This window comes from Sus scrofa, chromosome 2, assembly GCF_054392235.1.
Source record: "Sus scrofa isolate SSC_HxYL_T2T_F1_AM1 chromosome 2, Sscrofa_HxYL_maternal_Yorkshire_Landrace_v2.0, whole genome shotgun sequence".
Lineage (NCBI taxonomy): Eukaryota > Metazoa > Chordata > Mammalia > Artiodactyla > Suidae > Sus > Sus scrofa.
Window position 1 is genome coordinate 277,980 of NC_139384.1, and position 210,177 is coordinate 488,156.

Genomic DNA, 210,177 nt, shown 5'->3' on the forward strand with positions numbered 1-210,177 from the left:
AGGATCAAACCCACAACCTCATAGTTCCTAGTCGGATTCATTAACCACTGAGCCACGACAGGAACTCTTAGAAGAGCAGTTTTAATATTTGATATTTATATTTGCCGTGGATGCTGGAACTGTGCTTTTCTTCCTATAGTTTGCTTTCTTCAACACATATCATTATGAAATGCACTTTATTACCGTATTAAAGTCTATTATTATGAACTTTGCTCTCCCCAGACCCAGCCTTATACTCCGCCTTGGTCTTGAGTACATCTTGCAGGCACGCAGCCTGCCACCCTGGCTGGTGGCAGAGCTGAACCTGCCCTGTCGGGCAGCTTCAGATGAGGCCCACGTGGCCTCCTGCTCTTCCCCGAACCCTGGACCCTGCTCTCCTTTTCTTCCTCCTCCAACCCCAGAGAACCCCGCCCACCTGCCTTCCCGCCAAGGGCCAAAGTGCAAGGGAGGCAGGCTCCTCGTGCCCACTCTCTTCCGGGCGCCACCCTGAGGAAGAGGTCAGAATGACATGTCCACCGAGTGTGCGCCCGGGGACATCCCCTGGTTAGGAGCCTGCTCTGCCCATCCTCACAGTGGAGTCTGTCCTCCCCACCCCACCGGCCTGGCTGTGGCCAAAGACCCTTCGGGGTCTCACTGAGGACAGTCCTCGGGGGCAGCACAGCCGAGTCGGCTCAGGCTGGGGCCCCGGAGCCCTCCCCAGGCTGGTTCCCCCACCTCCCGAGCCCTCCCCAGGCTGGTCCCAGGTGCCTTTCCTGCGGCTTCTCTGGCTGCCAGGGCCTCTCTGGGGCTGCAGGCCTTGCTGGTCTCAGGCCCTTCTGGGGAAGACCCCTCCCCAGGATGGGTCTCTGCTCCTCTGGTCTGCGGGAAGCCGACCTTTGCCTGTCACACCAAGATGGCATCGGGTGGGGACCCAGGCCCAGGGACACTTCCGTCTCCCCTCTTTTCCCCACCAATGCCTCTGGGCCTTAAAATTCCACCAGCTCCTGCTTTCTTTCTTAGGGAGCAGAGAGCCGTTCTTGGCTGAGTTTACAGGCCCGTTGTCCCGAATGCCTCCATGGACCCTGAGAACACGCCCGGGTGCCCATGTGCAGGTGGGCAGCAGAGCTCTCTGCGGGCCTGACCGTCACAGGCTCCCCGCTCCAGTGGACACAACACTCGTCGTTCCATTACAAATTTTGCAGGTTTTCTCCCTTCTCTGCAAGGATATTTTCTGAAAGCATTTCTGCCAATATTTTCACTGTTTACCACCATAAATGTGTCCTGCCCACCTAAGGAAACCTCTGGATCTGTGACCCGGCCACGCCCACATGAGCTTTGACCTGGCTCTTGAGGTGTGGTCTCAGGACACCAGCTATCTCTGAGCAAGGCCGGAATTGGCCACCATTAAAGCTTCCAACTGGCTCTAGTGCCCTGGGGCTTGCAGCAGTCACCTCTGTCCTGAGAAAGGTCAGGGCCTCTGCTCCCTCCTCCACGCGGGGATCCTGAGGTCCTGCGCTCTCAGGCAGCCCCATGAGTTCTCAGAACCAACAGACCACCTCCTCAAAGGTCTTCTCTCAAGTCCTCACACCCGTGTCAACCTTGAAAGGGAAACAGCCAGTTACCTCAGTAGAAAAATGAGTTTATTTGGGACGGGCAGAGAAATGGCAGATTGGGAAACCCAAACTACGGCCAGCCAACCGTAGTAAGTCTGCAGAACAAAGCACGGGCTGCTCTGAACCCAAGGTCCCTGGAGAAGAGTGAGACTTCAGCGTAGTTATGGCTTCTCATTAGCTGAGCTGCTGCTGGGCTGGGAGAACACCTTCCTTCCTTCTGCTGGGTGGCAAGCTCGCTTCTTCCTGCCTAAAGGAAGGTACATGTGGGAGAGCCCCCGCTTCAGTCTTTCCCAACTCAAAATTTTTTTTTTTTTCTTTGCTGTATCTGCAGCATGTGGAAGTTCCTGGGCCAGGGATCAAACCTGCACCACAGCAGTGACCCAAGCTGCTTCAGTGACAATGCTGGATCCTGAACCCGCTGTGCCACAAGAGAACTCTGGCCCAACTCCAGTTTAAATGGGGTTTCCCTTTATTAATTTTCACACCTTATGTGTATTACTATCAGCTTTCCTGAGATGCAATTCACATGCCATACAATTCCCATATTTAGAGTGTACAATTCAGCAGTTTTTAGTATATTCGCAGACACATGCAGCCATCGCCGCAGTTGATTTGGGAACATTCTTGAGGCCCCGAAAGGAAACACCACACCCTTCATCGTCCCCCACATTCCCCCAGCCTGCAGTGACCACTGCCCTGTCTCCACGATTTGACTATTCTTTTTTTTTTTTTTTTTTTTGTCTGTTTTCCACGTCTTGGGCCACTCCCGTGGCATATGGAGATTCCCAGGCTAGGGGTCTAATCGGAGCTGTAGCCACCGGCCTACACCACAGCCACAGCAACGCGGGATCCAAGCCGCGTCTGTGACCTACACCACAGCTCACGGCAATGCCAAATGGTCAACCCACTGAGCAAGGGCAGGGATGGAACCCGCCACCTCATGGTTCCTAGTCGGATTCGTTAACCACTGTGCCACAACGGGAACTCCCGATTTGACTATTCTGAACATTTTGTATAAATGGATCACATAGTCTTTTGTGATTGGCTTCTTTCACTTAGCATAACGTGAAACAACCCATGTTGTAGCATGTGTCAAAACTTCATTCCTTTTTATGGTCAAATAATTTCCCATTGTCTGGCTATACTGCATTTTGGGCATGCATTCATCAGTTGGTAAACACTAGGCTGCCTCCCCTTTTGGCTGTCATGAATTATGCTGCTATGAACATGGTGGAATTAACTTGAGCTGGGACAGGCCTGTAGGGGAAGCTCTCACGCCCTCAATGCATCATCAGTTACCCCAAACAGTTAAGAGTCCCCCTACAACTCCCTCAGGAAGGCAACTCTACTGATTAGCTAGTAGAAAGAAGAAAACTCTCTGCCCACGCCGATAGCAGCCTATCAATCAGAGACCGCAGCAGCCCAATCCTTGGAAAAACTCTACACTTTGGACTCCCAGCTCCTCCAATGGACTCTGTTTATCACTCACGGCCCCTTCCGACTCCACCTTTTCTCTATAAAATCAAGGTCCCCCTCCTTGTTCTCTAGATTTGCCTGTGGTCCACCATGGTTCACAAGTCCCAGACTGCAATTCCTCTGCTATTCCTGAAGAAGCCTGTCTTTGCTGGTCAAATAACTATTTTATTATTAAAGTTGACAGCTTCCACATACAGCTCTGGGTGGACATATGTTTTCATTTTTCTCAGCTATATACCTAGGAGTGGAATTGCTGGGTCACACGGTAACTGCTACATTTCACTGTTTGAGAAGCTGCCAGACTGTTTTTCTTTTCTTTTCTTTTTCTTTTTCTTTTTGACTTTTTAGGGCCACACCCACAGCATATGGAAGTTCCCAAGCTAGGGGTCAAGTCGGAGCTACAACTGCTGGCCTGCACCACGGCCACTGGATCCGAGCCACGTCTGCAACCTACACAGCAGCTCATGGCAATGCAGGATGCTTAACAAACTGAGTAAGGCCAGGGATCGAACCTGTATCCTCACGGATACCAGTCAGATTCATTTCCGCTGAGCCACGACGGGAACTCCCCGGACCGTTTTTCAAACGGCTCAGACCTAAATGTTTTTGCAGGGGGCCCTACCTACGCTAACAATTTGAGTCTACCGAGATTAGCGCGTCTACCACTTTCTTCAGAACTACCCTCTGGCCACCAAGAGGAGGCTACAGTTTAGAGTCTGGAGCTCCAAGTAGAGACTGAGAACACGCTTGAGCCTGGGGTATCAGGAAAGGGGAAGTGCTTGGGTCGCAACTCCCCTGCGGGAACATGCCACCTAGGTAAGAGGATCTGGGGCAGCCGAGAGCCCCCAGCATATGGAGATGCCCCTCCTCCCGCTAGTGTGCGCTGGTTACCTAGCAACCAGGAGGCATCACACCCAGCAAGCACCGCTTCTAACGCGTGACATCGGAAACTACGAGTCCCAGCACGCCTCGCGGCCCAGGCGCCCGGACTACCCGCCCCACAATGCACCGCCCGCCCTTTTCTGGCCGCCCCCTGCCTCTGCTCTCTGGAGACCCTGGAGAGGTAGCGCCGCGACCCCTTCCCGGCGCCCTTCGCGCGGTGGTCTCGCGGTGATTCGGGTGCGCGGGGTCAAGGCGCCGGGCCGAGCGGCTGGGGCCGGGGCGCCATGCGGAGGGGCGAGCGCAAGGGCGCTGAGGGGCCGCGGCCGGGGTCTCCTGTGCCCGTGGGCAAGGCCTCGCTGGAGGAACCCCCGGATGGCGGGCCCGCGGGCCGAGCGAGCGGGCCGGGCGCGGGCCGTCGCAGCACCGAGTCCGAGGTCTACGACGACGGCACGAACACCTTCTTCTGGTGAGGGACGGCCGTTCGCACCGGTGCCGCTGGGGTCGCGAGGGGCGTGGCCCCGTCGCCCGGGGTCGGGGGGGGGGGGTGCCCGCGGGAGCCGGGGACGGCCCTTCCCTGCCCCAGCTCCTCACCTCTGACCCTGCCCCAGAGCGAGGGGTGGAGGGAGGGCCCGCGGGACCCCGGGGCAGCCCGTCCCTGCCCCGAGCCGGCCTCCTCGGTGGTCCAGCCCCCACCTCTGGCTTCTGCTTCTTCTCCTGACTTGGCTCAGAAGTCATTCAGAAAGGCTTCGCCTTACCTCGCTGTCCACGCTTGGCGCTGCCCTCGGTCTTGGTACCCTTTGACGGGGCTAATGCGGTGGCAAGTTGTCTTCTGCTCCCCTAGCACGTGGCGCTCCTGTCGAGCAGCAGCAACACTTTACTTCGTGCCACGGCTGCGTGCACCTGGTGGAGTAGAGGTTCTTCCGATCTTTAGTTGTGCCTTGCCACGCCAACTCCTTGACCCCTGTGCAGCTCACGCCTAGCCAAGCCTCGGGGTCAGCCTGTCCTCCAGTCAGCCTTAGTGGGGGTCGGGGAGAGGTCCCTGCAAGCAGCCCCTCCCTGCCAGGGCCTCTTTTGGAAGAAAGAGTTCCTGACATTGCTTTAGGCTGAGTTGGGCCCTTCTGTGTTTGAGGGTCCAAGAAACTAGCGTGGGACCAACAGGTCCCAGGTGAGGCTCCTGTGCGTGGTGGCCCAGTGACCTTGGCTGCCCTTTGCCTGTCAGAGCTTCTCTTCCCTTGTTTGTTAGAGAGACAGACCTGGTACGCAAGAAAGTGTGCCTCCTTCGAGGAGGGCTCTGGCCGTTCTTTGCTGCTCAGTTCACTTCCAGCTGAAGTTGAGTCCTGTGGAAGGCCTTGGGGACAGAGGTGAAGTCGATGTGGCTTTGGTCCCTAGAGCCCGAAGGAAAGACAGACAGGGATGTAGCCAGCAGGGCTGCCACGTGGAAGCAGCTCTCGAGAGACAGGCTCTGGAATTGTTGGAGAAGATGCGATCAGGACAGGAGGAGAGCCTGATGGAGCCATGCTCGTGGGGCCATTGGTGCCCTGGTTGTGTCTGACTCTGGAGAGACAGGGAAGTGCCTGGGGAGGCCCTGCATCTGGCAGAGTCACTCTGCAGCAGTGGGGGCAGCCTCCCAGCTCTGCTTTGGGAAGGTGCTATGCTCACGTGGCCAGGAGAGAGGGATGGGGTGTCCTTCTCAATGGAGGTGGCCCTAGAGCTGGTGACCAGAGCGCAGTGGGACCCTGCTGGACATTCTGTGAGTGGATCAGGCCTCTCTGTCAGCTGTTCTGCTCAGAGGGCAGTGCCCTTCAGACCGAGGAGGGAGGGCACCGTCCTCCCACAGCCCAGCTGGGGACCATTGAAGACTGAGGCCCTGGGGCAGTGCTGGGCTTGCTTCCTTCCCATTCATTCAGTGCATGTTGGGGGTGCTGGTTGCTGCTCTAGGGTTACAACAGAGAACTAAACAAGAAGCTTAGATTCTGGCCCGGTCCTGGACCCTCAGAAGGCGCAGGATGCTGGCTGAATGGATGCTGAAGCCCTCCACCACCCACAAACCCCCTGCCAGTCCCCTGGTCCCTGGCCACAGGGACACATGCTGTAGCCGGACTTAACTGTGGGGAGGGCGTACAACAGGGCTGCCAGTTTCAGTACCTGGCTCATGGGTCTCCTGGGTGTGTCTCCAGCTTCCCCAGCACAGGTGTAAGGTGTGCCAGTATGTGTTCTTGCTGTGTCCCTGCTCTCCCCTCACCTGTGCAGGGGGAAGGAGCTTAGAGTTTCCTCAAGGCAAGTAACCAGATATTGCCGCACCAGCGGGAGTTATTTTTACTTGCGAGCCGGAGCCGCTTACTTTCCTCTGTGTTTCCCGTCACTGACTTGCTATGCTGGGATTTTAAAAACTCTTGTTTTGTGTTTTAGAGAATTTAGTAGTGAATATTACAAAAAAGTAAACACTAAGACCTAAAAGTCTGTATTTGTGGAAATAACTGTATATTCCCAAATTACTAAAGAGCCCTTGCATGATTGAAAACAGGTTTTCTTTTCTTTTCTGGCCACTCTGCAGCATATGGAGTTCCTGGGCCAGGGCGCAGACCCGAGCCGCAGTTGCCACCCACATCGAAGCTGCGTCCGCGCTGCCCCCTTTAACCTGCTGTGCCGGAGTGGGGGGTGGGGGCTCTAACCTGCGTCCTGGTGCCACAGAGTTGACGCCGACCCTGTTGTGTCACAGCAAGAACTGGAAACAGTTTTTGTTTTCAAAGAAGTTTGGGCTTCTTGGAGGTGTGTGTAAGGATCTGGAGTTGCTTTGTTATTACCTGTCAGCCACGGAGTATGGAATTAGGATTCAACCTTGGAGCCAAGGCTGGGCTCCCTCAAACTGGGCTGAGGGAAGAGGCAAGAGGACCTCCAGGGTCTGAGGTGGCACAGATGCCGCCTCTCATGCCATTCGTGGTGGTCTTCACCTGGAAGCCTTCTTGGGGAGGAGTTCAGGACCACAGACCCAGAGCGAGGGTGTGCAGGTGCCCCCGACAGGTGAATCACCGGTGGTTACCACGCTTGGAGTCGGGGACGAGGTGGGGGCTGTTTTAGAAACACTCAACATGTGCCCACGTCTTACAACCCAGAGCCTTCCGGGAGCACGCGGCTCCAGGGCTCTGCTGTCAGCACGTCTGCCGGCGGTCCTGAGGATAGTGGGGTAGATCTTAGATGCCCCAGGTCCGGGGAAATGCCTTTCTTGGTCCTTGTGGGTTGGGCTTTGCCAGCTTTGCCCATGTCTGGGAAGCATGGCTTGCCAGCTCACGCCTCTTTGGTCATGCTGGCCAGCAGGCCAGGAAGGTCTATGGTCGTGGTGCCTCCTGCAGGCCTGGGACAGGCCCTCTGGTCCTGGCCTTTCCGAGCCAAAGCATGGCCAGCTGCCTCCTTGCCCAGTCGGCGTGATGAGGGTGGTGCTCCCTGGAGGGGGGACTGGCGACTGGGTATTTTCCTCTCGCCGTGGCTGGGAGCCCGCGCCCTCATGCCCTCGTCCTGGCCCAGTGACCAGAATTGTAGGATTTACGGCCAGTCTCACGCTAGGTCTGGATCCCCAAGTCATCTATCAGCCTCTCAACCAAAGGATAAGTTTGTCTTCCTGGGCACCAGGGAGGTGGGGCAAGATGCCACTGCCCAGCCCTGGCAGCTGGGAGGGACAGGGAGTCTCCCTGCATCCTGAGCCACCCCTGCTCAGCACGTCTGAGTCCTCATGGTGCTGAGTGGCTTCCCTGTGGGGGACGGTCTGTCTTGGAGGGCGTGGGCCTTGCGCTGACGAGGTGGGTCTGCTGCTTGTTTGCCGGCGCTGCTGGGTGCCTCCCGCCTTCCTTCGGGTGCCCCTTGCGCCAACGTCTTTCCTCAGGTCTCTGGACGGTCCTGACTTTCCCACCCCAGCCTCACTACTTGGCCACGTCGGGTCCACCTCTGTCTTTCTGGCTCCCCCGGGTGGCCCCTGTCAGACAGTGTGGGCAAGGACGGTACCTGATCTGCCCACCCTTCCCATTTCAGCGGCTCCGTCCTCCTTGCTGAGTGCCCGGTTCCCAGGGCAACCTTTTTAGAGCAGGTCTGCTGGCACCAGTGCACTCCGTCCTCCATCCGGGAACGTGGGGTTCGTCTGCACTCCTGAAGGGGTTGCTGCTGGATGGGGGATCCTGGTGTAACGTCTCTTTCATTGCTTTACAAACTTCGGCCCACTTCTTCTGGCCTCCGTGGTTTCTGATGAGAAATCTGAGCTCAGCTTTGGTGTTGGCAGCAGAAGAAAAGCCTGGTGAGGAGAACGTGCTGGGCTGGGCTCGAAAGGAGGGATGCTGGGGCCAATTCGAACGCTTTGATTTCTGACTTCATTCCCACGGGCTGCTCCCTATGAAGCTCACCAGGCCAGGTGAGCCCCGGCCTCTGCAGTCAGCAGCCAAGGGGCCACCCTTGCCATGTAGGCTGGAGACGCAGTGGGACGCAGGTCTGCCTGGTGCCGTCCCACAGGCTCTGCCTTCTCCCTGGCAGGCCTGTCCAGACAGGCCTGGAGTTGGACACCGCCCGCTCTGAGTGATCCTGCTCGGTCAGGTTCCGCCGGCTCCACTTCCCGTCCAGTCTGTCAGCTGCACCTTCTGGGCAGATCCAGATGAGCCATTCGCACCACCCCTCGGGCCTGCCTTGTCCCCTGCTCAGCTGACCCAAGTCGGCCTCACGGGGTAGGCCCTCTGCCTCCAGCTGTGGCCTCCCCGCTTCTGGGACTGGCTGGGCCAGCCCCATGTCAGCCCTTTGCACCAGTGTCCCCAGTGTCTTGAGCAAGGCCTCCCCATTCACCCGCATTCCGCTTTCCCCCCACATCCAGCCCTTTGTTTGTCTTGCCCATTTGGAATGACAGCTCAGGAAAGGCTTAGGGTTTGTTGGCACATGGCAGGTATTCTGGGGCTTCTTAGTGTCTGTGTCCCTTGGGACCACGTGCCCTCGGCTCATCGCCTCAGGGCAAGGGTTATGCGGTCACACGGGGGTGCTGGGGCTCAGACCCCAGGCCCCCACCACCGCCCTGTGTGACCTCGACTCTGCCATTTACAGCTCCGACCGGCCGTGGGGCCAAGGCGACAAAGACCCCGACCCTGTCTTGTCAACCTCATGATCCAGATGCCCCAGCCCTCGAGGGTTCTCAGTGACTCATTCTCCCCACTGAAATCTGATGTCCCTCTGGGGAGGAAAGCCTAAGGCCACGTCCGAGACCCAGGAGAGCCAGCTGAGCTCCCCGGGTCCCTCTCTTGGTAGACGTAGGCTAACGTCCAGCAGAGGACGAGTTTCTGGGAGACCTTGGGGGTGGAGGTCTGAAATAGGACGTTGTGAAGTGGTCTCCGTGCCACAATTATTACTCCACAGATCTCTTGGGTGCTGGAATGTTTACTCTGCAGAGTTCAGCTGAACACTGAGGCTTTCCTGAAATTCCTGAGGCCTAGGACTCAATTGTGATGTTGAATTGTATCAAAATAGTTAAAAATGAGGGCGTTCCTGCTGTGGCACAGTGGGTTAATGGTCCGGCAAGTCCTTGAAGGTGCTGGTTTGATCCCCAGCATGGTCGCAGTTCCAGCTCAGATTTGATCCTTGGCCTGGGAACTTCCATATGCTAGGAATGTGGCAAAAAGGGGGGAAAGTTTTTTTTTTAATAAAATAAAACAGTTTAAAATAGGAGTTCTGAGCGTTCAAATACCAGTATTGTTTTTTTGGTTTGGGGGGGGGTGGGTTTTTTTTTGTCTTTTTGCCATTTCTTGGGCCTCTCCCGCGGCATCTGGAGGTTCCCAGGCTAGGGGTCTCATCGGAGCTGTAGCCACCAGCCTACACCACAGCCACAGCAACGCCACATCCGAGCCACGTCTTCGACCTACACCACTGCTCACGGCAACGCCGGATCCTTAACCCACTGAGCAAGGCCAGGGATCGAACCCGCAACCTCGTGGTTCCTGGTTGGATTCGTTAACCACTGCGCCACGACAGGAACTCCCAGTGTTAAATGTGGCGAAAGAGTACACGGGCTGCTTCCCTCACTCGGAGCCGGTCTGTCTAAACCTGACTGAACTCTGCATGTGTGTGTGTGTGTGTGTGTCTTGTCTTTTTAGGGCCGCACCCGAGGCATATGGAGGTTCCCAGGCTAGGGGTCGAATCAGAGCTGTAGCTGCCCGTCTACACCATAGCCACAGCAACGCAGGCTCCGAGCCGCATCTGCACCCTACACCACAGCTCGTGGCAACACTGGATCCTTAACCCACTGAGCGAGGCCAGAGATCAAACCTGCGTCCTCATGGATGCTGGTTAGGTTTGTTACCTCTGAGCCACGACGGGAGCTCCTGTTTTTGTTTTCATGAAGAAAATGAAATGGAATTGGAGGACATCAGCTAACATCTGACTGCAGAGACGACCCCTTGTCTTGTGGATAGGGGCTCTCTCACTTGGTAGCTTCTCCTCACTGGCCAGTTTTTCCTGCACTAATTCGTACAATTCCCGTTACAGTCCTGGTAGAATTGTTTATGGCAACTGGCAGACTCTTGTCAAAGTTAGATGCACGAGTCAATACGCAGGAGCATCAGGATGGGGAGGTGGGAGGGTCAGTCTCCAGGGTCAGGATGGGGTCTGGCCGCCGTCCGGGTCTTGCACCAGCCTGCGCCCGTGCAGCTCCGCCCGTGCTCTGACACATCGTGTCAGCCGAGGTACCACTGTGTCCCCGACACACGCCCGCTTGCGGGTCCAGGTCGGGGCTCGGCGCCTCCCACACCACGCGCCGGCCCTGCTCCTGTCTCCCATCCGCCCTCAACCTTGTTAAGGCCCTGCTGGGCCTGCGCTGGGCCTGTATCGTCCGCCGGATCCCTGCTCCAGACCTCCCAGCGCTTGCGCTGTCGCGGCTCAGTCTCCGCGTCGTGGGCTGGCACTGCTGACCTGCTTGCTGCAGGGTTGCTTTCCCTTCGGCAGCCGGGGATGCTGCCCCGCTCCTCGCGTGGTGTCGGCCAGTTGTTTGTCTTTTTTTTTTTTTTTTTTGAAGTAATGTGTGTTCAGTCACTTGTCCATTTTTTCATGAGAGTTCCTTTTTTTTTTTTTTTTTTTTTTGCTTTTTAGGGCCACACCCGTGGCACATGGAGGTTCCCAGGCTAGGGGGTTAATCAGAGCTACAGCTTTCGGCCTACACCACAGCCACAGCAATGCCAGGTCCGAGCCACATCTGTGACCTACACCACAGCTCAGGGCAACGCCAGATCCTTAACCCACTGAGCAACGCCAGGGATCGAACCCAAAACCTCCTGGTTCCTAGTCAGATTCCTTAACCACTGAGCCACGATGGCAACTCCCTGAGTTGTGAGCGTTCTTTACGTAGTCTGGGTACAGGGGCCTTCGTCAGGTATGTTATCGTGGGTTTTCTCCCAGTTCTTGGCTCCCTCCACCCGCCCGCGGCACCTGGAGGTTTCCAGGGTGTGGAGACCGAATCTGAGCCACAGCTGCAGCCTGCACTGCGGCTGTGGCAGCTCCAGATCCTTTAACCCACGGCACTGGCCCGGGGATTGAACCCGAGCCGCTGCAGAGACCTGCACCGCCGCAGTTGGATTTCTTAACCCGCTGTGCCAGGGCAGAAACCCCCCTTTTCATTTGTTTACTATATATTTCAACAAATTCTGAAGGGAGACGAGGAGCTAACCCTCAGTGGCAAGTCCTGGGCTCGAAGCTGTGTGTGTGTCGCGAGGGCGTGACGTCTTCTCGACGTCGCTCTGGCGGGTGGTGTCCTCACTTAGGAAGGGAGGGCTCCACCCTCTCTCCGAGGACACAGGCCACTTCTTGAGTGTAGGAGCCGGGTCTCTGCTTCTTTGCAGGCCGCCGTTCACATGCAGAGGCCCTGGCGGTGACTCGGGGCTGCCCGCCGCCTCCCAGCCATGCTCTGGAGCCTAAGCCCGGGTGGCCCGACAGCAGGGAGCCCATGTCTCACCCACCCTGGGCAGCCTTCTCTCTGCCAGGTCTTCTGGGGGTATGGCTTTGGGTCCTGGGTCCTTGCTCTGTCGGGTCCCTTCCCTGCTGTCATCCTGGTCCCTCTCTCAGATGGGGACATCTCACGAATGGCGCGGGCAAGCTCGGTTGCACATGCACAGGGCGCCGGTAACCTGCTGCCCGGTCACCTTCCGGGCCCCGCGGGCTGTGGAGGCCCGGGGCCTTCCGGTGTGCTGCCACTCTTCCCGCCCTTCCTAGCTAGGGGCTGATGTGGCAGGAGCAGAGCCATCGGGGGTCGCCCGCCAGGAGGTTGGAGGCGGAGCCCGCTCCCCTGGGGCGCGTCGTGAGCCCGCGCACTGACGGGTCTGCTTGCCTTGCAGGCGGGCCCACACCCTGACGGTGCTCTTCATCCTCACCTGCGTGCTGGGCTACGTGACGCTGCTGGAGGAGACGCCGCAGGACACGGCCTACAACACCAAGAGGTACCCGGGCCGCATGCGGCTCCGCCCCGCCCAGATGGGCAGGGGCTCCGGGGGCCAGCGTCCACCGGAGGCAGGCCGGCTCCCCAGCCCCACGGCTCCGGCCGCGTGGCAGTCTCAGCCCCTCTGCTGCCTGTGCCGGGGCCACGGCACGGCTCCCGCGTGGCCTGCAGCTCACGCCGCACTCGCGCTCGTGGGAGCCGAGGACGTGGCGCAGCGGCTCTGGGGAGGCTCTGGGGAGGGGCTCCAGTCAGTTCCACTGGGGGCGGCTTCTCCTCCGCCACTCAGCACTCTAGGCGCCACCAGACTGTCCTGCAGGTCAGCTCCGTTCTGACACCGTCCGCAGGACTGCCTGCCTCCCCCTTTAGACCCCAGGCGCCAGTGCAGGTCACCCCCCACTGGTTCTAGATCAGCGGCTCCCACTGCCCTCTTCGGGTTTGATAATTTGTTTGAGGGGCTCACAGAACTAGAGAAACATTTTACTTATTTATCATAGACGTTTATCCTAAAAAAGATGGAGGAACGGCCAGATGGGAGAGGTTCGTTGAGGCGCGGTCTGGGGGAGGGGTGGGGTGGCTGTACCCTCTCCTGGGAGCTCCAGGTCCCCCTGGGTGTGATGGAGGCTTCCCTCATCGCGTGACGGGCTACCTCGGCCACTGGTGGTTGACTTCGTCTTTGCCCAGAAGTCTGGGGGTGGGCAGAGCGTTCCAACCCTCTAATCTTCTGGTCAGTTCCCCTGGCAACCAGCTCCCATGCAGAGGGGAGAGTCCAAAGGTCACCTTCTTAGTGTAACAGAGACACTTCCCGAGCCTCAGCACTTGGGAAATTCCGGGGGGTCAGGGGCTCTGGCCGGAAAGGATGAAGCCCAAAGGTGCGTCTCTTGCTCTGAGGCAGGAGCATCACAGTGACTGAGTTAGGACGACGGCTGGGGTTTTGGTGAGGGCGGGGGCCCCATCAGCTAGCTCCGCTCTTCTCCCCTCTGTTGGTAAGAGGGCTTTTTGAAAGCTTGTGGCCCACCCTGTTCTTCAGGGCGGAAAGTGGCAGGTGGTCCCTTCTTGGTGTCCTCTCCAGAAAGAGATCTGCCGATAGGTTTGTGTCCTTTGCCTGAATCCCGTGGATTCTGGGGCCAGTCTCAGAAGTGCGTGGGGAAGGTCAGCTGGTTTAGAACTCATTCCTGTGCGCTTTCCACCCTGGATGGACTTGGCTGTCCCTCTCTGCTCCCATGAAGCCCCCGTTGCTCTCGCAGTCCTGTGGCCCAGGCCCCTCTTGCTCTTATGGGCACAGCTGGAGGAGGCCAGGCAGGGACAGAGGTGGAAGGAGGTGTCCAGAGCCTGGAGGCGCCAGGGGGGCCGGTGGTCAGCTTTAGTTGGTGGCCTGGGCTTGTTCACCGTCAGCCTCAGGGTCCAGGGCATGAGGGGGCATGTCTTGCCCTTACTTGTAAGCTGCACCACCTATGGGGTTTCCTCCCGCCTCTCCTGGCTCTGTCAGCTTTGCTGCGTCTTCTTCTTTATCCCAACACCTGCCCAACGCCTGGGCCCTCCCCAGCCCCGCATGATGGCACCACAGGCCAGGCGGGCGTGGGTGGTGGCGTCCAGAGCAGAGGAGGGAGCTGGCTCTCTGGGCCCCTCCGGGTGGGGCCCGGTGAGGGGGTGCTGGACCTGTGGACTCTGGAGACCGTGGGGCTGTTTGGCTGGAGCCCCGTGTTTGCCTCGGGGCGGGGGAGGGGAGGTTTCCAAGTAGAACTCGGTCTTTTCTGGGGATTTGTGTGCCAGCACTCGGTATGGCGTGTTTGTGGCGTCCGCCTTGGCAGAGCTGGGCAGGAAGCGCCCAAAAGCAGGCCTTGGTCACACTGGCGAGGTGCCCCCCGCAGCTGTGGAGTTAGGCCAGAGAGGAGCCCTGCCACGTCACCAGGCGAGCGCCGTCACGAGGAAGCGCGTGGTTTCCACGTGCCCCCCCGGCAAGAAGAGCCCGTGTGGGGCCGGGCGGGCTCGCACCTCCCAGCCTCGCTGCCCAGAACCGCAGCCCTGGGCCATGGGGCCGTTTCCCCCGTCTTCATACTGCACTGGCCCTTCTCTTGAGCTGTCCCCGCCTGCGAGAGGCCGGGACAGTGGGCAGAGAAGGTACCATCTGGCCAGCAAAGGGCGCCGAAGGGAGGGGCAGGGGGGTAGGGGTTGGAGGACCCCTGGACACTGCTCTGCTCTGAGGTTCTGTGCCTTGGGGACACTGGACAGCACAGTCACTGTCTCTGGCCCTGAAATGCCGCTGGTGGGGCCTGGAGCCTCCTCCCGGGAGCCTCCGTCCCCACCGCAGCTGCCGAGGCTCTGCTGCTTCTTCCAGGAGCCTTTGCGTGTGCGCGCGTGGGTTGGTTCACGCTGATCCGTTCTCGCCCACATCTGCCTGGGCTGTGACCAGGCGCTCTGGGGGCAGCCCCCTGCCCAGGCCCCCCAGGCTCTCCAGAGGCTGCCGGGCCTGGCTTATTTTTTTACCATGTCAGAGCTTTTGATGCTCTCAGGGGAAGGTTTCGTCTATGTAAGATACTGCCTGAAGGTCATGTTTATTTTTTAAATTAATACTTCTGCGATGTTAATAATTCAGGAGATTGGTTTGTTTTCCTTGAGCGTTCAGTTTCGGCTTGTGTGTCATTATTCTTTTTAGGGACCTTTGGGGACATAGGCTTTTTCTTCCTAAGTCGACTGGATGGATGTGTAATTTAATATAACACGTCTGTTGAAAACACACAGCTCATCTGTGGGCCACCACCAGGGGGGGTGCACACGGAGTTTCCTCTGAAGGCCACAGTCAGCCCGCACTGCTGGCCACAGGCCACCATAGATCTGTCCCCGCAGCTCCTTCCTGCCCGCTGAACAGTCTCGTTCAGCAGGCACCGTTGTGTCCGGCCCCTCCCACCAGGCACGATGGCTTTGGAACACCCACGTTTGCTGTGTGTGTGTGTCGGCGATTGTTCTGGTTCTGTGCTGAGGGGTGGTCTGCTGTGTGGGCAGCCCACTGCTCACAGACCCATTTATCGTTCGGGGACATTTGGGATGCTTATGTCTGTGGTCACGTACGCCCATGCAAATAAATCAGTACATGTAACATACAAATATGTTTTGCATCTAACACCCAGGACGTATGCCCCGTTCACAGAACTGAAGAGGAGAGCAGTCGGGGCTGACACCACCTGGCGTCAGGGCTGGCTGCAAAGTGTGCAGCCGCCAGATGGTGGCAGGCAGAGGCCAAGTAGGGAGCCGGGACACAGGCCCCCCAGACATGGCCCTGGCCCTTGGCGGGGGCAGAGGCAGCTCAGCGGGGAAGGAGGGTCTTCAGCAGGGGTGCTGGATAAGCAGACACCCACGTGGGAGGTAGTGCGGACCCAGACCCTCCAGCTGCCACAGTCATTCGTTTGAAAGGGAGTCTGGACCTAAATGTAAAATAGAAAACAATAGAACTTCTTGATGAAGACTGGGAGACAGTCTGGTGACCATGGGCTTGATGGCGACTTCTTAGGTAGAACACCAAAAGCGTGATCGTGGAAGAAAAACCACGCTGACTTCGTTAACATCGGCAGCTGCTCTGCGAAACACTCTGCTAAGCTGGAGAGAAGACAAGCCACAGGCTGGCGGGAAATACTTGCCGAACACCATCTGATGAGGTGCTTGTCTTCAGACTGTGCAGAGAGCAGCCGAGGCTCAGCAGTAAGAACACCAGCAGCATAGTTACTAGCTGGGCCGAAGAGCTGGACAGCAGAGAGGAAACGGGCCCAGGACCACGCGCCGCCAGGAAGGCCGCGGCACGCGCCCGCGAGAATGGCCAGAGCTAAACAGCCCCAGCAAGTGCTGGCGAGGGAGAGGAGCACCAGACGCCTCCCCGCCACCGGGGGTACAGGCGGCGCGGCCCCCGGAGGACAGTTGGAGGGCCTCTCACGGAACGGAACATAATCCAGAGTTGTGCGCCTTGATTTTCACCCGAGGGAGCTGAAAACTCAGATCCACACAAAACCCTGTGCGTGGATGTTTGCAGCAGCTTTGTTCATAGTTAGCAAAGCTTGGGCGCAGCCAAGACGTCCTTAGCGGGTGAGTGGGTAAACTGGCACGTTCATTACGTGATGAAAAGAGATGCGCTGTCAAACCGTGGAGACAGAGATGAAGCTTAAATGCACATTGTTGAGTGAAAGAAGCCAGTCTGAAAAGGCTACGCGCTGTGTGAGCCCAGCTCTGTGACATTCTGGAGGAGTTGTAAAAAGATCAACGGGGGGTTCCCGCTGTGGCACAGGAGGGTTGGCAGCATCTCTGGAGCGCTGGCGCAGGTTCGAGCCCCACCCCGGCACAGTGGGTTAAGGGTCCTGTGTCCCCACAGCTGTGGCGTAGGTGGCAGCTGCGACTCAGATCTGATCCCTGGCCTGGGAACTCCATGTGCCGAGGGGCGGCCAAACAAAGAGTTCAGTGGTCCGGGGGCACGGGAGAATGAATAGGTGGAGCGCGGGCGTTTAGGGTATTGAAGCCGCTCTGTGTGGCGGCCAAATGGAAAACACACCCCATAGGACAGAACAACTCAAAAGAGCAAACCTAAGTATATAAGATAAAAAGTCATTTCGGAGGCTGGCGAATCCAGGACGGAGAGCAGACCGTGGCAGGAGAAGGTTCCCTTGCTGAGGTCCTGGAGGGAAGGTGCCGACCTCAGTGGCCTTGGAAACAAGTGGGGTCTGTAGGAGTGAGGGGACACAGCTGTGCTCTGGCGACGAAGCAGGTAAACAGCTGTCCCTGCTGGGATCAAGTGGGTGGGGCCGGGGGTCTCACTGCTGGAGTGGGAGGTTACAGGAAACAGAGGGAGGGTGACCCGTGGGTAGCAGACCCTGGCTGGAGACACAGGTGGGAACTCACGTCCAGCCTAATGGAGAGACGGTTGGGCCACACACGTCTTGTTGCTGTGTCAGCCAGCGGAGGAGCCAGGTCCCCTGGAGGAAGGGCCAGTGCCAGGGCTGGGGCGGGGAGTCACCAGGATGGGCCTGGAGCGTGTCCTGGCACCAGAAAGGAAGTGGATGCTCAGGAAAACAATACAAACCCCCGCAAGGATGGGGTGTGTGAGAGGGAAGTGGGAGCTGAGTGAATGCTCCCATCGGCCGAAGCTGCGACGGTCTGCACCGCAGTCCAGGGCTGGGTCATGAGCCCAAGTGTTAAGGCAGACCCTGGAGTCCGTGCACGCAGAGCCGTGATGGAAGGCGACAGTGCGTCGAGGAGCAGAGGCACGGCTCCCGGGCGGAAGGTTCCCCTGGAGCTGTGCAGAGAGGCCTCCCTCCTGAGGGCACGTGGGGGGGCTGCCAGACACACCTCGGGAAGGAGGCGGGGCTGGCACCAACAGCCAGAATCGCGAGGATGACGCGTACCTTTGATGTGATGCGAAAATGGTCCTTTGCATCGGCGATCTCACTTCCGAAAACCCGGTTGCCCTGATCTGACTCTAAACAGCCGTAATTCGGGGCATTCCACAAAACGCGGGACCACTCTTCCTCAAAACAGCCCAGTCGTCCAGAACCAGACAGTCTGAGAGACTGCCGTGGCCCAGAGCAGCCTAAGGAAATGTGTGGACTGACTCTCTTGTGGTTCCTGGAAGAGGAAAGGACGTCAGGTAGAAACCGAAGAAACCTGAAAAACACGGTGAGCTCTGGTCACCGTGTCGGTGTTGGCTCACCGACTGGCAGGGGAGCGCCCGACCGGGTGTTAGCAGTGCAGGACTGGCCAGGGACTGTGGGAGGTTCTGCACTACCTTTGCAACTTTCCTGTCCTGGAATTAAGACTCTTTGGTTTTTGTATTTATTTTTGCTTTTTAGGGCCACACCTGCAGCATATGGAAGTGCCCAGGCTAGGGGTCGAATCGGTGCTACAGCTGCAGCAACGCCGGATCCTTAACCCACTGAGAGAGGCCAGGGATCAAACATGCATCCTCATGGATACTAGTGGGATTCATTTCCGCTGTGCCCCATGGGTGTTATTAAAAGACTATTTTAAAGGGAATTGCTTTGCTTTTCTTTAAAAGTAAGCCCTCCTGGCTGATGGTTTCCCAGGTAATTGTAAACGTTATAGTAAGGTGTGCACCCCAGGATGGGGTCATGAGGCCGACCTGGCGGGGTGGGGGACGAGGCTGCTCCCCACCACCTGGGCCTGGGTGCCCCGGGGTCGCGTCCCCTCAGTTCTGTTCTCGTGGTGACTCTCCACGCGGTCACCCCCAGGCCTGAGGCCATCTCTTGGTGGCTGCCTTCTCTCTCTTTGGGGTGGGAGGGCGTCGAGCAGCCCCGGCACTGAGCACTTGAAGGGTGGCTGTCATCCCCAGGGTATGACATGCCTGTGGCTCCCGGGCAGGTGGGCAGGTGTGCGGGGGACAGGAGGGCTCTGTCCTCAGCTCCAGTGCTCCAGCAGGCAGAGGGCGGGTGTTTTCAGGCCAGAAGCCCAAGGTGGTGCCCTGGGCCCCCGCTCAATCTCTCATCTGTGCGCACAGCGGCTTCATGTTGGTCGCCAGCGCTGGATGCCGCGGGACGGGTGAATCCTGGTGTGACCGCTGTCCGGGGCAGGGCCGGCAGCATGCGCCGGAGCTGGGAGCACATGCATTTTGTGCAGCTGTGGCCCCAGTGCCTCCGCTCCGTCCCCTCGTGGCTGCAGTGGTCCTGTTGGGATTGGGTCCCCGTAGGATGCAAGAGCTCCCTGGAAATAGCAACGGGACCCTGCTGGGGCAGACCGGGAAGCCCTTCGACCCTAGCATCTTTCCATGGTAGGGCTTTGGTGAACACAGGAGCATCATGGATGCAGTCTGGGGTTTGGGTTCTTTTTACCGTGAAGCACGGCCTCGTGGGTACCACTTGGCACTAAAGTACCCGCAGCCTGCCGCCGGGGGGCTTCTCGGGGCGGGGAGGTGCTGCCTCCAGGTGGTTGGAGCTGGACCAGGGGCTGTCAAGGCTGGGGCAGTGTGACCGGCCCCCCAGCCTCCCTGCCACAGAGGCCCAGCTTCCTCCCGCCTGCCCTCCAGGGGTCTGGGGCTGTCACCGTGGGCGTCCTTGGGGGTCCCTCCCTCTGCTTTGCGCTTACGCACACTGAGGGGCTGTTTGTTCTTTATTTGCAGAGGTATTGTGGCCAGTATTTTGGTTTTCTTATGTTTTGGAGTCACACAAGCTAAAGACGGGCCATTTTCCAGACCTCATCCAGGTAACTTGCCATTTCTCCTTCCGTGTGTGCCCATGTGGCCCTGCTGCTCCCAGGCTCGTTCTGTGTCTGTGCTGCTGCGTGTGAATGTCCTGGCCCCCCCGCCGGGCCCCTCCCTGCTGGGCGGAGGGGATGGTTTCACAGTTGTCTCCGAGTTCCTCTTCCTGCGGCCACTGGCCCCCCTTCGGACCCTCCCCGTGCCCCGCGCCGCCTGGCCCCTCTGTCCAAGGACAGTCTGCCTGCAGGTGGAGAAGCACCCGGGCCACCAGTGCGGTCGGGCCCACCCGGCTGTTGGGGTGCTCCCGGGGCTCTCCTGTCTCTGCCCCCGCCCCCAAGGCGTGGGGACTCCTTACCCTGCCGGGGGTCAGCTCTGGAGGCAGGGCCTGGCCAGTTTTCCTGAAGGGTCTCAATTTAGTAACATGTTTCCAGCTCAGTAAGGGTGTGTATGTACTATAGAAAATTTGGAAAATACAGAAAATATTTTTAGATAAAAATAAAACCCCTCACCAAAAAAAAAAAAAAAAAAAAGCCACTGCTCAGTGTCCCCGTGCGTGTTTGTGCAGAGATGCACGCAGCTGTGCGAAGGGTGGCGCTCACGCGTGGTTTCACCTCGCGGTCTGACACGAGCGCATCCACATGCATTTCTACTCTGACAAGTGGCTTCTCGAAGGCTCCTGTTCAGCCCTCGTTTGAATGCACTATGTGAGCCTCACCAGTCCCCTGGGTGGTGTATCCAGGCTCCTGTCTCACGGTGAGACACCAGGCTGCGGTGAACTTCTGCACAGACACCTGTGTGCACGTGTCTGATTATTCACGCAACGGAAGTCCCAGGCCTGGGAGGAGCAGCTCAAGGGCACGAGCTTTGGGGGGCTGGTGGGTGCTACCCAGCTGCCCTCTGGAAGGGGCCAGTGAGGCTGTGGTTGTGAGCGAGGCCGAGGCACCCGGGTGCTCTGCCCCTTCAGTGCCTGATGGGGATGTTGGTGCTGGATGAAGCCTGCGTGGTCCCTGCCCAGGGGCTCTGGCGGGCATCTCCCGCTGCAGGGCGTGACCCCCACTAAGGGCTGAGGAGGGGCCAGGCCTGCCCAGCTCTGAGGCAGCGGGACTTTCACCTTCTCGGTGGTCTGGGCACATCCAGTCCACCCTCAGAGGGCAGCAGACACCTAACGAGAGCGGCGGGAAAGTGAGACGACATGTGAAACCACCAGAATTGCCCCGAGAAACCAGGCGTGGCCAGTGCTTGTCAGGTGGGCCTGGGAGGAAGCACGGCTGCTGAGAGCTCAGCCAGTGCTTGTCCGTGGCTGAGGCACCAGGCGCCCAGTAGAGCCCTGAGCAGGATGGACAGGGGCCAGGCAGCTGGTCCTGGGCTCCGGCTTCTGGTCACCTGGCAGGATGCAGTCACCTTTGTCTGAAAGCTTCCACTGCGGTTTTAGTCTGGTTGCTGTTTCTCTGCCAGTCTTCACGGCAGGGGGGCTGTCCCGGGGCGCCTTCTCGTTAACCTGGTGCTTGGCAGGATATCCCAGATTCTCGATTCCAGCTCCACCTGCACGCTGGGAGGAACAGCGTGAGGGCTTTTCTGGCTATAAAAAGGAGGTACTTTGGGGGTCTCTGCACAGCTCCCGACCTCCTCTGGCCTGGGCTCGGGCAGCGGTAGGGGAGCAGACTCAAGGCTCCCGGCCGACCTTCCTAGGGAGTTGCTTTATTTGGAAAATAAGTTGGCTGCAGTCCCAAATGAGGCACGCTTCCCCTCGTGGTCTTTATTTTCAGCTGGGGTTCCCTCCGAGAGCCAGAGCACGTGAGAACACTGTCAGTGCTGTGGGGTCAGCCAGATTTGACGCTTACGGAGAAGAGAAGAGTGTTGGGTTGGGGAGCGGGGCGGGTTCGAGGCGCCTCTGGGTGATTCGGGGCGAGATGGCGGTGGGGGTTAGGAGGAGGGCTGCTGGGGGTTCGGGGGGGTGGCGGGCAGGTCTGGGTCCCTGGTGGGCTTTCCAGGGCAAGCGTGATGGGGAGTGAGCTGGTGGCCCTTGTCATCTGAGTGGGCATGTGGGGGAGGACCAGGAGTGGCCTGTGTGCCGAGGGACAGTGCGACTCGGGTGGAGGCCAGGCCCTCTACCTGCTGCTGCAGCCCTCAAACCAGAGACAATTTTCCAGGCTTTTTCCATCCTCGGGGCACGGAGAATGTTGGTCGCATCAGCTGTTTATCCCCAGCGTCTCAGAATACGTCAGCCAACTTTCCTAAGAATGTCCTGTGTTTGGGTTTCCTGCGTGTATGAGGTCCGTCTCTCATAAATCTCCCCGCAGGCAGGTCAGGCCCAAGTCCCGAGGCTGCTGGGCTGTCCCTGCAGCTGCTGCTCACGCTTGTGTGGTGAGCTGCTACCCGGGACTCATGGCACAGGGAGCTTGGTCCCACAGAGCTCTCTCACCTCTGGGGGGCCGCGCCTGGCCCCCTCCCGCTGCTCAGCTGCCTGTCCTCGTTCCGCTGAGGCTAGGGCGGGAGGGCACATGGTCCGGTCATGTGTGACCTCGAGGTTTCCCTTCAGTAGCCCTGGCTCAGCCTCGGATCTCCAGTTGTGAGCACGGCCTGTTTTATTCATGGCGAACTCACTTTTAAAAGTAGGCTGTTGGGAGTTCCCTGGTGGTCTAGTGGTTAGGAATTGGCGCTCTCACCACTGTGTCCCAGGGTCAGGCCCTGGTCTGAGAACTGAGATCTCACATCAAGCTGCTACGTACCATGGCCAGAAAAAGTAGTCTAGTGTTTTGGGGGGTTTTATTTTAATGTATTTAAGCAAAGGAAAAGCAGATAATCCTAGGCCTTTACTAAACAGGGTGGTGAAGGTGAAAGCTATCTTTTTCGAACAGTTACTGACCTTCCCTTCCCCACCACCTCACCCCCCAGGGAAAGCTGGGCTCGTTGTGAGTATGGAAAGGGGGTGGTGAGAGAGGAGTCCTGGGAGCTTCCTGGTGGCTCAATGGGCGAAGGATCTGGTGTTGGCACCTCTGTGGCACCAGTCTAATCCTTGGCCCTGAAACTTCCATGTGCCAGGTATGCGGCCAAAAGAAAGCATTCCAGGGGACACATTCATTCTTTTCCCAGCTTCACTGAGCTGTAATTGACACGTACAGTCGAAACCTAAGTTCAGGATGTGCCGTGTGGCGATTCGGTACACGGGCCGCAGGGCGATTTCTCCAGAACCGCCTCACCTCGGCCCCTCACCTTGTTTCCCATGGAGAGAACATCCAGCTGTTCTCTGGGCAGCCCTAAGGTGTGTGACACGGCCCACCAACTGCCGTCGCCGGGGGCCACGTCGCGGGAGGGACAGGTTCCTCAGAGTGCGGATTGAAATTTAAGACAGGCTCCTAGGGATTCAGGGAGGGTTTACCCTTAGAAAATTTGATATCACTCAGCACATTGACACTAAAGAAAAAAGTTGGTCCTTGTAAATGCAGAAGAAGGAATTTTCGTACTCACGCATGGTAATTAAAAGATTTTCTTGGAGTTCCCGTCGTGGCTCAGCAGAAACGAATCTGACTGGCATCCATGAGGACTCAGGTTCGATCCCTGGCCTTGCACAGTGGGTTGAGGATCTGGCGTTGCCGTGAGCTGTGGTGTAGGCCGCAGACGCAGCTTGGGTCTGGTGTGGCTGTGGCTGTGGGGTAGGCCGGCAGCTACAGCTCCAGTGCGACCCCCAGCCTGGGAACCTCCATATGCTGCAGGTGCAGCCCTAAAAAGCAAACAAAAAACAACCCAGATTTTCTTACCATGACGAAGGGTGTCCACCAACACCCTGCAAACTTACTTCACGATGAAGGAAGACGCGTCCCTAGTAACGCAAGGCTGTGTGTTGTCCCTGCTCCTGTCGAGCAGGTCCCAGGCCTTCTGTGCCGCCGCAGTGACCCGGGAACAGGGAATGAAAGGTTTAAGGACAGGAACAGAGTTGAAAAGGAAGGAAGCCTTTCGGGGAGAGACTGAACTGTGCGTAAATTAGCTCTGGGTCAGATCTTGCTTCTAAAGTCTCTGCAGGGACCCAGGAGGGACCGCCTCAGGCCACGCAAGTCCAGCAGCCACACTTGGGTCAGGGTGCCTGGAACCACGGGCGGGCGCTCCCTAACGCCGCTGTGCTCTGTGTCTTTGCAGCTTACTGGAGGTTTTGGCTCTGCGTTAGTGTGGTCTACGAGCTGTTTCTCATCTTTATACTCTTCCAGGTAAGCGGTTTTCCTTGGTTGGAGGGACTGGGGGAGGTGAGAACGCAAGGTGGCAGAGGAGGCTTTGCACCAGCCCTGGGCTCCGGAGGAGAGCGAAACCATCGCCTTTAGCAGCGACCGTCCAGCGGGCCGGGGCCTCTGGGCATGATGGGTCCGTGGGGGAAGCCCGGTGGGCAGCCTCTGCTTTGCAGGTGCTGCATATCTGCGTGCCTGACTCCACGACATGAGGCGCGCTGTGTGTCGGGGGCTGGGGGGGCAGCTGGGCCAGTCGTGGTGGGGTTTCCTTTCCGGTTTTGTGGTTGACCAGTTATGGCTTCATGTGTCTCTCCCCTTGGGGCACACGTCCTGCAGATGTAAGTCCTGGATCAGGATTTGATGACTACTGCCTGTTCTGTCTCATTGAGCATGCTTTGATGGTGTCTTTGGTCTCAGACTTCGTCAGCGGGAGCCAGCAGGGTCTTCCTGCTTTCACCTCCAGAGGGTAGACACCCAGGGGTCCCCCAGCACGTCGTAGAGCTGCTGTCTCTCTCATCCCATCAGCACTTGCCTTGGTCAGAATATTCTCTGGCAGCCAGTGTGGATTTTTTTTTTTAAGGCCTCACCTGCAGCACATGGAGGGTCCTAGGCTAGGGGTCAAATCAGAGGTGCAGCTGCCGACCTACGCCACAGCCACAGCCACAGCCACACCAGATCTGAGCGGCATCTGCGACCTACACCACAGCTCCCGGCAACGCCAGATCCTGGACCCACTGAGCAAGGCCAGGGATCGAATCCGCATCCTCAGGGACACTAGTCGGATTCATTTCCTCTGTGCCTCAGCAGGAGCTCCTGCAGTTGCATTCTTAACCCACTGCACCACAGTAAGAACTCCAACTGCATTTCGGTTTTACAAATGTACATAGGACAGTATCAAACCATGACATTGACCTTGAGGCAATCCACAGAGCTTATCTCAGTCCCCTTGTGCACGCGTGTGTGCTCACGCGTGTGTATGTAGAATTCTATGCGGTTTGTTTTTATTGAAGTGAATTGAATTACAAGTTTTTAAAAACTATAGTAAAAAAAAACACCATAATATTTACCATCTAAACCATTTTAAGTGCACACAGCTCAGGTGCATGAAGCACATTCACGCGGCCGTGTCACCTTCTCTGCCGCCCAGCTCTAGAACTTTCCGTCTTCCCGAATGGACCCTCTGCCCCATGGAACACGCCCCCGCCCCTCCCCTGGCCCTGCCCCACCAGCTCCTTCCTGTGTCTGTGGATCCGGCTCCTCCAGGGACCCCGTGCGTGGGCTCACAGAGTGTGTGTCCCTCTGTGACCGAGCGTCGTGTCCCCGAGGCCCGTCCTGTGGCAGCTGCGTCAGGACCGCCTCCCTTTGAAGGCTGAGTGACGCCCCGTGTGGTGGGTCCACCCGGCCTGGATGGGCCCTGGGTTCCCTCACCTCCTGGCGACAGTGACCACGGGTGCGCACACATCTGGTTGAGGGCTCACCTGGAAGGGGCTCGCTGAGGAATTCTGTCTGCCTTTTCATCTGACCCACTGACATGGGCGCTGGCCTTGCAGACTGTCCACGACGGCCGCCAGTTTCTGAAGTACGTGGACCCCAGGTTGGGGGTCCCGCTGCCGGAGAGGGACTACGGGGGAAACTGCCTCATCTATGACGCGGACAACAAGACTGACCCCTTCCACAACATCTGGGTGAGTGCCTGGGAAGGGCTCCCAGGCCAGTGCCAGCTCAGGGGCCCCTCCTGGCGCTGCACCCCCTCCCAGGGCGGTGCTTGGTAGAGTTTTCCTGAGCGCCCGGGTGCTGCTCCGGGTGTGGTGGTTTCTGGAACCTGAGTCCTTCTGCAGACGGGCTGGGGTGCTGGCCCTGCTCCCACCTGACATAGGGCTCCCCTCAGCCTCCACGCCCCCTAGGAGCAGGGTGTGGGGGACCCAGGGGCCAAGTACCTCCTGTGAGGATGGCCTCTGGCCGCGTCGGGGTCCCCTCCCGGCTCACGATGGGCGGCCGAGCCTGAGGCCTGCCCCCTGCCCCCACAGGACAAGCTGGATGGCTTCGTGCCCGCACACTTTATCGGCTGGTACCTGAAGGTAGGCGCCTCCTCGGGCGGGACCCCTGGCCTGGAGCCTGCCCTGGGCTCTGGGCCCTTTCCAGCCGTGGGTGCCGGGCCGTGGTTCCAGGGATGACGGTCAGGCCGCCTGGGCTCCAGGCCCGGGGGGGCCTGCGGCCCGGCTGCACGCCCTCGGGCCTGGCCCCCGCGCCGGTGCCTCCGCCGGGGCGGCGGCGGGGGAGGCCTGACGCCCGGCCGCGGCCCGCAGACGCTGATGATCCGCGACTGGTGGATGTGCAGCATCGTGAGCGTCATGTTCGAGTTCCTGGAGTACAGCCTGGAGCACCAGCTGCCCAACTTCAGCGAGTGCTGGTGGGACCACGTAGGTGCCCGCCCTCCGCCTGGCCTGCTGCGAGCCCTGTGCCCCGACCCGGGCCGGCTGCCCCACCGCGGGGAGGACCCAGCCTGGGGCCTCCCCAGGCAGGGCTGCTGGAGCAGGGGGTCCCCGGCACCCACCTCCCACCTGGCTCCCGCCCCCAGTGGATCATGGACGTGCTTGTCTGCAACGGGCTGGGCATCTACTGCGGCATGAAGACGCTCGAGTGGCTGTCGCTGAAGACGTACAAGTGGCAGGGCCTCTGGAACATTCCAACCTACAAGTACGCCTGAAGAGCCGCCCTGCTCCGTGGGGCCGGGACGTGGCCCCCGAGGCCCTTCTGCGAGGGGCCCTGGGCGAGGATCTTGCCTCCCGTAACCTCCACCTGGGGCCCGTCCCCGCGGGCCCTTCTCGGGGCCATGCCTCCCCTGGCCGCGCCCCCAAGTGAAGCCCTGGGGGCTGCGGGTGGGTCCCTCTCGCGGCCACGACGGCCGCCTCTGGGGCGGGGGGCTGCGCCCTGCCCGAGGCTGACGGCCGGGCTTCCAGGGGCAAGATGAAGAGGATCGCCTTCCAGTTCACGCCCTACAGCTGGGTCCGCTTCGAGTGGAAGCCGGCCTCCAGCCTGCGCCGCTGGCTGGCCGTGTGCGGCATCATCCTGGTGGTAAGGCCGGGCCTCGGGCGCGCGGCCCGCTGGGCCCTGGGCTCCCCCGCACCCCCCTCTGCCCCCAGTTTTTGTTGGCAGAGCTGAACACCTTCTACCTGAAGTTCGTGCTCTGGATGCCGCCCGAGCACTACCTGGTCCTGCTGCGGCTCGTCTTCTTCGTCAACGTGGGCGGCGTGGCCATGCGGGAGATCTACGACTTCATGGACGACCCGTGAGGCCGGCGGGGACGGGTGGGCGGGGGCGGGCGGGCAGGTGGCCCTGGGCCCGCCGTCCGCCAGCGCCTCCCTCCACAGGAAGCCCCACAAGAAGCTGGGCCAGCAGGCCTGGCTGGTGGCGGCCATCACGGTCACCGAGCTGCTCATCGTGGTCAAGTACGACCCGCACACGCTCACGCTCTCGCTGCCCTTCTACATCTCCCAGTGCTGGACGCTCGGCTCCGTGCTGGCCCTCACCTGGACTGTCTGGCGCTTCTTCCTGCGGTGAGCCCGCGCCCCGGCCCCCGGCCCTGCCTGTCCCACTGGGAGCCCCTGGCTGCGCGGGGCTGACCCGGCCCCCGCCGCCCGCAGGGACATCACGCTGAGGTACAAGGAGACGCGGCGGCAGAAGCAGCAGAGCAGGGACGGGCAGGCCAGGGCGGACGGCCGCGTGGACAGACACCCGCCTGGGCCCGACGACCCCTCGGCGCCCGAGGAGGCCGAGCAGGAGGGGGTGCCGGCCCCGAACTGACACGGCGCCGCGGCCACGCGGAGCCAGTTGCACCGCCAGGAACCTCCTGCAGCCCTCCGCCCTCGAGTGTCGTCTTCTCCCGCGTGCGTGCGTGTGTGCGGGCGCACCGTGGGCTCCCGGGGCTCCGGGCTTGCCCTGGGCAGCCCGGCCCTAGGGAGTGCGTGCCCCTGCCCCTTCCTGCGCAGTCAGCCCAAAGCCTCGGCCGCTCGGCGCCTCTGAACCACACGGCCTGGCCCAGGAGCACGGCCACGGCGCCCCCTGCACCCCAGGGCCCTGCCGGCCCCCGGCGGCCCAGCACCCCTGAAGGACGATCGTCCGGGAGCAGCTGAGGCGGCCAAGAAAGGGTGGATCCCTTCCCTGGCCAGAGGGTGTGAGGACGGGGCCGCCATCGAGTCAGACCCCAAGCCAGTGCCACTGTCGGGAGGGTGGGTCCTGGGGGTGGCGAGGGTTCCTGACTGCAGAGCTGAGGTCACTTCCACGAGCAGACAGAACAAGTAAAAGCCACGGTAATGGCCTGCCGCCCTGCGCCTTCTTGCTGCCCTCGTCTCCGCCATGTCCTCTGCCACCTGGGACACCACCCGGAGGGGCCGCTGGCAGCTGCCGGGGCTGGACGTGTGTCCTGACAAACAACCAGGCGGCACAGGGGTCACCCAGCCCGCCCCCTCCCTCCTGCCGCGCTTGCCACGTGGCCAGCTGGCCCCAGGAGCTGGTTTGGGTGGGGCGTGTGTGGCGATGGGCAGACGGCCTTCCAGCTACACGTGCACGGCTACACGCGCACGGGGCTGTGGGGCTGACGCCCATCCCACCACTCCACCCCGCGTGCAGGGGCGGGTCACTGGGTTCCTGGTTGCTGGTTGCTCTGGGCCGGAACCCGCTGCCTCTGGTGACCTGTGCCCTCCCTGCAGAGGTGGGCGCCCATTTGTCCCAGGCTTGGCCCCTGGGAGGCCCCGTTGGTTTCTGGCCCCGCTGGTTTCCAGCTGCTCCCCCTCAGGGCTGGTGAGAGTCCCAGGCACCCTGAAGGGCTCCGCAGGCAGAGCACTGCCAGGAAGTTGCTGCCCGGGCACCTGGCCCCGTGCACACCACCAGTGTCTGCTTGATGGTGCTGGTTCCTGCCCACCCACCCCATGCAAGACAAGGCCAAGTAGACGGGGCTGGACCCTGCCCTTCTGTCCACAGGGCTCCGGCCTCCGCCAGGCACAGTTCCCAACCCAGGTCTCCAGCCTACACAGGAGGTGCCACGTGAGCTGCTGCTCGTGACCAGAGGCTGCCGTCCAGAGCAAGCCAGGCCTCCCAGGCGGGTGCCCCTTAGTGTGGGTGGGACTTGTGTCCCCTCCAAGGATAAAAGAAGTGAACACCTGGGTTGGGGGGTGAGGGCAGGACCCCACCAGCACCAGGGGCTCCGGCCCAGACCTGTGCAGAGGAGCCAGAGGTGCAGCCACAGCTAGAACTTGGTGAAAGCTGCTGACTCTGCAATAGTTTGGGCGGCACCAGTGCTCAAAGAGTGTCACTCCTGGAGTTCCCACTGTGGCAGAGTGGGTTAAGAATCCAACTGCAGCCCCTCAGGTGGCTCAGAAGCTCAGGCCCAACTCCTAGAACTTCCACACGCTGCAGCCATTAAAAGACAAAAAAGACTTCTCTTGCCCAAAAGGTGTTTTACTAAGTAGAGTGCCGAAAGTTCTCTCACGGGAGTAAGGTGATGTGAGCATTTCTCGGGTACAGCTGGGGTCCCCGTGGGGGAGGAAGGCCGTCCAGGGAAAAGGAGCCTCTCAGGAGATGACCCTCAGGCCGGGCTTGCTCCCCTCCAGGGCCTGCAGGCGGTCCTCCACCTCCTCCGTCCAGTAGGTGTCGTACAGGCTGCGCAGGGGGAGGGAGGGAGGGGAGGGGGTCAGGGGGGTGGCCGCCCCGGGCCCACCCGCCTGCCCGGCCCCAGCCGCAGGTCACTTACACCAGCTGCTCCAGGGCGCAGCCCGGCTGCTCCAGGCTCCCCAGCAGCTGCAGGACGCCCGGGTCGCCCACACAGTTGTTGCTCAGGTCCAGCTCTCGCAGGCTGCGGTTGGCCAGCAGGAGCGAGGCGAGGCTGCTGCAGCCGCTGTTGGTCACCTCACAGTCCCCAAGACTGAGTGGAGAGGGGGGCGGGGTCAGGGCTGGGGGACCAGGGCCTCTGCCGCTGCCGACGGCAAGGGGGAGGCAACACGTGTGCTGTGCCTGGAGCCTGAAACCCATCTGCACACTCAGCAAGTCCCCAGGGTCACTGCTGTCCCCAGCCACTGCCCAGCAGTCACGGGTGCACACGCTCTCATGGCACACTCACCAGAGCACCCGCAGTGTGGTGCCCGGCTGGCTCAGGGCCTGGCACAGCTCCTGGATGCCAGAGTCACCCAGCTTGTTGCTGCTCAACTGAAGTTCCAGGAGATGCTTGTTCTGGGTCAGCATCAAGCTGACGTGCTGGCAGCAGGCCGCCGTGAGGCTGCAGGACTTCACCCTGTGGGCAGCAGGCAGGGGCTGGGGGTGATCGCCGCCCACGGGGCAGCTCGGCCTCCGTACCCTCCTGCCCTGCCCTCGGAGGGCACCTGCACCCCCGTCAGCCCCCAGCGCTAGTCCCACATGGGCTCTCCTGCCCCTGGCACTGCCTGGCACCCGCTCACCACAGGGACTCCAGCTGGCAGCCGGGCTGCAGCAGGCTCTCGCACAGCAGCCGGGCGCCCTCGTCGCCCAGCTTGTTGCCCGCCAGACTGAGCTCCTTCAGGGTCTCCTTGGCCTGGAGGACACGGCAGAGGTCTCTGCAGCCACTGGCGGTGATGTCACACTCCCAGAGCCTGCGGGTGGGGGGGCCGTCACCGCAAGACCCCTGGGCCATGCCGGCCCCCCCGCCCCGAGCACGGCGTTGCCCGGGCACTCGGCAGCTCTCGCCACAGACCCAGGGCCCAGCCCGAGGCCACTCACCACAGGGTCTTGAGGCGGGAGGCGGGGCTCAAGAGCCCGGGGCACAGCTCGGCTATGCCCGCGTCGCCCAGCCCGTTGCTGCCCAGGTCAAGCTCCCTCAGCGAGGCCTGGGAGGCCACAATTCCGCACAGGTCTTTGCAGTTGGCTGGCGTGAGACCGCAGTTCTCCAGCCTGAGGGGCGAGAGGCGCCGGGAGCTGGGGGCCTTCCCGCCCCCCGCCTCGCCCCCCGGCGCCCACCCCGAGCGTACCTGAGCGTCTCCAGCTGGCAGGCAGAGTCTGCCAGACCCTGGCCCAGCACCCGGGCGCCGGCCTCGCCGATGTCGTTGTTGCTCACCGTGAGCTCCTTCAAGGCCCGCGTGGCCCTGAGCACCGAGGCCAGGGGCTCGCAGCTGGCGGCCGTCAGGCGGCAGTACTCCAACCTGGGGACGGGCCAGCGGTCAGCGCCTCACCCTGGCCGTGAGGCCCCGAGGCCGGCGGGCTGCCGGGCGGGGATGGCACAGCAGGGGCCGAGCCCAGAGACACCGCAGAGAGACCTGAGGCTCCTCTGCCAGGCTTCCTTCCTCTGCGGCCAACCCCATCCGCACGCCCAAAGGGAGCAGCAGTGCCTGTGGGACCCCAAGAGCCCCCTCCTCCAAGCTCCCTGCAGCCAGTGAGGGGGGAGGGGGCTCGCCCAGGGAAGACCCTCAACCAAAACCCAGGGACTGGGGCGGGGGGCTGCCTAGCTAGGGGAAGGGGGCGCACACTCACTGCAGCTTCTCCAGGTGGCACTGGGGGTCCAGGAGCCCCTCACAGAGCAGCCGCAGGCCGGCGTCCCCCAGTGGGTTGTCGCTGAGATGCAGCTCCCGCAGCGTGGGCAGGGAGCGCAGCGTGCTGGGCAGGACCCCGCAGCCCGCCTCGGTCAGGGAGCAGTTCTGCAGGCTGGAGCATGCGGCTGTCAGCGGGGCTCCCACGCAAGGCGGGCCAGCCCTCAGCAGGAGCCGGGTGAGGCGGACACAGCCCCCCGCCCGTGGGGAGGCCAGGCTGCCGGGCCTTGCAGGAGGGGCTACGACACGGCCACGACGCGCCCAAGGGCCCAGGAAGGACAGGAGGGCTGCCGTGGGCCCGAGCCTCGCCCGGGGTGGGATGAAGGGCTGGCAGGCTCACCTGAGCTTCTGGATCTTGCAGGTGGGGCTCTGCAGGCCCTGCAGCACCAGGTGCACGCCGGCATCGCCCAGCTCGTTGGTGCGGAGGCAGAGCTCGGTCAGGGAGGGGTTGGCCCGGAGGGCAGAACTGATGTCCTTGCAGTGCTCCTCCGTGAGGCCGCAGTCGTCGAGCCTGCGGACAGACGGGCGTTTCACACGGCAGGCTGGGACCCGCCGAGGTGCGTCACCGCCAACACACCTCAAGCCCAACGGAAAAAGCACGGGGGTCACCTGAGAAAAGCTCCAGGATCCTGGCAGGCAAACGCGTCTGACCGCGGGGCGGTCGGCAGGTGCAGGCTGCTCTCTCCGCCAGGAGAGAAGCCACCTGGACGAGCCAGCGCTGCAGAGGGAAGCGCCCACCTAGAGGGCTCAGCGTGGCCAGCATGGAACATACCAGAGCAGGCCCCAGGACCACAGCCGCCCCATCAAGTGAAAACCGAGTCAACACAGGAGGGGGCAAAGCCCGCCCTTACAGAACGACAGTCCACACACGTGGACGGAATGAAGAGATTCAAACGCCCAGCGGAGCAAAGGCCCGGTGATGCTGCCCTGGCAAGACCCCCGATGGACGCAAAGATCAGGAGACAGTCTGCGCAGAAACGGTGTCGGCAGAATTGGAAGGCGGTTCGCAAGGCGGCGCTTGTCACTAACAGAGGGAACCCAGTAACTACAGTGGACATCTGGCGGGCACCGCCTCACCAGGTGGTCACAGGGGACCACGGGGGTGAGCGTGTGGCACCGCTGTGATGACAGAGCCCACGAGACACCATGCCGGGCAGCCCAGCACGTGGCTGTTAGCTTTTTGCCATGAACGTGTGACTCAACCATGTCAGAGGGACTCGGGTGCCAGAGCCCGAGCGGACTCCAGAGGCAGGCGGCCAAGGACAAGGAGGGACCCTGGAGACCAGGGGTCTGCAGGACCTGGAAAAGCTGGGCACGTGAGCTTGGACTCTGCTTGGAACGGCGCCCCGGGTGACGGCACCCAGGGGCCCCTGCACCGCTTTCACGATGCTTCGGCCAACCTACAACTTTCAAATAAGTTAAAAAGAGAAGCAAGCAGGCAAGCACTCATCTCTTGCCTCCGAGCCCTGAGGAAAGTCTCGGTTTGAGACCCTCAACAGCAGAAGCCAGGGGACGAGCTGGAGACCCCTGCCCTGCTCACCAGGCCTGGACCAAGGGGGAACACACATTCAAATGGGTGGAAAAAGGACAAAAAGAGTAGTATTTCGTGCCACACGAGACACCCCACAGTTGACATCGCGCCGCTGTAACTGATGTTAGCGGGAGGTGCTGGCCGCGGGGCCGCCAGCCTGGGGGCTCCTACCTGACCACCTCATACTGCTGGAGCAGCGGCAGGAGCTCTGTCCACCGGGCGTCGCTCAGCTGCTCGCAGTGGATGTCAAGATTCATGCCGGGAGGTGGGGTGCTTCCTAGACAGAGGCGGGGGGAACGTGTCAGCCCAGCGCAGGCTGGACTGGGCAGAGGTCCGCAGACAAGGTGGGGGGTTCCAAACAGGATCCAGGGGCCAACATTTCAGAAGCCAGAGCCCGGCCCTGCTGCTTCGTTTCCGTTCTGCAGCACCTTCATCCACGCCAGCCTCTGGGAGCAAAAACAGGGGTGGGCAGAGGGACGCTGTGCCCACTGGGCCCCCCAGCAAAGACCACCAGGGACGGCAGGGCTTGGGGACAGACGGAGGCCTCTCTCAGCGGCCAGCGCCCCGCACCCGGCCTATGCGGCACCTCCTGCCTGGGAGGAAGTTGAAACCAGCACTCGCCACCCAAAGCCCTGCTTCCAACTGGCCTGGGCTGCGGCGGGGGGTGGGCTGTGGGCCTGGACAGTGTGGAGACCCCAGGCAGGTGGGCACAGGGGCCTCAATCCGGGAAGTGCTAAGCAAACTCGGTGCCTGCGCAGCCTCCCCTCTAAGAACGGAGGACTGCACCGGCCAGGTGGCCACAAAGCCAGACCCCCTCCCAGCATGCCGGCACCTGAGGCCTCACCCCTGGAGCAGCGGATGGGAGGGGCAGGTGCCTGTGGTCAGGTGACCGTTCCCAGGGGCGCCACAATAGGTGCCCTGGACGGGACAGAGCAGGTGGGTGGGGCCACGGGTCCAGTGACCAGCACTCTGGGTGGCCACTGGGGCTGTCTGCTTCCATGATCGCCCACACAGGGCAGGTCCTCTGCGCCAGCTCACCAAGGAGGCTGAGAAAAGAGTGAGACGTCTGGCTGGCAGGCCTGGAACGGGAGATCACAGGCCCTGAAACCTCACCTGGGCCAGCACGGAGCCTGAACCAAAGAGGAACCAGGGCCCCAGGCAGGGGGCCAGCGGGAGAGGAACCCCCGGGGCAGCCTGGTGCTGGGGCGGGGAAAGTGCCTGGGGGCAGGGCTTCATTCAGAAGCAAGTAGGAAGTAAAGGCTCTGCCTGGGCACAGCGACCCCAGGCTCCAACAGGATGACTCAGACCCCCCGGGGGTTCCCCCTCAGCCCCTGAAACCTGGATTCCTGAGAATGATACCTCACTCAGGTTTGCGTCCATGCCTGGCGGGCCCAGGCCTTGCTAAAGGGGGGCTTCCCCACCCCCCGCACCCCCGTCTGGTTGGGAGCCCACAGCAGGGCGGAGGGCCACCCCAGGCCAAGGCTGAAGTTACAGTCCTGCTGGGTGGAGGAGACCCCTGCTGCCAACCAACAGCAAGACTCCGGCTTGCTCATCCTAACGGATGGGCCTGCTGAGAAACCAAGGCCAAGGCGGAGGTAGCTGGCCCGTCAACAGCCATCACTGGCAGAGGCCACCCGGCCCTGCCCTTCCTGATCCAGGGCGTGGTCACCCAAACCCTGACTCAGAATCCTCAGTCACCACCGGAAAGGCTCAGGAGGGGGACTCGCTGGTTCCGACCCATTGAGGGGGGGATCCACTGAGGATCTCCAGCCCCAATAGCTCCCTTGGAGCTGCGCCCTCTCCCTGAATCCCACGTGACATTAGGGGACGCAGTGTCCAGGGTAGAGAACCACAGACCCGACTAGGCCCCGGGGCTCCCCTTTGCTTGACCCTCGGGGCCAGGAGGACACTTCTGAGCCTCCTGGTGACTGATCCCTTTGAGGGTCCGTGAAAAAGTTAACATCCTCCAAAGGTGCTGCGTGTACAACCATCCTCACAAGCCACCAGTTAGGGGACCCGGTCTGGGTAGGAACAGGCACGTGTCTAGCCCAATGCCTCGCTGAGAACCGGGAGCTCCACCAGCGGAGCCGCTCCCTAGGCCCAGGCACCGGGCCAGGGTCTCAACAAGGCCCCATTAATTGCTTCCAGAAGGGATGGGCCTCAGCGCGGAGCGGCGCCGGCGTGCGAGCCGCGTCTTTCCGCCTTCCCGGGGGCAGCGCCCGCGTCGCCGGCCCGCCCCCGCTCGGCGCAGCACGGTTACCCGTGAGAGGCAGGGGGCAGCGGCGCGCCGGGCTCCAGGGCCACCTCCGCGCCCACCCGAGACTCCGCATGTGTCCGGAGGCCGGGGGTCAGCGCGGGGCCCGGCGGGGGCCGCTCGGACGCCGCGCGGAGAGGGCTCCTGGCGCCCCGGGCCCTGCTCCCTTCTCGGGCCCGGGAACCCTCCGCCGCGCGGTCAGGGTGCTGGCCCGGAACATCAGCGGAGTTTTAACTGACCCCAAACGCCGCGGGGCCCCTGGCCCCCGCTTCCCGGCCCTCTCCCGCAGCGGCCGAGCACCGCGCCTCCTACCTCCTGCCGCCGCCCTCGCCACAGACCCAGGGCCGAGCGCGTTTTCACCAGGGCAGGGGGCGGGGCCATGGCCTGGGAGGGCGGGGCCACTGTCCTGGGCGGGGCCTGGGGGCGGGGAGGGGCGGGGCCTGGGAGGGCGGGAGCCCGACCCGCAGAGAGGCCTGCGTCCGGGGTTCTCCCCTCCGTGGGGGTCGAGGCTGGAGGCCTAGGGTTTTGGGGACTCACTACGGTAAATTTAAAACATCAGAGGAGTTCCCTCCCGGCTCAGTGGATTAAGCATCTGGCGCTGTCACTGCTGTGGCTCTGGTTACAGCTGTGGGGCTGGTTCTATCCCTGGCCTTGGAAGCTCCCCATGCCCCCTCCCCACAAAAAACTTCCCAACAGGAATTTTTTATTTTTTTTAAAGCAAATATTTTATTTTATTTTAGTCTTTTTGCTATTTCTTTGGGCCGCTCCTGCGGCATATGGAGATTCCCAGGCTAGGGGTTGATCCCAGCAAGCCCGGACCTTTACATCTTCCCACAGAAACTGGTTTTCCGTAAATCTGGTTATCTGTACATCTTTTGTTCCAACCACCTTCCCTTTGCTGCAAAAACTCATATATGCCAGCTTCCCCCCGGCCTCCTTGGAACAGTTTCTTGAGGCTACCTGAGAGGCTGTCTCTGGGGCTTAAGTCCTAATTTCACCCCAAATAAAACTCAACTCAATTTCCACGTTGTATTTTTTTAGTTGACACCGGTAAGGTCCCTTTTGGACTTCTGGCCTTCAGAACCGTAAAATACTATCTGCAGCCACTTGCTACAGTAGCAGGAGGAAATTAATGCACACCAGAGTTACTACATTCTTCACTTAAGAATAGATAGATAAGAAGTTCGCACAGTGGAAAGAAGTCCAACTAGGAACCACGAGGGTGCGGATTTGATCCCTGGTCTCGTTCAGTGGGTTAAGGATCTGGTGTTGCCGTGAGCTGTGGTGTAGGTCACAGACGCGGCTTGGATCCTGGGTTGCTGTGGCTGTGGTAAAGGCCAGCAGCTACAGCTCCGATGAGACCCCTAGCCTGGGAACCTCCATATGCCACTGGGTGGGGCCCTAAAAAGACAAAAGACAGGAAAAAAAAAAAAAAAAGAATAGATACATAGGAGTTCCCATGTGGCTCAGCAGTTAACAAACCCAACTAGCATCCATGAGGACATGGGTTCGATCCCTGGCCTCACTCAGTGGGTTGAGGATCTGGCACTGGGGCGAACTGTGGGGTAGGTCGCACGGCTGGGATCTGGCATTGCTGGGGCTGGGGCTGTAGGCCAGCGGGTGCAGCTCCGAGCTCTGATTTGCCGCCTCGCCTGGGAACTTCCATATGCAGCGGGTGCAGCCCTAAAAAGACAAAAAAAAAAAAAAAAAAGATATGTATATGCAAACGCAAACACACATGTATGTGTATAGATATATATGCAAGCTAACTTTTAATGTCCACATTGTGTTTCACTGTCCCAATGTATTCATTTTACTCAACCAAGCTCTACAGGCCGACACTGAGACTGTTTTCAACAAGCCCTTGTGATAAACCCGACCCCGCGGCCCCCGACGTGCTGTCCCACTTACGTCCTTCGACTTCCCACGCGAGCTGCCCACCCAGCTCCCCCAGGCTTCTCGAGTGACCTAACGGGGAAGAGCTGCAGGGCGGGCAGATGGCCATGCCCAAGGCCCAGGACCCTGTGGGCACCACTCGGGCCAGTCCTCTCTGGCAGAGCTGTCTGTCCGTCCTGGGGGTCGGTTCTCTGTGGTATTAAGATCGAGGGTTACCCAACTTGAGGAGGAAAGTCCGGCGGAGCGCGCCCTCGCTGGTATAGACCTCTGGTTGCCAACAGGGGGACCCCAGGACGGTGCGGCAGACCCCCCACGACGCAGATCACGCAGGCGCAGACCCAGCGCCCGGCGCCTCGACTCCCAGCGCGCCCCGGAGGAGGGGCGGCCGGCGCGCGCGCGTGCGCGGAAGCGCACTCGGGCGCCCTGACGTCTGCCAAGCGCGCCGAAGTTCGCTGGGCGGCGCCGCGACCGCGGCCCGCGAGGCCCCGCCCCGCGGGGAGGCCCGCCCCCGGGGGCCGAGAAGGGGTTCCCCTCCTAGCCCAGCGGACCCTTCGTCCCGCCTCGCGAGTGCGCGTCTCCCCAGGCTCCTCCACTCGCGGCCCGACCAAGGCCGACGCCGCTGAAGGCTGACGCCGGGCCGGTCGGCCGTGTGTTTGCCCCACCCGCTGACGGACCGCGGGAGTGACTGACCTAGACACGTCGACAGACTGTCCCCGTCCCGTAGCCCAGGAGGGAGACGGCCTACTTCCGGCCGGGGGCGGAGCGGGCGAGGTCGCCAGGCGGTGTCGGGGCCAGCGGTGGGGCGGGGCCTAGAGCCTGGGGGCGGGGCTCACGACGGCGTTGGAGTGGGCGGCGGGCGGAGTCTCTTTAGGGGCGGGGCCTGTTGACGGGGCGGGGCCAGCTGTGGTCCCCAAGGCGCCCACCCCGCCTCCCGCTGCGCTGGGACTGAAGGGCCGAAAGCGCGTCGGTGGGCGGGGCCTTGCAGGTGGGATCCAGTGCGGATGCGGCCTCTCCGGGCCTGGGCAGTGACCTTAACGTGACGGTCAAGGGGTCGGTTCTCTGGTTTGAAGCAAGGTCTGAATGTCGGGATTGTGCAGGCACAGACCACGAGAGCTGGAGAGTAAGACAGACAGATGGTTTCGCAAGAAAGTAGCAACTTTTTCATTAAGGCTGCTTTTGTAATCTGGGTGTAATGCTTCATTCTTCTGACGTGGTCAATGCATGGTAACAGTTGATTCGTAAGTGTTTATTAAGTGACTCCTGTGTGCCAGGCTATGTTGTAGGTGCTGAGGCTTCAACACTGCGCGGAACAGACGTCCCCGAAGGAAGGAAGCCCGGGCAGGAGGGCGAGGCGGGCCTGGGAGGATTGCAAGCCGGGCCAGGAGCTGGTGAGCGGCGAGGGGCGCGGCCAGGCTCCACGGACGGAATGAGGCCAGGGGTGCTCAGCGGAAAGAGGACACTGAAGGCACCCGGGGCACCGGGTGTGGCATGGCTATGATGAGGTCAGGTACAGGGCTTCAGGGGGCCATGTGGGGGATCATGGCAGCCCACCAATGGGCATTGGGATGAGCAGGGGTGGGGATGGCGACAGGGCCACGACTGAGGTGGCTGGAGCTCCAGTGAAGGGCCGCCGTGGGAGGGGTGAGGCCATGGAGCAAGAAACAGTAAGGCGACCCAGAGCCTTCCGCTGGTGGGAGCTGGGGATGCTGGGCCGGGGGGGCGGTTTGGGGGAAGGTGATGAATTGGCTAAACTGACTGGCCTGGGCACGAGGGAATTAACGGTGTGGCAGTGCTGGTGAAAGAAAGGGGGAGAGGAGGGGCCCTCTGGGGTCCCCCATGCACCTTCACCCAGCAGATCCCGGGCTGCGGCTGAAATCACAGAATGCCCGCCAAACTGAGGCTCACCCACAGGACATTCATTGTCCCCGTCCAGGGCAGGCCTGGATGCCATCCATGCTGCTGGAGTGGCTCGGGCCTGGGGTGGCTGCAGGATGGCCCCAGACGGGTCAGCCACAGGCCCTCGGGGAGAAGTTGTGATATTGGAGGAGACGCGTTCCCGCAGCCCCTCCGCCCACCGTGGACCTGGAGGTGCAGACCTGTTCCCTCAGAGACTCCTCCCCACCCCAGAGGCCCTCCTCTCCTCGGAAGCCCCTCCCCTGGAGCCCCCATCCCTCTAGAGAGCCCAGCTCCTCGAGCCACTGTGGATCGTGCGGAACGCCTCGTGGCCCCGGTGCAGAGCTTAAGTTCCGCTCCCTGAGCAGGAGACGGGTCAGGAGTGTCCAGTGGCAAGTGGAGTTCAGAAGTCGGGGCCTCTTTGCTTTGCTTCCTTTGTCTTTTTAGGGCCGCAGGTGCGGCATATGGAGGTTCCCAGGCTAGGGGTCGAATCCGAGCTGCAGCTGCCAGCCTACACAGCCACGCGGGATCTGAGCCGCATCTGCGACCCCCACCACCGCTCATGGCGACGCCGGAGCCTTACCCCACTGAGCAAGGCCAGGGATCGAACTGCAACCTCCTGGTTCCTAGTCGGATTCGCTAACCACTAAGCATTGATGGGAACTCCGAGACTGTTTTGTGTTGTCCTGGCCTTTTGTAGGTCTGGTTGATGGGTGTGGTGGCAGGAAGGAGCGCTCCAGCATCAGCCTCAGTAGCTGTAAACACAGCGGGACTGCTTAAGAGCTTAAGGCCGCCTTGCCGCGGGGTGCAGTTATTCTGGGCATGTTAATTTGGGGTTGTCTGTGAGACACTGGGGGACTTGCTGACGGCTTCACGGAGGGGGAAGGAGGGTGTTTAAAGCTGTGGAGAGAAGGCCCTGAGCCGACCCCTGGGGCAGATCCCTGCCTCCACGGCCAACCGGGTAAGGAAAGCTCCTTGGGGTGGGGTCACTCAGCTTTGGGGGCCAGGGGGCTGGGGAGGGTGCCATCTTGGCATGGAGCCTGGCACCCCTCAGGTACCTACTCCCCAGAGCGTCCCCTGGCAATGGCTTCCTTCAACATATGCTGGGAAATTTGTCAAAATAAAGCATTTTAATTCAGTTCATTATTGCCATATATTATTTAATGACATAAGTACACATTCCTAAAAATACAAAGACAAAAAAAAAAAAAAATACAAAAGGGAGTTCCTGTCGTGGCGCAGCAGAAACTAATCTGACCAGCACCCATGAGGATGCAGGTTTGATCCCTGGCCTCGCTCAGTGGGTTAAGGATCTGGCGTTGCTGTGAGCTGTGGCGTAGGTCACAGACACAGCTCAGATTTGGCTTGGCTGGGGCTGTGGTGTAGGTCGGCAGCTACAGCTCTGGTTCAACCCCTAGCCTAGGAACCTCCATATGCCTCGGGTGCGGCCCTAAAAAATGACCAAAGAAAGAAAAGAAAGTAAAAGATAGAAAAAAATCTCACCAACCTGGAGTTAGGAAAGGAGTTCACAGATTTGACAGGAGAAGTAAACTCCATCAAAGGTAAAAGCCTGCATCCCGATGTTCGCAGAGCTGACAGGAGGGAGGCTCGGAAAGCAGTCCAGCAGCATCTGGTAAAATTGAAACGGTACAGAGTCTTTGACCGGAACGTCCTCTCTGGGAGTCAGGCCACCTCCCGGAAAGCAGGATTCTATCCCAGAGGATGCATAGTACGGCTCGTGGCAGGTGCATTGCCGGCGGTGGCAGAATCGGGACCATGTGGATGGCCACGCGGAGAGTGCAGCTGGCACCGCTAGCACAGCCCTGGCATCTGGCACCGAGCAAGGCTGACCCCAAGCTGGGGACACAGGGAAGCAGCAGGGAGCTGCCCCAATGAGGGGGTGGTGATGGAAGAGGGGGAGGGGAGGCTCCGAGACCTTGTTGAGGCCAGGGACCCCTGGTGTGCGCGCAGGTGGGGCACGCCGGCTCACATGGACCCACGCAGGCGCAGACGATCTGTCAGGAAAGATAACATGCTTAATTTTTGGCCAGGGTGCTGCTGCGTGCGGAGGTGGAAGAAGGCTCGGTGCAGAGCCGAGCCATGTCTGCAACCTACACCACAGCTCACGGCAACGCCGGATCGTTAACCCGCTGAGCAAGGGCAGGGACCGAACCCGCAACCTCATGGTTCCTAGTCGGATTCGTTAACCACTGCGCCACGATGGGAACTCCCTAGTCTGGTTCTTAAGCCGCTGAGCTACATACAAGGAATTCCCTACAGATGGGCTTCTGCAATGGTTTTGGCTTTGGCCACAACGGCAGCATGCAGAAGTTCCTGGGCCAGGGATTGAACCTGTGCCACAGCAGGTTCTGCACTGCACCGACAATATGGGATCCTTAACCCCACAAGAAAACTCCAGCCTTTCCTGCTTTTAGGTAGACCTTATTTCATTTCACTTAAAATCACAGCTTTTGACCCGTAAGTGGGCCCTTACTGTTAGTGCAGCTACTGACGTGGGGGCTTTGTTTTTACCTTACACCATCTTCCCCTCGCTTTCCTTCTTTTTCTACTGCGATGTAAACGTGAGGTCTCCCCTCTTGACTTTAACGTGCACAGCGTAGCCTTGTTCACCACGAGGGTCTCTCGAACAGACGCTTTCCGGACACACATTTTTTTTTTAATTACTCAAATGAATTGATCACATCTGTAGTTGTATAATGATCATAACATTCTGATTTCACAGGATTTCCATCCCACAGCCCAGGCACATCCCCCCACCCCCCAAACTGTCTCCTCCGGAGACGTTAAGTTTTTCAATGTCTGTGAGTCAGCGTCTGTTCTGCAAAGAAGTTCTGTCTGTCCTTTTTTCAGATTCCACATGTCAGTGAAAGCATTGGATGTCGGTGTCTCATTGTATGGCTGACTTCACTTCGCATGATAGTTTCTAGGTCCATCCATGTTGCTAAAAATGCCGGTATTTCGTCCCTTTTAATGGCTGAGTAATATTCCATTGTGTGTATGTACCACATCTTCTTGATCCACGCCTCTGTTGATGGACATTTAGGTTGTTTCCATGTCTTGGCTATTGTAAGTAGTGCTGCAATGAACATCGGAGTACATGTGTCTTTGCGAGTCGTGGTTTTCTCTGGATAGATGCCCAGGAGTGGGATTGCTGGATCACATGGTAGATCTATGTTTAGTTTTCTGAGGAATCTCCATACTGCTCTCCACAGTGGTTGCACCGCTTTGCAATCCCACCCACAGTGTGATAGGGTTCCTTTTTCTCCACACCCTCTCCAGCACTTACTGTTTGTAGACTTTTTGATTCTGGCGGGTGTAAGGTGGTACCTCCGAGTGGTTTTGATTTGCATCTCTCTGATAATGAGTGATGTTGAACATCTTTTCATGTGGTTCTCGGCCATCTGTATGTCTTCTTTGAAGAACTGTGTTTTTTGATAGGCTTGTTTGTTTTTTTGGTGTGGAGCTGCAGAAGGTGTTTATAAATTTTGGAGATTAATCCCTTGTCAGTCAATTCACTTGCAAAGATTTTCTCCCATCCTGTGGGTTGTCTTTTCCTGTTGTCTAGGGAGACACGCATTTTATTTATTTATTTATTTATTTTTTGGTCTTTTTGCCATTTTTGGGGCCGCTCCCACCTCATATGGAGGTTCCCAGGCTAGGGGTCCAATTGGAGCTGTAGCCGCCGGCCTACTCCAGAGCCACAGCAACGCAGTGACCTACACCACTGCTCACGGCAACGCCGGATCCTTAACCCACTGAGCAAGGGCAGGGATCGAACCCACAACCTCATGGTTCCTAATCGGATTCGTTAACCACTGCGCCATGACGGGAACGCCTAGTCACATGTTCTTAAACTTACTTCATTCCGGGGCCTGCACTGTGTCCGGCCACTGTCCATGGCACAGAGGCCACCCTGCCCACGTAACCTCGGGAACAGTGGAAATCAGTAGAACGTTCTCAAGTGGTTCCCCTGGAGCAGGGGAGCGGGAACAGGGCCACTGCAGACACTGTCCGAAGCAGGGTGGTGACACAGTGGGTGTGGCCGGCAGGGTCCCCAGGCCAGTGTGGCTGCTGGGTGGGGCCAGGGTACAAGTCAAAGGGCAGGATCCCGAGGCAGGAGGACTGGCTGAGCAGGGTCAACCCCATGGCCACGGTCAACCCCAGTTCTCTTCCGTGTCCCCTCCAGGGGGTGCCCCCCCACCTGACACCCCAGGGGGCAGAGGCAGTGGACGGTCTGGGGCCCCAGCCACTCGACCTGGGGCCTGGTCAGCCACACCAGCTGGCCCTCTCAGGCCTGCATTTCCCTCGTGCGGTCTCCGTCTCGAGCCCACCTGCCAGGAGAACGGGTGATGGGAAGGGCTGTGGATTCCTGCCCTGTGGTTAGTCCTGGAGCCAGTGCCCAGTCCCTCTGTACCCTCAGCACATCTGTAGGTGGCGGGGCGGGGGGAGAGCAGCCACACCTGCTCCACCCCATGCTGTGGGTGACAGTGATGAGACGTGTGTGCAGGGTGGGCCAGCTGGGTCCAGAGGAGGAGCCAGATGCTCACACAAGCGCACATGCATGGTCACATGCACACAGCACACACGTGCCACTGTGGGAGGCGGAGCCAGAGGGACACCTGCACCGTGGTGATGCTGTAATCCAGGCACCAGCGCACGGGGGCCGGCATGGACCACTGGTGGCCTTATTCACGTTGCCTTTGGGCTTCTCAGGCTTCTTCGTTCCAGGGTTCCCGAAAGCGCTGTGATGCAGGCCCGTCATGGGAACACTCTAGACAGGCCCTCCCCGAGCCAAAGCGGCACCTGGTGAGGAGAAGTGGCCCTCATGGGAGTTGGCCCGCTCTTCCTGGTCCTGGAGTGGCCCGGCCCCCACCGGCTCCGGGGGCGGCTGCATGGGGTCCCCGGGTGGGGAGGTTTGGGGCTGAGCAGGCTGGCCCTGAGCACTCACGCCTCTGTCTGGACGAGGAGCAGACATCCACAGGCTTTATACTATGAAGTGGCCCCAACAGTGTTTCATCAACGGGGTAAGGATGCCCAGGGAGACTAGTTTCCCAAAGGGCATCCCAGAGGCCAGGGGTGGAGACCTGGGCTCCCGTCGGGGAGGCTGGGTCAGCCCAGGGGGGAGGGCAAGCCCAGGGGGGAGGGCAAGCCCATGCCCACCCTGCAGCCAGTGCCGGGCTCCTCTGCCAAGCTCCTTCCACGTGTCGTCCCCAGGAGCAGCCTGTTGTCCCCAGGTCAGCAGAGGTGCTAGCCAGGCCCTTAGGTCCCGGGTGGCCTGGCGGGGCCCTCCTCTGCCTGCCCGGTTAGGAGCTGTAGAACCTTTTTGGAGGTAGCCAGCAGGACTGCAAGACCCAGAGGCAGTGGAGGGCTCCTACCCTGCGCTGAGACAACCCCCCACACCGGTCCTGATGTCCCCATGGGGCACCCTTTTCCATCTCCCTGAGGCTCTGGGATGCCTTCAGCCTGGAGGGCGCATGAGTGCTCCCAGCCGTGGGATACACTGTCCTCAGGGTGCACAGGAGTGCGTAAACCCAAGCCCGGGGCACGCAGGCCACCGAGGAGGGCTGGCCGGCACGCCAGCTGGGCAGGGCCCCTGGGAGAGGCGGCGGGAATGGGGCCGGCCCCTGCGGTGGCTCTCCTGGGTCCGGCAGAGCACGGCCGCTGCCCCCAGGAAGGGGGCTGAGCCTTCCCAGCGGGGCCCCCTGCTGGCCCTATGGCATCCCATCCACGCGCCTCCTGAAGCTGCCCCTGGAAGGCCTCCTGAGTTTCTGCAGGACACCCCATCCCAGGCCGGGGCCTGGAGGACAATGCGGTGCTGCTCGAGCAGCTGCAGCCCTCGATGGCCGAGCTGCAAGCTGCACAGGAGAAACTCCAACCGGCGCCCCCGCCCCCAGGGGCTCAGCAGGGGTCTCCCCCTGCCCTGCAGGACAGTGAACCGTGGAGCACCCCAGGGCCTTCCTGCTCACCCCAGCCACCTGCTCATCTTCTCTAAGACTCAGCCACTGGCTGGGCCCCGGGGCAGCCACTGCAGACGCTGAACCTGACCTTCCCCGGCCCAAGGGATGTTCTCAGGGTGGGGCCCCACCCTGCACAGACCACACAGCCTGGGGGAGACGCCGACCCCAGCGTGCTCACTTCCAGTGGGCCCCGGGCCTGGAGCGACCGTCCAGAGCTCCCGCCTCGCCCCACCTCTCTCAGCAGAGATGCTCTTTGGGAAGGATGGGCTCTCTGGCCCACCTGCCCAGCACCAGCAGGCCAGGCCTGCCCACTGGCTGAGGAGCAGCAGCAAGAGAGTACCAAGGCCTCAGGCCTCCCTCGGGGGACCCCAGAGCCTCTGCATCTGGCCTGCCTGTCCCCAGCCAAGAGCAGTCCTCAGGATTGGCTGTGGCCATGGCGATGCACCCCCAGGGAACTACAAGTGCCCGCTCCAGTGGCCCCAAGACATCGGCTTTGAGCCTGAGTGCTGAGACCTTTGCCCTTGAGCATGGACCAAGGCCACCCTCAGGGCCACGCCACAGGCCTGGGCCCGCAGCCCCACCGAGGACCAGCCACAGGTCCTGCCCAGCCCACCAAACACAGAGCCACAGAGCTCAGGACACCCTTCCTGCCCCCCCAAGGGCAATGACCAGCAGGGCCAAGACAGAGCTAGGACAATGCCCCGAGCGCCGCCCCAAGGCCCTGCAGGTGCCCACCCCGCCACCTCTGCATCCACAGAGAAACTGGACGCTCAGGGGCTCCCAGAGGAGGGAGTTATTGGGAGCACAGTGGCCCCAAGGCCCTGGGAGGCCAGCAACACACCTGCCTCTTCACGCTGGCCTGCCTGTGGGACAACGTCCGCCTCACAGCAGCTGCGGGCCAGGCCCTGGGAGGGCAGGGGCACGGCGAGCTGCCCCCTGCCAGGATGAAGACTGCTGTGGCCCTAGGCGGTCCAGAATTCCCACTGGAGACAAGACAAGCCCTCTCAGAGCTCTCTGTGGCCACCTGGGACATGGACATGCCCCACAGGGCCACTTCAGTGACCAGAACACCAGGCCACTCTCACTGAGGGCGTGGCTGGGGAAGGCGGGCCGGCCCCCCGTCCTACACCTAAGTGATAGGTTCCTAGAAGGATGGAGATAGACCCCTGGCCCCAAGATGTGGCTGTTGACCTTGGAGCCCTGCTGTAGACACCCTCTCCCGGAGCGCGGAAGCTCAAGTTGGGCAGCAAGAAACAACAGCCTGCGGAAGACCCCTGCCTGCACAGATTGGCCACCACCAAGGATGAACTGCCCTCTTCCCCCTCCCCGACCGTCCCCTCCTCCTCCTTTGCTGTCCCGCCACAGACCCTTCAAAAGCCCGGCATCGCCTCGCGGCATCTCCTCTCAGTCAGGGCTAGCGCCATCCTGAGCCCAGCGCAGCCCCGCCTGATGTCTTAATAAATCTTTCTTGCGTTATCCACTTGGCCCTGTGCGCTTCTCCCTCGGCAAACCTGATGGCAAGAAGGCAAGGTCTGCCCAAGTCAGTGACTGCCTTTCGGGGTCCCTAAAACTCAGGACACAGGATCCTACCCGGAGTCGGAAGGACCCCGCCCCGTCCTGGGACCACTCCCAAAGAAGGCTCCCCTCCCAGGGAGGGAACAGCCTCTGGTCTCAACTTCCTGCCCTGCAGGGCAAAGCAATAACGTTTCCACGTGTTAAGCGCTAGGCTGCCCTGTCTTGCGCCCAGAGGTCCCTGCAGGATGCACTGGGTACCCCGAGGCAGGAAGCCGCTGGCTGGCTGAAGCTGAGGCTCCCGCCAGCCTCCCGGGAGGCCACACACACTACAGCCTCCCAGCCTCAGCCAAATACCAGGGTCAAGACCATCAAATAATTTACTGCGATTCAGCCTGTGCCCAGCGGGCCGGGGAGGGGGCTGGAGGAGAGTGACAGCTGGGGTGCCAGTGGCGTCAGTCCACGACAGTCCGTGCAAAGCGTCCTGGGAGGCCTGCGGCCACTGTGGCCGCCGACCGGGGCTGGCCGGGCGCCGGCGGCACTTCCTTCCTTCCTCCTTCCTCCTTCCTCCGCGTGCGCCTCCTCCCCGCATCCGCCACCTCTGCGCCCCAGCGCCCAGCTGCATGGAGGCCCCGCAGAAGGTCCGCAGACGGGGCAGCGGCGGTGTCAGGAGAGCAGGCACTTGCAGCTCAGGCAGCCGGGGCCGCCCTCGTCGGGCGGGCTCAGCTTGCGCACCTTGTGCTGCCGGATCTCGCGCACCAGCGTGTAGAAGGCGTCCTCCACCCCCTGGGACGAGAGCGCGGGCTCAGGGCCGCCCCGCCGCGGCGCCGCCCCGCCCCTGGCCCACACTCGGGGAGCAGGGGCCCCAGGGCCACCGGTCAGGAGGCCTCTTCCTCAGCAGCTCCCCCACAGCCCACGAAGGGGTCAGGGCCGACAGGGGACCGCCCCCCCCCGGGGGGGGCCCCCAGGGTCACCGCTCCGGCCTGGCTCAGGGCAGCTCTCTCCGGGGACCTCCACCTCCCCCCTTCCATCCGGGGACACTTACAGCAGGAGGGGCTGCTGGGTCACGGGGGTCCCGGAGGGTCCCAGAGGGTCCCGGAGCCGGAGCCAGAGCCAGAGCGGCTGCCCTGTGTCGAGGGAGAGGGGGCGGTGAGCGCTGCTGCGGGGCGGGGCGGGGCGGGGCCCTGGCCGGCTGGGGGCGGGGCTCCGGCTCACCTGTCGGGTCTTGGCTGAGGTCTCGATGTAAGGGATGCCATAGCTGCGAGCGAGGTCCTGGGCCTGCCGAGACTCCACGGTGCGCGCGGCCAGGTCACACTTGTTCCCCACCAGCACCATGGGCACGTCGTCCGAGTCCTTCACCCGCTTGATCTGCTCCCTGCAAGGGGAGGTGTGAGCCAGCGGGCAGGGTGCCGGCGTGCTCTGGGCCCCCAAGCGAGGCCCGCGGGCAGCTCACCTGTACTGGTGGATATCCTCGAAAGATTTGGTGTTGTTGATGGCGAACACGCAGAGGAAGCCCTCCCCGGTGCGCATGTACTGGTCCCGCATGGCACTGTACTCCTCCTGGCCCGCGGTGTCCAGGATGTCCAGCAGGCACGTCTCCCCGTCAATGACCACTTGCTTCCGGTAGGAGTCCTGAGGGGGGGACACCACTTAGGGACCTCTGGCCCGCCCGGGATGGGCTGTTCACACCACCAGCCCCTCCCGCGCTCCTCTCGTGCCCGCCCAGGACCTGTGACGAGGGGAACCCGTCCTGCAGAGCGGGCAGAAGACAAGCCCACATCGGGATGCGGGCTGGAGGCTCACCTCTATGGTGGGGTCGTACTCATCCACAAAGTGGTTCTGGATAAGCTGGATGGTCAGGGCACTCTTCCCCACACCTCCAGCGCCCACCACCACCAGCTTATACTCCGTCATCGCTCCTCAGGAGGCCACAGCACAGGACTGCAGTGGAGGAAGCAGCATTCAGCGTGGCCAGACCATGCAAGACAGGCCCGCTGAGCTCCCAGGGCCCGTACATCCAGGTAACAGGGGTCGCAGCCAGAACCGCGGCCCCGCGGCGCACCTGTGACACCTCCAGCTGCACTTAATGACTGCGGGAGAGAAGCAGGGAACCGGCCCCAGAGGCAGGGCTGACAGGAGGGAGCATCTCCCAGGCACGCACCCGAATTAGAAGGTGCTGGATAGGCAAAAAGCCTGAACTGGAGGCACCGCGGGCTGAGGTTACAAGCGCCCCCCATGAGAACAGGTCTTGCCACAGTGGCGGGCCAGGCAGCATGCCCAGACAGGCCTGTGGCAGCCAACAACCAGCTCCAGGCCCCTCCGGGCATGCTGGTGCATTTGACAAGTATTCACTGAGTGCCTACTGCATGCCAGGTGCTGTTCCAGGCACAGGGTGACAGGCAGTCGGGAGGAACCCCTACCGACAAGCTCAGGCCACGCTCCAAGCCAGACTCACATAAGTGAAAATAAAGGGAAACCTGCGGCGCCCTCTCGGCATAAGAACTTTGGGGAACATAAACCAAGGCAGGTGAAGAGGCCGGCAGGGGCCAGGGCTCCAGGAAGCAGGAGCTGATCAACAGGAAAAGACCTTGTGTGGCACAACGGAACAAGCGAGAAGGGAAAAAAAGGGCCTGGGGCCAAGGCCCCCCAGCCCCAGCTGGAGATGTTTAGACAGGGTAGGTACCCTGCGGGGACAGAGGGCAGTGACTTCCTAAACTCTAGGTTTGCCTGGTGTGTGTGATGGCCGCCGGGTGCCCGAGTTCTTCGCAGGGATCCTTGGAACGCTGCAGGGGGAGAGACTTTGCCCAGGGCCATGGTCATGGGCGGGCCTCGGCTCGGGGAGCAGTCAGAGAACAGACTGAGAGCGCTTGCGGGGCCCCAGAAGACAGGGCCCGGGACCTGGAGTCGGAGGGGCTGGCCTGGGCGAGGCAGGGCGTACCAGCCGCCGCCTGCAGCCCCAGCCGCAGCGCCCCGCCCGCCGCCGCCCGCGGCTCACCTGCGCCCCCGCGCGCCCAGCGAGAACCGCGGGCCCCCGTCCGGCCCGGCCCCCGCCGCCCCCCGTGGTCCCCGCCGCACTCACCGCTCACTGGCGCGACTGCCCCCGGGGCCGGGGCCGGGGCCGGGGCGGGGGCGGCGGCGGGGGCCGGGGCCAGGGCGCGCGGCTCGCCCAGTGCATGGGCTCCGTCCGCGGCGGGTGCGGCTCCGGCAGCTGGCTGCGGACTCTCGACCGGGCCCGCGCACGCCCCGCCTCGCCCCCGTCCGTCAACCAGGCGCGGCCCGCCATTGGCTGCGCCTGCCGGGCCCCGCCCTAGAGCCTCTTCGCCCCGCCCCGGTTGGCCGGGAGGCCCGCCTGTCAGATGCCTCGGGCCGGGCGGGGCTTCCGGGAGCGGCGCGGAGGGCGGTGTCGGCCCTGGTGGCCCGCGTGGGCCGCGGCCTGTGGGTCTTGGTGGGCCGGCTGTGGGGTCCGGGGGAGGAAGCTGCTCCGTGGACGGCCCGGACTCTCCCAGGAATAAGCAGGGCCCTCAGGGAGACAGAGATCCCGCGGAGAAGCGGGTCGAGGCCCGTTGCGGACTGGGGCAGGGTCCTCAGGGCCCAACTCGAGCCCCGCACCGGGCCCCTCGGCCCTCGAAGTTGCTCACGGGTGCGCCCACGCGCCCCAGGCTCTCCCTGCGCTGCGCAGCCCACCGCAGGGGGTCGGGGAGCGGAGGGGACAGCCCGGGGGCCGAGCCTCAGGGAAGATGGAGCCCGCGAGGTCAGCACCGCAGACACGCGGGGACCCGGGGCCGTAGAAAATCGGAGCGGCTGCGGGGAGGAGGGGCAGGGGCAGGTGGCTCCTGGAGGCGCTCCTACCGCTCCCGGGACGCCTGGCAGCTTCGGCGGGGTCGTTGGTCTCAGCTCAAATCTTACGTCTAGGGCCTGACGGGGGCGTCTGAGCCCACGGAGCATTGAATCTGGCCAAGTGTTTTTACCGGGGGTTGGGGGGGGGCTACTCACGTAGCGACTGGCGCTCGGAGAAGGGCCCCTCTTCTCCATCCCTCATCACCAGTTTCCCCCAATTTGGGCAGACCTTGCAGACTCCCTGTCCAAGCAGCTTCCCCCAAACCCGGAGGTCCCAGCGCTGCAGAAGCTCACCCTGAGGCCCAGTTAGCAAAAGGTACCCAGCAAATCCAACCCAGAAGGGGGTGAGGTGAAGTCTCCTTCATCCGAGGCGCAAACATGCCCACCGGCCCTCCTTTAGAGGCTCTCAGAAACACGTTTTCAGCATTTTAGAAATTTTCAAAGTAACGAATAAACGCATCCTGCTTGTTTACCAGAAAAAACGGTGCATTACACGTATGGCCAAACCTCCCTCGGCTCAGCCGGCACCCCCTTCCATCCCTACTCCTCCCGCGCCGGCTCCGCGCTGCTCCCCAGGAGCTCACCCCGCTGAGGCCTCGACCATGGCAGGCCCCCGGGGGTCCGCCCCTGGCCCCACGACCGCGCCCACCCCACCCCGGCTGTGTCCCCCCCACCCCGGCAGTCTAGCGCGCTGCGCCGCGCCGGCGACAGAGCTCGGCTGGTGCCTGACGCACGTAGACGCGAAGTAAAGGCGGACAAATGAAAACGGGCGGCGGCGTCCCTCGCCGGCGCGGACACTCTGGACTCCCCTCTAGGTGTCCAGGTCTGCATTTCCCTCGTCTTCAGAGGGTCCTGTCCCACAGCGCGCCCTTTTGTCGTGGCGTCGGCCGCACTGGCAGGTGGAGGTAAATCCCGCAGGGCCTGGGCCTCAGTCAGGGACGACCCTACAGGGGCGCCTCTCGCTAGAGAAAGGTGGGCGCGAGTCTTCACCCCAGATCACCTTGCGGGGGTCGACACCGGGCCTGTCTGCGCCCGCCAGCTCCGTGGCGTCTCACCTCGCCACCCTCCCTCCCGGCTCGAGGGGCGCTCACACGCTTGCCGGGCGGAACAGCGCGAACCCCCGAGCGGGTGGGCGGCCGCCAGGCCTGGCCGCCGGCCCTAGCAACCGTTGCTAAGGGGGCGTGGCTCGACCGCGCGGAGCCTGGAAGGTTCCCGAGACTCATGAATATGTGCACTTTCAGCAGAGGCCCCGCCCCCGTTGCCTTGGCGCCCGGGCCCCTCAACCCCGAGGCCGGAAGAACAACCCCGAGTCAAGGCGAGCGCCCGGCGGAGGAGGGTGCCCAGGGCCAGGCCCCCGGGGTGGGGGCACCGGGCCGACCCATCAGGTGAGAGCCCAGGGCGCCTTTGGGTCCCGGGCCGCAGGCCCAGCTATCTCCCCCGTGCCAGGGAGAAACTGCGGCCGAGGATGAAGCAGCAAATCCAGCGGGGTCCCAGGAATACCCCAGATGTCAAGTGTGGCCCCCTGGGGACCCAGCCCACATCCCCTGACCAGTGCTCTGAGGGGTGCACAGTCACCGGGACAGGAGAGACCCCAAGCCCTGCGCGGGGACCCAGAGCCCTCGGGTTTCCAGAGTGGAGAACTAGGAGGGGAGCCAGCCCTGTCCTCAGAGGGATGGCGGGTGGAGGGACACAAAGAGCCCACAGGCCAGGCCAGGAGTTGGCATTAGCCCAGGTGGTGGAGGGAGAAGGGCGCCCTGGTGTCCAGCTCCAGGAGCTCGTGGAGCGGCAGGGCAGGATGGGCTCAGGGCTGTGACCAGGGCAGACAGGTCCAGCCAGTGATGGATGTGAGGGGACAGTGTCTAGATGGAAGCCGCAGCCTCTCACCCAGGCGCTGCTCCCAGGAGCCCAAGCCCCTGGGCTAGATAGGACCCATTCTCTGGATCTGTGAACAGGACCTCAGGGCAGCTGCTGTTGGGCGCAGAGAAAGAGGGTAGTGCCCTGGCATTCGAGGCCACAGCCCGGTCACCCCCCACACCTTCCCCTTAGCCCAGGGCTGGCAGCTGGGGGGTGGGGGAGCTGGGCAGCCTCTTCCCAGGGGCCCGTGGTGGGGCCCTCCTTCCAGGTTTGGGGGCCTGTCACCAGCTGAAGGAGAGCCGACAGCAGAGGAGCATTTGGAAAGAAATCCTGGCCAGAAACTCCATGAGGCCCTGCAAGCCCTTAACCTTCTTGGATCCTTGGTGCAGGGTCACTTTCCAAACAAGGGACATGGAGCACAAGGCCCAGTCCTCACTCCCGCCTCCTCATCAAAGCCCAGCCGGGGTGCGGGTGGCTCTGGATGTGGTGGAGAGGAAGAAGCTTGAGTGTACCCCCAGGAGCCTGATACAGATGAGAGCAGAGGCCAAAAGCTGCATCTGCCAAATTCGCTGATTTTTAGGGGAGTGTTTAGAGCCCCTGTTCTGGACACTGGCCCTAGCAGGCGAGCGTCCTCCCCACACAGAGCCCATGCTGTCTTGGGGCAAAGCCCTCAACTAGGAGGGTCCGTCTCATCAGGATGTAAATCCAGGAGATCCTGTTGTGGCTCAGTGGTTAACAAATCCGACTAGGTACCATGAGGTTTTGGGTTCGATCCCTGGCCTTGCTCAGTGGGTTAAGGATCCGGCGTTGCCGTGAGCTGTGGTGTAGGTTGCAGACAGGGCTTGGATCCCGAGTTGCTGTGGCTGTGGTCTAGGCCGGTGGCTACAGCTCCAATGAGACCCCTAGCCTGGGAACCTCCCTATGCCGTGGGAGCAGCCCGAAAAAGGCAAAAAGACCCCCCCCCAAAAAAAAAAAAAAAAAAAAAGAAGGATGTAAATCCAGGAAGGGCAAAGGGCAACAGGGAGCCCAGGGGTGGGGTCAGCAAGGCCCTGACCTGGGGGGACGGGGCAGCCAGGGTGTTCCCAGCAGACTTCTGGCTCGACCCCCAGAGATGATTCCAGGGTCTGGGGCGAATCTTTGAGGAGCAGAGCCAGGTGAGCCTGTGCGGCAGGTGGACCTGAGACATACTGGCGAGCCTCCCCTGGGGTCTGGGCGTAACACTCAAGAGGACAGGACGCCAGGGAGGCCAGCCTACAGGGGGATAGTCCAGAGCAACCGGCCAGGGCCCACTTTGGAGAGGGTGGAGGTGGGGTGGAGAGAAGTGGGAATTCGAATGAAGGCCAGGTATCTGCATTGGAAGGGCCAAGAGGGACCCAACATCGGTCACCCGCGTGGCTGTCTTCCTCGTCAGCCAGGCCAGGTCACTATCAGGAGGTCAAAGGGACCTAAGGGCCAGCCCCAAGGCTGATGGCCCTGCCGCCCCTGCAGCTGCTCACCTCCGGGCCCTGTGACCTTGGCCTAGCCTGTCCCAGGTCCCTTGGGTGTGGTGGCGTGGCCAGGAGGCCCACCCGACTCTGTCTTGCAGGTGCCGCTTGGGGCCACATGCTGCCCTCTTGCCCAGATGTTTGACCTACGGTGGGAAAAGGCAGCTGCCTCCAGGTGAGGGGCCGCAAGGGTGGGGAGGGGGGCCCCCTAGACTGGGACACCATCAGGTGGAGAAGGCCACACAGCACAAGGCCTGAGGTAGAGGCTTGCTGCTGTCACCACAGGCAAGTGAGCAAACGTGACCCGGCTGCAGCTTCCCCAGCTCTCAGCCTACATGGGCCTCAGAGTGGAGGCAGGAGCCCAGCAGCCCTCGCTGGGCCCTGAGGACGGCAGAAACCCAGGGTGGGGTGGGTGGCCTGCCCGGGTTGGGGGTGAGTCCAGGCTGAGGGAGGGGACTGCAAGGCCACCAGGTAGGCTGAGATTTCACTGTCAGAGCCTCTGGGGCCAAGGCAGCCTCCCAGGCTTGCTGTGTGTAGGAAGGGTGGAGGGCTGGGCGGGTCTCAGCTGGGCTGTGGACCAGAGGAAGAGCAGACTTCTCAGGTGTGCCCTCTGTCTACACCTGGCAGGTTGGATGTGAATGGATCAGGCCTGGGACAGGGCCCATGGGCCTCGGCCAAACACAGCCACTGTCCAAGTGCGGGAGCTGAGCTGGCTGGGCCTGCACAACCCCTGCCCCCAGATCAAAGACCGGGGCAGCCATGGGGGCAGCCAGAGCCAGCAGCTGGGGGAGGAGCACCTGGCGCCCACCCGGCTGGTGAGTGCAGGGGGGGCTCAGGCCGCGGGGGCCTGTGTGGCTGATAGATGCTCTCAGCTCCACTCTGTCCCCTGTGCCTTCTCTTCCCTTGGTGCCAACCCTGCTGCTGGTGACAAAGACATCCTCAGGCATTTGAGCCACAGAAGGGCCCTAGCCAGGCTCTTCCACAGATTTGCTGAGCACCCACTGTGTGCCAGGCTCCAGGAACCCTTCCATGGACCAGAGAGAAAACCCCTTGTTCTGTGGGAGACAAGGTGACAGGCCATCAGAGTGCATGACCGACAGAATAAATGAACCACGAGCAAAGGAAGCAAAGGGTGGGCTGGCTATGTGGGCGCCCTGGGGTCCTACTGACTGTGTCTAGGGCACCATTAAAGCCTTTCTCCCAAACCTGGGGTACAGGGTCACCACCCCTGCCCTGAGGCCCAGCTGGCTCACACCCAGTCACCTCAGCATGTTATACCCTGTACCTCCCAGCAGCCTGACCCCTTCCCTTTCTGGCCACACTGAAGGCCCGGCGCTCCCCCAGTGCCCCTTCAGCCCCCTACACACTGGCACTGAGTGAGAGGCACACGGGGAGGGGACCCCACCAGCACTCAGCTGGAGGGAGCCTGGCTGCCTGAGACCCCCGCTTCCTGACCAGCTGGAGAAAGGTCCAGGCCTGGTGGCTGCAGGTGGACGGGACTGGAAGGGCCCGCCAGCCCCTCTCCGCCTGCCTCTGGAAGCCCTGTGTGTGTGCCGCTCTCCAGCTGTGCCTTCAACGCCTGCAGCTCCCAGGGTGCTGGTCCAGCATCCAACCATCAGGACTGCTCCCTCCACCCCCTGCCACCAACCCGCTGCACAGGCCTCTGTGCTGGGGACATGCCTTGATTAGAGCCACTCTGTCTGCCAGGGGCCTCCCCATTCTCCACCAGCTGCTGGCTGGAGAGCGAGCCTGCCTGTACGAACACAGCCCAAACACTGCTGTTTCTGACGGCCAAGGTCAACCTCATCCAGCAGGGCCCTCCAGCTGTCAGCAGGCCAAGACCACACGTGCTTTCCAACATGTGTGAGCCCCGTGCATGCCACACCCAAAGCCACACCGGAGGTCATTTCTGAAGCATTTCTCTCTCTGTAGACTCGGCCACTGGAACCTGGGGGGAGTCTCAGGCCACCCGGAGCATGTGGCAACCAACTTTATCCCCGAGGCTGAGCCTTCCTGGGTCATTCTGATTCCAAGCCCTTCTTAGTGTATTACTGATCTGAGTTGAGAAACCAGTGTATGTTTCAAGCCCACAAGTGCCAAAATTCTTGGGCCGCACCCACAGCATATGGAAGTTCCCAGGCTACGGGTTGAATCTGAGCTGCAGCTGCAGGTCTACACCACAGCCACAGCAACGCGGGATCTGAGCCGTGTCTGTGACCTATACGCAGCAGCTCACGGTAAGGCGAGATCCTTAACCCACTGAGGGAGGCCAGGGATCGAACCCACATCCTCATGGATACTAGTCAGGTTCATTACCACCAGGTCACAACGGGAACCCTTAGAGCCGCTTCTTGTGGTGCCTCACCAGTGAGGCATGGCCAGCTCACTCTGCCACATCTTGCTCTCCCCCAACGTCACGAGTTCGCTGTGTGCTTCTCTGCCGTCCAGGATGCTGCAGGAGACCCTTCTACCAAAAATCCCCTTGTCACAGGACACGGGTCTCCATCTTTCAGCTCCAGTCACACTCATGTCCCTGCCACCTCCCTCCAGCCCCAAATCCAGTGTCTCATCTTTCACTCCTTGTTATGGTAGCTATTAGCACTGTGTCTAGGCCCCAAGCTTTCTAAGGGTCAGTTATTGCTCTAATGCTGCTGTGTAACCGACACTCCCAGACTCCCTGGCTGCTGGTACAAGCATACCGTCCACAGGTTTGAGGGAGGTTCGGGCTCTGCCACGCTCAGCAGAGGCTCTGAGCTGCGCTGGGTCTGTTCCATGGGTCTTGTTTGGACACTGGCACCCTTCTGAGCAGGCTCTCCTCTGGCGGTGGCACCACCAGCCACACGCCGTTACCACCTCTGCTCCTGTCCCACCACACGTATCGCCCAGCCAGAGCCGATCGTGGGCGCAGTCAGTGGGGGTGAGACAGGGAGACGGTGCCAGCCTCATGGCCAAAGGCAGGACTGTCACGAGGGGATGGGGGTGTGACTGCTGCCCAGTCCCCAGAGCTGACTCCTCACTGACCTTTGCAGCAGGCCCTGGCTCAGGCCGGTGACCTCCGACAGGTGAGCGTGCTGGAGCTGTGCGTGGACACCCGCAGGAACAGCCTAGGGAACTTCGGTGAGAGCCCCTCCCTGCCCACTCCCGCCCCAGCACGGCCAGGCGGCTCTCAGAGGGGCCGCTTGTTCTGGCCTTGCCCACCAGTCTCTGGTCTGTGACCCCTGCACCCCTCTCTCCAGGGACGGAGGCCTCAATCTCAGTGCCCATTCTTGAAGGGAGACAGTAGCTCAAAAGCCCTCTCCCGGGCTTTGGGTGCCCAGGGATGCTGGCTGGGGTTCCCCAGCTCTGGAACCCCCATGTGAGCTAATGGAGGAAGCTCTGGTCTGGGGGTGCCTGCAGTGCTACGGAAGGTGACTTGGGGGCAAGACCCAAGCTGTGGCCACACCCACGCCAGTGGGGCTCCCCACCCTCTGGAGTCCAGTGGCCTCGGGCCTCTGTGTGGCCCTGTGCTCTCAGGCGCCTTCTGCACCTGGCCCTGCAGGTCTGTGAAATTCATGGCCCCAAGGCTGCCATGGGTCTTGTTTGGACACTGATGGCCTCAGAGCAGCCATCGAGTAGCGGGGGCCAAGGGGTGCAGAGGAGTGGGCTGGAACGGGGGCCGGGGGCAGGGCCTGAGACTGAGCAGTCCTCCCTGTGGCCCCACAGGGGTGCACCTGCCCAACCTCAGCCAGCTGAAGCTGAACGGCAGCTGCCTGGGTTCTCTGAGGTGAGCACCTTCGGGGGTCCTGCCCTGCCCTGGTTGGGCCCTGCAGGGGCTGGGGGAGAGCTTGGTGGGGGTGAGGGCTCCCTGGGAATCCTGCTGGCTCCAGCTCCCTGCCCTAATGCCCACCCTTCCGCCTGAGTCTGCGCCACACGTGTCGCATCACCCACTCCTGGTCAGTTGGAGGCACGGGCTGAGGGTGACCATTGCTGCCCAGAGCCTGCCGTCAGGGTTGGGCTGTTCGCATCAGGCTGTGTGGCTGACGAGGTCTCCAGGGACCTTCTGTGGTGCCCAAAAGGCACCCACTGCCCTTCGGCAAAGGATCCCCAGTCGGCGAGCTTGGGCGACTCCACACCAACCAAGGCTTGGGGGTTTTGGGCGTTCTCACGCCTTCCTTGCAACCCAGGGCAGTGTCCCTGCTCTGGGGGCCGGGAGCTTGCCTGGTCAAACCGGTCACCATCAACCCTTGTGCCAGTGAGGAGAGCAGATGGGCACAGCCGCCGCTGAGCAGGCCAGACCCCAGTGCCCCTGCTCTGTGAGACACAATAGCATTTTAATAATTAACTTAAAAGACGAAATTGAAAACCGAGGCCAGATTGAGGTTTCTGTTTACCTCACTGGGCTGGAAAGAACAAAGCTCAAGTGATGTCAGAGATTCTTTGGGTGTTGGAACAAAATGGGTTTCAGGAACACACTGCAGCCAGGCAGCCATCGAAGGCAGCAGGATCCAGTCCCAATTCTAAAAAGTCCTCCTGATGGTTTTGTTTGTTTGTGGTTTTTTTGCTTTTGTCCTTTTTAGGGCTGCACCTTCGGCATATGGAGGTTCCAAGGCTAGGGGTTGAATCAGAGTTGTAGCTGCTGGCCTACACCACAGCCACAGCAACGCGGGGTCCGAGCTGCATCTGCGACCTACACCACGGCTCACAGCCCCACCAGATCCTTAACCCACGGAGCGAGGCCAGTGATCGAACCCGCAACCTCATGGTTCCTAGTCGGAGTTGTTAAGCACTGCGCCACGACGGGAACTCCCTCCTGATGTTTTAAGTGGGCTGTAAGTGTCCGGTCATTTCCAGACGAGATGGTAAAGGTATTATTAAGACCTTTATAAGCCTCTGGTGGTGTCTCCTGTTCATACTGCTGCTTGGCAGACACACAGCAAGAAGAATTGGCTACGACAGTTGAGCGACTAGAAATGGAAACAAAAGAGATCCGAGACTGAGTGGCCCCGGCGCAGCCAGAGATGAAGCCAGGGACCCCCGGTGGACACCAGCCGCCAGGGCTCCTGCCCAGGCCCTGAGCCCGCGCACAAGGGAGAGCGATAGGCGATGGAGATGGAAAATCACATTTACTCCTTCACTACCAAGGCTTACACGTGAGCTCAAAGAACAGTACAAACACACAGAAAATAGGGAAAATAAAGGGTGGAACCATGAAGGGAAGTGGAAAGCATCACAACGCTAAATATGGCGTTCCTTGCGGCCGCGCAGCAGGTTCCGGGGCCAGCTTGGTGGCTCCAGCAGCGCAGGTTCGATCCCTGGCTGGAGAACGACCACATGGTGTGAGTGTGGCCAAAAAATAAATAAATACCAATTAAAAGTAAGCTCAAAAATAAACAGGATGCACATTTGTAACAAAGCACAATAGTTATAAAACAAAAAATCCATTCCAAGAAAAAGGAGTCATACATACATTTTATGAAAATGTGTTCTGCTCCTTGATAACAGCCCTGAAAAGTGTAAGGAAACGTGAAGTTTTCTGTTGTGGAATCCTGAAACTTGCCCGCATCGTGTTTGCACATGTCTGTGAAGCGAAAGGGAATAAACATTTGTAGAAGAAAGCTGATGAAACGGGACCGTCCCAGTGGTATCAGAGCTTAGCTGCTGACACAGACACTGCGGCCGCTAAGCAGAGAGTCGCAGAGGCTGGAAGGGAAACCCGGAGCGTCCCTGCCGTCCGCCGCGGCCTGTGGAGGTTCCCAGGCCAGGGGTCCAATTGGAGCTACAGCTGCCAGCCTACACCACAGCCATAGCAACACAGATTCCGAGCCAGATCCTTAACCCACTGAGCGAGGCCAGGGATCGAACCCACAACCTCATCGTTCCTAGTCGGATTCGTTTTTGCTGCGCCACAACGGGAACTCCCATGTTTCCGTCTTTTAAATAAGTTCTTTTGTATCATTTTTATTAGATACCACGGATAAGTGCCATGGGTCTCTTTTTTCTTTGTGGCCACCCTGTGGCCCATGGAGGTCCCCGGCCAGGGATCAGATCCAAGCCACAGTTGTGACCCACATCACAGCGGTGGTCAGGGCAGATCCTTCGCCCGCTGTGCCAGGTCACGGGTCAAACCTGCGTGCCGGTGCTCCAGAGAGGCCACCCTTCCCGCTGCGCCACGGCGGGAATCCCAGCATTGGTCTTTGTCTGAATCGCTTCATGAATGTGACATCCCTGGTCCCTCCGTGCTGCTGCAGATGGCATCAGTGCATCCTTTTATGGCCGAGTGCTCGTCCATGGTATGTGTGTGCCACATCCTCTTTACCCACGCCTCTGTTCGTGGACGTTTAGGCTGCTTCCCTGCCATGGCTGTTGCGAACAGTCCTGCGGTGAACATCGGGGTGCGCGTCTCCTTTTGAACCAGAGTTTGCTCTGAACCCTCACTCTTGCATTTGAGTTTTACAGTCATCTTGGTGGGTTTCACGCACCATCGTCTTTCTGGAGTCGGCGGGGGTGGGTTATCAAAATTCACGCGCTAATTTGGGTTAATTTTTAGGTTGTACATCCCTGAATATGGTATAACTTTCCATTCATCTGTTCTCTTTTCAGTAGAGTCTTTAAACTTCCCCCGTAAAGTTGTTCTCCTATAAAAGTTAGAATGCTTTTGACTGCAAGCTGCAGGAACTTGGGTCCACCTGGCCTGAGCTCCTGAGCAGGGAGAAATTAGTCACCCCTTCAGTGTGACAGGATCATGGGCCAAACCTGTCCCGAGCACGGAAGATCCATCAGGGAACAGAGCCGGTGAGAAGCCCCGTCTCTGGCGTGGACGAGGGTGTCCTGCAGGGTGTGACCCTGTGTCCCACGCAGGTCCCCTCACCAGGCTGGGGCTGCTGCAGCCACGCTGGTGGCCTGAGGGCGTGAGTTGGTCTGCGGGGGTCGCTGAGCCGAGCACCGGGTGCCAGGCGGCTGGCACAGCCGAGATCACCGCTCGCAGGTCTGGAGGCCGCAAGTCGAGACGGCCGAGGCATCAGAAGGCCCCCTGTCAGTATCGGTTCCTTCGAAGACGGAGGGAGAACCCCCGATTCCTCGCCCTGGGAGAAGCTGGCCTTCTCTGGCCTTCCTCGGCCTGCAGGCTCACCACCTTCATGCCCAGCGGCCTTCTTCCTGAGTCCATGTCCAAAGCGCCCCCCCCTTTTTTTTTTTTTTTTTTTTTGTCTTTCTGTCCTTTCTAGGGCTGCACCCGTGGCATGTGGAGGTTCCCAGGCTAGGGGTCTAATGGGAGCTGTAGCCACCGACCTACGCCAGAGCGACAGCAACGCGGGATCCTTAACCCGCTGAGCAAGGCCAGGGATCGAACCCTCAACCTCATGATTCCTAGTCGGATTCATTCACCACTGAGCCACGACGGGAACTCCTAAAGTGCCCGTCTTTATAAGGACACCTGTGTACTGGATCAGGGCCCTGCTCCAGTGTGACCTCATCTCAGTGACCTATGTCTGCAGAGACCCTGTTTCCACATCAGGTCCCATTCTGAGGTCCTGGGGTGAGGACTCTGACACATGAATTTGAAGGGGCACAACTGATCCCGTAACAGAACTGTGCCCTCCGGTGTGCACCAGAAGAGCAGGGAGAAGGTTCCCAGCCTTCTCACTGGGTTTCTTTGGCCAGAGCTGCCTTGTGTATACACTCTCGTACACCGGCCCAGAGCAGGGGCCTGGGGGCATGATGGGCATGGATCAATCAGCAACCCCACCTGCACCCCGCTGCCCCTTGGGACAGGGCAGGATGCCATCCTCCTTGGAAGGTAGGACTCCCTGAAACCAGAACTAAATTAATCCCACACATTTACAGTATTTTAATAATCACGCATGAGGTCCTGTTCGTGTTATTTTTTGATGGTTGCAAACGTCAACACTGTGTTGATTTAGAATCAATTTTTTTAAGTCGGTAAAACTATGGATTTTTATAAACGAGCCTGTCACCTCTGACAATACTGTACCTGTGCTTTATACTTACAGCAATATCGCCAAATGATTTGTTTTTTGTCTTTTTAGGGCCACACCTGTGGCATGTGGAGGTTCCCAGGCTAGGAGTTCAATTGGAGCTGTAGCCACCGGCCTCCACCACAGCCACATGGGATCCGAGCTGTGTCTGCGACCTACACCGTGGCTCACGGCAGTGCCGGACCCTTAACCCACTGAGCGAGGCCAGGGATCGAACCCGTGTCCTCACGGATGCTCGTTGGGTTCATTAACCACTGAGCCACAACCGGACTCCAGAATTCAACTACTGTGTGAATTCGCTTGCATTTCTGTACTGATGGCCACATCATCGGCAAGTCTCAAGCGCCGGCTTTCATTCCCATCCTCCTGCTTCTTCCTCTGTCTCGCTGCTTCGGCGGGACCTGCTGACCCGCACAGTGTCAGACAGAGGCAATGACGGCAGCAGGCACTTTGGTTTGTTTCTGATCTCAGTGCGTATGTGTCTGTTGACGTGATCACAAAATGATATTTCTCTATTGGTCCATTCATGTGCTGGATTCCGCTGATGGATTTCAGGGTTAACTCATCCTTACATCCTTTCAGTAACTCTACTTGACAAATTATTTTATTTTTTGTCTTTTTTTAGGTCTGAAGTTTCCCGGGCTAGGTGTTAAAACTGGCGCTGTAGCCGCCGGCCGACACCACAGCCACAGCAACCCCAGGTCTGAGCCGTGTCTGCAACCTACACCACAGCTCATGGCAACGCCACATCCTTAACCCACTGAGCAAGGCCGGGGATCGAACTTGCGTGCTCATGGATACTAGTCGGATTTGTTCCTGCTGGGAACCCCATGAATTATTTTAAAATCGTTGTGACATTACAACATTTGCTTATCAGTTTTCACATCTGTTTTCATGAGTGACAGCCCTTTAATGCCCCACCGGGTACGTCTCTGGTCCGGGAATCAAAGATTGACTCACAGGGCCTCCTCCCTTTTGTTGGTCTCCTCAACTGCTTAACTTTTGAAACTTCCCAAACCAGAAATTATCGTAGCAGACCGAGATTGTCTATTCTGTGACAGAACTTACTTTTAAAACTGGTCGCTATCCGGGGACCTGGCTGGGATGGGCGAGGAGGGTAAGGACCATTTAGTTTCTTCAGTGGCCATCAACTTTCCTTTCCTTTGGTACCAGCTTTGTCTAGGTTTTCAAGAATGTCGGCCTGGGGTTTGTCCATAATGACCTTTTGTGCTTGTAAAGGGCTGCTCTGGCCGCACTTGCTCCTCTTTTTAAATCCCATGCCGTGGGTGCCCTGCGCACCTGTTCATCCGTGGTCGGTCTTGCCGGAGGATGTGGTCTGTTAAGTTTTAAAGAATCAGCCCTGGGCTCCTAATCCTCTCTGAGGTTTCTCCAGTTATTACTAGCTTTTTTTTGCTCACGATCATATCTTTCTGTCAGGTGCTTTTTGTTATTTGCTGCTGTTCTTTTTTCTGACTCCTTGAGCTGTGTGCTTAGCTTAATGGTTCTAATTCTTTCACTTTTTTGATGCATATATTTAAAGTTCTTACTTTCTCTTTATGTGCAGCTTTAGGCAGGGTTCCACAAATTTTGTATGCTTTTTTTTGTCGCTGTCTTTTTAAGGCCACACCCGTGACATATGGAAGTTTCCAGGCCAGGGTCAAATCGGAACTGCAGCTGCTGGCCAACACCACAGCCGCAATAACGCCAGATTCAAGCCACACATCTGCAGCCTACACCACAGCTCACAGCTACACTGGATCCTTTACCCGCTGAGCAGGGCAGGGATCAAACCCGCGTCCTCATGGATACCTGTCAGGTTCACTACCTCTGAGCCATGATGGGAACTCTTGTACACTTTGCTTTTTGTCATCAGCTCTGAGTATTTTGTAATTTTCCTATTTAATCTGAGATGAAGCCAAATCTGCTAATTATTTCCGAGTCTGTATCCCTCTATGGTAATAGGATCCCCTGTTTCCGGTGGGGCATGCGGCCATCCAAAGGCAGCTTGAGGCTCCTGTCCCCCTTGCAGCCACATCAGGCCCTGCATCTCAGGATGAACCACAAGCCACAAGGAGAAAGGTGTATGCAGACTCTGAAAAGAAGTGGAATGAGGAGTTCCCGTTGTGGCTCAGCGGTTAACGAATCCGACGAGGAACGATGAGGTTGCGGGTTCAGTCCCTGCCCTTGCTCAGTGGGTTCAGGACCCGGTGTTGCCGTGAGCTGTGGTGTAGGTCGCAGACGCGGCTCGGATCCCGCGTTGCTGTGGCTCTGGCGGAGGCGGGCGGCTACAGCTCCGATTTGACCCCTAGCCTGGGAACCTCCATGTGCCGTGGGAGCAGCCCTAGAAATGGCAAAAAAAAAAAAAAAAAAAAAAGACCAGAAAAAGTGGAATGAAACAACACCACCACCACGGACATGAAGACAAGCTGGAATGAAATACTGCAGGAAAACCAAGGACGAGATTGTAGGAAGATGAGGTGCTGGAAAGGAACACCAATTCTCCGTGAGAGGAGTTTAAACTATCCCAGAGTCAGAGGGCGGATGGCCGAGGCCTGGCACCTGCGCAATTTAATGGCTGCTGAAGCAAACGGCAACAACAGAACGAGTGCTTGTAGCCTAAAGAAAACTTGTCAGATGTAAAAGAAGACCTTCATCCACAGGTTGAAAGAAAAAATTGAAACTGAATTGCCAACACTGAAACACACCCCAATAAAGTCACCGGACTTCAGGATTAAGACAGCCTTGGGGGCACCCAGAGAAGAGACCGAGACTGCCTTTAAGAAAAAAATAGGGAGTTCCCGTCGTGGCGCAGTGGAAACGAATCCGACTAGGAACCATGAGGTTGCGGGTTCGGTCCCTGGCCTTGCTCAGTGGGTTAAGGATCAGGCATTGCTGTGAGCTGTGGTGTAGGTCACAGATGCGGCTCCAATTTGGCGTTGCCATGGCTGTGGCATAGGCGGGCAGCTGTAGCTCCGATGAGACCCCTAGCCTGGGAACCTCCACATGCAGCGGGTACGGCCCTAAAAAGACAAAAGGACAAAAAAAAAAAAAAAAAAAAGGAGTTCCTATCGTGGCGCAGTGGAAACAAATCCAACTAGTGTCCATGAGCGTGCAGGTTTGATCCCTGGCCTCGCTCAGTGAGTTGGGGATCCAGCATTGCCGTGAGCTGTGGTGTAGGTTGCAGATGGGGCTCAGATCCCATGTTGCTGTGGCTCTGGCGGAGGCTGGCGGCTACAGCTCCGATTAGACCCCTAGCCTGGGCACCTCCATATGCCACGGGTGCGGCCCTAGAAAAGACAAAAAAAAAAAAAGAAAAGAAACCAAGTTGCAGTGGCTGTGGTGTAGGCTGGCAGCTGCAGCTCTGATTCGACCCCTAGCCTGGGAACCTCCTGCATTATGCCACAGGTGTGACCCTAAAAAGAATAAAAAGAAAAATAAAAGGTATTTCTCAGACTTCTCTGTAGAAATACTCAAAGTCAGGAGACGGCAAAATGATGTCTATACAGCCCAGTGGAGAGAAGGTACGAGCCAAGAATTTCCTACCCAGCCAACATTTTTGAATGAACTAGAGACCAGGGAAGACAGTTGGCTTAGCCCATCTCGAAGGACACCCTGGCTGACCCCATGGGGGAAGGAGCTATCTAGCCCACCGGCACTGCAGCTGTCTGGCACAAGGGCAGCACCCCGTGCCAGGCCCAGGCCCTCCAGGGTTGGGTTGGGATGGACATTCTGCCCAAGGCCGGGGGGGAAGGAGGGGGCCCCTTCCTCAGCCTGGAGACCACCACAAGCCACAGTCACACCTGCTCCTGCACCTGAGAGCCTGATGTGGCTGGTGGCACGAGGCATGGCACGGCACGGGGCCTTCACGCCGCAGACACGGCCCTCCACCCCAGGAGAGCACTGACCAGCCGACCCTGCCTTCTGCAGGGACCTGGGCACGGCCCTGGGCCGCCTGCAGGTGCTGTGGCTGGCTCGCTGCGGCCTGGCGGACCTGGATGGCATCAGCTCTTTCCCGGAGTTGAAGGTGGGTCTGCGGCACCCAGGGCGGGGCGGGGCCGGGGCGGGGCCTGTCTGAGTCCCTGACCCCTGCCCTGCTGCCCCAGGAGCTCTACCTTTCCTACAACGGCATCGCAGACGTAAGCCCGCTGTGCCTGCTGGAGCAGCTGGAGGTGCTGGACCTGGAAGGCAACTGCGTGGAGGGCCTGGGGCAGCTGAGCTACCTGCAGCTGTGCCCGCGGCTGGCCGTGCTCACCCTAGAAGGCAACCCCGTGTGCCTGCGGCCAGGTCCCGGCCCCGCTGACACGGTGCGCGTGGGGGGTGCCGGCGGGGAGGTGTCTGTGGCTGCAACCAGGCAGCAGGAGACCCCGGCCCATCCCCAGGGCACACCCACTGCGTCTGGGGGCTCCTTCACCTCAGGCCCGGCAGCTGCCAGTGTGCCCTCCTAGGCCAGGATCAGACTCCAAAGGGCCACGCATGCACATGCCAGCCCAGCCCAGGCGTGTGCCCCGCGAGGCCCATGCACTTTCCAGGGAGAACCACTCGTGTTCTGTTCGGTCTCCACAGAGAGTCAGGTGCAGAGACACACACACTCACACACCCCCGTGCAGGCCCTAGAGAGCCTCCCCAGCCCCACAGACACGCGCTCACCCGCCAGGGCCAGGCACAGCCCGGGCTCACACCTGCCCAGCTGCAGTGGCTGCACTGGGCCAGAGCTCTGAGCTCAGGCAGCTCCACAGACCAGAGGGCACCACTGGACCCTGGTGGTGAGCCTGGAGGGTGAGAGCCCAGGGTCCCCACAGTCTCTCGGGTCCCAGAGTGACCCAGGCTGGCCCGGCAGCCTGGGCAGAGTGGGGCAGCATCATCAACCCCCAGCTCCCCTCCCCTGCCCCCCAGTGGGAGTGGAGGAAGCAGCTCCGGGACCTGCTGGCTTGCGGGCCCGCTGGACTCAGGCCTGCCACTGCTATCCTGCAGGTGCCCGAAGGCTACAACTACCGGGCAGAGGTGACGAAGCTCATCCCTCAGCTGCAGGTCTTGGATGAGGTGCCAGCCACACACACGGGCCTGCCGACCTCCCGGAAGCTGGACCAGGACTGGCTCATGGTGAAGCAGGCCATCAAGAAAGGCAGTGTCCTGGACAGCCCGCTCCCCGGGCTGGGTATGCGGCCAGCCACCACGGCCCAGCCAGGGCTGCCCACCCAGCCTGGAGACCTCACCTGCCAAGCCCCAGCCCCCACCCACAGGCCCCTCAGAGAAGAGAGGGGCATCCTGGGTCCCCAGCCTGCCCACCTGCCCTCAGGCCAGCAGCCTCCCTACAAGCAGCACCTGGGGGGTACAGGGGGGAGGGTCAACCCCCCCCCATGGTCCTGGGCCTTTGGCACATAGATGCTGGGGGGGGGTCCCCTCCTCTGTGCACAGAGTTCAGGTGGGGGTCTCCTGGGCTGGCTGGCTGGCATGGGCCTTGGTGACCTCTAATTTCGACCCGTGGGCAGGTCGTCCCCATGGACCCCCTACTTGGAGACTCGGCCCCAAGCTGTCCCCCCCCGAGATCCAGCCCTGGGTCCCCAGACCCTGGCCCCTCTCCCTGCTGGTCCCTGGAGGTCCCCTGCCTGAAGACCTTCTTCCCAAGGGCCTGGCCCCAGAGGATGATGCCAGCAACCTCACCCACGGTAAGTGACCCTCCTTGGCACGAAGCTGACCCCAGAGCCCCTCAAGCCCAAACCAGGTCTGGCCTCACCCTCTTCTTCAGGTGCCGGCCGGGTCCTCTGCGGGAACCCCACCAAAGCCCTGCAGGAGCGTCGGCACCAGGGCCAGGTACCCCTGCCCCCACAGCTGGGCCCACGTCCCGGCCTGGCGGTCCCTGCCCTATAGCCCCCAGCACTCCCGCACCCTCCGCAGCTCAGTCCTCCTGCCTCCAGGTACGGCCCAGCCAGCCCCCTCAAGCCGTGCCCCTAAACCCGCCCTCTCTCTTCCCAGGCCTGGGTGTACCCAGAGAAGCTGCCCCCTCACAGGCCAGAAGACCTGGCCACCGGGGTCTCCACCCCCAGGCCTGACCCCGTGGACAGCCGTGACCTCCGGGCCTCAGCCGGGCTTCAGGCCTTGAGGGAGCCACGCCTGCGGTGGGTGCTCCTTGTCACCCTTCCCCGGGCCCTAGCACCTGTGTGTCCCAGCTGAGGGGGCTTGTGTCCAGGACCTGCCTTGACTGAGTGGTTGCTGCTCCCCCAGGTGGCTGGAGGGGCTGGTCACGGGAGCCCAAGGCTGGGGTCAGAGTCTCCCATTTGGGATTTTGGCTCCAAAGAAGGGACAGGGCTGCAGCCTCTCTCCCTCCCCGCACCCCAGACCCCTTCCCCGTAGGCGCCTGGAGTCCGGAGAAGAAGGGACCACAGCCCCCTGGGGCCCCCAGAGGGCCCCTGAAGAACAAGAGGACGAGGCTGGGCCCGAGCCTCGCTCCAGACCCCCGAGCCTGGTCCCAGGTAAGGAGAGTGACCGCACACACCTCCTCAGACCAGCGGGCATCGACTCCGCCCGTGCCTCAGGCAGGCTCCGCCAAGATGGGCATGCCAGGGGGCTGGGGGCTCACAATCAAAAGGCTCCGACCCCAAGTGCCCCTCCCCTGTCCCAGGGACCATGAGGCCACCAGGGCTGGATGAGGGCGGGAGAGAGAAGGTCCTCCAGAGACAGGCGGTGTGGACGGAGGCCTGAGGGCTCCTGACTGAAAGGGCGCGTGGTCCCGGGAGTGGGCGCCCTGAGGGGCCAGGACCGTGAGCTGATGGGCCCACGGGGAAGTTCTCAGGGGAGCGTGGCCCAGGCCAGCAAAGGGAGGAAGGCCACCGGCTGGGCAGGAAACTGAGGCAGAGGGGTACTGCCCTTGCTCGGCAGACAGGGCCTGTGCAGGGTTTGGGACACAGACTTAAGCCGGGCAAGGCCCTCCCTCGAGGACACGGCCTTCGGAGTGACCATGGCTGAGTGGAGCGAACACAGGCACTGTTTGAGAGAGCCCTCCCCCTGAAGGGCCCGGGAGGGTTCCTGGAGGAGGGGTCTGAACTGACCCGCGTTACAGTCGGGCGGGCAAACCCGAGGAGGGGGGCACGGGACTTGGGGGCAGCAGGTGTGTAGGCTCCAAGACTGGCCGAATGGTCCCCGGTGGGGTTAGGGCTGGGGGCATCAAGGGGGCCCGGAGGGAGGGAGCTGGCAGGCTGGGCTCTGTGGTGCTGGCTGGCTGCTGCCCGGGGCTGGGCCAGGGCGGGGAAGGTGGGCTCGAGACCCCTAGTGGAGGGCGGAGGGAGAGCAGGCAGGCGGCCGGCAGGTGTGGCTGGAGGGGCGCCTGGGCCTCCTACTCCAGTCCACCTCCAGGTGGGCACTAGGTGACCATGGCCGCACCTACCCAGTGTGCCCTCCGGTGGCTGCCAGGGCCTTGCACTACAGGGGAGATTTGGGCACAGGCCCAGGGCCACTAGCCTGTGAACACACCCTGGGGGACGGGACCCAGTGACCGAGAGCCAGAGCCCAGCCTCCCCCAGAGGTGGGTCCAGCTCAAGTAAAGGTCAGAGATCACAGGGCCGAGGGGCCACAGCTTCCCTGGGGAGCCCGGGAGGGGCAGCAGAGCGCTGAAGGCCTCTGGGAAGGAGCCACAGCGGGCACTGCAGCTGCTCCCGTGGGGAACTCCCCCAACAGTGACTCTTCGGGGGCTCTTGTCTGACATGCTGTCTCTGTCCTTCTTTTCCAGAGACTTCCAGGACCTTGGACTACAGCCTGATCCCCTCTCCGCCCAAGTCCCTCATGTCATCTGACAGGGGCAGCAGCTGGGGGTCCACAGATCTGCAGTTCCGGGGGCGCCGGCTTAGGGCCCTGGGGACTTTGGGGTCTGACCCGGGTCAGGGGCTGGCTGCAGTGACTGCCCTGAGAGCCCTGGAGGTGGCCTCAGGCCCCAGCCCTCGAGCCAGAGGATGTCCAGGCCCAAAGCCAGCACCAGATCCAGCTGCCAGACCCCTGGCCTCCGGTGCGTGTCACACCTGAACCCCATCACCACAGCCCAATCCCTCCCTAGCGCCAACCCCCACCCACTGCCAGGCCGGCCTGGGCTGTGGCCAGTGGCCCCAGTGTGGTCTGGGGAGCACCATGTGAACCCTGGCCTCACAGATCCCGGAGCATCTGGGTGAGTGTGGGGGAGGGAAGTGGGCCTGGCCCAGGAGAGGACCCTCCTGGTGGAGGGAAGTCAGGCGTTGGGACCGCCAGGGGTAGGCAGAGGGAGAGCCCAATGCCCCACCTCAGGCCCAGCTGGCCCCCTCTTCCATGCGGCCTGGCCTTCTCAGGAGGCACAGGTCTGGATGAGAGTGGGTTGGTCCCAGGCCCAGGAGGCTGGAGCTGGGCTCTGTCCATTCCCAGGCCGGCCCCCCGGCTGTCCCAGGGCGCTGAACCACCGCGGGGCTGCCGCGGTCCCGCGGGGAGGGGAGGCGCCTGCCCTAGGCCAGCCTGGGTGTGGCCAGGCCTCCCATCCCTGATGGACTTGCGGGTCCCCCGGCGGCCAGTTCCCTCCTCGCGGGGCAGGCCAAACGAGGGAACTGGCCAAACGAATCATTTGCGACTCTCAGGTGTACAGAAACGCGGTTTACTTAGTAGGCGGCGTGGGTTCAATAAATTATGCACCTGGCACCGCCTGCCTCCGCGCTTTCTTCCCCGCATCGCCCGCTACAGTCACCGGGACGGCGCGCAGCGCGGGCCCTACACCGGCCGTAGAGAGTCCGCGGTGATGGGCGGGCAGCTGAGGAAGCGGAAGCCGAACCTGCTCTCGGCCGTGCTCTGCACCGACAGCGCCACCATGGGACAGCCGCGGTCCACGCGCTTCCGGCACACCTGGGGGGGCGGAGCCTGAGAGGGGCCGGCTGGGGGCGGGGCCTGGGGAGGAGCGGGAGGGGCCGGGCCGCCCCGACGCCCGCCGGCCTGCACTCACCCGGACTTTGCGTTCCCTCCTAGGCTGGCGGTCCTCGGGGCCCAGCCCGGTCTCTGTGGGGGACCGTGGACGATGGTGGGGCGGGGTCGGCCGGCCGCCCCCTCCTGGCCGTCCGCCCCGCTCTCCGCGGCGCTCCCCACCGAGCTCTCACCCGGGAGGGCGGGCAGGAGCTCCGGGCGGTTCGCCACGCCCTCGGGCCGCGCTGGCACCTCCCGCTGGCGGAGGGGCTGGCCGGTGCTCAGGCGGGGCAGTTCGACCCGCGTCCTGGGGTGCGGGTGGGGGGTGCGGGTCGTGAAGGACAGAGTCGGTCCGCGGGAGGGCGTGGTCCCGGAGGAGACCGGGGCCTGGGAGGTGGGGACAGTCCTGGGAGGGGGTCTGCCGTCTTTGCCAAGAGTCAGGTCCTGGGGAACACGTTTGGACTGAGAGACCCGCGATCCGCACCCCGGCCTCCCACGCCTGGGCCGAGCCTCCAGCCTCCGACCCTTGCGCGCGTTTCGAAGCTGGGGCTGCTGCTCCGTGAGTTCGGCTCCGGGCCCAGCCTCCTCTGAGAAAGGACACCGATCGATGGACAAGTCGGTGTTGTCAGCGTATATTCTCGAGTCGGGGGCCACGCTGTACGGGGCCTGGTGCTGGCTGAGGACCTGTGGGGCCGTGAGGGGCGCGTGTTCACCCTCACCCCGCAAGGCCCGCCCGCCCTCCCCTCGCCCGGATCCGCACTGACCTCGCCTTGGGTGTTCAGGAGGAGGGTCACGCAGCTCCGGCTGGAGTGGAAGTGGACGGGCCTCCTGCCCAGGGAGGAGCGCTGCTGCTGCTTGGTGTTGCTGGGCGCCTCGCCCCATACCTGGGGACGATGCAGGGGGCGGCGGGTGAGCACCAGCAGGGGGCCAGGGCGGGGCCGCGAGGGTGGCAGGGAGCGGGGCGCACCGTGATGTGGTGCCGTGGCGCCAGCAGCGTGCTGGGTGGGAAGCGGTACATGCACACAGGGACGTCCCGCACCAGCTGCTGCAGCACGAAGCCACCCAGATCGGCGGTCTCCTCCTGCGACTGGTTGAGGATGCGCACGAACCTCTGGTGGCGGCTCACTGCCGCGATCTTCAGCCCCACGGGTCTGGGCAGAGCCGGGCAGGGGCGCTGTGCCTAGACGTTCAGCCCCTCCCGAGTGGTCCCACTAGGAGACCCCTGGGCCCCCACCCTGGGGTAGGTCCCCGCCTCACCTTGGGTAGGTCCTAGGATGCTGCAGGTGGGGATCCTCACGGGACAAGTGGACTGTCATGCGTGGTCGGTCTAAGTGCGTTTTCCAGAGATCCAGAGGGACACGGCCTGTCCGGGAGGCGAGACCCTATAAGCAGCATCCAAACCTGGCTGGCAGCACCCGGAGGGTCTGTGTGAGGCTGATCCCAGGCAGGAGGGATAGCTGGACCCTGGCAGCTGAGGGCAGCAGAGGGCTGGCTGGCAGTACTTGTTTGAGGAGAGTGGGATTCAAGCCGGAGCACGGGGGCAGTGGCAGGAGTCCTCCTAAACCACCTACACCCTAGGGATGGGGCGGAGGGGCCCCAACCACCTCACACTGGGCTGCTGTGAAGGCTGCAGGATGGGCTGCTGTGAAGGCTGCGGGATGGCCTTTAGGGCTTGTGGCAGAGATCACAGCCCGGCAGGGGGGAGTAACCAGAGGAGACCGCCCCCATCCACCTTCTGATGGGGCCTGACTGTCCCCGCAGAGGCTCTGTGCCCGTGCTTCCATCTGCTCGGAAGTGTGGCCTGGTGCCCGGGGAGGGTCCCCAGTTACTTTCTGCATACGATAATGTGCAGCCGGCCCGCAGCTGCTGGAGTCGGAGCCAGCACCCCCGGAGCTGCTGGTGCCACCCAAGGGTGGGGAGCTCCACTCGACACTCTTGAGACGCTGCTCCCTGCGCCGACAGCACAGCTCGGAGCTCCGCTGGTCAGATGGTGTGGCTGGTGGGAGCTGTGGGGGTGGCGGGGCCCGGGGGTGCCTGCGGGCCAAGATCAGCTCACGGTCCATGGCTTCAGCTCCTGGACCCCAGGCCATCCAACCTCCATAAGGGGAGCAGGGCACACCAAGTTGTGGCCATGGTCCCTAGGGCCCGGCCGAGGAAAAGGGCTCGTGGCTGGACAGAGATGGCCCCAGAGCCCTTGCCCTTCATCCCTAACCCCACCCTACAGATCAGAGAAATGACGTTTGGAGGGTTGGAGGGACCTGTCCCAGGGACACCAAAGGGTGGTCCACACCAGCCAAGGCAAGCCCTCCCTCCCCTCGTCCCCAGGAGTCCCCACCCAGTGGCGTTACTTTTGATCTGTGTTGAACTCAGAGTCGGTGAAGAGGTTGGGGTACCGGTGGGCGATGCTGTTCCAGTCCACATCCTCCAGCCGGAAACCCTGGCCAGGGAGCCACAGGCATGTGACCCTCCCTCCTGCAGGACCCTCCCCTCCTGCCAAGAACACGCCCGGAGGGCCTCGCCTACCTCCCCAGCAGCGGGGGCCGGTTGGCTCTCAGAGAAGTCGCTGGGGTCCATCAGGGTCTCTGCCGTTACCACCTGCCAAAGGGGACAGGAGACCAGCCGGCCGGAGCTGGGGCGAAGGGCCCTCCTCTGCCCAACACAACTCCTCCGCTTTGACCCCACGAGCACCTGAGGTGCCCTCCAGGCAGCCCGAGGGGCAGGTTTCCCAGGCAGGCAGGTGGGCTGGCTGGCAGGGTGGGGCCCCAGGGCACAGACTCACTTCCACACTGCCTGTGGAAGATCGAAGAATGCGGCCCACCCAGGAGGAGCGGGCCAGCTGCAGGAGGCAGGACTTCTGGAAGGCCTGCAGCTCAGCCTCCAGCTGCTGCAGCGTGTTCCCGGCCTGCAGAAGCCGCTCCTCCAAGTGCACCTCCTCCTGTTGGGGGAGGGCCCACAGGTGGGCAGGGCCTTTTCCAGACCCTGGTCCCTGAGCCTCAGCCCAGCCTGGGTCCCAAGCCCCACTCCCCGATCCCCCCCGCCCCTCACCAGCTGGGCCTGTTCCTTCTGCTCTTTCAACTCCAGCATCAGCTTTTGGACCTGGTGTTGCAGGATCTTCTCCCGACTGCGCGAGCTCCTGGGGGGAGGGGCAACCTCAGCGGCCAGCTCGGGTCAGCAGCCAGGGAGGGGACGGGGGGACTCTCTTCATCGTCGCTGGGGGCCTGAGGGCACAGAGTGCAACCGGGCCAGGCCAGGGCAGGCCCTGAAGAGGTCTAGGTCAGAGGTGAGGTCCAGTTGGGTTCAGCACCCAGGAACATGTGCGGGGCTAGAGTCTGGGTGGGTTTTCAGTAGATTAGGGTGAGGGATCCGGGCCAGATAAGGAACCGGGCAAAGGTCAGCGTGAGGGTCGGGTGCTGGGGAGTCAGACTGGAGCCTTGGTCAGGTTCGAAGGTTAAGGTTGGAGTCAGACATAAACCAAGAGTTAGGGACAGGGGACAAGGAGGGGTGTGGGCCGGGGGACCAGCACCTCCCTGCTGACCTCTCTGGTGGAAGCCCAGCCACTTCCTGCAGGATACGGCAGCGCCGGGCATCCTGGTGGTTCTGGACGGCCCACCGCAGGGCCTGGATCTCTAGTTCCCACTGCTTCCACAGCAGCCTCAGGGTGTGGGGGTCCAGGGACTCTGGGGCCACCCTGTAATGCCACAGTCCCTCCCATTTGATTGGGCTCGCTGTCTGGCGGGTCCAGTCCAAGCCCTGAGCACCCCGCCCTGCCTCCTTACTGCAGATTGACGGAGAAGCTGGGCTTGGTGTCCTGAGGGCACGCAGGAGCCACGTGGTCTGCAGGTGGGCCAGCTGGAGGGTCCGAAAGGGCTGGGAGGTCCTTTTCCTCAGCTTCTTCAGCCTCCTGACAAGACGTAGGGGCCATCCTTGATGTCTGTGGGGCTGCTGAGAGGAGGGGTAGTGGGGCTATGTGTCTCATGTCCCGTGCGTGGGCACCCCTGGGTACATGGGCATACACACATGGGCCTGCACTACAGCCCCAGACAGCACGGCTGGTTCGCAGGGCTTTACGCACTGAGGCGTGTGTGTGGGGGTGGGCTCTGCCCTATAGGACAGCAGACTGCCAGTCACGCGGGTGTCCTCACCTGTGTGTTTCTGACTAGGAATATCACTTGGGTGTTCACACATTCCTTATCACCTTTGCTCTCCAGGCCCTGAGGCCCTGCCCCTCAGCCTAGCGCGAGGGTCCCCAGGGGTGCTCGAAATTTGCCAGTGACATCCCTGTCCCCTCAGGCCCTCTCCCCAGCACTCACCTGAGGCCTGAAATCCAAGTGGGCCTGGGGAGAGAGAGGCTCCATAGTGTTGCCATGGAAACCAGCACCCACGAGGGGAGGGGTTATTGTTACCAGGAGCCTCCAGGGAGACCCCAGACCAGGGCCCTGGGTGAACCCTGGGCCCACGTCCTGGCTCAGCATGAAGAAGCTGTGAGAGGCTGACCTACTGCCCAGCTAACCTCAGCAGGCCTAGGGGACAGAGTGACCGAGAGAGCCTGTTATGGTCACCCACTCAGCCCAACACCCCCAACAAACCCTGTTCCACCCTACGGCCTGACTGTGGTGATCAGTGGGTATTGGGGCCACTGACGCGCTGTGTGTCCACGGGCCAGCAGGATGGGCTTCCTGAGAATGTGGACCTCAGGGGGGCTGAGCAAACGGGGTAGGGGAGAGGATGGGGTGGAGCCCTGAGAACCTGGGTGAGAGGTGGCTGAGCTCTGACTGGCAGTGGGCCCCCTCCTGAGCACCTCCCTCGGCTTCTTTGCCTTCAGCGGCTGTTTGCCTAACCCCCAAGACAGAAGCTTCACCCACCCCCTCCATCCACCTCCATCACTTGAGCCACCACAAAGAGCCCTGGGGACATTTGCATAACAATGGCAATTGTTCCCTCTGCCCAGGACAAAGTGAGGTCACAGACCCATGCCCTCCAGTCTTTGCCCCCACTGTCACCCTACTTTCATTCATTCAGACTTTCAACCTTTCAGCCTTTGCTCTTGTAGAGCTTGTGGTGGGACAGAAGACACCCCTCCTCTGCTATGGCTCAGTCTAATTGGGGCGGTACAGACTAAACGCTCTCACTGCTGGCCCGCGTAAGGAACACTGAAAGAGTGAGGGGCCCTGGCTGCTGCCCAGGCTTGGAGTCTCCTGGTGGGACAGCAGGGCTGGCCTGGCAGAAGAATGTGTCCAGAGCAAGGGCAGGCATTGGGCCCCACTGGGGGCAGGAAGGGGTTGGGGGAAGTAGCCTCAGACAAAGAGCCCAGGGCCTTTGTCCCGGGAAACCTCAGGGCCGCCCCCTCCCCCGCTAGGATTGTCAGCCTGGAGGTGACGACTGCGACCAACCAGCTGCACTCCCCCTCGCTAGGATTCCCCAGACCCCTGTGCGTTCCGACGCTGGCCTATCGGGCAGAGATAGGGGCGGCTCTGGCCCCGCAGCCCCTCTCACTCTGGGCTCAACCGCAGTCCCAGGCCGGCGTCCCCCCTTCTAGGCGAGAGACTCATCAGACTGGGCGGCTTCTGTGGAAGTCGGCTGGGGAGCGGGGTTAGACACCTGCCCCGTGAGCCGCCTGCGATGGCGAGCTGAGACACTCTTCCGCGCTGTCCGCGGACTTGGAGTGTTTGTACCCTGGCTCTGTCCGCCCCTCGGCGCCACGGAGCCCCGCCCACACCTGGGCGCCGCCGGGGGCGGGGCGGGCGGGGAGCCAATGGGGAGGGCCCGAGGCGAGGCACGGAGTAGGTGGCTAATGGGCGTTGGCGCGGGGCGGGCAGTGCGCGCCTTGGAGCCAATGGAGGATGGGGGGCGGGGCGCGCGGGCTCTGGGCCAATGGGGTGGCGGGCCGGGGCGCTCCCGAGGCGGTGGAGGCGGCAGGTTGCGGCGGCGCTCCGCGCCCGGCGGCAGCCAGTTCGCGTCCGGCTTCCGGAGCCCGGCGGGCGCCCAGGTGAGCCGCGCTGGGTCCTGGGCCCTCCAGAGCACCAGGCGCAGCTCGGGAAGGCGACTCCGACGGAGGGACGCAAGCCAGGCTGGCGTGGGGGCCGCGCCGCACCTGCACGGGCCCCGGGCAAGGACGGCGGCCTGGCGGGCGAGCGCCGGGAAGGGCGGGAGTGCGGAAGGGCCTCCTGCGCCGGGTGCGGCGATCCCGAGGGCCGAGGTCTGCTCGCGGGCGCCCTTTGGGAGGGGCTGTACCCTCTGAGCCAGGTGGCCTGGTCTGGTTAATGATTTGCCTTGTTCCGGGAGTGGGGCGGGGCGACAGCAGGCTGGAAAGTGGGGAAGCCTCCGTGTGCGGTGAGAGAGGGCACTCTGGCTCCCCCTTTGGGGGGGGCGCTGGTCCCTGCCACCCCACCCCCAGGAATGTGCGGCCTGCGGGTGGAGCTGGGTACCAGACGCTGAGGGGCAGCAGTCCTGAGCAAGTTCTGAGAGTGGGGGGCAGGCCCGGAGGAGGAAGAGAACCAGACTGAGTTGGGTCCAGGCAGGGCCTGACCTGGTGGCCTTTACCCTCCCTGCAGAACAGGGATGCTCTCAGGACTGGCAGCCATGGAGCTGAAGGTATGGGTTGATGGCATCCAGCGCGTGGTGTGTGGGGTGTCAGAGCAAACCACCTGTCAGGAAGTGGTCATCGCACTAGCCCAAGCGATAGGTGAGTCCCCTGGGGCACAGATGGATCCAGCAGGTGCACCTGGGGTGGGGCCTGGCCCTCTGGCCCCTTCCTCCCCCAAGGAGGGTGGAGCCCTCCTTGCTGGTCCCACTTGCCCTTCCCTAATGGCTCAAGCCAGAGGGATGGAGGGCCGCAGATGTAGGCTGACTGGCCCCTCTCCCCACTCCAGGCCAAACAGGCCGCTTTGTGCTTGTACAGCGTCTCAAAGAGAAGGAACGGCAGCTGCTACCCCAGGAGTGTCCAGTGGGTGCCCAGGCTACCTGTGGACAGTTTGCCAGCGATGTTCAGTTTGTCCTGAGGCGGACAGGACCCAGCCTGGCTGGGAGGCCCTCCTCGGACAGCTGCCCACCCCCTGAGCGCTGCCCCATCCGAGCCAGCCTTCCCCCAAAGCCTCGACCAGCATTGGACCGTGAGCCCCACAAAGCCCTGACCTTCAGCCTGGGGTGTCCTGGGCCAGCCCCCAGCCCTGTGCCACTTGAGCCTGTGGCTTCAGTGGCACCAATGCCAGGCTGCTGCACAGACCTGCAGGGCTGGGAGCGAAGGGTGCGGAGGAACGCAGCAGAGCTGGGCCAGGAAGCCTTCTGGGAGCAGGAGCTGCGGCGGGAGCAGGCACGGGAGCGTGAGGGGCAGGCACGCCTGCAGGCGCTGAGCGCAGCCACAGCAGAGCACGCCGCCCGGCTGCAGGCCTTGGATGCCCAGGCCCGCGCCCTGGAAGCTGAGATACAGCTGGCCACAGAAGCCCCTGGGCCCACCTCACCCACAGCCTCTGCCACAGAACGCCTGCGCCAGGACCTAGCTGCCCAGGAGCGGCAGAGTGTGGAGGTGCAGGGCAGCCTCTCCCTGGTGGGCAGGGCCCTGGAGGCTGCTGAGCACGCCCTGAAGGTGAGCCCACAGGACCCTGCAGCCCTGCCCGTTTCCCCCGTCTTGGCTGGATTTGGGTGCTGGTCCCAGGACCAGACAAGGGAGCGCACCGGGCTGTGGCTCTCCACGGCCATGCCCTTGAGGGATCCTATGTGCCCCAGGCCCAGGCCCAGGAGCTGGAGGAGCTGAACCGGGAGCTGCGCCAGTGTAACCTGCAGCAGTTCATCCAGCAGACCGGGGCTGCGCTGCCACCACCCCCACGGCCGGACAGGGCCCCCCCCAGCGCGCAGGTCAGGGTGGTTCTGGAGGGAAGCCGGGGTCGTGGAGGCCTGGCCCAGCTCCAAGCTGACCTGCTCTCCCCACAGGACCTTCTGCCTCCGGCCAGAGAAGAGCCCCTCCCGGGAGCCCCCCAGAGCCCCGCCCTGGTGTCCAGCCTGAGCCCAGAGAGTACGTGTATCTCCCCGCTCTGCGTGTGGGATGAGACCCTTGGGGGAGGTTCCCTCACTCTCTCAGCCCCTGTCCTTCCCACAGTTGCCCCCATGAGGCAGAACTCCTGGAGGTAGCAGCTCTTGCCCGAGAGTGGACATCCGCTGCCAGCCCAGCCCTGGGCTTTGACGACACGAGCAAGGCCAGCGCAGGCCGGTCCAGCCTGGATGACAGGAGAGCCCGTGGTCACGGAGGGCTCTGCCCCCCCGTGTGGGGGGAAGCCCTGGTACCCTGGGCCCAAGACAGGACACCTCGGGGCCCTAGGGTTTCTGCTGCAGGGGGCAGGGGAGGCTGAGGCTGGTCACCCTAGTCTTTGTCAAGTTGCCGAGACCCCTGGAGAAGCTTGGGGCATGCCAGCTCAGGACCCACTAGGCCCTGAAGGCCACAGCTCCTTGCTGGGGCTGGGAGGTGCACGGGTCTTGCGTTGAGCCTGTGCGTTTGCGGGTCCAGGTGTATGCTGCCTCCCTCCCCAAGGCCAAAACCTCAATAAACTGCCTGCTTGGCATGAGTGTGTCCTGAGGATCTGCGGGGTCCAGAACTTAAGACTCCACGCAGTCTCGGGGTAGCACCTGAGCTACCTGAGCTGGCCACAGCCAGGGATCCTGAGGTGGAGGGCTCCCAGGGACCAGCGGCCAGTCGGTCCAAAGCTGGGGCTCCTGGGGTCTCACGTTGCAGGCTGCTGTGTCCACCCACCTTCTGGGTGTTGGGGGCGGGGCCTCCCTTGGCAGCCTGAGCCTGGGATGAGAGTTGGATCGTCTAGGGCCTGAAGCAGCCTCAGCACTGACCTGGGTTTCTGTCTGGACCCCTCTCTGCCTGGCTCCTCTTCTCTGACCTGCTGCCCCCTCAGGGGTGGCTCCTGGATATGAGCACTCAAGGACATGCCAGACCTGTCCATCAGGTTTCTTGCAAGCTTGCTCGTGGAGGCAGGCCCTGGACTCCTGTGCTGGGTCTGCCAGGCCCAGGGAGCTTTGCTGGCCCTTTGAGGGTGTGGCCGCCCTGACACCCCATGTCAACTCCCCAGGTGGCCATGAAGCCTCTGCTGCCTGCCTGCAGCCTTTAAACTGGGGCAGGGCAAGCTCTAAACACAGTCCTGGTCCTGGCATGTCCCATAGACTCTCACCTTTCAGGGCTGTGGCTGGGACTGGAGGTCTGATGGCCAGATCCTGGGGGACTCTGAGGCGTGCATACTAAGGAACAGGGGGTGGATTCAGCCCTTCCATGGGGGGCCTCTGAGCTGGGCCTGGCGCTCCCCACTTCATTTGGGGCAGACCATGGAGGACATGAAGTCCTGAGCACAAGAAGCAAGGCAACTGAGAGCACAGCCTGCGGGAGTAACTAGGACTGGTACTTCCTGCCTGGGATGGTCCAGAGAAAGGAAGTGGCTCCAAGTGGCAAAAGGAACCCCGTGTCAGAGGACGCTGGGGCCCTGAAGCCCCCAGCCCATCCCCGCCTCTGTCTCCTCCACTCCTGCCTGAGCCTGCAGCCCGGCTCACGGCAGCCTGGACTTGCCTGACCTGTGTCTCCAGATAGGCCCAAGCACAGGGTCACACAGGGTGCAGCCTGGGGTGCAGAGGCTGGTAAGGCCTCACCACCAGTCCAAGGGGCCTGCCCCTTCACCTGTGGCCCCCAGCTGTGCTCAGGAGTGTTGGGTGGACCTCTGGGCGGGAGCCCTGAGCCTGAGCATGGCGTCCTCGCCCAAGCCAGGCACACAGGCCAGCAGAGGGAGGGCCGGGTGCCACCCAGGGACCACGCTCCACACACAGGGGAGGGGGAGGAGCAGCCGTACCCCTCCCAGGGCCATGCACTTTCCCGGCCCCAAGGGCAGCAGGGTGAGCCGGCTGAGCCTGCACATCCTGGTCTGTGTCTGCCTCCAGGGAACGCCTGTTAATTCTGAAGCCACGGCCAGGGACCTGTCCCTGGCCTGACACTGGCTCCAAGGAAGCTACTGAGCCCTCCTCTCCACTTCAGAGGGGGCCCTCAGGCAGCCGCTGTGTTCTGCTTCTGTGGCTGTTCCAGGTGAAGAAAACCCCACACCCCCCAAAAGTTGCCGGAAGTGCTTCAGATCACTAAGCAAATCTTTAAGTTGCTGGAAAGTTTACTTTTGAGTTTTAACTGTACTTTGAAACACCTGTGTGGTATGTGCCGCGGTGAGAAAAGGCCTGGCTCCTCCTTAGCAGCTGATGGCGGGGCAGGACTGGGCCAGACCAGCCAGCTCCCTAGAGCTGCGGCAGGACCAGACGGGGTGCGGGACAGCCGGCCTCGCTGTCACCTGCAGGGCCAGACCGTGTTGAGGGAAAGGGTCAGCACCCTGCCTGAGATGGGTCTGAGTTCCTGTTGACCCCAGCACAGAAGCGCCCTCTGGGGCTGGCTGAGAGCACCAGGGTCCAACGAGGGTCAGACACTAAGTCACTGCCTGGTGGCAGCTCTGCTAGTTCTCAACCCCAAAGCCATCGACAGCCTCCCTGCCACCCCCAGAACCCGGCTGTGCCCAGGCTGCTGGATGTGACACTCAGTACACCACACAACCGTTAGTTAGGGCAGGGTCCCTCGGAAGGGGAGTCCAAGTCCAGCCTTCTCCTGCCCCCCACCCCCCCCAACTGGGAGAGAGGACAAGGCCTGCCACAAGCATGCTGGCATCTGTGGGCCGAGAGGCTGCTCTGGGCATGCTCCACGACCACAAGATCTTCACGGTGAACTTGAGAACAGCCAACAGCGAGGGCAGGCCCCAGGGAACCCCCACCTCTCCGAGGGGCATGTCGCTGGGCACCACAAAAGGGTCTTCAGAGTCCTGACTCCCTCAGTGGCCTCGCTGAAGCAGCAAAACACACACAGAAGTCAAATCTGTCACTATCCCACAAGAAAGTTCCTTGAAGTGGCCCTCAAGAGGCTGGTTCTGGAGGTTCCGGTCTTGATGTCCACGGTCCCACCACAACACCGATGCCTGCCCAGGGCTGCCTTCAGCATGGCGACATCCAGAAGGCGGTCCCAGGAACTCTGCACATCCTGGCACCCTGAGACACAGGGAAAAGAGGGTTCCCTCCAAGGGGACATCTGGTCCAACCCGAGCCCTCTCCTGCGGAGGGCAGCGAAGGCCCCTAAAAGTCTCCCGTTTCCACCCACCCACCCAACTGCTGGGAGCAGACAGGCACACCCGATCCACAGGGGCGCCCTCGCCTCCCACCGCCTCGGCGCGCGCCCTCCGACCCGATGTGGCTGTCCCCTGCCCGACAGAGCAGAGTCACAGAGGGACCCGGGCGGTCGCGCTGCCCAGGGACAGATCAGCCGCTGTCACACGCACAGTGGGTCCGGAGCAGCGCAGTGTGCGGTGGGCAGTGGCTGCCCTGCGCCTGGAGGGACCGCGGGGCGGGCGGAGGGGTCGTCCCCCACCCCCGACCCCTCCCGCCCCTCCAAGTTGGCTGTCTGAGCCCGCTGCCCTTGTTTGGCCCGAGCTCCCGCCCGCCGGCCTGGGACCCCTCGCGTGTCACCTGCGACCCCGGCGCGGGGCCGTCGCCGGCTCTCGGCCCAACTTCTGTGGCGGCCGCGGGCCCCTCGCACCCCCGCCGGCCCCGCGCCCCGCGCCAGGCCCGCATGCAAATACCCAGGTCCAGCAGCCAATGGTCGGCCGAGCAGGGCCCGCCCTGCCGCACCGCAGCCAGTGGGCGCGAGCCGGGGGCTGGATGCCACGCCCACCGCCGCGCGGCCCCTCGCGGGCGCGGCCGGCGCGTTCCTTTCCGCACGTCGGCCTCGGGGCGGGGCCGCCACCTGCCGGGCGGGGCCGGCGGGCTCTGCGCCGCAGCGAGGCGCCCGGGGCTGCTCCCCCGCCGGCTGGGGCGGGTGGATCCATCCGAGGCGCTACCCTCGTCGGCCCCAGCGGTGGGACGGCCAGGCTGCCTCGCACTGCCGCCTCGCGCCCGGGGCTCTCCCGGCGCCCGCGGGCTCCGGGGCACGTAGCCTGGATCGCTCCCTGGCGACCCCCTCCTGCCCGCGCCTCCGGGCTGGTCTCCGGGGCGGTCTGGTTGCGGGGGAGGGGACTCCGGCTCGGCCTGGATTGCCCCGCCCGCGGGCTGGCCCTAGGGACTCCGGGTAACCCCTGTGGCATCCGTGGCCACGAACGGCTCGGAGTGCGAGTCTGGAGGGGCCGCAGCACGGGGCGCAGGGCCCTCGGCCGCTTACCCCGACCTCTGCCCGGTCTTGTCCGGGTGTTGAAAAGGTGTGCGTCAAGGGAACAGATCGGGTCAGACCTGGAGTTATCCATCAGGTGGAGCCCCAAGCTGGCAGCCAGAGGGGTCTTGGGCCCTTCTCTTCCCACTCCCCTCCCAGCCTCCCTGAGGATCAGGGGTTATTTGGCCCCCTCACCGGGCAGAGAGCTACCTCGCTTTTGTTCCTGACACAAGGGTCCTTGTAAGACCTCTGTGCCCACTCCAAAGTAACTGAGAAGTCCCCTGTTTCCCTAATTGCCTCAAATCAAGCGGCGCCCCTGGCACCTGCCCTGGAGGACCTCATTCTCCACCTCTAGGCAGCTCCAAAGGGCCCTCTGTCCCCCACTGCCACCCTGGTCGCTGGCCCAGCGGCAGTACCACCTCAGCCTCACCCTCAGCCAGCCTGGTGGCTCTCTGCAGCCCACCTGTCCCCCAGCTCACACCCCACTCCTTGTCCTCCCTGCATTGCACATAAGCCTGGGCTGGAGCCCACCAGCTGCCACAAAACCAGCACCACAGGCCCCTCCTGCACCCTTCCCGCCCTCTTGGTCATTTCATTTCTTCCCTCGAAATTGTTGCCCAGGTGGCTAAGTGCAGGGCTCTGGGGCATCTGCTTGAAGCCTGAGTGTAGAAATCCAGAGCAGGGTGTTGTGGGGTGTGGGGTGTTGTGGGGTGTGGCCCCATGGCTGGGGCAGGAGGGAGGAGCCAGCTTCGTTTGCCTGGGGGTCAGAAGTTGAGGGGACAGCAAGGCCTGGATCTGTGGGTCTTCCAGGAACCCTTAACCATCTGTGGGGCCCCTGAGGAGGCCCACACCTTTCAGGACAGGGTATGACTGGGGGTGGCAGAGAGGGCAGAGGTTTGGAGGAGAGAAGTCTGGGACAGGGACAAGGACAGGCCAGAAGTCAGGGTGACTCCAAGTTCCTGGTTCAAGCCCCAGCAGTGCCCCCACTCCTGCCAGGTCAAAATGCACCCTATATCACCCTCTGCAGTGGATTGAATGGTCGCCCTTCAAAAAGATATGTTCTGTCCCAATGCTTAGACCCTGCGAATATTCCCTCACTTGGAGAAAGGGTTTTTGCACTTGTAATTACGTTATCCTGATGAAATCATCCTGGATTAGCTGCGTGGATCCTTAATCCAATGTCAAGTGTACTTATAAGAGATAGAGGAGGAGTTACCCATCTTGGCTCAGCTAAAACAAATCTGACTAGGATCCATGAGGATGCAGGTTCGATCCCTGGCCTCACTCAGTAGGATCCAGCATTGCTGTGGCTGTGGTGTAGGTCGGCAGCTACAGCTCCGCTTCAACCCCTCACCTGGGAACCTCCATATGCCACGGGAAGGCCTTAAAAAGACCAAAAAAAAAAAAAAAATAGGGAGAGATGGACAAGAGATAGGTGGAGTTCCCTCATGGCTCAGCAGGTTAAGGGGGGAAGGATCCAGCATTGTTGCTGCTGTTAGTCTGGTTACAGCTGTGGTGCGGGTTTGATTCCTGGCCCGGGAACTTCTGCATGCCCAGCATGTGGCCAGAGAGAGAGCAAGAGAGCTGGGGGTGGGTGGGGGAAGGAGGGCCAGGTGAAGACTGAAGCAAGATGGGGGCGATGTGGCTTCAGCCCAGGAAGTCTGGGCAACAGAAACTAGGAGCAGCAAGCAGGGCTTCTCTCTACAGAGCTCAGAGGCAGCACAGCTGTCAACCTAGATTTTGGACTTCTGGCCTCCAGGACTGTCAGAAAATAAGTTTGTTAAGCCACCCGGGTCACTAAGACACCCACCTTCTTAATTCAGGGCCTGCAGCCCTTCCTGTCTCTAGCCCTGTGTGTTCTGGCAGGGGAAAGGGCTGGCCTGGGCTGGACAGAACCAAGGGAGCTCTCTGTCCAGCTCCACCCTCTGCCAGCGCGAGGAGAGGAGGGTGCATCCCATGTCTGGGCCGCCTGGGCCTACGAGGGGCAGGAATGTGTCATGCCAGTCCACACCAGGACCCAGTGACGGCCTCAGGGTGCAGGTCTGTGAGGGATGTGTGGCCAGAGTGCCAGGAGTGTCCTTGCTTGGCACTAGTATGTGGGAAGTGGCAGGTGAGTGACCAATCAGTGTGCACGTGAGGTGACAGCCATGACAGGGGTGTGTACCTGGAAGGTGCCCACGTGCATGTAGGAGAGTGAATTATTGGGGGGCACCAGGACATGGAATTATGTGTGTGTGCCTATGCTTTCAAGCGGTATCACCTGTGCTCGGTTTGGGACCAGACCAGAGGTTATAGGCGAGTTCCCTGGGGACACATCCCACGTCTGAGCAAAGCCTGGCATGGCTGGGTAGGTTGTTCACTACCCGAAGATGCCTGCTGAAGACATAATTGTGTCTCACTATGGGTGCATGTGTTTCTTACAATAATTTTTCCAGCAGCCCCTAGGAGCAGCTGCAGACAACGGTGGGAAGGGCTGGTCCTCTCCAAGGGGGCTCCAAGTTGGCCATAAGCTGCTTGTCCAACCCCTTCCCAGGAGCTTCAGCAGGTACTCCCACCCCTCCCCCATTTGGGACCCTCTATAGGGCACTCTCCTCCTATCCAGTGGGCTCTGGCAGTGTAGAGGGGCCAGCACATGCCAAGACCATGCAGAAGTGGGGGGGGCAGGGTATTGGCCATGCCAGACCCCATCTGAACTGCTGTCCCTGTGCTCCCCCATCCTGCCCTCAACATCACTACTTTACAGCCAGAGACACTAAGGCACAGAAGGCTTGAGGATCTCTCCTGAGGTCATGTCACTGATACACTGAGAGCCCAAGTGTCCCCTCCGGTGACATCCAAGGGGTACTGTGCTGTGCCAGACATCCCCCCCCCCCACGAAGGTTCTCTTCTGAGTCCCTCGACTCTCTGGCACCATCCATTCTTCCTTCCTGCAAAGTCCCTTCCAGAGCCCATAAGATCTAGTTATTTCTCCAGGCCACATAAGCAAAAGGAACAGAACAGCCCTCGCCCGTGGGCGCATTCTCAGCTACTTCCACTTTTGTTTCCCTCCCACTGGGTGCTCCTCTCGGGCTGACTGCTCTCCTCACATTCTCCTTAAACTCCCTTCAGCTGCCCGCTACCACCCCCCACCCGCGCTGCCAGGGACCCCCACTTCAATCCCCCCAGGCGTTCTTCTTCATGTACTTCTTCCCCTGGCTTCAAGAAACTTTCTTTTTCCCCTTTTTAGCTGGAATCTCACATCCAACCCCTCCGAAAATCCTCTTCGGTTCTGTCTTCACAACTTACGGAAGCTAATCGCTCCCCACAGCTGCCACCCCCCGCCCCCTCCGGCACCACGGGGGTCCCCGAAGTGGCCTCCTGACTGGTCCCCCGGCTCTGCTCCAGTCTGTTCACCCGCTGCCGCCCAGGGGATCCTCTAAGTCTGCGCCTGTCGCCCTGTTTAGGACCCTCCAGTACCCCCGCACCCCGGAGCCTCTGGCCGCTCCCCGCCAGGGCCCAGCCTCACGGGGCCTCCCTTCTGGGGTGCCGACAGCTTCTCTGCGCTCTCCCCGTGGCTGCCCCTCTCCGTCCTCACGTCTTGGCCAGGTCCATCCTCCCCAGCTAACTGCCATCAGCAGTCCTCCCGGCTCCTGAGCTCCGGATTCTCTCCGCTCAGCTTTATCTTTTTATCAGCACGAATCAGCACCTCACACACCCCGCGGTGTAGTGATTCGCAGCGTTCATTGTTTACTGTGTCTGGACTGGACAGGGCGCGGGGCTGGGGGCTCGGCCTCGCTGCGCCCAGCGCCGGGAGGAGCCCGCGCTGACGCTCCGTCAGTGTTTGGTTGGCGTGAACAGGAAGTGCACAGCTGCCGGTTCAGGGAGCGCCCGCAGGCCAACTAGGCGGTGGTCTCCGCGACTCGCGCTCGAGGTCCGGGGTGGGGGCTCGGGGTGGGGCTCGGGGCGTGAGGGCGGGGCCCGTGCTGTGGGCGGGGCGGGGACACTGCGTGGGCGGGGCCTGGGCTGTGGGCGGGGCCCTAGGTGTGCCAGGCGGCCGCTCCCATTCGCCCTGGGCGGCGGGCGGAGGGTCGGACTGTACCAGCTCCTCGACGGGGAGGACGTCAGGAGCAGCCAATTAGCGAGCGACTAGGCATTACACGTTCTTCCAGGAAACTGGTGTACCTGGAAGGCGATAACTCATTAAACAGTATTTCCAAAACCTTGAGGTCCCTGAGCGCAGGGAGCGGCTCCTTCCTCCACTTCAGACCTTTCCTCCCCGTCCTGGTCCCAGTGGTTCCGGCCAACGGGCGGGGCGGGAGGGTCCCGGAAGCCGGCATTTGCACTTCCGGGTCGAGCAGCGCGCTTCGGCGGCGGCGGTGGCGGCGGCGGCGGCGGCGGCGGCGGCCAGGCCTAGTCGTGGCTCTCGGTCGGGCGGCGGCGGCAGCGGCGGCGGCGAGCGCCCGGGAGCGGTCAGCAGGGCGCGAGGTTCTGGGTACGTGCGGAGGCCGTAGCGTCCCGGGCCCCTGCCACGTCCCGGCCGGAGGGCCGCCCTGGGCGCCGCGCGCTTTGTCTGCGGCCTGCCCCGCGGGGTGAGGCCTGCGCCGCGCTGGCCCCGGGCGGGCGGCGACGGGGACCGGGCCGGCGCGGGAGGCCTCGTGCTGAGGGTGGGAGGCCCCGGTCGTGCAGGCGGGCTTCCGGGGCTTCCAGCCCCCGGCCGCGGGGAGCCCTCCTCTTCCAGTGACACTTGCCCCTGCGTTGTTGCTCTCCGGGCTCTGAGAGCAAAGTGTGACCCTTCTCTAACTCGTTTCCAGCTTGTCATCATCGTTGCTTCTGTCGACTCTTTTTCTACAGGCCCATGTGGCTGACGGATGGGTTCCCGTTCCTTAACCCGTGTGGTCTTCACGAGCCCCTCGGGGTGGGTTTGGGCCGCCCTGTTTTCGTAGATAAATGGACTGGAGCCCGGGGAGATTAACTTGCCAGCGTCACACAGCTGCTGAGTGTTGAGCCAGGGCACTGTGTTAACCTAGGCCCTGATTTGGCCCCTGCCTCTCTGAACCAGGCTCGTGCTGCGTCGTTCCCAACTTTGGAGTCTGTGTACTTCTTGCTTCTACGACAGCAGAGTCGTGTCGTGTCTGCCCAGCGAGCCACATTTTGGCCAGTGGTCACCGGGACTGAAGCTGAAGTGAGGTTTGACTTGGGGCTTAGCGCCCTCTCCTCTCCCTCCCTGGACCAGTTGGTATTTTTTTCTGTCAGGAACAGTGTTGAGTCAGAGTGGCAACAGCTGGCTTCCTCTTGCACTAGGCTGGTGGCATAGGTCCTGACAGGGCCAGCCTGGCTTTAGTTCTCTCAGCAGCCCCCAGCCCGGACTTTTGGTGTCTACCTCAGCCCTGCAAGGACCTGTGGGCGCTAGCATTTTGACTTCCACTGCAGCTTACAGTTTCGAGGTCTTGTAGCTTCTGCGGCAGCTGATGAATGGAAAGCGAGAGCTGGCCAGGTGTGAGATGTTGGACTCGGCCACCTTGCTCTGGGCACGGCGATGGGCACTCTGGTTCAGGCCCCGGCACAGTTGCCAGTTCCCACACCAGAAGTTCTTTTGGTTCCTCAGTAATGGTTGGTGCAGGGGCTAAGAGAGGGCAATGCTCTTTATGATGTAGAATTTTCCCCTAATTCCTCCAAATCTGGAGGCTGAGCAGGAAGCCAGAGAGCACTCACCACCAGCACTGTGGAAGGGGGCCAGCAGCCGGGAGGGGCTGGGGGCTTTCCTGCAGAAAGGGCTTCCTGGCCCCTGGTCTGGAACGTGTGAGCAGAGGTGGGGGTGGTGAGTCTGGGCAGGCCTGTCTGAGCTGGCGCTGCGGGTGGGGTCAGTAGGTCCTCAGCTCGGGGCCCCGCTCCCCAGTCTTTACAGAGGAAGGGGTGCTGGGGGTCGCAAATTATGCTTTCCTCCTTAGTGTTTATTTGCACAGGTGCTTGGCTCTGGGCACTATGTTCAGAGGCTACCTGGTTTCCCTTCCCTGGGTGCCACCAGAAGTCACTGTTGTGATCCTGTGGGAAGGGGTGCCCCTCACCCTCACGGGCTTGGGGTGTAAGGAGGCCTTGGGAGGTTTTCCTCTCCAGCTGTGGCGGAGAGCACGAGGCTCTCAGGACTTCACCTCGCAGGTATAGGGCCTCAGCTCAGCCTTGTTCCTCAGCTGGGGTTTCTGGCAAGCCCCGTGTGCTGGCCCATAGTGCCCTACCGGCCTCTCCTGACAGCTCTCCGAGGCAGGCCCTGCCAGTGTCCCTTACAGACAGGCCTAGGCCTCGGTGCCCAAGGGAGAAGCCGGGGGTCGTTTGTTTGTACTTTTGACTCTGTGCTGTGCTCTGCTGTCTCCTGGGTGGCCCGGGGAGGGGATACATCTTCTTAAGTTTTCCCCGGGAGGTTCACGAGTAGGAGAACTTGCCTCCTTTGGGCTGCGTGACCAGTGTGCTGCAGGGGAGACATTAGAGCAAGTGTCCCGGAGTGACGCTGTGGAGCCCAGTCACAGCTCGAGGCCGAGCTGTAGGTCCTCTTACCTTCAGAGGCACTGCAGCCATTGTGCTCATGGCAGAGGTCTCAGCAGGAGTGGGGGCAGGACAGGCAGGGGCCCTGCTGTGTTGCTGACTCACCAAGTGGTGGGGGGCAGACCCCTAGATGAGTAGGGCTGTGGCTGATTTTTTTTTGTTGTTTGGCTACACGCAAGGCACGTGGAAGTCCCTGGGCCAGGGATCGAACCTAAGCCACAACAGTGACCCGAGTTGCTGCAGTGACAGCAACGCCGGATGCTTAATCCACTGTGCCACAGTGGGAACTCCTCTCGGAGTTCCCATTGCGGCTCAGTGGTAACAAACCCGACTAGGATCCATGAAGATTTGGGTTCAATCCCCGGCCTCTGTCAGTGGGTTAAGGATCCAGCATGCTGTGCGCTGCAGTGTAGGTCACAGACGCTACTTGGATCCTGCGTTGCTGTGGCTCTTGTGCAGGCTGGCAGCTGCAGCTCCAGTTAAACTCCTAGCCTGAGAACTTCCATAATGCTGCAGGTGCAGCCCTTTAAAAAAAAAAAAAAAGGAAGGTTTTTCTTTTTGGATTTTCTTAATCTTGGGGTACTAGGTAGAAGGAAGGTGGTAGCCTTGACGGGGTGCGTGTTAACTCCATGAGACCACCTCCCAGTGTATTATTTCCAGGTAGAAGCATCACATGGCAGTTGGCAGGTTCATGAAACAGACATGCTCTTGCTATTTCAGCAAACATCATCCCAGAATCTGGGGCTTTGTCTGGGAAGTGAGGCGCTCTCGGGTCTGAACCTGGCCTCAGCCCCTTCGGAACCATCCTTGGGGAGCAGCTGTACAAGTGGTGGTAGCGACAGCCCCTCTGCCCATCGCCGTGAAGCAGTGTGGCCCACAACTGGTGGAGCGAGGCAAGCTCTGGGCTCAGGGAGTGACCCTTCCCTGGCTCCGGGGCATGCCACTGTCGGCCTGGCTGCCCCCCCCCCCCCCCGGTTCTTGCTCTGCCCCTCTGCCTGCTCATCTCTCCTGCCACCCCTTCCTTTGGTCCGCAGTCCACTGTGCCACGGGGAGAGTGTTCCTCTCTCTGTGTCCTTGAGGGTCTCCTCTAGGGTCACCCGGGAAGTGAGGCGAGCAGCACTGGTCAGAAAGGAGCCGGTCTTTGGAGACGGGAGTCAGGGGCCTGGAGTGAGAGGGTGACTGTGTCCCTGCCACGCCTCTGAGGTCATTGGTCCACTCCTTCTGCATTATCCTTGCCGAGGAGGCAGGACGGGTGTCCCCACTGGAGATCAGGAGCCGAAGAGCAGGTGGACATGGCAGCTGAGAGACGGAGCCTGGCCTCTGCTCCTGAGCAGTCGGGTGACCAGGCAGCGCACCATGGATGTGCTGGGGCGAGGTCAGAGGAGTCACAGCGGATGCTTGGGGCCTCCCAGCAGTGAGGCTGCAGCCCTGGCTGCGAGGCGGGTGCCTGAGAAGGGCCCTTCTGGTGCCCCCCCCGCCCCGTGAAGCCCTGCTTTGCCTCAGCTTAGCTGTCCTAGGCCGTTTCACCTCAAGCGTGGTATCAGGGTCCCTGCAGAGTGTTGAGGTGTGGCAGGTGCTTGATTGAACAAGAACGTCGCCAGTCTGAGGCTAAATGAGGTCTGTTGGAAAGTGAGACCTGACTTGGGATGTGGCTCTGTAGGCAGGAGCCAGCCTTTTTTGTGTCCATGTGCAGACTTGAGTGTATTCTGTCTCCTGTGCTAGGGTGGACACCTGTCACCAGGGATGTGACCTGTAGAGAGATGGTTGCTCTCAGAGGGGGTGCATCACAGCCGGGACAGAGGAGAATTGCTTGACCTTGGCCTCTTTCAGAGCTGAACTCCAATGTCCAGCAATGGATGACGACAGCCTGGACGAGCTTGTGGACCGAAACCTGGGGCCTGCCGGACACCCAAGCCTCAGTCCTGCTGACCTGGCCAGTGACGCTGGTGAGCTGCCCCGCTGCCTCCATCCCAGTGCCCCAAGCTGGCAGAGTGCTGCTGTTTTGCTTTAACGTGCAGGCATGGAGGGAGCTCCCTGGTGGCCTAGTGGTTAAGGACCCAACATTGTCACTGCTGTGGTGTGGGTTCCATCCCTTGCCTGGGAATTTCTGCTTGCCGCTGGCACAGCCAAAAAAAAGTGCAGAAGTGGCAGTTTTGCATGTTTAGTTTAGTGTTTTTTGTTGTTGTTGTTTTGTTTTTTGCTTTTTAGGGCTGCAGGATATGGAGGTTCCCAGCCTAGGGGTTGAATTGGAGCTATAGCTGCCGGCCTAGGCCACAGCCACAGCAATGCTGGATCCGAGCCACGTCTGCGACCTACACCACAGCTCACGGCAATACCAGATCCTTAACCCACTGAGTGAGGCCGGGGTTTGAACCTGCAACCTCACTGTTCCTAGTCAGATCCATTTCCACTGCACCACAATGGGAACTCCTAGTTTAGTTTTTTTAGGGTTGCACCTATGGCTTATGGAAGTTCCCAGGCTAGGGGTTGAATTGGAGCTGCAGTTGCTGGTCTGTGCCACAGCAACGCCAGATCCAGCTGTTTCTGTGACCCACACCACAGCTCACAGCAATGCTGGATCCTTAACCCACTGAGCCGGGCCAGGGATTGAACCCACATCCTCATGGACACTAGTCGGGTTCTCTTCCGCTGCGCCACGACGGGAGCTCCTGGGCCTTTATTTTTAATGTGACCGATGCAAATATAAGTGCAAACGGAGCAAAGGCACTGCGTTTGCCTGCGTACCTCCCCACCCAGCCGCCCCTCACGTCCCGAGGAGCAGCTCCCCGGAGCCATGTTGGCGGCTGTCCCCTGAACACCTGTGCATCTTCAAGCCATCCTGGCTCTTTGCGGCCTTGGTCGTGATGCTGCCCCCGGTCTGTGCTTTTTCCTCTGCGCATCTAGAAGGAAGCAGTGATGAGCACAGTGGGGGCTCCGAGGACGACACCGGCGGTGAGCACAGCGACGAGAGTGAAGACGACGATGAGGGGGACCCGGAGGACAGCTCTGGTGAGAGCACGGATGTTGAAGGGGCTTCCTCGCGTCTCCTCCCGCTGGGATGGGGTCGCTGTTGATGAAACATCTTTGCTGAGGTTGCGGTGTTAGTTGCGCTGGAAGCTGAGGGTTGTGAAGAGCCGGGGAGCTGCCCCTTTGCCCAGGGGGCCTCGTCTGGCAGTCCCCACGGTGGGTCCTCGTCTTCAGCTGAGAAGATGCTGGCTCTGTGGTAGCCCTTTGTTTTGGAGGTCACTGACGACACAGTGGAGGGTTAGCAGCCTCAGAGCGTGGAATGGAAGGAAGTTGGGGGCCAGGGAGGTCACAGCCAGACTGGGCTTGCTGGCGGGGTAGGGTCCCTGGCCCCTGTTACCGGGCAGGGCTGGCATGAGCTGAGGCTTGCCGGGACCTGGGACCCCCCTGGCCAGGACTCTGGGCAGGTTGGTGGCTTGTTCTCTCGCTCTTTTTTTTTTTTTTTCTTTTTGCAGCCCCATCTATGGCATACGGAGGTTCCCAGGCTAGGGATCGAATCAGAGCTGTAGCTTTGTTCTGCACCACAGCCACGGCAATGCCAGATTGAAGCCGCATCTGTGACCTACACTGCAGCTCATGGCACCGCTGGATCCTTAACCCACTGAGTGAGGCCAGGGATTGAACCCAAATCCTCCTGGACAGTGTTGGGTTCTTAACCCGCTGAGCTACAGCAGGAACTCTGTTTGCTCGCTCTTTGGATGGAGCCCAGAGAAAACAGGCAGAGACGCCGGAGTGGCTTTCCTGAGAGACTCCCAGCCTGTTCGCATTGCTCAATGTTTGTGCCCCCGGATTGCTGCTCAGGGGATAGTGCTTTCAAGGACAGGTCGTGCCATCTGAGGGCCGTGGCCTGCAAGGTCCCCAGGCTGGACTGTCCTATCCCAGCTTCTCCCCCCAGGATGCCGGGTTGGGGAAGCCCGGCTCACCGCTGCCTGTCTTCTGACTCGGGCATCAGGTCAGGACTTGTGTGGTCCTGGAGCCTGGCTTGTTTGTCACAGTCCTTGGAGTTCCAGTGATTATGAGCCTGAGAATGTTCCAGGGAGGTAACCCCTTCTGCTTGGGACAGTGCTTGTGAAGGAACGGCATTGGCACAGCACGTCACTAAGTTTGGCGCTCTGTGTGCGTTGGTGGCACACTCTTCCAGAGTGAGATCTGGGCTTCTGTGTGCGGATGTGAGACCCTGTGCTGTTTGCAGGTCACAGATGAGGCTCTTTTGCCTCTTTCTCCAGAGGAGAGGCTTGGCTTGGGCCCTGGCATGTGGTCTTGGCAGGACTGGAAGCAGTGGACTGGACATCAGGTCCTGTCAAGACATCTCTCGAGCAAGAGTTTGAGGGCCTGTTAGATGCCACGGGCTGGGGGTCGGGGGTTGCGGTTGGGGTTGGGGTTAGCGCCAGCCCGGCCAGGGCTCCTCCCCTAAGCTCACCATCCAGCAGCAAAGAAGCACTTTGGTGTGGTGTGATGCCGAGAGTGGGTTCACAGGGACATCTCGGGAGGGGCCGGGCTCTGGACCTGGGCTGCTGAGAGGTTCCTAGAAGGACACGTGTAAGCCTGTGTATCCGCCTCGCCAGGAGACGGCAGAGGCGTCCTCTCAGGGCCAGGGCACACACCGGGACCAGGTGGCTCTCAGCTCCCCAGCTCTGTGCCTTCCCTTGAATTCCTTCCAGAATCAGAACCAGGCCACCTGGCCTTGATCTGCTGCTGCCCCCTCGCCCTTAGCCAGGCAGGCAGCTGAGCATCTGGTCCAGAATTCCGTCGGCCCCAGTTTCGTTGGGTTTCCCTTGCCGTGCGCCAGGGTGTCGTTGGCACGGTAGCTGGGAGCAGCGCACTTGTCTCAGTAGTTCCGGGGCTCAGAGGTCCAGACACTGTTGCAGGTCCTCTGCCTGAGTCTCCTCTGGTGACATCAAGGGGTCCAGAGGCCACAGTTCATCCGAGGCTCTGGGGCCTTCCCCAGGGTCTCTCCTTGTTGGGAGAATTTAGATCCTTGCGGGTGCCGGGCTGAAATCCTGTTTTCTGGCTGGCTGTTGGGTGGAGGTGCTCCCCACTCAGCCCCCAGAGGCCCCCTCGATGGCCGGCTCACGTCGCTGTTTACTCTCTTTCTCTCCCACACGGCAGCCGCCCGGAGCAAACTGCTCTTTCCTTATTTATTTGCTGAGCCGCTCCTGTGGCGCATGGACGTTCCCGGGCCAGGAATGGAATCCACGCCACAGCTGTAGCCGGAGCCGCAGCAGTGACAGCGCCGGATCCTTAACCTGCTGAGCCACCAGGGAGCTCTGGCATCTGCTTTCAGAGAGCTCACCTGATGACGCTGAGTGGACCATGTCTCTTGGCCATGTGGCAGTGGGGTCTCGGGATCCTGCCCCCTTCCCCATGAGAGGTTCATGAGGCGGAGTGCAAGGCCTTGTAGGAACTGCCTGGCACACCTCTTCCCTGCCTCTCATGTGCCCGTGACCTTGTGTCTTCATTTTAGCGGCCTTGATGGAGGAGAAAACGAATGCACATGTGCCTCCGCCGTATTGAGCTGTCTCCTTTCTGCTGGTCCAGCCGCAGCCTCAGAACCGTTCAGAAATTGATCAGAACTGTTGCTGTCTGGTTAGGGACTAGACCTCCTCCTCCCCAAGCCGCCCAGGGCGAGGGCTTCCAGTGTTTTGAGCAGGTGCTGGCAGCATGTGGCGCCATCTGGAGGCCACTGTGCTGAGCTGGCTTCCAGTGACCCAGAGGCCCAGCGGCTGGCTGGCGCCTGGGGTTGGAGGGTCCTGCTTCTGCCCCGAGGGCAGGGTGGAGGGGGGCACTCATGGGGCTGGTGTGGCTGCCCCGCCAGTGTGGTCCCCTCCACTTGGCCGCAGCTGCCAGTCAGGTCCTTCCTGGGACTGTCCCTTGTGTGGGCTTGGGGTTCGAGCACGGCTCCAGTTCACAAACTGGTGGCCTCGCCTCTTCCTCAAGGTTCTGAGGATTCCGAAGACGACGGCGACGACATGGACACATTAGTGGCGGCAGCGGATGCTCAGGGGAAGCCGGAAGCCGGCGGCGCGTTCAGTTCCGATGATGATGCTGAGAGCTGCCCGATTTGCCTCAATGCCTTCAGGGACCAGGCCGTGGGGACCCCCGAGAACTGCGCCCACTACTTCTGCCTCGACTGCATCCTGGAGTGGTCCAAGGTGAGCGGCTTGGGCTTCTGCCTCCCGCCAGGCCTGGTTCTCAGCTCCACGGCGGGAGGCAGAGCCCTGGCGAGGGTCCCGCTTGGTCTCTGCTTTGTTCACGCTCTGGGCTCTTGGTCGTCGCTGAGGCTCACTGTGGGGCGCGGCGCTCCCCGACGAGCGCTGGAGCGGGGGGTTGTTGGGCCAGCCTCCCTTGGGGCCTGGCTGCAGAAGTCCTCAGTGACAGCGGGGAGGGCGCATGGGCAGAGGTGGCCCCGGTGCCCGTGTGCCGAGGGTCGTCTTGCAGATGCGGGGGAGCCTGAGTCATGCGACCGGCAGTCATGGGGGCGGGCAGGGGGGTCACCGGACGGCGCTGCGTTTCATCTTGTGGAGGGAGTGCCCTTCCTCCTTCCTAGACCGAGTGACCAGTGCAGGTCACCACTGTTGAGGACCTGCGGGCCTGCCTTCTCATCTTCCCTGCTCCTCCTTCACCTTCACGACACAGGCCTCGGGCAGGTGGCCGGTGTCCAGCACCCTGGCCCCGCACCAGCCCCCAAGGCTGACAGGAGCAGCACAGCCGCGGACACTCAGCCGGCTCCTTTGCTCAGTCAGCCCCAAAGCAGACCGTTCAGCGGCGTGTTGAGCCGCGGCCTGGACTTCTCACCCGTGCAGCCAGCCTGACGCGTCTGCTGTCCGTGGCTCGCTGTGCTCCCGTCAGGCCTTGCTCTGCCTCTGCCGCGTCCTCTTCTTGGTGGGTCCGGGGGGCCTCAGTCCAGAGTAGTTCAGGTTACTTTTCTTTTTTGGCAAGTGAGGCTTTCCTTTAGGTGGAGAGACGGGACCAGGTGTGGCTCTTGGTCCTCCAGTCGGTGCCACACTGGATTAACAGGAGGAGGAGGTAAAAGCCAACGTGTCTGGGGCGAAGGCGGCGTTTGCAGAGATCAGTGTGCCAGCATAGACTTCGGTGGACGAACTGTCGTCGGGATGGGAAGTTCAGCAGGGGGCCAGATCCGAGGTCAGGAAAAAATGGGACCAAAAAAAAATGCACCAAGAAACCAGTCTTAAAGAGATGTGCAGGATACTTACAGAGCTTGTCGGAAATAGCTGAGGCCAGTGAAGAAACACCACCTTCTGGAGGGCGTCTCATTCCAGAGAGAGGGCACGTTTGTCACCGTCCCCACTGCCACATTCAGGGCACCCGATGGCTCGTGAAACTCGTACCAGGAATTGTGAAGCTAATTGTGAACAAAGCCATGGGATATTAAGGCTTATAAAACGAGAGCGAATGTGCCGGAGTTGGTCCAGAAAGGGAGTTGGGACCCCAGGCGTGGACACGTGTGCAAGACCATGGCAGGGGCTTCTCTAAGCTTGTGTGAGGTTGGGGGGGTAGCCCATACCACACGCTGCCCATGTGGACTCAGAAACTTTCAGGAGTTCCCGTTGTGGCTCAGTGGGTTGAGAACCCAACTGGTGTCTGTGAGGACACAGGTTAAGGATCTGTTGTTGCCGCTCGCGGCGGATCTGGGGTGGCTGTGGCTGTGGTCTGGGCTGGCAGCTGCAACTCAGATTTGACCGCTAGCTTGAGAACTTTCATAAGCCACAGGTACAGCCCTAAAAAATAAAGAAAAAAAGATATTTTTGGAAGGAAACGCAGGTGACTCTCTCCAAGGATGGGGAGGGCGCTTGACAAGGTGCATGAGCAAAGCAGAGATACGGGCAGTGGGTGCTTCTGCATGGACACCACCGGGGTGGCGCCGCACGGCCATCTGAAGGCTCAACCAGGAGGCGAGCGGCTGTGGGGGGGTGGCTGGGGGTGGGAGAGGTCCAACCCCAAAGTTAGGGACAGGCCGGAGGAGTGTTGTGCACGCAGTTGCACTGTGTCCGCCGAACCGGAAAGGCCGGGACTGCGGGGGCTCGCCTGCCGGCCAAGAGCAGAGTGTGGCCAGAGCACCGAGCTGAGCAGAGCAGCGGGAGGGTGGGAAGGAGGGGCGGTGGCTCCACGAGCTGGGAGTTTGCCTGCAGCCCTTCCGGGGACAGGTAAAATGATGTCACATGCGACCTACCTGCCAGAGGAGATGGGAGACGAAGAACTCACGGGCAGCGCCCGCTGGTCACAAAGGCAAGAGGAGAACGCCTGCAGCACGGAGCTGACAGGCACCTGCTCTGTTAAGAACCGTCCAGCAATTTCGTGGGAAAATGGGCAGAGGATTTGAGCAAAGGGGCGCAGAGGAGGCCCCGAAGGGCCCACGGCCACGCTGGCCCGCGTTTTCCTGGTGCTCCACATGCACCCAGGCCCGGCTTCACCTGCCTCCTCCCTGCTGCCAGGGAAGCAGGGACTGGGCTTCCTCTCCTCTTCCCTGCTGTCCCCTGGCACCCCAGCCCAGAGCCTGGCGGTGCGTATTCAGTTTTTAGTGTAAAAGGGATTGTTTTAGTAAAAAGTGAATGCTTGGTCTTCAGATGGTGTAAATGGCAATTCTACAGGATTGTGACACGATTTTAATTTCCTACAGAATGCCAATTCCTGCCCAGTGGATCGGACTGTGTTTAAATGCATCTGTATCCGCGCTCAGCTTGGCGGGAAAATCCTGAGGAAGGTGAGTGTGGACGCGGCAGGGAGGAGTCCTGCCCTCGTGTCTTTGTGTCGCTCCCTCCCAGTGGACGGCTCGCCTTCACGAGGCAGTGTGCTTTTCCAGAGTGAGTGTTGCTTGTGTGCAGTGTGGAAATCCACTAAAATGCTGTTGGCAGCCGTGAACGTGAAGCCCGGGTGCCTGGCCGGTGTGGGCCCTGTGTGGGTGCCGGTGGGGATGGGAGGTGACACGAGGTGACAGGAGGTGGCGCAGCTGTGGGCAGCTCTCAGGCTTCCTCCTCTCCGTTCCCACGCGTCTCTTCTGCGTCTCAGAGCTTCCCTCCTGAGCCACGGCTGCCCGGTCAGCAGGGAGGGTCGGGGTGAGACCCAGGCCTGGGAGAGGAGGCCAGCTGGGGACCAGGCCCCTGAAGGCCTCCGGCTAGGGGCCGAGAGAGGTCCCACCCATCTTTCCTTGGGCAGGGTGGCCCCCAGAGGACCCTTGGAGGCGTTCCCTGTGTCTTTTGGTCTCTGCAGTCCTGCTGTTTTGTTGTTGTTTGTTTTTGTCTTTAGGGCTGCACCCGTAGCACACGGAGGTTCCCAGGCTGAGGGTCGAATTGGTGCTGTAGCCTCCGGCCAGCTCCGCAGCCACAGCAACACGTGATCCTTGGCTCACTGAGCCAGGCCAGGGCTGGTCCCCACGGAGCCCAGTTAGATTCGTCTCCGCTGCGCCAGGTGGGAACGCCGGGTCTGCTGTTGCATCTGTGCAGCCGTAGCGTCAGGCGCCCCCGGGCCGCAGGAGCAGTTTCTCCCGGAGAATGGCCTCCTCGCAGTGCCGCTCACGGGTCCTGCCGCCGTCCTGCCACTCTGCTCTTTGCCCTGAGGCCTGTAAAGGCCATCTCCAGGCAGGCGGCCTTCATTTGCTCGAGGCCCTCCCGATGCATGTGTGGCTCCCGAGCGGCACTCCGTGTGGGAGAAGGTCTGAGAGCACCTGCAGACCCAGCAGAGGGGCAGAGGCAGAGAGGGGCTCAGGCCTGCCCCCTGCTGGGCGCTGGGGGAGGGAGGCTGTGATCTCCATCCCTTGGGGAGGGTGTGGGCCCTGTGGCTGCTGAGAGCGCCGGTGGGCCGGCCCCTGCGTGCGCCCCCTGGCATCGGGCAAGCAGCACGTTTGGGTGTTGTTCCCTGGCACGTGTTCCTGTGTCTGCCTGGTGGTGGGAGAAGGAGGAGAGCTGTCCCCCCCCCGCCCCCCGCCGTCCTCCTGCCCTCAGTCGGGCCAGCCGCTCGCTCTGCGCGGGAGCCTGCCTGGCCTGGGCTTTCTTTTCTGGTTCTTTTCTCACGGCTGACAACCCCGACATGGTGACAAAGTGGCGAGCCCCCTGTGCTTGTGCTGTGTGTGTGACCCTTCAGAACCCCTGGCCCAGGGAGCCCAGCAAGCCCGGAGCCGCTGAAGGCTCCACTCCAGAGCAAGTGCCGTTCGTCTTGCCAGTGGCTCTGGGACCTGGGTCCCCGGCTGCGCGGTCAGCAGTGTGTCCTGTGCGCAGATCCCTGTGGAGAACCCCAGGCTGGGGGAGCACGAGGAGGAGGACCCCACCTTCTGCGAGGTGTGCGGCCGGAGCGACCGGGAGGACCGCCTGCTCCTCTGCGACGGCTGCGATGCTGGGTGAGCCGCCCGCGCTGCCCTGGTGGGGGTGCACCCGGGGGAGCCCCTGCTTGTGCCTCCGCGGTTCCCAGGGTGCCCGTCGCACTTCAACACACAGAAGAGACGAGGGGTGTGTGAGGAACTCGGGGTGTGGGCCGGCCAGACCTGGGGCTTTTCCGGCCAGACTGCCTGCCACCCCTGTGTCCCTAGGACTCTCGTTGTGCCCTCAACACTGCTCAGTCCCCTGGTCCTAGTCAGGCCTTCTCCCCTGAAGTGGCAAGAGCCGGGGACAGACGGGGCCGCCCACCCAGCATCTCCCGTGCTCGCTCGGGGGCAGCCGCACTGCTCTTCCCGACACGGCAGGTCACGGGTGCCTGCGTGCACACGTGCGCACACACAGCCACCCACACCCACCATATACATGCCCACCCCCCCCACACACACACACCCCTGCTTTGGCAGCTTCTTCCCTTCCTCCCCAGCCCCGCCCTCTGGGCTCATCCTCGTCCTGCCTCCTCTTCCTGAGTCTGCGCCGTCGCCCACAGTCCCCGCCAGGTCCCGGGATGCCCCACCTGGGTGCTCGTCGCCTCTTGGGTCTCCCAGAAGTCAGCCGTGTCGGAGCGAGTCCCCTTGAGCGGGTTGCCCCTGTGGATCTGGAGGGTAGAAGTGGCGCTGGGTGTCCCCAGACAGTGAGCCTGAGAACAGAGAGCCAGACAGTGGTGGCCTCTAGGGGAGCCCTCATGAGGCTGTTGCAGCTTTCATTCACAAAGCCTCCTCCGAGCCTTTCCTTCTTTTTGGTCTTTTTAGGGCCACACCCGCGGCATACGGAGGTTCCCAGACTAGGGGTCTAATCGGAGCTGTAGCCGCTGACCTACGCTGCCACAGCCGTGGCAACGCGGGGTCCTCAACCCACCGAGCGAGGCCAGGGATCAAACCTGGATCTTCGTGGATACTAGTCAGATCTCTGCGCTGAGCCACAGCGGGAACTCCTCCTCTGAGCTTTTAAATAGAGCCTACCGTTCTTTTTTTTTTTTTTTGCTTTTTACGGCCCCACCTGTGGCACATGGAGGTTCCCAGACTAGGGGTCCAGTTGGAGCTACAGCTGCCGGCCTGCACCACAGCCACAGCAACGCAGGATCCGAGCTGCGTCTGCGACCTAACACCACAGCTCACAGCAGCACTGGAACCTTAACCCACTGAGCAAGCCCAGGGATTGACTCCACATCCTCAGGGATGCTAGCTGGGTTCTTAACCTTGGAGCTCCCCTTTTTTTTTCTTTTTTCAGTTGAGGTATAGGCGATCCCTGGTGGCCAAGCAGGTTAGGGATCTGATGTTATCACCGCAGGGGCTCAGGTTGCTGCTGTGGTGTGAATTTGTTTGATCCCTGGCTGGGAACGTCTGTGTGCTGTGAGGGTGTGCAGAAAAAAAAAAGAAACTGTTAAGGTATAGTTGGTTTACAATGTTAATGTTCGTTTCAGATTCACAACGTAGTGATTCGACATTTTTATAGGCTTTATACTTCACTTGAGGTTGTTATCACAGACTGGCGGTGTCTCTCTGTGCCTTACAGTGTGCCCTGTATCTCAGGGTAGTTTGCATCTCTGAACCCTCTACCCATCCGGCCCCGCCCTCCCTCTCCCAACTCTTAACCCTTGGTTTGTTCTCTGTGTCTGTGTGTCTGTTTCTGTTTTGCTGTATACGTTTGTTTGCTTTATTTCCAGACTTCACATGTAAGTGATACCTTAGAGTGTTTTTTTTTGTTTTTTTTTTTGTCTTTTTGCTATTTCTTGGGCCGCTCCCGCGGCATATGGAGGTTCCCAGGCTGGGGGTCGAATCGGAGCTGCAACTGCTGGCCTATGCCAGAGCCACAGCAACGCAGGATCCGAGCCGTGTCTGCAACCTACACCACAGCTCACGGCAACGCCGGATCGTTAACCCACTGAGCAAGGGCAGGGACCGAACCCGCAACCTCATGGTTCCTAGTCGGATTCGTTAACCACTGCGCCACGACGGGAACTCCTAGAGTGTTTGTTTTGCTCTTATTTACTCCACTGAGCTCGAGACCCTCTAGATCCTGCCATGTTTCTGCAGATGGCTGGATTTCTTTTTGGTTTTTTCACTCAGATATATTTGTGTGTGTGTGTGCACATACGTGTGTGCGTGTACACACGACATCTGTTCTATCCGTGTCTGTTGCTGGGCACTTGAGTTGCTTCTGTATCTTGGCTATTGTAAATAACACTGCTATGCATCTGTCTTTTTTTTGGCTGCACCTGCAGTATACCGAAGTCCCCAGGCCAGGGATCGAGCCCACGTCACAGCAGTGACAACATCGGATCCTTAACCACTAGGCCACCAGGGAACTCCGCAGGTATCTTTCTGAATTAGTGCTTATCGTTTTTTTCAGTTAAGTACCCAGAAGTGGAATTGCTGGGTCACATGGTAATTCGATTTTGGGTCTTTTGAGGAACGTCTGTACTGTTTTCCACTGTAGCTGCTCGAATGTACATTCCCGTCAGCAGTGTAGGAGGCTTCCCTTTTCTCCACAGCCTCACCAAGGCTTGTAATGGGTGGTCTTTTTGATGGGAACCATTCTGGGAGGTGTGAGGTGCTGTCTCGTTCTGGTTTGGGTTTGCATTTCCTTGATGGTTCGCCACGTCAAATTAAGCGTCTTTTCACAGGCCTGTTGGCCATCTGTCTGTTTTTGGAGAATTGTCTGTTGTCTTTAGCCCATTTTTAAATCAGGTTGTTTGTGGTTTTTGTTTTTTGGGGGTTTTTTTGCTCTTTAGGGCTGCACCCATGGCACATGGAAGTTGCCAGGCTAGGGGTCAAATGCGAGCTGCAGCCACAGCAGCATGAGATCCAAGCCACATCTGCGACCTACACCACAGCTCAGTGTTAGATCCTTAACCCACTGAACGAGGCCAGGGATCAAACCCGCGTCCTCAGGGATACAAGTTGGGTTTGTTTCCGCTGCACCACAGTGGCAGCTCCAGGTTGTTTGTTTTTTGATACTGGGTCGTAGGAGCGTTTATGTTTTTGGCTGCTAACCCCTGTCGGTCTTATCACCTGCAGTTGTTTTCTGCCACTCAGTAAATTTTCATTTAGTCACTGTTTCTTTTAGTTTTACATTTTCTTGGATTTAGGATTGGATTTTTACAAGCCTGCCATGCCACCAGGGCATGTAGACAAGGGAGGTGAAGCGGGAAGGCGGTGGGAGGTGAGCCAGAGCACACGCAAGACAGCGCAAGTTCTGGTGCGCCATCACCGCCACCCAGTGACAGACGCTTCTCTTCTTGGCTCTGTCACCCTGTCGCCATCTAGCGTCAGCCTTCATTTTCTCTTTTTTCCTGTGTGAGAAACATGTGCGTTTGCTCTCACCCTGTCTCCACCATCTCTCAAACCCACCATGTACTGGGATGATCTTGCTTCCTCTGCTTTGCATTAGTTTTTAAGTTGAATTAGGTCCCACTTGTTTATTTTTGCATTTGTTTCTTTTGTTTTGAGAGATAGATCCCAAGAAACTTGTTTTGATGTATGTCAGTGAGTGTTCTGCCTATATTTTTATCTAGGAGTTTTACAGTTTCCTGTCTTACATTTAGGTCTGTAATCTTTTTTTTTTTTTGGCTTTGCTTTTTAGGGCCACACCCATGGCGTATGGAAAGTTCCCAGGCTGGGGTCAAATCAGAGCTACAGCTGCCGGCCCTACGCCACAGCCACACAGGAACCGAGCCACGTCTTCAACTTACACTACAGCCTCATGGCAACTCTTTATCCTTAACCGATCGAACAAGGCTGGGGATTGAACCCTCGTCCTCGTCGATACTAGGTGGGTTCGTTTCTGCTACACCACAGAGGGACCTGCCTGTAATCCGTTTTGTATGTGGTGTCCCAAAGTGTTCTTACTTCAGTCTCTTACACGTAGCTGTCCGGTTTTGCCAGCACCACACATTGAAGAGACCATCTTTGCTCTCTTGTCTGTTCTCGTCTCCTTTGTTGTAAATTAACTGATGGTAAGTTTATTGGCTTATTTCTGTGCTCGCTCTCCTGTTCCATTGATCTGTGTCTGTTTTGTGCCAGTACCTCACTGTCTTGATGACTGTAGCTTTAAAGTATAGTCTGGAGTCAGGGAGCCTGATTCCTCAAGCTCTGATTTGCCTTCTCAAGGTTGCTTTGTCTGAGCCCGTCATTTTTTTTTTTTTTTGTCTCTTTGTCTTTTTGCCATTTCTTGGGTGCTCCCGCGGCATATGGAGGCTCCCAGGCTAGGGGTCCACTGGGAGCTGTAGCCACCTGCCTACACCAGGGCCACAGCAATGCAGGGAACTGAACCGTGTCTGCAACCTACACCACAGCTCACGGCAATGCCAGATCCCTAACCCACTGAGCAAGGGCAGGGACCGAACCCGCAACCTCATGGTTCCTAGTCGGATTCGTTAACCACTGAGCCACGACAGGAACTTCTGAGCCTGTAATTCTTGATTATGTTGGTTCTTTACTGCAAGATCTGTCTCAGTGCTGGTAACTTTTAACAGTGACTCTTGGGGATTTTTGCAACTTCTTCTTTTTTTTTTGGCCACGCCCGAGGCATGCATAAGTTCTCAGGCCAGGGATTGAACCTGTGCCACAGTGGTGACCTAAGCCACTGCAGTGGCTTGCTGAGCCACCAAGCAACTCCAAACATTATTTTTATTGTAAAGTACATTATAAGTTTATTTATTTTCTTTTTATGTGCTTGAGTTCCACAGATAAAACCAAGTACGTAGAAATCGTGATCTAAAACATTCAAGCCGATACAGTGTATAGTGATTCATGTGCTTTTTTTTTAATTTTGTATAGTGATTCATAGGCTTCTAGACATCCTCACAGCTAATGTTTCCCGTTTGCCAAGTTTTCTTACGGTTAGGTCTTTTAATTAAAGTCGTAAGTCTCAGGTCACGCCCCTACTCATTTTAATTTTGTTTATTTGTTTTATGGCCACACCCATGGCATATGGAAGTTCCCATGCCATGGATTTAATCTGAGCTGCAGGTGCAACAAGGCCAAGTCCTTTAACCCATTGCACTGGGCTGGGGATGGAATCCCCACCTCCGAAGCAACCCAGGCCACTGCAGTTGGACTTTTTTTTTTAATTGTTATTTCCCCAATACAATTATTTTTCCTGCTGTACAGCAGGGTGACCCAGTTACGCATACATGTACACATTCTTTTTTCTCCCGTGATCATGCTCCATCATAAGTGACTAGACATAGTTCCCAGTGCCACACAGCAGGATGCAATTGGACTCTTAACCCACTGTGTCATGGCGGGGGAACACTGGCCTTATTTTTTTCTTTATTTTTTCTTTGTTGGCCACCCCTTGGCATGTGGAGTTTCCGGGCCAGGGATCGGATCTGAGCCGTAGTTTCGACCTAAGCCACAGCTGCGGCAGTGCCTGATCCTTAACCCACTGTGCCATGCCGGGGATCGAACCTGCGTCCCAGCGCTCCCAGGACGCCACTGATCCTGTTGCGGCACAGTGGGAGCTCCGGCCGTACTCACATGTCAATGAGCGAGATCACAGGCCGTCTTCAGACCTGTGAACGTGAACATGCCAGGTCCTTCCGCTGTCGTGTGAAGCAGGGGGCTGGGCTCTGAGTTTCTGCGCTTATTGACAAGGGAGACCTGCTCCAGCCTCTCCCGATGGAGGGGTTTCCTCTGCAGTGTCGGCGCCACAGGCCCCTCCTGCTGGGCACTCCCGCCACTGTCCCGTCTGAGTCCACAGCCACTCCTCTCTGGGGGGACTTGTGGGTGCAGACTGGCCCACTTGCCAGCCTCTGCCCGAGGCCCTGGAGCTTGCTGGTGAGTGCTTGATCCGCGCCGGGTCCCTGGAATGCTCTAGCGGCAGCTACCGCTCATTCCCATATTTTGTTCCTGACACCATGTGGGGGGCTTCTCAGGCTGGAGTCTGCTAGGAGTTCCAAGTGCTCCCCTGTGCCTGGTGCTGGCCTCCTTGTGTGGCCCTGGGTCCTCTGGTTGCAGGCTGGGTCTCCCCAGAGCCTGGCCTGCATCCTCGCTGCGAGGCTGGTGCACACACGTGTCCTGGGCTCCGGTGCTCAGAGTGGCATCTGCACCCGTTTCTGCCGGGCTTGGCGCTGTCTGGGGCCTTGGGGGTCAAGCCGGGAGAGCCTGGCACCGGCGGCCAGACCAGTAAGGGCTCCTGCACTGCCTCCCTTGAAAAGCAGCTGTTTGCCTGCTCTGCCTGCGAACAGGCTCCTTTGTTAGCGCCTCAGACTGGGCCGCAAAGCGTGCTGGCCGTCCCCAGTGGCAGTGGCTGGGAAGGTCACCCTGCACGCGCGCCGGGTCCAGCTGCCAGTGTCTTGGCTCTGGCCCTCCCGGTAACACATCTCTGGAGGGTTGGGGGCCGTGAGGGCCCCGTGCACAGCGTGGAGGCGTCCAGGGCCCTGAGCTGGAGGTCCGTCCACCCGGAACGCAGGCAGGAAGGATGGCCCCGCGTCCTTCCAGTTCCAAGTGTGCTGTGCCCGCTTAGGCGGCCTCGGTGGGGCATCTGAGCCGCTCCCACCCGCCTTCCCGCCTTCCCCCTGCTGGAGGCAGGAGCTCGGGCTCCTCGCTCTTCGGAGGACCCGGGTCCCTGGGTCTGGCCCCACCCTCACGACCTACCGGTCACCGGAAGGGGTTCAGCCTTCAACACGGGGGGCTGGGGCGACAAGGTCGGGCCATGGCAGGCGCGTGGTGGTCCCGGGGCTCGTCGGGAGGCTTGCTCCCCAGCTCCCTCTTGTCCCTCAGGTACCACATGGAGTGTTTGGAGCCGCCTCTCCAGGAGGTGCCGGTGGACGAGTGGTTCTGTCCCGAATGCGCTGCCTCGGGGGCTGCGTCTGCCGCCGCCGGTAACCCGCTGCCCCCGGCCCCTCCCTCGGGTGGGGGTGGGGAGCGTGCTGTGCCAGGCCGGACGAGGGGCAGGTGGGTCGTTCGGGGGGCCCCAGGGATTCACCCCGGGTCCTCTCCTTGGCCCTGCGGCCAGGGCAGGGCTTGGTGGAGGGCGTCACGCAGGCTGTCTTCTTCCGAGACGCGGGTCCCGTGAGTGAGGAGGAGGTGTCCCTGCTCTTGACCGACGTGGTGCCCACCACCAGCCGGCTTCGGCCCCACGCAGGGAGGACCCGGGCCATTGCCAGGACGCGGCAGAGCGAGAGAGTCCGCGCCACCGTGAACCGGAACCGGATCTCCACAGCCAGGAGGGTCCAGGTGGGTCTGCGGCCTGGGGGTCGCCTGGGGCACGGCTGCCCCCTGCAGCGGCCCAGCTCCGGGGAGGAGGTCAGGGCCGTGGGCCCCAAGCGCCCGCGGGAAGCCCCTGCTGTCGGTGCCGCCGCTGCCAGGCCCAGGCAGCCGGCTCCGGGGCTCCCTCGAGGGATCTGAGGCGGCTCTGTCCCCTGCCGTGCAGCACGTCCCCAGGTACCTCATGTCCTCTCTGCTGGACGAGACCATCGAAGCCGTGGCCACCGGGCTGAGCACTGCCGTGTACCAGCGCCCTGGGACGCCGCGAGCCCCTGCCCGCCGGAGGAGGAGGACAGGTTCGCTGCCTGGGCCCGGGGGGCAGAGCAGCTCACGGGAGGGCCTGCAGGCTGAGGGTCTGGTTCTGGGTCGTCCCCCTGAGCCCCCACCTGTGCCTCGGGGTGACTCGGCCACCTCGGAGTGAATAGGCAGGTCCTGGTAGATGGACCTCGTGGTGGAGGCGCACTGGTCTTGTCTGAGTCGGGCAGGGTGCCCGGGGAGCCTTGAGGAGGACGGGCGAGCTGGTGCCACTTGTGTTCACTCGTTCCCTTCTGCGTTTCCTTGGGTGGCTTGTCTGAGTTCTGTCCTCCTCTGGTCAGTGTCCCTGGGGACCTCTGGCTCTGCGCACCGTTTGTACCGGTGACACAGGTACCTTTGACATTCCGCACAAAGGGGAGCCTTTCCTCTCCCCAGCCATGTAATCAGTAGACTCGGGGATTCCTGCTTCATTCAGTCGGTCATGATCTGTGGTCTTTTTGCCATTTCTTGGGCTGCTCCCGTGGCATATGGGAGGTTCCCAGGCTAGGGGTCGAATTGGAGCTGTAACCACCAGCCTAGGCCAGGGCCACAGCAACACGGGATCCGAGCTGCATCTGCGACCTACACCACAGCTCATGGCAATGCCGCATCGTTAACCCACTGAGCAAGGCCAGGGATCGAACCTGCAACCTCATGGTTCCTAGTCGGATTTGTTAACCACTGCGCCTATGGAGGTTCCCAGGCTAGGAGTCTAATCGGAGCTGTGGCTGCCGGCCTATGCCAGAGCAGCAGCAACACGGGATCCGAGCTGCGTCTGCGACCTACGCCACAGCTCACGGCAACGCCGGATCCTTAACCTGCTGAGCGAGGCCAGGGATCGAACCCATAACCTTATGGTTCCTAGTCAGATTGTTTCCACTGCGCCACGACGGGAACTCCATGTAGTCTTTTTGTTTGTTTGTTGTTGGGCCTTTTTTTCTTGGTCTTTTGAAAGTCAGCATAATGGAGACGTGAGGAAGCTGATAGGTGCGTCCACTCTGAGCATCTGTTCCTGGCGTGTCAGTGTCAGCAGCACCTCCGGGCGCCCTGCCACCCTCAGCTCACGCTCGGAGGCCCTGCTGGTCTGCCGCTCTCGGCATGGTGACCTCAGGGTCCGTGTGCTCGCGTGGGACTGGCCAGTCTTCTCGGTGAGGAGATGCCGTTTCTCTGGATAAACAGAGGACGTGGCCAGTGGAGCGTCAGGTGGTGTGTGTCTGAGGGTCTTTGCCCCCTTAGGACCCCATGAGCAGCGTGAGCCGTCGCCGCTCCTCATTCCTGCCAACAGCTCCCCTGCCCCGCGCCTGTGGCATGTTGCGTGTCTGCTCCAGCTCTCCCGACCTGTGGTGCCAGACGTGCAGTCTGGCTCCGAGAGCCTCACGTGGCCCTGGCAAAGCCTGGAGCTCACAGACCAGCGCTGAGCCTTGCCGGTGGGCAGGCTTATTTCCAGCCCTTTCTCATGGGTGGAGCTGGGAACTGATCCTTGACTTGACCTCAGGATTGGAGGGTTTGCTCCTTGTCCCTTACGTCTGGGTCCCATCTCAACCCTGGCGCGGAGCCACTGCAGGGAGAGCCAGAATAAGGGCCTGGAGGCACTGCGGCTCCTGGGAGGCAGCGTGGTTCTCACTTTGCCTGTTTGGCTGTCGTGCCGCCTCTACTGTTGAGTTGTTTGCACCTATTCCGGGCTCTGTCAGGCCTACGGAAGTGCAGGGAGAAACCAGCAGCGCCCCCAAGTCAGAGTCACTATCTGGCGGCCCTCCTCTCCCTCCCTTGCTGTGTGTGTGTGGTTTTTGTTTTGTTTTGTTTTTGTCTTTTTGCTTTTTTTAGGGCCGCTCCCGCGGCACATGGAGATTCCCAGGCTAGGGGTTAAATCGGAGCTGTAGCCCCCGGCTGACACTAGGGCCACAGCAACGCAGGATCCCAGCCGCGTCTGCGACCCACACCACAGCTCACGGCAACGCTGGATCCTTAACCCACTGAGCAGAGGCAGGGATCAAACCCTCAAACTCATGGTTCCTAGTCGGATTCGTTAACCATTGCGCCGCAACGGGAACTCCTCCCGTGTTGTTTTGAAGCAAATACCCGTTTTACCTGTAAGTGTCGCAGTATGTTTCTTTTGAAATGGGGGCCTTTCTTTTAACTCAGCCCCAATGCCTCTGTTACACCTGAGGAAATGAACAGAGATCCTGTAACACCATGAAAGAGCTGGGTGGTATCGAACGTTCTAATTGTGTCATAAACGTGACGGAATTTTAAAAAAGTTTATTTGAATCTAGAGCCCAACAGGGTTGACTTGTGCTGGCGGTGCTTGTGTCTCTGTCCTCTCCCCGGGGAAGCCGGGTCTTCTGTCCCAGTGGGACCCTCTTGGGCAGTTAGCAGCCTTGCGGGCAGCCGGACGCTGCACCTGGTGGGGTTGGGTTCAGCGTCGGCAGGTTGCCGGGGGTGGGGCTGGGTGTCCCCTGGGCGGCGGCGGCCCCAGGGCTGTCGTTTTCCTGGCCGGCACAGTTTCCCGCGCCTGGGTGTGTTTCCTTTACTCAGCAGTGCTCAGACCCCAGTTGGCCCGCCGCGTCCCTCCGTGGCTCGTGGGTCGGGGGTTGCTGGGTCCGCTCTGATAGCGGCATCTCCATCTTCCTTGGGACCCGCTGCTTCTGCACAGAGGTTCCTGAGGCTCCAGGGGTCTTAGCCTCCTAGGACTGGGTGCCCCCGTCGGCCCCCAGCACCCCGAGGTGGCTGAGGAGGGCTGCACGCTGCTGGGCTTGCGGGTTGATCTTTAGGGCATGATGCCTACAGGTCATCTGCGTCCAAGCCTCTGGGAGGGCCCTGCTCAGGGGGAGGCCGCGCAGGCCGGCCGGGATCCCTGCATCCCGGCCTCGTGACCGTCCAGAGCCTCTCTCTCTGCCTCCTACTTAGGGTGGACGAGGCGGGCTCGCTCTGCCCGCTCCCCACCGCCTTCCCTCCCCCTCCACGGGGAGCACGCCTTTAAAACCCAAGTTCAGTTCACCACGTGACCCTCAGCCACACCTGAACCGTGTGTCGACTCCCCTGCAGTTTTAAAATAATAACAAAAATGTAATAAAAAGATGAGCGCCCCAGGCTGCCCATAGTGAGGCGCGGACTTGGCGTGCTCTTTGCAGGAAGGCGGAAGAAGGTGCCGGGAAGAAAGAAGAGCCAGTCCAGACCGTCGGCGAAGGGCAAGAGCTGCGGGACGAGGCTGAGGAGGCGCCAGAGCCGCGCCAAGAGGAGGAAGGGGCAGAAGGCCAAGGTAGCAGCTGATGGGTGCACCCTGGCGAGGCTCCTTCCCCTGTGCAGGTTGGGAGGCAGGGTGTGCCCCAAGCGTCCTGGGGGGCACAGCACCAGACGGCCTGGTATCTGGGCGTGGGCAGCAGGGTCCTGGTGAGGCAGCTGGACACTGTCCCCTGCAGGCCATTCCCGCCCTCAGATCCGTCCACCTCTGGCTTTCAGAGCGGCCCTCACTCCCAGCACGGGTGGCCTGCGGTGCTGCCTGGCCTTGATTCGAAATGCTTCGTCCTCACTCCAGCTCTTGGACTGGACTCTCCTTTTCTTCTTTTTTTTCGTGTTAAGGGCCGCATGTGCAGCATATGGAAGTTCCCAGGCGAGGGGTCAAATCAGAGCTTGCGGCCCTCGTCACAGTCCCAGCAATGCCAGTTCCCTTACCCACTGAGCAAGGCCAGGGACCGAGCCCTTGTCCTCATGGCTCCTAGTCAGGCTTGTTGCCACTGAGCCACAGCGGGAGCTTCTGGCTGGACCTTGAAGCCAGTTTCGCACGCAGGAGAGGAAGCACCAGCCTGCAGCTGTTGCGACGTGTGCTCTGCGTCTTTTGTGTTTGCGCTCCAGTCTGCCCCGTCAGCGTCTACTCGTGTCGATTGTGTGCGTGTGAAAATACATCTTAGTTGTCAGTGGCGTGTTTGAACATCTGGTCTGATGGTTCAGAGATCCACGCCGCCCGGGCAGGCCATCCCTGCCGGCTCCCGCTTGGGGTCCAGACTCACTTTCCTAGATCCCGAGCCTGGCCTGCTTATGTTCCCACCGCACACACATCAGGTCACTCGTCACTTGGAGGGCTTGCTTCGCTCCTGAGTTTTTGCTCAAAGCAGACGCCAGCTGGTGGCTGCGCTGGCAGACCCTGCGGTGGTTTTTCGGGGTTTCGGTTGCAGGTGCAGGGCCACTAGTGGAGTCTGGGTGAGGAGCACCTCTGAGGCGCAGCAGTGGTACCCACGGCCCTCAGGCCTTGCACTTAGTGTTTGGTGTTGCCGCTTCCCCGTTGAAGTGGCATTTCTAGAACCTGAAGATTTCAGCCTTGGATTTTGGGGGGGTTTTTTTTGTCTTTTTGAGGGCCACACCCGCGGCATATGGAGGTTCCCAGGCTAGGGGTCTGATCAGAGCTGTAGCCGCCAGCCTGTACGCCACAGCCACTCGGGATCCAAGCTGCGATTTTGATCTACACGACAGCTCAAGGCAACGCCAGATTCTTAACCTGCTAAGCGAGGCCAGGGATCGGAGCCGCAACCTCATGGTTCCTAGTCGGGTTCATTAACCACTGCGCCACAACGGGACCTCCTCAGCCTTGTCGATCAGCGTTTCCTTCTTTGCTCCTTGGGTGCAGAATGAAGCCACAGCTCGGGCCCGCATCGCACGGAGACTCTACCTCCAGAGGCCAGCCCACGGAGCCTGCGTCCCCTCGGTGTGCAAGCCCGCAGACCCCTCTCTGGGGCTGATGCGAGCAGAAATCGGGGCGGCCTCCCTCTCCCTGTTTGGAGACCCCTATGAGCTGGACCCCTTTGACAGGTGACTGCAGCGGGGCATGCGGGGGGCCCTGCTCTTGCCCTAGGTCCGTGGGTGTGTTGCCCCTGGGGGGCCTGGTTGGCCCTCAGAACTGGCGTTGTGAGCTCCATGCCCCAGAGTCAGACGCTGTTAGGGGACAACCAGAAAGAAGCCCAGACCTGCCGCTGCCCTATTTTGGAGAAGGGTCTAGCCCCCCCACCCCTCCCAGCCGGGTGTGGGGCCTGGGTTCAGCATTGAGTCCCTAGTGCTGCCGTGTGGGTCGGGTGTTGTGGAGAGGGTTGGGGTCTCCTGGGACCTCCGGGTGCAGGTCACCCATTCCCTTTGACCTGTGCTCTCCCCCCAGTAGTGAAGAGGTGTCTGCAAGCCCTGCCTCCCCTCTGAGCGCCAAGAGGAGGATTCTGTCCCGGTCGGCCCTGCAGTCCCACCAGCCCGTGGCCCGGCCAGTCTCCATGGGGCTCTCCAGGTGTGTCCTGAGGGGACGGGGTGCGGGGTGGGCCCCGGGCCTCTGAGGACCAGCTGGGCTCCGTACTGGGCTGGCGCTCTGCCAGCCTGACCTCTTCCATGGCGTCTCCTTTGGCTCTTGATGAGGAAGTGCTGCAGCTGGTCCCGAGCCAAGGGCAGCAGGCAGCCCAGAGGCTACCTCCACCTGCCCACCCAGCCACAGAGCCCACCAGCAGCAGAGGGGCCCAGCAGGGAGCCAAGCTTCTCTTTCATTTGACCCTGAAAAAAGAGAATCAACGGAACCAGCCAGGCTGGTAGACCCTGCTTGCCAGCTGTGCAGGCGCTGGGGCCGAAGGCTTGGGATGCTCTCAACCGCAGCCCCCGTTTCCCTGGTCGGGCCTGCAGGGTGGGTCTCACGCCTTCCCTTGGCATCCACCTGCAGCCTCCGTGTGGGGCGTCCGGGCATGGAGAGGCCGTGACGCAGGGCCTGCCCTGGGTCTTCCTGCAGGAGGAGCGCTCCTGCCACAGCCGCCCAGCCGGAGGTGGACTCGGACCCTGTCCCTGACCTCCTGGGGAGCATCCTGTCCAGCCAGAACCTCCTGATGATGAGCAGCGCCGACATCGTCATCCACCGCGACGGCTCCCTGAGTGCCAAGAGGGCAGGTGAGGCGGCCTCTGCACGCGCCCGCTGTCCCCACCTCTGCCCACCTGGAGACTCGAACACACGGCCCCGGAGACCGTCGTGTGTGTGACCCAGTGGTTCTAGAGGTTGGCGGTTGGGGGTGCTGAGGGTCCTGAGGTCCCCCAGGCCCTCCTCACTGCAGCACAGCTGGTGTCCGTTCTCAACGGCCGCAGGGGCGGGAAACGGTCAGGGCTAGACCATGGGTGCTGCCCCCTTTTCCAAGTGTCTGTAACAGGCTCAGGCTCTTTCTGAGCCCCAAGTTGCATAAAAATAGTGTATGAACCCGAGGAGCATGGTGGCAGCTCCATGGCCATCTCCAGCCCTACCCAGAGGAGTGGCGGGGCAGCACTGCCACCCCCGCGCCCAGCCAGCCTCAGAGAAAGGCCTTCTGATGAAGGAGAGGGTGGGCACTGACGGCCGTTCGCTTTTGTCTTTTAGCACCGGTTTCTTTTCAGCGCAGCGCGGTTGGTCCGTCCCGAGGGGGAGCAGGCGCTGGGTCCGGGGCCGGCCTGCAGCCCAGAGGGACTCAGTCGGAAGACAGGCCGCAGAGCTTGGGGGCCACTGGTCCAGGCAGAGCTGCCCTGGGCGCAGCCCCAGCCCCACCCACCCCCACTTGTGTCCCGGCGCTCACATCGGGGGCAGCCGTGAAACTGGACTCCTCGGTGACCCCTCGGTCGGGCCAGGTTCAGACCTTGTCCAGCGCGAGCAGACCCAGCCTGAGGCAGGATGATGGCCCTCGAATGAACGGCGAGGTCAGGCACTCCCCGCCTCTGAGGTCCACGGCCTCCAAGGGCTCCAGCAGTAGCTCTGACTCGCCTTCTGGGAGCTCGGCGCCAGGACAGGCCCAGAGGCCAGCTCCCAGGAGGGCTGACGTCTCGGAGCTGCCCCGGATCCCGAAGAGCAGGAGAGACGACAGCCGAGCGGCCGAGGCCCCCGCCGGCGGGCAGCACATTGAGATCCCCAGCTCCTGCATCAGCCGCCTGACGGGCAGGGAGGGCCCAGGGCGGCCTGGCTGTGGCGCCCGGGTGGAGGGCGAGCCCAGCAGCCGGGCCGCCCGGGAGCCCAGCGCAGCCTCAGGGGGCGCCCCCCAGCCCCCCGCCCCGCTGGGGCCCTCGAGGGGGAAGGGCGTGGGCTCCACCTTCGAGAGCTTCAGGATCAATATTCCCGGGAACACAGCCCACTGCAGCCGAGTCCTCAGCCCCGGCTTCTGTAACACCTTCCGGCCTGTGGACAGCAAGGCGCAGAGGAGAGACAGCCCCGCGCCCCTCTTCTCCGTCAGGAAGACGAAGCAGCTCAAGAGCGAGATCTACGACCCCTTCAACCCCACGGGCTCCGACTCCAGCTCCGCCAGCAGCAGCCCTGAGCATCTGGGCTCTGGCCTCCTGCCTTCTGAGATCACCCGGACAATCTCTGTGGACAGCCCCAAGGCGCCAGCGCTGCCCCCCGTGCGCTGTGTCACATCCTACACTGTGCAGACCGGCTTTGGGAAGGAGCCCCAGCCTCCCCCAGGGCCCCCCGACGTGCCGGAGCTCCAGAGCCAAGAGGAGCCGGTCGGGGGCCGAGGCGCTGCCGCACAGGCCCAGAGGCTGTCCCCGCAGGAGCCCTGGGGGGGCGAGGACCAGCCACCGCGAAGCTCCTTCTTTGGCTCCGAGGGCCGGACGGTGACTTGCGTGGCTGTGGCAGACCCAGAGGCCCCCCCCAGCCCCAGCGCCCCGCACACCACCACGCACAGGGTCGTGGAGCTGCGGTCTCCAACCCGCTCCCGCTCCACGTCTAGCTCCCGTGGCAGGAAGAAAGCCCAGAGGCAGCAGGCCAGCAGCAGGGAGCACAAGAGGGCCCGCTCGGGCTCGGGCTCGCGATCGTCCCGCTCTGGGGACCGGAGTTCGAGATCAGTGTCGCCGGCGGGGGCTGAGGACCAGGCCAAGAGACACCGGCCCAAGGCCCGGAGCCGGAGGTCTTCCAGCGACCGCTCCAGCAGCCACGAGCGAGCCAAGCGGAAGAAGGCCAAGGCCAAGAGCAGGGAGCGGAGGAGGGGCTCCTGGGGCCGGGGCCGGCGGAGGTCCCGCTCCCGCTCCTGCAGCCCCGGCAGCTCCTCCCACGAGCACCGCGAGGGCAGGAGGAGGAAGAGGCGGAGGTCGGGGTCCAGGTCGAGGGGGCGGGAGGGCTCGCCCCCCAGCAGCCTGGAGAGGGGCCGGAGGCCCAGGCACCCCAGGGAGAGGAGGGAGCGGCTGGACAAGGAGGGCGGGGTGCGGCCCCGAGACAGGCGTGGCTCCCGTGAGCGGCGGAAGCGCAGGTCCCGGTCGCCCAGCCTGGAGCACAGGCCCCGGGAGCATCGGCGGCCTCGTTCCCGGGAGAAGCGCCCCCGGCCCCGCGCTCGCTCCCCAGACAAGAAATTGGCTCCGAAAGAGGCTTCTCCAGTGCCCCCGCCCCAGGGGGAGCCAGGGCCAGACAGGGAGCACCCGGCCAGGCCCCCAGCCTCGGCAGGGCCAGAGGCCTCGCTGGAGGGGCCCGATCCCGACCCGGCGCCCCCAAAGGCTCCCCCGGTCCAGGAGGTGCCAGCCGAGTGTGCCCCCGAGGACCTGGATTATGGCGACTCCGTCGAGGCGGGGCACCTCTTCGAGGACTTCTCCAGTGAAGCCGTCTTCATGCAGCTCGAGGACATGAGCTCCCCACCGTCCCCGGAGAGCACAGACTCCTCCCCGGAGCGGTGCCCCCTGCCCAGGCCTGCGCCCCCTGCCAGCCAGCAGCCCGACACCAGCCTGGCCATGGCCGTCATCAGAAGGGAGGTGTCGCTGATCCACGGCGAAGACGCTGGGCCGCCCCTGCCCCAGACAGAGGTTGCTCCAGAGAAGCACTCACTCCAGCCAGACACGGCCGAGGCCACCGCGGGGCCCGGAGCCCCAGGGGGCCAGCCCGCGGGTGGGGTGCTGGTGGGGAAGGAGGAAGGCCCCTCTCAGAGCCCCCTGCTGCGGGCCAGGGCGCTGGTGAAGAGAGTCACCTGGAACCTCCAGGAGGCGGAGGGTGGCGCCCCGGCTGAGGACAGAGGCCTGCGTGAGTGGGCACGTGGGGGGCGGCAGGGGAGGGGCCGGAGGACCCCGTGGGGCGGTACTCCTGGGCCTCCTTGGGCACGCGGGGAGGTCGCCTCGGCCTGACTTGGGGTCCTTAAAGCTGGGGTGCTTTTCTGGAGTTTCCCTGCCGGGAAGTAGGCTCCTGGCCTGGGGTGGCTACAGAGCACCCACCCCACGCCACGCCTTCCGCCTGTTGGCCCACAGGGACGCCACTTCACAGACCTCAGAAGCCCCGGGAAGCGGTCCAGGAGACCGAGGCCGGGGGCCCCGCGGCCGCGCTCCAGCAGGCAGCCTTCTCTGAGCCTCCGCCCCCCGGTCATGCGCTTCCGGAGCCTGGCTTTCCTGATGCTGACCCCTCTCAGGTGGGCGCCTGGGCCACGTGGGCTGGCCGGGGTTGGGGCTGAGGGCCTCACGGCAGCGCCCCTTTCTGCCCAGGCTCCTGGTGACTTGGGAGTGGGCGTCGTTGGGGGCTCTGGGCTGCCAGAGCCCCGCAGAGGCTGAGCAGACCGCCCTTGCCCAGGTGTACAGCCCCAGCCTGCCTCCTGCCGCGGCTCTGCCTTCGAGCGTCCCGCCCTACGCGCCCGTCAGCCAGCCCGCAGTCCACTTCATCCTGCAGGGGAGCCTCCCCCTGACGGGGGGCGGGGTGGCCCAGAGCCTGGCCCCAGTGCCCACCATCCTGACCACAGCCTCAGAGCCAGCTGGCCATGCTGCTGCTGCCGCCACCGCCACCGCCACCAACAACTCCGAGGAGAGGACGGCTGCTCCCCGGCCAGCCTCAGAGAAGGCCAGGAACGAGGAGGTGAGTCCTCCCTCCCTCCAGGGACAGGCGTGGGCCGGACGGTGGGGAGCTTGGCGCTCACACCGCGTCCTCACCCCCAGTACATGAAGAAGCTGCACGTGCAGGAGCGGGCAGTGGAGGAGGTGAAGCTGGCCATCAAGCCCTTCTACCAGAAGAGGGAGGTGACCAAGGACGAGTACAAGGACATCCTGCGGAAGGCCGTGCAGAAGGTGGGCACGGGGGGCCTGTCGCGCGGTGCAGCGGGAGTGGACCTGACTCGTATCCCTGAGGACACGGGTTCGGTCCCTGGCCTTGCTCAGTGGGTTAAGGATCCAGTGTTGCCATGAGCTGTGGTGTAGGCCACAGACGCGGCTCAGATCCTGCGTGGCTGTTGCTGTGGTGTTGGCCGGTGCCTAAAGCTCCAGTTTGACCCCTGGCCTGTGCACCTCCATGTGCTGTGGGTGTGCCCCTAAAAAGCAGGGAAAACAAAAAAGGTGGGCCCAGCCCCCCACCTGTGCTGTGCATGGTGAACCTTGCTGGGCTGTCACACAGGCAGGCGTCTCTGAGGCCAGGCTGGCTGGCCAGGGCCCCGGGCACCGCTGCCCTGTCCTGGGCACAGCTTCAGGCTGCCTCCCTGTAGGTGCGGGGGAGTATGAATGCTGGCGCAGCCGGCAGCGTCCCCGGGGTGTGGGCAAAGGCCAAGATGTTCACCTCAGCCCGGGGCGGGAAGACGGGGCTCTGCAGCGAGGTGCTCCTGCCGGCCACTCGGCCGGCCTCGGAGGCCCTCAGCAGCCCCAGCCCAGCAGGCAGACTCTGTCCCCAGGGGTGTCCCCAGGCCGGTGGCTGGGCTCACTGGACGTGGGGCTGTGCGGGGCGTCCGGCTGATGGCGCCCCCCCCCCCAGATCTGCCACAGCAAGAGCGGGGAGATCAACCCCGTGAAGGTGGGCAACCTGGTGCGGGCCTACGTGGACAAGTACAGGCACATGCGCAGACACCGGCGGCCCGAGGCCGGCGAGGAGCCGCCTGCCCAGGGCGCCGAGGGCTGAGCCCGCCTGGCGTGCCGCGTGCGGTGGCGGCAGCGGAGCTCTCCAGGGCACCCAGCGCTCCTGTTTCCAGGGTTCCTGCAATCACACGTGGGCTGTGCTCCTGTCTTGCTCACAGTTGAAAACTGGACTTTTTTATATGTATATTATAGATACACACTGTTCCCATTGTGTTCTAATTTATCAAAAATGGATTATCTTTAGAGACATGGTGGCTCTGTACTTGAAAGGTGAAGCCTTGGGTTAAGAGGGGTGGGGGGCGGCTCCTTAAGCCTCCGCAGTCTGCATCCCCTGTAGCCGTCTGCGCGCCCGCCCCTTGTTCCGCAAGTCCCCCGCCCTGCGTTGTTTTCTGAGTGGCTGCTGGAGGTTACACTCGGCTCCGATGCAGAACAGCGTTGGCAGATTGTGAAGCCCAGGGAGAGGCCCTGGGTGCAGCATGGACGGAGCCCCGTTCGGGAGAGGGGCCCCAGGTGCTGCCCCTCTGGTGCTCATGGCAGCGGGAACATCTGACCCCTGAGGGGCGCTTGTGTTCTGGGTAGTTTGTTGGTTCTAAAGCGGGGCCTGAGCGTCTTCACGGTGAAGACGAGGAGCAGATGTGCACAGGTGCCCGACGTGGACTGGGGCTGGGGCTCCCTTCCTGGGCCCCACGGGCCTGCGGCTTCCCACAAAGTGGGGTGAGCCTAGCACCCACCGTGTCCCTCCTGAGCCCCAGTCCCAGGCCTGCCCCTGGTCAGGACACCAGTACTGGGTCTTGGAATTTTTTTATTGGATTGGGAGGGGTCCAGGGTCCACCCTAGGCCGGCTGCTCCACCTCCATCAGGAAGCGCTCCAGCTCGTCATAGAGGCTGTTGGAGGGGGACAGGCAGAGGCTGAGGCTGCCGCTGTCCAGGGAGGACACGCCTTCACGCTGCACGCTCTCCAGCTGTGTCCGACACAGCCATGGCTCCAACTGCGGGGAGGGCGCTGTCAGGCCGGGCGAGGGCTACCTGCAGCCTCGCCCCAGGGTCCCTGCCCCTCACCTTCACCAGGACGAGGCTCTTCTCCTTGGGCCTCCCCACGGAGAGGTCCTGCCCGAAGCCCAGGTAGATGGTGTAGTGTGGGGAGCCCTGGCGCCGGCGGGCCCGGAACTCCATCAACTCTGCAGGACAGGGCTCTGGTGAGCGGGAGGAGGGGCAGGGGCCAGGAGCGCCCTCCCCCCCCCCCCCCGCAGCCCCGGGGCAGGTGCAGGTGTGTCACTGACCTTGGAAGAAGGTGCCGAAGTCGAAGATGGGGGTGTCGCAGTCTCGGGGCAGCAGGCAGGCGGGGGTGGAGGGGCTGCCAGAGCCCAGGGGCCCTCCCACCTCCCAGTAGACTTTGCACTTGCCCAGGCGCCGGGCCCACAGCTTGGGTCCCCGGAACTCCAGCTGCAGGCCGGGGGCCACGTGCTGCAGCAGCTTCTCTGTGTAGTGGAGCTGCTTCTGGTCAGGCAGCTCAGCGGGGCTGGGGAAGGCTACCTGCTGGGGCTCTGCAGCCGCGCCAGCCGGGCCCGGAGACCCGTACAGGAGCACACAGCTGGGGCCCCCCACCATCTCCTGCAGCACCGTTCGACCTTTGTACATGATGGTCAAGTCCAGGGCCTCCAAGCTGGGCCCTGCGTGCAGACCGAGCTGTGAGCAGCTGGGACTGGCCGCGCCCCGCTCGCCTGCCATCCGCGTGCAGACACGGGGGTAGAGTGTGGTGCAGGGCTCCGCCTCTTGGGGCTTCCAGGGCACCGGGGCTGGGAGTGGGCCTGCATCTGGAGAGGAAGGCCTGAGTTGGCTCCTGGTCCCCCAGCTCCTCTCCCTTCCACGTGTCACTTGGCTCGCCTCACCTTGTCATCTGGGCCTGGGGCTGTGGCCCAAGGCTGGGGGCCACCTTCCCTGCCAGTGGCAGGTACAGTTTCTAAGCAGGGAGCTCTGGACCTGAGGAGGCTCGGCTATTCGGGCCCACCTGTGGTCAGCCCATCCCTACTGGGGGCAACCCCCCCCCAGGGGTCCTGCTGTCCTGCCTGTCCCTCCCCTTGGCCCAGAACCCTGCAGGGCAGAGCAGCCGTCTCTCACATGGAACCTCGGGGGGGGTCAGATCCACGCCCCATGCAGCTTCCAGCAGATGGTCCTCCATGCAGCTCTGCTGCAGAGCCTGGAGCAGGAGGTCCCCACCATCTCCAGCTGGGCTTGGGGTGCAGGGTTCAGGGCTCGGCCTGGCCAGCTCGTGCCTCAGCCTCTCACCAGTATGTGCTGCCAGGCGCGGCCCGGGAAGCTCACCCTGCGGAGAAGACAGTGTGCCGGCATCAGTGAGCAGCTCCCCAGCCCCAGTGAGAAGTGGCAGCCCCAACCCGGGAGCAAGGAGGGCTGAGTGGCCTTACCCTTGGGGGTGGGGCATCCTCGAGGGCCTCCTCTTCCCCCGGGTTGAAGCCTGGGCCTTCTGGGAGAGAATTAGGTTTAAGGGGACATGGGGATCTGAGACTGGACTGGGTCACCCAGGGGTGAACCCCTGGGCAGCTCCTCCCCTTCACCAGTCCCCAGAGGCCCGTCTGGGGCCTCCCGGCCATCCCCTACCCCACCTTCCCCCAACAGTCTGGCCCCAGCCTCTCCCACGCCAGTTTCTAAAAGGGGAAATCTAACCCAGCAGCGGCTTGCTCCGCGGCACAGCCCTCCCTGCAGGCAGCCCTCCCCTGGCCTTCCTCACCTCCGCACCCCAGCTCGGGGTTGATCATATACACCTTATGAGGGTCAGTGGGGTCCCCTGAGTTGTCCTGCAACATCACGAAGCGCCGCGTGCTGTGCAGGGCACAGCGGAAGTTGGTTTTCCAGGAGGCGCGGAGGGCACCCTCCGGGATCGGCTGCGCACCTTCGCTGCTGCGGGGCGGCCACCTGCCGCGGGCCACGGCCCAGGCCTGGGGAGGGATGGAATGGAGTACGGGCCTGGACCTGGGCCGGTCCCCCCGCACTCCAGGCGGGGCTGGGGTCCCACCTTAAAGATGCGCGAGTCGGACTCGCCCAGGTCCTTTCGGGCGAAGTGCTTCCAGGGCACGCGGAACCGTGTTCTGGCTTCATCCAGCCATCGCAGCCCTGCGTAACGGCCGCTGCTGACTTCGCCCAGAAGCCAGTCTCCGAAGAGCACGCGTGGGCACCCCCTGCGGGCAGAGCAGCGGGCGTCAGGGCACGCGCGGACCGCGAGGTGCTTGGGGTTGGCACCGGGTAGGGCTGCGGGCTGTCACCTGTCAGGAGCCGCGGCCATTGCTCCCTCTGCAAGGACTGGGCGTGGAGACACTGGCTTGGCCTCCGCGGCGAGAGCTCTGACCACGGGGGCAGGCAGGTGTTAACCGCAGGTGAGAGGAGAGCTGCGCGTGTGTCACCACACACCACAGGTAGTGAGTGTGGCCAGGTGTCACGGGTGTTGGGGTCACAGATGGGGGTTGAGGGCTCTGGCCACGACGTTGCCCAGGTGAGTCTTGGCCAAGGCGGCGATGGGCGTGACTGCAGACGTGGAGGGCGGGCGCACAGGGGCCACAGGTGTCGAGCTGGCGCCCGGGATGGGCCCTGCGGGGGCGCGACGACCGCAAGGAAACGAAACCGCGTGTCGCAGGAAAACGAAACCTAACCAGCTGGGCCGCGGGGCGGCCGGCGCCCCCTCCCTGCCCCGCCCGCCCGGCTCGTCCTCGGCAACCGCGACCTCTGCCTCCAGGTTCACCAATTCCGGACCCGTGCCCCTCCCCCCGCAGTCACCCGCGCTGCCCGCCCCCTGCTGGTCACTGCTCTGCGAAGCGAACCCGGGATCCGACGTGGCCGTCCCTGCCCCTCTCGCTCCGCGTAGGTTGGGGGTCCCCAGTACCTGAACCGGGAGCTGCCGGGGCAGGAAGTTTCGTCTCCCCGGGGGCTCGGGAGCGAGCGACTTTATGGGGCCGGGGCGGGGGCGGGGCCGCCGGAGAAGTCACGTGCTCCGGGGCGGGGCGACTCGGGGGTTGGGGCGGCGGGGGCGGGGCGGGCGACTCGGGGGCCCCGCCGCTACTCTGCTCGCCCAGCGGCGCCGCGGAGTGGGGCGCCGGCGGCAGCCGCGGCAGCGGCAGTGGGACGAGCTGGGGGCGCCAGGAGCAGAAACAGGAGCGGGCTCGTGTGACGGGGGTGTGGGAGGAGCTGCAGCTGTGCTCACTGAATTCTTTCCAGTGCGAGTTGTTGAGACAAGAACACCCAAATTCTGCCGAGATTAAAACATGCGGAACGCAGAGCAGTTTTATGAGGAAAAAAGCCAGTGACCCATGAGGGGTGTGGTGGCAGTTGGGGCGGAAGTCCTGCCTGACGTCCAACCCTGAGGAAGCCAGTAGAGGGGGCTCTGTCCCCACTGAGTCAGGCTGGGTGGCCCCACGATCTCTGTCTCCTGCACCCACTGGCCACTCCTGTCACCCCAGGCCGATGGCCTGCAGGCTACTGTCGCTCTGGGCCACCCATGGCCCTATCTCTGGTTGCAGTCCAGCCACCTGGACCAGGTGTCCCTGAGGGCACCCCAGGGTGTTTATTGCCCACACTGTGGCCACAGGAGCCCGAGGTGTGACCCCTGGAAGGTCCCCAGGACCGTGCTCCCCTAGATGAGTGCTCCTGGGAACAGCTCCTGGCTCCTCAGCCTCCCCCAGGCCAAGAATCTCCATGCTGGGTCGGTTGGGAGGGAGATCCCAGCGCACGCCCCCCCCCCCAGGGCCGTGGTTAGACCAGGAGAGGAACTTTCTGGCCACCAGCTGGCACCAAGCCTGGGAAGCCCCACGAGCACAGCAGGTGGTTTACGGGAAATGGTGCCCAGGGTTCTGCACAGGGCGTGAGCCTGCCCAACCCTCTCTGCCCCTCGGGCCACCAGGAGGACTCCCGCGGGGCAGGGGCAGAGGGGCCACGTCCCCACCACCCGCCACCCGCAGCCCCCTGGGCAGACCCCACGTAGGCCCGCAGATCCCACAATGTCACTTTATTCTGGGCAATGGAGTTGGGGAGAGGGGCCGAGCCGATTGTCGGCGTCCGGACTCGCTGGGGCCGCGGGGAAGCAGCGCTAGAAGTAGATGGAGTCAGTGCCCGGGGCGTCCTGGCCACGGCCGCCCGGGCCCGCGTCTGCACCCTCATCGCCACCGCCCTCGCTGCCCGAGTCGCCGGCGCCATCCACCTCCGAGCCTGGCGTGTTGAGGACCACCACGTCGGCCTCGGCCCCAATGTCCTCCCCGAACCACACAGCCTTGTAGCCGCCCTCAGGCCGCCGCTCCTTGGTCAGGATGGACCTCACGGCTGCCGGGCTGCCCCCATCTGGGGCTACCGCAGGGGACTCAGGGACACGGTGAGAGGGCGCGGGGCTGTGGGGCGAAGGCTCTTGGGGCTCAGCATCTGGGGGTGCAGGCTTTGGGGGTGCTGGCGGGGCAGGGCTGGGTGGGGGACTAGGGGCGGGCTCCCAGTTGGCCTCATCTTTGGTGAGGAAAGCCTTGTTGTCAAAGCCTTGGGGCTGGGGCTCCTGCGGGGCAGGGGCGGGTGGGAGGCAGCCATCAGCCAGAGCCCAGCGGGCTCAGACCAGCCCGGCCGTCCCCCGAGGCGGTCCCTCGTCCCTCCCTCCGCTCTCTGCCTCTCTCTGCCCCCCCCCCACTGTTTGGGCCATGGTGTCTGCGCCCCATCACCTTCACCCGGTTCTCCATCTGCTCCACCGACCCCTGGTCGCGCTGCCTCCCTCTCGGTCCCCCATGCCCTCCACGGCCCTCTGCTCTCTCTAGCCCTGTCCTGTCCCCACCCCCAGGGCCTCACCAGAGCTTTGCCGGAGCAGCACTTGAGTCGGTGGCCATAGTGCTTGTGGACAAGGACCGTGAGGGCGATCAGAGCCAGAAGGAGCAGCGCGCCCAGCACCCCGCCTAGCACCGCCATCTCCACAGTCGAGAAGCGCCTGTCCCCGTTTGAGATTGGCTTCGCTGCAGTGCTGCTTTCTTCGTTCACCGGCGTCCCTGCCGGCAATACCACCACCCGCTTACTGTCACACGCTCATGCCAACCTGTGGCAAGCGCCAGGCACCTGAGAGCAAGCCAGGCCTGGCCACCACCAGAGCTTGGGGGAGTGGGCACCACTGACCCCCACTAAGGAGCTGTGTGTTCCCAGGGGGCCCCGATAGGCCAGGCTGCTGGGCGGGAGGGGAGAGGGATCAGTGCCCACTGGTTCCAGGTGGGAGGGAGGGGCTCCAAGGTCACAGGAAGGGGGCTAAGGGCCACATGGGGCCAGTGGAGTGAATGGCCCAGGGAACTGGGGACTTCACTGGGTCTCAAGTCCAGCCTCTGCCCCACCCTCCACACACCTTCCCCAGGTTCCCTCCTGGGCCCCCCGAGACCCGTCTCTCCCCGCGACCAGAGCGGACTCCCCTGGGGATTTGTGGTCAGCACGGTCATGATGGGCTGACCTGGGGTGGACCCTGCCTTACAGTGACCACCCAGAGTCATGAGTCAGAGAGCATGAGGGTGACTCTAGGGTAAGTGGGGTGCTACCTGAGGACCAGGGGTTCCTGCTGGACCCAGGGGATGTCGGCAGAGAGGTTCCTGGCTTTGAGGTCTGTGCTGAGCTCCCGCCGGGTGAGGCTGATGGGGGGGAGGGGCTGGTTCCCATACCGGGGGGCCCCCCAGGCATGGAGGAGGTAGGTGGCCTCAGAGTTGTGCCTGGAGAGGGGTGCGGGCCAGTGTCCCCCCCAGAGCTGGTCGTGGAGGACCCCTGCGAGGGCTCAGGGGACTGGGGGGCTTCCGCAGTGGTGCTGCTCGAGGGTCTGGTCGCTGAGCCCCCACTGGGTGAGGCTGATGGGGGAGGGGGGCTGGTTCCCGTACTGGGGGGCCCCTCAGGCACGGAGGTGGCAGGTGGCCTCAGAGTTGTTCCCAGGGAGGGGCGTGGGCCAGTGCCCCCCCCAGAGCTGGTCGTGGAGGACCCCTGCGAGGGCTCAGGGGGCCGGGGAGCTTCCGCAGTGGTGCTGCTCGAGGGTCTGGTCGTTCCTGCAGTCTCTGGGGGTGTGGGGGGGCCTGAGGGGCCTGGGGCCAGGGACAGGCTTGGGCTTGCCACTGCCCTTGGCAAGAAGCCCTGCCCGAGCCCACCTGGGGTCCCTGGGAGGCTCACCTGTGGGGCTGGGCTCCTGTTCCGAGACTTGAACCTCCAGGACCGTGGTCGCTGTGCCTGAGGTCACCGTGTTCGTGGCCTCCACCTGGGCGGGAAGGGGGCTCGTCCCTCCTGGGCTCCGACTTAACCCCCGCCCCTTGGAGATGCTGCCCGGCCCTCACCTCTGCGTAGAAGACCCCAGCCTGCATCAGCAGGGCGCTGGTCAGCACGGCCTCCCCGTCCATTCGGAAGTTGGAATTGTTGGTGATTCGGTACGTGATGGCCGAGTTGAGGTCCTGGACAGGGTCCAGTGAGTCCGGGGCCCAGGCTGCTCCCTCAGGCCCCTCCAACCCACCCCCAAGGGAGGCCCGGGCAGTGCCTACGGGGAACTCAGGGTCCTGGGCCCGGATCCTCAGAGGCTGGGGCGGGGCGGCTGCATCCTGGACTGCCACGCCCGGCCCGGAGCCCAGCGCCACGGTGCCGCGGTACAGGCTCTCCGGGAAGCGGGGCAGGCTCCCGTTGGCGTCCAGGGCCTCCACCGTGACCTGGGTCACCGAGTAGCGAGCGCCGTCCGCCTGCTCCCCCTGGGGGTTGCAGAGGCGGCCGTGACCACTGGGTCCTTGGAGGGTGAGCCCAGCAGCCTGGGGCCCAGGAAGGGCCTGGAGACCTGGCCCTGTGCGGGCACCCACCTTGACCATCAGAACGAAGGTCTGGGGGCTGGGGATGCTCTTGGCCATGGTGAGGTTGCCCGAGTCGGCACCGATGGAGAACGTGCCGTCCTCATGTCCTGGGGGGCGGGCGGGAGGGTTTGGTGCGGTCGCCTCCGGAGGCCTGAGGTCCCGTGGTCCCAGGTGGCAGCCCCCCCCGCCCCCCCCGGGGTTCCTCAGCGCAAGGTGGGAGTGGGGCGCGGTGTGGGGAGGGAAGCCGGGAGCTGGTGCGCCCTCACCCGTGACCATGCTGTAGATGATACGCTCGTCGATGCCCCGGTCTCCGTCCACGGCGTAGATGGGCCCCGGTCGCAGGGTGAGGGGGCCTGGCTGCAGGAACAGGGAGGGAGGGTGCCGTGGAGCCGGTGCCCTGGCCTTGCCTCAGCCCTCCTCCCCTCAAGGAGGGCTGGCGTCGCCCTCCGAAGGGCAGCCAGGCACACGCTCCAATCAGCACAATTATCCAGTGCTCCTCCCTGGATCCGGTCGCGGACGAGTCAGTTTTTGCCTGAAGGCTTTGGTCAATCCGAGCGAGCGAGCGACTCTGGGCAGCACGCGCGCGTGGGAGGGGAGAAGCCGTGTGTCGCAGGGCGGGGGCCCTTGTGGCTGGAGGCTCCCCGACGTGCTCTGAGCGGCCCCCCAGCCTCCCTGGAGTCCCAGCCAGCTCCCTGCCTGCTCACGGGGTCCGGGCTTTGCCCTGACAGCTGGGCCCTGGTCCCTCACTTGGACTTCAGAGACTCTGCCCCCACTTGCCACCTCGAGGGGTACAAAGGAACGCTCCCATTTGCTTGAAAAGCACAGCTGAATCTGGCCCCGTGGCAGCTAGGCCCCCAGCCCATGCCCGCCTCCATCCCTCTGGGGCCCCAGTACCAGTCTGTGGCCTGTGGGCACAGCCCCGTGGTACTGGGCTTGGATGCAGACGTGACCATCTGAGTAGACGCAAGGCAGGAACCAGGGGGGCCGCAGGTCTGCAGGCTGCACCTCCAGGATCAAGGTGGCTGTGGCCGAGTGGCTGGGCTGCTTGTTCTCCTCCTGTGTGTCCTGCAACAGCCCAGCCCTGCGGGTCAGGCCTGGGCGCCCGGCGCTGGGGCAGCTCGGACGGGGACGGGGGGCGGGAGTGGTCTGCTCACCCGGACCAGCAGCTGGAAGGTCATCCTTGGCAACGCATCGAAGTCCAGTGACCGGTCCAGCTGCAGGGCTGGGCGGTTTACGCCCGCCAAGGAGAAGAAGTCACTGGCACCCTGGGGAAGCGAGAGGACTCAGCCTGGGACCCTGGGGCGGGGGGGGGGTGTGCAGAGGTGGGGAGGCCCACAGGGGAGGGCTGCAGGCCCTGACCGGTGTCACTTCCTGGAGGGTATAGAACAAGATGTCATCTCTGTCCCGGTCCTGGGCCTCCAGCTCCGTCTCAGGGATGACGGTGGCTTTCACTTTGGTGTCCTGGGGGATGGAGGAGTGTTGGTCTGACCACGCCCCTGACCGGGTGGACCAGTCTCCAGGGTCAAGTGCCTGGCCACTGACCTTCTACCCTCTGGGCCCCACCCTGGGGCTCCTGCCGCTGCTCCCTCCCACTCACCTCGGGCACCCCCCATTGCTTGGTCTCGTAGGGAAACACGGGCGGGTTGTCGTTGACATCCAGCACAGACACAAACACCCTCAGCTGGGTCACCTGGGGGAGAGAGGAGGGCCCCCGCGCCAGCAGAGTGACTCACGCTGGGAGCTGGGCTGCAGCTCCCAAGACAGCTCTCTGCCTGGGGCGCCTGCCCCACCAGCGATTACAGACAAGGAACAAAACCCAACTGACAAAGCACAGAAGGTGCAGCTGCCCTGGAGAAAAATAACACAGGACTGGGGGTGTGACCAGCAAAATCTCGAATGAGGAAAATGGCCACCCCGTGGAATGTCTTCAAACATAAATCTCAGAGACAATCGGGAAGCCCGTAGATTGAAAGAAACGTGAGACAGACATCAGCCGGTTGCATTAGGTGGGCCTTGCCTGGGTCTTGATTCCAACAGGAGGCTGGAGCTGGGGCGGATAGTGGGAGGGGAGGCTGGGGACCCCCGGCCTCTTTGAGGGCTGGCGCTCTTGTGCCAATGGCCAAGAAGAAGCATCCTTTATTTCTAGGGGCTCATCTAGAGGTATCTAGAGGCGGGTGGTATGCTGTGCTGTCGGGTCGGGCGCTCACAGGGCTCAGGGGAAGCTGCTGAATGGCAGGTGCAGGAGGCTGCGGGGGAGGAGCCTCTCCGCGGAGAGGCCTCAGATATGGGGAAGGTGGAGCTTGAGGCAGAGCCAACAGATTTGCTGGAGCAGGGGTGTGGGTGGGGGGCGGGAGTGAGGGCTGGGCTGCAGGGCCGGTCACCTCTGGGGGTGGGGGGCTTGGATCTCGGGTCAGGGCTGTCCTCTCCTTCCGGAGCCGGGGTTGGGAGTCTGTGGCTCAGGCAGAGTCTGGACTGAAGAGAGTGTGGGTGTCGCCAGCACAGGGCGACACTTGAAAATATACCAGTGGGTGAGGTCACCAGGGAGTGACCGTGGACCAGGCGGAGCAGAGCACAGAGGTCCAAACAGAGTGCCCTGACGTCGCGGGTGAGGGTGGGGCGGGGGGGGGCGGACTCACCACAGTGTCCCCTCTCTTGCACTCCAGGTGTGCCTGCAGCATCGAGTTCTCCTGTGGGGGCGGGTGGGTGTTGGGGGTCACCCGGTCCGCTGGCCGCGGCACACAGTCCCCATTTCACAGGTGAGGAGACTGAGGCCGACCTTTGTTTAGGGCCCCCATCACCCAGGCTGGGTCCAGAGGCCATCGGGCCCAATCGGTTTCCCTCAGGGCAGCCCTCAGCCAAGCCTGGGGCCCAAGAGGCCCCCTGGGGACACTGAGACCTATAGGTCCCCAGAAGGCCCATCCCTGGGAGGAATGCATGTGCCCACACGGCCCCTTGGGGGTCCGCTGCCCCGCCGCCCTCAGGGGCCCCACCAGCCCCGCCTCCACCAGTACCTCGTAGTCCGGAGTTATGTTGAGAAAGAGCTGAGTCCCCTGGATGCGAAAGGCAAAGAGAGTGGACGAGGGTCCGAGGGTCACCTGCTGGTCCTCGGGGACATAGATGTCCAGCAGGGGCGCGCTGAGAGTCGTGTTCTCCTCGATCTCGAAGAAGGTCTGGTTCACAGAGCAGACTGGAAGTGGACGGAGGGTCAGTGCCCTCCAGCCCCCGTGGCCGCCCAGCCCCGCCCCCAGCCCCGCTGCCGCCCCCAGTACCCTGGGCCTGGGCTGTGGCCACGAGCAGCAGGAGCAGCAGGGGCCAGGTCCCCATCTCGGCAGCAGACAGCCCAGGGGCGGGTCCAAGCCTGCCTGGCGTCCAGGACCCTCTGAGCACCGTGGTGCTGGCGCAGAAGCTCCAACTGGGTGACCTTCGGCCCTGCCAGGCACCGCCCCACTTTATGAGCCCTTAGGCCCGGGAGGACCGGCCTCCACCAAGGGGACTCCCGCCGGCCGCCCGCCAGGCCTAGCCTAGCGCCAGGAGGGGCCACACGTGGGGGCTGCCGGGCTCCACCCACAGACCCCGAGCCAGGCAGGCTCCAAGGGCTGCCGGGGCTCCAGGGCCTGCGCAGTGGGGGCTCCAGGCGGTGGGGGGGGTGCGCGGGGAGGGGGGTCTGTGTTTGCTACCCTCCCCCACACCCGGGCCCTGTTCCTAAGCCAGTCCCCTGAGATTCAGACCGTAGCGTTTCCGCGCCAGGCCCATCTCTCCTCCCCCAGCCAACCCTCTCGGTCTGGAAGGGAAGGGCTGTGCCCTCCAGACGCCCCTGCGGTTCCAGAAACACGCAGGCTTCCTCCAGGGGCTGGGCAGGGTCACAGTGACACAGATGGCACTGCTTCAGGGGGCAGCTGGGAGCTCCTGGGCGACCCTGGGTCCCAGCAGAGGGGGTTCTTGGTGTGGCTCCCTGGCCCAGGCCCCAGCGACCCCACCTCCATCTCTCCTTGGGCTCCCTGAGCCCAGCGCTGGGAGAGGCCACCCGGTGGGGCTGGGAGGAAGGGCAGGGGCTGCTGTGAAGGCAGAGCCTCTCCTGCCTCCAGGCCTGGAACACCTTCCCCAAAGTTCCAGGCCTGTGCCCGGCGTCCTACAGGACTTCCTGGGCTGTCAACACTGTCCCTTCTGCACAGGCTCTGAGTCAAGCCACTCGTCCGAGAGCACAGAACCCGAAAGGGAGCCAAGACACAGCTCAGGTCCTTTCACTGGGGTGTGGCCTCCTGGGTGACACCCCCTGTCTGTCACCTCTTCCTGCTGGGCCACAAGGCCCCAGAGCAGGAGCTGGGGGACATCTGAGCCTTTGCTGCACAGACGACCAGGGCGCGGATGGGGCAGGCGATAAGGAAGCGCTCCCCCCTGGCTCCCCAGGCTGAAAGGGCAGCTGGGCGTGGCCACGGTCCGGGCCTCCTTCCCTCTGACAGCGCTCCCCTGCGGGGGCTTCCTCGGTGGTACCCAGATGGCGCACAGCATGGAGCGGGCTCGCAGGGCCGGGATGAATTTCTCCTTTATTGATGCCAAGAGCAACCCTTACTCCCCCCCACCCTGCCCCTCCGCCAGGCTCCCCTTGTCCATGGAGGAAAGCTCCTTCTTCCTCAGGGTGGCATCGGGGACCCCTCCGCAGCAGGGATGGCTGGTTCTGACACCAGGGCCCCAGCCCTCAGTCCAGGAGGCAGCCAGGGAGACCAGGCCTGATCCACTGGGGGCTTCATGGGCATCCTGCAGAGACAGCCAGGTTAGGGGCGGCAGCCCGAGACCTCTGCACCTGGGGAAACCGAGCCTCCTCTGGTCACCAGCGCTGACAGTTTCACCTTCCCAGACCCCTGGCCCATGGCCGTGTCCAGTTGCTGGCCCAGGGAGGGAAGGGCTGGGCGTTGGGGCTGGCGCTCACCAGGCCTGCAGGGCGGGCATGTGGGACCACAGCTGGCAGAGGCGGTCCTCCCCAGACTTGGTCCAGGCCGTGTTGTTCTCCGGATCCTGCTGGCTGCCCCCCACCCCAAGTCAGAATTAGTCCGCAGTTGGGAGCGGGCCACCGTTCCCGCGGGGCTCCCCGCCGCCCCTCACCTGCGCTTCCCCACCAGGCCCTGCAGCAGCCGCTGCAGCCGCGCGCTGTCCCGCAGGCGGCTGAGCTCGCTCGTGAACGTCCCGTCCGAGTGTCGCGGGGCCCTGCGGAGGGGGCGGCGGGCGGGTCAGGGCCAGGCCGGGGTGCAGGCCGAGCGGCGGGCGGGCCGGGGTCCGCGGGCTCACCTGGGGGGCGCGGGGCGCGCGGCGCAGCCCGCGAGCAGCAGTAGCGGCGGCAGCAGCAGCAGCAGCAGCAGGGCCCGCGTGGCCATGGTGGGCGCGCCGGCGGGGGCTAAGCGGGCGCCGGACCGCGGCCCCTTTATAGCGGAGCCGCCGGGGCACCGCGCCGCGCCCCATCGATCGCGCGGGAAGGTCAGGGCCGCCCCCCCAGCTGTCGCCCCGGCTGCCTGCCCGCCCGCACCGCCGCGGTGGCGCCCCGCTGGGGTCGGGCGCCCCGGGAGCGAGGGGGACACCGCGGGCGGGGGAGGGCTGGCGCTTCCTGCAGGGGAACAGCCTGTGCAAAGCCTCGGGCTTCCCGGAGCCGCCACGGACGCTTAGGAGGCCGAGCAGAGCCCCGGCCAGGATGCGCGGAGGGCCCGGGGCGGGCAGTCGCGGGGGCAGGGCTGGGACCAAGGCCAAAGCCGCCGAAGCTGCGGACCGAGTGACCTTTCCCCACTGCGGGGCGTGGGGCTCCGGGAGAAGAGGAGCGGGGAGCGGCGGGCAGGTGGCGCACGGGGCCGCGGGCCGCGCAAGAGGGGGCCTCGCCCCCCCCCCCCCCCCGCCCCCGCGTTTGTTCGCGTTTTTGTTTTGTTTTGTTTTGTTTTGCTGCCTTTTTCAGGGCGGCATGTGGAGGTTTCCAGACTAGGGGTCGAATCGGAACTGTAGCCGCCGGCCTACATACACCACAGCCACAGCAACCCCAGATCCGAGCCACATTTGCAACCTACACCCCAGCTCCTGGCAGCGCCAGATTCTTGACCCACTGGGCGAGGTCAGGGATCGAACCCGCAACCTCATGGTTCCTAGTGGGATTCGTTTCCACTGCGCCACGACGGGAATTCCAATTAGTAGACTTTTTTTAGAGCAGTTTGGGTTTACAGAAAAATGGAGCTGAAAGTACATGGACCTCTCTCTCAAACACACACACACACACACACACACACACACACTTGCTGGCACACCAAAGGCTTCCTCAGCACTGGACACTCATTTGGGACATTTGTTACAACTGATGGACCAATACTGACACATTGCTATTAACCAAATCCATGCTCTGCAGTAGGGTCCATCTTGGTATTGCACATCCTGTGGGTTTTAACAAATGTGCCCTGACACGTGTCCGCCCGGATAGAGGGCGGTGCGCCGAGCGTTTCTCGGCCCTAAAACCCCCCTGGGCCACCTGTTCATCCCTCCCCCAGCCACTGATCCTTTTACGCTCTCCACCGTTTTACTGCCTCCAGAATGTCACAGAGCTGGATCCCACAGTGCGTGGCCTCTTCTCATTGGCTTCTTTCGCTTAGTGTTGTGTGTTACGGTGCCTCCTCGTCCTTCCGTGGCCCGATAGCTCTTTTATTTTTAGCACTGAATAATATTTCACGATCTGAGGCGCCAGTTAATCTGCTCACCTGAGGAACATCTTGGAGGTCTCCATGTCTTGGAGATTATGACAGAAGATGCTCCGAACAGCCAGGCGCAGGGGTTTGTGTGGGCATAAGTTTTCAGCTCCTCTGGGTCAGCAGCAGGGACCGCGACTGCAGGCTCACACGGCTTGAGTATGATTTTCCTTGGGGGAAACCACCAGACCATCTTCCAAAGGACTGAACAAGTCTGCATTCACACCAGGGCAGGCATGTTGGTATCTCGTTGTTTCCGTACACGTATTTTTTTTTTTTTTTTTTTTTTGGCCAAGCCCACAGCTTGCAGAAGTTTCCAGGCCAGGAGTCATAGCAGTGACAACGCTGGATCCTTAAGCTGCTGAACAACCAGGGAGTTCCCGTATACGTATTTTTAAACAGCTTCTTTGGCCTCTTCTTGCACAAATTAGGCAGATTAAAGCCTGTAATAAACTGTAACACCGTTGACACTGACCCGTTAATTCCAGTCGCAAGAACACTCCCAACACCAAGTACTGATGTAACCGGTCGATTTCTTAGCACCTCAGACACTTATGCGACCAGACAGAACATCACAGGAAAAACCTTCCTGCTAAAAAGAGTGAGGCGTTCTCGCTGTGGCCCAGCAGGTTAAGAACCCAGCCTAGCATCCAAAACCAAAGACCAAAAGCCTCGTTCGACCCTTGGACGGCAGGAGAGCCCCAGAGAGGCCCAGGACGTGAACCCCTGCTCCGGCCTCATCGCACACCCAGATCCGCTCCTGTGGGTGCCTGGTCCAAGCCTCCACGCAGACCGCGCTCTGTGGGCCGGCCCATCCCGATAATTGCTGGTTTCAGGGACGGGATCCTACGAAAGAACGAGCAGCTTTATTTTCTGAGTGGAACGTAGGAGGGAGCACATTCGAAACACAGTTTGATTCTCTGAACAGCAACGTGCAAAAAATATTGTCTCTACTCCTTTCTTGTTTTACTCATTTGTTTTATCTTTTCTTTCTTTCTTTCTTTCTTTCTTTCTTTCTTTCTTTCTTTCTTTTTCTGGGAAAGTTCTGGAAACTCCAGAACTGCTGTTTTAACCAAGATTTAAATGTCAAACCTCAGGGAGCTCCCGTCGTGGCGCAGTGGTTAACGAATCCGACTAGGAACCACGAGGTTGCAGGTTCGATCCCTGGCCTTGCTCAGCGGGTTAAGGATCCAGCGTTGCCCTGAGCTGTGGTGTAGGTCGCAGGTGTGGCTCGGATCTGGCATTGCTGTGGCTCTGGCGTAGGCTGGTGGCTCTGGCTCCGATTAGACCCCTAGCCTGGGAACCTCCAGATGCCGCGGGAGCAACCCTAGAAAAGGCAAAAAGACAAAAAAACCCCAAAATGTCAAACCTCAGTTATTTGTGTCTGCTCTTGGTTCTCCGTGGCAAGTGTTGAAGGAGGGTGCTGGAAACACCTGCTTCTTCCAGATCACAACCCCTCTCCTGTTGCCCGCTTCCCTCGGGGCTGCGGAGTCCCGGGGACTTACATTATGTTCAGCTGAACCCACTCTGTTACTGTGGTTCCAGGCCCGGCTTTGGGGATGTGGGCCTGGAATCCACAGTAATATGGTGTGGCCTTACGGTGGCCTGAGTGGACACTATCTCTTAATGACTAGAAAGAGAAACCTAGGTTTTATTATTGTAGAGAATTAAAAACACACAAAAGTAGGCGTTCCCTGGTGGCGCCATGGCTAAAGGATCTGATGTCGTCACTACAGCAGCGGAGGAGGCTGCTGTGGCGAGAGTTCCGTCCCCTGCCTGGAAACTCTTCCATATGCCAAGGCGTCAGCCAAGAAAAAAGGAGGAGAAGCCATCACCAAATCCGAGGTCATAGAGATCGGCCCCTATATGTTCTTCTGAGGGTTTCGTAGTTTTGAATCCTTATTAAAGTCTCGGATTCCTCTCGAGTTCACTTTTGTGTGGGTGTGTTTGTGTGGGGGTGGGCTAGGGCTCACCTCCATGGCTTTGCACGGGGATGTCCGCGTGTCCCAACACCTCCTACTGAAGAAACTCCTCTCTCCCCACCAGTCAGGGCACCTTGTTGGAATCAGCTGATTGCAGATGCACAGGCTCATCTAGGAACCTTCGCAGCTTTGTAGAAGTTTTGAAATCAGCGGTTGGGCCAACTTTGCCTTTCTTTTTCGGGATTGTTTTAGTTACTTGGGTTTCTTTGCAATAATGCCATGTGAATTCAGGGTTGGCGTTTCCATTTCTTAAAAAAAAAAAAAAAAAGTCCACTGCGGACTTCTCGCTGTGGCCCCATGGGATTTGCAGCATCCCTGGAGGGCGGGGACACAGCGGGTTAAGGGTCTGGCGTTGCCTCAGCTGCAGTGCAGGCTGAAACTGCGGCTCAGATTTGATCCCTGGCCTGGGAACTCCATATCCCGCAGGCAGCCAAAAGAAGAAGAAGAAAGAAAAACGGCCATTGAGGTCTTGCGAGGGAGCGTGTAGACTCTGAGGATTGCCTTTGGTTCTCACCAGCTTGGCCATAACCTTCCAGTCAATCCACAGACATTAGACTGACTTGTTTATGGCTCCTTCATCTCTCCCAGCACCGTCTTGTGGTTTTCAACGTGCAAGTTTTTCACCTTCTTGGTTAAATTTATCACTAAGTATTTTATTCTTTATGATGCTATTGCAAATTAATTAATTATTACTATTATTATTATTTTTTTTGACTTTTTGAGGGCCGCACCCACAGCACATGGAGGTTCCCAGGCTAGGGGGTCTAATCAGAGCTACAGCCACAGGCCTCTACCAGAGCCACAGTAACACCTGATCCGAGCCGCGTCTTCAACCTACACCACAGCTCACGGCAACGCCAGATCCTTAACCCACTGAGCGTGAGGCCAGGGATCGAACCCGCAACCTCATGGTTCCTAGTTGGATTCATTTCCCCTGAGCCATGACGGGAACTCTGCAAATTAACTATCTCCTTCATTTCACTTTTGGATTGTTCATTGCTAGTGATTTTGATATGTCAGTCTTATATCCTGCCACTTTGCTTAGTTTTTTAGCTCTGGCAGATTTTGAGCTGTTTGTTTGTTTTGTGTTCCTTTAGGATTTTTTTTTTTTTTTTTTCGGCCAAACTTGAGACATTTGGAATTTCCCAGGCCAGGGATCGAATCTGAGCCACAGCTTCAGCCTACGAATATGTCACAGTGGGTGGCGATACAGGATTCTTAACCAACACCTCCACAAAGACCTGAGCCACTGCAGTTGGATTTTTTTTTTTTTTTCGGTCATTTTAGGCCCTCACCTGTGACACATGGAAGCTCCCAGGCTAGGTGTTGAGTCAGAGCTGTAGCTGCCAGCCTACACTGCAGCCACAGCAACGCAGGATCTGAGCCATGTCTGCAACCTAAACCACAGCTCACAGCAACACCAAATCCTTAACCCACTGAGCGAGGCCAGGCCTCGAACTCACGTCCTCATGGATGCTAGTTGGGTTCCTTACCACTGAGCCATGATGGGAACTCCTGCAGTCAGATTTTTAAACTCCAGGATTTTCTGTACATAAGATCGTGCCATCTGCAAATAGAAATAGTTTTTACTTTGTTCTTTCCAATTTTGGATGTCTGTTTATTTCTTTTTCTCACCTAATTGTTCTGGCTAGAATTTCTAGCCCATGTTGAATAGAAGCAGCCAAAGTGGGGATCCTTGTCTTTTTCTGGATCTCTCCTCATTTAAGAAGAAGCTACTTGTGTGTTTGTCACATACGGCCTTTACCACGTTGAGGAAATTTTCTTTCTATTCCTAGTTTATTGAATCTTTTTCGTCGTGAGAGGGTGTTGGATTTCATCAAATGCTTTTTCTGCACCAACTGAGATGATGACATTTTTCCTCCATGCTATTAATGTGGTGTATTAGATTGATCGAGTTTTGTCCGTTGAATCACCCTTGCCTTCCTGGGATAAATCCCCACTTGGTCATAATCCTTTAAAAATGCTGCTGGATTTGGTTTGATGATCTTTTGTTTATTTATTTATTTATTCTTTTAAGGGCCGTACCCAAGCCATATGGAGGTTCCCAGGCTAGAGGTCAAATTGGAGCTACAGCGGCTGACCTACGCCACTGCCACAGCAACGCGGGCTCTGACCTACACCACAGCTCACGGCAAGGCCGGATCCTCAACCCACTGAGCGAGGCCAGGAATCGAACCTGCATCCTCATGGATGCTAGTTGGGTTCGTTAACCACTGAGCCACGACAGGAACTCCTGGAAGGTTTTAATTTTAATGAAGTCCAGAAATCTATTTTTTCATTTGCAGATCATACCTCTGGTGTTAGGTCGAAAATTCTTTGCCAGAGTTCCCGTTGTGGCTCAGTGGTTAATGAATCCGACTAGGAACCATGAGGTGGTGGGTTCGATCCCTGGCCTTGCTCAGTGGGTTAAGGATCCGGCATTGCCATGAGCTGTGGTGTAGGTTGCAGATGTGGCTCGGATCTGGCGTGGCTGTGGCTCTGGTGTAGGCCGTCAGCTGTAGCTCTGATTAGACCCCTAGCCTGGGAACCTCCATATGCCGAGGGTGCAGCCCTGGAAGAGACAAAAAGACAAAAAAAAAAAAAAAAAAAAAATTCTTCGCCTAACCCCTAGTCACAAAGATTTTCTACCATCTTTTCTTACAAAAATTTTATAGATTTAGATTTTACACTTATTTATTTATTTGTATCTCTTCAGGGCAACACCCGCACATATGAAAGTTTCCGGGTCTACTCCTCAGTTGCAGCAACGCCAGATGTGAGCCCTATTTATGATCTACACCACAGCTTGCTGCAATGCTGGATCTTTAACCAGCCAGGACTCGAACCCCCATCCTCATGGATACTAGTTGAGTTCTTAACCTGCTGAGCCACAATGAGAACTGCTGAAATTCTCCTCTGTTCCTAGATTGCTCAATGCTTTTTTCATAAATGGATGTAGGATTTTGTCAAATTTTTTCAGCATCAATCAATATGATCCTGTGGTTTTTTTCTTCTTCAGATTGTTAATTGATGTTTTACACTACTTTGAGTCCTTTCTTCTTTTGAGGTGTTGATGCTATGAATTTTCCTCTGAGCATGGCTTTAACTCCATTCTATACATTTTTTATGATTTTTATTTTTTCCATTATAGTTGGTTTACAGTGTTCTGTCAGTTTTCTCCTGTGCAGCAAAGTGACCCAGTCACACATATATACATTCTTTTTCTCACATTATCTTCCATCATGTTCCAACACAAGTGACTAGATATTGTTCCCTGTCCTATCCATCCCATACATTTTGATAAGAGGTATTTTAGTTTTCTTCAATTAAAATATTTTATTTGGGTCAAGAATCCAGGATGGTCACTGCATTGGCCTGGGTCACTGCTATGGCATGGGTTTGATCTCTGGCCTGGGGAACGTCCACATGTTGCAGGCACGCCCAAAATTAATTAAATAATTAATTTTTAATTTTTGGCTACACTTGCAGCAGACAGAAGTTCCTGGGCCAGGGATCGAACCCATACCACAGCAGTGACCCAGGCCACTGCAGTGACAGTGCTGGATCCTTAACATGTTGAGCCACAAGAGAACTCCTAAAATATCTTCTCATTTCTCCTTTGACTCATAAATTATTTAGAATTGTGTTACTTTCCAAATTTTCAGAGACGTTTCTGGTATCTTTCTGATTCTGGTCTCTAGTTGCATTCCTTCTTATGGTCAGAGAACGTATTTTGTAAGCTTTTCATTCTTCAAAATGCTGTTAAGATTTCTCTCCTGCAGCAGACTGTGGCCTGTCTTGGTGACGGTTGTATATCCATTTGAAGAGAATATATTTTCTGCTGTCGTCAGAAGGAATGTTCCATAAATGTCGGCTCTAGCTACTGGGTGTGGGTTTGTTCGGATTCTTCTGTAGCTCTGCTGATATTCTCCTGGTTCTTTTGATTAAGGAGAGAGTCTTAGACTTTCGAGTGACTCTGGAAAACCAAATATACCATATTCTCCTAAATGTTTCAAGCATCCCGTAAAACTGCAGCAGGTGGTCACAAAACCAGCTCCAACGCCTGCCCAAGGGTTGCCACTAGGGGGGTGCTGGTCCCACAGCCTCAGCTGTGCTCTGCTCCGGAGGGTTGGGCCGTGGTCTCTGTCCGAGACGACGGGGGGGGGGGGGGAGGGCAGGGGGGGAAGAGCACTGCTCAGGGCCTGCCCACTCACCTTCAACCCTTCAACTGGCCAGAGGTTCCAGACAGCACCAGGACACCCCTCTCCCCTTCCTGCACCCTGGGGTCACACACAGCTCACCCCTGGAACGAACTTTGACTTCCTATTGTTTATGTTTTGTTGTGTGGGTTTTGGCTGCACTCTCGGCATATGGAAGCTCCCGGGCCAGGGACTGAGTTCGAGCCACAGCGGCGCCCCCAGCTCTTTAAGGCCCTGTGCCACAGCGGGAATTCCGGATGTATTCCTTATGGTTACTCTTATTGGTAGGCAGCTCTGTGCATTTTGAAAGGTGTCTTCAACTTTGTAACCACCGCTGGTTCCAGGACCCTCTGAGGTCCCTCGGGCCCCTGGTTGTCAGCCCTGACTCCAAGCCCCCGAGGCCACAGTTCTAAACGTGTGTGTACCTGAAAACAGACCTTCAAACACAAAAGCAAAAAGTGATGTGGAGGCACGAAACCGCGCGGAGAGCTGGGAAGACGCTCCGCTGCCTTGGAAACGCCAGTATTCCGCTCCTGGGGACGGACACAGCAGAGGAAGACGGGACAGAGACGGTCCGGACACACTTTCACAGCTGACCGCCGAGAAGAGCAGAGCAGATGTGCTTTCCAAGTGCGTGGGGAGCCTTTCTTAAGACAGACTGTATTCTGAGGCATAAAATAAACCTTAACAAACCTCAACAAACGGAGGTGTTTTTTAGGGCCACACCCACGGCACTTGGAGGTTCCCAGGCTAGGGGCTGAATCCAAGCTGCAGCCGCCGGCCTACATCACAGCCACAGCCATGCCAGATCTGAGCTGTGTCTGTGACCCACACCACAGCTCAGGGCAACGCCAGAACCTTAACCCACTGAGGGAGGCCAGGGATGGAACCTGTAACCTCATGGATGCTGGTCAGATTCGTTTCCACTGAGCCACGAAAGGAACTCCCAGAATCGGGGTCTTACGTAGCATTTTTTTCCTCCCCACAAAGGAACCAAACTCGATATAGACAATGAAAGAAAAGAGGGGGAGTTCCCGTCGTGGCGCAGTGGTTAACGAATCCGACTAGGAACCATGAGGTTGCGGGTTCGGTCCCTGCGCTTGCTCAGTGGGTTAACGATCCGGCGTTGCCGTGAGCTGTGGTGTAGGTTGCAGACGCGGCTCAGATCCTGCGTTGCTGTGGCTCTGGTGTAGGCCAGTGGCTACAGCTCCGATTCGACCCCTAGCCTGGGAACCTCCATATGCCGCGGGAGCGGCCCAAGAAATAGCAAAAAGACAAAAAAAAAAAAAAAGAAAGAAAGAAAAGAGGGGCAAAAAAATCTCCAAATGCGTGAAAGTTACCACAGTAGGAAGTAACGCACGGGCTACAGAGGAATTCCCAGGGAAAGCAGAAAACATTTGAAACTGAAGAAAACTGAAAATACAAAAGCGCATGGGATGCATCTTAGAGGGGAATTTATCGCTCTGAATACCCACGCTACAGAAGAGGGAGTATCTCAATAAACGGCCAAAAAGGAGTTCCTGTCGTGGCGCAGTGGTTAACGAATCCGACTAGGAACCATGAGGTTGCGGGTTCGGTCCCTGCGCTTGCTCAGTGGGTTAACGATCCGGCGTTGCCGTGAGCTGTGGTGTGGGTTGCAGACACGGCTCGGATCCCACATTGCTGTGGCTCTGGTGTAGGCCGGTGGCTACAGCTCCGATTTGACCCCTAGCCTGGGAACCTCCATATGCCGCGGGAGCGGCCCAAGAAATAGCTAAAAAGACAAAAAATAACAATAATAATAATAAATGGCCAAAAAGAACAAATGAAGCACAAAGCAAGCAGAAGGAAGGAAACAGCAAAGATCAATTCGGATAGCAATGCCACTAAAACAAACTAAACAATGGTTTTTAAAAAGCAAGAAACCTCATCCCAGGTGCACAAGGATGGTTCGACAGATGCAAATCAATGAACATCAGACACCACATTAACCAATGAAAAGTCAAAAACCATACGATCATCTCAACAGATGCAGCAAAAGCATCTGACAAAGTCCAACATCCATTCATGATAAAACCTCTCACCAAAGTGGGTATAGAGGGAACATTCCTGAACAGAATCAAAGCCATTTATGACAAACAAACAGCAACTATAATACACAATGGAGAAAAACTGAAAGCCTTCCCACTCAAATCTGGAGCAAGACAGGGATGCCCACTCTCACCACTGCTATTCAACATAGTGCTGGAAGTTCTGGCCACAGCAATCAGACAAACACAAGAAATAAAAGGCATCCAAATAGGAAGAGAAGAGGTAAAACTGCCACTGTACGCAGATGACATGATACTATGTATAGAAAATCTAAGGACTCAACCCCAAAAACTACTTGAGCTGATCAACAAATTCAGCAAAGCAGCAGGATGTAAGATGAACATTCAGAAATCAGTTGCATTTCTGTAACATACTAACAATGAAATATCAGAAAAAGAATACAAAAATACAATACCTTTTAAAATTGCACCCCAAAAAATCAAATACCTGGGAATACACCTGACCAAGGAGGTAAAGGACTTATATGCCGAGAATTATAAAATATTAATCAAGGAAATTAAAGAAGACGTAAAGAAATGGAAAGATATTCCATGTTCCTGGATTGGAAAAATCAATATTGTAAAAATGGCCATACTACCCAAAGCGATCTACAGAGTCAATGCAATCCCTATTGAATGACCCATGACATTTTCCACAGAACTAGAACAACAATACAAAAATTTATATGGAACCACAAAAGACCCAGACTTGCCAAAGCAATCCTAAGAAACAAAAACCAAGCAGACAAATGATGCAACCGACAAGGGCTTAATCTCTAGAATATATAAACAACTTATACAACCCAACAGCAAAAAAACCAATCAATGGAAAAATGGGCAAAAGACCTGAATAGACTGTTCTCCAAAGAAGATATACAGATGGCCAACAAACACATGAAAAAATGCTCAACATCGCTGATTATAAGAGAAATGCAAATCAAAACTACCATGAGATACCACCTCACACCAGTCAGAATGGCCATCATTAATAAATCCACAAATAACAAGTGCTGGAGGGGCTGTGGAGAAAAGGGAACCCTCCTGCACTGTTGGTGGGAATGTAAACTGGTACAGCCACTATGGAGAACAGTTTGGAGATACCTTAGAAATCTATACATAGAACTTCCACATGACCCCGCAAACCCACTCTTGGGCATCTATCCGGACAAAACTCTACTTAAAAGAGACACGTGCACCCGCATGTTCATTGCAGCACTATTCACAATAGCCAGGACATGGAAACAACCCAAATGTCCATCGACAGAGGATTGGATTCGGAAGATGTGGTATATATACACAATGGAATACTACTCAGCCATAAAAAAGGATGACATCATGCCATTTGCAGCAACATGGATGGAACTAGAGAATCTCATACTGAGTGAAATGAGCCAGAAAGACAAAGACAAATACCATATGATATCACTTATAACGGGAATCTAATATCCAGCACAAATGAACATCTCCTCAGAAAAGAAAATCATGGACTTGGAGAAGAGACTTGTGGCTGCCCGATGGGAGGGGGAGGGAGTGGGAGGGATTGGGAGCTTGGGCTTATCAGACACAATTTAGAATAGATTTACAAGGAGATCCTGCTGAGTAGCATTGAGAACTTTGTCTAGATACTCATGTTGCAACAGAACAAAGGGTGGGGGGAAAAATGTAATTGTAATGTATACATGTAAGGATAACCTGACCCCCTTGCTGTACAGTGGGAAAATTAAAAAATTTAAAAAAAAATTAAAAACAACAACAACAACAACAACAAAAAAAAAAACAAGCAGAAAGGCATAGCTCTTTCCGACTTCAAGCAATATTACAAAGCCACAGTCATCAAAACGTGTGGTACTGGTACCAGAACAGACAGACAGACCAATGGAACAGAAGAGAGAACCCAGACACCTATGGTCAATTAATCTTTGACAAAGGAGACAAGAACATGAAATGGGAAAAAGAAAGTCTATTCAGCAAGAATGGCTGGGAAACCTGGACAGCTGCATGCAAAGCAATGACACTAAAACACACCCTCACACCAGGCACAAAAATAAACTCGCATTGGCTTAAAGACTTACGTATAAGACAAGACACCATCAAACTCCTCAAAGAGAACAGAGGCAAGACAATCTCTGACACCAACCTTACAAACATTTTCTCAGGTCGGTCTCCCAAAGCAGCAGAAATAAAAGCAAAAATAAACCAATGGGACCTCATGAAACTGACACACTTTTGCACAGCAAAGGAAACCAAAAAAACAAACAAACAAGCAAACAAAAAGACAACTTACAGAACAGGAGAAAATAGTGTCAAATGATGCAACGGACAAGGGCTTCATCTCTAGAATATACAAGCAACGTATACAACTCCACAGCAAAAAAGCCAACAACCCAATGGAAAAATGGGCAAAAGACCTGAATAAACATGTCTCCAAGGAAGACGTACAGATGGCCAACAAGCACATGACAACATGCTCCACATCCCTGATTATTGGAGGGATTACTGGAGGCGTCACAAAGAAACGTGCGTCAGATGGCCCGTGAGTGACAACTGCAGCCGCTTCTTGGCCCTTTTAGTGACGGGCTCCAGGTCATAGTAAAAGTCCTTAAAGAAAACTTGCTGTACATTTTCGTTGCACGAAAACAAGGAAATTGGGTGCTTTTATAATCTGAGAGAGGATGGTCTGGGCCGACTCCCTGTGTCCCGTGGGTGCAGTGCAGTCTTAGCTGCACCCACAGCCCGTCCTGCTCCTGCAGTCCTGCGTTGGCAGGTGGAGGGCAATGGGCACATAGGCTCTGCCATGGGGGGAGGGAGGACCACCCCCAGTTCTCCGGAGAAGCCCCGGACTGGCGGGTTTGTAGGAGGAGGCGCTGCAGCTGGAGAAGGTTCTCCCTTGGGGCCTTTCTCTGTGGAGAATAAGTGACTCAGACAGAACTTGTCTAAAGAGCAGGGGAGTTCCCGCTGTGGCGCAGTGGGCTGATGCTCCAGCTGGTCTCCACGGAGGCTCCGGGGCAATCCCCAGCCCAGGGCAGTGGGGTAAGGATCCCGCATTTCTGCAGCTCTGGCGAAAGTCACAGCTCCCGCTCGAATTAGATCCCTGGCCTGGAAACTTCCATGTGCCGTGGAGGCTGTCAAAAAGCAAAGCAAAGCAGGCATTCCAGTCATGGCTCAACGGTTCCCGAACCCAACAAGCATCCATGAGGCCGCGGGTTCCGTCTCTGGCCTTGCTCAGTGGGCTAAGGACCTGGCGTTGCCATGAGCTGTCCGAGGCTCGGATCCGGCGTTCTGTGGCTGTGGTGTAGGCCGGCAGCTGCAGCTCTGATTTGACCTTAACCCTGGGAAACTCTATGTGCTGCCGGTACAGCCCTAAAAAGAAAAAGAAAAACCATGCAGAATTCCAGCTACTGCTGGGTTTTTATCATGGCCTTTCCTCCGGTTTGGGCCTTTTCAGGCTCAGAAGAGCCAACAGCCCGGGGGCACAGGCTGGGAGGTGACGGCACAGGGACTGGGGTTGACGACTCCGCTGCGGGTAGAGGATGAAGGCTCAGGCAGCAGATGTGGTGGCGGGTGACTGAGTGTGGTCCAGACTGGTGGATTAGGGCAGCTGGATTAGGGTGTGCAATCACTGCTGCGGACGTCAAAAAGTAGGGTCCTGGAGTTCCCATCGTGGCGCAGTGGTTAACGAATCCGACTAGGAACCATGAGGTTGCGGGTTCGGTCCCTGCCCTTGCTCAGTGGGTTAACGATCCGGCGTTGCCGTGAGCTGTGGTGTAGGTTGCAGACGCGGCTCGGATCCCGAGTTGCTGTGGCTCTGGCGTAGGCCTGTGGCTACAGCTCCGATTAGACCCCTAGCCTGGGAACCTCCATATGCCGCGGGAGCGGCCCAAGAAATAGCAAAAAGACAAAAAAAAAAAAAAAGAAGTAGGGTCCTGTTGGGTGTCGAGGGTGGAAGGGGGAGCACCACTGAGGTGGAAGCGGCCTGAAAAGAATTTCTCCCCAGTCGCGTAAAGGGGACGGAGTGGGAAGTGGCTCCACCGTCGCCTGGACGGACACCAGGAGCGACCTTGGGGAGGGGACGCCAGCTTGGCTCCAAGAAGGGACCCGGGGGAGGGTGGGTCCTCTGGGGCCGCGCAGGATGGCGCTGGCGTGGGTGCCCGCGAGTCTCCAGGGAAGATCCGGCCGGCCTTCCGTCCCCGTCCGTTTCTCGGGGCGCAGAGCCGCCCGTCGCTCGCCAACCCTGCGCGGCGCAGAGCGATGCCCCGGGCCGCCCGTGCCAATCAACTCGCTTAACACGGATCTCGCGGGGCTGTTGCATCTGTCCATCCGCCCGGCTCTCGGACCGCAGGAGTCCAAGAAGAGCGGAGACGGCGCAACTTGGGGCCCCCGGGGTCCACCAAGCCGGGCGGGGCCGGGCGGGACTAGCGCTAGGCTGGGCCTGCCCCAGGGGCGGGGCTCCCGGGTCGCGACCCGGGCTCTGTCCCTGGTGCTGAGCGCCCGCCGGGGCGCGTGGGGCCGGGCGCCATGGGGAACCGCAGCGTCGCGGACGCCGACGGGCTGCTGGCGGGGCGCGGGCCGGCGACAGGCGGCGGCGCAGGGGACCCCGGGGCAGCGGCGGCGCTGGCGGGGGGCGTGCTGCTCATCGGCGCGGTGCTCGCGGGGAACTCACTCGTGTGCGTGAGCGTGGCGGCCGAGCGCGCCCTGCAGACGCCCACCAACTACTTCATCGTGAGCCTGGCGGCGGCCGACCTCCTACTCGCCCTGCTTGTGCTGCCTCTCTTCGTCTATTCCGAGGTGAGCCCGCGGCATCCCCACGCACACCCCTCACCTGCTCCTTGTCCCCTGTCCTGGGCCATATCGAAGACCCAGCGTGACTCTGCCGCTTGGCTTCTCAGGAACCTGGACCTGGGCGCTGAGCCTGGTCACAGAACAACTGGAGCCGCCGTCTCCTCCGAACTCCGCTCCCTCCCCTGTCTCGCTGTCCATCTGCCTGCTTTGCTGTCTGTCTCTCTCTTCTCCCTCTCTGTCTTGGTGTCCACCACCCAAGGGATGCTTCTGTCCTTCAAAACAGAAACCCCCGAAGCTGGCGACTCTGGCAGTCCAGCGCCCCCCACCCCGAGCTGGTTCTTCTCCCCCCACCCCAGCGGTACTCGCCAGACCACATGCACGCACACATCAGCAAGCCCCAGGGAAGGAGACCTTCACTCAGCAGACTCCACCCTCAGCAGGAGAGGCTCAGCTGCCGGGAGCTGCAGGGCACTGGGCACATTTGGAGGGAGGGGGACCCAGGCCTGGCAGCGAATCCAAGGGAAGGGGCAGGTGTGGGATCCAGAGCCCCTGCCAAAACCCCAGGTCAGGTCCAGCCCTTGGGTGGGTCCCCCCTGTTGCCAGCCATGTCCACTCTGGTTTGGGCAGAGAAAAGCTGCTTAGGGCAGAGTTGGGGACACAGTGTCCTGGGCTGTGGGGGAGGGGAGGCTTGGCTTTTCTAAGGTGGACCCGGTGAGTCGGGGCAGGGCTGGGCCAGAGGCTAACAGGACAAGGACGTTCATGACCTGCCGCTCCCCCGGAGCCACCACCGGCAGACGTCACTGTGAAGGCTCTTAAGCTCCTAATCGTCCCAAATCAGCAGGAGGGGATTTAGAAGGGGGGCGGCTGCCTGCTCCTTTGTCCTTGGTGGGAGCGCTGGGCAGTGCTCAGGACTCAGGCTCTGTGTCAGTGATGTGGGTGCTTGTGTTCAGAATCCCGGAGCAGCGACAGTTTCAGCCCACAGGCCGACTGCCGGGCGGGGTGGGGGATAGGAGTGCTGGGCAAGCGCTCCAGGGCAGTAGCCTCCCCACCTGCTCGGGGAGGGGACCCGGGCCTCACGTCCTGAGAGATCACGGTCCTCAGGTGACTGTGCCCCCGGGGTCCCCCTCCCCGGCCTTCCTCAGTTCTAACGGAAAGGAATGGGGGGCGTCTCTTGGCACCCAACTTGAGCGGGAGGCTTACCCAGGCCTGTGACGGTGCCCAGCTGCCCCACTCCCCTTCCCCTGGCCCTGCTCCCCCCGAACAGGGCGGGTCGGAAAAACAGCTCTGGCGGTGGCCGGCTGGGGGGAAGGTCAGCCCTCAGCCCTGCTGAGGACCCGGGGCCCTCCCTGCGGCGCAGGTGCACGGCGGCGTGTGGCTGCTGAGCCCGGGTCTCTGCGACGCGCTCATGGCCATGGACGTCATGCTGTGCACCGCCTCCATCTTCAACCTGTGCGCCATCAGCGTGGACAGGTAAGCCGCCCCCGCCGCCCCCGCCGCCCCGCCCTGCGCGCCACCGCTGCCCTCCCCGCCCTCCCCGCAGGTTCGTGGCAGTGGCCGTGCCCCTGCACTACAACCGCCAGAGCCGCCGTCAGCTGCTGCTCATCGGCGCCACGTGGCTGCTGTCGGCGGCGGTGGCGGCGCCGGTGCTCTGCGGCCTCAACGATGCGCGCGGCCGCGATCCCGCCGTGTGCCGCCTGGAGAACCGCGACTACGTGGTCTACTCGTCCGTGTGCTCCTTCTTCCTGCCCTGCCCACTCATGCTGCTGCTCTACTGGGCTACGTTCCGGGGCCTGCGGCGCTGGGAGGCCGCCCGCCGCGCCAAGCTGCACGGCCGTGCGCCCCGCCGGCCCAGCGGCCCTGGCCCGCCGCCGCCCGACGCCATCCTGGCCCCCGACACCACCCCACCCCCCGACGCCATCCCGCCGGCCCCCGACACCCGCCCGCCCCCCGATGCCCCTCCGCCCCTCGACGCCGCTGTAGCCGCCGAAGCCCCGCTGCAGGCCCGCAGGAGACGCGCCAAGATCACCGGCCGCGAGCGCAAAGCTATGAGGGTGCTGCCGGTGGTGGTTGGTGGGTACCAGCCCGGGGCAGCGGGCGGAGGGAACGCGGCAGCGCCCAGGGTGGCAGGCGGCGCTGAGGGGGGGGGGGGGGCGTGGCAGGGACCCGCTCACGCAGCACCCCCCACCGCCCCCGCCCCGCCGCCCCCAGGGGCCTTCCTGCTGTGCTGGACGCCCTTCTTTGTCGTGCACATCACCCGGGCGCTGTGTCCCACGTGCGCCGTGCCCCCGCGGCTGGTCAGCGCGGTCACCTGGCTGGGCTATGTCAACAGCGCCCTGAACCCCGTCATCTACACCGCCTTCAACGCCGAGTTCCGCTCTGTTTTCCGCAAGGCTCTGCGCCTCTGCTGCTGAGCCCACCCTTGGTCTGGACCCCGCTCGTGGCCTGAGGTTCTGCAAGAGTCATTAAAGGGATGCCAAACACCCGGCTGGGAAGCCTCCTGGCGGTGGGGCAGGGGGCAAGGGGGGGGCCCCTCCTGACCCCCAGCCGCCCTCCTTGGAAGGAAGCCCGGGTCCCTGCTGGGCTGGGCCCCTGCGCCGGCTGCAGGGAGGTGTGGGCAGCTCTGCCCCAGGAGAAGCCTCCGTGGGGGACCTGAGCAGCCCCTGCCAGGCCGGCTGTGCCAGCACTCACACCCTCTTCTAACAGCTTGGTAGCCCCCGCGCGGGCCAGGGGCAACCCACCCCCACCCGGGAGCTCGAAGGCAGCAGCCTCCCCACCCCGCCCTGCCCACCGCTCTGGCCGCTGCCTCAAGGTCAGAGCAGAGCTCCCTGCCAGCTCCGGGCCTCACCACGTTTGGCCTGGTGCCAGACAGATGAACGGGCTCGTGGAGCCACCTCCCTTCAGGGAGGGCTGAGCAGAGGCTCACAGGCCCTCAGCCACCCTCTGCCCCACGGCCAGGCCCAGGGCGAGAGCAGGGAGAAGCCAGCCTGCCCAGCATGCCTCCCGAGCCCATTCAGACACGGCCCCACCTGGACTCCTTCCAGCCTCGGCCCACTGCTCCCAGCGCCGTGGCTGGGTGTTCCTGTGGGATGCTGTGAGGAGGACGGGGACAGCCGCTGCCAGGTGCTCGGTTCTGCTCTGAACAGGAGAAACTGTGGGCAGTGAGGGCCACGGCATCAGGCCCGACCCGGAGAGAGAGGCGGCCCCTTCCCAGCTCTGGGTGGCCACCCTCTCCTGCTCAGATTCTCAGCTGCCGCCTCCTCCCAGAAGCCTCCTCTGAACACCCCCAGGACCAGCTTGTCCCTACTGCCCTGGGGGAGACTTGACCTCAGGGGAGCCGAGCACTGATGGGCAGGGGGGCTGATGAGGGTGCCGTGTCTCTGAACCCCACAGGGTCGGACATGGAGTGGGGGTGAGGGGAGGGCACCCTGGCTCTGGTGGCTGCTTCAGCGTCCAGCACCTTCTCGCCAGTGAAGTGTGAGGACGGCTGCAGCAGACATCCTGGGCATCCCCCAGGGAGGGGTCCCTGTACCCAGGGAGGAGCCCCAGATGGCGCAGCCTCGCCCAGGCAAGACACCTGCCCCAAAGCTGAGCCACCATTACAGCAAGGGGCCCCGACTTGGCCGCTGGCCTGTGTGTCTCAGGTCCACGCACCACACCCACGCCCTGTTGCCCATCTCTGATGCTTGCCCCACGTGCCTGCCATGGTCTCGCCAGGCAGTCAGAGCTGGCTTCTGCTGCTGCCGAAACGATCTCAACTAGCAGCATGCCCGCCCGCCCACTGCAGCGCCTGCTGCTCTGCCCACGCCCCACAGTGGTCTTCGTGGGGCAAGGCCGCGCCCCCCACACACCTGTTCTCACCTCTGTTCTCTGTTCTAAGAACTGACTGTGCTCCAGGAGGTAGGGCCAGGCCAGTGGGTGCCCCTCCTCTGGCCTGGGACCTGCTGATGGCCCCACCCCGCCCCTTCTGGCCCTGTGGACAGACTCCTACGGCCCCAAGGCAGAGACAAGGTGGAGGAACAGGTGCAGGTCCCCAGGGTACTGACTGCCCAGCACACGGCTGGGCCCACCAATGCCAGGGTCACCACGGCCTACAGCTCAGAGGATCTCCGCGCCTTGACAGCCACACCATGCCAGCTGACAGAAACCGGCCCCTGCCTGTGCCCCGAGGCTGTGTCCAGCAGGAGAGGCCACCAGAAGTGCTGACGCAGAACTGAGGACACTGACACACCCTCGACAGCAACTTCCAGAAGCTGCCTGACGTCCAGGGTGACTAGGGACAGCGTCACAGGCTGAGAAATGCGGCCCCCCAACATGTATGGTCCCCAGGCTTCTATTGTAAAGAAAAGGGGAGACAGGGCTCCCACCCGGGGGCAGTGGGTTAAGAATCCGACTGCATGGCTCAGGTCAGTGCGGGGCTCAGGTTCCGTCCCTGGTCCAGTGCACTGGGTTAAAGGATTCACTCCCTGGCCTGGGAACGTCCATATGCCGTGGGGGCAGCCAGAAAACTTGAAAATAAAATGATAAAAAAACAAAAGGGAGAGAGCTGCCCTCCAGCCCTGGGACGGCTCCCGCAGGGCCTGGTCCCGAGGCCGCCGCCACGAGCTGGCTGCCGGCGGGAGGCCGCACGGGCACCTGAGCTGCCACTTTAGCATTTTCCAGGTTGGGGGGACTCCTCCCACTCCCTTCTGCTGAGGCTGCTGTGCAAACCCCACCCGGCAGGGCCTGGTCCCCTCTGGTGAGGCAGGAAGATGGGACGGAGGCCAGGTTGGCAGTGGCTTCACGCGCGCTTGTTACAGGAAATAGAATAAGACCCCAGTCACCCGCTTAGTCCACCAAGGCCCCTGGATGGGAAGCAGAGGGAGCTTCTGGGGGGCAGGGCCCGCCCCCGCCCCCACCTGGGAGCCAGGACTGGGAGCCTCCTGGGCTCTGCGCCCCCGGCCGTCAAGACTTCAGCCACCCACTCGGCTCACCCCAGAGCCCAAGTCCCAAAAGGCGAGTCTGTGCGACGGACTCAGAAGAACTTTCTGAAGTAGGCGCTCTGACGTGCAGGGCCGGTGGCAGTGTGCACATGGCGACACCATTGTCAGGGTCAACGTCTGCGAAGCAGCCTGGAGGCAGCTGTGCTGGCCGCCCGTGGGGCGCCCACGCCTGCTCGGCACAAAGGGTGGCCTCCGCAGGCCCGGGGCTTCGTGGGAACCCAGGCCGGGCAGGGGGTGAGGAGGGGCGGGGAGGGGGCCCAGCCCAGGCCAGCAGGGCAGGCAGGGAGGGAGGGGCCCCAGGGGCCTCGGGTGTGCCCTGCGCTGAAGGGCGGGGGGGGGGGGTGCTGGAGCTTGTTTCAGGTTCCACTCCACGCCGGCCACGGAGGCAGCAGGTCCAGACGCCGCGTCCCCCCAGACACTGGACGGGACAGAGGGCAGGGCCCGCTCGCGCCCCACTTCCCAACAGCATGAAACCGAGCCAGGCCCCAGCCTGGGCGTCCGGGAAGTCGGGGCTGGAGTGGCCCTTCCACTGGGGCAGAGGCGTCAGCTTTATTGGCGGACACACATATGTACACGCGTGTTACAGAACACGACACAGCCGCGGGGAAGGGCAGACGCTCACGATCCGAGGGTTAAAAAAAAGCACCGTGAGCGGCCGCCGAGGGCCTGGCGGGGCCGCCGCCGCCACCAAGGCCGGCGCCCCTTCTCAGGGCGCGGTCGCTCGAGATCCGCCCGCTAGTAACTTGGCCAGCAAGTCTCCTCCGCTTGTCCTCGGCGTCCCCTGTCCACCAGGGGCCTCCCGCACCAGGCTGGCGGCGCTGCGGGGCCCTCACACCGTGACCTTCTCAATCACACCCTCAGCGACATGGACTTCGTCCCCCTGGACGGTCACGGCTGCTGACTGACCACACATGTGCTGGTGGTCCTTCCAGTCCTGAAAGGAAGGACAGGCCCCCGTTAACGGCTTGGAGCGAGAAGGCCCCGGCCGGGAGTGAGGCTCGGACCCCCCAGCCCCCACGCCGTGGGCCGCTCCAGCCCCACAGGCCACGCGCCCCGACGCGCGTCCACGCTGCGATGCGGCCGTCGCCTCTCGGGGGTCCCAACACGCGTGATCACAGCTGCAGAGACAGGGGTGTCTGATCCCGCCGCCGTTGCAATCGCCCGAGCGAAGTGAAGACACCGAGCCGGAGCCAGCCCTGCGTGCACAGCGGGGCTGCTGGCCCCAGGCAGGGCAGGAGGATGTCCACGCCCCACGGCCCAGTGATGCGCTCGGCCACCAAGGCCACTGGAACGGAGGCAGGGGGAGCGTCTGAGGGCTCGGCCAGGGGGCCGGGCCTGGGGGCCTCCTGGGCTCCACTGCCTGCCGCCAGGACTTCAGCCACCTGTTCCGCTCATCCCAGAGCCCAGGCCCCGTGTCAGGCAGGTGGGACAAGGAGCCGAGTTTGGCCTGGACCAGGGCTCCGCAGGCCTGATGCTGGTGGTGAGACTCGTACCCCTAGACTCATGGCGAGGTGAGGGTTTGGGCTTGGCAAAAAAAGGACAGGACGTGAACAAACCTCTCTCTCTCTCTCTCTCTCACACACACACACACACACACACACACGGAAGGAGAGAAACACCAGCGGTGATTTCCTGGATGGCAGAATTCCAGCTGCTCATCTTCCTGCTGTCCTGTTTTCTAAATTTTCTGCAGTAAGGGTGCCTTATTTTTGTAATAAAAACTGAATTTTGAAATTGTTACAGGCATACCTCGGAGACCCTAGGTTTGGTTCCAGAATAAGGTGCACACAGCAAGAAAGCGAGGCACCCAGGATTTTAGGTTTCCGGGGCCCCGAGAGGTACGTCTCCCCTACGCGGTGGTCGATCGGGGTGGACACGCCCTATCCTGGAAGTGCTGACCAGCGCCCGACCGCGCGGCTGGCGCCTTCACTGCAGAAATGCAGCACCCGGGAGGGCAATCGAACGAGGTCTGCCTCACGTCAAAGGAAGAAGCTGTTGCCTTTCACTGAAGCACGGCTGGCGGGTGGCGCTGCATCAGTTCCGGGGGGACAGCAGAGAGAGCCGGCGATAGGCGTATCCTCCTGCTGTGTTCCTTACGGGATGCTGAACGGAGCCCTCTGTGCTGGGCGCAGGCGGGACCTTGCTGTCTGTGGATTCCTCATGCAACACGTTACACCGGCCAACCCCCGCTCCTAACGTAGCCCTCCCTCTCCCCTCTGGTGAGCGCGTGTTTTCTACGTCTGCGAGTCTGTGTCTGTGAGTGAGTGAGTTCATCTGTATCACTTTTGTAAGATTTCACACGACAGTGATCTCACAGGGTATTTATCTTGCACTGACTGCATCCTGCTTGACAACCTCTGGGTCCCTCCATGTTGCCACAAACGGCATCTGTTTCGCTTTTTTAACGGCTCAGTAGTATTCCATTGCATGTAGGTACCATGTTTTTATCCATTCCTGTGTCCATGGACATTTGGGGTGTTTCCGTGTCTTGGCTATTGTGAATATGCTGCAATGGACATTGGGGTGCAGGTATCTTTCTTGAATTATAGTTTTGTCCACATATACGCCCAGCCGTGGGATTGCTGGATCACATGGTAGCTCTATTTTTAGGGTGTTTTTTTTTTTTTTTTGTCTTCGTTGTCTTTTTAGGGCTGCACCTGTGGCATATGGAGGCTCCCAGGCGAGGGGTCAAATCAGAGCTGCAGCCACCGGCCTGCACCACAGCCCCAGCACATTTCAGCCACATTTGTTTCTGCTGAGCCACGATGGGAACTCCTACTTTCAGTTTTAAAAGGAACCTCCATACTGTTCTCCACTGTGGCTGCACCAATTTACATGCCCACCAGCAGAGTAGGAGGGCTCTTTTTTCTCCACACCCTTTCCGGTATTTGTTATTTGTAGACTCAAAAGAATAAATTGTTAATTTTAAGATAACCTGGAAATAGACTACGTAAATCTACAGTATTTCACCAGTGCTGGGATCAGGTCCACAGTTTCTCGGCACACAGAAAAGTAAATCCAAGGAGGTCCCGTTGTGGCTCAGAGAGTTAAAAATCCAACTAGTATCCATGAGGACGTAGGATTGATCCCTGGCCTCGCTCCGTGGGTTAAGGATCCCGCGTTGCCGCGAGCAGTGGTGTAGGTGGTAGATGCGGCTCGGACCTGGTGTTGCTGCGGCTGTGGGGCAGGCCAGCAGCTGCAGCTCCGATTCGACCCCTGGCCTGGGAACCTCCATAGGCCATAAGTTGTGGGTGTGGCCCTAAAATGCAAAAAAAAAAAAAAAAAAAAGAAAGAAAGAAAGAAACGGAGTAGTTGCAGACTGGGAGAAAATACTGGCATATCACGTGTCTTTCAAAGGACTTGTATCCAGAACATACACAGAAATCTCACTCTCAACAAGGACAGAAACAATCCTAGTTAAAAACGGGCGAAAGATCTGAGCAGACGTCTGCCTCCAGAAGCCGCCTGCTGAGCTCACAGACTCAGTGTCACCGGTCAGCAGGGCGACGCCCTGGACGCCGCGGAGGGCGTGAGCAGAAGGACAAGCTCTGCGGCAGGGGACGTGCAGGCGCTCTGGGAAAGTTGGGGCCTTTCTCAATAAAGTTCCCCGTAAATTCACCACTCGGCTCAGCACACGCATGTGAGGACGTGGCCAAGACGGGAGGCCCAGGTCCAGCCCAGAACCGGCTCAGACGCTCAGCTCAGTCGCACAGCAGAACCACTCCGTGTCCGTCAGCTGGAGGCGGAACCAGAAGAGGCCAGCCCGCCACGGACACGGGACCCGCGGGGACGAACCCCGAACACATGCTGATCAAAAGCCAGACGGGGGCGGCCACGTCCCACGACCCCTTGGACAAGAGACCTCTGGAAAAGGCGAGGGTCCACCCGGCGAAAGCGGACGTGTGGCTGACCGGGGCTGGGCCTGGGCCTGGGGCGTCTTTCTGGGGAGACGGACGGTTGTAAAGCTGAACGAGTGTGATGTGTGCACGACTGCAAACTTGCTAAAGATCACGGACATGTACCCTTAAAATGAGTGGATTGTATGGCATGTAAATTCCCGTTGATGACGGTGTAACACACACACGCGCGCGCACACACACGCACACGCGCGCACACACACACACACGCGCGCGCCCCCTCGTGTGGCATCTGGAAAGAAAATAAAGCCTGCAAGTCAGAAGCCAAAACAATCCATGGTCCTCGGCTGACTGGTACCAAGGCGGGCGCCACTACTTCCTCCCGGAGAGCTCGGGGGCCGTGCGGGGGGCAGGCCGTGAGGTCACTGCTCACATTACGCTCATTATAAGAAACTGGGGGGAGTCCCTGTCGTGGCTCAGTGGTTAACAAACCCAACTAGCCTCCGCGAGGACGCAAGTTCAGTCCCTGGCCTCGCTCAGTGGGTTAAGATCTGGCGTGGCCCTGAGCTTGATGTGGGTCGCGGATGCGGCCTGGATCTGATGCTGCTGCGGCTGTGGGGTGGGCCGGCGGCTGCAGCTCTGACTCGACCCCTAGCCTGGGAACCTCAATTATGGTTTTCCAAGTTCACCGCACATCGGTTTTTGTAAATAAAACAAAGCTTATGCTTTTATCAGGGCAGCACATCAACGGAGGAGAAACCTCACACAAGCCAGGGAGCAAACGGAACTCTCGTCCGCACGGTTGGAGCTGCAATTCAACGGGCCAGTTCACCAGACAGATCCCCAGACTGCAGCTGGCATGCAGACGAGTGTGACCTGGCTAAAACGATTCCATCAAGAAATTAGTCGGAAATTAAAACTAAAAAGGGAGTTCCCAGTGTGGCTCAGCAAGTTAAGAACCCATCACAGTCTCCCTGAGCATTAGGGTTTGATCTTTGGCCTCGCTCAGTGGGTTAAGGATCTGGCGTGGCCGTGGCTGTGGTGGAGGCTGGCAGCTGCAGCTCCGATTCAACCCCTGGCCTGGGAACCTCCATGTGCTGCAGGTGGGGCCCTAAAAAGCAAAAGAAAAACAACAGAAAGAAAAAAGAGCTGAACCCGGACTCTTCCTGCGATGGTGCAGAGTCGGGGAAGAGCCTTCTCTTGGGTCAGGAGCCGGGGCGAGCCCGTCCCCCGGCCGCCGCCCCTGGCAGTGGCCCTGAACGCAGTGGCCACTGTGGGCGCCCCCTCCTCAGCGCTGAGCCCAGCCAGAAGCTCCAGGCAGAAGCAGACCTGCAGTCTCTCTCCAGGGTCTCCAGGCCCCGGGGGTAGGGCTCTGCCCAGGCGCAAGACCTCGGCCCTTGCCCGTCCTCCGCGGCCAGCAGGCAGGTCCCGTGAGACGTGGACGCACGTTCCGCGCTGTGCTGAGCCGCTCAGGACCCCAGACGCAGAGCAGCACGGCGCCTCGACCCACACACCCTGGGCATGGGGTCCTCCCTGCCCACGTCCCGGCCAAGGGACAGGCCCCTGGGCGGCAGCCCCCAGCCGTGTTAGCAAACGTGGCTCCAACACAGAGGCAGCTTCGTTACCATCCACCCACCTGACAGGTCACCTCCTTTGTGTGTGGAAAGTTTCAATGGGAGAAAAATCAGCCCTGGGACCCCCTCACTGCCGGCCCTTCCCTCTGACCAGGGTGGGGAAAGCCACGGAGACCTGACCCAGTGGTCACTGCTCCAGAGAATGCTCCCTTTACTGTCCTTAGACGCAGAGGCCACACGACGGAAAGAACGACGCAGGGGAGCAACCTGCTGACCTTCAGGATCTGGGCCCAGAGGTCTGGGGCTGAGACGTCTGGGGACTTAGGGCCAAGCAGCCCCACGGCCAGGCGGGCGCGGGCGCGAGCCTACCTTCCGCTGGCAGAAGGTGGAGCAGTAGTTGACCTTGTGGCAGCCGGTGCACTCGCTCAGGGCCTCCCGGCCGCAGTTGACACAGGACTGCTGCAAGAGAGGGCAGGGCATCAGTCGCGGGGGCGCCACTCAGCCGCTGGGCCGTGGAGGGCAGGCTCTGCTGGCCTGTCCCCTGCAGACCCGCCCCTTGTCTGGCCGGGCTGGCGCTCAGGACGGAAAACGGTTTTGGGAGTTCCCGCTGTGGTTCCACGGTTAACGAACCCAGCTAGGAACCATGAGGTTGCGGGGCTGATCCCTGGCCTCGCTCAGTGGGTCAAGGATCTGGTGTTGCCGTGAGCAGCGGTGTAGGTCGCAGACGCGGCTCAGATCCCGCCTTGCTGTGGCTGTGGCCGGCAGCTGCAGCTCCGATTTGACCCCTAGCCTGGGAACGTCCATGTGCCGCGGGTTCAGCCCTGAAAAGACAGACACCGTTTCGGACGCCCCGGACGTGCACACCTCCTCCAGTTTCCAGGAACTCCACCTCCACTAAGCAGGCCCAGAAAGCAGACTCAGGAAGGTCCACTGCAGTCGTGGCGTTTCCTGCGAGTTGGCGTCCGAGCCCTGGAGGCACACGGCTGGACGCCCAACTACAGCCTGTGAGCCCCCCGCCTGCCCCCGCCATCTGCCCAGCCCCTGCAGTGCACCCTTTCAGCAGCCGAGGACGGCTCACGGCCGGTCTCCCCACCCGCGGTGACCTCGGTGGCACCATTAACAAAGGTGGGCTGCTGTGACCATGGTCGCAGGCCCAGGGGCCCCGCCGCCGCAGGCCAGGCCCCAGCGTGGTGCGGGGTCAGGGCTCCGGGCGTGACCAGACACGCCTGTCTGCAACGCTGCCGACTCCTGGCTCGGCTCTTGCTGTGTGTGCGTGCAAGGCAGCAAAAGCTGCTTCTTGGTTTCTGTTCTGAACACCGGCTTTTTTCGTCGCACTTCGCAGACCCACACCTGCCACCCGTAACCCCCTCCGCCTGCTGGCGCTCACTGCAGGACACGTGCGTCTCCGGTGGAGCCTGAGGGACCGTTTAGCTTGACTCCTGCCTCGACTTCATGTGACAAAATACTTCAAGGAGAAAAACCAAGCCTGCAACTGCACAGAGAGATTCCCCCAGGGAGAGCAGAGGTTTCCCAGGTCTCCCAGCATCGTGGGCGGGAGCAGAGGCGGGGCTGCGGGCGAGGCTTCAGGTGGAGCCCCGGTCCTGCCACATAGCTTGGAAGTCCTCAGGGAAGCAGCCCCATACTCAGGGAGGTCCCCCGTGTCGCTGCCTGTCCCCCAAGAGCCCGAGGACGCATGTTCTCCCGGACCCTCCGTGCGTGTGCGGCTCCTGGAATTCCACAAGCACTCAATAAGCAGCTCCCAACCGGGCAGAAGCCTGCGCCGCGCAAGCACCTCGGGGCCGCTCCTGTGTGGCAAACACTGCACTGCCTTGGCCTTCCCAACACGTGCACCCCTCGGGAGACTTCTTTCGTTCTTTCTTTTTCTGTCTTTTTGTCTTTCTAGGGCTGCTCCCGCAGCATATGGAGGTTCCCAGGCTAGGGGGGTCCCATTGGAGCTGTAGCCGCCGGCCTCCACCTCAGCCACAGCCGCGCGGGATCCTTAACCCACGGAGCACCTCATGGTTCCTAGTTGGATTCGTTTCCACTGCGCCACAATGGGAACTCTTTATTTTTTTTTTTTTTTTGGAGACTTGTTCCTTAACTCAAAACAAGCCGGAGCAAGGCATTCAACCACACGTGAGCAGGAACCCCGGTCAGTAAGGTACAGATGGAGGTAGACACACCCAGGAGTGCTCGGGGGCGCATCCGTTAACACTGGGGGGGACCCCCATGTCCCGGGCTGTCTCCCGAGAGGCCAGAGGCCAGGAGAGCCGAGCGCCCAGATGTGGGCTCCCAGACCACGGTCTGGTAAAGGAGCCAGGCCCCCCCAGAGGAACGGCCGGGGCTGGGGCGGGGAGTCCCCAGGATGGGTCTGGAGTGTCTCCTGGCAGCAGAAAGGAGGGAGGTGCCAGGGAGCGGGTGGGCAGAGGGACACGGGCGCCTACGGGGAGCTCCCGCCGCCGAAGACGCACAGTGTGAGCCAAACAAGGGCAGGTCACCCCCCGAAGGATCAAACCTACGCGAGCCCGTCCTGACGACCAACGCGCCAACCAGCGTGCAGAAGCCAAACCCCACGCAGAGGGTTCCAGAACCCTTCCTGCCCAGGAGGCCCCGTGCGCCCATGCAGAGTGATGACAGGGAAAAGGCTCTTCCTGGGGGCCTCGGACCACCCCCAATGGACGTGCCCAGCCCGGGTCCAACGAGAAGCCAGGGGCCTCGCCGCAGCTCCCAGGCCGCCTGCGTTGCTGAGAGGAGGCGTCTGTGGTGTGGCCCGGGCCCCCCTGCTGTACCCCCCGAGCCCCGCTGCCCTCCGGAAAGGGGTCAGGAGGACAGTGGGGACCCAAGGCGGAGCTGAGACAGGGCCCCATCTGGAGGAGCAGGGACCCGAGTACACCCATGCCCGCAGCCCGGAGGCCAGCTCCCGCCTGCTGCCTCCCCTGACGGCAGGGCTCTGGCCCTCGGGCCTGTTTGCTCCCTCCCGAGCTCACGACATGCACGGTGCAAACGGCCCACGGTTAGCAGGCTCGTGACCCCGGCTCGCACCTGAGGAGTGCACCGTACTCGTTGCGGCTGCACGAAAGGGGGCTTCGGGAAAGAAACTCCACGTCCAGGCAGCAGCGCTGGTCCACGGGGCTCGGACGAAGGTTCCAGCCCGGCTCCTCCCCGACGGCCTCACCACCGTCTGCCGTGCCCTCTGACCCCCAGCTCCGGGGACAACGTCCCCCATGGGTCCAAAAGGGCTCTTCCGGACGGTCCTCGGGGGTGCCCTTCCGACGGGACGATCACTCTGGGCGGGACGCGCCCTCACCCTGGCGACCACCGCGCCCAGCAAGCTCTCCATGGATGGGCACCCTCGCCCCAGGCTCCGGCCCGGCCCCCAGGCCGCTTCTCGCTGCTGTCACTGGGCTTCCGGACACGGTGTGGGTCCCCACTCGCACACCACGCAAGCCCCCCAAGCCCCTGCAGCCCCCGGAAGAGCCGGTGGAGACTTCCCAACAAGTCATGGCCCCAGCTCGAGGCCAGTTCCCAAGAACCCGGGGTCCAGGCGCTGTGGCCTGACCGGTCCCGAGATCAGAGGCCTCGCCCCGTTAGAGGGTGAGTGCCCAGCGGGCGGGGGATGACCTCCCCAGGTCGCCCGGAGGGGCCTTGAGACCCAGTGCTGCCACCAGGCGCCTGGGGCCCGCCCGCCTCCTCCAGGCACGTGTTCAGCTCACAGTCAAAGCAGCAAGAACACAGCGCAGCCCTGAGCTCCGGAGCGCGGGCAAGCTCCAACGCCGCCGGGATGCAGAGCCGCCGGGACGCAGAGCCGCCGGGACACGGAGCCACCGGGACACGGAACTGGGGCTCAGGCTTCGTGCTCGGCCGCCAGGCCAGACCACAAGGCCACAGGGCTCCAGGTGGCCTTTCTTAGAAACACGAGCTACGACAGATGAGATGTTGGGGCCGGCCTCGCGGGGTGAGGCCTCCCCTCGGCCAGGGGCTCCCGGACCTTTTAGGCACCGATGGGCCCGACGCGCTGCGAGCTGCTCCCGTGAGAGTAAACCCCTGCCTGAGCGCAGGTGCGTCCGGACAAGGCGAACAGGGCCTCGGCGAGGTCTGGATGTACACTCCCTTCCACCCCCTCCGCCATCTGAGAATTTTCAGAGATCAAGACGCGCGCCTGACTTACTTACAATTTCATTCTGGGAGAGAAAGACCCCCGGGCGAAGGGACACGTAAAACTGGAAGCCACACGGCTTCCACCCTCCTCCGCTGGTCCCCGCAGCTATGCCCGGCCCTGCCCGGGTGTCCGGGGACCAGCGGCCTCCCAGCGCCAACCCTCCAGGGGCAGAGGCTCCTGCCCGGGGAGGACGACAGGTGCTGGTGAGGCCCCGCAGCAGCCTCAACGCCACACACGTCGGGGGACAGGGGACGCGGGGTGCCACCGCCACCCAGGAACAGGAGCCACCGAGTGCCCAGCGCCCTGCTCCCAGGAACACACACATGTCTACACCACAGGCTGTGCAGAGCGTGGTTCACAGCAGCCAAACAGCAGCAAACGACCCCCGAGGGTCCACCAAATGCTGAACAAAACCCGAATGTGCTGCAGTCCGCGTTACTCAGTCACAAAAAGGACGACACTCTGACACGTGCCACCGTGGGGGTGCGCCCTCAAGCCTCCTGCTCAGTGAATGAGCCCAGACGCCGGAGACCACGGCTGTGGGATTCCACTGCCAAGAATCGTCCAGAACAGGCAAAGCCGCGGAAGCGGAAAGCAGGCTGGGGCTGGGGGTGGCGGTGGCGGCTCTGGGCCCGGAGCCTCTCGGGAGAGGAAGTGCCCTGGATTAGACGTGCTGACGGCTGTCCGAGCGCGCGAGCCAGCGCTGGCCCGGGCTCACTGCGAAGCGAGTCTTACAGGACAGGCAATCCCCTCTCAGAGCGCGTGCGAGAGGTCTCTCTAGAGTCCGTGATCAGAAACGCGTAAGACCGTGAATTCACGGACACGACCGAGACGGTAGTTACAACTGCAAAGGCCAGATAAGACGAAGTATTTTAAAAACAGGACCGGTAGAGTTCCCTGGTGGTGCAGCAGGTTAAGGATCTGGTGTCGTCACTGCTGTGGCACGGGTCTGACCCCTGGCCTGGCAAGTTCCCCATGCCTCTCGTGCGGCCAAAATAAAGGAAGATAAAATAAAAACAGGACCGGTAAAACACTTACGAAGGCAAAAGATGCAGACATCCAAACTCCTTTCGAAGGGGTCTCGCAGTGCAAGGCCACTTCTGCTCCCCGTGCCCGCCTCCAACCACAAAGAGGCAGCGAGAGCAGCTGCTGCTCTGGAGCCACAGGGCAGCCTGCAGGGCCGACCCTCCCTCAGACAGTCGCCTCAGAACCGAAAGCCACGATTCGCAGGCTTGAAAGCAACTAAAGCAGAAGAGCCTCGGCAGGTGAGGCAGGAACGGCGGGGGAGGGATTCGACCCGGGGAGGAAGGCTGAGGCAGGCGAGGTGGCCTTCCCACCAGGCTCCCCGGCCCTCGGGGTGTGCGCAGCTGCAGCTCCAGCGAGAGGCTGTGGGCAGAGGCTACGCTCACCCGGACCGAGGGCTAAGGCTAGAGCTGCTGGACGGCTGCAAACCAAGGGAGAGGGCCCGGCCGGCACACGACGGCCACAGACCCCTGCCCCGTCCCGGCCATGTGGCACCCAGGCAGCCAGCACCTGCGGCTGGGCCAACAGGAGCATCCGCCGAGCAGGAGGCCGCAGCCCAGCCCGTCAGGGGCACCCACCGCTGGCCTTTCCTGGGACACCGAGGAAAGCCCGGCTGCCCAGACGCAGGCCTGCAGCTGTGTCGGACTCAGGGACCCAAGGCCGCCCCGCCCTCCTCCGCGGCTGCTGAGAACCGGGTCCAGCACTTTTCAGGGCAGGGACAGCCCAGCAGGACCCAGAGCTTCTGCCGTGAAAAAAACCAAATGTCCAACGAGCATCAGAGGTGAGCAGGTGTGAAGGGGAGAACAGGGCGCCCACAGTCGGGAGGGAAGAACAGAAACAGACCCAAGATGACCCGGGCTCAGCACCGAGGACGGAGCAGCCCTGTGGGGTGAGCCTGGGGAAGCAGCAAGGGCTCCTGCCTCGCCAGGGGCCACTGCGCCCGGCACCGGGGAGCTGGAGCTCTGCGTGGCCAGAGGCGGCGCCCACCACAGACCCGGGCTGAGGCGGGGCAATCAGGCCACAGGGCGCCCTCTTCCCGGTCGCCACCTTCCTGAACCTGGGGCACCTCGGGGACGGGAAACACCCAGGTCCACGCCTCGGGGGCCAGGGAGGCACAGAGCTAGGCTCCTGGACGGGGCCGCCCTGACAGCCGCTCCAAGGACGCACCTCCAACCCACCGAGGCACCTGCCGGAGGGAGGACGACAGCCTGGCAGCGCGAGTGGCACCCAGGGGCCGGGGCAGCGAGGGCTTCTCCCTCTGAAACAAGCCAACCTCGCTGGAGAAGACAGAACACCTGCGGGACGGCAGCCGCCCCCGCCCAGACTCTCCCTTTGGGCCGCGTCTCCCGGTCCCCCTTCCCGGGACGGCGGGTGCCCTGCAGGCACTGCAGGCGCTCGGCCGGCAGTGGCGCTGGAGCCCGGCCCCGGCCCCGGGGTTCCGCTGTGCGCACGGTACCTCCTTCCGCTCGGCGTCCGCCTGAGCTCTGGCCTGGGCCACGGCGGCGTCTCGGTAGGAGCTGGCCTGCTTGGCTTGTTCAAACAGCGTCTTCAGCTGCTGCGCCGTGTGCAGCAAGGAGTTGACCGTCTCCTCCAGGTACAGCCAGCTCCGCTGCTCCGACACCTCCAGCCCGCCGACCACGTTCGGAGAGACGGCTTTGGGGGGCGTGGAGGGCGGCACGGCCAGAGCCGGCAGGGAGGTCAGCACTGGCGGGTGTGGAGAGCAGAGTCAGGCAAGGCCCTCGGCTCCCACTGTCCCCGAACGAGGGTGTGGAGGGCTCGTGAGCCCCGAGGACGCCCCGGGCGTGGAGCCATCCTCCACCCACAGCTCCACCTTCCCGCTCCTGCCAAGGCTGGCAGCTGGATGGCCACGGGCGACAGGCCAGGCCACAGGCAGGGTGACCCCGGAGCTCACACAGAACCAGTGGGGGGCAGTGAGAGAGAGAGGGGAGCTCCAAGTTAAATCACATCAAAACTAAACCAGACGGGGAGTTCACACAGGGGTGCAGTGGGTTAACGCTCTAACTGCAGTCGCTGGGTTGCTGCAAAGAGGCGAGTTTGATCCCCGGCCCGGCACGGTGGGTTGAAGCACCCGGCGTGGCCGCAGTTGCAGTGTAGGCCACAGGGATTCAATCCCTGGCCTGGGAACTTCCACGTGCCATGGCCGTTAAAAAAAAAAAAAAAAAGTAAAGCGGACAGGAGTTCCCTGGTGGCTCAGTGGGTTAAGGAGCCAGTATTATCATTGCATTGGCTCAGGTTTGGTTCCTCGCCCAGGAACTTTCACATGCCGCAAGCGGGGCAAAAAAAAAAAAAAGCGAAACAGGACGAAAGAACTAAAATCTCCGGGTTTCGCTTCTGTTCACGCAGAAACCCTGCAGGACGTCTGTGGTCGTGGGGCTGGAGGCGGGACTGAGTGGGGACAGCGGGAGGCAGGCTCCTCTCAGCTGGAGAAGAAAGTCACGACACTGGGAAGGGAACCTCGGGTGGGGACACACGTGGGCGAGCTGGACCACGCGTGTGCGTGCACACCCCCCACCGGTGTCCCGGGACAGCCTCGCACACGTGCCTGCACCCGACATGAGTGCCCGCCGGCCGGAGGACCCTCCCAGGAGCCGGCGTCCAGTCAGGCTCTGCGGGTCCCAGGTCACCACGCGGGCAGCCTGTGGTTGCAGCAGAAGCAGCCTCTTGCTGCAGAGGAACAAGCAGCCAGCGTCCAACAAACCTGGTTTACAGACACGGGCAGGGGCCCAGCACAGCCCACTCCGCCCAGAAAGCCCTTCGCCAGACGCGATCCTGAGGGCAGGGGCACACGCACACGGAGTCCCTCCACTGACCTATTTTGGGGTGAGATGTTGGCAACGCAGCCTCTGGAAACGGTGCGATCTGACAGCTGTCCTGATACCCGGGGTAGTGAGGCTCCGGGTGGCCCACCCTGCAGGGTGGCTGCACACCAGCTTCCTGCACTGTCAGGAGAAGAGGGACAGACAGCCTGTGACCCGGGGCAGCTGCATAACCTCAGTGGTGATCACGCCGCACCCCAGAGACACACGCTGGGCTGCTGAAAGGAGACCTTAGGCTGCACTAGGGAATAAACGGCACGAACGTTAACTTCGACGGCTCCCTCTCACTCTCGGGACGCGGCTGCTAGAGCAGTCGGGGCACACGCGGGGTTTCCACGCGCTCTCTGGGCATCCTCAGCGCTGCGGCTCCGACTGTCCCCCGCGCCCCCACCCCCAGCCACAGTCAGACCTGCTGGGTCCACACTGCTCCAGGCCAGCTGCACTGGGGGTGCGCTGCAGGGGGGACCCTGCGGCCGCATTGCCCGCCAGGCACCGAGACAGCCCACCTGTGGCTCCTGCAAAGACATCGCCCGGGGCTGGACTCTCTGAGATGACGGCGGTGGCCTCCACGGTGGACGCCCGGTCAAAGGTCAGCGCCCCCGAGGTAGTGATCTGTCCTGAGGGGGTCACGGTGACTGGAAAAGCAGAAGCGAGTTCACATTAGGGAAACGCAGGGGCCAGGGCCGGAGCGAGGACACAGCGCACGCCCAACCGCCCGACCCTGCCTGAGGCGCAGGCACGAGAGTCCAGGGTCTCGGCAGAAAGCAACACGTAAAATTCAGCATGACGTGAGAGGGACTCTCTGGTTTGGATCAAGAAACAGGTTTCCATCAAAACTGAAGGTAAAAAGCAGCCGTGTCCCCAGCATTTTGGGGGCTCCACCTCCTCCTGCCGACCCGCCTGGCGCTCGGAGAGGCAGCTCCATGAGCAGAAAGTTCCAGCCTAGAGTCGCTAACAACCAGATTAACTCAGAGACACCTTCCCCTGCTGCTGCCCCTCCGCTCTCCCAACTTTTCCCCCCTTTTTGTGGTTTGAAAAGCAGAAGTTTCCAGAAGTTCCCATTGTGGCTCAGTGGTAACAAGCCCAACTAGCATCTACGAGGCTGCGGGTTTGATCCCTGGCCTCGCCTGAGTGGGTTAAAGAGGATCCCATGTTGCCATGAGCTGTGGTGTGTGTAGGCGGTGGTCGCAGCTCAGATACCAACTTGCTGTGGCTGTGGTGCAGGCTGGCAGCTCTAGCTCCGGTTCGAACCCTAGCCCAGGAATTTCCATGTGCCACAGGTGCAGCCCTAAAAAGCAAAAAATTAATGAAATAAAAACAAGCAGACGTGTCCTCAGTTCCTCTCATTCCCATTCCCAGACCTGCACCGGCTGTGCGCACAGGGAGCTCGTGAGGTCTCCGTGCCAGGGCGGCTGCCTGACCTGCGCCCCAGACTCCCCAGCGGGCAGGCGGGTGGGCGGCGGCAGCGCCAAGTCGTGCTGAGGGTGGGCAGGACCCAGGAGCTGCACCGGGCGCTGAGCTTGGCCCCCAACAGGCGGGGAGGCGCCGGCAGGGCCACACTGAGCATCACGCCGGCGGCCCCGCAGCGCCTGCTTTAAACCCAGACCCCAGGCCCTGGGCGGTCCCCTAACGAGGGCAGCGTCCCCGGCACTCACAGGTGGTGGCGGCGGCGGCCGGAAGCAGAGTGATGCTCTTGGCGACATCCTTCTTGACCGGCGTGGCGGGCAGCTCGCTCTCCTTCTTGCGCCGCTTGTAGGGGACGAAGAGCCTGACAGGTCCGCTCTGGGGGGAGAGCAAAGTGAGCTGGTGCGCGCAGGGCACGGGGACGCGGCCGGGCGGGGCGGCGCCAGCTCCTCCCTCCCTTCGGCCCCAAACGCCAGAAGACAGAAAAGCCACTTTCAGAAAGAACATCCGAACAGCAGGCCTTCGAAACAAGGACGTGCATCACCCGCACTAGATTTTTAGGACTTCAGAGCAAATGGGAGCAAGGGAGAAAGGGGGGGACCAGGGAGCAGGGCGGCCCCGCGGCCCCACGCGCGGGAGGAGCCGCGGGGCGGGGACCGTGAAAGTCAGGGGAGCTCCGGCTCGAGGGGAGCTCCCTCCCGCTGCCCGTGAGCCCGCACTGCCAGTGCCACTGCCAGTCACTGAGCCTCCCGGTCCGTCCCTGCCACCTCTTTTCACCCAAGTTCTCCACCTGATGAGATGCCGCTGTCACCCTTCTGCTCTGGGCTGAACTGTGTCCCCTGGGGCCCCTGGCCAGCACCGCGGCTGTATTCGGAGTCCAGCGGTGACAGGTGAAGTGAGGGTGGGGCCCTGGTAGGGAGGGGTCGGTCCCCCCAGGAGGAGACAGCGCAGCACCCCCCCCAACCCCCCCCCCTCCCGTGGGGCCAGAAGCCCCACCAGGAGCCAAGCAGACGGACCTGGGGCTGTGCCATGCGGGCCGCGGGGCTGGGCAGTGCTGCACTGGCTGCAGACCAAGGCCCTGGGACCTCGGTCGCCTTCCTCCAGTGCCCTGGACATGGGACGTGGAAGCCTCTGCTGCCCCACAACGGGCAGTGTCTGCTGCCTGTTCCCACCTCCTGTGACCTTCCCGTCTCCCAGTTTCCATGGGAACTGAGCATTTTAGGGGACGTCTTAGTGCAGGGGCTGCTCAGATGACCCCGCCTACGGGACTCCTGGCACCAGGGCGGCCCCAGGCGCTCAGCCTTCCGGCCTCGGTGGTCAAGCTGCCAGGCCAGCTGTCGGGCCCCTCTCCTTCCCAGTCGAACGCTCCACCCTCTCAAGCTGCTCTGGGCTCAAACTGCTCCTGGCTGACCAGGCACAGCAGGCCCCTTACCGGGTGGCTTTTAGGAGAAGCTCTGAGGCAGCTCCCCACAGCGGGCATGGCTGCTCTCCTGCCAGCCTCCTCCCCACGAGCCACCCTGACAGGACCAGGAACACACGCATGGCCATCAGCCCTGGAGCGGTGCTGGTCCTCTCGGCCGGCCTCCTGGAGGGTGGCTTTCCGGCCTGTGCTCGGGGGGCCTGGGGCCGAGCTGGCGGGAAGCAGGCAGGAACAGGGCCCGGCTCGAAGGGCAGGCTCGGGTTTTCCCGGATAAATGTGTCTTTCTGCCGTGCGCCCCCGGGACGGCCTCCCGAGTCTCTCAGGGGTGGCCTTCATCCTGTTTCCGGGCCGGCTTTTTCTCCGGGGAGCGGGCCCTCGGAGCTCTCACACCGTCGTTCCTGAAGCGGAGGCCGAGTTCACACCCGATGGGGTCTGAGGTGCGCGTTTGCGTCCCATGGATCGTGCCTTTGGTTTCCCGTCTAAGACATCCGAGGTTCCCAAGCCCAGGGCCCCAAGGCTTTCCCGTGTTTTCTTCTGAAAACGCTCCTTCTGTGCTTTGGACCAACGGGCTCTACGATCCAGTGTGAACTCGCTTGTGCGTAAAGGGACGCTCTGAAGGGAGGCTGGAGCGCGGCCGTGGGGCAGGGGCTCTGCTCCTCACAGGCCGGGTCTCCCTCCACCGACACGTGCAGGTCCCGAGCGCGGCATGAGGTCCCGGGCTGCACTCCTACCCGCTGTGGGCTTCTTCCTCAAAGCGCGTTGGCCTTGGGACGTGACCTTCAGAACCAGTCTTGTCGGTTCCTGCCACACCCTGCCGGGACCTGGAGGGAACGGCGCTGACTCTACAGGCCACTCCGGAGAACCCACATCTTCACTGCAGCGAGGCCTCGGGTCCGAGGCCTCTTCTCCCCTGGTTTCTCTCGGGGGCTCACGCTCCCCACGTGTTTCTGGGTTGACACCTGAGGAGTCCTGCCCCTGGCGTGTACGTGAGCTTCCCAGTGGAGCAGGCCTCCCTCCCTGCCCTCGTCCCTGCCCTCCGACCCTGCCCTCGTCCCTGCCGGACCTCAGAGAACTGCACCTCAGCTGCCCCCAGCAAACTGGAAAAGTATTTCACCCCGGCAGCGCTGTCACTACGGCACGGGGATCCCTGGCCTGGGAACTTGCGCGTGCCAGGAGTGCAAACACAAAACAAAAGTATTTTGTCCTCGTGCAAATACCCTGCTGGTGGCTCTACCAGAACCACGTGCGTGGTCTGCACAGGGCCGCAACAGCCTGGACCGCTCCGTTTTCCCACGCCGGCACGCGCCTAAGTTCTCCTCCGCATCTTCTAGTGATCACGCAGAAGAACAACCAAAACCGCGCCATGACATCTCATGAAGCAGCTTTTGGTTACTCTTAAGACACTTACAAACGACAAGGGAGACAAAGAGAACGAGCAGGTCATTCGCAAGTCGGTGTCACGCTCTGAAAGCGACACAGCAAGTGCACGTCAAAATTAATCACAAACACAGTTTTTGGCCGCTCCCGCAGTGCAGGGAAGGTCCCAGGCCAGGGATCGAACTCACACCACAGCAGTAGCCCCTGCAGTGACAACACCAGATCCTTAACCTGCCTCAAGAGAACTCCGAAAGTATTCACTTCTTAAATAGTTAAGAATTCACGAGAAGGAAATATTTCAAAAGGTGTTAAAAGCTCTCTCCACAGGTCAGTCCAGTGCAGCTCCTTTTGTGACACGATGTTGAGAAACGCAGAACAACGGTTCCCTGGTGGCATCTGCTGTCACCATTTTAAAACACAAGTGTGTCTGCTTTGGGTTAAGACGGCGATCTGGGCCTCCTCAGCCTTTGCGCCCCCTTGGTGTTCTCTGAGCAGCCCCGGGGCCCACCTGGGACACGGCTCCACAGAACACTTGAAAATCAGGATCCGAGGGAGAAGCTAAGCCCGCAGAGGAGCTGGGGTGCAGCACGCAGGCCCGGGAGCCCCGGGGGGCGAGGCTTGGGCCCACCGGCCGACCATCTGCTCCCCGAGCCCTCACTCACCAAGGTCATGTCATCACAGCAGGCGGCACAGGTGCAGGAGGCAGCGTGAGGGTTCAGGATCCCATCCTGAAGTTTAAAAAGTACCAAAATAGGTCAAAGTGTGAGTCAGTGACAGGAGATGTCAACCAGTTTCCCCCGATTCACCAAGTACAAAATCCTGTCATTTCCAGAACCTTTTCTCTTGTACATGTGCCACCACTGGTAGGCTCTGCCCCTCACTGCCCAGGAGTGTGAGCAGGGCTCCACAGTCCACACACAGAGAGCAGCGCGGGAAGCAGGAACGAGGAGCCCTCTGCTCTCATGCGCGAGCTCAGGCAGAGGGAAGTTGGGTATCTTTTAAGAAGTCACGGGCAGATGGAGTTCCTGTCGCGGCTCAGTGGTGATGAGCCCGACTATGACCCATGAGGACGCAGGTTCCATCCCTGGCCTCGCTCTGTGGCTTAAGCATCAGGCACTGCCGTGAGCTGTGGAGTAGGTCACAGACAGGACTCAGATCCCGCATTGCTGGGCTGTGGTGCAGGCCGGCGGCTACAGCTCCGATTCGACCCCTGGCCTGGGAACCTCCATATGGTGCAGGTGCGACCCTAAAAAGCAAACAAGACATAAATAAATAAGTAAATAAAAACGCAGTCGTGGAGTTCCCGTCGTGGCGCAGTGGTTAACGAATCCGACTAGGAACCATGAGGTTGTGGGTTCGGTCCCTGCCCTTGCTCAGTGGGTTAACGATCCGGCGTTGCCGTGAGCTGTGGTGTAGGTTGCAGACGCGGCTCGGATCCTGCGTTGCTGTGGCTCTGGCGTAGGCCGGTGGCTACAGCTCCGATTCAACCCCTAGCCTGGGAACCTCCATATGCCGCGGGAGCGGTCCAAGAAATAGCAACAACAACAACAACAAAAGACAAAAAAAAAAAAAAACAAACAAAAACGCAGTCGCGGGCAGAGGGACTCAGTGTCTCCGGGTCTCTTCCAGGTGTACATGTTTTAAACTCCCATTAAATTTCCTGTTAATAAACAGATAAACGGGAGTCGCACCCACCCAAGCAGAGGCTACCGTGTTGCTTCATCCACTCCTCACACCCGCCCCCGGGGGGCAAACACCCTGGCGTCCCACCGGAACATCAGGAACAGAGAGGTTAAGCAGCCAGCCGCGCATCACAGGGCGGGCGGGGTACCTGGATGAGGCACTGCAGCGGCCGCCCTGCGTAGCGGATGCTTCTCTTCCAGTCTTTGCTGCTGGCCCTCCCGGCCATGGCCTCAAACTCCGTGGGGCTGTACCAGTTCTCACCCTGCTTGATGCAGCGGCCCCGGCCTCCTGCAGGACGGAGCCCCCGCTGGAGTCCCAGCTCACGCAGCCGAGGCCCCCTGCCCCCCGGCTCCTCAGATGCTCCACAGACCTGGGAGCGCCCACCGGCCTTCGTGGTCTTGGCTGCCCTCTTGGGGCCCCAGTGGCACAGCCCCAGGAGCAGGCGGGGCTTCTACCCGCCCACGGCCTGAGGCCACGACAAGCTCGGCCGTGACCCAGGCGGACCTCAGCACCCCGGCCCCACAGGTCACCAGGCCGAGCCGGGAGCTACGGGTCGGGGCCCAGCCTGCCCCTCCCCCACGGTCAGCGTGTCGCAAGGGCCCCTTTTCTCGGCGCGCTGGGCCGTGCAGCCGCCTCCTCCAGGGGTTCCCAGGGAAGGCGCCCACCTGAGCCGAGCCTGCTCTTGTACAAGGTGCCACTGATGTTTCGGCAGCGCACGGGCAGCTCGCTGTCATACACCGACGGGTCCCAGTTGTACTTGGTGCCACCCTTCTCTTGGCCAGGAGCCAGAGGAGTTGGAGGGGACTGGGGGCCTTGAGCAGAGAAAGCGTTTTGAAAAGGAAATAACAGGAAAGTAGGAGTTCCCATCGTGGCTCGGTGGAAACAAACTCAGCTAGTACCCGTGAGGATGTGGGTTCGATCCCTGGCCTCGCTCAGTGGCTTCAGGAGCCGGCATTGCCGTGAGCTGTGGTGTAGGTTACAGATGCAGCTTGGATCTGGCACTGCCGTGGCCGTGGTGTAGGCCGGCGGCTACAGCTCCGATTGGACCCCTAGCCTGGGAGCTTCCATGCGCCGCAGGTGTGACCCTAAAAAAAAGTAAATAAAAATAAGCAAATAAATAAATAAAACGTAACAAGATAAAATAACAGGAAAATGCAGTACAGTGAGCATGGCTCTCTCAGCAGGTGCTCCGCCCCAGCTCAGCAGCTGGGCTCTCAACTCTCAGCACCTCTTTCTTTGCCTGGGGAATGCTACTGTTTCGACGTCGGCTGAGTAACACTGGATACCTGAAGTTCACCAAGAAATAAGAAAGACCATCCCAGAACACACCCCACCAACTGTGGGCTGTTCTGCCCCAGACGCCGGGGGCAGGGGGGCGGTACCTGGGGTGAGAGGGGCAGAGGGCGCCTTCAGCCCTGCCGTCTCCACGATGCTGCCGTCCGTGTGCACGACGATCAGCGTGGCCTTCTCGGTGTTCAGGCTGTCCCCGATCTGAAGGGCTGTCCTACCAGACTGGAGGAGGGACACGGTGGAAGCCTCTCGCGCCAGCCGCAGGCACACGCCCGCTGCGACCCTTAAGAGCATGCGTGTCCCGGCCACCCCGCCCCCCCCCCCCCCCCCCCCGCCCTGGGGAGGACTGCGCTCTGCTCGCAGGCGGACGAGGCCCAGGCGAGCAGGCGAGCGACAGGGGCTGAAGAGGAGCGTCTGCCCCTCCCTCCCCGGGAGGCCAGCACCGGCAGGCTCGGGCCCCGAGGGGCGCTCACCAGCACGTGTCCCGAGAGTGAGGCAGCATTCGCCACCGACGTGGTGAAGACGTTGTCTGCGGACGCACCCACGTTGGCCACTGTCACAGTGGTCACCTCTGCAACACAGGAGCCTGACTCAGCGCCCACGGCGGTCCCGGCAGTTGGCCTCCCACTGTACACGAAATGCTCAGCCAAGGTTTTCAGACCACGGTCTAAACGACCTGGGTTTTCCGGGGCAAAGAGAGGCCACCTCGCCCCCAGCGGAGGCTTTTCTGCAGGAAGACCCACACGGCACCCCTGCCCAGCCAGCCACGGGCTCTGCCACGCGGCCCCTGGCCTCAGTCCCTTCTGGGAAAAGACGTACCCCGCAAAGGCCCCTCATACCCTACAGTGTCTCCTCCCTCCACTGGGGACCCTCCCAGGCCAACTCCCTCAGGTCCCCATGGGACAGGCCAGGGGCCAGGGGCCACCCCCCGCCGCCGACCTCTTCCTCCTGAAAAGCACGTCAGACCTGCCTGTCCCGCCCTCCCCAGCCCCCTCCCAACTGCAAGTGCACACAGGTGCGTCTGCACACAGGTGTGCTGCACCTGCCTCCCGTCCCCACCACCCAGGCCTCCCTGTTCCTGGGAGCAGCACCCTCCCTCATGCACGCTGCCCACGCCTGCCAAGCCCAGCGCTGGGCCCTAAGAGCCCCTCCTCAATGCTCCTCCGTCCCCTAGGCTGGCAGGACGGTCCCAAATGTCTGGCACAGGGAAGGTGCTCAAATTGACGGACAGTCCCGCACATTCCATCGGCCGGGGCTCCTGAACTGCACAGAAAACACCTGCTCCCCGCCCTTGTCCGCTCCTCTGTGTCCCAGAGAGCCAGTGCTGAGGGTCTGTCTGAACACACGCTCACGTCTAAAGGCCTCGCAAGCAGCCCAGAGGAGGCGGCCTCGGCCCAGCAACATGTTACTAAAAACCTGGAAACTGCTGGACCTCGGTCACTCGTGACAAACAAGATTTAAGGCTTTAACACGTGAAAAACACAACTGTGATACTTTGCAGAAAAAAATCACAAAATGTCAATACGTTTCTCTGACGTTGGGTTGAACAGCATCACTTTCTTTCTGCATTCAGAAGAATAGGTGCAAAGAGGAGAAACCTGAGGAAAACCCTCTCAGTCCAAAAATCTCAACTTATTAAATCCCAGTCTCTAAAGAGCTGCAAAGCCCCCCCCCCGCCCCTCCGTCTCTTGGAGGGTCCACATGCAGACCAGAGGCCCTGGGGTGAGGGACTGGGACACAGGCCCAGGCCATTGGCCCACACCAGGCACCTCCAGGGCCACAGCAAGAGCGGGGCAACCAGGTGGGGAGGTCGCTGTCCAGTTCTGAAACCCGAGCCTCCTTAGGGACAAAGCGCCTTATAGGAGCTCCCAGGGTCTCGGCATCCGGCTGTGAGGCTCCTCAGGAGCCTCCGCGTGGGCGGGGAACACCTTCTTCCCATGCTGGCTCAGGGAGGCACAACCTCTGAAGGGAGCTCTGGGGCGTGGCCCATGAACCTCGAGAATGAGGACGTTGTGTGTGGCAAGAACAAAAATGAGGGCTGGCAGCCTCCGTGGTCCCCAGGGGAGGGAGTTCGCTCAAGGAAATGGGGGGCAGACAGGGGCCGACAGGAGGGCAGTCCGAGGAGCTCCGGGCTGACCTTCAGGGTCACTGCCCCCAAAGGCTGCTGGCCCTTCCAGCTGAGTGACCACTGTCTTGCTCCCTAGGATTCTGGGTGACTAGCTGTGCCCACCCTCAGGCTGCTCCAGGACAAGGCCTATGTCTGACCCCCATGTCACAGCCCCAAGGACAGAGAAGAGAACAAGGATGGCGAGAGGCAGGTGCTGAGAAGGTTCTGGAAGGAGCCTAGAGTGCTGAAAGGAGGGAAAGGAGTTCAGGGAGCAGGTATGCTGCAGAGGAGGGCCAGGCTGCTTACAGGCGGTTGTGTAGGCACAGGGACGACAGGGCACGGGGTAAATGCTGGGGAAGGATGGGTGGGCTGGTCAGCCAGCCGTGTGCAGGGCAGGTATGCGTTGGGGAGTAGTTTGCAGGGCAGGCGCGCGTCGGTCGTGCAGGTGTGTGGGGGGCAGGTGCGCGAGGCAGGTGCGAGGCAGGTGCAGACAGGTGCGAGGGAACCGCGGGCCGGCGGCACTTGCCTGCGAACGCGGCGGCCGCGGCGGCCTCGTCCGGGCCGGGCAGGGCCTCGGCGCCCATGTCCATGTGCCCGGGTTCGGCGGCCATCACCGCCACGGCCGTCACCCGCCGCGTCTCGCGCTCCGCCTCCGAGTCCCCGTCCTCCTCGGAGTCCTCGTCTCTGCTGAGCACCGGCTCCTCCGCCTCGCCTCCCGCCGCGGCCGCGGCCGCCGCCGCCACAGCGGCCGCGGCCGCCACCGCCGCCGCCTCGGCCAGGCCCAGCTGCTTGGCGGCCGAGTCCGAGTCCTCCATCCGGACTCCGCCGAGCCCGCCCGAAGGCGCCGGCCGGGGCCGCCCGAAGGCCGGGACGGGGCCCGAAGCGCTCCTGCCGAGGACGCCGTCCGAGCCGGGCCGAGCCGAGCCGAGCCGCGCCGAGGCCGCCCGAAGCCGACCGCCGAGCCAAGCCGGGGCTGCCCGAATAGGAGCCGATCCGGCACGAAGCTGCCCAGTCGAGCCGAGCCGAGACCAAGGGTCTGGAACCGAGGGGGGCCGAGGTGACCCGAAGTGCGGGGCCGAGTCGGTCCGAATTGGTCCGAGGCCGCACGAGGGTTTCCGAGCGGCCGGCGCTGGCCCTCCTCAGGGCCCAGGAGGCCGCGACGGCCGCGGTCCCCAACCAAGGGGGGTCACGGACGGAGAAGCCGACTCTCGCCGGCCTCCGACGCAGCGCGACCCGGGCAAGAGAACCTCGCGCCGCAGGCTCCGCCCGCCCCCACCTCCCGCTGGAGCCGAGCGCGCCCGAGGAGGAGCCGAGCGAAGCCGAACTCTCCCGAGCCGGGATCCTCACGAGCCTCGGCTCTCCGCCTCCTCCTGTCCGAAAGTGCCCGAGCGCTGTCGGACGCGCTAATCGGGCCTCGGCCCCGGTTCGGAATCAACTCCCGAAGCGCGGCGCCGTCGAACCCCTTCGGGAGCAGAATCGAAAATGGCCGAAGGGACCCCGTTCGCGTCCGGAGCCAAGAGGCTGCCGGGATCGCGGCGGATTCGGCGGGCGGGGCGAGCGGGGCGGGGCGAGCGGGCGAGCGGGGCGGGGCCCGGGGGCAAGATGGCGGCCTCGCGGCGAGGTGAGGGCCCGGGCGGTGCCGCGCGGGGCCGGGTGGAGGTCGTTCCGGAGCGGGGATTCGGTTGGCGCGGTTCCTCCCGGTGTGGGAAAGGCCGAGCGGCTGGCGCGGCTCGCGGGGGTCATTAGCGGCTGGACTTGGTGTGGCCGTGGGGTGGGAGCCCGGCCCCGAGAGCCAGTCCCGGGCGCACCGGGATGCAGAGCCGCCTCGGTGCGGCCGCCCTCCCCCGCCCGCTGTGGCCAGTGCGGCCCCGGGCGCCGCGGACGCGCTGACCGAGCACCCTGCGGGGGCCAGTGGGCCAGCAGCGAGCGAGAGCGGCGGGCACCCCGGGCAGGCACGTGGGCCCGCCGGCGGCCTTGGGTTGCGCGGGGTCTCGCCGGGACTCGCCCGGTCTCCGCAGCGCCCGCGCCTCTTTCAGTCTGTGTGACAAGAAGGAGACGAGTGGGTGGCACGCGGTGTACACTCAGTCCAATAAAAAAAGGCCGATTGCCAGGAGTTCCCTGGTGGCCGGCGGGCTAAGCACCTGCGTTGTCACTGCCGTGGCGCCGGTTCGATCCCTGGCCCGGGAGCCTCCGCCTGAAGGGGGCCCCCGTTTCCATATCTGGGCCGCCCTGCGCGAAGAGGAGCTGGGAGGGAGGCTGGCGTCTTACAAAGAAGTACTGTCCGGGTCTGAGTTTAGAGCTTTCTTGGCAGGGGGGTTCCAAAGCGCCAGACCTTTGTCGGCAGAAGCCCGCGGTTCTTTTTGCGCGATTTCCTTTGGTGGAGAATTAAGTTTGCACAGCAGCAGGACCACCTGGCACCCCTGCTCTGGCACCTCAGGGAAAACATTTGTTCTCTTTGCTTCCACGTTTCACTTCTTTTCTGACACAGCTGTTCACAGCCACGTTGTTATTACAGTAAATCATTGACAGAAATGCTAAATCTGGAGTTCCCGTTGTGGTTCAGCAGGTTAAGAACCCAACTAGTATCCATGAGGGTGCAGGTTCAGTCCCTGGTCTCACTCAGTGGGTTAAGGATCCTGCGTGGCCGTGAGCTGCGGTGTAGGTCGCAGACGCGGCTTGGCGGGGCTGTGGCTGTGGTGTAGGCCTACAGCTGCAGCTCCGACTTTACCTCTCGCCTGAGAATTTCCACATGCCGCAGGTGCAGCTCTAAAACAAAGCCAAAAAAATACACACACGAAAAGCTAAGTCCTAAAAGCCACAGCTGTATTTTGTCAGAACGAGCTCCGCTCCGTGGGTCTGGAATGGTTAGGATGGCATCTCTGCTCCCAACCACCCTTCATGCTAAGTGTTTAAATCCTGTATCACTTAAGGTTTCTGTGCAGCATTTTTCCTAAGTCGCCCCCTCATCTCAGTCTATAACAGTGGGCAGCTGGCAAATACATTTGAGTTCTGAAGCAAACCTTCAGGAGAAGACTCAGAGGGAGGAAAATCCCAGCTAACATGAAGTGCACCGGAGTGATGACGCGTCTGGGCAGCTGGCTCAGCCCAGGCCTGGGAGAGGAGGGTCGGGCTTAGAGAGCACCTCTCCCGTAGCGCGATGCAGGTCCATTAATGATCCATGCTCGGCAGCCCTCCTTGCCTCCCGGGGCCTGCACGGCCCCCAGATCCACCCAGGGAGATGCGGGCTCACCCCTTGACGTCCCCCCCAGAGCAGAGCTTCGAGCTTCTCTCCCGGGGCAAACGAGCAGATGGAATAGCAGCGATCCGCAGGCTGCCTCACGTCTCTGTCCTGTCTGCTGCCGGGCGGGTTCTGAGTCGTTCCTGATGCACCTGCAGGTCGCAGATGTGTGAGCAGAGGAAAACACCCGTGGAACTCCGAGCCAGGGCACGCCGGGGCCAAGGGTGACTGGACTGTCTTCCAAGCAGGCCTCCGGCTCAGAAGACGCTGTCGCGGGAGGAGGGACCCCGCTGCCTCTGGGGCACCCTCATCTCAAGATGACGGGAGAGTGGGTACCTGTTGTGGGTAGGAGAGGCTCCAAGAGGCGCACGAGGAAAAGAGACTGGATTGCTGGCTCGGAAGTTCTCACTTGGGAGACATACTTGGGGACATGCATAAAATCTCAGAAGAAACCAAGTGTCTGTTATCAGTGACAAAGACTTCTTTTCATCTGCACATGTGGCAAATACGCAGAAGCCACAGGAGATGAGCTGCATCTCCTTCCCTGACAGTGGAGTGGATCTAAGCTTTGCCTCGTGGGTACACCCTGCCTCCAGGCCTCAGGTTCAGAGAGGCAGGTGGCCAGCCTCTCCTTGGAGGGACCGGTGCAGAAGTGCTGGAAAGGAACGAAGCTGCAGGCCCTAAACACCCAGTGAAGGAGTTCCCGCTGTGCCACAGCAGGTTAAGGACCCGGCCTTGTCTCTGAGGTTGCACAGGTTCAGTCTCTGGCCCTGGCATGTCGTTGTGCTGCAGGTGCAGCTACAAACGAGAAAACCCAGTCACAGTGAGCGGAGGGCAGGCCCGCCTCGCATCCTGCTAGGACGTGGGCCTCACGGACGGACCCCTTCTCTTCCAGGGAGAACTTCTGCCACGGTGGTATCCTGCTGCTGCCGCCCTCGTTCAGCCAAAGACCAGGCCAGGCGACGTCGGCCCTCAGCTCCCGCTTTTTGCTCCTTTGATCCCCTGCCCCCAGCCCTGCCTTTGGAGTTGAAGTAGGAACCCCACTTCTAAGTGGGAGGGAGGGCTGCTCCCTGCCCCACCGTTCCAGAGTCACTGTGGCTCCCCCAGTGGCGCCTTGGCTCCCTCGCCCTCCTGCACGGTCCCGCCACGGGGTGGGGGGTGGAGGATGCAAACCCCTCACGGGAGGATCTAGAGACCCCTTGTAGCTCAGGAAGGCTGCTGGTGGATGTGTAACTGCCGCCCCTCCCCCCAAAGAGAGAATGGTATTTTCCTTAAAGAAAATGAAAAAAGCGGCTTTTCTTTTTTTTTTTTCCTTTTGGCCATGCCTGTGGCTTCCACAAGTTCCAGGCCCAGGGATGGAACCCAAGCCTCAGCAGCAACACCACCAGGTCCTTAGCCCAGTGCACCCCTTGGGAACTCCAAAAAGCCGCTTTTTTCTCTCCATGGTCATAACTGGGACCGGTTGAGGCGTGCCCCTGTGGAAGCCAGCGAGCTGGGGCTGTGCTCGAAGCCAGGACACCCCCTGGGGGGAGCCAGCCCCGGAGCCTGACCTGTGTGTCCGCATGGCCTGTTGTCCGGCCCCAAGGTGGGCCCCTGGGCAGGGTTGTCAGCTGGGCTAGAGTCCTTAACTGCCGGCCAGCTCTCGTCGCTCCCTCTGCAGGCGCTGCTCCATCTGAGTGGGGCGTGTTACTCTCTTTACTTCCTGGCCACGCTCCTGCTGATCGCGTATAAAAGTAAGTCACGCTCGAAAAGCCAGCTCGGGGTGCGGGTGCCCTGCCTCCCGTGACGGGAGCTCGGTCTCCCATTGTTCTCAGGCCAAGTTTTCACCTATCCTCACGGCTTCCTGGTCCTTGACCTGACTCTGCTCTTCCTGATGGGGATTCTGGAAGCAATGCGGCTGTACCTCGGTGAGTTCTCTGAAAAGCACGTGGCACTTGGAGCGACAGGATCGCCAGCTTTACGTGTGAACCTTTAAGCATCTGTCACTTGGAACACGGTTCTTAGAAACACGTGATGTAGCCTCGCCTCACAGGGTCTTTCCGTCTGTCTGTCCCTCTTTGTCCACAAGACAGTCTCGGCAGCATCCTTGGCGGAGGTGCTTCCCGTGTGTACATGCTGCCGGGTAACGGGCAGCACCAAGACTAGACCGCAGCTCCGCCATCAACTCTGGAGCCCCCAGAGAGTCACCTCACTCCTCCTGCCTCTTCTGTTGGCCGCAGGGTCAAGAGGAGAAGGATCTGGGGAGGCCCCATCGTGGCGCAGACACAAACCCCATTAGGGATCCATGAGGATGAGGGTTCGATCCCTGGCCTCGCTCAGTGGGTTAAGGATCCGGCGTTGCCATGAGCTGCGGTGTAGGTCGCAGACGCGGCTCAGACCCCACGTGGCTGTGGCTGTGGTGTAGGCCGGCGGCTGCAGCTCCGATTGGACCCCTGGCCTGGGAACCTCCCTCTGCCGGGGGTGCGCTTAGAAAAAATCAGGAATGTTACAGCCTCAGTACAGACAACACGCTCCTCCTTGCATTTGCCTTCTGACACGCTCAGAGCCCGCGCGGTGGCCACAGCAGCTTTTCCGTGGAAGTCCTCGAGTGTCGTGGGGTGCTAGTGAGCTGGCCCTGGTCCCCCGGTCAAGTCTCCAGAGCCCTCGCCAGCACAGGCTCCCAAAGGCAGCACTCACCCGTCCTGTCTGTTCTCTCCAGGCACCAAGGGCAACCTGACGGAGGCCGAGGTGCCGCTGGCCGCCAGCCTGGTCCTGACTGTGGGCGGCACCCTGCTGGCCATCTACTTCCTGCTCTGGCAGACCCTGGTGCTGCGGGCAGACTGGGTCCTTGGCGCCACGCTCCTGGTGCTCCATGGCCTGGAGGCCGTCCTGCAGGTGGTGGCCATCGCCGGCTTTGTCAGCTAGGCCCCTGCGGCAGCCCCGGCCAGGAGCCCTTCCTGAGGGTGAGACGGCCTGCCAGCCGTTGCCCAGGGGGAGGGCGTCCTTCTGCTGATGCGCCATGACCTTGGAGGGCCTGGCGGCTTGGGTGATCTCTGAGTCCTTGAGGCGGAGATGGGCTCAGGAGCCAGGGCAGAGCAAAATGCTGGGGCAGGCGGGGGCCCAGCGGAAGCCGGGACTGCCCGGGCGTCCTCCTCAGGAAGCGCAGGCCCCGCTTGGCTGGCAGGACCTCCATTCAGCAACCGCCCTGCCCCCTGGGCCGGAAGGCAGCGAGGGGCCGGGGACGAGCCCCGGGCAGACGCTGCTCTGCCTCTTCCACGAGAGAGTAATGCCAGAGAGCCAGGGCTTCTTCCCCCCGGGGACACAGGAGAGGCGAGCTTGAAGCGCCAGTGCCCAGGGGACAGAGCGCCTCCCTCAGCAGGACGTTGGCCCTGGGCACCGGGGACTTCGCCAGGGGGACCTTTGCCCACTCACAGACCCACTCCAGTGCCTCTGGAAGAAACCTGAGCTGATGTTTTCTGGCAACTTTCATTTGTTTCAGTTGTACATTTTCTGTGTTTGGAATGATACCGTGTTTGAATATCTAGACATTTTCTCTTCACTGTAGTTTTTAAATAAAGCGTTTATCCTTCCCTGAATTGCTCCCACCTAAAGCCCTCACCTCCTCCAGGGGTCTCCCTCAGAACGTCGGAGCACCGGCCCGTGCCCGGCAGGCCCCATCCCGCCTCACCCACAGCCCCGCGTAGTAGTGCTTCCTCACCCTGGCCTCAGGGGCATCAGTGGTGTCCTCCGTGGGGGGCGGGGGGGGCGAGTGGGAGCATGAGAGCTCCCTGCTCAGTCGCCTTTGGCTCGGGACCCATGCACACCTGTGGCCTGGAGGCGAGGTGGGGGCGCCCTCCTGCTTACCCTCGCTGGGCATTCGGCAGAGCTCCGCACCCTGCCTGCCGCCAACGGGCACCACGGTGAGTGGGGGGAGGCTGGGGTGGGTGCACCTGCTGTCTTTGGGGCCCCCTCCCCCGCAGACCTGGGCGGCAAGATGCCTGTTGCCCTCGGGGTTCGTAACCTGCCTCAGGATCCGGACCAGGCCCTTGCCACGTCTAAGCCCCACACTCAGGGCGGCCGCCAAGCAGCCTGGGCCTCCAGGCCCCCAGCCGCATCCTCGAGGGGGTCAGTTCTGCTCTGGCAACCATCACGTTGATTCCGTGCGCCTTCCCACCTTTCGCCCGTCCAGGCTCAGTCTCCAGGGAGGGCAAGGGCGGGCCGTGCGCCTACCCTCCCGGTTGTCAGGGAGCGAACCAGGAAGCCAGGCCTGGCTGGGGGAGGGCTGGGCCCAAGGACAAAGGCTGCTTCCTGCCCCCCTGTACAAGCTCCCCTGTGACACCCCAGACAGCAGCGGTGGGAAGACCTGCCCCCGGAGTCCCAGTGACGTGGGAAGGGGCAGGGCCTCCAACCTTCTAAGACAGAGAGAGCCTCCAGGGGCTACCAGGAAGGGCCGGCAACCAGCGCCAGGCAACCAGCAGCTGCCCCATGCTTCCTGGAGGGACCCTGCTTCCCGGCACAGCCTTTTCTGCCCCCACCCACCCCCAAAACAATGGCCTGAGCCTTGGAGTCCCTGGGGCTGCCCACCACCGCCCAGCCTGCCCTCTGCCCCTTCTCTTCCTCTTCACCCAGTTTGATTGTCAGGGCCCTCGTGGGGGTCAGTTCAGGAGGAAGCTTAGGACTGGGGGCAGAGCTCAGGGCTTGGCCTAAGGAGAAGTTGCTGCCCAGAGCGCCTTCTGGCTGCCTCTCGCCACAGGTAGGCGGAGGCCACAGGTGTCCCCCCCACCCCCATGGGAAACACCAGCCCTTGGAAGGTGCCCACGCTGGGCTGGGGCAACACAAAGAAAGAGACTTCGGGGGCTCCTGGGTGGAGCAGAGTGCGCGCCCCTGGGCCCTCCTGGCGAGCTCAACGAGGGCTGCAGGGTCTCTGGCCCTGCCTTTGATTCTCACTTGACTGAAGCCTGGCCCTAGCGCTGCCTCCAGACCAGAGAGGCCCCAGCTGGAGAGGATGGGCTCTGCCCCAGGTCCTGGGGCACCTGAGCCTGGGCCACACCTGGCAGGGGCAGGTCTGACCTCCGCAGGGTCCACACCACCCCTCGGGGCGCACAGCTCGCCTGCCACCGAAGGATCTCAGCGCCCGGTGCGCCGTGGGCCTGGGCACCCCTGCGAGCTGCGAGGGACGGGCTCCCCGGCCCGCCCACGCGTCCAAGGCGCCCGGCTCCAGGTTTGGGGTCTGCGCAGGTGGCTGTGGGGACCGTCCGGGCGAGCCCGGGTGAGGGCGGGGCAGCCACGTCCCGCCCCCGCCCCTGCCCAGTGCCCGCCGGCGCGCGGTGACTCTAACCTGCCGCTCAGGTTCCTCCCTGCGCCCCGCCCCGGCTCCTCCGCGCGGCCCTCCCGCCTCCCGAGCTCGGCCCCGACAGACCGGCGGACGGAGCGCGGAGGAGGGGACCAGCGGGCGGCCAGGCGCAGGGCCACGAGGAGCAGGTGAGCGCCCCTCGGTGTCCCAGACCCAGCGCGGCCCGACCCCGCCTGGCGCCCGCGCGCGCGCGAGAGAGAGAGAGCTGGAGCGACAGGGGAGCCGAGGGCACGGACGGTGGGCCGCTCCCGCCTCAGTTTCCCCAGGTGGCAGTGCGACGCGGGGCTGTGGCCTGGGTCTGTAGGCCAGGCCGGGGCGCAAGGATTGCGCCGGGCCCGTTGGACTGCCCTGGACTGGTGGCCTGGAGCCGGGTCCCTGCGGCCTGGCCTGCCCCGGCCGGTCCTGGGGCGGCGCCGTGCGCTGGGGATGTTTGTACGCCAGTGGCATCTGAGTCAGTCAGGTCTTCCCAGCCCTGGGGCTCGGTGGGGGAACCCCCTCCTCTCCTTTGGGGGAGGCCGCGATGAGAGGGTCCTGCTCCTGCCCTTCAAAGACTCCAGCCCCACACCTTGCAGTGGCAGCCTGGGGGCTCCTTTGGGGCCAGACCCTTAAGGGGCGCCAGCCTGCTTCCTGGGTCTCAGAGCCAGGAGGAAATGCAGGGCCAGGAAAGCCTCAGGCTGGGGTCAGGCTCTCGGTCAAGGTTGGGGTGTGGGAGTTTCAGGGAGGAGGCAGGTGGGGGCTGAGCTGCAGGGGCCTGTGTGCCTCCAACCTGGGCAGGGCTGGGCTGGCCTCGGGCAGCCCCTGGGCATGAGGTGGCCCTGGTGGCAGGGGAAGTGAGTAAGCAGGGCTCCTGGTGCTCCTCCAGTGCGCCACGGACCACCTCTGCCCCCACCCCAGATGTAGTGGGCGCCAGCTGTGCTGGGAGGCCCGGCCCAACTGGTGCCGCCTCTGCTCGCCGTTCTGCCCCTCCCCCCCCCAGGCCCTGCCCGCCTGGGCCTCTCCTGGCCCTTGCCTGGTGCAGCCCCAGCTCAGCGCTCCGCCCAGCTCTCTGCCTGCCTCGGTCTCCCAAGTGCACGCTCGGGGCCCGCCTGCTCCCCACCCACAGCTTCCCAGACCTGGGCACAGCCGGAGCCTGAAGGGCTCCCCCTATTCCCGGGCCCCACCTGGCTCCCCTGGGCCTGAAGCTGACTCCTCCCCAAGGGCACTCAGCTGTGAGCTGGAATTTGAACTTGGAGCTGGTCCCTCCGCCCTCCCTGCCCCACTAGGGCCTCCTCCCCCTCCGATGGCTGACCAGGCACCATGCTCGCCCCTCCCTCGGCACCCGGAAAATGGCCACAGCAAAACAGAGCGCGGCTGGGCTCTGGGGCCTGTTTCATTCCCTCCCTGGTCAGCTGAAGAAGCCCCTCTGCTCCCCGCTGGAGCAGCTGGAGCGGCCCCGCCCCAGCTGCTCCCCAACCAGGTGCCCAGCCTGGACCCACCTCCCTGGCTGGCCCCGAGGCACCCCACCCACCCCACAGAGCTGAAGGCCTCAGCCCCCCCCAAAGGGAGGCCCGAGTGTGACAACCTAGTGACCGTGTGCTCACAGGCCTGGGTTTCACCTGGGTGTGTGCGTGTGTGTGTCCAGACACACGTGCCCAGCACCCTTGGCTCAGCTGCCAGGAATTCCATTAAGCAAACCCACAGGCTCGCCTGCTGAGGTCAGGAGCATTCCGGACATTCTCCACGGGCAGGTGGACAGAGGAATCCGGCCAAGCCCAGGACCCTCCGTGGCATGTGGGAGGGGGTGGCCTGAAGCCCCTCGGACCCTCGCACCTCCTGGGAGACTTTTCTGCAGGTTATACCTGGTCAAACGAGAAAGTCCTGGGCACTCCCTGCCCTGGATACCAGCACCCCTGGCTTTAACCCTCTCCTGAACCTGGCAGACCCCTGAAGGCTGAAGCTGCAGGTGGATGGCCTCCCGGTGACATTTGATGGCGGAACTGTGTGGGCCCAGAAGTCCCTGCAGAGCACAAAACCCTGCAGGACGTGTCAGCCTGGCCCAGGGGTGCCAGGCTCTGCTCCCTCTGGATGTCACCCTGGGCTCTGGCTCCCCAGGCCCCCTTGCCCCACCCTAGAGTCCCTCGCTGCCTTTCTCCAGGTCTGGCTCCCACTCGCCTCAGGGTCTTTGCTCTGCTTAGAAGGTGCTTCCTCCCCTTGACCCCCCTTGAGAGCCTCCTGGACACTCTCCTCGCAAGCCCACCCCAGACGGGCCTCTGGGGGTGGGACCCTCTGATGGCACGCCCTGGGGGCCCTTGTGGAGGACGCGGGGTCTGGGGAGGGAGAGGGTTCATGACCACCACCTGGGACACGGAGCAGAGATGGTCCTGGTGTGTCCTGGGGACTCTGGCCAGGCAACCAGGGCGCCAGCCCCTGGCTCTGGGGTTGGGGGAGGAGGCGCCCCAGGCCCCATGCTGCAAGTAGCAAGGCGCTGGCCAGGCCCCGATGAGGTGTCAGCTCGGCTCCCCTGTCCACTCAGGTGCGGGCCAGGCACTAAGCCCTGGACTCGGGCCACGCTGAGCTCTGCCCTTTCACCGCCAGCCACCGTCGAGGACACCATGAGCCAAGCTGGGTCTGTGAGCTGTTGTCCGGGTGCTGCCAAGTGAGCCCCTACCCGTCCCACCCCACCCCGCTGCTCTTCCCCACCAACCCCACCCCCAGTCCCCAGGGAGGGTGCCCAGGAGCCCCGCCTCACCAGCCCCTCCCCACAGTGGCAGCCTGGGCCGGTCTGACGGTGTGGCCAAGATGAGTGCCAAGGACCTGTTTGGTGAGTGAGGTTCAGGAGGCCAAGGGGACAGCCCAGCTGGAAGGGTCTCATCGAACCCCCTCCCCAAGGCAGGGGACATGCAGGTCAGCCCTGCACCCCCAGAGAAGGCTCTGGGCCCCATAGCAGGGGCTCAGGTCCCTCCTCGCAGGGCCCGTAAGGGGAGAGGCCTCACTAATAATTCAGGGGGCATCAATATTGATTCTGCGCTCCTCTCTGCAACCTGACCCGCGGGGGGCGGGGCTTCCGCGGGCCGGAGGGGCGGGGCGGGGGGGCTCCAGGAGGGCGGGGCCGGGCTGGCCCCCACCTGCCCCAGCTCTGCCCCTCCCCCAGCCACAAGGACTCCCCTGTGCTTTTGGGCACAAGCAGAGGCAGGGAGATGTTAGCTGGCAACTCTCGGGTGGGGGAGGCCCTGGGCCAGACCCCTCCCCAGGAAGGAGGGCAGGGGGCCTCCATGGGAGGAGGCCTTGCTGCCCTGAGCTGGCAGTCCCTCCTGGGGAGGGCGGGAGCTCCGTGTTCTGCCGGGAGGGGCCGTCACCCCCATTTTATGCCCGAGCCCTTCCAGGGGGCCATGAGGGGCCCCCAGAGCCCTCGCTGCGCTGCGGCCTTCCCCGAGCCCCGCGCTCTGGGGGAGTGACCGGAGTCTCCTCGTGCAGCGCAGAGGAAGAAGTACTCCAACTCCAATGTCATCATGCACGAGACCTCCCAGTACCACGTCCAGGTGAGCCCGGGCCCTGCGCCGCACCACTGCCTCCGTGCTCCAGGGCCCCGGCAGAGGCAGGGGGGATGTGGCCCCACAGCAGGGGGCCAGAGCCAGGCACTGCCGCACGCCTGCGGCGGCTCATGCGCAGTGGGGAGCGCGGCCGGAGGGGCTCCGGGGGATACGATGCAAGAGGACCGGCCAGGACAGCTCTGAGCACCTTCCAGCAGCCGTCACACGGCCGACCAGAGGGAAGGAAATTGCCATCCTGGCCCCAGATGGGGAGCTAGATGAGGCAGGAGGAGGCGGAACAGAGGCGCCCTTTCTTGAGCGTCTGCAGGCAAGGCCTCGACGGCTCATTCCGACCACGCCGGGAGAGCCAGGCCTTAGCTGTGCCCTTTACACAAGCTGCCTGCTCAGGAGGGTTTTCTTCTAGGTCAGTTTTAATCCACACTTATTACTCAGGAAATGCTTTTTTAAATGACCTTCCTGCTCCTGGAAGCTGGCCGAGGTCCTGGTTCCTGGCCATTGGCCAAGCCCGCAGGGCAGCAGGACTGGGAATAGCCGATGACAGAGGAAGATGGGAGGCCCCGGACCAGGCAGTGGGGGGGCTGGACCAGGAAACGGGGGACCTAAGACTGGGAAGATGGGGGGCCCCCCCGGACCAGGCAGTGGGGGGGCTGGACCAGGATGATGAGAGGGACCGGCCCGGGAGGGTGAGCGCTTTCCTCCCCGTGGGCCCTTTCATGCCCGCAGAGGCCAGGTGAGTCACTGCTTTTCTGAGCCTCGGTTTGCTCATCTATGCAGTGGGTCCACCGAGACCTAGGAGTTCCTAGGCTCTTGCATTGGGCTGTGTTGGTGATCGGCCCGCCCTGCCAGCCTGGGCAGTCTGGGCCGTTTTATGTGGCCAAGCTCATGACTGCCACTGGCTCAGGGTCCAAAGGCAGCTCTGCCACTTCTCTGTGGGAGGGACTTTGCCCTCCTAGGTGAGGTGGTGCCCCTGGGGCTTCCCAGGCCTTCTCCTGGACTTGGGTCCATGCCAGGCTGTGGAGGACCCCCACCCAGGGGCACCTCTCCTGCCCTCCCAGCAGCCAGCGAGCCGGGGGCTGGGGGCGGGCTGGCCGGCCCCTCCCAGGTGGGAACAGGCGAGAGAGGGGGTGAGAGGTGTGGGGACAAGCTCAGACCCGCCCTGGCCCTGGGGGCCCGAAGCCTTGTGAGTTTTTTCTTCTGCTTTTTTCTCCATTAGCACAGTGACGATGACGTGGAGCGTGAGGGGGGTGGTTCTGTCCCCACCTCCCTGTCCGGATGCGGAAGGGCTCCGTCCCCCACCAACGCCCTTGGGCGGACCCCACGTGGGCGCAGCTGTCTGCCGCCCCAGCCTCCGGCAACACTGCTCTACCCTCCATCCCTACGGTTTTGCCTTTTTGAGAATCCCCTAAAAATCTCCCCAGAATGGATTCATATAATATACATTAGCCGTCTTTGCTCTTCTGCTTTGTAAACTCATGTCCAAAACATGCCGTGTGTACAGAAGACTCTTCTCCAGGGCACTTGGGAGCTCGCCACCCCCATGCCTGGCCCCTTCGCGTGGCACTGCCTGTGTCCACACGCGCACACGTGCACATGCACACACACTCCTTATTCAGTAGCGGGGGTCCTTTGTGTGCAAGTAAATGCGTATGGATTAGAAATGTCTTCTCCCAGGAGGTCCCGTCATGGCTCAGGGAAACGAATCTGACTAGCATCCATGAGGACACAGGTTCGATCCCTGGCCTCACTCCGTGGGTTAAGGATCCGGCGTTGCCCTGAGTTGAGGTGTCGGTTGCAGAGGCGGCTCAGATCCCGCCTGGCTGTGGCTGTGGTGCAGGCCAGCAGCTGCAGCTCCGATTGGACCCCTAGCCTGAGAACCTCCATATGCCGCGGGTGCGGCCCTAAAATGACAACAAAGAAAGAAAGAAAGAAAGAAAGAAAGAAAGAAAGAAAGAAAGAAAGAAAGAAAGAAAGGAGAGGGAAAGAAAGAATCTTTCCCAGTGCAGCTTGTCCACTCGTGTGCATCCTTGTGTCTGGGTGAGCAGAAATGTTTAATTTTGGTGACATCCAGTTGTGCCCATTTTTTCCTTCTTAGGTGTTTTTAGAGGGTTGAGGGGTCTTGTTCTTGTGGTCATTGCTTGCCCCGGGGCTCTGGAGAGTCCTTCCTGTGTTTTCTTCGAGATTCTTTGCGGTGTAAGCGATTACACTTTAAATTTGTTTGGGGGTATAAGACTCACGCCCAGCCTTCCCTGCAGGACCGGGCAGCTCTGGGAAAAAGATTTTCGTCGAATTCATCTTGGAGTTACTTTGCTGCCTTTGTCAAAGGTGCAGTCCCGGGAGCCAAATGGGTCTGTTCCTGAGGCCGCTCGCTCGGCTTCATGTTCTTGCCCCCTTTGCAGCTGATTAGCTTCCACCCCTTTCCAGCGTATCAGCCACCCTGAGGTCAGGCAACTTTGTTCGTTTTCTTCGGGCTTCCCGACTCTTTCGGGTTGTTTGGACTTGCATGTACGTTTTAGAATCCAGTCGTCCGTTTCTTACGGCCCCGGCCCCGCGAAGGCCTGCTAGGATTTGTTTGGCCCTGAGTGGAGTGTGCCTGCCGGTTGGGGAGACCTGGCATCTCAGCATGGCACTGCCCCACGTGGGACAGCTCCTATTCCTCTCAGAACTTGTAATGGTCCCGGCAGAGCTCTCACACATCTGTGTGAAACTATTCCTCGGGTGTTGGATTTGTACGTGCCGTTGTAAACGGTATTGTTTTTTAAATTTCACTTTCCGGTTGTCTGTTGCTCGCCTGTGTCTTATTCAATTGAATTTTCGCATAGAGATTGACTATCGTGAGAATTTGCTGCATTCGCTTGCTGGTTTCCGTGATTTGCCTCTAGATTCGCTAGGTTTTTTTAACGTATGAAATCATCTGCTCTGAAAATATAGTACTTAGTTTCTCATGTATAGCCACTTTGTTTTTCTCACTTTATTGCCCTGGCCAGGACCACCTGCACGGCGCCCGGTAAAAGCAGCGGCCGTGGACGTCCCGCCTGTGTCCACTCTTATAAGAAAGGATTCCGCCTGTGATACGCAATCTGTTTTGGTGGATACCCTTTATTAGAGTGGGCACGTTCCTCTTCATTCTTTGCTGGATGAGCGTTTTTGTCATGAAGGTTGTTGAATTTTGTCAAATCTTTTGAAGTGTATTTCCTGTTGTTAACGTAAAGGAACCCCACTGATTTTTTTAAATGCTGGACCAACCTTGCATTTCTAGGATCAACTTCTTTTATGAAAGGTTTATATTGTTCTCTGTTTGTATGGACAAGATTAATTCGCTAATATTTTCTCAAGATTTTTTGTATTAATGTTTGTTTGAATGTTGGCCTATGATTTTCTTTTTATTTTGTTGATTTGTTTGTTTGCTTGCTTTTTAGGGCCACACTCGTGGCATATGGAGGTTCCCAGGCTAGGGGTCTAATTGGAGCTACAGCTGCCAGCCTGCACCACCAGATCTGAGCCGTGTCTCCAGCCGACACGGCAGCTCACAGCAACGCTGAATCCTTAACCCACTGAGTGAGGCCAGGAACCGAACCTGCATCCTCTTGGATACTAGTCAGATTCATTTCCGCTGTGCCACAACGGGAACTCCTGGCCTATGCTTTTCTCTTCTTGCAATGCCTTTGGCAGGTTTCGGGACCAGAGCTCTGCTGACCTTGTAACATGGGTGGAGGCATGCTCCCTGCTCCTCTGTTTTCAGAAAGCTTTTAGAAACTGTTGTGATTTCTTCCCTGAGTATTTGTTAGGATTCACCTGTGAAGGCCTGAATGTGTGGTTTTCTTTGCGGAAGTTTTACCATTATTCTTCTAAGTTAGCCTGTATGCTCTGTAGTGCTGGCCCCTCTTTCCTTCTGGTTATTGACAATTTGTGCTGTCTCCATTTTTTTTTTTCTTGATCAGTCTTGCTAGGGGTTTATTTCGACAATCTTTTTAAAACCAGCCCCGGGGGTTGTTGATTTTTCTCTGCCGTCTGTGTGTTTTACTAGTTTCTTTGTTCCTGCTCTTAATGTCCTTCCAGTTACTCTGGGTTTCATTTGATGGTCTTGTTCTGGTTTCTTGGGGGCATGGCGATTAGGTCTTCCTTCTTTTGCCGTTCGTTCGTTTGAAGCTACCGCTCTCCTCACGGGACTCCGTCAGTAGCGAGCTTCCTCGGGTTTGGACGTGCTGGTTTGGACCGTCGTTCAGCTCAGAAGATCTTCTGATTTTCCCTGTGACGCCTTTGACCCATGGGTTATTCGCATCTTCTTCTTTGTAAGCATTTAACCGTGTGAGCAGCTGTAGCTGCACATCTCCCCTCCGCTTTGCTTTTGCCGTGTCCGATCCGTCTCGGTGTGTTGTATTTCTATTTTCTTTTGTCCTCGTCATTTTCTCTGCCATTCGTGTGTTGTTTAAAAGTGCGTTGTTTCGTTTCTACAAATTTGGACCCATGAAGCGTGTTGCTTAATTTCCAGTTGTTTGAGGCTTTTCTTTCTTTCCTTTTTCTTTTTTGAGGGTTGCACCTGAGGCATATGGAGGTTCCCAGGCTAGGGGTCCAATCAGAGCTGCAGCTGCCGACCTACACCACAGCCGCAGCAGCGCCCGATCCGAGCCCCGTCTGTGACCTACACCCCAGCTCATGGCGACACCAGATGCTGAACCCACTGAGCGAGGCCAGGGATCAAACCCACATCCTCCTGGATACTAGTTGGGTTCGTTTCCACGAAGCCACAATGGGACTTCCAAGGGTTTTCCAGTTATCTTTCTGTTACTGATTTCTCTTACTGCTTTCTAATTTAATGCTGGTCTGGGCAGAGAACGCGCTGTGTTTTCCGGCGTCTGGGATGCATGGGCACTGCGGTTTGGAGAATTAGGCTCTGCTGAATTTTGCTAACAGTGCCCCTTATGCAGACAGACCGGCCGCCTGACTGCTCCCTGGGTTTCTGCCCCTCTCTTGCTAACCTGCTGACGGATGGAGGGGCGTGTAGGTCTGCCTCTAACAGCCGTGCGGGTCTCGAGGGCAGAACATGCACTGTTCTTGTGTCACCGACTCCTCCCCGGAGCAGCCAGCCCAGTGCAGCGGGATGTCCCCACTCTCCACCTCCTAACCCGCTCGCGAACTCAGCCACAAGAGCTCGTTAGTCCTGGGCAACAGAACAGGTTAAAAAAAAGCTCAGGGTTTGATCCATTCTTAAACTAATAGTCTCATGGTTTCACTATGCAATTCTTTCATTGAATGAGACTGCACACAATTTTCTATATGAAAAGCTTCCTGGAGTTCCTGTCACGGCTCAGCGGTAGTGAACCCGACTAGCATCCATGAGGACGCAGGTTCAATCCCTGGCCTCGCTCCGTGGGTTAAGGATCCAGCGTTGCCGTGAGCGGTGGTGTAGGTCGCAGACGCAGCTCGGATCTGGCATGGCTGTGGCTGTGGTGTAGGCGGGCGGCAACAGCTCCGATTCAACCCCTAGCCTGGGTACTTCCATATGCCACAGGTGTGGCCCTAAAAGGACAAAGAAAAAAAAAAAAAGCTGACTTATATGTATTTTCCTGTAGACTCTGTTTCATATGTTTTGCCAGTTTTTCTGTTGTGCTGTTGATCTGTTACTTATTTACATATTTTTCATTATTTACTTATCTATTGTTGGTATCCATCGTTATTAAACAAAAGAGAGCTTTTATTTTTATTTATTTTATCTATTGCGTTTTAGGGCCGCAGCCACGGCACATGCAAGTTCCCAGGCTCAGGGTTGAATCGGAGCTGTAGCTGCCGGCCCACACCACAGCCACAGCCACACGGGGTCCGAGACATGAGCGCGACTACACCACAGCTCACGGCAACACTGGATCCTTAACCCACTGAGCAAGGCCAGGGATCAAACCCACATCCTCATAGATACTAGTCAGGTTTGTTACCTCTGAGCCACAGTGGGAGCTCCCTGGCCTTTTTCTTTGTCTTTAGTCTGCATCGTAACCATTGTATGTGTTATTATATCTGTGTTTTTCCCACTTTTTCTTTCTTTCTGTTTTTGTTTTTTTTACTTTGTCTGTGGTGTTTTTTCCCCAGGCAGAATTCTTTTTTATGAAGTCAAATTTATTGGCCTCGTCTTTCGACATCCGGGCTCTCTCCCTGGCTTAGCTAAGTCTCCCAGGAAGGAAGTCCTTCCTGGGATTATCCCAGATCATCCAGTGTCCCCCTCTAGCAGCTTCAGGATGCCATGTTTTGTGGTTAAGTCTTGACTGCTTGGGGTTTATGCTGGTGTTCACCCGGCTGCCCCTCGCCGCGTACGAATTCGGCAAAGGTTGATGCAGACACGTGGGGCATCCTGGACGGAAGGGGCCTGAGCCGGGCTTAGAGAGCGAGAGGGGAGAGCACGGGACAGGTCCGGCTGGCCGGCCAGGGGTCCCCGTGGGCTGCTCACTCATTCTCTTCACATTCACCGGGGGCACTGCCGCAGCCCAGCAGTGTCCCCGGCAACGGGGAGACGGCAGCCAGAAACCGAAGAAGCATGTTGCCAACAGCATGAGGTCGGATGAGGATGAACAGAGAGGCAGCTCAGGGATGTAGTGACACGTGCTCTCGCCGGGCAGTCGGGCAGGGCGGCATCTAGGCAGAGTCCAGAGGAGGAGCAAGCTGGAAGAGACTGGGGACAGGCAGAGGTGGCATGTGCCAAGGTCCTGTGGTAAGCCCGCGCCAGGGCAGCTGCAGGAGCAGGGAGGCTGGTGCCCGGATGGACGTGGGTGGCCTGGGGTCTGTTTGGGAAGGGCTGCATCGGAGCCCATGGCCCCACAGACATCCACCAAGGTGGGACTTTGTCCGCTCGGACCCCCGGAGCTGGCCTGGCTGTGTCCCCCTCGGACCCGCAGGGTTGCCTGTGACCCTCTCAGGCACTCAGGGCACAGCCCCTTGGCCCTGGGTCGGGGCACAAGCAGGGCTCTGCTCTGACTGACCACTGCCTGCCCGCCCAGCACTTGGCCACGTTCATCATGGACAAGAGTGAGGCCATCGCGTCGGTGGACGACGCCATCCGGAAGCTGGTGCATCTGAGCTCCAAGGAGAAGATCTGGACACAGGAGATGCTGCTGCAGGTCAATGACCAGTCGCTGCGGCTGCTGGACGTGGAGTCCCAGGTACGACAGCAGCAGAGGGCAGACCTCCCGTCCTGCAAGGCGGGTGGAGGCAGTGACCCAGACACCCTGGGCCGCCCTGTGGGATCGGGGAACGGGAAGAGGGCAGAGGGCAGGGAGGGCCGGGTGGGGCCAAGAGTCCAGGGGAGCCGCATCACACAGGGCCATGGCCACGGCTGTACTGAGGCCGGGCCTGGCGGTGCGGTCACTGCCGGGTGGGGTCTGTGCCGCGAATGCCACAAGCCAGGCCTACAAGTCAGCCGGTGTCCACGTGCTGCGTCTGCTCCTCGGGTCCATCTGTGCCCGTGGCTGTGAGCCCGTGTCCCAGCCACCTGTCCCGCAGGAGGAGCTGGAGAACTTCCCGCTGCCGACAGTGCGGCACAGCCAGACGGTGCTGAACCAGCTGCGTTACCCGTCCGTGCTGCTGCTCGTGTGCCAGGACTCGGACCAGAGCAAGCCCGATGTCCACTTCTTCCACTGCGACCAGGTGGAGGTGAGACGGGCTGCGGTGCTGTGGGCACGTGTCCCTAGGTCCCAGAGCCAGCCTGACACCCCGGCCCCCCCCAGGCAGAGCTGGTGCACGAGGACATTGAGAGCGCGCTGGCCGACTGCCGGCTGGGAAAGAAGATGCGGCCGCAGACCCTGAAGTAGGGCGACGGGCGAGGGGCTGGTGGGCAGGGCGGGCCCGGGCCCGGGGCTGGGGCTGCAGCCCGGCTGAGCGCTGAGCAACCCTTCGTCCCACTTCAGGGGCCACCAGGAGAAGATTCGGCAGCGGCTGTCGGTCCTGCCTCCCCCCCAGGGCCCGGCCCCCATCCCCTTCCAGCGCCACGGCGGGGACGCCCCTTCCACAAAGAACCGAGTGGGTCTGCCAGTGCCGCTCAGCGAGCCAGGTGGGCTGAGGGTGCTGGGCTGAGGAGGCCGGGCTGGGGGGGGGGGGGCGCCACGGATCTGCCGGGTGGCCTCTGTCTGCAGCAGCTCTGCTCCCGTCCAGGCATCCACCGCCGGGAGTCGCTGGAGGAGGAGCCCCGCGCCCTGCTGGCCCAGAAGATCGAGAAGGAGACGGTGGGTCTCTGGGGCAGGGCCCCTCCGCCCATTCAGCACCCCCCTTCCCCCAGGCCAGGGGCTGAGAGGCAGGCCGTGTGTGGGTGGGGGCACCCAAGGGCTGACCCCCGCCCTTCTCTGACCCCCAGCAAATCCTCAACTGCGCCCTGGATGACATAGAGTGGTTCGTGGCGCGCCTGCAGAAGGCGGCTGAGGCGTTCAAGCAGCTGAACCAGCGCAAGAAGGGAAAGAAGAAGGGGAAGAAGGGGCCGGCAGGTGCGGGCAGGGGGAGGGGGGGGCGACCCAGGAGGAGGGGTGGGGAATAGAGTGGTCCCTGAGCTGGGGAAGGTCCAGTCAGAGGGGGTGGGCAGCCAGGCGCAGTGTCTGGGCAGCAGGCTCACCCCTGGCCCCTTCCAGAGGGCGTGCTCACGCTGCGGGCACGGCCCCCCTCCGAGGCAGAGTTTGTTGACTGCTTCCAGAAGATCAAGCTGGCCATCAACCTACTGGTGAGCGCCACGGCTCCCCCTCCTTCAGAGCTGACCCTGGGGGGTGGTCCTGGGGCCACCGCCTTCTGTCTGCCTGCTCCCTGCCCCCAGGCCAAGCTGCAGAAGCACATCCAGAACCCCAGCGCAGCGGAGCTGGTGCACTTCCTCTTCGGACCTCTGGACCTGGTGCCTGGGCTGGGGGGTGGGGGGGCCGGGGGTGGGGGTTCGTACCCCTGCTGAGGTGTGCCCTACCTTGGGTGGCTGGCTGACGCCAGCGTCCATGCCCGGGGCGGTGGGCCCGGCGGACCGGCCTGTGTCACAGGCGGGGGCGGCTTCCCTGACTCCCTCTGTGCCCCAGATTGTCAGCACGTGTGGCGGCCCGGACATTGCTCGCTCCGTCTCCAGTCCCCTGCTCTCCCGAGACACTGTGGGCTTCCTGCGCGGCCACCTGGTCCCCAAGGAGATGGCGCTGTGGGAGTCCCTAGGGGAAACCTGGACACGCCCCCGGTAGGGCAGCAGCAGGCGGGCACACCAGGATGGGGTCCCACGGCGGGCGGGCGGGCTTGGGGGTCCTGAGTGGGGCAAGCTCTGGCGAGTGGGCACGGCTCACCCGGGGACCTCCTGCCCCAGCTCCGAGTGGCCCCGGGAGCCGCAGGTGCGGCCCTACGTGCCCAAGTTCCACAGCGGCTGGGAGCCGCCTCTGGATGTGCTGCAGGAAGCCCCCTGGGAGGTGGAGGGGCTGGCGCCCGCCCCCGTTGACGAGGTAGGAGGGCCCGCAGCCCCACCGCACTCCACCTGTGCCCCCTGCCCTCACCCCCCCGCCCGCCGTGCCCGCAATGAGCCTCGGTGGTCCTCTTCCCCACAGCCAGCTCCAGGGGGCCGACCATCCTTTCGCAACTCCCCGAAGCACGGCCCCATCTCTGAGCCCGCACCCCAGGGGGACGTCCTCCCCCCGGTCAGCTCCCCACAAGCTCACAGGTAAGCCACCCTCAAAGTGAGGGCGTGGGACGCTCACCTCACAGATCCCAGAGGCCCTGCTACAAGTACACTGCCACCAGGTGGCGGCACATGCTCTGGTCACAGCCGTCAAAATGCCATTTTCCACACTAGAGCCAGGATGCCTTTCAACTTTGCTGTGTGCGGTTGAAGGGGAAGCATCGAAAGCACCCGTAAATCCACGGCCCTGACACCTCTTTTGGTGTCTGCTCGTTTACGCTTTAGAACCATGGGTAGAAATGAAATGTACTAAACGTTGAGCTCAAGAGGTCCCAGCAATCCTCGGAGCCAGAGGAGACCGAGGGTCTGGGGGGAGCTGGTCTGTCTCCCTCTGAGACACACGTTTCACAGCCCCAGAGCCCTCCTCCCGCCACGTCCTCTTTTTATTCTCAGTCCTGGCCGAGGATCCGCCCTGTCACCCACCAGACCGGAAGATTCAGTTTCAGGAAGGGAGGGGGCTGGCACCCATGTCTCACGTGTGGCCTCCCTCTAAACCGCATCACCAGCCTGATGCTCCTGGCCCCCGGCCTAGGGCCACCTTTAAGAAACATTTCCATCCTTGGACCTCCAGCCCCTTAGCCAGCCCACCCTGGCGATCCTGACACAGCCCCCAGCTCCAGGGGTCACAGCCTCAGCGCGCCCACTTCCCCGTGGTCTCAGGCCTGCACCTGGAAGAGGCAGAGTCCTCCCGCTCAGGAGCCAGACTGACCAGGAGGGATGGCCTGGCCCAGGCAGCAGCCACAGGCCTGCTCCGTGTGGGGGCTGGGACCCCCGGGACCCGCAGCCCTCGGCGGTCCTGTGCTGTGTGTGCCCACACACGGTCTGCAGTACTGCAGCAGCTGTGGCTCTGACAGCCTCCGCACCCCCCCCCCAGGGTGGCTGCTCCCCAGGGAAGCCTTGCCCTTTCCGGAGTCCATGCTCGGCTCTGGGTCCCCTGGGGGACTGGGCTGGGAGACCCCTGAGGTGGCCTGGGCATGGGCCAGCCTGGCTGGGCCCACAGGCCGCCGGGTCCCACCCGCCTCGGCTGCCCCCCCACGCGGGGGGCCCCAGACGCAACGGGGCTGTCACAGTTTCCATCGCAGCTGACAGCTGCAGCCTCTCTGCCGCAGAACAGGAGGCAGCCTCGCACCTGGGAAGCCGCTCTTCCCTGGCCCTGCCCCCAGCCCGGGAAGGGCCCCCAGCCCAGCCTGGGCTCAGCGCCCCCTGTCCCACACAGGGGCTACGAGCCTGTGCAGACCATGGCCAAGTACGTCCAGGTCCTCTATGACTTCACGGCGCGCAACGCCAACGAGCTGTCGGTGCTCAAGGACGAGGTCCTGGAGGTGAGCGGGGCCCGGGGGCGGTTGCCCGGGCAGGCATGCAGCCCGGGAGGAGTGTCTGCCTAGCCCCAGGGCTCCACTCTGGGTCTGCAACCCGGCGCCCCCGAAGCACAGCCTGGCCAAGGGGCTTCCCTGTCTGGGGATCTCAGAGGGGGCTTGGGGGCTCCTGGGCTAGGCTGGGCGCAGGCTGGAGGGTGGGCCCTCTCTGCTGAGTAGGACCCCCAACCCAGCAGGGACTTGTCATTGGCATCCACCCCGGGGGGAGCCCCCTCAAGGCACCGTCCGTGTGTGGTGCCTGTCCTGAATCCAGGCTGCCCCCCCGGGGGATGGGAAGTGGAGCAGCTGGGGGGGGGGGGGCTCCATGTCCACAGCCAGGCTCCGGACACTGCGGGAGGGGGGAGGGGAGGCCAGGTGGCCCCGGGGCCCCTGAAGGGTGTGCGACCATGGGACTGGGAGCAGGCTCAGAGGAGACTCCCAGAGCTCTGCCGGCGGCCTCGCTCACACGGGTGGCCCTGCACCCTGCACGGGGCCCGTGGCGGGAACGGCCAGGGGCGGGGGTGACGGCAGTGGGGGCGCCGGGCCCACAGGTGCTGGAAGACGGTCACCAGTGGTGGAAGCTTCGAAATCGCAGTGGCCAGGCAGGCTACGTGCCCAGCAACATCCTGATCCGGCTGGAGGAGGTCCCCGCTGAGCAGGTGAGGGCTGCTCTGTCCCACTGCAGGGTCAGGCCGGGTGGCTAGGGGCTGGGGGCTCAGGGCAGCAAAAGACCCAGCCCTGAGCCTGGACCCCTCACAGCCGGGGCTGGCTTGGGGCAAGGCCAAGGCTAGGAAGGGCTGGCCCACCCTCCAGTGGGGGCCTGGGCAGGTCCTGGGAGGAGGCGCAGGGAGGGCCCCTCCCATCTTCCTTATTCCGGCTCTACTGGGAGGAATGGGGAGCTGACCTAATGGCACCCCGCTCCCTCGCCCTTCCCCCCACCCCTGCAGGCCAGTCTGAAATACTGGGGTCCTGCCAGCCCAACCCACAAGCTGCCCCCAGGCTTCGCCGGCAACAAAGACGGTGAGGGATGGGGCCGCCACACCACCCGGGGGAGGCGGTGGGGGGGGGAGCCCCGGGGTCGGCGCGGCTGGGCCTGAGCCGCCTGGCGCCTCGCAGAGCTGATCCACTACATGGACGAGGTCAACGACGAGCTCCTCAAGAAGATCAGCCACATCAGGACGCAGCCGCAGCGGCACTTCCGCGTGGAGCGCAGCCAGCCCGTGCACCTGCCGCTCACCTACGAGTCCGGCCCCCGCGAGGTCCGCGCCTGGCTGGAAGCCAAGGCCTTCAGCCCCCGGTGAGCGGCGGCCCGGGGCGGGCAGGGGGCCGGCAGGCGTGGGCGACGCGGCCAGGGCCTCACCCCCCCTCGGCCCACCCCGCCCGCCCCCAGGATCGTGGAGAATCTGGGCATCCTGACGGGGCCCCAGCTCTTCTCGCTCAACAAAGACGAGCTGAGGAAGGTGTGCGGGGAGGAGGGCGCCCGCGTGTACAGCCAGCTCACCGTGCAGAAGGCCGTCCTGGAGGTGAGCCCGCTACCCGCCCTCCGGCCCCCCGGCTCCCAGGGAGGGGGAGGCTGGCAGGCCCCTGACCGGCGGGTCCCCTCCTCCCCTAGAAGCAGCACAGTGGGTCGGAGCTGGAGGAGGTCATGAGCAAGTTCCACTCCAAGACGCAACGGTGGGCGGAGGAGGACAGCTAGGCCTGCCGCAGGGCCCGCCCCGCGGCACCGGGCGTTCCTTTGGCACGTGTGTGTGTGCATCGCCCGCCACGGACGCTGACCGAGTGTGGTGCCGGCTGGGGGCCGCTCGCCCGCCTCACGGCGCGTGGGGCCGGTCCTCAGGCTCGGCAGTGCCCCCCTCGCCCCCCAGCCTGCCCGAGGCCCACCTCAGCCAAACTTGCCACCTGGAGGTGCCAGCCCCTCGTCCGCCTGCCCCCTGAGGCCCGGAGCTGTGCCTGTCCCAGACCCAGCCCGTCCCCACCCCTCTCCCGAGGCCGCAGAACCCTCGGGAGGGGCAGGGCCCTTTCCCCCGCCGCCTCCACGCTCACAAGGGTTCCTCCTGGCGCATGTGACTGGCCCTGTCCCCGCTCACTGCCACATCCACCTGCAGCCGCTACACTCAGTCCTGCGGACACATGGTGCCAGAAGGGCAGCAGGCCTCAGCCTCAGGCCACCCTTGCTCGGAGCTGGCCGGCTGGAGACCCTCGACCCCGCAGTATAGCCCTCGGTACCCACAGCTCCCGGCTCCCCAGGGCGGCCAGGCGGGGTGTGCAGGGGCTGCATTCTCTTCCCCTTCGAGGATGGCCCTCCCCCATCCCTGCCCCCACCCCCTCCAGAGCCCAGAAGGGAATGTTCTCTGACCGAGTCCCCAGCCAGCCTCACCTGATGTGCTATGTGGGTTGGGGGGGCGAGTCTCAGGGCCCCAGACTCTGTGGGTCGCACCCCAGAGATGAGAGGTGACGAGGCTCAGAGTCCATGTCATTAAACCCAGTAAGCCTCCCAGCAGCCCCCTCCGTGTCTCCTGGGGCTGAGGGCGGGGTCACCGTGGGTTCTGATGCTGCACCTTCGCCAGAGCTTGGGCAGAGCAGGCCGTGGCCGGTGGGGCTGGGGGTGGTCCCAGAGCAGCCGGGTAGGGGCCAGGAGCCCCCCGCTCGCCCTGAGGGAGAAGGCCCAAGGACACGCCTGGGAGCCGAGGGCTGAAGGGGTGCCCTGCCTGCTCTGTCGCTGTGGCCCTTCCAGGCCAGATGACCAGAGGCCCGAGGGGGGTCATGGGGAGCAGCTCGGCCAAACTTCTGGGAGGGCGGGCCCGGGAGAGCCATGAGCCAGAGGGCCAACCCAAACCGGACTTAGGGAGCTTCACTCAGGGTGGGCGCCGAGCCCCAGAGGAGGACGCGGGGCCCCAGGGAGGACGTGGGTCCCTGAGCGCAGGCGCCTGGCCACCAGGCCAGCGTCCCCCGGCTCACCTGGGCCCTGCCCTCGGAGAAGGCCTCTGGCGCCCTCTGCTGGCGACCCGCGTGCTGCCATGCGAGGCAGCAGAGGCCCGGCACCTGCCCGGGTCTGGGGCCTCTTGACCTGCGAAAGCCCAAAGCTGCCGGCGGACCAAGCCTGGGTCAGGGTGTCCGGGGGGCTGGGTTCTGGGGTCTCCGCCCGATGGGCAACCACAGGGAGCTTGGGACCCCAGGGCAGGTTGTGCTTTGGGGGTGGGGGGCGCTGTCCCTTGCTGGTGGACCACTGAGCCAGGCCCAGTCCTCAGGCCTCAGAAGCCCCGACTCTGAGCTGGAACAGGCCATGACAGGCCGGACCTGGTCCAGGGGAACTGAGGGTGTCTGGGGCCTTCTGGGCCACATGGAGCCTTGACCGCCGCGGCCCCCTCCCTGGGAGAAGGTTCACCCCCAACCCCAGGCCAGGAGAGGATGTAGGTCCTCCCAGGCCCAGGCAGGATCCCGCACACAAGGAACCCAAGAGGGAAAGGGGAGGTGTGAGCTCATCCGCCCTCCGGAAGCCCGCAGACGCCCCCAGGCCAGAGCAGCCAGGAGCCGGAGACCTGACCTGACGGCCCCCCCCCGCCGACCCCGCGAGAGCAGGGCGCGCACCCCAGCTACGCCTGCTCTGAAGTGGGCCTCTGCTGGCCCAGGGATGCCCAAATCAGAACTGGAGGCCAGGGTTTCCCTTGTGGCCCAATGGGTTAAGGCTCTGGCCTTGTCACTGCAGCAGCTCAGGGTGCTGCTCTGGCGCAGTTTCAGTCCCTGGCCTGGGAACATCTACGTGCCTCTGGTGCGACCCAAAACAATAATAATTAAAAAAAGGGAGTTCGTGTTGTGGCGCAGCAGACGCAAATCCAACTAGGAACCATGAGGTTGTGGGTTTGATCCCTGGCCTCGCACCGTGGGTTAAGGATCCGGCTTTGCCGTGAGCAGTGCTGTAGGTCGCAGACACGACTCGGATCCAGCATTGTTGTGGCTGTGGTGAAGGCTGGCGGCCACAGCTCTGATTGGACCCCGAGACTGGGAACCACCATACGCCACGGGCGCAGCCCTAAAAGGCAAAAAAAAAAAAAAAAAAAATAACTGGAGGCCAGAGGACAGCCCCCGCCCCCGCCCCCCCTCTCCCCTCCCAGCAGGGCTCCATTGTCACCAAGACAGTCTGGGCTTTGGGGACCCTGCCCCTGGGCTGGGTCACTTATCCGTGGGGAGCCCCAGAACCTACACCTGCATCCTTGCCCACCCCGCCTTTCCCCCATCCCATCACAGGTCACCTCCTGGCTGCCCCCTCTGTCCCCATCCTGCTTCTTGGACAGCCTGAGCGGAGCCTAGCCACCCCACCCCGACCCGGGGCCCCCAGCCCTCTATCACCTGAGGGCCCCAGGCCAGCTTGCACGACCCAGAACAGAAGCTGCGGGTTTGGCGGTGCCCTGGCCCCACCTGTCAGCTCAGTCTGTCCCACCCTCCCAAGCCCGGCAGATGGGAGGGACTCAAGGCCCACGGCGGTCGGGCAGGCGTGAGGAGCCGCTGCTTTCCGCCCCGGGGGCGTCACCGTCCAAGTCCCCAGGTTAGAGGAGACGGAACACCCCTCCTTGAGTCCTGGTGGTCTCAACGACCAAGAAGTCACAGACAAACAGAACAAGGCACCGAGAGGCCGGGTCACCTGCCTGGAGCCCCAGAGGGGGCAGGACCTGGGGTCAATGCAGTTCCTGTGCCCCCACGCGCCCCCCACCCCCACTCCACAGCGTCAAGCACGGAAGGGGGGGTGGGATGCTGCCACCCACCGGGGGCTGTGGAGGGTCCGAGCGGGGCACAGCGAGGAAGATCACACCGGGGGACTGGCCACCCAGCACCCGCTCTGCACCCAGCTGGGCGCCAGCCCGTGTCCCGGAAAACAAGGCCAGCTCTGTCTTGGGGACAGGCTTGTCTTGGTGGCCCTCCTCCGACCAGCACAGCTGAGTCCTCTCCTCCCCTCCCCGCCTCAGGCTCGGCCAGGAGGCAAGGGGGCTTCCTATACCCTCCTTTCTATTTAACTTTCCCCCCCAAATTTTTTCTGCTTTTTTAGGGCCGCACCTGCAGCATATGGAGGTTCCCAGGCCAGGGGTCCACTTGGAGCTGTATCCGCCGGCCTACACCACAGCCATGGCAACACCAGATCCGAGCCGCATCCGCGACCTACACCACAGCTCATGGCAATGCAGACACGTAAGCCACTGAGTGAGCCAGGGATCCAACCTGCGTGCTCGTGGATACTCGTCAGAGTTGTTTCTGCTGGGCCGCAGCGGGAACTCCCCTAACTTTCCCAAAATGTTTGATTCGCCAGAAGGTTAATGCACAGAACGGCGTGGGGGGTAGATATTCTTCGCCCCGACAGCAAGCTGCTGAGAGCAGGGGAGAGGGGAGAGGTACACCTGTCACCTGGAGAAGGCGGAGCTTCTCCGCAGGTCAGCACAGTACTGAGAACAGCTCTCTTTGGGAAAACATAAGAAGGGTTCCTACTCACCACCCCCCTAAAGTGACCGACTTGCTGGAGTCGCAGACAGTGTGGGAGGAAAAATGATGGAGATGCCAGAACCCGTGGGAAATGCCTTTGTGATAAAATTGATGAGAGGAGCTCCTGCTGGGGCGCACAGGGATGGTGACGGCTCCGTAGCACCAGGAGGCAGGTGCCGTCTCCAGCCCAGCCCAGTGGGCTAAAGGACCCAGCATCCCCGCAGCTGCGGTGTAGGTCGTCACTGCGGGTCGGATCGGATCCCTGGCCTGGGAACTCCCCATGGCACGGGGCAGCTGAAGAAGAAAAAAGAAAGAAAAATGGAGGAGGAACTGAAGTTCCCTTGGGTGCAGTGGGTTTAGGATCCACCACGGTGACTCGGGCTACTGCTGCGGTGCCGGATGGATCCCTGGCCAGGAACTTCCACGTGCCGTGGGCAAGCTTCGAAATGAGTGATGAGTGGCTGAGACGGACCTGGTCGGAGGGAAAGGCGTGTGCTCCCCAGCGGGCGCTCAAACGGCCCGAGGGTTCTGCAGCGATTTCAGGACCGGGGGACAAAGACCGGATACGGTAACCGGGGCCCCCCTCGTTGCTCGTAGGACATTCTGAGCGTTTGGGGGCTCCGGCCAGGAACCGGGGACAAAGATCAAGCTCATGCTGACGGTAAGTCACCGACTCACACGCGATGACACGGCTTTCTCCCCTCGACGGACGCTTGCGTTGCGTGCGTGCTTTTGCTGCTGTGACTCATGCCATGAACACGGGTGTGTCTCAAGGCTTTGCTTTCGGGTCTTTCAGGGACGGTGGACGGAAAGTAAAAACGGCATGGGGATTGCTAAGGCGGGCTCTGAAGTGCAGCCGGGAGGCCACTGCGGAGGCGCGTCTTGTGCGCGTCTCAGCCGACCGACCTCACTTTTCGCCCTAGCGCGGGCGTCCAGCACAGCGGCCAGAAACTCGGGACTCTTCCTGGCCCCTGATCCTGACGGCCCTGTGACGGCCTCTCTGCTCGTCTGACCCCTTCCCTAAGATAACTCGTGATTCCCTAAGGACAAATATTTTCTGACTCACGTCACCCTCCCCAGACGACTTTACAACCTCTTGGCTTTGGTCTTTATCAACCTCTGGCTCTTCCTCCTCCTTCTGCTTTGCCGGAATCTGGAATCTGCGTCTCCTGAGCTGCAACCCTTAAGACTCCAGATAAACTCTCTTTTCTTATTCACAGCATCTTGCATTGTTTTTGTTTGTTTGTTTTGGAAGTTTTTTTTTTTTTCTTTGGCCTCATCCCTAGCAAGAGGACGTTCCCAGGCCAGGAATGGAACTCATACCACCTCAGCTACAGTGACACCACCAGACCTTTTTTTTGTTTGCTTTTTAGGGCCACACCCACAGCTTGTGGAGGTTCCCAGGCTAGGGGTTGAATCGGAGCTACAGCTGCCGGCCTGCACCACAGCCACCAAGCAAGGCCACAGATTGAACCTGCATCCTCATGGACACTAGTGGGGTTCTTTTTTTTTCTCTCTTTTTTTAAATTTTTTTTTGTCTTTTTAGGGCCACACCTGTGGTTTACGGAGGTTCCCAGCCTAGGAGTTGAATTGGAGCTGCAGCTGCCGGCCTCCACCACAGCCACAGCCACAGCCACGCAGGATCCAAGTCACATCGCAACCTACACCACAGTTCATGGCAATGCTGGATCCTTAACCCACTGAGCAAGGCCAGGGGTTGAACCTGTGTCCTCATGGGTGATAGGTGGATTCATTTCCTCTGAGCCATGACAGGAACTCCTAGTTTTACATTTTGATGTGGTTCCATGTATGGTATTTTTCGTTTATTGCCTGCTTCTGGTGTCGTATCCGAGACATCCCGGTGCTTCTGGATTCCTGACCCATAGGAACAGAGAAAAGGCTTGCTGTGCAAAGGCCACCGTGCTCTAGGATAATTGCTTAGGCGGTCACAGACGACTAAGCCACGGCTCCCTGCCGTGGCTGTTCCTCCTGCCCATGGCAGTGGTGGCTTAAAGCGCCAGCCTCAGCCTTTCACCTGTCTTTGCTCTCCGGACTCCCTAACACCTGACCCAAGACCTGCCCTTCCCAGCCTCACCCAATGTGCCCACACCCCTCCTCCCCCAGAGCAGCTCCTTTCCCCATTGCGGTTAAATGGCCCCGCCACACACGCCCAGAGGAGCTGGAGGAAAGGGGGGCTGGCGGTAACCGCAGCCACACCCACGAGGGCCACACCGCTCTGGCCACACCCACCCCTCCTCCCCCACTGCCCAACCCCTCGACCGCTGGACTTGCCTCCTGCGACATCCCTGAAGACACCAAGTGGTCAGCAGAGCCTCCCCGCGAGCCACCTGGGGGCTGCCCACTGCCCATCTGTGCCCAGGCTCCCGTCCTCCCTCCCCACACCCCTGACGCCCTGTCTGGTGAAAGAAGCCACCCTTGCACAAGTGCCCTGGATCCCAACGCTTCCCCCTCCCCAGCACCCCTCCCAAAGCCTTGCAAGTGGACCCTGGTTCCCCCCGCTCCACTGCAGCTGGGTCTGGCAAGGTCAGCACAGAGGTGCCAGCAGGAGGCCACACCCCAGGCCCTGGAGTGCCCCTCCCCCACCTGGGGCATCCAGCTCCAGAAGCTGCCCCCAGAGCCAGCAAAACTGTCCTTCCCACCTCCCCACTCCTGGGTGGTCCCTCCTGCTGCCTGGCTTCAGATGCCCCCACCCAGTGCCTCTCACTTGCTTCCCCAGGGAGTTCCCATTGTGGCTCAGCACTAATGAACCCAACTAGTATCCATGAGGTTGCCGGTTCGATCCCTGGCCTTGCTCCATTGGTTAAGGATCTTGTGTTGCTGTGAGCTGTGCTATAGGTCACAGACGTGGCTTATATCTGGCGTCCCTGTGGCTGTGGCAAATATAGCTCCAGTTTGACCACTAGCCTTTGAACTTCCGTATGCCGCAGGTGTGGCTGTGAAAAGGAAAAGCAAACAAAAAAAAACCCACAAAAAACTTTGCTTCTCCAGGCCAACCTGCACCTTGAGCTCAAGACCCCCAAACCCCCTGCTGCTTCACTTTCGGCACCAAGACACCCCAAAGCAGACTCCTGCCCCCCACCACGCTCGACCCCAACCGTCCGTGTGACTCCAGTGCTGGCCTTCCTGGCTCCTCGCTCTGCCCACTCTGTGCCTGGGCCATCATAGCCACCCTCTGGTCACTGTCCCTGCCCCCAGGCAGGCAGCAGCCCCTTGCCTTACCCCACAGGCTGTTCTCCACACAGCACCCAGAGGATCCTTTAAAACCTAAGTCGGTAAAAAAAAGGAAAGGTGGGAGCTCCCGTCGCGGCGCAGCAGAAACGAATCCAAGGTCACTGAGATGAGGTCACACTGGACCAGGGCCCTGACTCCACACATGGGAGTCCTTATAAAGGGGGCGCTTTGGACATGGACTCAGGAAGAAGGCCGCTGGGCATGAAGGTGGTGAGCCTGCAGGCCGAGGAAGGCCAGAGAAGGCCAGCTTCTCCCAGGGCGAGGAATCGGGGGTTCTCCCTCCGTCTTCGAAGGAACCGATACTGACAGGGGGCCTTCTGATGCCTCGGCCGTCTCGACTTGCGGCCTCCAGACCTGCGAGCGGTGATCTCGGCTGTGCCAGCCGCCTGGCACCCGGTGCTCGGCTCAGCGACCCCCGCAGACCAACTCACGCCCTCAGGCCACCAGCGTGGCTGCAGCAGCCCCAGCCTGGTGAGGGGACCTGCGTGGGACACAGGGTCACACCCTGCAGGACACCCTCGTCCACGCCAGAGACGGGGCTTCTCACCGGCTCTGTTCCCTGATGGATCTTCCGTGCTCGGGACAGGTTTGGCCCATGATCCTGTCACACTGAAGGGGTGACTAATTTCTCCCTGCTCAGGAGCTCAGGCCAGGTGGACCCAAGTTTCTGCAGCTTGCAGTCAAAAGCATTCTAACTTTTATAGGAGAACAACTTTACGGGGGAAGTTTAAAGACTCTACTGAAAAGAGAACAGATGAATGGAAAGTTATACCATATTCAGGGATGTACAACCTAAAAATTAACCCAAATTAGCGCGTGAATTTTGATAACCCACCCCCGCCGACTCCAGAAAGACGATGGTGCGTGAAACCCACCAAGATGACTGTAAAACTCAAATGCAAGAGTGAGGGTTCAGAGCAAACTCTGGTTCAAAAGGAGACACGCACCCCGATGTTCACCGCAGGACTGTTCGCAACAGCCATGGCAGGGAAGCAGCCTAAACGTCCACGAACAGAGGCGTGGGTAAAGAGGATGTGGCACACACATACCATGGACGAGCACTCGGCCATAAAAGGATGCACTGATGCCATCTGCAGCAGCACGGAGGGACCAGGGATGTCACATTCATGAAGCGATTCAGACAAAGACCAATGCTGGGATTCCCGCCGTGGCGCAGCGGGAAGGGTGGCCTCTCTGGAGCACCGGCACGCAGGTTTGACCCGTGACCTGGCACAGCGGGCGAAGGATCTGCCCTGACCACCGCTGTGATGTGGGTCACAACTGTGGCTTGGATCTGATCCCTGGCCGGGGACCTCCATGGGCCACAGGGTGGCCACAAAGAAAAAAGAGACCCATGGCACTTATCCGTGGTATCTAATAAAAATGATACAAAAGAACTTATTTAAAAGACGGAAACATGGGAGTTCCCGTTGTGGCGCAGCAAAAACGAATCCGACTAGGAACGATGAGGTTGTGGGTTCGATCCCTGGCCTCGCTCAGTGGGTTAAGGATCTGGCGTTGCCATGAGCTGTGGTGCAGGTCGCACACACGGCTCGGAACCCCCACTGCTGTGGCTGTGGTGTAGGCCAGCAGCTGTAGCTCCCATTCCACTCCTAGCCTGGGAACCTCTACATGCCACGGGTGCAGCCCTAAAAAGGAAAAAAAAAAAGAAGGAGAAAGAAAACCATGGGAGGTCCCGTTGTGGTTCAGCACGTTAAGAACCCGACTACTATCCATGAGAACTCAGGTTTGATCCCTGGCCTCGCTCAGTGCGTTAGGAGCTGGTGTTGCCTTGACCCATGGTGTAGGTTGCAGATGTGGTTCGGATTCAACCCCTTGTCTGGAAACCTTAATTTGCTACAGCCGCTGCCAAAACAAAAAACAAAAAAACCAAACCAAACACCTAAGTCCTAACCCATCCTCTCTTCCAAACTCTCTAGCTCCAGCACAGGTCTCTGTGGAGGCTGGAGGCCCCTGCCGTCTGCAGACCTCAGCTTCTTACAGTTCCTATGGCAGGTGGGGACTCCTGCCTCGGGGCCCCTGCACTGGCTGTGTCCTGACCACAGCGCCCTGCCTGGTCTCCTCCAGACCCTGGCGTCTGCCCAAAGGCCAGCTTCTCCAGGAGGACTTCCTGGCAACCCAGTGCACACAGACCCACGGCCTCTGTCCCACGTGCTCCTAGTTGCGTCTCCCTTGTTTCCTGCCTCTGTCTTTGCCTCCACGCATCTGGCCTGGTTCCCAGTGGATGGCCGGTGGGCCTAGCTGGACACAGGACAGCCCTGGAGCCCATCAGATGCCGGGCTGCGTGGATGCAGTGAGGCCGGACCTACCCAGGGCAGCCACCTGCCCGGCAAACCAGTCTGACCCTCAGCCAGTCCCCAAGGTCAGCGGGCTGGGAACCTGGGGGGGGTCCCCTGGGGGTCTCCCTTGTCTTCCACTTCCTGGGCTGCCCAGGTCAGGGTCTCGGGCACCCTGGGAAGACAGGAGCCCACCTGGAAGGGTCAGAACTGGCCCCCAGCCCCGAGAGCCTGTGTCCCAGCCCTACCCTGCTCCCCCACAGCTCACTCCTTCTGTGACCCTGAGGCTTTACCGGGATCTGTGCTGGACCCCCACGGCCAGAGTCTGGGTTTGCATTAGCGCCTCCTCAAGGCTCCAGAGGCCCCTTCCTGAGGCGCACCAGCACCCTGAGATCCCAGAGTTGGGGAGACACCAGGCATCACTCCCCACCGTCTTCCGGTTACCCGCCCCTGCCCCAGCAACAGGCCCGGGAGGCCCTCGGCCAGCACCACCGGCCCTCTCAGGGGGAGCTCGGGGCAAGCAGGTGGGAAGCAGGGCCAGTTCCCTGAGACGGATCCCGGTGACGGGCAGTGTCGGGTGGGGGTCCGAGGGGTTAACGGCAAAGCTGATAACCAAAATTTAAGACACAATTGAAACAAAAGAAAAAAAGAAAGACAAACATTCTCATGACCAGCAGCAGCGCAGTTCCCGTTGCAGCCGCACAGCTCAGGTGGGACTCAAATCCAGCCAAGACCCAGATCCGGACTTGAACGCACTGCCATTTTTTCTTGGCCACGGCAGCGGCCTGATGTGGGATCTCAGTTCCCAGAATCAGATGGGACTTGGGCCGCAGCTGTACAAGCAGCTAGTCCCCCCCAGACCACCAGGGACTCCTGTGAACCCAGTGTCTGTTTTGGTTTTGCTCTTGTTTTTTGCCTGCACCTGCAGCATGTGGCAGTTCCGGAGCCAGGGATCAAACCGAGCACAGCAGGGGCCCAAGCTGAGCCACCAGGGAACTCCAAGGACCCACTGTCTTTCGGTTGAAATTGCTCGCCGGGCCTCAGCACTTGCTGGAGTCCAGCTTATTTATGTCACAGAAGGAGTTCAGAGAGAGGGAATGTGACAGGTCAGAAGTAGATTTACGGTGAGAAATACTGCCCAGACAGCGCGTGGGCCATCTCAGGGGGTGAGCGGCCCCCCAGACTATGAGGTGGTGAGGTTTATTTTTCTTTTTAGGGCCAAACCTGTGGCATATGGACGTTCCCAGGCTGGGGGTCGCATTGGAACTGCACCTGCAGGCCAAGCCCCAGCCACAGCAAAGCCGGATCCAAGCTGCATCTGTGACCTACACCACAGCTGGCCGGAACGTCAGAGGGGTGGGGAGTTTTGATGAGCTGGGTAACTTCATAGGCTAACAAGTGGGAGGAGGAGGCCAACTCTTCTGTAGAAGAGGCAGGGATTTCCAGGAACTGGGCCGCCGCCCGCGTTTTGGCCTTTACCACCGGCCTGGAACTGTGCGGGTGCCTGCGGGCGTCTCAGCTAGTGAAGCACGATGACCGTCCCCTGAGGCAGCGGGTCCCTGGAAGGCGGTTCTTCCGCCACCTTGGACCTGGTTGGTTGTAACCAGTTCGTCAGAGCCTCAAGGACGGTGCCACCCCCCCCCCCCCCCCCCGCCCGCCCGCCTGCCCTCTTGTTTCGCTAGGACTGATTGTGTCCTTAATTCCCTGGGGACACCTTCTGTCAATGAAAAATGAATCAGCAGATCTAAGAAAGAAATGGAACATTTGATTTGAACCAAATTGAGGATTATAACCCAGAAACACCCCCTCAGAAGCTCAGCTCCAAGAACTGTTGTGCCCACTAGCCATCAAGGCGTATGCTTAAATGCGTTTTTTGAGCAGGGCTGGACATGAAATGACGTAGTGTGGACAGTTGACACAGTCCAGCTCTTGGGGTCCTCGGGGCCCTTTATTCTCACAAGAAGGAATGCTCTTATGAAAGGGTTGTCCGGCTGACACTGGACGGCTGCTCGTTGCGGCTGAGCAGACATTTCTGCCCGTGGGGAAGGTCGGTCCGTGCATGATTCAGATACACAGTGCACAGCGGGGAGAGGGGAGGAGAAAGGGCAAAAAAAATTTTTTTAATTTTTACAGCTGCACCTACGGCATATGGAAGTTCCAGGGCCAGGCACTGAACTGGAACCACGCCTGCGACCTACACTGCAGCCGAAGCAACACCAGATCCCACTCTGCGGCCTGGGGATTGAACCCTCACCTCCGCAGCAACCAGGGCCACGGCCGGTGGATTCTTAACCCACTGCACCATGGCAGGAACTCCAGAGAATTTTTTTTTTTTTTGCTATTTTAGGGCCGCACCTGTGACATATATGGAGGTTCCCAGGTTAGGGGTCAAATCCCAGCTGCAGTCGCCGGCCTACACCACAGCCACAGCAATAAGGGATTCAAGCCTCATCTGTGGCCTACACCACAGCTCACAGCAACGCCAGACCCTTAACCCACTGAGTGAGGCCAGGGATCGAACTCGAATCCTCATGGATCCTAGTCGGGTTTGTTAACCACTAAGCCACAAAGGGAACAAGAAAATTTGTTATATATTTAAATTTTTCTCATCGTGCCACTTTATTTCACACTTCTGAAGTTAGTACCATTTATCTGGGGCAGATTCCCAGAGGTGGGTTCCCAGAATGAAAGGCAGGGGAGACAGGGACCCATCCTGGGACTCAGGTTCTGGAGAAAATGGAACAAGCCCTGAATTAAAGCCACCTCACGTCTCCTAGCCCCTCCCCTGGCACCAGGCCTGTCTGACCTAGTGAGGCCAGGCGAAGAGGCCAGACCGACCGGGAGGACATGCATGCTGGGCGCCCATGCACAGGAGCACCACGCTCCCAGCAC

General features: G+C 61.4%; 15 protein-coding genes, 3 long non-coding RNA genes and 1 other non-coding gene across 82 annotated transcripts; 9 read left to right on the forward strand and 10 right to left on the reverse strand.

The window, feature by feature from the left end:
- Positions 1–1,601: 1,601 nt before the first annotated feature.
- LOC146405001 (uncharacterized) lies at positions 1,602–8,007 on the reverse strand. The gene is made up of 3 exons (XR_014836664.1): positions 6,096–8,007; positions 4,706–5,335; positions 1,602–1,839 (listed from the first exon to the last, which is right to left on the reverse strand). It is a non-coding gene; the product is annotated as an uncharacterized LOC146405001 (long non-coding RNA).
- PTDSS2 (phosphatidylserine synthase 2) lies at positions 4,086–28,119 on the forward strand. 2 transcript variants are annotated; one of them, XM_021082544.2, is made up of 12 exons: positions 4,086–4,416; positions 12,293–12,394; positions 19,502–19,584; positions 23,714–23,781; positions 25,347–25,481; positions 25,824–25,874; positions 26,103–26,216; positions 26,375–26,493; positions 26,757–26,871; positions 26,940–27,085; positions 27,168–27,353; positions 27,441–28,119. In XM_021082544.2, exons 1-12 carry the CDS (start codon positions 4,235–4,237, stop codon positions 27,598–27,600), a joined length of 1,461 nt encoding a protein of 486 aa, XP_020938203.2. In that variant the 5' UTR covers positions 4,086–4,234; the 3' UTR covers positions 27,601–28,119. The 2 variants fall into 2 exon arrangements, with proteins under 2 accessions (XP_020938203.2, XP_084866468.1); XM_085010342.1 differs by lacking the exon at positions 19,502–19,584.
- Positions 28,120–29,232: 1,113 nt separating this feature from the next.
- On the reverse strand, positions 29,233–37,838 carry RNH1 (ribonuclease/angiogenin inhibitor 1). 7 transcript variants are annotated; one of them, NM_001444849.1, is given in 10 exon segments: positions 29,233–29,454; positions 29,546–29,716; positions 29,912–30,082; positions 30,246–30,416; positions 30,544–30,714; positions 30,792–30,962; positions 31,291–31,461; positions 31,687–31,857; positions 33,049–33,154; positions 35,444–35,512. In NM_001444849.1, coding segments are annotated over 9 exon segments (1,371 nt in total). In that variant the 5' UTR covers positions 33,135–33,154; positions 35,444–35,512; the 3' UTR covers positions 29,233–29,366.
- Positions 37,839–38,013: 175 nt separating this feature from the next.
- Positions 38,014–40,063, forward strand: LOC146405002 (uncharacterized). Its single transcript, XR_014836663.1, has 2 exons — positions 38,014–38,147; positions 38,299–40,063. It is a non-coding gene; the product is annotated as an uncharacterized LOC146405002 (long non-coding RNA).
- A 6,709-nt stretch (positions 40,064–46,772) lies between these two features.
- HRAS (HRas proto-oncogene, GTPase) lies at positions 46,773–51,369 on the reverse strand. Of its 7 annotated transcripts, none has more exons than XM_085010351.1 (6): positions 51,303–51,369; positions 48,214–48,351; positions 47,864–48,042; positions 47,626–47,785; positions 47,456–47,537; positions 46,773–47,196 (listed from the first exon to the last, which is right to left on the reverse strand). In XM_085010351.1, the coding sequence occupies exons 2-5, from the start codon at positions 48,322–48,324 to the stop codon at positions 47,475–47,477; spliced, it is 513 nt and encodes a 170-aa protein (XP_084866477.1). In that variant the 5' UTR covers positions 48,325–48,351; positions 51,303–51,369; the 3' UTR covers positions 46,773–47,196; positions 47,456–47,474. The 7 variants fall into 7 exon arrangements, with proteins under 7 accessions (XP_084866477.1, XP_084866476.1, XP_020938213.1 ...); XM_085010350.1 differs by having other exon boundaries at positions 51,248–51,369; XM_021082554.2 differs by lacking the exon at positions 51,303–51,369 and adding an exon at positions 49,490–49,634.
- Positions 49,086–50,675, forward strand: LOC146405003 (uncharacterized). Its single transcript, XM_085010345.1, has 2 exons — positions 49,086–50,161; positions 50,475–50,675. The coding sequence occupies exons 1-2, from the start codon at positions 49,223–49,225 to the stop codon at positions 50,544–50,546; spliced, it is 1,011 nt and encodes a 336-aa protein (XP_084866471.1). The 5' UTR covers positions 49,086–49,222; the 3' UTR covers positions 50,547–50,675.
- Positions 50,957–70,207, forward strand: LRRC56 (leucine rich repeat containing 56). 5 transcript variants are annotated; one of them, XM_021082551.2, is made up of 13 exons: positions 50,957–51,152; positions 53,687–53,760; positions 54,213–54,400; positions 56,615–56,702; positions 57,288–57,348; positions 65,486–65,582; positions 65,662–65,862; positions 66,530–66,713; positions 67,048–67,224; positions 67,305–67,369; positions 67,532–67,674; positions 67,895–68,028; positions 69,282–70,207. In XM_021082551.2, the coding sequence occupies exons 3-13, from the start codon at positions 54,224–54,226 to the stop codon at positions 69,569–69,571; spliced, it is 1,617 nt and encodes a 538-aa protein (XP_020938210.2). In that variant the 5' UTR covers positions 50,957–51,152; positions 53,687–53,760; positions 54,213–54,223; the 3' UTR covers positions 69,572–70,207. The 5 variants fall into 5 exon arrangements, with proteins under 5 accessions (XP_020938210.2, XP_084866464.1, XP_020938209.2 ...); XM_085010338.1 differs by lacking the exon at positions 50,957–51,152 and adding an exon at positions 51,555–51,632 and having other exon boundaries at positions 57,288–58,038; positions 64,912–65,582; XM_021082550.2 differs by lacking the exon at positions 50,957–51,152 and adding an exon at positions 51,555–51,632.
- Positions 70,148–76,279, reverse strand: LMNTD2 (lamin tail domain containing 2). Of its 16 annotated transcripts, none has more exons than XR_014836651.1 (14): positions 74,773–76,180; positions 74,239–74,363; positions 73,998–74,150; positions 73,508–73,595; positions 73,242–73,397; positions 72,986–73,057; positions 72,811–72,899; positions 72,195–72,496; positions 71,720–71,825; positions 71,430–71,549; positions 71,227–71,346; positions 70,657–71,146; positions 70,506–70,558; positions 70,148–70,408 (listed from the first exon to the last, which is right to left on the reverse strand). XR_014836651.1 is itself a non-coding variant. In XM_085010308.1 (14 exons), the coding sequence occupies exons 2-14, from the start codon at positions 74,382–74,384 to the stop codon at positions 70,277–70,279; spliced, it is 2,091 nt and encodes a 696-aa protein (XP_084866434.1). In that variant the 5' UTR covers positions 74,385–74,404; positions 75,956–76,279; the 3' UTR covers positions 70,148–70,276. The 16 variants fall into 16 exon arrangements, 13 of the variants coding, with proteins under 13 accessions (XP_084866434.1, XP_084866436.1, XP_084866428.1 ...); XR_014836653.1 differs by having other exon boundaries at positions 74,239–74,401; positions 74,773–76,175; XR_014836652.1 differs by having other exon boundaries at positions 74,239–74,404; positions 74,605–74,778.
- A 71-nt stretch (positions 76,280–76,350) lies between these two features.
- On the forward strand, positions 76,351–79,014 carry RASSF7 (Ras association domain family member 7). Of its 4 annotated transcripts, none has more exons than XM_013989936.3 (6): positions 76,351–76,448; positions 77,014–77,144; positions 77,332–78,044; positions 78,185–78,313; positions 78,389–78,470; positions 78,555–79,014. In XM_013989936.3, the coding sequence occupies exons 2-6, from the start codon at positions 77,021–77,023 to the stop codon at positions 78,584–78,586; spliced, it is 1,080 nt and encodes a 359-aa protein (XP_013845390.3). In that variant the 5' UTR covers positions 76,351–76,448; positions 77,014–77,020; the 3' UTR covers positions 78,587–79,014. The 4 variants fall into 4 exon arrangements, with proteins under 4 accessions (XP_013845390.3, XP_084866470.1, XP_020938211.2 ...); XM_085010344.1 differs by having other exon boundaries at positions 77,361–78,044; XM_021082552.2 differs by having other exon boundaries at positions 78,389–79,014.
- A 1,572-nt stretch (positions 79,015–80,586) lies between these two features.
- On the reverse strand, positions 80,587–82,101 carry LOC146405004 (uncharacterized). The gene is made up of 2 exons (XR_014836662.1): positions 81,995–82,101; positions 80,587–81,520 (listed from the first exon to the last, which is right to left on the reverse strand). It is a non-coding gene; the product is annotated as an uncharacterized LOC146405004 (long non-coding RNA).
- MIR210 (microRNA mir-210) lies at positions 81,781–81,856 on the reverse strand. Its single transcript, NR_038514.1, has one exon. It is a non-coding gene; the product is annotated as a microRNA mir-210 (primary transcript).
- A 4,419-nt stretch (positions 82,102–86,520) lies between the features above and the next one.
- On the forward strand, positions 86,521–118,123 carry PHRF1 (PHD and ring finger domains 1). Of its 7 annotated transcripts, XM_085010355.1 has the most exons (20): positions 87,079–87,141; positions 87,709–87,831; positions 89,907–90,079; positions 91,017–91,132; positions 92,091–92,195; positions 95,148–95,362; positions 97,849–97,932; positions 99,443–99,561; positions 106,324–106,424; positions 106,604–106,779; positions 106,976–107,105; positions 110,235–110,362; positions 111,725–111,906; positions 112,247–112,366; positions 112,853–113,007; positions 113,465–116,077; positions 116,299–116,456; positions 116,615–116,893; positions 116,974–117,102; positions 117,776–118,123. In XM_085010355.1, exons 4-20 carry the CDS (start codon positions 91,039–91,041, stop codon positions 117,917–117,919), a joined length of 4,932 nt encoding a protein of 1,643 aa, XP_084866481.1. In that variant the 5' UTR covers positions 87,079–87,141; positions 87,709–87,831; positions 89,907–90,079; positions 91,017–91,038; the 3' UTR covers positions 117,920–118,123. The 7 variants fall into 7 exon arrangements, with proteins under 7 accessions (XP_084866479.1, XP_005652845.2, XP_005652846.2 ...); XM_005652788.4 differs by lacking the exon at positions 89,907–90,079 and having other exon boundaries at positions 86,998–87,141; positions 87,709–87,836; XM_005652789.4 differs by lacking the exon at positions 89,907–90,079 and having other exon boundaries at positions 86,998–87,141.
- A 538-nt stretch (positions 118,124–118,661) lies between these two features.
- IRF7 (interferon regulatory factor 7) lies at positions 118,662–121,806 on the reverse strand. Of its 3 annotated transcripts, none has more exons than XM_021076252.2 (9): positions 121,769–121,806; positions 121,155–121,476; positions 120,908–121,070; positions 120,623–120,830; positions 120,300–120,355; positions 119,995–120,199; positions 119,157–119,690; positions 118,936–119,054; positions 118,662–118,865 (listed from the first exon to the last, which is right to left on the reverse strand). In XM_021076252.2, exons 2-9 carry the CDS (start codon positions 121,172–121,174, stop codon positions 118,710–118,712), a joined length of 1,461 nt encoding a protein of 486 aa, XP_020931911.1. In that variant the 5' UTR covers positions 121,175–121,476; positions 121,769–121,806; the 3' UTR covers positions 118,662–118,709.
- A 334-nt stretch (positions 121,807–122,140) lies between these two features.
- Positions 122,141–129,124, reverse strand: CDHR5 (cadherin related family member 5). 8 transcript variants are annotated; one of them, XM_085010356.1, is made up of 15 exons: positions 128,969–129,124; positions 128,711–128,886; positions 128,336–128,386; positions 127,297–127,389; positions 127,059–127,160; positions 126,854–126,964; positions 126,594–126,764; positions 125,966–126,056; positions 125,709–125,806; positions 125,403–125,603; positions 125,202–125,315; positions 125,041–125,125; positions 124,428–124,955; positions 123,703–123,896; positions 122,141–123,087 (listed from the first exon to the last, which is right to left on the reverse strand). In XM_085010356.1, the coding sequence occupies exons 1-15, from the start codon at positions 129,021–129,023 to the stop codon at positions 122,635–122,637; spliced, it is 2,523 nt and encodes an 840-aa protein (XP_084866482.1). In that variant the 5' UTR covers positions 129,024–129,124; the 3' UTR covers positions 122,141–122,634. The 8 variants fall into 8 exon arrangements, with proteins under 8 accessions (XP_084866482.1, XP_084866485.1, XP_084866483.1 ...); XM_085010359.1 differs by having other exon boundaries at positions 122,575–123,087; positions 124,428–124,517; XM_085010357.1 differs by having other exon boundaries at positions 122,575–123,087; positions 124,428–124,595.
- Positions 129,125–130,225: 1,101 nt separating this feature from the next.
- On the reverse strand, positions 130,226–131,090 carry SCT (secretin). Of its 4 annotated transcripts, none has more exons than XM_085009703.1 (4): positions 130,983–131,090; positions 130,800–130,901; positions 130,627–130,719; positions 130,226–130,500 (listed from the first exon to the last, which is right to left on the reverse strand). In XM_085009703.1, exons 1-4 carry the CDS (start codon positions 131,066–131,068, stop codon positions 130,266–130,268), a joined length of 516 nt encoding a protein of 171 aa, XP_084865829.1. In that variant the 5' UTR covers positions 131,069–131,090; the 3' UTR covers positions 130,226–130,265. The 4 variants fall into 4 exon arrangements, with proteins under 4 accessions (XP_084865829.1, XP_084865831.1, XP_084865830.1 ...); NM_001444840.1 differs by having other exon boundaries at positions 130,227–130,454; positions 130,983–131,068; XM_085009705.1 differs by lacking the exon at positions 130,800–130,901 and having other exon boundaries at positions 130,226–130,454.
- A 14,084-nt stretch (positions 131,091–145,174) lies between these two features.
- DRD4 (dopamine receptor D4) lies at positions 145,175–147,940 on the forward strand. Of its 2 annotated transcripts, XM_003122390.4 has the most exons (4): positions 145,175–145,444; positions 146,796–146,908; positions 146,979–147,508; positions 147,647–147,940. In XM_003122390.4, the coding sequence occupies exons 1-4, from the start codon at positions 145,175–145,177 to the stop codon at positions 147,847–147,849; spliced, it is 1,116 nt and encodes a 371-aa protein (XP_003122438.3). In that variant the 3' UTR covers positions 147,850–147,940. The 2 variants fall into 2 exon arrangements, with proteins under 2 accessions (XP_003122438.3, XP_084866526.1); XM_085010400.1 differs by having other exon boundaries at positions 146,979–147,940.
- Positions 147,941–150,930: 2,990 nt separating this feature from the next.
- Positions 150,931–174,633, reverse strand: DEAF1 (DEAF1 transcription factor). 3 transcript variants are annotated; one of them, XM_021082564.2, is made up of 12 exons: positions 173,675–174,633; positions 171,515–171,612; positions 171,134–171,263; positions 170,417–170,563; positions 169,900–170,039; positions 168,731–168,796; positions 165,523–165,649; positions 164,374–164,502; positions 163,862–163,990; positions 162,487–162,734; positions 156,218–156,304; positions 150,931–151,351 (listed from the first exon to the last, which is right to left on the reverse strand). In XM_021082564.2, exons 1-12 carry the CDS (start codon positions 173,961–173,963, stop codon positions 151,247–151,249), a joined length of 1,695 nt encoding a protein of 564 aa, XP_020938223.1. In that variant the 5' UTR covers positions 173,964–174,633; the 3' UTR covers positions 150,931–151,246. The 3 variants fall into 3 exon arrangements, with proteins under 3 accessions (XP_020938223.1, XP_003122437.2, XP_084866525.1); XM_003122389.5 differs by having other exon boundaries at positions 156,218–156,307; positions 173,675–173,994; XM_085010399.1 differs by lacking the exon at positions 162,487–162,734 and having other exon boundaries at positions 156,218–156,307; positions 173,675–173,994.
- Positions 174,634–174,723: 90 nt separating this feature from the next.
- Positions 174,724–179,961, forward strand: TMEM80 (transmembrane protein 80). The gene is given in 5 exon segments (NM_001244431.1): positions 174,724–174,769; positions 177,282–177,301; positions 178,026–178,119; positions 178,201–178,293; positions 179,085–179,961. Coding segments are annotated over 5 exon segments (432 nt in total). The 5' UTR covers positions 174,724–174,750; the 3' UTR covers positions 179,291–179,961.
- Positions 179,962–181,803: 1,842 nt separating this feature from the next.
- EPS8L2 (EPS8 signaling adaptor L2) lies at positions 181,804–198,764 on the forward strand. 8 transcript variants are annotated; one of them, XM_085010393.1, is made up of 22 exons: positions 181,804–182,158; positions 182,916–183,852; positions 184,231–184,353; positions 184,463–184,518; positions 185,172–185,236; positions 192,232–192,393; positions 192,734–192,883; positions 192,958–193,037; positions 193,138–193,280; positions 193,382–193,452; positions 193,581–193,707; positions 193,849–193,937; positions 194,028–194,102; positions 194,275–194,423; positions 194,547–194,679; positions 194,782–194,894; positions 196,129–196,234; positions 196,819–196,926; positions 197,215–197,287; positions 197,384–197,564; positions 197,658–197,790; positions 197,880–198,764. In XM_085010393.1, exons 3-22 carry the CDS (start codon positions 184,310–184,312, stop codon positions 197,961–197,963), a joined length of 2,142 nt encoding a protein of 713 aa, XP_084866519.1. In that variant the 5' UTR covers positions 181,804–182,158; positions 182,916–183,852; positions 184,231–184,309; the 3' UTR covers positions 197,964–198,764. The 8 variants fall into 8 exon arrangements, with proteins under 8 accessions (XP_084866519.1, XP_020938221.2, XP_020938216.2 ...); XM_021082562.2 differs by having other exon boundaries at positions 181,804–181,846; positions 183,638–183,852; XM_021082557.2 differs by lacking the exon at positions 182,916–183,852 and having other exon boundaries at positions 181,804–181,846.
- Positions 198,765–210,177: the final 11,413 nt, after the last annotated feature.

What these genes read in the sequence shown, in the direction of transcription:
- LMNTD2 (XM_085010301.1), bottom strand. Translation starts at nt 74,647, where the DNA reads ATGTGTGAACACCCAAGTGATATTCCTAGTCAGAAACACACAG. An exon ending in AGCTTCTCCGTCAATCTGCA is followed by an intron (nt 74,151 to 74,238) that starts GTAAGGAGGCAG and finishes GTGGCATTACAG; the next exon opens with GGTGGCCCCAGAGTCCCTGG. An exon ending in CTTCCACAGGCAGTGTGGAA is followed by an intron (nt 73,058 to 73,241) that starts GTGAGTCTGTGC and finishes CCCCTTTGGCAG; the next exon opens with GTGGTAACGGCAGAGACCCT.
- DRD4 (XM_085010400.1), top strand. Translation starts at nt 145,175, where the DNA reads ATGGGGAACCGCAGCGTCGCGGACGCCGACGGGCTGCTGGCGGGGCGC. An exon ending in CTCTCTTCGTCTATTCCGAG is followed by an intron (nt 145,445 to 146,795) that starts GTGAGCCCGCGG and finishes CCTGCGGCGCAG; the next exon opens with GTGCACGGCGGCGTGTGGCT. An exon ending in TGCGCCATCAGCGTGGACAG is followed by an intron (nt 146,909 to 146,978) that starts GTAAGCCGCCCC and finishes CCCTCCCCGCAG; the next exon opens with GTTCGTGGCAGTGGCCGTGC.
- DEAF1 (XM_003122389.5), bottom strand. Translation starts at nt 173,963, where the DNA reads ATGGAGGACTCGGACTCGGCCGCCAAGCAGCTGGGCCTGGCCGAGGCG. An exon ending in CTCTGCCCCTCTCACCCCAG is followed by an intron (nt 170,564 to 171,133) that starts GTACCGCCCCCC and finishes TCTCTGCTCAAG; the next exon opens with GCCCCCAGTCCCCTCCAACT. An exon ending in AACATCTCACCCCAAAATAG is followed by an intron (nt 162,735 to 163,861) that starts GTCAGTGGAGGG and finishes CACACCCGCCAG; the next exon opens with TGCTGACCTCCCTGCCGGCT.
- RASSF7 (XM_021082552.2), top strand. Translation starts at nt 77,021, where the DNA reads ATGCTCTCAGGACTGGCAGCCATGGAGCTGAAGGTATGGGTTGATGGC. An exon ending in CGCACTAGCCCAAGCGATAG is followed by an intron (nt 77,145 to 77,331) that starts GTGAGTCCCCTG and finishes TCCCCACTCCAG; the next exon opens with GCCAAACAGGCCGCTTTGTG. An exon ending in GGGCCCCCCCCAGCGCGCAG is followed by an intron (nt 78,314 to 78,388) that starts GTCAGGGTGGTT and finishes CTCTCCCCACAG; the next exon opens with GACCTTCTGCCTCCGGCCAG.
- RNH1 (XM_085009755.1), bottom strand. Translation starts at nt 37,136, where the DNA reads ATGGCCATCTGCCCGCCCTGCAGCTCTTCCCCGTTAGGTCACTCGAGA. An exon ending in TCCCGCCTCAAGACCCTGTG is followed by an intron (nt 30,417 to 30,543) that starts GTGAGTGGCCTC and finishes CCCCACCCGCAG; the next exon opens with GCTCTGGGAGTGTGACATCA. An exon ending in ACCACACTGCGGGTGCTCTG is followed by an intron (nt 29,717 to 29,911) that starts GTGAGTGTGCCA and finishes CTCTCCACTCAG; the next exon opens with TCTTGGGGACTGTGAGGTGA.
- IRF7 (XM_021076250.2), bottom strand. Translation starts at nt 121,174, where the DNA reads ATGGCCGCGGCTCCTGACAG. An exon ending in CCCCGAGCTGGGGTGCGGAG is followed by an intron (nt 120,359 to 120,622) that starts GTGAGGAAGGCC and finishes ATTCTCTCCCAG; the next exon opens with AAGGCCCAGGCTTCAACCCG. An exon ending in CTTCGGCACCTTCTTCCAAG is followed by an intron (nt 119,055 to 119,156) that starts GTCAGTGACACA and finishes CCTGTCCTGCAG; the next exon opens with AGTTGATGGAGTTCCGGGCC.
- LRRC56 (XM_021082551.2), top strand. Translation starts at nt 54,224, where the DNA reads ATGGATCAGGCCTGGGACAGGGCCCATGGGCCTCGGCCAAACACAGCC. An exon ending in AGCGTCGGCACCAGGGCCAG is followed by an intron (nt 67,370 to 67,531) that starts GTACCCCTGCCC and finishes CTCTCTTCCCAG; the next exon opens with GCCTGGGTGTACCCAGAGAA. An exon ending in ACCCCCGAGCCTGGTCCCAG is followed by an intron (nt 68,029 to 69,281) that starts GTAAGGAGAGTG and finishes CTTCTTTTCCAG; the next exon opens with AGACTTCCAGGACCTTGGAC.
- CDHR5 (XM_085010356.1), bottom strand. Translation starts at nt 129,023, where the DNA reads ATGGGGACCTGGCCCCTGCTGCTCCTGCTGCTCGTGGCCACAGCCCAG. An exon ending in CCTTCGTTCTGATGGTCAAG is followed by an intron (nt 125,604 to 125,708) that starts GTGGGTGCCCGC and finishes TGCAACCCCCAG; the next exon opens with GGGGAGCAGGCGGACGGCGC. An exon ending in GCTGCTCCGGCAAAGCTCTG is followed by an intron (nt 123,088 to 123,702) that starts GTGAGGCCCTGG and finishes TCAACACGCCAG; the next exon opens with GCTCGGAGGTGGATGGCGCC.
- SCT (XM_085009703.1), bottom strand. Translation starts at nt 131,068, where the DNA reads ATGGCCACGCGGGCCCTGCTGCTGCTGCTGCTGCTGCCGCCGCTACTG. An exon ending in GCGCGCCCCGCGCCCCCCAG is followed by an intron (nt 130,902 to 130,982) that starts GTGAGCCCGCGG and finishes CCCCCTCCGCAG; the next exon opens with GGCCCCGCGACACTCGGACG. An exon ending in GGCCTGGTGGGGAAGCGCAG is followed by an intron (nt 130,720 to 130,799) that starts GTGAGGGGCGGC and finishes GGTGGGGGGCAG; the next exon opens with CCAGCAGGATCCGGAGAACA.
- HRAS (XM_085010349.1), bottom strand. Translation starts at nt 48,324, where the DNA reads ATGACGGAGTATAAGCTGGTGGTGGTGGGCGCTGGAGGTGTGGGGAAG. An exon ending in AGTACGACCCCACCATAGAG is followed by an intron (nt 48,043 to 48,213) that starts GTGAGCCTCCAG and finishes TCCCCCCCTCAG; the next exon opens with GACTCCTACCGGAAGCAAGT. An exon ending in CCTCAGCCAAGACCCGACAG is followed by an intron (nt 47,197 to 47,625) that starts GTGAGCCGGAGC and finishes CTCTCGTCCCAG; the next exon opens with GGGGTGGAGGACGCCTTCTA.
- EPS8L2 (XM_085010393.1), top strand. Translation starts at nt 184,310, where the DNA reads ATGAGCCAAGCTGGGTCTGTGAGCTGTTGTCCGGGTGCTGCCAA. An exon ending in TCCACTGCGACCAGGTGGAG is followed by an intron (nt 192,884 to 192,957) that starts GTGAGACGGGCT and finishes GGCCCCCCCCAG; the next exon opens with GCAGAGCTGGTGCACGAGGA. An exon ending in AGAAGATCGAGAAGGAGACG is followed by an intron (nt 193,453 to 193,580) that starts GTGGGTCTCTGG and finishes TCTGACCCCCAG; the next exon opens with CAAATCCTCAACTGCGCCCT.
- PHRF1 (XM_085010353.1), top strand. Translation starts at nt 91,039, where the DNA reads ATGGATGACGACAGCCTGGACGAGCTTGTGGACCGAAACCTGGGGCCT. An exon ending in GGCTGCGTCTGCCGCCGCCG is followed by an intron (nt 106,425 to 106,603) that starts GTAACCCGCTGC and finishes TCTTCTTCCGAG; the next exon opens with ACGCGGGTCCCGTGAGTGAG. An exon ending in CTGATGCTGACCCCTCTCAG is followed by an intron (nt 116,457 to 116,614) that starts GTGGGCGCCTGG and finishes GCCCTTGCCCAG; the next exon opens with GTGTACAGCCCCAGCCTGCC.
- LOC146405003 (XM_085010345.1), top strand. Translation starts at nt 49,223, where the DNA reads ATGGTCATGGGCGGGCCTCGGCTCGGGGAGCAGTCAGAGAACAGACTG. An exon ending in GGGAAGATGGAGCCCGCGAG is followed by an intron (nt 50,162 to 50,474) that starts GTCAGCACCGCA and finishes CAATTTGGGCAG; the next exon opens with ACCTTGCAGACTCCCTGTCC.
- PTDSS2 (XM_021082544.2), top strand. Translation starts at nt 4,235, where the DNA reads ATGCGGAGGGGCGAGCGCAAGGGCGCTGAGGGGCCGCGGCCGGGGTCT. An exon ending in TTATCGGCTGGTACCTGAAG is followed by an intron (nt 25,875 to 26,102) that starts GTAGGCGCCTCC and finishes CGCGGCCCGCAG; the next exon opens with ACGCTGATGATCCGCGACTG. An exon ending in TGGAACATTCCAACCTACAA is followed by an intron (nt 26,494 to 26,756) that starts GTACGCCTGAAG and finishes CCGGGCTTCCAG; the next exon opens with GGGCAAGATGAAGAGGATCG.